The sequence below is a fragment of the Schistocerca americana genome, chromosome 2 (assembly GCF_021461395.2).
Source record: "Schistocerca americana isolate TAMUIC-IGC-003095 chromosome 2, iqSchAmer2.1, whole genome shotgun sequence".
Lineage (NCBI taxonomy): Eukaryota > Metazoa > Arthropoda > Insecta > Orthoptera > Acrididae > Schistocerca > Schistocerca americana.
In genome coordinates, this window is record NC_060120.1 from 697,786,984 (window position 1) to 698,075,341 (window position 288,358).

Sequence of the window (288,358 nt, forward strand, 5' to 3'; positions counted from 1 at the left end):
TTTAGAAATCGGATCCTTAGTTTGCTGTTTTGCACGTAATAATTTTAACCGACAAAATTTGAATACTTATTAAAAAAATAGAATTAAGGTTATAAATCTCTTTAATTCTTACAGTCAACATTGTGAAAGAAGTCAATTACGTACGAAGCGCGCGTACAGCGGCATGGCGAGGCTCGGCGGGCGGTCCGCACGGCCAGCTAAGCGACACGGCTCGGCCACTGCAACAAACGAATTGGCCCGGGGCGCTGGCCGCGGGCGATCGCGGGCGCTAGCGCCCCAGGGGCACAGTCTGGACGAGCCTGGCTTATGGAATGCCTCTCGTATATGTGACATGCGTACGCGGACGGAACCCTGGGCGAAAAGCTAGTGCATAATAAAAGGCTTACAATTATGCGCGTTTGGCCTACACTTAAGCGTTTTTTTTTTTTTTTTAATTTATGTGAGGGAGTTAGTCGTGAGCCACGATGGAACCTGCTGTGGTGGTCGCAGACTGCGTGCCTCGCCAGCTGTGGCGGGCGGCGCGGCCGCCGAGCAGCCAGCAACGCTCGCCGCTGCCCCCGCGCGACCCCGTGACGTCACGAGCGGGTGCCGCGCTCCGGCATAAAGCGTGGCGGCGCGCAGTGCGGCCGCAGACATGGACGCGGGCCCTGCAGCCGCCGACACCGCCACGGGCCGCCCGGCGCCCTCGCCGCCGCCGCGGCCGCTGCTGCTGCTGCTGCGACTGCTGCTGGTCGCGCTGCTCCTCTCTGGTGAGTCGAGGCCCCGGCGAGGTTTACGGGCAGGCGGTCAAAGTCGTCGTCTGCATAAAAAATTCCGGATAAGTGCGAGTAGGACTCGGGCTCCGCGGTTTCGGTACAAACGTGCCTATGTATACACATCTTTCATGCATCCCGGGAATCGCGAATCTCGACGATTTTTGCCTGTTATCGATATCGATAGTGGCAAGTTGTACGCCTGTTACTGAGAAAAAAGCGTTTTAACAAACGGAGGGACAGATAGTCGAAAAACAAATGACAAAAAAATATTTTTTTTCGCGTGATGCAATTACAAATTTCGGTTTCTTTCCTTTGTTTACACTGTGAATCCTTACCTTTTGCCAAATTTCGTGTTCCTAGGTCAATAGGCAGTATCCTGTAAATTTTGATGAGTGACACGTCTGTTTGTGTGGCCATCCACCGCAGCAAGAATATAATACTTGTTTTGCAAATCAAACTGCCTTTTCTTGCTGCTATTTATTTTATTTAATCCATATGCGTTTCGCCTTCTGCTGTTTTAAGGCATCATCAGTGGGATCTGTAATGATACAGTTTTGATAGTTATATATTATCAAACAGTTCACTTGGCGATTTTTGGTAAAAAACGTAATTACTTAGGAATTACAGTAGAAGGCGAAACGCGTATGGATTAAATAAAATAAATAGCTGCAGGAAAAGGCAGTTTGATTTGCAAAACAAGTATTTGAGGAGTGAGTTTGCTAGTATAAGATACGTGGCGTACGCTGACAAGCCAAAACATTACGACCATTTCCCACCGCGAGGTTGGATGTCGCCTGGTGGCTTTGCGGGAACGTGGCACGGCAAAGAAAGTATGTAAGTGGATCGAAGACGGACGGGAAACCATTTTTGCGACGACAGGGTCCCAGATGGGGAAATTTACTGACGTAAGCGACTTTGACAAAGGTGATATTATTATTATCACCCAGAGCCTGTGAAGGAGTATCTCTAAAACGGCGTCGCTGGTCGAATGTTCACGTGCTACTGTAGTGAGCATCTATGGAAAGTGGTAGGACGACAGTGAAACTAACACTGGAAAATAAGTGGTCGGACGCCCACGACTCTTCACAGAAGGTGGGATTAGGAGGCTTGCATGCTCTGTAAAGCAGGTTGGGTGGGGATGTGTGGCATCTCTGCCAATGCTGGTGCACGCACTAGTGCTTCGAAGCACACGGTTCATTGTTGAACATGGTGCTCCGCAGCAGACAACCGCAACGTGTTCGCATGTTGGCCCAACGACGTCGTCAGTTACGATTGAAGCGGACAAGGGATCGTCGAGATTGGGCCGTGAGCTTATTACACCAGGTACACGGTCGTTTCCACAAAAGGCGTCATCCACGCGAACGGCGGTTCGAAATGCGCATCGCGCTAAGGACGCAGGCTGGTGGGAGCAGTGTTGTGCTGTGGGAGGCATTCTGCTGCGCTCGCATGGGACCCGTGGTAGTAATCGAAGAGACGCTGACAGCGGTGGACTATCTGCACCCCTCCACGCTTGATGTCTTCTCTGCCGAAGATGTCATCTTCCAGCAGCATAATTATCCGTGTCTCAGCGCCTGAAGCGTGCTACAGTGATTAAAGGATCACGACATTTTACTCGCGTTGATGTCTTGGCCACCAAATTCGCTTGATGTGGATCCAATGGAACGCATTAGGTTCGCTATTAGGCGCCATCACCACGTACACAAATCAGCGGCCCGCTGTTTAAGGAAATTACATGAGATGTCCGTGGACATCTGGTGCGTCATACCTCCACAAACATACCATTAAACTATCGAATCCATGATACGCAGAATCTGTGACGTATTGCGTTCCAAAGATGGACCAACAAGTTACTAAGCAGTGGTCATAAAGTTTTGGCTCGTCAGTGTAAATGGCCGTATGTTTTAGTTTCATAAGCTTAAATTTTGTACACCGACAAGAAATCGTAGACCTCAGTACGCGGCATAAATTTCAAGTGAGAAAAATAGTTCTTAAGGGTCGGATAGACCGACAGACAAAGGGAAGGACAACAAAGAGATCTCGAACTTCAAAAAATGCGGGTAACAAGTAGTTCTAACCGTGTGACTGGCTGGACTGCCACATTGTCGAAGCGCGCAGTACGAAACACAGCTTGCTTCATTTATACACGACATTTTGCAAACAATAGATGTGAGTAAACTCGTAGACTTCGTCTTCGTAGATTTCCGTAAGGCATTCAGTCCTGTGCCATATCGCGACCAGTAATCAAGATACAACCGCACGGAGTATCATAGCAGATCTTTCATTGGCTCGAGAAATATTTGATTAACAGAAATCGGTACGGTATACTAGACGGCAAATGTTCCACACGAAAGAAATCAATATCGGGTGTGTCCATAATAGGGCTTCCGCTATTCTAAACATACGTAAACGACTTATTAGACAGGATCAGCAGCACTGTAAGACTGTTCGCTGACGATACTGTTGTGTACAGGGAAGTATCATCACTGGACGATCGTCAGGAGCTGCAGAAAGGCGTGCACAAAATTTCCACTTGGTTCAATGAATGGCTGCTTTCCTTAAATGTCGATAAATGTAAGATAATGCCTATAAGGAATGGAAAGGACCAGATAGTATTCGATTACAAGATTAATGGTGAGCGTATTGAGCAGGTTACATCTTGCGAGTATTTAGTAAATCCGTATGAAATAGGACGATCACGTAAAGAATCAACGTTAGGAAAGGCAAATGGAAGAGTTAGATTTGCTGGAAGAGTTCTGCAAAATGCTGTGCATCTTGAAAGCACCCCCTGCCCAATAACACACTACCGTCTTAATATTTAAAAATAAGTTTGCAAGATAATTCGCTTTTGAATTTAAATGTTGAAGTAAACATTAATAGTTCATAACACCTTTTAGCCTCAAAGCTGTTATGGCGTATTTTATTTTCACGGGTAAAATGGTCGTTTAAAAATTAATCTCGAATTAAATTTCGTATTCATCTTTCAGTGATGTTCTCCGCAAATAAACGCCGCGTTGTTTACCGATGGATGGCTTGAAATTAATACGAATGAAACATTTAGTTGGTTCTTAATTGACCTTTATTTTTGTACGCGCCTTGGCCGACTTCGGTAGCATATCCGCACAAAAGTAAGTTAAAATTCAAGCAAAGTCACATTTTTCAACATAATAGGAGGCCACATTCATAAAAAGTTTTACATTTATTCACCAAACGCCAGCGCAAAGAACTAACGGCTATGCAAAGAATTAGGGAAGTCCCTCTATCTAATGTGAACTAAAAGCTGTAATATGGCACACTTTTTACAAGAATTTATAAATTATGGGTAAGTACCAGAACCTTAGAGATACCGTGTCGTTTAGAATATTTTTGTTACATCCAGTTTCTTCACAAATATCAATTTAATTGCTATATATGTTTTGTTGTGTAGAAAAATCAAATGGCTAAAACAGTGACAAGAGTTGTTTTAAGCACGTTTTACAATTTTATGTTCGGAAATTCCGGAAAGGGTACGAATTTTCGTTAGCATATTTCATTTATTTGATTTTACTTCAAATAAACATATTTTTAGAGAAGTCAACTACATTTTCATAACGAAAAGTTACGTATTTAACTAATGCCTAATAAATTGTGGTGTTGAACGATTTAAATAAAATCTCATGACAGCGCAAGATTTGATGACATTACCTAAACAAATTAAATGATGGAAAGTTTCAGTGTTTTTGTCGTGTATTTATCTACAAAATTATCTCCTCTCTTATACATCTCCATTTTGACGTGACATTAATAGGATGACCAAATTTGTGGAATATTATTTTTACGTGTTATGACTGGCAGGGATGTTATCATTAACCATAAACAGTAAATAAAATTATTGTTGTTGTATATGCTCCAATGTATCATGCACTTCAACGAAAGACATATATTGTACCTAACAAAACTGAAACGTTATCAAACACTTCAGAACCAGAGGTGGTATCGATGCTCTCCATTTAGTAAGCTGTCCTAAACATTGTTACATTTCTTGTAAAGGAAAACACATATAACACGCTAGTACGTCCGGTTGCAGAAGATTGTTCCAGTCGTTGGAGCCCTTAGCAAGTAGGAACAACAAAAAACTTGGAACGAATTCAAAGACGTGCTGATGTGATCGTTACAGGATGATACAGCTCATATAAGTTTAGCAGAAATTCCCGGGAAACTGAGATGAGAATACTTGGAAGAAATACAACGTAGTCTTCTCTAAACCCTGTTGGGCAAACATTTAGAGACCCTGTATTTACAGACGACTGTGCTACCATCACGCTGTCAACCATCGTATATCTTGCTCAGGGATCGTGAGAACAAAGGTAGTCATTCCTCCCTCGTTCAGTGCACATATGGAACAAGAAATAAAATCGATAACAATAAAACGATGTGCGCTCCAATATGCACTGTACCGTGGCGACTTTCGGAACATACAAGGTGATTCAGCTGTACCTACCTATGGCTTTAAGCAACCTGCAGCGCCTTAAAAAAGCACCTGTAAGATTTTCATATTCTCTCGCTCACCAGCCGCAAGCTATTAGCCCTACAGAAAAATAAGCAAGACCGGTTTTTTAAGAAATTTAACTTAGTTATATTTTGTACAGGGATATGTTAGTGCTGGAGGCCATGGTTTTCGAGTTATTCATGAAGAAAAGCTTGTTTGAAGGTCACTTTGTTCTTGAATAACTCGAATAGTTTGCACGTAGTTAGTGAGAGAATAAGAGAATCTCGCACGTGGTTTTTGAAGGCATTGCGTGTTAAATATAACCCATAGACAGGGACAGTTTAATCGTACATTGTATATGGATGCTTTGGATAAAACTGGCTGTTACAGCAGTTCAGCACCAACCTACCTGTGCTGCGGTTGACAGCTGTAGCGGTTTTGAGATGCGCGCTTCTCATCGTTTTGCTATGATCACTTATGACGTCACTTTGACTGCAGCGTAATTATCGGATTTTTGCCACATTCGTCGTTATATACCAAATACATGGATTTTTACTGTGTAGTAAATAACTGTGGCTAGTTCGATGTCAGTGATTTTGGTAATCTACCACCAAATTTTGTTGTTTGTTGTAAATCGAACAGATGGTGATTCAATGCACAGCACATGATTTTGCTGACAGTTTAATGCCGCACTTCTGGCAAAAGTGGACTATACTTTGTAGTTTGCTATAAATCCAACACTCGACATTTCCGTGTATACCCTTTGATTTCTGTCCATTCTGCGTGATCACGCTTCGCTGTAGGTATGTGGTATTGTGATATATTGCAGTAAGTCGTGGAAATATCGTAAATAAATACTTGTTAGTCTTTCAGAACCAATAGAAAGACTGGAACAGAAACAAATCTGAGAATAGTGGAACAGACGGAAGTATTGAGTACCTAGCGCGCTGTAGGTAACTTTACACAAATTTAATCAAAGATTAAAAAAGTAACGAGTTAAAATTATGGCAGAGAGGAATCATTCCAGAGATATCAAAAGTGTACGCTCAAGCGTTCTTACAAGCAGAGCTCCAAACGTCCATCAGCAATTCAACTTTTGCTCGGCAGTACTACTTGCTAGCGTATATTTCACCTTATACGTGGCACAACGCAAGCGAACGCATATTTGTCTGTATCAGTCACTGGTTATATGTGTTCTGATGCCTCACCATTTTGCGATGGTTATCACAAATATCTTTTCACACATGATTCTCAAGTTAGATTGCTCGTTTAGTCTGGATTCTAGACAGAATAATTTCTCTGAGGCTTTACACACTAAACTAGATCTTCAGTCCTGTTTCTCAAACCTTCAAAATTTCCGTAGAGTTAGTATTTCTTCAGTTTATTCACTGTAGCGCAAGAATTCAATCCGTTAGCATAGTCACCCACGTAAGTATCGCGTCCGTCCCTCTGTATTTTGTTCGCCGCCGCCTTGCTCAACTGTAACGTTTTGCAAAACATTTCTGTCTTTTTTTTTGGTGTACCTGTCACCAGTCCTCCGCTTCGTCCTCAGTAACTTTATTGGCATTAACAGTTAGCCGTAGCGCTCATCAACGAAGACATTTCTGCGATTAATTTTTATTCTTACACAGCTCATGACAAGTTGCATTTTTTTCATCCGAACCTTTGGTGTTAACTGATAATGTATTCAAGTTGGTTGCTGTTACAGCCAGTACTACAGTCTTCTTCATCTATTAATAATTTCATAGAAATGTAGTCTCTTTCTAAGAGTTGTTGCACAATTGAGGCTATTTTCCCAATAAATGACACGTTGACAATCATCTCAACTACATAAAAAGATACGAGATATAGAATTCAAATACCAGCCACTGAAAACATGCAATGTTTAAATAACTTTATTGTCGATGATAATGACAGGTTTCGAATTGACACATTATTTTCAGGTAGCTATACATCTATGAAATCAGTTTGAATTTACAGACATTTTTTGTAACATTGTGTTATCATAGTGCCGTACAGTGAATAATTTTGTTTCGTAATTAAAGTTGGAAATGAAAATGAAGCTCAATGCTCCTCACAAGAAAATATATTACAGTAAATCTATGATTGATGCGCTTACATTATAGCCGTCTTAGGCTTTGCGACTCTCTCTGTTAATGTGTAACACTGACAGGCGCTAGGTTTATGCGAATCATTTATTATAACACTTCCCTGCTTCGTGAACACGATCACAAAATGCTTCGGTTTAAATATTAAGCAGATACCATATCGTATAATAAATTAATATCACTACTCAAAAAGAGTCTGCATGTGAGTAATACAATGATGAAACAGTGCAAAGTGCTCACAGTGTGTCAGGTACAGGCAGACGAAGAAGACAATATAACCCATGAAATATGGGTTTTTAAACTCCGCCTTCTGCAAATCACGATGCGTTTCTTTTTCTATTTACACAAACACGTTTTGATACGTATTCGTGATCTTGCATGTATCTCGATTTATTACTGTAAAAATATAAATGTTTATCGCTGTTTCTTATTTTAGGTCTACACGTGTATTTTTTATTTTCTTATGACTGCTCACCTGGAAGTACACTAACTGCGAAAGTGGAATTGTACAAGTCGACTTGTTTTTATGTCTTTTTATGGTTCGATAGCATGCGATTTGCAAAGTAGTCGAAATAAATTGCTTAGAGAAACATTAATTTTGAAATACTTTTTCGAAAGTGCTACTGTTGCATATCCTGTACTTAAGTTTTCCATTCGTCTGCGTAGCTTTGATGTGTTTTTTTCCTTTTTCTGTCCTAATTACATGCACTAGTTCCACGTTTTCACGCGTCACTTTCGTCTGTCGTCACATCTTTTCTTAGATAAAAACGTGATTTCTACAACTCTGGCTTGTGTTTTCTCTTCTCTTGTAATTATATATCTTATTTTTCGCACTTTCTTTGACATCAGTTTGACATGTTGTCACACATTTTTTTACATAGGAACTAGATTTGGGACGACACTTACGTTGTCATACACTTCGAGAGACGCTATGTTATTGCGGCCGCTCATTTGTTCATGGTTTTTCTCCTGTCCAGTGTGACGCTAGTTGTACATGTTTGGTGCGACTTTCTTCAGAGGTTCTGCTGAGGGAAAAATTTATTTGATTTGTATGTGTGTGTGTGTGGTGTGTGTATGAGTGAGAGGGAAAGAGAGAGAGAGAGAGAGAGAGAGAGAGAGAGAGAGAGAGAGAGGGGGGGGGGGGAGAGGTGGTTGAGAGGCGGGTGTTTTTGGATAATCCACAGTGTTTGATATACCGTATCTCAGTACCACAAGTCAAAGTGGTAATACCACCACCACCTAGACAGAAATACACATCCCGTTTCAGCGACATTGGTAGCTTAGTTCCGAAAACTGTGCTCACTTTGCGCAGAGCATGCCGCGTAAGTTTCATTCTTCTGTTTATTTCTTTTCTTGTCCATACAGTCGTGGTCTTCAACAGCTCTAGGCACAAAAACCCATTAACTATGAGCTATATGGCTTAATTTGTTCTATATTAGTTTCGATATTTAGATTATACTTCACTCTAGTCTTATTGTGTTTTCAAGTCTACTTTCAAACTTGCTTTATAAGTAAAAAGTTCTCGGGCTTACAGATGCGTCAAGTAGCTTAAATGCCACGAACTTTCCACCGAGTACCCCTTCACCATTGTCAGGTGCAGTGACAATGGCCAAAGGGGACTCGGTTTAAAGCGCGCGGCATTTTAGCCACTTGACGCGACTGAAAGCTCGAGAACTTTTTATTGAACGTAACCGCCGCGAGACAGCAGTTCTACTCTGTTCTATTCATCAGTTGTTGACGTTTATCTGCGCTAGTGGCAATCAGTTCACAGTCATTAGCAGAACGAGATTAGGACGCATATTATCCACTTAGGTGTATGCCTTTTTTCTCCCAGATAAAGGGTCTGAAAACTACCTACATTGCCGTTGAGAACTGTTTCGGTAATGTGGAATTCCGATGCCTGATTATTCTCTCAATATTGAATTTCCCTCTACCGTGATCAGTTCTCAGGGAAGCTGTAACATCATCGTGTATTCTCTGTATTACACCACTATAAGTTGAATCTATGCAGGGGATGTACCCGTCACAAATTCTGCTTAATTATCAATATTGATCTCCATATTTGCGATTCCCCCGAAGAAGAACCGGCGACTTTACACCGAATCAACAGATGATGCCATCTTTTTAGCGTGACTGCCTTCAGAGAGCAGGTGACATTAATAACAGTAGTGTGTGGATACAGAACACAATACCAGACAAAAAGAGTAAAACATTCAGAAGATAAGGTCGGACGCCGATGTAACTTCGTACATGTACGCATCATTGGTGGGTATGTAAATGATTACAGTATCAGTTCTCTGTGACACGTAGAACAGCCACTCAACTAGTGTCGTCACCAGACCTGGTAGAGTAGGTATATAAGGTGCCCGAACAGGGTCAGATGTTGAGTGATCACTGTTAAGTACACGGAGATGCCGCATACTCGTTTGAGGCAGCGTTATCATCAACTGACAGAGTTTGAAAGGGGACTCATAGTGCTTCATTGCTTTGTAGGCTGATCGAGTCTTACAATACCTAGGTTTGTGGGGTATTGTGGTGCGACAGTGGTCCGATGTTGGACTGCATCGGAACCTGAGGGAAAGCTTACTCGTCGGTAGGTTTCCGGTCGACCAAGTCTGTCCGCCGCAAGCGAGGATCAACGTATCGTGCACTAAGTATGAGAAAGAAGATGAAGATTTCTCATCAGATGAGTATGGGATAATATCGACACCAGCTGGAAATTGTATAACAGGAGAAGGATTCGTTATGAATAGTGATAGGGTTATTCTCATCAGAATCGACAGCAAACCAACATCGACAGTGATAGTTCAGCTATACATGTCGATGTCGCAGGCAGAAGATGAAGAGACAGGGAAAGTGTATGAGGATATTGAAGGGGTAATTCAGTACGTAAATGGAGATGAAAATCTAATAGTTATGGGGGATTTGAATGTGGCTGTAGGGAAAGGAGCAGAAGAATCGGAGAATATGGGCTTGGTAATAGAAATGGGAGAAGAGAGAGACTAATTGAACTCTGCAATAAATTTCAGATGGTAATAGCAAGTATTCTGTTCAAGAATCGCTAGAGGAGGAGTGATACTTGGAAAAGGCGGGAGATTCAGGAAGATTTCAGTTAGATTACGTCATGGTCAGACAGAGATTCCGAAATCAGAGATTGGATTGTAAGGCGTAGTCAGGGGCAGATATGGACACAGATCACAATTTAGTAGCGATGAAGTGTATTCTGAATTTTAAAAGACTAGTCACGAAGAATGAATGGGCAAAGAAGTGGGATACAGAAGTACTAAGGAATGAAGTGGTAAGCTTGAAGTTCTCTGAGGCTTTAGATATTGCAATAATGAACAGCTTAGTAGGCAGTTCAGTTGAAGAGGACTGGACGTCTCTAAAAAGGGCAATCACATAAGTTGGAGAGGAAAACGTGGGTACAAGGAAGGTAACTGCGAAGAAACCTCGGGTTAACAGAAGAAATACTTCAGTTGATAGACGAAATAAAGAAGTAAAAAATGTTCAGGGAAATTCAGGAATACAGAAATAAAAGTCGCTTAGGGATGAAATAAATCGGAAGTGTAGAGAAGCTGATGAAAAATGTGAAGAAATTGAGAAAGAAGTGATTGGCGGAAGGACTTACGCGCATATAAAAAAGTCAAAACGACCTTGAGTGATATTAAATGCAAGGGTGGTAATGTTAAGAGTGCAATGGGAATTTCACTGTTAAATGCAGAGGAGAAAGCGGATAGGTGGAAAGAATACAGTGAAGGCCTCAATGAGGGGGAAGATTTGCCTGATGCAGTGACAGAAGAGGGAACAGGAGTTGATAGGGAAGAGTTAGGGGATCTAGTATTAGAATCAGAATTTGGAAGAGGTTTATAAGACTTAAAATCAAATAAGGCAGAACGGATAGATAACATTCCATCGGAATTTCTAAAATCGTTAAGTGAAGTGGCAACAATCAGTTATCTACACTGGTGTGTAGAGCGTATGAGACTGACGCTATACCATCAGACTCTCGGAAAAACATCATCCACACAATTCCCAAGATTGCAAGAGCCAACGAGTGCGAGAATTATCGCAAAATCACCTTAACAGCTCATGTACACAAGTCTCAGAATATATACAGAAGAATGGGAAAGAAATTGAGGATCTGTTATATAACGATCCGTTTGGCTTTGGAAAAGATAAAGGCACCAGTGAGGCAGTTCTGACGTTGCGGTTGATAATGGAAGCAAGACTGAAGAAAAATCGAGATACGTTCATAGGATTTGTCGACCCGCAAAAAGCATTCGACAAGATTAAATGGTGCAAGATGTTCGAAATTCTGAGAAAAATAGGGGTAAGCTATTAGAAAAGATGGGTAATATACAGTATGTACAAGAGCCAAGAGCGAGTAATAAGATTGGACGACCAAGAATGAAGTGCACGGATTAAGAAGGGTTTCAGACACGGATGTAGTTTTTCGCCTCTACTGTTCAATCCGTACATCGAAGAAGCAGTGATGTAAATTAAAGAAAGGTTCATGAGTGGGACTGAAATTCAAGGAGAAGGAATATCAGTGATACGATTCGCTGATGACGTTGCTATCCTGAGTAAAAGCGAAGAATAATTACAAGAACTGCTGAACGGAATGAACAGTCTGAGTACAGAAAGACGAAAGTAATGAGAAGTAGCAGAGATCAGAACAGTGAGAAACTTAACATCATAATTGGTGGTCACGAAGTACATGAATTTAAGGAGTTCTGCTACCTAGGCACAAAATAAACCTTGATGGACGGAGCAATTAGGTCTTAAAAATAGATTACCACTGGCAGAAAGGGCAATCCTTGCCAAGAGATGTCTACTAGTATCAAATATAGGTCTTAATTTGACGAAGAAATTTCTGAGAATATATGTGTGGAGCACAGCATTATATGGCAGTGAGACATGGACTGTGGGGAAACTGGAACAGGAGAGCATAGAAGCCATTTGAGGTGTGGTGGTACAGAAGAATGTTGAAAATTAGGTGGGCTGATAAAGTAAAGAATAAGGAAATACTTCGCAGAATCGGTAATGGGTAACACTGACAAGAAGAAGGGACGGGATGATTGGATATCTGTTAACACATGACGGAATAATTTCCATTGTACTAGAGAGAGCTTTAGAGGGTTGATACTGTAGAGGAAGACAGAGATTGGGACACATTCAGCAAATAATTGAGGACGTAAGTTGTAAGTGCTGCTCTGAGATGAAAAGATTTGCATAATAGTGGGATTCGTGGCGGGCCGCACCAAACCAATAAAAAGCCTGTTGACTCAAAAAAAGCTCTTCACATCTGGGCCTACTACCTGAGAACCATTAATGGACTCCTTGCAACATACGGTGTCATCCCGCGCCTTTGGTTGGACACTAGTAGCAGTCGGACTAAGGAATTACCTCACATGCGTAAATTGCCATTAACACTACAGCACAAACAGCTACATCTGGAGTGGTACCGGGAAGCATGGGCTGCTATTGAATGGTGGCGCATTGTGTTAGCGATGAATAACCTTTCTGCACCATCTCGGATGACCATCGTCGGTGAGTACATCGGCGACCTGGGGAGGGCTCCCATTCTTCCTATGTTATGGAGAGGCACAGCGATGCTGGTCATGGTGTGGACAGTCAACAGGTCGCGGCTGGCAGTGGTTGAGAGAAGTCTGATGGCATAGCAGTACATCACTGGCAGCCTGCGTACTCATGCGACGGTATCACTGTGCTACTCGTGATTATCAACGGGACAGTGCTCATCCACGCATGACACATGTCTCCAAGAACAGTCTGCGTGCTGATGAGGTACTCCCGGGCCAGCAAGGTCCCCAGATCTGCTCCCCCGACAGAACGCGTGTGGGACAAGCTAGGAAATCAATTACATCCAGGACATCAAGGGCTACTTACAATAGCTGTGGGTCAGCTTGCCTCAGGAGATGACACAATGGTCTTAGGGAACAATTCCCAAACTAATCAGTGCATGCATTCAGCCCAGCGGTGGCGTAACGTCATAGTTCAAAAATGGTTCAAATGGCTCTGAGCTCTATGGGACTCAACTGCTGTGGTCATCAGTCCCCTAGAACTTAGAACTACTTAAACCTAACTAACCTAAGGACATCACACACACCCATGCCCGAGGCAGGATTCGAACCTGCGAACGTAGCAGCAGCGCGGCTCCGGACTGGAGCGCCTAGAATCGCACGGCCACCGCGGCCGGCTAACGTCATAGTGATGAGTGCGTCCACACTGCTGAGTTCTAGGTAATTTTACTCGAATTTTGTAACCACTGCAATAACATTACATACTTGCAGAACCCGTGAAGTTTCATTTCGTTTCGTCCTCCTCCTCCTCCTCCTCCTCCTCCTCTTCCTCTTCTGGTTGCTTCACTGTTACGGTCGGGCAGTGCAGTCCTCCAGAGACGTGTGTTCGTCTGTGCTCGCGCTCTCGTACATCCGCGGCTGGCTGCTTCTAATTACTTCCGGCTAGTTCGTGCAGGTAATCCACAACGGCTGCTGTAAATGGACAGCACCTTCAAGTCATAACTGAGAATCTCCGATCGCCTGATACCCTGACACGGCAGGCGACAACCGTGTCATTCTGTACGCCTGTCGTCGAAATAATTTTCAAATACGCAACAATAAATACAGGAAAGATATTGTTAGTTCATACATTGAAGTGCCAAAGAAACTGGTAAAGGCATACGGCGCTGCGGTCGGCAACGCCTATATACGACAAAAAGTGTCTGGTGGAGTTGTTAAATCGGTTACTGCTGCTACAATGGCAGGTTATCAAGATTTAAGTGAGCTGGAACGTGGTGTTACACTCGGAGCACGAGCGATGGGACACAGCATCTACAACGTAGCGATGAAGTGGGGATTTTCCCGTACGACAATTTCACGAGCGTGTACAGCTCGCCGCTCGTGGTCTCGCGGTAGCGTTCTCGCTTCCCAAACACAGGGTCCCTCTAACCACCAATCTAATGTCGAAGCAGCTCAATATTAATACAATCAGCTCATATGTAAATACCCCACTGGGTGCTGAGAAATCAGGTCTATTACACATCAGCTAGTGTGGCTATTTTACATATCAGCTAGTATGGCAGGCCTCAACCAGTTAACTAAATGTAGAGCAACATCATACTTTTCCACTGCCATGCGCTTTCATTTCTTTTTCTTCTTGAGTAGCACATAACACACCTTTTTGTGACACTTTTCTTCTCAGCTGGGATTATGTGTATCGGGAAATGAGCTCATGTTTTTGCGTGAAGTCTAGTGGGGGAGGTACTCGCCGATGGTCGCCTGCAAACAGAGTACCCAGGTAACTGTGCACTCCATAGCAGTTGATGTGCAACGTTGGTCTTGAAGATCTTGTGATACACAGTGATGGGGGTCAAAATGAATCACTGAAAGATGAATCTCTTACTTCGGTATCACAGTTGAAAACGCTAGCAACAAGTGTCTGTAAACCATCCCCTTCATCAGCACGAATTACTCTCTTTGCCATGCTGGCTGTCGACTAAGATTAGCAACCGCGTGACACGCTTGGCCTGTTAGCCAGAAAATGAACTCTGTCCACTCATGGACTGCCATTTGCTATCTGACTTCGTCTTACGATTTAAATGTCATACCAACTTCATGCGACTGCAGCTCTTCATTAGATGAGACAGGGTTAATAAATTGCTCTTACATGGTGAGCGACAAAGCAGTTGTTCTACGTCCTGTTGAAAAATTAAAGTTTCGAATTGTTCTTGCGTTTGTGAAAGTCAGAGCTCCAACATATCCAGGTATGTGATTCCTGTAATTCTCTCTTCCACAAGAAGCAATGGAACTTTTTTTTTAAACAGGTTTGGGAAGTGAAGGTGCAAAACGCGTGAAGGTTGGGAGTGTGTCTCTGCTCGACTATTGTACGTGGTTTCTGTGTTCCCCATATTATTTACGCTGTAGCGGTTTGCTTCTCTACTTAAATTAGCCTCATCATTGAATACTACACGTGGAAGTTGTTACATTTCATCTCCACACTCAGAACGAAACAATAAAATTCTACACACCGTTATTTAAGTAAAGAGCAGATGAATCTATGGAGTATTCGTGTCAGGAAATGTTCTCCCAACGCTTCGAGTCATCGCTAGCCTACACAAATAAAAGCTGCATTAAGGACCCTAAAGCGCTGCGAGGCGAATGATTACAACACCGACGAGCAATTTTACGAAGCATGGACGATACCGAGTAGGCGTTGCAGCAGGAACTACCCATGCATGGGCTTTCCATTTTCATCGGACGAAGTATGAGAAAACTGACCTCGCCTTTTCTTAAATTATTAATAATTTATACATGTGCAAATTACGGTGGCAGAAAACAACTTCCATAAAGTTATCCCTTCAATGTTTTTCGAGTTATAATTCGGTGAAGTTTGTGTTATTTTCCGAACGCGACAATTTGGCTGCAGTGTAATTCAAGAATCTCATATCAGATTTCAGTGAACTACGATTAATTCTGAAGCTGAATCTCTGTTGTTGTAAGAAGTATGTAACAATAACATAACAATAATCAATACAATTTTTAAAAACCTTTTATACATGTGTTAAACTAAACACAATTTTCTCGAAGATTAGACTTACAAAGGATAGAACCATTTTTTTATTGCGCATTGATTTCAGTTATATGGAGTCCTTTGTCTGAATCATGGAAAACATAATTAAATAATAAATAATTAAGCTGACGCTGTCGTGAAGCATAGACAGCAGCCGTTCGACAACGGCTCTATCATGATTCATGGGCGCTGCTGGTCTTTGTTTTTTTATTTTTTAATATTTCTCCGTTGAAGATATTATAAAAAGTTTACTAACATTGTTTTCAAACCAAATAATGAACACAGTGGCACACATTTTTATTCCATTTAAAGTTTTTTCAGAAAAAATATGAAACATAATGAAAACTACATTAAATTTAAGGTGTAAAAACACCCTACGAATGGTTGGTTGGTTGGTTTGGGGAAGGAGACCAGACAGCGTGGTCATCGGTCTCATCGGAATAGGGAAGGATGGGGAAGGAAGTCGGCCGTGCCCTTTCAGAGGAACCATCCCGGCATTTGCCTGGAGTGATTTAGGGAAATCACGGAAAACCTAAATCAGGATGGCCGGACGCGGGATTGAACCGTCGTCCTTCCGAATGCGAGTCCAGTGTCTAACCACTGCGCAAAATGGTTCAAATGGCTCTGAGCACTATGGGACTTAACATCTGTGGTCATCAGTCCCCTAGAACTTAGAACTACTTAAACCTAACTAACCTAAGGACATCACACCCATCCATGCCCGAGGCAGGATTCGAACCTGCGACCGTAGCAGTCGCGCGGTTCCGGACTGAGCGCCTAGAACCGCTAGACCACCGCGGCCGGCCCCTACGAATGCTACCTAAAACTATACAATATTGTCTTCATTCTGAATTTTATTTGAGAATTCTTCTTTGAATAGTTTCTGCGTTACGGGTCTCAGACTAGTGTAATTTTATTAAATTATTGCAGTCTTGACCCTTAACAAATCGGGAAGCACTTGTGTATCACAGGTTAACAGCTTGAATAACTAATCTACTTTTGGTGACAAAAAATTGAACCCCACAAAAAAACCATGGTTTTCTGCTGTCGCCGCGCGGTTAGAGGTGCCATGTTACGGATTGAGCTGTCCCTGCCGCCAGAGGTTCGATTCGTCCCTCGGGCCTGGGTCTGCGTGTGTTATCCTTAACATATGTTAGTTTAAGTAGAGTGTAAGTGTAGGGACCGATGACCTCAGCATTTGGTCCCTTAGGAATTCACACACATTTGAACATTTTGAACAGGAGTCACAAAATCTTTACTGAATCACATCTAACAGGTGATGATTTTGATACCACAAGAAAATTGACTTCATTACGATTAAACAATACGAACAGTAAACTGTTAAGACGAGGACTGGCATCTGATGATAAATCAAAGAACTTATGCATACATGAGGAAGCTAAATATATATACAATGCAATACATAATTTATTCTTTAGATACGTTGTTAGTTTATTTTTGTCGATAGTCTTCCTGTGAAGATGGTCGCTACGGCCGAAGCCGGTGTAAAATACAGAATAAATTTATGCAGCTGATGGCAAACATTCAGTTCTTCAAATTTATGACAGCTGTATCGAGCCACCCCACTCAACTGTTAGTAAAGATAAAAGCTTTGTAAAGATAAAGATCATTCATTATAAAGTAGTCCACTGGTTACGGTATTTTACTAGCGTTCGAGAGGAGCAGGGTTTAATCCCTTTGCGTCATTGTCTGTATTTCGGTGTTAAAGTTTTTATTTCTGATATCTATTTCGGAGCGGAGGCTTCCTCGTCAGAATTTCCTTTATCGGGTCGTGACGAAAAACCTCTAGTGAATCTTGGAAATCGTGATGACCTTTGCATCAAAATACGCATCGGAAATAAACTAAGAAACCGAAGTACAATCAACGGATTTTTATCCACAAAATATGTCTTTTACCCTTTGGATGCCACGTGAAACCATTGTGAGTTCATAATTTTTTCGTTGTTGCTTTCCTAATTTCTTAGTGAATGGATCCATTGATAGCTGTCTCCAGTTTTCCGGCGCCCTTTTGCACATTCTAAACTTGTTTTCCGTATCTAGTCACCTCGTCATCGACTGGAAGTTAAACCGATATCGTCTTTCTCCTTTTATTCCACCTAAATGTGGATGAGATATTCGACGCAATAAAACAGCATGAATTCGTCAGCACAATCGTCATGGATATTTCCGTCATGCTCGACACTGTCTTATACCGCCTCCAAAAAATGTTCAAATGTGTGTGAAATCTTATGGGACTTAACTGCTAAAGTAATCAGTCCCTAAGCTTACACACTAATTAACCTAAATTATCCTAAGGACAAACACACACACCCATGCCCGAGGGAGGACTCGAACCTCCGCCGGGACCGGCTGCACAGTCCAGGACTGCAGCGCCCTAGACCGCTCGGCTAATCACGCGCGGCGCACCGCCTCCGTTACAAACTTTTTACATAGCTGCGTGTATCACTCAGCATGTCTTATGTTCTACGTTAGGGTACAGGGCGATGGGCTAAGAGAGTGACGCGTGTATGTCAGTGTACCGAAGGGTCATTATAGTGTCTTGATGCTTTACATTCCGAATGCCGTCGATGTCGCAGTGACAGGGCGTAGCTTACGCTGTACATGGATGACACCGCTGTGATTAATTCCCGACATTTTGGCCGAGGAGGCATCGTTCCTCGGCATCACGCAGAACTCTCGGCTGGTGTGATGCGACCCGACGGAGCAATGAGGGGCGAAGCGCTTGGCCGGTTCAAAGCGCTCTGCCTCATTTCCTATCCGAGTTCATTTCTGCAGCCGCACCTAGGCGTTACCCAGCACACAGAGCTTTTCCGTCCGGCACTAGAGAACGGTGCCGCCGCATGGGGTATTTGCGTCCGTGACACATCTCAATGCACACCAGCAAGCGCAGAACTGCACACTACATGTGTCTCCCCAATTTCACAAGTAAATTTCCCTCACATCTAATTCCAGACGTAACAAAGGCTGAACCACTTCGCGATCAGTAAAATGAGCCGGAAGTTCCCTCCTCGAGAAGTTGCGTCAGTCTTCGTACTGGAAGATGCAATCGCTTTGCCAGAAGACACACTGCAGCTTCCATCCGAGATACTCGGTTTGCTGAGAAGATAAGTAGCTAGACTAAGTATAAACAGTTGAGGCAGTGACAAAGAAAAACAAAAAACAAGTCGACAGTTAAAACTGAAGAAAACTCTGAAGACAGTTCCTGAAAGTTAGTGAATTCTGATACGCGACAGAGACAATGGTGAAACGTTACATGTGCTGGCTCCAAGGGTATGTCAGAGCACAGTTGGATCCAGACAGCCATCACATTATTCTCAACACCTGACGAAAATGATTAGGTGAGTCGTTGACTCACTTCTACACGTACGCCTACACTCTGTAAAGTGTACGGCAAAGAGTATTTCCTATTATATCACTTGACAGGGTTCCTTCCCGTTCCATTCGCGTATGAGGTGCGGGAAGAACGCTGAAATGCTTTTGTGCGTGCTGTAATTAGTGTAATTCTGCCTTCACGGCCCATACGGGAGCAACAAGCAGAGGTAGGAAGAACATCTTTAGATTCTTCACTAAATATTGGTTCTTAAAATTTTGTAACTAGCCTTTCGCAAGATAATTAGCATCTGTCTTCGAGGTCTGACAATTCAGACCTTACAACATTCCCGCAACGATTTCCTGTGAGTCGAACAAACCTGTGACCATTTGCGGCGCCATTCCTCTCATAAGTTCAAAAATGGCTCTGAGCACTACGGGACTTAACTGCTGTGGTCATCAGTCCCTTAGAACTTAGAACTACTTAAACCTAACCAACCTAAGGACATCACACACATCCATGCCCGAGGCAGGATTCGAACCTGCGACCGTAGCGGTCGTGCGGTTCCAGACTGTAACGCCTTTAACCGCTCGGCCACTCCGGCCGGCCCTCTCGTAAGTGCAGTACACCTGTTTCTCGTATCGAGCACCTGAGCACTGTTCTAGAACGGGCCGCACCGAGACGGTTTCATAAACGATCTCTTTGGTAGACTGATAGCATCTTCCCAGAATCCTAACAATGGATCGAAGTCTACATCGCCGGCCGGTGTGGCCGAGCGGTTGTAGGCGCTTCAGTCTGGAACCGCGCGACCGCTACGGTCACAGGTTCGAATCCTGCCTCGGGCATGGATGTGTGTGATGTCCTTAGGTTAGTTAGGTTTAAGTAGTTTTAAGTTCTAGGGGACTGATGACCTCAGATGTTAAGTCCCATAGTGCTCAGAGCCATTTGAACCATTTTTTGAAGTCTACATCCCGCTTTACCTACAGCTGAAAGTCAGTAATTCATCCATTTGATATCCCAACAAATTGTTACACCCAGGTATCTGTATTCCAGATACAACTCATTCATATTGTAATCCTAGGATACTATGTTTTTTTTTTCATTTTGTTAAGTCGACAATTCTTCCAGGTCATTAATATACAGCATAAACAGCAATGATCACAAAACACTTCCTTGGGGAAGGTCCTAAGATAATAATGCTGCGTCCTTCCTACCAAGAGATCCTCAACCCTCTACCAGATTTTGTTTGATAGCCCATACGATGCCACTTTCTTTGATAAGTGTTGGTGTGGTACTGAGCCGAATACTTTTCGTAAGTCAAGAAACATTGCATCTATCTGTATTGGTCAACGGCTCTCAGAATCTCATATGAGAATCGAGTGATTTGGGTTTCGTACGACAATATTTCCGAACACCATGCTGATTAGCATGGAGAAAGTGATTCTGTTCGCGATACCTAATTAGCTCAGAATATGCTCTACGACTGACAAAAGTACGCAATCGTCAGTCAATATAGACACCAGAAAACGTCAACTACATTGATCGGCCAGAACAATATGACAGTCTGCCTAATAGCCTGTAACTCCTCCTATGACGCGGATAACAGCGCCGATGCGCCGTCGTATGGAAGCAATTAGGCCTTAATAGGTTACTGGAGGGAGCTGGCAGCACATCTGAACGCAAAAGTCACCTAATACCCATTAATTCCGAGAAGGGGGATGATGAGCTCTGACGTTACATTTAATCTCATCCCAGATGTGTTCGATGAGTTTCAGATCTGGCGAGTTGGGATGCCCGCATATCACTTTTGACTCGTCGCTTTGTTCCTCGAACCATTCTATCACACTCCTGGCCTTGTGACATGGCGAGTTATTTAGTTGAAAATGACACTGCCGTCGGGGAAAATGGCCGTCCTGAAAGGATGTACGTGGTCTGCAACCAGTTTCATACTCCTTGTCCGTCACAGTGCCTTGCACGATCTTCATAAGACTCATGGATGCCCACGCGAATGTTCCCCACAACGTAATGGAGCCGCCACCAGCTTGTCTCCGTATCGCCATAAAGTTGTCAAGGAGTTGTTCCCCCGACAACCAATTCGCGTCCTCCCCTCGGCATGACGAAGGTATCAGACCATGCAACCCTGCCACTGCGGCAACGTCCCGTACCGATACTCACGCGCCCATTTCAGTCGTAGATGCCCATGTCGTGGTGTTAACATTGGCACGTGCATGGGTCATCGGCTGCGAAGGCCCATCGTTAGGAGTGTTCGGTGCGCTCTGTGTTTAGACACACTTGTACTCTTCCCAGCATTCAAGTATGATGTTAATTACGCCACAGTCGCCGCCTGTCTTGCTTTACCAACCTGCCGATCCTACGACGTCCGACATATGTAAGGAGAGGTGGCCGCTCAGCTCCACTACTCCTGGACGTGGTTTCTCCTTGGTTTCGTCACGTGTTGAAGATACTCGATAAGTCGTGCAGTTTCCGAAATGCTGGTCCCGAGCCTCGGGGCTCAGTCAGATTCAGACAGATCCCGCGCCTTCGTCATTCTACACACGGATAGCATGCTCACTGATGCTACATGCACCGTGCTCATGTCTGACTAGCAGTTATTCCTCGCCAGGTGACGCTGCTAAAGCCTGGACGAGTTTATATCGAGAGTAGGTCGGTGGTCATAATGTTCTAGACCAGTGTATACCCAGGCAATGTGCATCTCACTGACTACCATTTCTTTGTTAGTTTACGTTCTGCAAAGTAAGAAATGAATAAAGGAACGATTACTGAATTGGACAACTGTCTACCTGGCAGAAAAAATTTCCCAAGAGGGACAGAAAGAAGAGTAACGGTTAGAGGTTTTTAATTACCACCTCAAAAATGTTACGTAATTATTTTGTTCGTTTGTTTGCCCAAACATTTCTGCAGTCCTGGTGCACATTGAAATCACTGCGCCACAGTGCCGTGACACACTGGAAGGGGAGCTAAAAGAAAATGCCACAACCCACTGACACAATGTAGAAGTGCTGCACCGTTCTTGATGGCTTTAATTATGTAGGCATTAGTTGTGGTCTAAGACATGTTCCGTGTTTCGTCTCCTAATACTGTAGGATGTCTCCAGCATTAGGAAAAGCAGCGTTAAGCACGGCAACATGCCTTAGGCCACAGCCTAACGGCCACATAAAGAAAATCAGCTAGAAAAATCAAATGTGTGTGAAATCTTATGGGACTTAACTGCTAAGGTCATCAGTCCCTAAGCTTACACACTACTTAACCTAAATTATCCTAAGGACAAACACACACAGCCGTGCCCGAGGGAGGACTCGAACCTCCGCCGGGACCAGCCGCACAGTCCATGACTGCAGCGCCTGAGACCGCTCGGCTAATCCAGCGCGGCAAAATCAGCAAGAACTGGGCCTGAAGGCCAGCACTGTATAAACTGCACATTTTGTTTTGGCATCTCTGGCGGCTTGTTCTGGCACTGTACTGCGGTAATTTAGTGCATGGGCTAATTTTAATTAAACTTTCCCTATTTGAGCCAGTGTAAATGGAAAAGTATTTACCATATGGGTACCCAACTTTGTAGGAATGATTGTCACACTGTGATTGCAGGATTTGCGTTGCTAGTGGCGATATCATCATGGTTTGTCGATATATGCCGTCACTGGTACGACGACGAAGGGTTGGAACAAAAGCATGTGTGCATTACAGTTGCAGACAGTCAACACGGATCTGGACCAGGTGAGCGGGACTTTACTAGTAAAGCTATTTTATCAAAACAACAGCAATAGTGTCTCTCACCTTCACGAGTATCGAGGCATTACCGGAATTCGGAGAGGCCATACCGGAGTTGAAGATCATAATTGGGAACTTCGAATCACGTAACTGGCGAATTCGGAATTGCTCCTGGGTGCGATCACCCGATTTGAAGCCGAGTAATTTGTGGCTTTGGGGTTACCTGAAGAACAGGCTTTATCGACAGGACGCCAACATACGGTGGAGTTAAACATGAGCATAGCGAGGAAGGTAGCCAACGTGTCACCTGAGATGTTTCAGGCAGCTCCAGGCTGTCGTGGATACAGATGGTGGCCACACTCAGAAACTTTTGTAACCTAGAACGTAAACAATGGTTAACAAATACACTACGGAAAAACGTCGCAACACCACGATGGGGTTGTGCGACGTAAACAAAGTTGGTCGGAGTGTTTCTGCATCTAAAAGATGATGTATACTCCAGTTTCACGCCAGTCGCATAAGAGAGGCACTAGTAGTGCCATAATGAGGATGCAAATCAGGTTTTGGTTTAAATACATCTACATCTACATCCATACTCCACAAGTCATCGTACGGTGTGTGACGGAGGGTATCCTCTGCAACTATTACTGATTTCCTTTCCTGTTCCACTCGCAAATTGAGCGAGCGAAAAACGACTGTGTGTATGCCTCCGTATGAGCCCCTCATTTCTCAGACTCTATCTTCGTGGTCCTTTGGCGCAATGTATATTGGCGGCAGTAGAATAGTTCGGCAGTCAGCTTCAAATGCCGGTTTCTCTAAATTTTCTCAACAGTGTTTCTCGAAAAGAACGTCGCCTTCCCTCCAAGAATTCCCATTTGAATTCCCGAAGCATCTCCGTAGCACTTTCGTGTTGTTCGAACCTACCAGTAACAAATCTAGCAGCTCGCCTCTGAATTGCTTTGACGTCTTCCTTTACTCTGATCTGTTATGTATCCCAAACACTCTAGCAGTACTCAAGAATAGGTCGCACCAGCGTCCTATACGCGGTCTTCTTTGCAGGTGCACCACTCTTAACTACAATTCTCCCAATAAACCGAAGTTGATCTTTCGCCTTCTCTACCACAGTTCTCAGGTGCTCGTTCCATTTCATATGGCTTGTAGTGAAATTGCGTGCTTACAGAATATCGTCTCAGTTATGTGACTGGATTTGTGATTTCCTGTCAGAGAGGTCACAGTTCGTAGTAATTGACGGAAAGTCATCGAGTAAAACAAAAGTGATTCCTGGCGTTCCCCAAGGTAGTGTTATAGGCCCTTTGCTGTTCCTTAACTGTACAAACGATTTGGGAGACAATCTGAGAAGCTGTCTTAGGTTGTTTGCACATGACGCTATCGTTTGTCGACTAATAAAGTCATCAGAAGATCAAAACAAATTGCAAAACGATTTAGAAAAGATGTCTGAATGGTGATAAAATTGGCAGTTGACCCTAAATAACGAAAAGTGTGAGGACATCCACATGAGTGCTAAAAGGAACTCGTTAAATTTCGGTTACACGATAAATCAGTCTAATCTAAAAGGCGTAAATTCAACTAAATACCTAGGTATTACAATCACGAACAACTTAAGTTCGAAGGAACACATAGAAAATGTTGTGGGGATGGCTATCAAATACTGCGTTTTGTTGGCAGGACACTTAGAAAATGTACAGATCTACTAAGGAGACTACCTACACTACGCTTGTCCGTACTCTTTTAGAATACTGCTGCGCGGTGTGGGGTCCTTACCAGATAGGACTGACGGAGTACATCGAAAAAGTTCAAAGAAGGGCAACACGTTTTGTATTATCGCGAAATACGGGAGAGAGTGTCACAGAAATAATACAGGATTTTGGCTGGAGAACATTAAAAGAAAGGCGTTTTTCGTTGCGACGGAATCTTCTCACGAAATTTCAATCACCAGCTTTCTCCTCCAAATTCGAAAATATTTTGTTGACACCGACCTACACAGGGAGGAACGACCACCACGATAAAATAAGGGAAATCAGCGCTCGTACAGAAAGATATTGGTGTTCATTCTTTCCGCGCGCTATATGAGATTGGAATAATAAAGAATTGTGAAGATGGTTCGATGACCCTTTGCCAGGAACTTAAATGTGATTTGCAGAGTGTCCATGTGGAAGTAGATGTAGATCGTTTTGTAACGTTACGCTGAGATATTTAAACGAGTGTCAAGAAGAACACTAGTAATACTGTGACAGAACATTACAGGTTTGTTCTTCCTACGCATCGTCATTAACTTATATTTTTCCGCAGAGCTAGTTGCCATTCATCACACCAATTTAAAATATTGTCTAAGTCGTATTGTATCTTCCTACAGTCACTCAACTTGACACTTTACCACACACAATAGCATCATCAGCAAACAACCACAGACTGCTGCCTACCCCGTCCGTCAAATCATTTATGTATACAGAGAACAACGGCGGTCCTATCAGTCTTCCCTGGGGCATTCCTGACGATGCCCTTGTCTCTGATGAACATTCGCCCCTCAGAAAATGTTGAAATGTATGAGAATTCCTAAGGGACCAAACTGCTGAGGTCATCGGTCCCTAGACTTACACACTACTTAAAGTAACTTATGTTAAGAAGAACACACACAGCCATGCCCGAGGGAGGACACGAACCTCCGGCGGGAGGGACGCCGTGGAGGACAGCATACTGGGTTCTATTATTTAAAAAAAAGTCTTCGAGCCACTGAAATATCTCTGGAGTTATTCCATACGCTCATATCTTCGTTAACAGCCTGAAATGGGCCACTATATCAAATGCTTCCTGGAAATCTAGAAATATGAAATCTATTAGTTGCCCTTCATCCCTAGTTCGCAGTATATTAGGAGAGTAAGGGGCATGCCGAGTTTCGCAAGAGTGATGCTTTCCAAAACCAAGCTGATTCATGGAAATAAGCTTCACGGTCTCGAGGACTAAGAATATGCTGAAGGATTCTGCAGCAAACCGAAGTTTGCGGATCCATTCTTTTACCCTCCTTATATACTGGAGTCACCTGCGCTTTTTTCCACTCACTGGGGACTTTGTGCTGGGGGAGAGATTGCCGATAAATGCATCTTAGGTAAGGGACCAATGCCGTAGAGTACTCTTTCTAAAATCGAATTGGGGTTCCATCCGGATCTAGTGATTTATTTGCCTTCAAATCTTTCATTTGTTTCTCTGCGACAGAGATACTTATTACTATGTCGTCCATACGCGCTGTAACGGACGTGGTGAGTTAATGTTAGTGAAGAATGCCTGTAAGGGGACAAAGACGCCATTATCAGCACCTGACTGAACGAGGGCTACGACAAGCTGGATGTTCCCTCTGCGATACTGTAAAAAGACTTGACAGGAATGTAGCTGGCAGCAGTGGTCACGAAAATACGTGGTCGCAAGAAGGTCAGACTTCGGACGAAATGTGGCACTACCGAGAGGAAAGACCGTCGTGTTCAGTATGTGGCTCTGGCTCATCGTATTGCATTTGCAGCAGCTTTCTGGGCAACAGTTGGGACCACAGTGACACAACGAACTGTTACAAATCGGTTTCCTCAAGGACATCTCCGAGCCAGACGCATTGTAGCGTTTATTCCACCAACCCCACACCACCGCCATTTGCGAGCTCTGTGGTTTCAAGCCAGTGTCCTTTGGAGCGCAGGGTGGAGGTCTATGTTTTTTTCTGATGAAAGCTGTTTCTGCCTCTGTTCAAGTGACGGTCGTGTGTTGGTCAGAAAGAGGCCAGCTGAGGGCCCGCAAGGAACCTGTCCGCGTGCTACACACACTGGACCCTACATTTTGAGTTATGGCCTGTGGCGCGATTTCGTATGACAGCAGAAGCACACTCTTGGTTATCCCACGTACCCTGACTGCAAATTTGTACGTCAGTCTGGTGATTCGACGTGTTGTGCTGCCATTCATGAACAGCATTCCAGGGGGTGTTTTCCAATAGGATAACGATCGCCCACATACCGCTGTTGTAACCGAACATGACCTACAGAGTGTCGATATGTTGCCTTGGCCTGCTCGATCACCAGATCTGTCTCCAATCGAGCACATGTGGGACCGCCGGGCGACAACTGCAATGTCATCCACAAACAGTATTAACCGTCCCTATACTGACAGACCAAGTGCAACATCTACATCTACATCTACATCTACATGGATACTCTGCAAATCACATTTAAGTGCCTGGCAGAGGGTTCATCGAACCACCTTTACAATTCTCTATTATTCCAACACCTATATCTTTCCGTACGAGCGCTGATTTCCCTTATTTTATCGTGGTGGTCGTTCCTCCCTGTGTAGGTCGGTGTCAACAAAATATTTTCGAATTTGGAGGATAAAGTTGGTGATTGGAATTTCGTGAGAAGATTCCGTCACAACGAAAAACACCTTCTTTTAATGATGTCCAGCCCGAATCCTGTATCATTTCTGTGACACTCTCTCTCATATTTCGCGATAATACGAAACGTGCTGCCCTTCTTTGAACTTATCCGATGTACTCTGTCAGTCCTATCTGGTAAGGATCCCACACTGCGCAGCAGTATTCTAAAAGAGGACGGACAAGCGTAATGAAGCCAATCTCCTTAGTATATCCGTTACATTTCCCAAGTGCCTGCCAATAAAAGGCAAAAGAACAGGTAGCGAACTCCATCCCACAAACTGACATCCAGCACCTGTACAACACAATGCATGCACGTTTGCATTCAACGCCGTGGTGGTTACACTGAAATACGTTTCTTTCAATAACCATTCGATATTTGTCTTCCGCACGTCCTTACAAATGGTTCCACAAAGTATCGTTGTCCTACGATCACACGTTTTTCGTGGGGGCCCTTTCAAGATGCCAAAATTTCATAAAAAGCACCCTGTATACTAAGAGTGCAGATGTTTATCTGCAAGCAAACAAAGTATTAATTATGTAACTTTTCTTCGAAGTTGTAATCAAAACCTTGTCTTTCCCTCGTATATACTCCACCTTATCAGTGGCAACGCCAGTTTGCTTGGGCTCCAGTAGCGGCATGTTCTAGAACTGTGAGGCAGCGATTAGAATGTGTACCAGCGTTGCAAACATGTACTTAGGAATAAACAAAAAATTAATAACGTAATTTTATTTTTTCGTGGTGATAATTAAAATTTTATGAGTACCCCTAACATTAATTTGCCAGTTGGAAACGTATAACAGACGGTCCCATAAAACATCACTCATCACTTCATTTTAGTTGCTCCACAAATGCGGCACAAAGTGCCTAACTGTCTCACTGTCCGACCCGCATATAAGACACAGAACTCGGGCTCTGTGGCAAGAACATCTTATGAAGAGCGATCGCCAGCCCCCGGGTGGTGACAAAAAGCCCCGCCTCTATCCACTTCCGGCGGTCATTTCGGTGCTCGGTCTGGCCGTAGCGTGGGAGTAGCCGTGCGAACAGCGGGCCGGAGGGGTCAGAGGTCGCGTCTGATGAGTGGAGATGGCGCGGCTAATTGTAAGGCAGCCACGGTCCCACATGGCCCCCGTAATTGGGCTCTGGCGGCCCCCACTCTGCAGAAAGCAGGAGCCACGCGACGCGCTGCTAGGTGCGAAGAAGAAGGCGCGCTACGGCTTAACCACCCCCGGAAACACGGCTCGTCAGAAACAATGGGCACTGGATCAGTTGGAGGGCAGTCATAAGAAAATGGCTCGCCCTCGTCTCGCTGGGCTGGAAATGAAGACAAAACATAAATTAGGCTGGCTGGACAGGAGTTTGAATCCGCTACTCCAGACTACCAGATTAAGCCGTCGGCACACCGGACGATGCAGCTAACGTAGGCGTGTACACAGACGGGCTGTCCAACGTCACGAGAAACAGAGCCTTCGGCACAGGGGCCGAGCTGGTTAATGTGATGCTACGCTCTCAGCGCTCTCCAGCGGCAGTTGTCGGCTTTATTTGCCTCACAAACCACACACTTTTTTCACGAAAATGGTCGCGGGTAGAATTCTTACGTTAGCTTTATAAGAACGCACATTTCCTCCCTTGTCCATATACTAGTCCTGTTGTTCTGCCGGTGGTATACGTAAATAAAAACTTCAATATCTGTGAACATGCAACAAGACAGAAAGTAAAGGTACATGGCCATTTTCTAAGCATGCCAGCTTATAAAAGATCACCAAATCGAACATTCTCACTTCTGACAGAGAACACACTTACGTTTACTTAGCACCAATTATTACAAAAATTATTTCTATTAATTTATTTCTGTTAATTTCGTAAGAAAGTCCCACAACGTTTTCGAAAACGTGAAGCTGAAAAAAAAAAGAGAATTAGTTACATCAGGACTCGAACTCTATCCCGATCTAATCTCTGCTCTGAGACTTAGTACTTCTGCTCACACTAAACCTTTTTTTTTTAAATCTACTCGAACTCGAGATTTTGTAGCTACATCACGCGAGACTTATCACTTTTTTCCGCCTAAGTATCTACTTGTCTAACTGAGTTTAACCTTTTTTAAAAAATGAAACAAATATCAAGAAAGCTCTACTTGCCATCGCCACTTCCACCCTTAAAAAATACTAGTCTCTTCAGGCGTTGCCTTCAGTTATTCCCAAAAATTCACTCAAGGCGATAGCATCCACGTTTTCAGTATACATATAAAAAATGGAAATGTCGTGTGGCTAGGGCCTCCCGTCGGGTAGACCGTTCGCCTGGTGCAGGTCTTTCGATTTGACGCCACTTCGGCGACCTGCGCGTCGATGGGGATGAAATGATGATGTTTAGGACAACACAACACCCAGTCCCTGAGCGGAGAAAATTTCCGACCCAGCCGGGAATCGAACCCGGGCCCTTTGGATTGACAGTCTGTCACGCTGACCACTCAGCTACCGGGGCGGGCAGTATACATATATACACTGAAGCTCCAAAGAAACAGGTGTAGGTATGCATATTGAAATGTTGAGATATTCAAAATGGTTCAAATGGCTCTGAGCACTATGGGACTTAACATCTATGGTCATCAGTCCCCTAGACTTAGAACTACTTAAACCTAACTAAGGACATCACACAACACCCAGTCATCACGAGGCAGAGAAAATCCCTGACCCCGCCGGGAATCGAACCCGGGAACCCGGGAGAGATATTCAAACAGGCAGAATACGGCGCTGCAGTCGGCAACGCCTATACACAACAAGAAGTTTCTGGCGTAATTGTTAGATCGGTTAGTGCTGCTAAAATGGCAGGTTATCAAAACTTAAGTCAATCTGAACGTGGCGTTATAGTCGCACGAGCGATGGGACGCAGCATCTCCGAGGTAGCGACGAAGTGGCGATTTTCCCGTACGATCATTTCACGAGTGTACCATGAATGTCAGGAATCTGGTAAAAAATCAAATCTCCGACATCGCTGCGGCCTGAGAAAGATTCTGGAAGAACGGGACCAACGATGACTGAAGAGAATCGTTCAACGTGACTGAAGTGCAATCCTTCCGCGAATTGCTGCAGATTTCAATGGTGGGCCATCAACAAGTGTCAGCGTGCGAACCATTCAACGAAACATTTCTTGTACCGTTGATGACTGAACGACAGAAATCTTTATGCCTCGCCTGGGCCCGTCAAAATCGACATTAGACTATTAATGACAAGGAGCATGTTGCATGGTCGGACGAGTCTCGTTTCAAATTGTATCGAGCGGATGGACGTGTACGGCTATGGAGAAACTTCGTGAATAGATGGACGCTGCATATCAGCAGGGTACTGTTAAAACTGGTGGAGGCTCTGTAATGGTATGGGGCGTGTGCAGTTGGGGTGATATGGGACCTCTGATACGTGTAGATACGACTCTGACAGGTGACATGTACGTAAGCATCCTGGCTGATCACCTACGTCCATTCACGTCCATTGAACATTGCGACGGACTTCGACAATTCCAGCAGGACAATGCGACACCCACACGTCCAGAATTGCTAGAGAGTGGCTCCAGGAACACTCTTCTGAGTTTAAACTCTTCCACTTGCCACCAAACTCCCCACAAATGAACATTATTGAGCATATCTGGGATGCCTTGCGACGTGCTGTTCAGAAGAGATCTCCGCCTCCTCGTACTCTTACGGCTCTATGGACAGCCCTACAGTATTCATGGTGTCAGTTCCGTCCAGCACTACTTCAGACATTAATCGAGTCCATGCCTCATCATGTTGCGGCACTTCTGCGTGCTCACGGGGGCCCTGGCCCTACACGATATTAGGCCGGTGTACCAGTTTGTTTGGCTCTTCAGTGTATATATATGCCCCCTTCCCCCCCATGAACCATGGACCTTGGCATTGGTGAGGCTTGCGTGCCTCAGCGATACAGATAGCCGTACCGTAGGTGCGATCACAACGGAGCGGTATCTGCTGAGAGGTCACACAAATGTGTGGTTCCTGAAGAGGGGCAGCAGCCTTTACAGTAGTTGCAGGGGCAACAGTCTGGATGATTGACTGATCTGGCCTTGTAACACTAACCATAACGGCCTTGCTGTATATGTATTACATTATTATAATTAGTAAAAGCGTACAAATGAAAATCCTGTAAAATATTACAAAAAAATTATTCAAGGATAAACAAAAATAAAATTTGTATCTTACTTATGCAACTTCAGCTAAAAGAATATTTCTTCAGGAAATGGTGCAACTGGATTTTTCTTGTCCACTGCCATTGGCGTTTTCTACCACCAACAATATCGTGTGAAGATGTCTACAACAAACTAATTCTGCTTTGCTAATGCCTCAAACGAATACAGCATTCCATGAATCAGCCAATATCCTCACGCTTGTTCCTATTGGTTCTACTTTACGAGACACTTCGCCGAAATATCACAGAGCTCATATTGTGCTTCACATGACGGAACGGCTCCTCAACCTGAAATAGCAGGAAGTGACGTCAGAGAAGCCGTAGAGCTCCACGTCAACGTTAGTTAACTCGTCACTTGTGCCGACGGCTTTAGTCTCCTCATTTCTTCTTCTGTGTTGGGGGGTGGGACGAAAAAAGAAAGAATAGCGTGCAGCATTCCGTCGGTGACGAGCTCGTTAGAGACGGAACACGAGCTGCGTTTGCGGATAGCCAGGTTAGGAAATCGGCCGTGCCGCCCGAGCCGAGCCACGCGCGCTCATAGCGTATCTTGGCGTGTGTTGTTGCCGACTAGGACTTGTCTGGTGGGTTCACAGTGCAGTCCAGAAAACAGTGTTCTTCGCAGCCAACAACTCACAGGAGTTGCTACGGAAATCGCATTGCTAACTTCGATATTTCTGTAATGAAGTATCAACAGTGATGAGGAAAACATTATGACCAGTGGTCGCCACGATACTGAATGCAGTTGCGATCACGTGACGTGCTAAGAAAAATCATCAGCGGAGCAGAAATGAATGGCGAATCATTCTATCGGCGATACGGGCGTCACATGGGGAAATCCACTGGGTAAGCGACTTCGACAAAGGGCAATGGCCTGATCGACTATTTGCTCGCTAATGTCATGACGATCTATGAGAAGTGAAGGACGGTGAAGCCACAAGGAGACCACAAGGCGTTGGAGGTCCACGCATCACGGAACGTGCGCTTGGGCACCTAGTACCACACAACTCTTGAACCTTACTAAGTATTTATCGAATCCGTGTCACGCAAAATCTCTGTTGATTGCGTCCCACAGGTGGAATGTCACGCTATTAAGCAAGTGACTATAAAATTTTTGGCTTATCAGTTTATCAGGATAAATGTATCTTACGCAGGAGAACGGTGAATATGCTACGAAATGGACACACTGAACAAATTAATGCACACATTAGTATGAGACTTATGGACTCCGTAATACTCACAATCACACACACACACACACACACACACACACACACACACACACACAGAGTCTGGAACCGCGCGACCGCTACGGTCGCAGGTTCGAATCCTGCCTCGGGCATGGATGTGTGTGATGTCCTTAGGTTAGTTAGGCTTAAGTTCTAAGTCCTAGGGGACTGATAACCTCAGATGTTAAGTCCCATAGAGCTCAGAGCCATCTGAACCAATTGAACACACACGCACAAAAGAAGGCAGCCCCGTTCCCAAGTCTACATCTACATCTACATTGATACTCCGCAAGCCACCCAACGGTGTGTGGCGGAGGGCACTTTACGTGCCACTGTCATTACCTCCCTTTCCTGTTCCAGTCGCGTATGGTTCGCGGGAAGAACGACTGTCTGAAAGCCTCCGTGCGCGCTCTAATCTCTCTAATTTTACATTCGTGATCTCCTCGGGAAGTATAAGTAGGGGGAAGCAATATATTCGATACCTCATCCAGAAACGCACCCTCTCGAAACCTGGCGAGCAAGCTACACCGCGATGCAGAGCGCCTCTCTTGCAGAGTCTGCCACTTGAGTTTATTAAACATCTCCGTAACGCTATCACGGTTACCAAATAACCCAGTGACGAAACGCGCCGCTCTTCTTTGGATCTTCTCTATCTCCTCCGTCAACCCGACCTGGTACGGATCCCACACTGATGAGCAATACTCAAGTATAGGTCGAACGAGTGTTTTGTAAGCCACCTCCTTTGTTGATGGACTACATTTTCTAAGCACTCTCCCAATGAATCTCAACCTGGTACCCGCCTTACCAACAATTAGTTTTATATGATCATTCCACTTCAAATCGTTCCGTACGCATACTCCCAGATATTTTACAGAAGTAACTGCTACCAGTGTTTGTTCCGCTATCATATAATCATACAATAAAGGATCCTTCTTTCTATGTATTCGCAATACATTACATTTGTCTATGTTAAGGGTCAGTTGCCACTCCCTGCACCAAGTGCCTATCCGCTGCAGATCTTCCTGTATTTCGCTACAATTTTCTAATGCAGCAACTTCTCTGTATACTACAGCATCATCCGCGAAAAGCCGCATGGAACTTCCGACACTATCTACTAAGTCATTTATATATATTGTGAAAAGCAATGGTCCCATAACACTCCCCTGTGGCACGCCAGAGGTTACTTTAACGTCTGTAGACGTCTCTCCATTGATAACAACATGCTGTGTTCTGTTTGCTAAAAACTCTTCAATCCAGCCACACAGCTGGTCTGATATTCCGTAGGCTCTTACTTTGTTTATCAGGCGACAGTGCGGAACTGTATCGAACGCCTTCCGGAAGTCAAGAAAAATAGCATCTACCTGGGAGCCTGTATCTAATATTTTCTGGGTCTCATGAACAAATAAGGCGAGTTGGGTCTCACACGATCGCTGTTTCCGGAATCCATGTTGATTCCTACATAGTAGATTCTGGGTTTCCAGAAATGACATGATACGCGAGCAAAAAACATGTTCTAAAATTCTACAAGAGATCGACGTAAGAGATATAGGTCTATAGTTTTGCGCATCTGCTCGACGACCCTTCTTGAAGACTGGGACTATCTGTGCTCTTTTCCAATCATTTGGAACCCTCCGTTCCTCTAGAGACTTGCGGTACACGGCTGTTAGAAGGGGGGCAAGTTCTTTCGCGTACTCTGCGTAGAATCGAATTGGTATCCCGTCAGGTCCAGTGGACTTTCCTCTATTGAGTGATTCCAGTTGCTTTTCTATTCCTTGGACACTTATTTCGATGTCAGCCATTTTTTCGTTTGTGCGAGGATTGTCGCCCCTGTAATTGGATTCTGGCGATCCCCACTCTGGAGAAAGCAGGCGCCAAGCTGCGAAGTGGTACGTGTTGCCATTAGCAACAATAAAAAAATGTGTTACGGTACGTCACTGTCTAAATACAAAGTTAAAGAATAGATTTGCTGAAAAAAATGGAAATTTACCCTCATATTAAGAAAGAAAAGGAAGGTACAGTTTATACGAGGAGCTTTAAAAGGAAGCGGCAAATACTTTCCTTGCATCTTTTAGTGTCTAAAGGCAAGCAGTTATCGAACGATGTTTTGGTTTCATCATTACAGTGCTTAAATACGTTTCTGCCTGTTGGAGATGGTACGCCGTTAGCTTTCTCCGACCAGCGACCAGTGCACTTGTCATTTGTACCGCTGCTGTATGTCACACCTCGAATGAAAACGCCTGGACGTCGATCCACATTTGGTCCGTAGACTCGTTCTTGTTGTTATATGTGACCTCCCTTCCGACAACTTTTTGTTCAAATGGTTCAAATGGCTCTGAGCACTATGAGACTTAACTTCTGAGGTCATCAGTCCCCTAGAACTTAGAACTACTTAAACCTAACTAACCTAAGGACATCACACAGATCCATGCCCGAGGCAGGATTCGAACCTGCGACCGTAGCGGTCGCGCGGTTCCAGACCGGAGCGCCTAGAACCGCTCGGCCACCCAGGCCGGCCAACGTTTTGTGTACGGTAAAATTAGCTACACCACTATATGCATTCGACGTTAAACAACAAGTCTCCCCCTCTCCCCCCCCCCCCCCCACTTCTCCCCCCCCCCCCCACCATACACACATACACACACACACACACCAAAGTAAGGAAAGCTGGCTACGTCAACCGCTCTGAGTTCTCAGAACCGCAAATAAAGCAGTACTGTATATAGCGCCCTTTTGGTTACAGAATGTTTTCATCATAAAAGTGTAAAACTTTCATGTGGAAATTACATTGCCTAATTTTTGAGTGTGTGCGTAAAAGGACTCTTTTTTAGTAACTGTGTACTTAAGACTTTTGAAGGTTCTTTCTTGCGCAAAATACAATTTCTTATTTTTTATCTTCATCCACGTATGTTTCGACGACGTTATACTGCCATTAGTGGGTTTTACTCAATTTTACCTAACATTGGCATGAACAACAATATGTGCTATTAGAGAAAGTAAAGTGAACCAAGCTGATTATAGTGTCACCAGAAGTTGAAGGCTATGAGTGAAGAAAAAAGATAAAGTGTTCAAAATGCACTTACGGTTAAAGCAAACACAAAAATAAGTAGTGTGATTCCCCAATTAAAAATCACCTTCAGCGAGCGATGTTATACGTAAATTTTTGAACTGTGATGAGCTAAATATCATATAGCAAAAATACCACAGTCTAAATTATGTGAAAATTTACTAACGATGTTTTAGATCCCAGTTGGTCCGAGAGCGCAAAAAGTAAAACACCTTTCGCCAAAAGTGAAAGCCTCATGATCCAGCTGTAACATAACAAAAATTTTAGATTTTTTTTTATTAATGTGGTTCATGAACAAGCCACATTTATTATCTTATTTGAAAATGTCCTCCTGTTCTTGACATTTCACACCATCTGTTGGCAAAGCCGCAGTGTCGAGGATCTGCAAGCGCTCGTCGTGACGTCCGACTGTTGCAAAAGGACACACAGCTGCTCTAATGAGTGCAGTGCCATTTATTCTGTCTCTCGTAATAGAATTTCGCCCGTCGAGTGAGAGAATGAAGAAAAATGGGTGCCTTCATAGGAAATCGATAAGGGGCTCAGGTATACAAAGTGCTCTGAACACCAGTGAGTTCTGTTGATGCAGACCGCATCCTATGTGTACAGGCCAGTTCGTGTATAAAAGCTACGGTCTGTCTGTCTTGAATACACACTCATTATAACTACATTTACAAGGTCATGAAGAAATTATAGGAACAGAGCTGAAATTTGTGCTATTCACCATAAATAAATAACTTGTTTCTGCAATTGAAGCAACACAAAATCAATGCACTAAAGAGCTTCCTCGACTGTTAAAAGAGCTATTCACCACGGCCTCCAATGTAAGAGATCTTGGTTACCGATGTTGTTTCCGAGGGCTGGAGTACATTGATACCTGAGAAAGCATTATTACGACAGTAGGAAGGTTAGGAAAGAAGGTATGGTGTTTTACAGTGGAATACACATACAGGGCAGAATGCTGTAGTCTACCATGTAGGGCTGTGGGCGTCCTTCGATAAGTCCAGTAAAATTTCTACGACGTGAAAGCCTTATTTTTGGAAAGCTTGATTCTTAGAGCGGTTGTAAGCAAAGTTTGAAGCAGATGCGTCAGTCTTAAGTAGTCGTTGTAGGAAAGGTAGTCGTTCTGTTATTACATACTCTTAAAAAAGTGCATATACAGTCTTCGCTGCTACATGATCACAAGCAGTCAGCACTGGAACGTAATGGCGCGGATTTTTCAATGTGAGTAACCAAAACATCTTCGCTTTAACAATTTGTTTTAATCATTTAAAATCGTTGTGAGGTACAATTACAGTTAAAAAGACATTGTCTCACATTTTGTTTTGGTTGTAGGGCACCACCACACCACGGAAATTTCATCATTTGGGAAAATAGAGAGTGAAAGCTAATGTGTAGCCGTCTGAAGATGAACCTGTCGGTTCGAAACTGGTAACGGTGCTGTTTAAATAAATAAATAGCTTTGTAAAAAGTGGCTGGTCGCTGTTATATTCTTTGTACGAGTCTTATTCGAGTGGCTGACAGCCCTGCTGGAGAGATCGAAACCATTTACTTTGAATGAGTTTCAACGTAGCACAGAAGCGCTAAATGTGAAAAGCACCGTGGCTGCTTAGATGAGACGCCAAACTAGAGACCGTTGAAAAAAAAATTAACGATATTTTAATGAAAGATTGCTGAGAAAGTTCACTGGATATCTGACAGTGGAAGCATCTCAACGAATGAGACGCTATATCTCACAAAAGCCCTGCGACTGTAACCCTGAGTGTGAGATGAGAGCGGCGATTTCTGACTATTCCTGACTATTGGCGAAAACGTTACCGGAATAAAGTTTCACTGTAATTTTCACTCGCAGTAACTCTAATGTTTAACAGCGATGCATTTCTAGGTATGCAATCTGGATCCATCATTAAAAGCCATAGTTAAAATAGAAGTCAAAACAATGCACAAAGGCCTGTCATAGTGCACCGAAAAAGATAAACGCCGTTTTTCATCGTCGAATAAGGTGAGTTTTTGGTATTCCCAGAGCATAAACCGTATAATTACTTGGAAAGGGCCATTCGTCTCCTTCACTGGATCAAACGAAACATGAGTTGAACAACGAAGATGATGCAGTGACGCAAACTGCTACAGTCACAGCGGCAGCAGTGCATGAACAGGGCTTAAAATTGGTTCCTCATCCACGTTATTCTTCAGATTTAGCTCCTAGTGACTTTTTCCTGCTCCAAAACTTGAAAATTTAGCTTGTTTGGAAGAAATTTGCGTCACATGAGAAAGCTATCGTTCCGTCAGTGAGATCCACCAGAGAATTACAAAAGCTGTTTTTCTAAAGAAACGAAAGAACTGCAAATTTGTTGGTCCAAAAGTGTAGCTATAAAAAGGAATTACATGTGAAACAAAGTAATTTTTTGAGATATAAATGTTTACCCGATTTTTTATCACACAACCTGCATGGGGAACGATATAAATTTTCATTGATTAATTCTAATATCCCACCTCTCCACCTAAATGGAGATAGAGAGTTGGCAGCGATATTTTCTGTATAGCAGACAGTTCAGCATTTGGCGGCAACGACTTCAGGTGTCGCGGCGAACACGTCACATGCATCGCTCTCTATACAGGGTGTTACAAAAAGCTACGGCCAAACTTTCAGGAAACATTCCTCACACACAAAGAAAGAAAATATGTTATGTGGACATGTGTCAGTAAACGCTTACTTTCCAGGTTCGAGCTCATTTTATTACTTCTCTTCAAATCACATTAATCATGGATTAATCAACAGAACGTATCAGCGTGACTTCAAACACTTTGATACAGGAAATGTTCAAAATGTCCTCAGTTAGCGAGGATACATGCATCCACCCTCCGTCGCATGGAATCCTTGATGCGCTGATGCAGCCCTGGAGAATGGCTATTGTATCACAGCCGTCCACAATACGAGCACGAAGAGTCTCTACATTTGGTACCGGGGTTTCGTAGACAAGAGCTTTCAAATGCCCCCATAAATGAAAGTCAAGAGGGTTGAGGTCAGGAGAGCGTGGAGCCCATGGAATTGGTCCGCCTCTACCAATCCATCGGTCACCGAATCTGTTGTTGAGAAGCGTACGAACACTTCGACTGAAATGTGCAGGAGCTCCATCGTGCATGAACCACATGTTGTGTCGTACTTGTAAAGGCACATGTTCTAGCAGCACAGGTAGAGTATCCCGTATGAAATCATAATAACGTGTTCCATTGAGCGTAGGTGGAAGAAACTAAAATGAGCTCTAACATGGAAATTAAGCGTTTCTGCACACATGTCTACATAACATATTTTCTTTATTTGTGCGTGAGGAATGTTTCCTGAAAGTTTGGCCGTACCTTTTTGTAACACCCTGTATAGAGCTTTAGCCAAATGATGTTGGCCTTGCCTCGCTACAACAAATAAATGCCCGGTCCGGCGGGTGAATGAGCAGAATACTGAGCAACATTTAGCGCAACTATCAGTCACCAAATCAGCCAGAGGAAATCCATCTGATTTTACATGAAAAAAATTCCCCATAATCTCATAAATTCAATTTGTTAAGAACCACCAATTCGCTCCATAAAAGACCAAAGGTGATACAGAATTATCTCTTACAATCTATTTTGTTAGTATGATTCTTAAAGAGCTTCCGTGTTAAAGCTAAATTTTCAGAATTAGGGTATGATTTAGTTCGCCAAACTGAAGAGAACAGAGGTTAGTCGATGATCGGAGCTACTCTGGTATGTGCAAAACGAACCCGAATAGTGAAGCTGGAAGCTCTCGTAGCGAAGACGTGAACCGGTGTTGACCGTGTGGGAGGCTCGTCCGCAGCATCCAACATTCGTGTTAAGCCTGTAACGTCGTAACTGAAACCTGGATGACAGATTAATAAAGTACGTAGTTGATATATTTTCATTTGAGTCTTATCAGCGAACTTTTATTTGAATCCTTTCTCTTGCCAACTTATTTTCCATTCAATTAACATGTGTTTCAACTGACTTTTATATCTCGTTAACAACGTTATCCACAACGTTTTCGTACTGGTTGGATACCAATCCAAAAACTCACAGTTACATACGTAGGTATCTCAAAATACTCTCCATCAAGTAATAATCAGTACACAGAGTGCATATCACATTCACGACATAATACATGTATAATCGTTTGTCAATCAAAGGCGCACTACCAGTATAAAAAATGGTTCAAATGGCTCTGAGCACTATGGGACTTAACATGGTCACCAGTCCCCTAGAACTTAGAACTACTTAAACCTAACTAACCTAAGGACATCACACCACACCCAGTTATCACGAGGCAGAGAAAATCCCTGACCCCGCCGGGAATCGAACCCGGGAACCCGGGCGCGGGAAGCGAGAACACTACCGCACGACCACGAGCTGCGGATGCACTACCATTATACTTAACTACCACTGTTAATGGTCTGACACAGACACACTGAACTGTCAGATTAGGCAAGAAAAGGTGATACTATAACCCTCACATGACACTCTAGGCACTGACATACATTTACAAATTACGAAAACTGTAGCTCTATGCACGAATCATATCGCCTCATTTTTATTATGAACTACAGGATGTTTAGAAACAGTATGAAAAGCTTTAGAGGGTGTTACAGGATAGGTTGTGCTGATAAATAATTATTCAGAAAAAAAATTCGAGATGTTGCGCCGTTTCCGAGTTAATCATCATTAAAGAGCCAATAAAGCCGTTGCGCGCTCAAATTCAAGCCGCCCGCCAGATGCAATTAGCGTCAGTTGCTCTCCTACCATAGATGACAGCGCACGAGACTGCTCAGGCTGTGGCTCGTGTCCGATCCTTACTACCGGCCCATGTCCAGTTTTTATAACGCTCTTTCGTCGGTTTTAGAAAAACAAACGAAGAACATGTTTGACGACACCGTCTCTGGCAGGTCGGTTGAATTTGCATGCGCAATGACCTGACTGGGTAATTGCAATGCCCAGTAACTCGGAAATGGCGAGACGTATCGAATCAACACCCTCACGAACTTCTCAGACAGCTTCGGACCACAATCAGAAGTCACATGGGCACAATTCCCTGTGGAGCCTCTGTTGTTAATATGACAATTACGCTTGTGGATCGGCAGTTCGTATCTCGTTGCTGAAATCTCCTTACTCCGATCGTCAAGTACAGTAGTTACTTCGTTTCCTGGACCAGTACATTCAATTGAAATTCTGAATTTTAAGAGTTACGTTTAAGATTGTTTTGACATTGTTCATTGCTACTGATTTGAGGATATGCAACTTGTAGCATTCTTGGATGTCCGCACAGGTCAGCATAAGTTCTTCACAATATTTCAACAGACAGACTTGTTAACATCTTCAGGTGCTTCCTGATAACTCCTGTTCTGCCTGTATCGTCGTCCTACATACGTTGGCCGTTATCCCCTCCACTCCTGTCGCTCTCCGTGCATTCAGTTTGTCGGCGATACCTCCAGAAAAGTCAGCAGTGTCTAGGAACAACACAATTTCTGATGCGTATTTTACCCAACTCATAATACCTTGACACTACTAGATGCAATCCGCCCCGATAGCTGAGTGGTCAGCGTGACGGATAGCCGTCCTACGGGCCCGGATTCGATTCCCGGCTGGGTCGGGGATTTTCCCCGCTCAGGGTCTGGGTGTTGTGCTGTCTTCATCATCATTTCATCTCCATCCGGCGCGCAGGTCGCCTCCCGGCCAATGACGCCCAACGCACATTTCCATTACCGCTACTAGATGCAATAAAAGACTATCTAGAATTGTTGAACATTTGATTTAGAGATGTAGTTGCATTGCGATTTGCGACACAACAACGTCACATCCTGCTCACAACTGACTGGTCGAATGCAAATCTATTGTTTACAGCTGTTAGTTCAAGCTGCCACCGCAGTTACTGAGCTGACATCGCTAGCGCGCCAGGAATAAAACTAGTCTCCGAACGTTTATAGCCGGACGGCGTATAGTGATACGAGACAATTTTCTTCCGTCGAGCTAAGGCTGCTAAAGAAACTTCTTTCAGCGTTTGAGATCCCTGGTAACACATTCAAGAATTGATAATTTTACCGGCCGTTGTGACCGACCGGTTCTAGGCTCTTCAGTCCGGAATCGCGCGACTGTTACGGTGGCAGGTTCGAATCCTGCCTCGGTATGGATGTGTGTAATGTCCTTAGGTTAGTTAGGTTTAAGTAGTTCTAAGTTCTAGGGGACTGATGACCTCTGATGTTAAGTCCCGTAGTGCTCAGAGCCACTTGAACCATTTGAATTGGTATTTTTCGGTCCGAAATCACAATTATCTAGGTCTATATCATAAGAAATAAGAGAAAGTTATAAAAAAAAAAGGTTCAAATGGCTCTGAGCACTATGGGACTTAACATCTATGGTCATCAGTCCCCTAGAACATAGAACTACTTAAACCTAACTAACCTAAGGACAGCACACAACACCCAGTCATCACGAGGCAGACAAATTCCGAAACTTATCCACAGAGGCGGATATAGGGTCCGATTCGGAGAGGGGGCACAGTTTGTCACTGTGACCGTCTCTTAAATAAAAGTCTTTCCACGAAACAAAAATTCCCATAACTTTTTGAATACAACTCGTATGTACAAACATATATATACTTCTATAAAAAATAAATTTGAATAGGGAGGCTATGACCTCCATGATACCCCCTCTCCCTCACCCCTTGGATCCGCATCTTTTCTCTGACAGCTCCTGTAGCTGGCGAAACGTTGGAATTCGAAAACAGACTAAGTGGCGAACAGACCATCTAGTGGACGCACCTTCAGAAAACGTCCAATTGAGCAGCCGCTTCTGCTGACTGACCCCTTGATATTTACACTATAGCAATAGCAGTTTGTGATTTTGACTGTTTTCCCTAAACTATAGGACACTGAATTTCAGTTTCCATGGTTTCTTTTTTTCCTTTTGTTATCTGGCGCACATGTTCTGTATAAGTTTTACAAACTTTGTGTGGGACTTACAGTTTATTTTGCTCGCCAAGGCATACGGCAAAAGTATCCATGATTTCGCTTTTTCACACAATCAAAATTTTTCTTTTTCACCAAACACCTGTATGTTACAAAATACATCAAGATGATTAATACAGCTTCTTCGAATGCAACAATATCTTTCTTTGCAACAGCCCCCAAAAAACAGACATGGTAGTTTGCTTTAGAACCTGGTGTTACGTACTTATTGCTCACAAAATATCAAGGGGAATTTACGAGGAACTGACATACGTTAGCCTTTACTGAACTTAATAACAAGTCTATAGGGTTTAAAATGAAGCGTTGCTTAAATATCTCAATAAGTGTACCTCTACAGAAAAACTGTTTCTCATATTTATACCGAGCGAGGTGGCGCAGTGGTTAGCACACTGGACTCGCATTCGGGAGGACGACGGTTCAATCTCGCGCCGAGCCATCCTGATATAGGTTTTCCGCGATTTCCCTAAATTGCTCCAGGCAAATTCCGGAATGGTTCCTTTGAAAGGGCACGGACGACTTCCTTCCCCGTCTTTCCCTAATGAGACCGATGACCTCGGTGTTTGATCTCTTCCCCCAAACAACCTATCAACTCATATTTATAATCAGCACCACATAAATACACGCGCCGAAAAAAATCGCAACACAAAAAACAATTGATGTATAGTACTGAAATTTCGGGAACACCTCTGCCTAGGTAACATATTTAAGTGATTAACTTTACAAGATCATAGCTTAATATAAGAGCGAAAATACATTGCAAATGTGAAATGCTGGTAGATTAATAACGTGTATAACCATCAAAATGTTGAATGCAAGCACGCAAGCGTTCATCTGTTGTGTTGCACAGATACTGGATGTCAGTTTGTGAGGCGGAGTTCCACGCCCGTTGCACGTAGTCGGACAATACAGGGACGGTTGATGCTGGTTGTGGATGACACTGGAGTCATCGTCCGATGATGTTGGACGTGTGCTCGATTGGATACAGGTCTGGTGATGGAGCAGGCCAAGGAAATATGTCGACACACTGTAGGCCATGTTCGGTTATAACAGCGGTATGTGGGCGACCGTTATCCTGTTTGAAAACACCCTCTGGACTGCTGTTCATGACTGGCAGCACAACACGTCGAATCACCAGACTGACGTACAAATTCGCAGTCAGGGTACGTGGGATAACCAAGAGTGTGCTTCTGCTGTCATACGAAATCGTGCCACAGGCCATAACTCAAAATGTAGGGTCCAGTGTGTGTAGCACGCGGGTTTCTTGCGGGCCCTCAGTTGGTCTCCTCCTGACTAACACACGGCCATCACTGGCACCGGGGCAGAACCAACTTTCATCAGAAAACACAACAGACCTCAACCTGCCCTCCAATGAGCTCTCGCTTGACACTACAGAAGTCGCAAATGGCGTTGGTGTAATGCACGCTACATGGCGTCCCTCTCGGAGCTGTCCTTGAAAGTATCCGATTTGTAACAGTTCCTTATGTCACTGTGGTGCCGACTGCTGCTCAGGTTGTGCTGCAGATGCAGTACGATGCGCCAGAGCCATACGCTGAAACCATAGTCGTACCCCTAGGTAGTGGCATGTTGTTGTTTCGAGCCCGATTTTCTCGCCACCGTACATTCTCTTCACCACCACTGCTAGCAATCATGCACAGTGGATATAGTCCTCCGAAGTTTTGCTACAGTATCGCAAAAGCAACATCCAGCTTCTCGTAACCCTGTTCCACGGCCTCGCTCGAACTCGGTGAGATGTTGTTAATGGTGTCTTTGTCGCCTTCAAGGCATCCTGGACTAACATCAACTCACCATGTCCAATCTCAAAGATACATCTACATCTACATCCGCAAGCCACCCAACGGTGTGTGGCGAAGGACACTTTACGTGCCACTGTCATTACCTCCATTTTCTGTTCCAGTCGCGTATGTTTCGCGGGAAGAACGACTGCCGGAGAGCCTCCGTGCGCGCTCGAATCTCTCTAATTTTACACTCGTGATCTCCTCGGGAGGTATAAGTGGGAGACAGCAACATATTCCATACCTCATCCAGAAACGCACCCTCTCGAAACCTGGACAGCAAGCTACACCGCGATGCAGAGCGCCTCTCTTGCAGAGTCTGCCACTTGAGTTTGCTAAACATTTCCGTAACGCTGTCACGCTTACCAAATAACCCTGTGACGAAACGCGCCGCTCTTCTTTGGATCTTCTCTATCTCCTCAGTTAACCCGACCTGGTACGGATCCCACACTGATGAGCAATACTCAAGTAGAGGTAGAACGAGTGTTTTGTAAGCCACCTTCTTTGTTGATGGACTACATTTTCTAAGCACTCTCCCAATGAATCTCAACCTGGTACCCGCCTTACCAACAATTAATTTTATATGATCATTCCACTTCAAATAGTTCCGCACGCATACTCCCAGATATTTTACAGAAGTAACTGCTACCAGTGTTTGTTCCGCTATCATATAATCATACAATAAAGGATCCTTCTTTCTATGTATTCGCAATACATTACATTTTTCTATGTTAAGGGTCAGTTGCCACTCCCTGCACCAAGTGCCTATCCGCTGCAGATCTTCCTGCATTTCGCTACAATTTCGTTCCGCACGCATACTCCCAGATATTTTACAGAAGTAACTGCTACCAGTGTTTGTTCCGCTATCATATAATCATACAATAAAGGATCCTTCTTTCTATGTATTCGCAATACATTACATTTGTCTATGTTAAGGGTCAGTTGCCACTCCCTGCACCAAGTGCCTAACCGCTGCAGATCTTCCTGCATTTCGCTACAATTTTCTAATGCTGCAACTTCTCTGTATACTACAACATCATCCGCGAAAAGCCGCATGGGACTTCCGACACTATCTACTAGGTCATTTATATATATTGTGAAAAGCAATGGTCCCATAACACTCCCCTGTGGCACGCCAGAGGTTACTTTAACGTCTGTAGACGTCTCTCCATTGATAACAACATGCTGTGTTCTGTTTGCTAAAAACTCTTCAATCCAGCCACACAGCTGGTCTGATATTCCGTAGGCTCTTACTTTGTTTATCAGGCGACAGTGCGGAACTGTATCGAACGCCTTCCGGAAGTCAAGAAAAATATCATCTACCTGGGAGCCTGTATCTAATATTTTCTGGGTCTCATGAACAAATAAAGCGAGTTGGGTCTCACACGATCGCTGTTTCTGGAATCCATGTTGATTCCTACATAGTAGATTCTGGGTTTCCAAAAACGACATGATACTCGAGCAAAAAACATGTTCTAAAATTCTACAACAGATCGACGTCAGAGATATAGGTCTATAGTTTTCCGCATCTGCTCGACGACCCTTCTTGAAGACTGGGACTATCTGTGCTCTTTTCCAATCATTTGGAACCTTCCGTTCCTCTAGAGACTTGCGGTACACGGCTGTTAGAAGGGGGGCAAGCTCTTTCGCGTACTCTGTATGGAATCGAATTGGTATCCCGTCAGGTCCAGTGGACTTTCCTCTGTTGATTGATTCCAGTTGCTTTTCTATTCCTTGGACACTTATTTCGATGTCAGCCATTTTTTCGTTTGTGCGAGAATTTAGAGAAGGAACTGCAGTGCGGTCTTCCTCTGTGAAACAGATTTGGAAAGAGGTGTTTAGTATTTCAGCTTTTCGCGTGTCATCTTCTGTTTCAATGCCATCATCATCCCGGAGTGTCTGGATATGCTGTTTCGAGCCACTTACTGATTTAACGTAAGACCAGAACTTCCTAGGATTTTCTGTCAAGTCGGTACATAGAATTTTACTTTCGAATTCACTGAACGCTTCACGCATAGCCCTCCTTACGCTAACTTTGACATCGTTTAGCTTCTGTTTGTCTGAGAGGTTTTGGCTGCGTTTAAACTTGCAGTGAAGCTCTCTTTGCTTTCGCAGTAGTTTCCTAACTTTGTTGTTGAACCATGGTGGGTTTTTCCCGTCCCTCACAGTTTTACTCGGCACGTACCTGTCTAAAACGCATTTTACGATTGCCTTGAACTTCTTCCATAAACACTCAACATTGTCAGTGTCGGAACAGAAATATCCAACGCTCACGACCGTTACAGCGCATATTTACAGGAAACATGATTTGCATCTTCCTACTAGCGCTACTAGCATATTTGAGATGTGGAAACATGCCTGCCAACTTTTGTTTATGTCACACAACTTCTTTGTTTTACGATACTTTTTTTCTGTCAGAGTAGTTCAAATCGGCTGATAATTACGGGTTAAGATAAGTGCCTATGAGATCAACAATTGACTGTTTTTAATAATCAGTATAAACACCGATACTGTCATGAGAAACTATATATTCATAGTCGAACGACGTGTTTTGGGTGTGAAGCGCTCATGCTCAGGTAAACGAATGAGGTGGCGCAGTAGTTACGGTACTGCACTGGCGGTTGGGGCGGGGACTGTAGTTCAGATTCCCGCCTAGTCATCCAAATTTAGGTTTTCTGTGGTTTTCACTCTGCTACGGTTCCCTGAAAAGGGTACGACCGACTTCCTAGCTAAATCCCAGGTTGCTCTTCGTTACTAATGACGCCTTCGTCAGTAGCATGTTAGAGTCAAATGTTGCAACCTTATCTTTCTTCTAGTGCATGATGATTTTTTTCTGCTCACTGTTGTAGACAGTGTTTGTAGTCTTCCTGCCAGGAACATACACCGGTATGTGCATTTCCTCGAAATTATTTTGGGCTGTAGACCGCGTAGTGTTGTAACAAGTAGTAAGAACGTTTCCAGCAGTGCTGTAAGTAGCCTTCATCAGGAGTGTACTACACTGCACGAATGCAACCTTAACTACTTTCTTCACTCCTGCCCTTTGTAGAGTAGCGTTTACAGCATTACTACCTCAAGCTCACCAGTCTTGAGCTTAGATTTTATGGATGAAAATTTTATATTGGTGGTTAATACATTGTAATACTAAAATTAAAGGCGCGGAGTGATCCACCTAGCTTTTGGGCCATCTTTTAAGTGAATACTGTTTACGTTAAAAATAACTGAAAAATGTACAGTACACATAAAATGTACAATACACCTAAATAGTATGAAAACAAAGACACTGTAATGTGAAAGTATAGGTCGTTGCCGAATGAAGACGCAACGCTACACCGAATAAAAGTATCTATATTGTCTTGAGCAAATAAAGAATCACCTATTTGATAGCGTAGGATATATTAGCATTTTAAATTATATTCTAAAAATATTCTAGTCAAAATTACTAAAAAACAAACAGAAATTAACCTTTATTTCTCGAAGATATGCTGACACTGCCATAAACACTTCTTACTTGAAGCTGATGCTGCTACATGCTGAGAACATGCAGAAACGAAAACTAGTCATGCGGGGAAAGCATATGTTGTCAAGTATACGCCACAATCAGGCACGGTGAGCTTAGTTTATTTCCTGAATTAGAAAAAAAAAATGTTGGATGTAGCATATATGCTACCTAAGCACTGAGAAGGTTGAAGTAAGCGTAAATTAAAATCGTCATATGACTTGCTGTCGGAAGTGGAGGGGACAGGATTTGATGTTCTTCAGTGTTTCTAATTTAAAATGGAACTTTGTTGGCCCTCGTTAACGAATCGAGGGGAAGCTGCTTTCGTGACGTGTCGCTGCCCCCGCTGTGTCTGGTGGCGGTTAGGACGGGCCCCTACGTCGTGAGCCTCCCCTTCCGTGGAAGGGTTCGCGACCGTCCGTGGAGGGACAGCCTCACGAGAACTGTCTGTCCGTACCGCTGGCAGCCAAGGCGGCGGAAGCCATTCTCACGGTTCACATTGGTGCACCGCTATACTGTCTGGACCGCCTCCCTTATCGTCCTTTTGGAGGTAAGTATCTGACTACCTTATACGTGATCCTCCTCGAATTGACATGTCTACCACGCTCATCATGCTGGTCTGCCATCGAGGATTTATCAGTTTGTCCGAGCCGCACGTGACGCTGGTGCTCTTTGTGGTTTTCTGATAGATCGTCGTATCTCTCCGATGTTAGCTACTCTGCACCCATACCTAACCTCATAAACTCACGACTTGAAAGAAATCTTTGGTGCTCACGTTGGGTCTCTATTTTTTGTTGTTCTTCCGATACATCGGTTTAACGTCCACTCAGTGAAGAATTTTCCACATGTTCGATGACTCGTACAATATCGCGGCGTATTGTTCCATCTTCCTCGTCTCTGGCGCTCTTGTTCCTTGTGGGCACGCTGTTGTTGGTGTTCTCTTCGTTGCACTGATAAGCTCTGACAGCGCAATGCAGCTTATGCAGCTGCAGCTTTACGGTAGGTCCCCTAACTCCTCTTGATCAGCGTAACTTATGCCTTTTTATTTTTTTTATTTACACATCAATTTCCGTAGGACCAAATTGAGGGGCAAATCTCCAAGGTCATGGAACGTGTCAGCACATGAAATTACAACATAAAAGTAACAACAGATATAAATAAGATGTTTAAGAACCCAAAAAAAATCAACCCATAAGTTTAAGTAAACGCAATCAACAATATAACACAAGAATCAGCTTAAGTTTTCAAGGAAATTCTCAACATAATGGAAGGAGTGATCCATGAGGAAACTCTTCAGTTTCGATTTGAAAGAGCGTGGATTACTGCTGAGATTTTTGAATTCTTGTGGTAGCTTATTGAAAATGGATGCAGCAGTATAGTGCACATCTTTCTGCACAATAGTCAAGGAAGTCCGATCCAAATGCAGGTTGGATTTCTGCCGAGTATTAACTGAGCGAAAGCTGCTTATTCTTGGGAATAAGCTGATATTGTTAACAAGGAAGGACAGTAAAGAATATATATATATATATATATATATATATATATATATATATATTGAGGGGCCAATACTAAAATACCCAGACTATTGAACAGGCCTCGACAAGAGGTTCGTGAACTTACGCCACTAAGCCCGAACCGCCCGTTTCTGAGCCAAAAATACCCTTTTAGAATGGGAAGAGTTACCCCAAAATATAATACCATTCGACATAAGCGAATGAAAATAAGCAAAGTAGACTAATTTTCGTGTCGAGTGATCACTGACTTCAGATACCGTTTGAATAATAAAAATGACAGCATTAAGTCTCTGAACAAGATCCTGAATCTGGGCTTTCCACTACAGTTTACTATCTACCTGGACACCTAGAAATTTGAACTGTTCAGCTTCACTAACCATATGTCCATTCTGTGAAATTAAAACGTCGGGTTTTGTTGAATTGTGTGTTAGGAACTGTAAAAACTGAGTCTTACTCCGATTTAGCGTTAGTTTATTTTCTACAAGCCATGAACTTAGGTCATGAACTGCACTATTTGCAACTGGGCCGAAGTTGCACACAACATCCTTTACTACGAAGCTAGTGTCATCAGCAGACAGAAATATTTTAGATTTACCCATAATACTAAAGGGCATATCATTTATACAAATAAGGAACAGGAGTGGCCGTAACACTGATCCCTGGGGCACCTCCGATTTGGCCGTACCGCACTCAGACCGCACATCACAGCCTTTCTCAATACTGTGACTAATGACCTTTTGCTGCTGTTGTTAAAGTAAGAGGTGAACCACCTGTGAGCTGCTCCCCATATTCCGTAGTGGTCCAACTTCTAGAGCAATATTATGTGATCAACACAATCAAATGCCTTAGTTAAATCAGAAAATATACCTAGCGTTCGAAACCTTTGGTTTAACCTACCCAGTATCTCACAGAGAAAACAGAGTATAGCATTTTCAGTTGTTAAACGACTTCTATAGCCAAACTGTACATTTAATAGCAATTTATGTGATGTAAAATGAGCAATTATCCTTACATACACAGCCTTCTCAATAATTTAGCAAACACCGATGGCGTAGAAATGGATCTAAAATAGTCTAAATTATCCCTGTCTCCCTTTTTATAAAGCGGCTTTACTACTGAGTACTTTAATCGTTCAGGAAACTGACCATTCCTAAAGGAAAAATTACAAACATGGCTAAGTACAGGGCTAACATGTGCAGCACAGTACTTTAATATTCTGCTAGGCACTCCATCACATCCATGAGAGTCCTCAGTCTTCAGTGATTTAACTATTGACTCAATCTCCGCCTTGTCTGTATCACAGATGAGAATTTCAGACATCAATCTCGGAAAGGCATTTGCCAACAGAGTTATATGATTCCCTGTAGAAACTAAAGTTTTATTTAATTCACCAGCAATGTGTAGAAAATGTTTGTTAAGTACTTTACATATATCTGACTTAGCAGTAACAGAAATATTGTTACTACGAACTGACTTCATATAGTCAAATATGTGCTGGTGACCAGACACTTTCTTCACAACTGACCAAATGGTTTCAATTTTATCCTGTGAATTAGCTATTCTATTTGCGTACCACATACTCTTTGCCTTCCTAATAACATTTTAAGCACCTTACATTCCTGTTAGTAATGGGCTACTGTAGTCTGATTGTGACTACTTCTAGCATTTCTACATGATATCCTTACTCCACTAGTCAGCCGCCCAGGCTACCTTTTACTGCTGGTACCCCGTTTAGAACGTTCTAATGGAAAGCAACTCTCAAAGAGCATGAGAAATATGTTAAGGAAAGCATTACATTTGTCATAAATGTTATCGGCACTATAAACATCCCGCCACTCTTGTTCCTTGACAAGGTTTGAAAAACTGTCTATTGCCGTTGGATTAGATTTCCTGCGTAGTTTCTAGTTACATGTGACATTTGTTTGAGTACAAAAGCCTTTTAGTGCTAAAATTTGTTCATCATGGTCTGAAAGGCCATTCATCCTTTTACTAACAGAATGCCCATCTAATAATGAAGAATGAATAAAAATATTGTCTATGGCTGTGATACTGTTCCCCTGCACCCTAGCTGGAAAAAACACAGTCTGCATCAGATCAGATGAATTTTGGAGATCTACCAACATCCTTTCGCTTGCACAATCATATACAAAATTAATATTGAAGTCACCACATGTAACTAATTTCTGTTACTTCCTATAACATGAATCAAGAGCCCTCTCTAGCTTGAGCAGAAATGCTCTGAAAGAGTTAGGGGACCTATAAACAACAAAAATTAGAAGTTTAGTTTCATTCAATTCAACTGCCGCTGCACAATGTTCAAATATCTGTTCACTCAAGCGGAATACTGTTTGTTACTTACGTGGCCACTCCACCACTCCGCAAGGAACTCCTTGTAAAACAGCGAGTTAATCTGTATCCTGGTAAAGGAAGCCTCTGAATCTTCAAATTATTTAAGTGGTGCTCCGATAGAGAGTCAACGTCTATAAGCAGTTCACAACTTTATCTCTAATACCTCTTATATTTTGATGAAATATGCTAATTCCTTCTCTACTTGGAAAAATGACATCCTCTGAGGGTGATTCCTTAGATAGAGAGAATTCCTTTCAGCAGGTATACCTATCAGCTGATTTCAATCTATAAAAAGGTGCAGCTCTAACATCAACTATTAAGGAATTTTTCCATGAGTGATTTCCCATAGCTATTGAGGTGCAGGCTATGCCTAGTGAACCTGATTTACTGATAGACTCAACTGGCACCACTGCAAGTGACCCGTGCCCTCTGCCATCAGTGCGTCCTCCAGCCCCATGTTAACATGCCTAACAGCCGCATTAAGATGAGGCCGATTATGACACTGAAACAGTTGCATGAAATGCACATTAATACCACCAGTTTGAGTAGCTATCTTTACCAGGTCACCACATACATCATATTCCCCGTGCCTATCAAGACTATTCCCTGCTCCACCCACTATCACTATCTGATCCTCCTTCGTAAAATCCCTACATAGCTCCCTTATGCTGTCAGTCACTTGAACCAGTTCTGCACCAGTCCTGCACTAGGCTTCACAATGCTGCTGACCTGGTACTCACCGCCAACACTTCCTGCAACTGCTGGCCCACACCTCTACCGTGTGAACTACCTAGCAACAGAACTTTTCTGTTAGACTTTGCAACTGACTTAGGCCTTCTAAGTACAGAGAACTATTATATGTTTTCTACACCTACAACTACAAGAGGCTCCTCTCCACTCATCTCTGACAGTTGGTCAAATCAATTGCATACACGCAAAGTACAACTGTTTGAATACCTCCTCCTTCTAGCTGTCTTCTTGCCAACTACCATTTCCCATTCTCCAGCACCGTTCCCACTCCTCAACCTATCTAATTCCTTCTTTGCATATTGTTACTGCACCTGAAGGGCACAGGTCTTACGCTCCTGCTCCTCTAACAAACTCTACTACATAGCGTTATTCTGCTGATGGTACATCATTTTATAGCAAGGTGGTAGCTAAAGCGCAGAATAAATTTATGAAATTTACTCCGCTCGCGAAAGCCTACGAACTTGCAATATAAGTGTGGGTAGCCGCCATTCTTGAGGAAACACTACAATTCACACAGAAGCAATCAAAAAGACTTGCACTAGATTATAGCTCACAGCGCCAACCACGTCATCTATCCTACTGGGAGATATTGGCGCTCCAGTGTGTGACATCTTCTTTGGAAATCCTTCGCGGAGACGCGCATTCCATTCATTCACAAGGCAACTGCCACTGTGCAGCTGTACGCCCCGTCCGCCGCAAGGCTAAGATACGAGAGGCGCTCAATAAATAATCCAAAATATTTTTTTTCTGATAGCAGGTTCCTTTTGTTGAGGATTTCAATGCAGCATTTTAATCCCCGTTCTTTTGGCTACAAAACTCTATTTTTCAATATAACCTCCGTTCAATGTGATGGCCTTACGCCACCTTACTGGCAGGGCCTGTGTGCCCTGATGGTACCACACAACTGGTTGACGTCGAGCCAATGTCTTGCTGCATCAAGAACCTCCCCACCATCCACGTGCTGCTTCCTGCGGAGTGTATCCATCAATGGGCTAGACAGTTGGCGCTCGGAAGGTGCGAGATCCGGGCTGCAGGGTGGATGAGGAAGAACAGTCCAATGAAGTTTTGTGAGATCCTCTCGGGTGCGCAGGCTTGTTTGAGGCTTACATTGCTACAGAGAAGGAGAAGTTCGTTTGAATTTTTGTGGCGAAGAACACGCTGAAGCTGTTTCTTCAATTTCCTGAAGGTAACATAATACCCTTCCCAGTTGATCGTTGCACCATGAGGGAGGATATCAAACAGAATAACATCTACATCTATTTAGCAGTCCACCTTACGGCCCGTACCACTACTAGTTATTTCCTTTTTTGTTCCCCGCGCCAATAGAACGAGGGAAGAACTACTCTCTAAGAGCCTCCGTATGAACCTAATTTTTCGTATCTTATCTTCGTGGTCGTTACGCGCAATGTATGTTGGAGGCAACAGAAGTGTTCTGCAGCCGGCTTCAAATGCCTGTTCTCTAAATTTTCTCAATAATGTTCCACGAATGGAATATCGCCTTTCCTCCAAGGATTCCCATTTGAGTTCCCGAAGTTATCTCTGTAACACTTGCGTATTGTTCAAATCTACCAGTAACAACATTAGCAGCCCGCCTCTAAATTGCTTCGATGGCTTCCTTTAATACGACCTGTTACGGATCCCAAACACTTGAGAAGTACTCAAGAATAGGTCGCACTAGTGTCCTATTTGCAGTCTTCTTTACAGATGAACCTGGCCGGCCGAAGTGGCCGCGCGGTTAAAGGCGCTGCAGTCTGGAACCGCAAGACCGCTACGGTCGCAGGTTCGAATCCTGCCTCGGGCATGGATGTTTGTGATGTCCTTAGGTTAGTTAGGTTTAACTAGTTCTAAGTTCTAGGGGACTAATGACCTCGGCAGTTGAGTCCCATAGTGCTCAGAGCCATTTGAACCATTTTTTTTACAGATGAACCACACTTTCCTAGAGTTCTCCCAATAAACCGAAGTCAACCATTCGCATTTCCTACTACAATCCTCATATGCTCGTTCCATTTCATATCGTTTTGCAACGCCCAGATATTTAAACATCGTGACTGTGTTAAGCAGGACATTACTAGCACTTTATCCGAACATTACAGATTGGATTTTCCTACTAACGTTTTTCTACATTCAGAGATTGTGACGGTACAAACCCCCGTTACTAGATGAATATTTCTAGTATGCCAGGATTGCTTTGTGGAAAGCGAGTGAGCTACATGGTGTGCGATTCGCGGAAGCGTGTGGCGCGCCCGCGCGAGATTTGCAACGGTCGGTGGGATGGTCTCCACCGCCGGGCGGCCACGTGGCCCGCAGCTTGGGACATTGTTTGGTTTTTCGCGCATTACGCGAGAACTGTGTAACTTACGGTGAAGAGCGATGCGGCAGTGGATTTTGGTCAGCAATATTCACCTTCTGAAAGATTGATCTTTATTTCAAGTCACGAGACGCAAAAATTATAGTAACCTCAAAATCGGTTAATGTCACCGATCCGTCTCAAGAAGATTTATTGTATTTCCACTGAGAATTTGTTCAAGGATTCTGCTGCAAATCTGTTAGAGATATCGATCTGTAGTTTTGTGGGTCCGTCTTTTGCCCTTCTTATACACAGCAGTCACCTGCGCTTTTTTCCAGTCGCTTGGGACTTTGCGCTCCAGGGTCCCAGAAGACTGGCGCCATGTTTTTATCGACTGAGGGTCCAGCTTTGAACTTTTTGAAATGACACAATTTGAGTGTCTTTACTGGTCTCATACAGATATGGTTTTATGTATATAGACTGAAGCGGCGATTGAAAATTTGTACCAAGGTCGGGAACCGAACCCAGGTCTCTTGCTTACTAGGCAGGTGCGTTAGCCACTAAGCCACTTTAGCACAGTGGTTCGCACAACCGCACGGATTACCGTAACACACATACCTCCCCGATCCAAATTCTCGCTGCCGCCCCAGTCTACTTTAAATTCCCCCATTACTCATGAACAGAATTGCCAAGGTTCTCCATGTTCTGGAACAGCACCTCACCACCGAACGTATGCAGGAGAACCGGGTTCGATTCCCGGCCTTGGTACATATTTTTCTCGCTGCCTGAGTCTATATACACAACACTTAACTTTTTCTTTAGAGGAGAGGTGATGTGGACCCCAACTGTTGGACGAATGTGTGAGCACTACCAACAGAGACGTACAATTGAGCAGCAAAGTGTTTGATAGAGATCCGTCGATTACCTTGAATGAGAGTGTCTGCACGTTCCGACATTGCAGAAGTCGCAGCTGTGTGTGCTGGACAGGTTTACGTGACCTTGTTGCGACGATGACAGGCGCCTCGCCCGACGATTCACCGCGCTTTTGCTCACTGCCAGGTCCCCGCAGACATTTTGCAAGTGCCTCTGAATATATGCGAAGGTCTGGTTTTCCGCCAAAATTGTGTCAATGACAGCTCTCTGCTTGGAATGCACCTCCGTCACAGATGCCAGTTTGCAGGCAACGTATAGCCCCGCCACCGGTATAAACTTCATAAAACTGTAGTGGCTGAAGCGGGAATATTCAACAACGTCCCATAACAAATTACTCATGTTCTCAGCCGAGATTGTCTGAGAAAAAATATGTTTCATTATTCACTCAACGCCCCTCGTACATGTCTGCAGGACCATGTGTGTGTGAGCATAAACTTGCTATGGTACTTGCATGAACTGTATATCTAAAGGTGAGCGTTATTGTCGTGTGCTCGTCTGCAAACCATCTGTTCATGTATGGTGAAGGGTACTTCGTGTACCATTGTCATTTCCCCCCTTTTCTATCCCAGTCGCGAATGGTCTGCGAGGAAAACGATTATTAATAAGCTTTCTTGTGAGTTCAGCTCTCTCTAATTTTATCTGCATCGCTTTTTCGTGAGATGCATATAGTAGAGAGCGAAATACTAGTTGACTCATCTGAGAACGCACTCTCTCGGAAATCTGACGATAAGATACACCGCGATGCAGAACGCCTCTCTTGTTGCGTCTGACAATGGAATTGGCTGAGCACCTCTGTGGCGTTTTGCGCTTACTAAATGAAACTATATTTCTTCCATGAGTCCTATCTGGCACGGATCCCAGACTGATGAGTAATATTCAAATACTGATCAAAGAAGGGTTTTGGAAGCTACCTGCGTGGTATTCATTTTTCTGCAGTCGTTCCAATGAATCTCACTCTGACATCTGCCTTATCTGCGATTAATTTTATACGTTCCTCTCACTATAAATCGCTCCGTACGCATTCACCTCGGTATTTAATGTGTGCCTGCATCCACTAATTGTTCTTCAATACATTCTTTTAGCAATCGAAGCGGTCACGTCTCGATTTAGTCCCACTAATAATCATTCGCGTGCAAAATTCAAATTTTGGAAACTTTCTTTATCGCACCTGGTGCTAGTTTACGAGCAGAGACTGCCTGCCGCTCATCAGATAGTAACTGTTACTCCTAGTACTCGCTATTGCCGATGCTGAGTGTTAGCGACGTAGGAAATTGCCGTAGCAGCACTGTTTCTCAGCTGGCGCACGAGTGGAATGGCACAGAGCCAGATGGCGATGTTCCTCCTCCAGTGAATCCGCAATCACTTAACCCTCCACCAAAGCTACAGATACCCGTGTTCGCGTTAATCGCTTGTGGCAAGCATCCGAGGAGCTCCTTAGCACATTCTTCAGTCCGTACACATCACGTGAACTGGCAGATTTTGCAGTGGTCTTGGATTCTGGGAACAAAGATGAATGGTAATACAAGTCTTTAGAGATACTGTAATGTACATTACTGGAGGGAGGGAAGAGAGAGGAAGTGTCAATGATAATTCCCAGTGAAATGTCTGTAGTGCTGCAAGGTAAACACCTTAACTCTCATTCAGTAAACTGTATTCACAAGGTTTTAACGTCGGTGATAGTAACTGGACTGCATAGAATAATTTCTTGGACACATTTACTAGAGCTGATAGTTTTCTGTATTGTAACATGTTTCAGACAGAGGTGTAAGGGAGACTGGAAGCGAACCCGTACACCACCGATGAACTACCGTTTTTCATCGTTCAGATTGGCTGGTTCGCAGATGATTTCTTTCCCCATATCCATGTACACGAGCGCCAGACTGATGCCTCTCCCCGCCACAGATGCGTGGATAAAACAAGGAAAAACTTTGAATGTTGAGAACGATGTGAGGAAAAATAGTGGTAAGCAGAAAGAATGCAGCATCAAATCATGAAGGTGCATTTATTGCCCGGTGAACACGAGGACGCAGGGAAATATATTATACTGAGGCACCTCAGAAAGTTAGTAGCCACTGGATTAAAAAAAAAAAAAAACAAGCGGTTCCCATATTCGAATACAAACTGAATGGATTGGATTCTCAGATGAAGGGCTTTAAGCTATTAAAATGGTTCAAATGGCTCTCAGTACTATGGGACTTAACATCTGAGGTCATCAGTCCCCTAGACGTAGAACTACTTAAACCTAACTAACCTTAGGACATGACACACATCCATGCCCGAGGCAGGATTCGAACCTGCGACCGTAGTAGTCGCGCGGTTGCGGACTGAAGCGCCTAGAACCGCTCGGCCACCGCCGCCGGCTTTAAGCTATTAAAATATCACTTAAAATTCAGGGATGCCTACAGGAGACACAACTTATAACTGGTGATATCCATTTGCCAAGCTTCAACTTCCACGACAGGAATGGGGTCGAAGGTCGGAATTCTGTGGCAGTTGTTACAGCCTTCAAGAACTGACCCACAAACGACTTCCACAACAGTACTTTACAAGTAACGGCTGTCGTTACTTGCGCACCACAGTTTTTCATTGCGTTTTTTGACATTTGGCGTTCTTCAAATTGGTCTCTTGCTGCTATAATCCGATAGCTCCTCCGAATATCACTGTTGTTAAATTTTAACGTAGGTAACATGCTGTGAGTCTCTACGTGCACCTGCTTAATTGATCGAGTTACAGACGACTTCTCATTGTCAGCAGATACGTGCTCAAAACGATCGAGGAAGCGACGCAATCACTGCAGCCATTCGGCACTTGTCCACCATCGATATTCGTATTTCTTGTATACTTGTCGCTGTGACTGACACAGTTACGTTGGAGACTACTTCCTGTCTTCATTCAGGTACTGACTGCCATTCTGTCTGCAAACTATCGCCTCCAAGGATAGAAAATGGGAAGTAGCTGAAAAGAAAAGACCGAGTGGTAGGAGTCCAAATCAAGATGAAAAGTTCTTGCCTTGCACAAAAATGGAGCTGAAGTGGATGATATTTTGTTTTTGTTGGGTTGAAATGTATTGTGTAGTAAGTAAACTGGACTAAGATATCTTGTTTGAAGAGTTTATTATCAATAGAATTTCATCAGAATTTGTAATCTCACAAGAAGAAAGTTGCTTCATTTTCAGCAGTAAAGAATAGGTACGTTGCCGTACTTTTGTTGAAGATGATACGTGGGACAGTTATCCCATAACTGCAAACACAAATGGAAACGAAGAGAGGATAAACGATATGGTATTGCACTATTGACGGATAAAGATGTATAGTTTAGCAACGGCCAAGATTTGTCAGTAAGAATACAATTTTTTTAAAAAAGCGAACATTTTAGGTTAGGCTTTACCGTGACTGTCACTGATATCGAATGAAGCAACAAGTTTACTGTTACCAGTCACTGATTTACTTATATCTACAACGCGTTTCGAAGATTTAGACCTCCATCATCAGGTAGATTTACATGTGTTAGTGTGCCATATATGTGTGTTGTGTCACAGTGCCACAAGTTACCCCAGAACCGTAACACAAGACAAATATATCATACTAACGCATGTAAATCCACCTGATGATGGAGGTCTAAACCTTCCAAATGCGTTGTAGAAATAAATAAATCATTGACTGTTATAAGTAAATTTGTTTTCATTCGAAGAATAAAGTATGTTTTATATGAAGAGTTAACTATGACAAACCTTTCGAAAGTTAGTTGCACACTTGTTGAATGCTACCCAAACGCAAATGTAAACACCCAAGACTCTGCAAAATTTACAGCTTTTTAAGAAGAATAAAAAAATGAAAAGCCTTGACAGATTAAAACGGTGTGCCAGACCGAGATTGGAACTCGGAAACTATGCATTTCGCTGGCAAGTGTCCTACCAACTGTTTTCCATTTTGCTCATCGTTGTTATCGGTATGGGGTCTGTGCTGACGTCACATGATACCGCTTCAAGTTCATCGTTCATTATTTATTTATTACAGAGGGCAGTCACCCATCAGTTCGAACATGTTGAACTACCGTGTCGGCAACTGAGCTACCAAAGCGCGACTCACAACCCTTCCTCACAGATTTACACTACTGGCCATTAAAATTACTACACCTCGAAGATGACGTTCTACAGACACGAAATTTAACCGACCTGAAGAAGATGCTGTGATATGCAAATGATTAGCTTTTCAGAGCATTCATACAAGGTAACGCGCCGGTGGCGACACCTACAACGTGCTGACATGAGGAAAGTTTCCAACCGATTTCTCATACACAAACAGCAGTTGACCGGCGTTGCCTGGTGAAACGTTGTTGTGATTCCGCGTGTAAGAAGGAGAAATGCGTACCATCACGTTTCCGACTTTGACAAAGGTCGGATTGAAGCCTATCGCGATTCCGGTTTATCGTATCGCGACATTGCTGCTCCCTAGTCACTATTCTTGATGAACTGTGGTATCGTGTTGAAGCTGCATGGGCAGCTGTACCTGTACATGCCATCCAAGCTCTGTTTGACTCAATGCCCTGGCGTATCAAGGCCGTTATTACGGCCGTTGGTGGTTGTTCTGGGTACTGATTTCTCAGGAGAGCCAATGACTGTTAGCAGAATATGGAATCGGTGGGTTCAGGAGGGTAATACTGAAGGCCGTGCTGGATCCCAACGGCGTCATATCACTAGCAGTCGAGATGACAGGCATCTTATCCGCATGGCTGTTATGGATCGTGCAGCCACGTCTCGATCCCTGAGTCAACAGATGGGGACGTTTGCAAGACAACAACCATGTGCACGAACAGTTCGACGACGTTTGCAGCAGCATGGACTATCAGCTCGGAGACCATGGCTGCGGTTACCCTTGACCCTGCATCATAGACAGGAGCGCCTGCGATGGTGTACTCAACGACGAACTTGGGTGCACGAATGGCAAAACGTCATTTTTTCGGATGATTCCAAATGGTTCAAATGGCTCTGAGCACTATGGGACTCAACTGCTGAGGTCATTAGTCCCCTAGAACTTAGAACTAGTTAAACCTAACTAACCTAAGGACATCACAAACATCCATGCCCGAGGCAGGATTCGAACCTGCGACCGGAGCGGTCTTGCGGTTCCAGACTGCAGCGCCTTTAACCGCACGGCCACTTCGGCCGGCTCGGATGATTCCAGGTTCTGTTTACAGCATCATGCTGGTCGCATCCGTGTTGGACGACATCGTGGTGAACGCACATTGGAAGCGTGTATTCGTCATCGCCATACTGGCAAATCACCCGGCGTGATGGTATGGGGTGCCATTGGTTACACGTCTCGGTCGCCTCTTGTTCGCATTGACGGCACTATGAACAGTGGTCGTTACATTTCAGATGTGTTACGACCCGTGGTTCTACTTTTCATTCGATCCCTGCGATCATTTCAGCAGGATAATGCACGACCGCATGCTGCAGGTCCTGTACGGGCCTTTCTGGATACAGAAAATGTTCGACTGCTGCCCTGGGCAGCACATTCTCCAGATCTCTCGCCAATTGGAAACGTCTGGTCAATGGTGGCCCAGCAACTGGCTCGTCACAATACGCCAGTCACTACTCTTGATGAACTGTGGTATCGTGTTGAAGCTGCATGGGCAGCTGTATCTGTACACGCCATCCAAGCTCTATTTGACTCAATGCCCAGGCGTATCAAGGCCGTTATTACGGCCAGAGGTGGTTGTTCTGGGTACTGATTTCTCAGGATCTATGCACCCAAATTGCGCGAAAATGTAATTACATGTCAGTTCTAGTATAATATACTCGTATTTGTCCAATGAATACCCGTTTATCGTCTGCATTTCGTCTTGGTATAGCAATTTTAATGGCCAGTAGTCTACTTCCGCCAGTACCTCATCTTCCAAACTTTACAGAAGCCCTCCCGTGAAACTTGCAAGACTAGCAATTCTGGATAAAAGGCAACTACGGGGACACGGCTTAGCGACAGCCTGGTGGATTTTTTCGGAATGAGAGTCTCACTGTGCAGCGAATTACGCCCTAAAATGAATCTTCCTGGGAGATTAAAACTGTGTGCAGTATCGAGACTCAATTCGCGACCTTTGCCTTTCGCGGGCAAGTTCTCGTGTCACCACGCATTCCGCTGCTGAGTTAAAATCTCATTCTCAGAAAAAAAAGTGTTTTTATTGCTGTTTGTACTGTGGGTCACATGTGGTCCATGTACCGGGTGATCAAAAAGTCAGTATAAATTTGAAAACTGAATAAATCACGGAATGATGTAGATAGAGAGGTACAAATTGACACACATGTTTGGAATGACATGGGGTTTTATTAGAACCAAAAAAATACAAAAGTTCAAAAAATGTCCGAGAGATGGCGCTTCATCTGATCAGAATAGCAATAATTAGCATAACAAAGTAAGACAAAGCAGAGATGATGTTCTTTACAGGAAATGCTCAATATGTCCACCATCATTCCTCAACAGTAGCTGTATTCGAGGAATAATGTTGTGAACAGCACTGTAAAGCATATCCGGAGTTATGCTGAGGCACTGGCGTCGGATGTTGTCTTTCAGCATCCCTAGAGATGTCGGTCGATCACGATACACTTGCGACTTCAGGTAACCCCAAAGCCAATTCTCTCACTGACTGAGGTTTGGGGACCTGGGAGGCCAAGCATGACGAAAGTGACGGCTGAGCACACGATCATCACCAAACGACGCGCGCAAGAGATCTTTCACGCGTCTAATAATACTTTTTTTTTGTTCTAATAAATAAATAATATTTAATCTGCAGTGAAATTGGTGTTGTGAGGCCGAAAGTGCACGAGGTCTGGTCCATATGTAGGAGGGTAAGAGTGGAGAAACTTTAGGATAAGGAAATCAGGCACAAGTACATAACAGTGATCTCAGAAAGGTACCAGTTAGTTGAATGTAGTCAATTACAGTCATTGGAAAAGGAATGGGCAAGGTACAGGGACACAGTACTAGAGGTGGCTAAAGAATGTCTTGGAACAGTAGTGTGTAAAGGTAGGATGAAGCAAACAGCTTGGTGGAATGACACAGTCAACGCAGCCTGTAAAGGGAAAAAGATGGCGTTTCAAAAATGGCTACATACTAGAACTCAGGTAGACAGAGAAAGTTATGTTGAAGAAAGAAACAAAGCCAAACAGATAATTGCAGCATCCAAGAAGAAATCTTGGGAAGACTTTGGAAACAGGTTGGAGACTTTGGGTCAAGCTGCTGGAAAACCATTCTAGAGTGTAATTAGCATTCTTCGAAATGGAGGTAAGAAGGAAATGACAAGTATTATGGACAGGTCAGGAAAACTGCTGGTGAATCCTGTTGATGCCTTGGGCAGATGGAGGGAATATTTTGAAGAGGTGCTCAATGTAGGTGAAAATACGATCAGTAATGTTTCAGATTTCGATGTACAATGGGATAGGAATGATGATGGAAATAGGATCACATTTGAGGAAGTGGAGAAAATGGTCAATATATTGCAGTGCAATAAAGCGGTTGGGGTGGATGAAATTAAGTCGGAACTCATCAAATACAGTGGAATGTCAAGTCTTAAATGGCTACACAGGATAATTGAAATGGCGTGGGAGTCGGGACAGGTTCTATCAGACTGGACGAAAGCAGTAATCACACCAATCTTTAAACATGGAAACAGAAAAGATGGTAACAACTACAGAGGTATCTCTTTAATCAGCGTTGTGGGTAAGATCTTCTCAGGTATTGTTGAAAGGAAAGTACGAGTATTGGTTGAGGACAAATTGGATGAAAATCAGTGTGGGTTTAGGCCTCTTAGAGGTTGTCAGGACCAGATCTTTAGCTTACGGCAAATAATGGAGAAGTGTTACGAGTGGAACAGGGAATTGTATCTATGCTTTATAGATCTAGAAAAGGCATATGACCGGGTTCCTAGAAGGAAGTTATTGTCTGTTCTACAAGATTATGGAATAGGAGGCAAACTTTTGCAAGCAATTAAAGGTCTTTACATAGATAGTCAGGCAGCAGTTAGAGTTGACGGTAAATTGGGTTCATGGTTCAGAGTAGTTTCAGGGGTAAGACAAGGCTGCAACCTGTCTCCACTGTTGTTCATATTATTTATGGATCATATGTTGAAAACAATAGACTGGCTGGATGAGATTAAGATATGTGAACACAAAATAAGCAGTCTCGCATATGCGGATGACTTAGTTGTGATGGCAGATTCGATTTAAAGTTTGCAAAGTAATATTTCAGAGCTAGATCAGAAATGTAAGGACTATGGTATGAAGATGAATATCTCCAAAACGAAAGTAATGGCAGTGGGAAAGAGATATAAACGGACTGAGTGCCAAATAGGAGGAACAAAGTTAGAACAGGTGGACAGTTTCAAGTACTTAGGATGCATATTCTCACAGGATGGCAACATAGTGAAAGAATTGGAAGCAAGGTGTAGAAAGCTAATGCAGTGAGCGCTCAGCTACGATCTACTCTCTTCTGCAAGAAGGAAGTCAGTACCAAGACTAAGTTATCTGTGCACCGTTCAGTCTTCCGACCGACTTTGTTGTATGGGAGCGAAAGCTGGGTGGATTTAGGTTACCTTATCAATAAGGTTGAGGTTACGGATATGAAAGTAGCTAGGATGATTGCAGGTACTAGTAGATGGGAACAATGGCAGGTGGGTGTCCACAATGAGGAAATGAAAGAAAAACTGGGAATGAACTCTATAGATGTAGCAGTCAGGGCGAACAGGCTTAGATGGTGGGGGCATGTCACACGCATGGGAGAAACAAGGTTACCCAAAGACTCATGGGTTCAGCAGTAGAGGGTAGGAGGAGTCGGGGTAGACCAAGGAGAAGGTACCTGGTTTCGGTTAAGAATGATTTTGAAGTAATTGGCTTAACATCAGAAGAGGCATCAATGTTAGCACTGAATAGGGGATCATGGAGGAATTTTATAAGGGGGACTATGCTCCAGACTGAACGCTGAAAGGCATAATCAGTCTTAAATGATGATGACGATGATGATGATGATGATGATGATAAAACCTCATGTCATTCCAAGCATGTGTGTCAATTTTTACCTCTCTATCTACATTATTCCTTGGTTTATTAAGTTTTCAAATTTATACTGACTTTTTGATCACCCTGTATATTGTATCTCCCGACTTTCGTCCCATTCGGATAATTTCTTCGTGGTGAGTCTTTTTTGTCTTAGAGTGTGTACTCGACTACACTATTACCGGCCTAAGAGCTGCACTCGATGGTTAGATACGCAGTTCAGGTTTAAAAATGAAAATTGTGCGTCGTATGGGCTGCGCAGTGAAGCGTGAAAACGAAGTAAAAGTTGCAGTCGTGCCGGTTGTGTGATACGAGCCAGCGTGCTACCATCAGATAGGAATGCTAAGAGACATAAAAAAGGCAGGAAAAGAGAGGAGACGGCCAGTTTGGCTTCCGGGGAAACGGGAAGCGCGCGGCTGGTACTTCCGCGTCACGGGGATGGACGTGGCCGTGGCGCGCTTCCTGCCGACAGCGGGGTGCGGAGTGCGTGCGCGCCGCGCCGGCTGCGGAAGTCCGCGACGGGCGTGCGTTTTGCTCCGGTTTCACGCGAGGCCACCGAGGAGCGTTTCTCTGCAACTCGCCGACCCTCCTCCACACGACGCAACGCGGCGCAGAGCTGCTGGAGAGAGAAGTGGCTCCACTGTTGTCGCGCTGCGTTCTGCCGCTGTCGCGCGCCTCTCGGTTCCGTCGTGGAGTCTGATGAGGTGGATTCCTCTCTTTTACTTCTCTGAAGGCCTCTGTAAACGGTCGAACAATCTGTCAAACTTCCAATAGCGTGGACGTGAACCGTATGTGCAGTTGACGGACTTTGAGCGAGGGCGTATAGTGGGCATGCGGGAGGCCGGGTGGACGTACCGCCGAATTGCTCAACACGTGGGGCGTGAGGTCTCCACAGTACATCGATGTTGTCGCCAGTGGTCGGCGGAAGGTGCACGTGCCCGTCGACCTGGGACCGGACCGCAGCGACGCACGGATGCACGCCAAGACCGTAGGATCCTACGCAGTGCCGTAGGGGACCGCACCGCCACTTCCCAGCAAATTAGGGACACTGTTGCTCCTGGGGTATCGGCGAGGACCATTCGCAACCGTCTCCATGAAGCTGGGCTACGGTCCCGCACACCGTTAGGCCGTCTTCCGCTCACGCCCCAACATCGTGCAGCCCGCCCCCAGTGGTGTCGCGACAGGCGTGAATGGAGGGACGAATGGAGACGTGTCGTCTTCAGCGATGAGAGTCGCTTCTGCCTTGGTGCCAATGATGGTCGTATGCGTGTTTGGCGCCGTGCAGGTGAGCGCCACAATCAGGACTGCATACGACCGAGGCACACAGGGCCAACACCCGGCATCATGGTGTGGGGAGCGATCTCCTACACTGGTCGTACACCACTGTTGATCGTCGAGGGGACACTGAATAGTGCACGGTACATCCAACCCGTCGTCGAACGCATCGTTCTACCATTCCTAGATCGGCAAGGGAACTTGCTGTTCCAACAGGACAATGCACGTCCGCATGTATCCCGTGCCACCCAACGTGCTCTAGAAGGTGTAAGTCAACTACCCTGGCCAGCAAGATCTCTGGATCTGTCCCCCATTGAGCATGTTTGGGACTGGATGAAGCGTCGTCTCACGCGGTCTGCACGTCCAGCACGAACGCTGGTCCAACTGAGGCGCCAGGTGGAAATGGTATGGCAAGCCGCTCCACAGGACTACATCCAGCATCTCTACGATCGTCTCCATGGGAGAATAGCAGCCTGCATTGTTGCGAAAGGTGGATATACACCGTACTAGTGCCGACATTGTGCATGCTCTGTTGCCTGTGTCTATGTGCCTGTGGTTCTGTCAGTGTGATCATGTGATGTATCTGACCCCAGGAATGTGTCAATAAAGTTTCCCCTTCCTGGGACAATGAATTCACGGTGTTCTTATTTCAATTTCCAGGAGTGTATTTGGCAGTCTGCAGCTTTGTTTGCCGTGTTTGTTAAACGCGAGCCCCGTTTGACGTGTTTGAGAGAAATTTTAATGACTGCAAATTTGACAAGATGGCGGACGTTCTTTGTGTTGGTGTTTCGCCGAAGATGGCTACCAAAAAAGAGTTTTATTACTATCTCACTGTATCGTGAAATTCCACATGTGTGGAAACTACGATTAAGATTAGAACAATACACAAACTGGCCAATTGGGAATAGGACTCGCGCTCTGTGGGTTCCGTACAGAGTTAATTGTTTATACAGATAGTTCATTTATCCCAGGACTCGAGAATCTCGACGATTTTGCCTCGTTTCGATGTATGTACTGGCAATAATTCGGTCCTGGGGATTATAATACTTTCGGGAATGTTTTAGTTTTAAGTTTCAGGTCTAAATTTTTGTGTTATTTTGCATTTGTTATTGTATTTTTTCGTTTATTTTATTAATTCTGGGGGAGTCGCTGCTACAACCGTGAGACTGGCTAAAATGGGGGTGGGATGCGAAAATAAGAACAGAACTGAACAAGAAAGTTCTCTTAGCCTCTCTCACCTCAATTCTCCACAGTCCTGCCTACACGTGGTGCCCCTGCTAAGCTGAGCAACTCAGTGGAAGGTTGGGTAACCAAGCCCAGCGAAAAACTGGGTCAGCGAGACGACAGGATGCGGAGGACATTGGGAGGCAATGGGAAACCACCACTGGAATTCATGGGATGGACCTCTTTGTACAATATTTCGGAGGCAAAGCTTCCCCTCAATCGGATCTCCAGGAGGGGAATACAACGAGGACTCCAGAGATTAGGGCAAATGGTAAAGGAAGGGAGGAGAAGAAGAAGGAAGACTTATTGAGGATTGGGACTTGGAATGTTTTAACCCTTCTCCATGAAGAGAAATTAGAAAACGCCCAACATGAAATGACAAGAAACAAATTGGATGTGCTCGGAATGTGTGAGGTGAGATGGAATGGTTGTGGAGAACTAGAAAGTGCCAACTTCCGATTATACTATTCAGGTGAAGATAAAAATGGACTGTATGGGGTTGGAATTTTGGCAGCTAAAAGACTGAATGAAGGACAAGGTTATCAAGGTTGAATATGTTAGTGGAAGAATTATGATGATGAGACTAAAAGGGAAAAAGAAAAACTTAGTTATCATCCAGGTCTATATGCCAACAAGTAATCACTCAGATGAAGAGGTAGAAGAATGTTATGAGAAGATAGAAAACTTAGCAGAACGAGAGAAAAAAATGCATGTATTGTCATAATGGGTTATTAGAAGGCGATAATTGGTGAAGGACCAGAAGGAAAAGCTCTGGGAAAATTTGGACTGGCAAAAAGAAATGAAAGAGGGCAAAGATTGTTGGAAAACTGCAATGAAAATTTCATGGTAGTTGAAAATACTCTATTTGATAACCACAAAAAGCGACAGTGTACTTTGATAAATCGATTTGACAACAAAAATTATCAAACTGATTACATAATGATACAACAAAGATACCGAAATTGCCTAAAGAGTGTCAAAAGTTATCCAGGGGCAGATATTTATTCAGATCACATATTAGTAGTAGCTGAGGTTCTAGTTAAATAGAAAATAACCTGGAAAGGACAGAAGAGAGATCACATTAACTTTGAGCAACTGAAAGACAAAGGTAATTGTGAGAAATTGTGAAATCGTGATGCAAGGACAAGAAACGGATTGCACAGAAGGAAGATTGAATCGTTTTAAAAATGGGGTCAAAAAGGCAGCTAAGGAAACGCTCGGAGTCAAGGAGAGGAAAAAAGTAAAGAAAGAATGCGTAACACCAGATATGATAACCAAGATGGATGACCGCAGGAAATGTAAAACTGTAAACACAGAAGAAGGGAAGGCAACTACAGGAGGTTAAATAATGAATTAAGAAGGGAGACAGAAAAAGCAAAGGAGAAATGGCTGACAGATAGGTGTGACGAGATAGGGAAATTAGAGAAAGAAGGAAAATATGCTTTGATGTACAAAGAAGCAATGGATTTGACATTCAGGGAAAAATGAAACAACAATAAACTAAAGGAAGTAGACGCAGCTGACGGTAAAATAGTGACTGAACCCCAAGAAATAATGAGAAGATGGGGAGACTATATAGAATGGCTATACACTGCAGACAGCCGACCAAGTGAAGAAGAGCTTGGGATAGAAGAAGAAGATAAAGCTGTAGATGATGACAAAGGAAAGGCAATACTAACTAATGAGATTGAATCATCTATGAAGGAGATGAAAAATGGAAAGGCAATGGGAATTTATGAGATTCCTGCGGAACTGTTAAAGTCATTGGAGAAAGAAGGGAAAAGGGTATGGTTCAAATGGCTCTCAGCACTATGGGACTTAACTTCTGAGGTCATCAGTCCCCTAGAACTTAGAACTACTTAAACCTAACTAACCTAAGGACATCACACACATCCATTCCCGAGGCAAAATTCGAACCTGCGACCATAGCGGTCGCGCGGTTCCAGACTGTAGGAAAAGGATTGAATTGTGTAATCAAATATAAATGACAAGAAAATGGCCAAAGGACTTTACAGAAAGTATCTTAATACCCATAGAAAAGAAAAACAACAGCAAACAGTGTGAGGGACATAGGACAGTGAGCCTTATATCGCATGCAGCCAACGTCTTGCCGAGGACGCTCAACAGAAGGCTATTTGGAAAGCAGAACTGCGTAATAGGAGATGAACAATTTGGTTTCAGGCGAGGAGTGGGAACTAGAGATGACATTGGGCTACTGAGAGTGATAGGGGAGAAGTACATGGAGAAGAAAAGGAAGGTGTATGTTGTGTTCATTGATCTTGAGAAGGCTTTTGACTGTGTCAGATGGGATAAACTGGTGGAAATCCTAAGGAAACGTGGAGTTGACTGGAGGGACAGACGGCTAATTAGAAATTTATATTTGAACCAGAGAGCAAGAGTAAGAATAGGAGGTGTGATGAGTGAGGAAACTGAACTGGCAAGAGGTGTAAGACAAGGCTGTTGTTTATCACCAAGACTGTTCAATATCTATCTGGAGGAAATTATTAATGAAAGTTTTAATGGAAGGAGATGAATTAGCATACGGGGTCGAAGAGTGGAGTGTATAAGATTTGCAAACGACATGGTTTTGATGGCAGAGAGTGCAAGAGAGATGTAACAAATGTTAGATGATCTAAACACAAAATTAGAAGAATGTGGAATGAAAATTAACAAGAAGAAAACGAAAAGCATGGTAACTGGGGGAGAGGGGAGAAAGTGCCGTATGAAAATAGGGGCAGAGGAAATAGAGCAAGTGAATAACTTCAGTTACTTGGGAAGTGTAATAACGGATGATATGTATAGTTCAGCAGAAATTAGAAAAAGAATTGCAATGGCAAAAGAAGAATTCAAGAGGAAACAGAAATTACTTTGCGGACCACTAAACAAAGATCTGAGGAAAAGACTCGCCAAATGTTAGATCTGGAGCGTTACACTGGTGTGGAGACCTGGATATTGAGGAAGGAAGATGAAAGAAGATTGGAGGCACTAGATGTATGGACGAGAATGGAAAAAGTGAAATGGGAAGTGTGGTGTCACCGCAAGGCACCACACTTGCTAGGCTGTAGGCTTCAAATCGGCCGCGGTCCGTCAGTACACATCGGACCCGCGAGTCGCCACAGTCGACGCTAGCAGACAGAGCGCCGCCACTCGGCTGGTCTTACGAGACAAGCTAGCGCCCTGGACAGTTCTACAGCCGACTTGAATAGGAATGGTTCACTTGTTATAGCTTCAGATATCTCATTTGCAGAGACGCTAGTTAGCATAGCCTTCAGCTAAGTCAATAGCTACGACCTAGCCAGGCACCACATACAGTTTATGCATTGACAATTGATCTATATGTGTGAACAATCAGAAATGTAAAGAAGTATTCGCAGTTCAGTCTATAACTGCACTTGTAAATATTATTGTACAAAGTCAAGATCGACGTTCGCCACTGATGCTGAATTAAAGCTAAGTATTTAATTGTATTCCTGTCTACTAACTTTCTAATCAGCTAAGATGTTCCAGATACATCCCGTCAAGTATAGTTCACTGATCCTCACGTCAGCCTACGTGATCAACGCGTGCAATTAATGGCCACACCTCGTGATCAGACTAAGAATCAAATTGCGTGACTCAGCCGGGTCACCCTTTTTCCATGAGGCCCATAGTTCCGCCTCATACATAACGGGAAGACCGAGTAATGAATGAAGAAGTATTAAGAAGAATTGGAGAAGAAAGAAACATGCTGAAAGTCATCAGAAAGAGAAAACGGTACTGGACAGGAAATTGTTTGAGGAGGCACTGTTTATTGAAAGAAGGAATACTACTACTACTACTATTAATTCTGAAGTTATGTTAACATGCTACGGTAGTTAGCAACACCAATTATTTAAACTTTTTTAAAACTTAGTTATACAATGATGTTTTAGTTAGCTGAATAAAAGTTTAAAGATAAGTGAGCGCAGTTTTTAGCGATCGTATGTGCTTAAGCGTCATCCAAGTTTTTAAATTACACTCCTGGAAATTGAAATAAGAACACCGTGAATTCATTGTCCCAGGAAGGGGAAGCTTCATTGACACATTCATGGGGTCAGATACATCACATGATCACACTGACAGAACCACAGGTACATAGACACAGGCAACAGAGCATGCACAATGTCGGCACTAGTACAGTGTATATCCGCTTTTCGCAACAATGCAGGCTGCTATTCTCCCATGGAGACGATCGTAGAGATGCTGGATGTAGTCCTGTGGAACGGCTTGCCATGCCAGTTCCACCTGGCGCCTCAGTTGGACCAGCGTTCGTGCTGGACGTGCAGACCGCGTGAGACGACGCTTCATCCAGTCCCAAACATGCTCAATGAGGGACAGATCCGGAGATCTTGCTGGCCAGGGTAGTTGACTTACCCCTTCTAGAGCACGTTGGGTGGCACGGGATACATGCGGACGTGCATTGTCCTGTTGGAACAGCAAGTTCCCTTGCCGATCTAGGAATGGTAGAACGATGGGTTCGATGACGGTTTGGATGTACCGTGCACTATTCAGTGTCCCCTCGACGATCAACAGTGGTGTACGGCCAGTGTAGGAGATCGCTCCCCACACCATGATGCCGGGTGTTGGCCCTGTGTGCCTCGGTCGTATGCAGTCCTGATTGTGGCGCTCACCTGCACGGCGCCAAACACGCATACGACCATCATTGGCACCAAGGCAGAAGCGACTCTCGTCGCTGAAGACGACACGTCTCCATTCGTCCCTCCATTCACGCCTGTCGCGACACCACTGGGGGTGGGCTGCACGATGTTGGGGCGTGAGCGGAAGACGGCCTAACGGTGTGCGGGACCGTAGCCCAGCTTCATGGAGACGGTTGCGAATGGTCCTCGCCGATACCCCAGGAGCAACAGTGTCCCTAATTTGCTGGGAAGTGGCGGTGCGGTCCCCTACGGCACTGCGTAGGATCCTACGGTCTTGGCGTGCATCCGTGCGTCGCTGCGGTCCGGTCCCAGGTCGACGGGCACGTGCACCTTCCGCCGACCACTGGCGACAACATCGATGTACTGTGGAGACCTCACGCCCCACGTGTTGAGCAATTCGGCGGTACGTCCACCCGGCCTCCCGCATGCCCACTATACGCCCTCGCTCAAAGTCCGTCAACTGCACATACGGTTCACGTCCACGCTGTCGCGGCATGCTACCAGTGTTAAAGACTGCGATGGAGCTCCGTATGCCACGGCAAACTGGCTGACACTGACGGCGGCGGTGCACAAATGCTGCGCAGCTAGCGCCATTCGACGGCCAACACCGCGGTTCCTGGTGTGTCCGCTGTGCCGTGCGTGTGATCATTGCTTGTACAGCCCTCTCGCAGTGTCCGGAGCAAGTATGGTGGGTCTGACACACCGGTGTCAATGTGTTCTTTTTTCTATTTCCAGGAGTGTATAATTATAGAAGTAATCTAATTAAATAGAGATTGATTAATAGATACTGACAACTGATACTTCACTTCAAATGACAGGGAATTTCGAAATTTAGTTCATGGACTTAAATTCCCATCGAATTTAGAAATATATATTTTACTAAGAAATTCCCCCCCCCCTTCCTCACACAAAAAAGAGGTACCGAAACGCATAGCTAGAACTTTGGTATCTTTAAGGTGAGAGTGATAAGGCAAGACCGGAGCGCCTTCGGTGTTCTGTTCACTCATAATCAGGTGAGATTGTGGTCAAACGTGCTGACTCAGGAGCTTAAATTTTTTACACCACCAAGGTAGCATAGACCATAGTATGTGACATGAATTTCAACTTCACACGCTAACCCCTTTCTGAGAAAAAGACTTCTTAGACGGACAGACAGTCGGCTACCATATGACAATTTTTTTCTCATGTGACATAATTACGGATTAACAATACTCGGATTTTTTCCCTTACGTGTACTGAAAAACGTTGCTTCCTGCCAAATTCCGCAATTGTAGGTCAGCGGAAAATACCCCATAGATTTTGATGGGTGAATTTTTCAGTATCAAAATATGTGAGATAAATGGTCGTCTCTTTTAATTTCATTGACTTAGAAGTTGAAACGTTTTGCACCACCAAGGAACCGTAGACATTAGTATGTGACATAAATTTCAACTCGATACGTCAACCTGTTCAAGAGAAAAAGGGTTTTAACAGTCTGACACACAAACAGACGGATGGACGGACACCAAGTGATCCTACAAAGGTTCCGTTGTTACCGAGGTACGGTACCCTAAAAAGCACTCGCAATTATCAAAACGGTAGAGGTGTTGCGTCTTTCCCAACCATATATTACGCAGCAAGACGTACAATCAATATTCTGCGTACAATATACAAGCGGGGATGCAGTAAAATAAAAAAATTGAAGCTCTCTGATCCTTACATGGTTCTTATATATCTTCTCACGTTGTGGTGTTTCATTAAAATTTCATTAGAGGATAGAATAGAAGATAATAAATTTTTGCATACTTATATCTTATTTTTTAAAGTGTGTGCGAAGAAATGGCAACAAGTTATTTAAAGTTTGACTGCCCATTCGGAGAAAGTTGATATAATTATCAATGTCATATTTTCTTAAAGCAGTTTTCCATGGTATAATTGTCCGGGAGTTTCAACCATTCCCTGGACCAGCGTCTTGTTTTCTTTTTCTTCTTTATACACAGTGCTAAATTCAATGCAAAAAATGCTTTATCTGCGTTGGTAACCATTCCCATTATGTCAAAATATTTCGCGATATGATGCACACGGCGTCACAGCTGCTTCAAATGGTTCGAATGGCTCTAAGCACTATGACAGCTGAGGTCATCAGTCCCCTAGACTTGGAACTACTTAAACCTAACTAACCCAAGGACATCACACACATCCATGCTCGAGGTAGGATTCGAACCTGCGACCGTAGCAGTCGCGCGGTTCCGGACTGAAGCGCCTAGAACCGCTCGGCCACAGCGGCTGGGGCTGCTTCAAAAGTGAGGTTAAATTTCGCAAATTTTGTAGGTACATCTGCGCAATGAGAAAACCGAGTAAGGGGTCAGCGAATTTGAGAGTAAGTTTGATCGTTACCAGGCGGCCTTTACAGAATAAGGAAACCAAAAAGACGACATTTAAAAGTAAACGTTGCGTACTACCATTTGTAGAAGGAAGGATAGTTCAAGATTTATTAAACAGGCAGCTAATTTTCGCAATTTCGAGGCGGCTATAAATGGTAAAAAAATTTTCAGAGAGCCAGTTGACTGTGGGTTGCTTTATTATAACAATGAAAACGTTTTCTTTGTGTTATTGCTGTCGATGTGTAATTTCCGGTACAGATTCATGTTCATTGACGTTCGTGCAAATGAAAGATCGTCAGGCGCATATGTGTACAAGAATTAATTGCTTCATAAGAAATTATTTGAGAACTAAATTTCATCAAAGCAGGGAGTTGTAATTTCCGGTACAGATTCATGTTCATTGGAACCGAGCGAGGTGGCGCAGTGGTTAGCACACTGGACTCGCATTCGGGAGGACGACGGTTCAATCCCGTCTCCGGCCATCCTGATTTAGGTTTTCCGTGATTTCCCTAAATCGTTTCAGGCAAATGCCGGGATGGTTCCTTTGAAAGGGCACGGCCGATTTCCTTCCCAATCCTTCCCTAACCCGAGCTTGCGCTCCGTCTCTAATGACCTCGTTGTCGACGGGACGTTAAACTCCAACCACCACCACCACCATGTTCATTGACGTTCGTTCATTGACGTTCGTGCAAATGAAAGATCGTCAGATGCATATGTGTACAAGAATTAATTGCTTCATAAGAAATTATTTGAGAACTAAATTTCATCAAAGCAGGGAGTTGTATGAAGACTCTGGTTACTTTCCTTTCGTAATCGTTGATGTTTCAGGTTTCGGTGTGTCCTCTTTCTTACTGCGTTCATACAGAGGCAATTTCATATTGGTTGCCTTTTTCTGTTTTCCTAAAGTCAATCATTCACTTCCACAGCATATAGTACTCCAGGCGCCCATTCTCAGACATTCATTCTTCGAATTGAAGCCGATATTTGGTATTAGTAGACTTGCTTTAGCAAGGAATGCTCTCTTTGCGTGTAAACGACACGAAAACAGTCGGCTCATCACTGCAATTGGAGGCCGACTGACAACGCCTGCCGTACTCTGCAACAGACCGTGCTATGCAGTGGGCAGGCACGTTTGCCAGATTACGCAGACTACTTCGTCTCTACTTCACTTTCGGACGGCAGTGACTGTATGAGTTTTCGAGAGGAGGCGACTGTAATGCTGCTGCGGAGAAGCCACAGATTTTGAAAAATAATACGAAACGCCGCCACTCACTTGTCAGAGTGTTGCAAGCGGTTCCGTCATCGCTCTATGAAGAAGCAGAAGGAGGTTTTAAAAAGTGAAATGTCTCTGTCGTGTGTTTTGCTCTAACGTGTCAGTTTTAAAAAATGACTCACAAATCCGTGCCGAGGAGCAGTAATAACGCATGTTACAGGATTTGTGTACTTCAGACAACAGTAAAACTATTTTTTTTTAACTTAGAGGCTCCGAGCCGTACAGTGACTAGGCGCACACGCACGCAACGTACTGATCCAAACCTAGTTATTAGTCCCAAGCCTCCGCTGTGACCAATTTGCACGAGTATGGTACTAAGATCATACCGGCACAGTGAGGTAGGGTCCGTCTCCTTTCCTTTGCGTAACATGTCGAGTTCATAACCATATTGCGCGGACAGTGTGTATTGCTTGGTTTGATGTTACGGATGATTATGTAAACGAAAGAAATTTGAAATAACTGTTGATTACGTATCATAAGTTAGAACAACAAGCACAAAAATGTACGCACCTGGAAACGTGAAGACAAATAACTTCTCTTAGGCTTTGTCATGAGGTAACGACTAGCAAACGCGTTCCACAGGTCTGTGACGAGGCAGCTGCTACACTGCTGCATCAGTTTATGGTGTTACGCGCACCGGACACTGAGAAGAGGGCTTCCGTAGCGCGTTGGGAGCAGCGTAATTGCAAGTGGGCCGGCAAAGGCAAGCCGACGGTGCAATGTGACTCAGAGTGCGGTGTAGGCTGCCACGATGGCCCTCAAGTGCAGTTGGACCACTGTTGCATTCGCCTTAGACTTTTAGAGATAGAGATGTCGAGTCCGACCAAGCTCTACCTCGACTAAAGAAGAGTGGAAGAAACGGATCGGATATGAACTTAAGGAAGCATATTTAATGAACTGTTTATGGAAACGATTGGCAACTTAAGGCATTATGGTTGGACGGAGATTTAAGGTTCACTCTAGCTGAGTAGCAATTGTGCTGGTACACGACTGGTGTAAAGCAGCTGTCACTTATTGTTTTAATTTGTATTTGTCGCAGCTTTTACGTAATATCTGAAATGACGATGTAGGGTGTAAACACTGTGGTAGCAGGTGTAGATGCGCTGAGTGTTAGAAAGAGTTTGTTCGCTGGCCAGCAGGTCTGAGTTGAGCAAGCGTGACTGCTGTGGTACTGAGGCGGTAGAAGCACACAGTCGAGCGACTGTTAATGCGTTACCTGCCCGCGGAGTGTGCAAGGCTTGAGCGACCGGCAACATGATACCTTACGGGACAGAAAAGTGAGGCACGCCTGGATAGAATTTGCGCGGCCAATTAACAACCGTTGCTTTGATACATAGGTCATGAGTCTGATTTTTAGGCGATGTCACGCGCTCATATAGACAAATGCTGGACTGATTTTTGTGAATAAACCGTTTAGATCGCATAATAAATATCTTTATTACGCAGTTATGGCTACTGCCATCTTCAGATATCCGCAATTAAGGTTAACGGAACATAAAGAGCGATAGGCGTTTGTTAAATAATATCAAGCTACAAAAGATTAAAAATTAAATTTATTTTTTAAAATTCTTAACTTTTAATTTTTAACCCTTTCTCGCTTATTATGTTGCTTTAATCCTAACTGCAGATATCTGAGGATGCCAGTAGCCGAAACGGCGCAATAAAGAAATTTATCAACGGATCTAGATACTTAATACACAAAATTACTCAAAATAATTCCGGACCCATACTGGAAATTCATTCAAGCCAAGTGTGTGATCATAAGTACTAATTTTTCTCCACAACCAAGTCCTGCCACACACTCGCGGCTTTCCTGGTAGATAACCGTGGTTTCTCATCGAAAATAAGGACGTTTAGTAAAGGTGGATGTGCGTAGCTCCCGAAAATGTGTGTGGAGATGGAATCTGTCCCCGTCTAAGACACTGTCTTCTTATGAGCAAACAAGAACGCTTCAAAACGTTTTGATTTGTGGAGCGTGCGGTGAGTAACAGGGACTGCGAGTACGGCAAAATGTTCTAGATATTTTAGGAATGTTCTGAAATCGTAAACTGTAGAAACTATGACAAAAAAAGAAGTACAACTCTCGAGGGCGTATAAGGCAGAGTAAGTGTGCAAGTAAGGCAGAATGTTCCATAAAGCGTTAACAATTTTTACATCGTTGGTGAAACGCCAGATCAACTAGTATAACCGTACATCGCCGAAAATTACATAGACTCAGAAAGGCTGTATGAACGAGCGATGCTAGCGACGAAAAATGAAGTTTTGACATTACCACTGTCAGAGACAAGGTTTCTGCCGAACAGAGATTTTACGTTTCATTGACACGGTGATCAATGAAATCAAAGTGTAAACTTTCCTTAAGTTAATTTTTTTCATTCGTTGAATGTGTCAGGAATGTCACTACACAAGTCATTTTTCTGAGGAATTTATATTCTCCGAAATTCAGCGTTGGCACAACATTCTGTATCAGATATTGGCGGAAGGAGGTCATCAAGCACATTATAATGAAGGGCAAAGAAAGACGAAAATAGTATTTATACCACGAATACTTTTAATTTCGATCGAATCGCCCCAATTCCGAGTGAATTTTGTGACCATTAACAAATCGCAAAGCCAAACGCTTCATATTTTGGCGTGAACTTGCAGATATCGAGCTTTTCATGCGGCTAGTTACTCGTCGGTTACTCAGTAGGTGATGGCCCGAAAATACATTGCAAAACGAAAACATTGTGACCATTTTATATATGGTGTTCTCTCGGACACCACTGATTCGATCAGAAGCTGTATGCAGTGCACGACAAAAGAAACATTCGACATTTAGATGCACTGGGACGTTGAGCGAACCCAACGGTGACAAATAAAAATTTGTGCCCGACTGGAAGTCGAACCTAGATTTCCCACTTTAGCGAGCGGTCGCCTTAACCGCTTTTTTTTTTTTTAATTTAATTTTGTTCGTCATTGTTCGTTGCATTTGTTGGGGGCGGATGTCCCATAACAGCCGTTGAAGTTCATCGTTGATCCAGTCACACAGTTTTTGTATTTCAGCTACCGTGCCGGCACCGCCTCGGCTATCCGAGCTCGCCCTTCGGCCGACCCAAATCGCCATATCCTGCACGCTACAGAGTAGCGCCTCCTATCCATTAATTTACTTGCACGCAGCCTAACTATATTCCTGCAAGGCTTCGGATACTGTTATGCATCCGCGCTGGAAGATCGTAACGCCGTCTGGCGTATATACATTAATGTTCAGAAAAAAAAAAAAAAAAACAGAACAACTTGAATGAGTAGGGATAGGACGTTCACAGTCACAGGACTTCTACAACAGTATGTTCTGCAGGAATGATTAGCATCTCAGTCACCTCGGTTCAGCAAGTGTCGTGCTACTTAGCAGGCACAGGATCCGCTATGGGCCCTGGTTCCACGCGTGACGGTAACGAAGCGTATGAGGCGCGAATGGCATCCTGCGATGTAGCCTGTGATGTAGCCATCTATGATGGATTTACCTAGTTCCAAAGTCCATCTTTGGTGATTGGCGTTGGGTCACAGCACTGCACCCATCGTTTCACCATATTCCACACATTTTCGTTTGGCGACAAGTCTGGTGATCTGGCCGCCAGGGCAAAAGAGTAACATCCTGTGACACCAAGAAGGCACGTGCTCGTGCAGCAACATGTGGTAGTACATTTTCTTGCTGAAAAATGACGTCTGGGGTGTTGTGTAGAAAGGTTATGGCTACCGGTCGCAGCATGTCATTCACGTAGATCACACTGCCTTGGACGCGCACCAACTATGATTGGTGGTATTAGCCAACAGCACACGACAATGTAAGGCTTTGAGGCGGCACTGTATGTCTTGTGCGAAGCCGGCCGTTGTGGCCGAGCCTTTCTAGGCGCTTTAGTCCGCAACCGCGCTGCTGCTACGGTCGCAGGTTCGAATCCTTCCTCGGGCATGGATGTATGTGTTATCCTTAGGTTAGTTAGGTTTAAGTAGTTCTAAGTCTAGGGGACTGATGACCTAGGATGTTTAGAGAGCCATTTGAACCATCTTGTGCGAATGCAGTCACTGTGATGCCGCTCCACCCGTTTGCGGTGAACGAAAATGCGGCCATCATTTTCAAACAAACAGAACCTGTATTCGCCTGAAAACACTATGTGATGCAACTCCTGTGCCCGGTGACGCCGTTCCATACACCACAACCATCTAGCATGTTTCTGCATATTTGTCAAAGGTAGGTGGAGAAGTGGACGATGTGCACGTAACTCCGGCGACGAACTGTCAACCCTGATAGTATACGATGTGTTCCACTGTTCCACAGTTGCGCCAGAGCCGAGGAGGACGCACAGCTGTGCTGCAATTTCATTCGAGTGAAGGGGGTGGGTGGTGGTTTGTGTGGTGCGACCTGACCCATCTCGTCGTCTTCTACGGCCTTCCGTGAACCACGCTGCACACACCAGTTGCAGTGACGAAACACTTGGTCCCATACGAGCAACAATTTTCCGGATGGACGTATCACATTTCTCAAGACAATAATGCACCCTCTTTCAGACTCATTCATTGGACCGAACGGTTTGTTCATACGTCTGCGAGGCATCCTAGATGTCTGCTCAAATCACACTCATCCATTATCTTCGGTTTCTAGTGACAACGAGTGCCGCAAGCATATTTTACCGCCGCGCGGGATTAGCCGAGCGGTCTAAGGCGCTGCAGTCATGGACTGTGCGGCTGATCCCGGCGGAGGTTCGAGTCCTCCCTCGGCCATGGGTGTGTGTGTTTGCTCTTAGGATAATTTAGGTTAAGTAGTGTGTAAGCTTAGGGAGTGATGACCTTAGCAGTTAACTCCCATAAGATTTCACACACATTTGAACATTTTTGAACATATTTTACCGGTAGATGGTGTTGCGCCGCGATATCGATGTTCACCTTGTACCCGGAAGCCGACATGGTTCAAATGCTAATCATTCATGCAGAACATACTAATACACATACCCTGTGAATATGAACGTCCTATCTCTGGTCATTCAAGGTGTTCTGTTTTTTCTGAACATGAGTGTATACCGTATACGGATGGTGTCTGTTCTTTCGGATATGTATGCTCGCCGGCCGCGGTGGTCTAGTGGTTCTAGGCGCGCAGTCCGGAACCGCGGGACTGCTACGGTCGCAGGTTCGAATCCTGCCTCGGGCATGGATGTGTGTGATGTCCTTAGGTTAGTTAGGTTTAAGTAGTTCTAAGTTCTAGGGGACTAATGACCACAGAAGTTAAGTCCCATAGTGCTCAGAGCCATTTGAACCATTTATGTATGCTCGGATAGCCGAGGCGGCTAAGGTGATCACTCGAATAAAGCTGGAAATCAGGGTTCGACTTCCGGTTCCGGCCCAAATTTCCATCTGTCGCCGCTGGTTACTCATTTTCGCATTACAGCTACAGGGTGGATATTTCCTTCATCACTAAGACTACTGAATGCCTGCTGGTAGCGTTGCGGGCACGTCACTTGGTGATGGTAGTATACAGCGTCATTCAGGTAAGCAGTTCATCACAGGTATTTCCTCAACCGTTTAAGAAATCGAATTCTGTTTACACCCAAATGAACTGTGGAAGAGTCCTCATTGGATGACGTTTAAGCTCATTTCATAACTACATGAATTTTAGGGATATCTGTGTCAATTTTGTCATTTCAAATATAACTATAGTAATTTCTGCTTTTGAACGTGGCTGATTGCTGTCTTATGCGGATGTTCATGCTGTCCTACCGAACCGTCGCGACAGACAGATGGAGTGCTCCAGCTTCCAATCTGACACAGCTAAGAGAGTCTGCTTACAAAAGCGGAATGGAGGAGGAAAGCTTAATTGGTTCAAATGGCTCTGAGCACTATGGGACTTAACATCGGAGGTCATCAGTCCCCTAGAACTTAGAACTACTTAAACCTAACTAACCTAAGGACATCACACACATCCATGCCCGAGGCAGGATTCGAACCTGCGACCGTAGCAGTCGCGCGGTTCCGGACTGAAGTGCCTCGAACCCCTTGGCCACCGCGGCCGGCAAAGCTTAATTAAACTGATACTAGTCACACTTGCAGCCGTGGTGGCCTACCGTGTAGAGTACTGGGCTACGAGCACGGAGGTCTCAGGTTCGAAGCCAGATAGGAGCGGGGCTCTTTCTTTGTTCCCGTCTCTCCAGGACGGCTCCAGGTCCACTCAGCCTATTGTGACATGAGTACCGGGGATCGTTCCCGAGAGGCAAATGCGGCCAGTGTGGCCCTCCTACTGTCGCGGCGAAGAAAAGCTGCACCCCTCCCGCAGTCGGGCCAATAGCTGGGTCAAGGGCTTGCGCCACAGACTTTAGTTTTACTATTCACTTATCACACTTGGCTACCCGTCATTGGGCCGACACATCAGCTGGAAGGCAAAGGACATCGAACCCTACGGCGGTTCATCAGTTAAATACGGCAACAGTTCGGCTCTTGTTCGTGCCTGAACCTAGAAAGAAAGGTACACGTCGAAAATGAAATGGATTGTAAAAGAAGCAGTTTAGGTATAGCGATTGTAAATTATAGCTTCACGATCTCAATTTATTGTCAAGATACACACTTACATTGCAAAATAACATCAACAGCAGTAACAAAAAGGAAATCACAGAATAATTTGGTCATAAACACATCCCTGAAACTCCATTTATGTCGTCAAGTGTTGGAAATGCCCACTGTCTGTGGCAATACGCGTTTCCCGTCGCTGGTACAAGTACTTTTAGACGCGCTGAAGAAATTCCTTCGATATCCAGCGACCAGGAGAGAACTGGATGAGTGCTTACTTAACCAGAAGCGAGAGATGAACCGGGCACCCATCGTGCTGGTACCGCATACAGCCATGTATTTAAGATGGTAATTCCTCTAGGTGAGCCGGTAGTACTTCGTTAAGAAACTGTACGTATACTTTACCCGTTGAGGTTTCTTCAGTGAAGTAAGAGCCAATCACACAACCACAAATAACCCGCAGTAAATGTCCACACTCCACTGTCTCTGATACTCAGTCCGTGCGGCTCCCCGCCGTCGGAGGTTCGAGTCCTCCCTCGGGCATGGGTGAGTGTGTTGTCCATAGTGTAAGTTAGTTTAAGTTAGATTAAGTAGTGTTTAGGGTTAGGGACCGATGACCTCTGCCGTATGGTCCCACAAGACCTTACCACAAATTTTGAATTTTCTGATGTTCAGCCTCCCTTTGCCAGTACGGATTCTCAGCGGCCCAATAAAGTCTGTTTATTACTGTGAACTTTTCACGATTGTGAAGGTAACACCGTCGGCAGAGAAAATTCTTTGAAGAAAGAACATATTGTCCCAATGTCGCTGCAGAATCGAGCGACAGAATTCCACGCGTCTCCTGCAATCCCGATGGTTAATCTGCTGGCCAAGTATCACATGATACGGACGGCTGCTGTTTACATTCTACTCGCAGTAAATGTAGGGCAGACTTATTCCAGAGGCTGTCGCAATTCCTCTACAAATGGGTTATGAGCAACAGGAACCACAACATCCATTTCGTTCGCTCCGCTCGATCCTGGTTGCTCTTTTTCCCCTGTGCGGTATACCAGTGGCCTTTCCAATAACAATTTTTTTGGACGAAACGGCATTCTTGTTTCATCCTCGGGATACCTTTGTGTGTACAACTCATCTGTTCCCTTCGCACTTCCTTTTGCATTCCCCGTAACGTTTCTCTTGATTTGTGAAAGGCGTGTGTTTTCGTCAAACCAGCCAGCACTCGACACCCGTTAAAGGGATGAACAGAATGAAAAATATGTTTTTCTGCCTCTCGTTTATACGGATACTGCGGCGGTGCAGCACTCTGTTTCGTTTTTATCCGACGTGATTTATTTCCTCGTGTGGGTATGAAATCGCGACCTTCCGCATCAGAGACTAGGTACTTTCATGTTCGAAACGGATAAATTCTTAGTTCTAGATAATTTTAATTTGTCCAAAACTGCTAACTGGAGTTTGCAGGGTCAATGTCATTGAATTAGTGCTTCTATAACTACGATACTAGTAGTAGAAATTACTATAGCTTCACTTCAAAAAAGCGAAGTTGTTACCGATATATCTGTAATTAATATTGCTATAGACACAGACTATACTTTACTCAGTGAGGACCTTCACACAATTCATTTTGATGGAAACAGAATTAAACGGTCCAGGAAACATCTAAGATGAATATACCTGCATAAACTGAGCAGAGATGAATGGGGAATAACTGAATAAGAGAGAGGACCCGAATATACCTCGCTGAAAAAGAAGTCGAAGAAGACAGTCTGGAAGCCAACACTATAGAGGAAGTGTCAGGGTGTATCTAACGTCTAGCAAATAGGAAAGCGACGGGACACGACAACGTCTACACGTACATGCTAAAAATGAGCTGCTAGAAAATGTCCTCCTGTACCCACATTGCATTCATCTTCAACAACAACCCGCATCAGAAAGTCTACCCTCTAATATGGAAGTACACCATTCTCATTCCAGTGTCAAAGACAGGGAAGAATCGGACGCACCCGAGTATTATAGATCTATCAGCTCTCTTTCGACTCCGGACAGTCTCCTACTAATAAAAATAGTAAAATATCTCCCACAACGGGGCATAATACCAATGGAAAAATTTGCATCTACAGGCTGCTCAAATCCCCAACAATTTCTCAAGCATAACGTGGGATCACCCTGCTCGATGCGTCACGAGCATTCGGCAGCGCATGGCATAGAAAGTTGATCTACAAACAGAACATGCTTCTGGCTAGCTAACTACACTCATGCTCATAAATTAAAGATAACGCTGATACTTGGTGAAACAACGCTCTGGTGGGCGGCTTGCGAGTTTAGATCACCTCGGGGTACGACCATGCGGTGCATTTGACCTGCGGTCGTCGCACGGTGGCGCTAGCAGCAATCCACATACACAAAGGAGTGTTGGTGCATGTCAGAGTACGATGCAGCGAGTAAGTGTGCAACGTTTTCAGACGTGCTAATGGTGACTGTGTGTTTTGGAAATGGCTCAAAGAACACATATTGATGATGTTATGAGGGGTAGAATACTAGGTCAAACACAGCAGGATTATGGCAACGATTCCAGTAGACAGCAAACGTGTCGAGGCGCTACAGTACGGGACGTCTACAGTGTACAACACCACAAGAAGACCGATATCTCACCATCAGTGCACGCAGACGGCCACGGAGTACTGCAGGTAGCCTTGATCGGGACCTTAGCGCAGCCACTGGAACAGTTGTCTCCAGACACACAGTCTAAAATCGACTGAACAGACATGGTTCATTCGCCCGGAGACCTGCAAGGTGCATTCCACTGACCCCTGGTCTCAGGAGAGCCCGTAAAGCCTGGTGTCAAGAACACAATACATGATCACTGGAACAGTGGTCCCAGGTTATGTTCACGGACGAGTCCAGGTATAGTCTGAACAGTGATTCTCGCCGGGTTTTCATCTGGCGTGAACCAGGAACCAGATACCAACCCCTTAATGTCCTTGAAAGGGACTTGCATGGAGGTCGTGGTTTGATGGTGTGGGTGGGATTATGATTGATGGACGTACACCCCTGCATGTCTTTGACAGGGTAATAACGCACGGCTCCACCGAGCTGCCACCGTGGAAGAGTACCTTGAAACAGAAGATATCAGGCGAATGGAGTGGCCTGCCTGTTCTCCAGATCTAAACCCCATCAAGCACGTCTGGAATGCTCTCGGTTGACGCATCGCTGCACGTCTTCAAACCCCTAGGACACTTCAGGAGCTCCGACAGGCACTGGTGTGCCTATGATATTAGCGCCAGTTTTGTGTGGTGTCACGTTGTGTGGCACCACGTTCTGCAATTATCCTTAATTTATGAGGATGAGCGTAGAAGGACGAAACTTCGCTATGCGCTTGGGAGACAATATGTCCACCAAGAGAGAAATTCGTGTAGAGATACCGAAAAGGTCGATTATTGGTCCGGTACTCTTACAACATCTAGGTAGCAGATCTCCCGACATCGCCGCGAGTGAGCAAACAGATGTACACAGACGACACGGCGCTTATAACTAGATGTCCCGCGGCACTACTATACATGCAACCATCTGGAGAAATGGGCTTCCAAATGGCGCATCAGGTTAAGAGAAGTGACATCCTCCTGTCGTAGGCGATATCAAGCTACCTGACACTACGCCCTACTTAGGAGTTCAGGTAGGCAGGAGGCTCTCACGGAGGCAACATGTTGAGGAAGTCAGATGGAACACCTCGCAAAATCTAAAGGTCCTCAGGGAACATGATCCTGACAGAACTCAGCTGAGTGAGAAATCATTCTAATGACGATACGGCCAGCAAATGGAGAAATCCACTGACAGAGGCAACGTTGACCAAGGGCAGAAAACAGGGCCAAGTGGCGCAGTAGTTAGCTCACTTAACTCGCATTCGGGAGGACGACGGTTCTAATCTCCATCTGGCCATCCAGATTCGGTTTTTCTTGATTACCATAAATCATTTAAGGCAAGTAAATGCATGGTTCGTTAGAAAAGAGCACCGAATATTTCCTAATCTCCCCTCCGTAATCCGAGTTCGTGTTTTGTCTCTAATGACCTCCTTGTCGTCGCGACGTTTAACTGTAATCTTCCTCCCTTTCTCCGTCGGGCATGGGTGTGTGTGTGTGTTGTTCTTCGCATAAGTTAGTTTGTTGTTGTTGTGGTCTTCAGTCCTGAGACTGGTTTGATGCAGCTCTCCATGCAACCCTATCCTGTGCAAGCTTCTTCATCTCCCAGTACTTACTGCAACCCACATCCTTCTGAATCTGATTAGTGTATTCATATCTTGGTCTCCCTCTACGGGCTTTACCCTCCACGCTGCCCTCCAATGCTAAATTTGTGATCCCTTGATGCCTCAAAACATGTCCTACTAACCGGTCCCTTCTTTTTGTCAAGTTGTGCCACATACTCCTCTTCTCCCCAATTCTATTCAATACTTCATCATTAGTTATGTGATCTACCCATCTAATCTTCAGCATTCTTCTGTAGCACCACATTTCGAAAGCTTCTATTCTCTTCTTGTCCAAACTATTTATCGTCCATGTTTCACTTCCATACATGGCTACACTCCATTCAAATACTTTCAGAAACGACTTCCTGACACTTAAATCTATACTGGATGTTAACAAATTTCTCTTCTTCAGAAACGATTTCCTTGCCTCTGTCAGTCTACATTTTTATATCTTCTCTACTTCGACCATCATCAGTTATTTTGCTCCCCAAATAGCAAAACTCCTTTACTACTTTAAGTGTCTCATTTCCTAATCTAATTCCCTCAGCATCACCCGACTTAATTCGACTACATTCCATTATGTTCGTTTTGCTTTTGTTGATGTTCATCTTATATCCTCCTTTCAAGACACTGTCCATTCCGTTCAACTGCTCTTCCAAGTCCTTTGCTGTCTCTGATAGAATTACAATGTCATCGGCGAACCTCAAAGTTTTTATTTCTTCACCATGGATTTTAATACCTACTCCGAATTTTTCTTTAGTTTCCTTTACTGCTTGCTCAATATACAAATTGAATAGCATCGGGGAGAGGCTACAACCCTGTCTCACCCCCTTCCCAACCGCTGCTTCCCTTTCATGTCCCTCGACTCTTATAACTGCCATCTGGTTTCTGTACAAATTGTAAATGGCCTTTCGCTCCCTGTATTTTACCCCTGCCACCTTTAGAATTTGAAAGAGAGTATTCCAGTCAACATTGTCAAAAGCTTTCTCGAAGTCTACAAATGCTAGAAACGTAGTTTAAGTAGTGTGTAAGTCTAGGGACCGATGGCCTCAGCACTTTGGTCCCATAGGAATTCACATACACGCACACACGCACACGCACACACACACAGACACACAGTGGGTACTTTATTATAGACCGATGCCTGCGAAGAGTATCTCAGAAACGACGAACTAGATCGGCTGTTCGCATGCTACTGTCGTGAGAATCGAAGTAAAGTGGTAGATGGAGGGTGAAATCATGAGTTGGAGACGAGGTGCTGGACTTTGGTGCCTTATTACAGAACGTGGAGGTCAACGGCTAGCTTGTTTTGTAAAGCAGGACAGGCAGCGATCTGTGGAAGATATGACTACAAGGTTCACTGTGGGTGCAGATACAAATGTTTCAGGGTGCACCTTTCTATGTAGACTGTTGAACATGGAACTACACAGCAGACAACCCTACATGTTTCCATGTAGACCAAACGACAATGGCAATTACGATTGCAGTTGGAACAAGATCGTCGGAAACAGACCGTGTATCAGTGGAAGCGTGTCGCCTGATCGGATGCACCACGTTCCGTGTTACACCAGGTCGATGGTCGAGATCGAATACGCCGCCGTACAGGTGAACGACTGCGCGAAACATGCACCGCGCCATGGACTCACGCGTTTGGCGCCAGTTTTATGCGCTTCCACACAAATTGTGGTGGTAATTGGAGTGACTTAGATAGCTATGGACTATGCGAACATTACTGCAAACCACCTGCATCCTTTCAATATTTTATGTCTTCCCCAGCGGTGACGACTTCTTCCTGCGGCATAACTGTCCGTGTCACAAGGTCAGTATAGTGCTACGGTGGTTTGAGGAGTACGATAGCGAAATCACGTTGACGACGATTCTCTGCGGGTCTTCCTGCACTTCGCTGCAATCCTTTTGGATTGCAACACCTCTGTAAACAACAGCATCATCCCCGAAGAGCCTCATGTAACCTCCGAAGTTATCAACTACGTTATTTATATACAGGGTGTTACAAAAAGGTACGGCCAAACTTTCAGGAAACATTCCTCACACACAAATAAAGAAAAGATGTTACGTGGACATGTGTCCGGAAACGCTTAATTTACATGTTAGAGCTCATTTTAGTTTCGTCAGTATGTACTGTACTTCCTCGATTCACCGTCAGTTGGCCCAATTGAAGGAAGGTAATGTTGACTTCGGTGCTTGTGTTGACTTGCGACTCATTGCTCTACAGTACTAGCATCAAGCACATCAGTACGTAGCATCAACAGGTTAGTGTTCATCACGAACGTGGTTTTTGCAGTTAGTGCAATGTTTACAAATGCGGAGTTGGCAGATGCCCATTTGATGTGTGGATTAGCACGGGGCAATAGCCGTGGCGCGGTACGTTTGTATCGAGACAGATTTCCAGAACGAAGGTGTCCCGACAGGAAGACGTTCGAAGCAATTGATCGGCGTCTTAGGGAGCACGTAAGATTCCAGCCTATGACTCGCGACTGGGGAAGACCTAGAACGACGAGGACACCTGCAATGGACGAGGCGATTCTTCGTGCAGTTGACGATAACCCTAATGTCAGCGTCAGAGAAGCTGCTGCTGTACAAGGTAACGTTGACCACGTCACTGTATGGAGACTGCTACGGGAGAACCAGTTGTTTACGTACCATGTACAGCGTGTGCAGGCACTATCAGCAGCTGATTGGCCTCCACGAGTACACTTCTGCGAATGGTTCATCCAACAATGTGTCAATCCTCATTTCAGTGCAAATGTTCTCTTTACGGATGAGGCTTCATTCCAATGTGATCAAATTGTAAATTTTCACAATCAACATGTGTTGGCTGACGAGAATCCGCACGCAATTGTGCAATCCAGTCATCAACACAGATTTTCTGTGAACGTTTGGGCAGGCATTGTTGGTGATGTCTTGATTGGGCCCCATGTTCTTCCACCTACGCTCAATGGAGCACGTTATCATGATTTCATACGGGATACTCTACCTGTAATGCTAGAACATGTGCCTTTACAAGTACGACACAACATGTGGTTCATGCACGATGGAGCTCCTGCACATTTCAGTCGAAGTGTTCGTACGCTTCTCAACAACAGATTCGGTGACCGATGGATTGGTTGAGGCGGACCAATTCCATGGCCTCCACGCTCTCCTGACCTCAACCCCCTTGACATTCATTTATGGTGGCATTTGAAAGCTCTTGTCTACGCAAACCCGGTACCAAATGTAGAGACTCTTCGTGCTCGTATTGTGGACGGCTGTGATACAATACGCCATTCTCCAGGGCTGCATCAGCGCATCAAGGATTCCATGCGACGGAGGGTGGATGCATGTATCCTCGCTAACGGAGGACATTTTGAACATTTTCTGTAACAAAGTGTTTGAAGTCACGCTGGTACGTTCTGTTGCTGTGTGTTTCCATTCCATGATTAATGTGATTTGAAGAGAAGTAATAAAATGAGCTCTAACATGGGAAGTAAGCGTTTCCGGACACATGTCCACATAACATTTTTTCTTTCTTTGTGTGTGAGGAATGTTTCCTGAAAGTTTGGCCGTACCTTTTTGTAACACCCTGTATACAGGGTGTCCATTTTAATCTATACCGTCCTATATCCCTGGAGCGGCACAGTTCTGCGAAAAATGTGTCTAGTAAAAGTTGTAAGGATGGAAGTGGGTCATGGAGTGGTTACCTCGAAATTTTACGTCTGAAGATTTCTCTCCTGCAAGAACGGCCGCCAGTCACTCAGCTGGTCTGACACTCCTTACGCTCGTATTTTGTTCAGTGGACGGAGGTGATTGTTGTTTGTGAATTTCATGTTGATTCCTACAGAGGAGATTTTCGGTTTCCATAAATTTCATTGTAAAGAGTAAAACGCGTCGTAGAATTGTATATCATACTGACGTCAGTGATAGAGTCCTATAGATTTGCGCATGTGATCAACGACAGATCTTTCAACCGGAAATAACCTGCGCTTTTTTGCAGTCGTGTTGCTTCTGTTGAACGCTTTCAGTCGCTTTAATACATTCGTACAATAAGTCGACTCGAAGCAAGATGCGTGATAGATCAGTAATATCGTACGAATCCAAAATACAGTTACACCACCGTAAGTAACTGCACAGATTCGAAAAGAGTTATGCTTGCGAATATTGGCGAGTAGCTTTTTGTGACAGTTATCTCGGACACTGAAAGAGAACTGTCACCTCCACGTGTGTCCGAGAAATGACGTCGGCTTTGTTGTGGCCAGAGGAAGGTGAGAAGAAGGGCAGACCCTCGCCGTGCTGTGGGCGGCCGCATTAGCTGCGTAAACACGCCGCCCGCCTCACCAGCTTAGCCCGTCTGGCGAGAAGCCGCGATGCCTGCGTGCACGCGTGTATGCCTTCCCACGACAATTACTTCCCTAGCGCGGCGTAGGGCACTGAAAGCGTCTCCAGCACCCACGGAGCTTAAGAAGAGGAATTATCTGGTTGTGCTGCAAGTGCTCGTGCCAGAGACGAAGAACTGAATATCTTTGTTATTGTATGATTACACTGGAAGCAGTCACATGCATCTGGAAGCATGCATACGGAGAGATTTAGAGTGAAACTGCCACATACAACTAATCGCTAGTAAAGCGCATGACAGACTGAGCTTTATTAGAAGCGTCGTCAGGAAGTTTCCGAAAAACCTATTAATTTTACAATCGTCAGGAAATTTGTCTAAATGTTGCTAGTCAGTCTGGGACCCATAACAGTTAAGGTTAAGACCGCACTGAGCGGAAGTGCCCTGCAGCAGAGCGTCGCGGAACGACGCAACCAGATACTGTTGATACAGGATCACAGTTATTGAACTATACGAAAAAAAACTTGAATTGGTTACAAACTACGTCGTGCACACGCTCTATTCAACATGTAAACGTTACGGAGATGTTTAGTAAACTCAAGTGGCAGACTCTGCAAGAGAGGCGCTCTGCATCGCGCTGTAGCTTGCTGTCCAGGTTTGGAGAGGGTTCGTTTCTGGATGAGGTATCGAATATATTGCTTCCCCCTACTTATATCACCCGAGGAGATCACTAATGTAAACTTAGAGAGATTCGATCGCGCACGGAGGCTTTCCGGCAGTCGTTCTTCCCGCGAACCATACGCGACTGGAACAGGAAAGGGAGGTAACGACAGTGGCACGTAAAGTGCCCTCCGCCACACACCGTTGGGTGGCTTGCGGAGTATAAATGTAGATGTAGATGTATTCGAGTTTGGTTATGACATGTTTGATATGCCTGCCATCATTGGCGATGATGTACTGCAGACGAATAGCGAAATTCTGAATGACCCGCTGAAGTGTCGGAACATCTATGCTGTTGATGACCTCCTGAATGGCTGTTTTCAGCTCAGCAATGGTTTTAGGGTTATTCTGTACACCTTGTCTTTAATATAGCCCCACAAAAAGGAGATCCGGGGAATATGGCGGCCAATCGAGGCCCTTGCCTGTGGTCTCTGGGTATTCAGGGCCAGAATGCGCTCCCCAAAGTGCTCCTTCTGGACATGAAACACTCTCCTGCTTTGATGGGTCAAGCTCCGTCTTGCATGAACCACATCTTCTCGAAACCAGGGTCACTTTGGATAATGGGGATGAAATCAGCTTCCAAAACCTTCACGTACCATTCGGTAGTCACCGCAACATCAACTAATGTCGAGCTGATTATTCCGTGACTGGACATTGCACACCACAGAGTCATCCGTGGAGGATGAAGAGACTTCTCTATGGCGAAAAGCGGATTCTCAGTCCCCCAAATGCGCCAATTTTTCTTATTGACGAACCCATTCAAATGAAAGCGGGCTTCGTCGCTAAACCATATTAATTCACGTCCTAACGCAAACCGTTCACAAGTTACGACGATTTTACTTCACATGGTTCAATAACCGTCACCCCGTGTGAAATTGTGGCAGCGGGACTGCGCGGGGCAGCACAGCCAGGCACAGTTGACCAACTGGCCAACTACGATGATCCGTTGTCGCTAGTGCGGTATAGCAAGTGTCGCGACGCTGCACATCATTCAAATCGCAGCTCTTTTGACATTCGAAATGAAAGTTTACCGAACCGGCGTTAGACTAGGAAAAGTTAGTTGTATGTTAAGTGGATATCCAGAGTCATACCACCTTCAAAATTAACTTTATATGAATAGTAAGAGAAAAAGCAACATTTGGAAGGAAATTCCCATGGAAATGGGAATAAACATAACGTACGCAATGTGGTGCTACAGAAGAATGCTGAAGATTAGATGAGTAGATCACATAACTAATGAGGAGGTATTGAATAGAATTGGGGAGAAGAGGAGTTTGTGGCACAACTTGACAAGAAGAAGGGACCGGTTAGTAGGACATGTTCTGAGGCATCAACGGATCACAAATTTAGCATTGGAGGGCAGCGTGGAGGGTAAAAATCGTAGAGGGAGACCAAGAGATGAATACACTAAGCAGATTCAGAAGGATGTAGGTTGCAGTAAGTACTGGGAGATACAGAAGCTTGCACAGGATAGAGTAGCATGGAGAGCTGCATCAAACCAGTCTCAGGACTGAAGACAACAACAACAACAACAACAACAATGAATACCTACAAACTAGATCTTTTTTATTTTGTGAAACGGACGATTAGATCCATTTTTTATCACTACATGCTTATTATTAGGTTTTCTGCACTACTTATTTCCTTTTAGACGACATCCCCTGTTTACCACGTTGTTTTGCCAGACCAAACTACTTTGCGAGGAATTGAAATAATCTTTGAATCCATCGCATATCCTGAGAGCATTATTTACGAAATTGCCTCCTATGTGAACAACATCTCGTAATTGTATCTCGGCAGTCTCTTCATTGTCAACAATCCTGAATAGTGTCTGAGAAAATTGTTCAAGACACAATTTTCAAGAATCACGTTCTGTACATGTTCCGGACTGAGAACAATCTTGCGACAGTAAATCCTAAATTTTTGGCACAATATTCCAAAAGAGTTTTCTGAAATTCTTCGAACTCAGTTACGTCTGTAAAAAGTATACTTTTTTCAATTGGCCATCTAATTGTTTAACAGAATAAAGTCTCATCAAATGGGGTTTTAATTACAAAGCTTGGTCTCCAATAAACACGTGAGGCAGTTGATTCCTTTGGGCCTGATTCTTCCAAGGCATTTGTTACTAAATCTGACGGTGGAAGGATCAACACATCGCTATTCTTTCCATGGTCACCTACGTTCACACACATAAATTTATAGTCTTATTTCTTACATAACAATGAAATTATCACATTCTTGTCACATTCGTACATTTTGCTGGGAGGTTGTCGAGTGACTTACACTAGAAATTTGCTACGTATCGTCGCGCCGCTGCAGATCAAATGCGGTGCACTAAATAGAGGCGCGTCCTGCTTCGCCGGCTTGCTCAGTGAAGTGGCGCTCATGGCGGTCTTTTCATTAGTACTGATGGGGGAAATAGAGGAGATGCAGAGAAGGGCAGCGCGTTTATTCAGGGTTCAGCTATTAAGCGCTAAAGTATCACGGAGAGGATTACCTTATTCTTATATACACCTTGCGAAAAGAATGTGATATTACACAGATTGGAGCTCACGCGGAGGCATACCAACAAACTATCTACGCGCGCCCCACTCGCGACTGCGACAGGAAAAAAGAGGATGCGAAAGCGATAGAGGAGGTACCCTACGCAACACTCCATGAGGTGGCTTGCGAATTATAGACGTAGATGTCAGAAGTTCCAACAATACCACTCCTCCACCTGCATGCACAAAAATATCTCATGAATATTACTTATCTTCTTATAGCTAGTTAATTGTTTATTTATCCATATACCATTTTTATACTTATAGTGTATATGTCGGCTTAATACAACAGCAAACCTTAATTAATAATTAGCAAAATTCACAGCTGTATAACTACTTACAAGTCTAGTTAATTGCAAAACTAATATAACAGTATTAATTCTCATCTCATGTCACTGCACACATTGCATTAATCGTATATATTACATACTCACTCTTCTGCCTGACATCAGTAACGTGATGAAACCGCTACCTTCGTGAATTCTTATTTGTCTATCTTAAAAATTGAGTCAGCATCCCCCCGTAATGAAGGAGATATAGACCTGAGCTAGATGAAACGTGGATAGCATTTCTGATCATACATATTGCATCTACAATTTTCCAGTAACATGCGTTATGAGCTGTCAGCATGTTTTGGAATGATATGCACTGAGCTGACAAAAGTCATGGGATAGCGATATGCACATATACAGACGGCGGTAGTGTCGCGTACAGAAGGTGCAAAGGGACCATGCATTGGCGAGGCTATCATTTGTACTGAAGTGACCAACATGAAAAGGTTTCCAACGTAGCCAAGCCTCACGACGGGAATTAACAGTCTTTGACGCGTGGGACATTCCATCTCGGAAATCGTTAGGAAATTTAATATTCAGAGATCCTCAGTGTCAACAGTGTGTCAAGAATACCAAATTATACGTATTACCTGCCGTCACGGACATTGGCTGAGGGTCTTCACTTAATGCCGGAGGGCAGAGGTGTTTGGGTAGAGTTGTCAGTGTTAACAGACAAGCAATACTGCGAGACATGACCGCAGAAAGCAATGTGAGACGTACGGCGAACGTATCCGTTAGGGCAGTGCGGCGAATCTTGACGTTAAAGGGGTTTTGGCAGCACAGGACCGACGCGAGTGGCTCTGCTAACCAGCACGACATCGCTTACAGCACCTCTCCTGGGCTCGTGACTACATTCGCTGGACCCTAGACGACTGGAAAACGATGACCCGGTCAGATGAGTCCCGATTTCAGTTCGTAAGAACTGATGGTAGTGTTCGAGTGTGGCGCAGACCCCACGAAGCCATAGACCCGAGTTGTCAACAAGGCACTGTGCAAGCTGATGATGACTCCATAGAGGTGTGGGCTGTTTTTACAAGAAATAGACTGGGTCCTCTGGTCCAACTGACTGGTTTAAGAACGTTCTGGAGAATTCGAGCGAATGATTTAACCACCTATTGAACGTTTATGCGACATAATCGAGAGGTCAATTCGTGCACAAAATTCTGCACCGACAATACTTTCGCAGTTATGGACAGCTATAGAAGCAGGATGGCTCACTGTTTCTGCAGGGGACTCCCAACGATTTGTTGAGTCCATGCTACGTCGAGTTTCTGTGCTATGCTGGCCAAAAGAAGATCCAACACGAAGTTGGGAGGTATCCTATGACTTATGTCACCTCAGTGTATACAGGGCGTATCACATAAGACTTGCATCACAAATATTGCGAAAATGGAAAGCCCTAGTGATGTGGCTTCTCACAGAATGGAATGGTAGTCAGGGGCTCGTATTGTTAGCCAATCAATAGATTGAAATAACACTTAAAACGTGTGTTTTTTGTACAAACGTATACTTTTTTAAATGGAACACTGTCTATTGACATTAACAAACCAAAAGTAGGTTCAAATGGCTCTGAGCACTATGGGACTTAACTTCTAAGGTCATCAGTCCCCTAGAACATAGAACTACTTAAACCTAACTAACCTAAGGACATCACACACATCCATGCCTGAGGCAGGATTCGAACCTGCGACCGTAGCGGTCGCGCGGTTCCAGACTGTAGCGCCTTTAACCGCTTGGCCACCCCGGCCGGCAAACCAAAAGTAGGGTAAATTAGAATGTCAGGGCGTTGGTTGCAGTATTCTAATGCGAGCCATTTACGAAAAGTATTTCTCGATAATTTCCCACGTCGACACTTGCACGATACCTGTGATAGCACACACTAAAGAACAAAGCAAGTTCATACACTAGTTATGTGGATTCTGACCAGTAACGAGACGACTGACCATCATAGGTTGTGTTCAAAATGACCACCGGCAGCGGCAATACACGGTTTCAGTCTGGTATCGAACGCGTGCTAGCATTTCAGCGGTGAAGTCCAAGAAGGTTGCAGTAATACGTCGCTGCATGTCATCGGGCATAGTTGGTATGACCTTGTAGACCCCGTCTTTCAGCTTTCCCCACAGAAATAAAGCATACAGGCGTCAAATCCGGGGAACGAACTGGCCAAGGTACGGGTCCTCTGTGTCCAATAACAATTCGTGAAGACACGGTGTAGTACTTCGTGCACTACGTGCTGGACAGCAATCATTTATTCTGTCTACGAAAAACGGGCCTATGAGCTGGTGGTTCAGAATCGCACACAACACATTTACACTCCATGGACGCTGACACTCCACCGAAGAAGCCAACGGGGATTGTCAACAGACTAACAGTGTATGTCCAAGACTAGTAAATGTGGCTTCATCATTAAACAAGATATATGATACGTCTAGAGTATCCTGTCTTACTGCCCATGTACAAAACACGAATCCAGTAGTCGTTTCCATGCAACTCTTGATAGAGGGAGATATATGATAGGGATGAAACCTATGTCGATGGAGGATGCGTAGGACACTTGCCTGACTCATGCCTCTCCCTCGTGCGACTGCGCGGGAGCTAGCTTTCGCATCAACTGCATCAACAGCAATAACTTACTTTCCCCCTCTACTGTCGTTTCTTGATTCCTTCTGTTACGCTGCCACTTTGACGTTGAGGTTGAAGAGGTTGATCAGTAACTGCCGAGATGGTGGACGGCTGTTTGGTATCTTGCCGCACACACTGTACGAGGACGAACAGCATTCTTCCTACATTCCCCATACACCACGAGCATCCTCCGTCCATTCACGAACTACTGCTTGGACTGCCATACACTAACCGATTAGCAAGCCACAGTGCACATAGGGAACACACAATCACACTGTAAGCAAACATAACAACATCGAACCTAGCAACTACGCAGGTGGAATGGCACAAACAAGTGTCGGTATGGAAACGTCTCAAAATACGATACATTGTATATGACGCTCACTATAATCCTGAAACAAACACAACTGACATTCCAATTTGCCCTACTTTTAGTCTGACAATGTCAGTATGTATTGTTCCATTTAAAAAGTGTATGTTTGCACAAAAATAGACTTTCTAAGTGTTATTACAATCTGTTGTTTGGCTGACAGTACGGACCCAAGACAATGAATCCATTTTGTGAAAACCGTACATCAATAGCAGTTTTCATTTCGTAATATTTGCGCTGAAAGTTTTAGGTGATTCACCTGTATGTTTTATTTCTAAATTTTTACCTATTCTTACTTTTCGTTATTTAAGTATTCTTGCACTGTGTCGGTTTTTTAAAAAGAGATAGGCTTTAACTGTGTTTTTTAAACATGTACATTTTAGTTATCTGTTTCATTAGATCACAAGTCAGATTTCCGGGTAGCAAATATTGTTTGGAGTTTTTTTCCTCTTCTGTACGTTCAAGTTTAGTCTCACTCTTTATTTCAGAATCATGTATATAGCTGTGAGTGTAAAAATTTCTTCCCTAATACGGTGCATAATGTAGATGAACCTCGATTGTGCATTTTATCTCAAATTATTTAAACACATTTTTACAATGAACTGGATTGTTGTTAATTATTATTATCCTTATGACCTTTCTCTGTAGTCTGAATTTTGTTGCCTATTTTCTTCACTTACTGACAACGCAGCTAGGTTCAAATGACTCAAATGGCTCTGAGCACTATGCGACTTAACTTCTGAGGTCATCAGACGCCTAGAACTTAGAACTAATTAAACCGAACTAACCTAAGGACATCACACACATCCATACCCGAGGCAGGATTCGAACCTGCGACCGTAGCGGTCGCTCGGTTCAAGACTGTAGCGCCTAGAACCGCAGCTAGGTAAGTACTTGTACATTGAAGGCAGCACTCTTAGAACATACCAGATAATGACATTATTTTTGTTAGTATCTTTGTGTTCTCAATCGACTTTCAGTGGTAGTCAATATTTATGCCTAAAAATTTCGTGTTTTTTACACAATACATGGAACCTCTAATATGGCGGTATTGTTTTTTCCTTCCACCCAGATAATTTTTTTTGCAGGTCAGTCATGTTCAAACCAGACAAAAGTGGTAGGTAAATACAATTTTTTTGGAATCTTACTTCTTACGTTTATCTTTAACGGAACACAAATCTGAAAGAAGCTGTACATAGACGAAGCCAGCCAGGAAGAAGTTAAAAACTGTGATCAAGGCAGACAATTTGCCGTGAAAGTGCAGCAAGTGGTCACTGCAGTCACCGACAGACAGTGTGTCAATACGTATGAAGCCCCCGCAGCTGGCTGCGCGCCTAAGGTGTACGGTAGGTCCCCGCGCACCTTCCCTCAGGCGGGCAGATTGCAGGCTCTCGTGGCCCTCGCGGTCGCCGCTGAGCCAATTCACTCCGTGAAAGGAGGGCCGCTGGGAGGGGAGTGGACACACTGCCTCCGGCCTCAGGAGCCGCTAAGCCGCCGCTATACAAGAGCTGCCTGGTGCGCATCAAGCACCGGCACCGAGGGAACGCTGAGGTACACACCGCACTCACTACGGCCCAGCCGGCCGTGGCTTTGCGTTGATGAGGGAAGACAACACACGGTTTAACATTGCTTCCTGTGGAGCATTACTAAGCGTCACTTTGGTTTGCTGCAGTTGCTTTTCTTTTATGCAATAATCTATAGTCAACCCATCATCTTCTCCCACATACGACGCCGTGGCTGGCAGCTATCTCTCCCGCCGTTTCGGAGTCCATGTTGCTGGGACTCCCACGACGCTGCTGATGTCCAAGAAATTTTACTGGAGTATCCCTCCTCTCATTCGGCATCTCTAATCTGTTTCCTATCAAATCAGTTAGTCTCAGTGCCTGCCGACAGAAAAGTTTTCTTCTCTTCATCTTCCCAAGTAGAGAGTTCTCTTCATTCTTCCTTTGCAGCATTACTATGTAACTTTCCGCGTGCGTCCAAGACATTGTGATGTTTTAAGCTCAGCCACCTTTCAGTTACCCCAGTTCGTTCTTTTCATAGTTTTCAACTGTCGAACTTTCACTGCCACACATTAGCGTATTCCATGTAATTGATTTAGCAAAGCACTATTTTACTTCTACATTCACATGGCTGTTGCAACATATCGCAAGAACAGTGACACAACTCAAAAATGCACTACTTGAGATAAATCGGCTTAAAGAGTTCTATAAAATTTTTTTTGATACAGAGTAAGGGCCCTTTAAATTTCATGTAAGTAATGTTGTCAGTAAATTCCATTATATTTTTTACAACAGTGATACGGACATGTAGTTCTGTTCTCGTCGAATGTGAGGTGTTATCAGGCAATCATTAATTAATTCTTTAAGTTGTGTCACATTTCTTGATTTCATATAAATTATTTTGTTTTTGTTAAGACCTTCATGAACATCCATCAGGCAAAATTTGTAGTTAAGTTAAAATAAAAGAATGAAAAAAGTTGAAATTGTTGTATTAGAAAAAATATAAAATACAAAATTATAATTTTTGAAAATTAATACAATAGATAAGGAATATCAATTAGGTGCAACCTAAGGAATACAGTTTACGAAAACATAGAATCACAGATGGGCATATATAATGTAGGAATACTTTTCACAGAGAGAAGGGATTCAATATGAACTTAATTTATAGCAGAAACGTCCATTTTTTTCTTGTACGCTACAACGTACGAAATTTCGTAATATTTACAACAGCTTTAATCTTCAAAACAGCGTCTGTTCCTTCAGATCGTTCATGAATCTTTGAAGCGCATTGTAATGTAAGATTCAGACTCTGTATATACACAGAGATTGTAATAATCGATGATATTAACAATTACATTCAGCTTACTTTACACATGAAAAGTTTCACAACACAGAATGTGACTGTTCCTGCCGTGGCGCAATATGAAGTAGCCTACAACAAAGGTGATACACCTGAATTGAGGTGGACAAATTGCTGGATAGAGATGAGACGTGTTTCGTAGACGCTGGTAAATTTTTCACGTATAAAAACTAAAAATTGCCGTTTTGACTTTTATCACTTTTCTAAATTAACAAAATACCAGAACTGTTATATTTGCTCATTGCTGGAGTCAACTTGAAGCTATATATGCTTCTGGTTCATTTTTGTTTCTGAGACTCTCATTTAGGTTAAATCTACCATACTCGGACGGATTAGGAGACAGTTTTATCTTTGGAACAGTCTGCTAATATTGAAGTAACAACTACGAGTATTGTGCACTATATTTCCTTACCATTAACCTTCGCGATCTTTTCCTTCCGTTTCAATTTTACTACGTCTGCTTCCACAAATCAATTAGACGGGAGTAGCAGCACTCATCAGTTTCATTTTATGACGCTTGGTATCATTGCTGTCTCATTTTCAAACTGTAGTGGAATGCGAATTTTCTGCTCACATTGCTTGCCTCCACGTAGCTGGAGGACGGCGTATGAAGAAGGAAGGAAGATCAGGGTTAGCGGCCCTTCAACCACGCGATTATTAGAGATTCGGCAAGTAAACAGGACGTGCCCTTTTAAAGGAAACATCCTGGTATTCGCCTCAGGCCACATAGAGAAATCACGGAAAACGAGGATGTGAACCGCCGTCCGCCAGAACGCTCGTCCAGCGTCTTCGGCGCTGCGCTAGCCTGCTTGGTTGGCGTCAGGAGGCAGTTGTTCTCTCTCCAGCTGTTTACTTGTCGCAACGCTGTGTAAATTTGGTCTCAGAAGACGATTCGATTAATTTCGACGACAACAGCTCTATGACACTACTTCTTGTGTTGCGTGTCATCATATGAGGCTGAAAATTTCGATTACGCAACACCAGCCTTCCAGCGAGATCTGAGACCTCACTTGGATGTCTACGAGTTGAGAAATTGCAGAGAAACTGAATGTTGCGCTGCCCCTGAATCGAAATTGTACGAGTACAGATTTTGTGATACTGGAGTGGGAGAGACGAGTTAATTTCTACAAAACCACACAGAAAGAATCATAGTAATTCTTTTGTATCAGCTGGGCTAGAGGAAATTGCAGGCTTCTCTGAATTTTTGTAAATGTTAAAAGGCAAACAATCTTGCAAGCGTTTGAGTCTTTCAGGCGCATTATTTCCTCAAATTAATTTTCTGTCCTGTATTTAACTCAGTCTTTATAGTGGATGTAGAAGACGAGAAGCAATTCATTCTAAAAAAAATTTAGTTTATTAAAAGAAAATATTTAAAATAAAGTTAAAATGAATTCATTTTCTTATTCTTTGTGTGCCGAACATACCTATACGCAAATGACAGAAGACTGGTTACTCAAAGTTTTGCAAGATAACGATCATAAATATTGCATAGCTATTTCTTTTCTTTTTTGCAAATAAAGTCGTTTACACCACTTAGTTCAGAATGTGTTAACGTTTTAGTCGTGTTGTTTAATCCTTTGTAATTGTTTTACAAGTTTACTCAGGTTAGCACATGGTTTGCCCAAATTTCAGCGCTAGGGACACAGTGCTTCTGTATCGGACACACTTTGTTATAACGGCAACTACAATTTTATAATCACAGTAGCGTGTGAAGGGAAAGTGTGTGTAACACTATACTTTTACAGAGCTTTTGTATCCTCTGCCGCTATGCCGTAGCCACCTTCAACAGTCATCCTCCTTCAGTAGGCTAATGACACTGCTTTCCTAGCATTATACCCTACACTCGAAAAATTGCAACGATTCATCCAAATCCACCTGAGTCAGTTTACCTTCTAGTGCAGTCAATGGCTCCTCAAGATCAGCCTCTCCAAATCCCAGGTAGTAATTATGGGAAGAACCACCAGCAGCTTTCATCTCCACGAGTTCTACTTAATCATATACAGCCATCCTATTCCAGTTAGCTAATATATTACAATATCTTGGACTAACACGCGACCGGCAACGAACATGGAAACTTCACCTACTGACAGTTGAACAGAAAGTCCACAGTAGACTAAACCTACCATATGGCCGAAGTTGGGGATGGTACATCTCCACTACCCCCACGTTTACAAAACTTTGGTCCGACCCGCCCTCTCCTACGCGAATGTTGCATGGATATCCGATCCGCGTAAGTCCTATCAGTCCCTCCAAATCCTTGAATGTCACGCCCTCTGCCTTGCTTTCTGCATCCAAGTACCTTCTCCTACGGGGATCCTCTGTCATCTCATCAAAATCCCACCCCTCCTTGCCCACAATGAATACCTCTATAGGCCTATATCCTACAGCATCCGCAAACTACATTTCAATAATTCCATTATTTCCCCTCTGATCACCAATCCTGGTACACTGACGCACCTATCTCACCATGGTTACACTTACACACACTTCATAACCTATACCTATGCCACTTCAACAGTCTTCCTGTCCCACAAACGAAATCCTCTCCGATATTTGTCCATCCTACCAACTATAACCTCTCCCCACCCATCCCGCTCCGCATCAGGGCTCCCTTCACCCTCTTCCTCTCCATCTGTTCCCATCTCTTCTTCTCTTGATACCACGTTCGTACCCATTCACCAGACTCCTCCTCAGCTTCTATCTTCCCGCAACACACTTTAACGCCTATTCTTATCTCCAGGGTTATCACCCAGCGGACCCCTATATTTTTTACCTTCAGCCATATAAAACACATTTTGACCCCTCCAAATTCTTTTATCCCAGTTGCGACGGTACCTAACGGTTACTGCTGAGTAATTGCTCTTCTAGACAGCAGTCCATACAAGCAATCCAGCTGCAACTTTGTCTGAATTTGCTCATACCTTAATTAGTTGGGGTATGCACGATTCTATTTAAAAAAAAAATAGCTTGATGTAGTCATAGGGCCCAGCCACACACCTGCTTTCATGTCCGGCAGCTAACTAACTGCAAACAATCAGCTGTGGCTGTGATATTGCAGTCAAGTAATCTACGCATTACCTACAATTGCGAGTTGATAAAATATGCAGAAATACGAAATAAAAGTTAAATGACTAATTTAATAACAAGGGATCTATTCTAACATCTGTAATTGATGTAGGCCGGCCGCGGTGGTCTCGCGGTTCTAGGCGCGCAGTCCGGAACCGCGCGACTGCTACGGTCGCAGGTTCGAATCCTGCCTCGGGCATGGATGTGTGTGATGTCCTTAGGTTAGTTAGATTTAAGTAGTTCTAAGTTCTAGGGGACTGATGACCACAGCTGTTAAGTCCCCATAGTGCTCAGAGCCATTTTTTTGTGATTGATGTAGAGAACAGAGAATTACTCGTGTGTCGAATAAATATTCAAGAAAGTACGTCTCAAATAAACAGGAAGTGGGTCCTAAGATATTCAATTAAACTACAGACCGGAAAATACCCTTATCAAATGCGGTAAAGTTTCCGATCTCCTCTTCAAACTCCAAACTGTTTCCACCTAAGTGGCTCATTTTGTCACTATTAACAGTATCAAAACCGTACATTCTACCATACTTCACTTGTGCCTCAAGATTCTGCCATCTCTCCACTCCTATATATCCTGCACACTGCTGATGTGTGTAAATCACCACCGCCTGTCCCTCTCATCGAGTATCCCAATGATACCGCCTTCCTAATCCTCTGCCCTATACTCTAGAAACCTCAGCGCTTCCTTCACATCCTTCTCAACCAACTCACATCCTCGTGCAGTTAGTGGACCCTTAAGATTAATCCCTCCAAAACTCAGGAAAGAATTATATGATGAACTATCCACGGTTTCTGCCTAAATGACTTTTACCTTATCATTTACAGCCGTTCTTTCCAATCAACGAACACACTAAAATTTCGCAGACTAACCCCTGATCATAAGCTAAAATGGAAACCACAACTACTAATGATCCAACTGAAAGCCAACAATAAGTTAAAACTAATAACTGGCCAAATTTTGGATTTTCATCCCTCCACCATCCTCCACACTTACAAAATCTTGATCTAACCTGTTCCCCACTATACAAATTTCGCCTGGAAATCTGTGTCGCCAGTGTTCTACCAATTCCTTCAAATCCATGAACGAGATGCACCTCGCCTTACGTTCCATATCCACTTACCGTTCCCTACAACAATCTTTTACCAGCTCATCTATTTTCCCCACTTCTACTGAACACCTGCATATATCCTACAGTTCCCATAAAGTCGACTCCAGCAGTCCCATTGTCTCCCCCCTAACCACAAATCCTGATGTGCTGTCACACATATGCCAACACATCCCACCTGCTTCATACTTGTACATTTTCCATATCTTCTTCCAGAGTAATTTTAACAGACTTCCACTAGCTGACGACAAAGTCCGCCCTGACATCTATCCCTCTTATCAGATTTGGTCGTGTCTCCCTCTCCCCTTCCGATTTCAGGACACCCCTCTCTCCCCCATCCCTCTCTTTTCGTCACTCCTCTTGACCTTAGGCTAACCCGCCTCCTATACATCTGTTTCCTGAATCGCGTATTTTCCTACCAACCATCTTCCTACTTTATACCTATAACCGCAGCCCATCCCATCCAATCCAAATGGTTCCATAAAAATTTTAATTAGTCCAAAGAACTAACACTTTCCTCTTCTCCTTACTTCCGCTAAATGCAGGTCATTCCCATAAAGGGGTAAAGAAGTATGGTACGGAGTAGTGTTTGTATTCAGACTACTTGCAACTGAATGGTTTTAAATGTCAGACAACGTTCCTCTGTGTGTTATTAAATATTATCAATGCAAAGTGACTTTTATGTATCTGAAACCATCTGCATTGCCCCTCTTGGACGAGGGAATGAATATCAATAATTATATATATATATATATATAAATATAAACATCATATGCATTTATTGCTTCCGTCTGAAAGGCTGATTTTGCGACTGTGCAACCATACCCACTGAAACGGTATATTATAATTTAAAAAAGTGTTCGTAGATTTGAAGACTCTCTGCCATTCTGTGTGGACATGACCTAAAAACGAAGGCGAGGCGTTGCCCACTAGTGCCACCTCCCTGGCAGTGTTTGTATTTCTGTACACTTCTGGGACGAACTGCCAATTGACACCACGCATAGGCATGCTTTTACTGCTATTGGTACTGAACTTTGTATTGCGAGTTCTGAGTTTTTATGGATGAGTTTTTTTCTTTTATTTTACCTTTACAAGCCGGTATACGTAATAGCTCCCAGTCTAATGTAGCTTTAATCTTAATTACGGATTTGATACTGGCAGTAGCCCAAAAGTTGTTATAAATGAAGATATATTAATCGAAATAGATGGTTTTATTCGCAAAAACTAATAATGATCTCAGACCAAATTATGAAATTTATTCCCTTTACAATATATTTCATACTTACTCCGTGTACCACAAGTAACATTCACAATAATTGATTTCACATGGAACACAGCTGCACGCTGGTCATTTCTGTAGTCTAAATCTAATTGACTACTTATATTTTCTCAATAAACATTCTGTTATATAAGGAATTATCAAGGCGAAACATTTTAATTGGCGTTTAAAGAAACACCACTTTTTATTTTTGTGGGAAAAGTCTTGAAAAATGTTATAGCTCTATGCATAACTACTTTTTGCCCCAATGCTAGAGTCACTATAGAGCAGGGCAGATCATTTCTACGTCGAATAGTGTATTCGTGAATATATATTTTACTTTGAACCTCAGAGGGGTTGTTGAAAACATATTTTCTTTTGTGGGGCTATATTTAACATTCCCAGCTGTTTAAACAGAATGTTCCAGATATTTAAATAATAGGAACCGCACATGCATGGTTTTAATTCCTTTTCGCTTGGTCAGTGGCTTCCTTTTGCCTAAAGATTTACGCTCTATATTTTCCCATAAAAGTCAGATAATGCAAAATGCAACATACAACAATGAGATCAGATTTATTCCCATGCTAAAAGTAGTTGGACGGCAATTTTCGCGCAGTTGCGCAGGGTTGAACGAAAGTATAAAAGCACCACGATAAAGCATGCTTGAACGTTACTGTAAATGCTAGCCAAGCCTGCGGGTGGCAGTGAATACGAACTCCACCTGTCCAATGTCCTCAATATGTTGCAACTGACGATCGTGGTCATAACAGCGGTCTGTGTAGTTGTGAGTGCAATATGTCAGAGCTCAGTGCAGTCGAAAGTGGACAAATTATTGTTGCTCGCATGGTGGGTGCTTCCCTGACCAGGGCAGCCGAAACATGTGGTATATCGAGAGGCACCATATCGAAGATTTATGCTGCATGCAGGAAAAGTGGAAAAACATCCGCTGAGTCACAACGCGGACGAAAGTTTGTGGTAAATGATAGTGGCACAACACGAAGGGAGCTCCACAAGCTGGAAACTACAGGGCGAGCTGGAATTCCGAAACAGTCATCAGTCATGCAAATGCCCGTAACAGCAAAACGTGTTGCCGAAGCCATAAAACCTGGACTATGGAGCAATGGAATAAAGTCATTTGGTCGGATGAGTCCTGTTTCTAACTACTGGCCGAGTGAAACATGGACGGGGTCAGTGATGATTTGGGCAGCCATTCGTGGTATTCCATGGACGTCACACTTACTCTGCAAGGTCGAATCACTGCCACAATGTGACCATTTCGGCTGATCAGTCCCATCCAGTGGTACAATGTTTGTTGTCCCAGTGGTGATGCTATGTTCCAAGACGAGAAGACCCCTGTTCACGCAGCTCGCATCGCTCAGGATTCGTTTTTGTCACCACAAGGATGAATTGTCGCACTTCCCCTGGCCATCACAGTCACCTGATCTCAATACTTTTGAGCCTTTGTGATCTACGTCCAAGGGAAGAATGCGTGACTGCTGTCCATCTCTACCATCGTTACTTGAAGTTACCACTACTTCGCAGGAAAAATGGTATAAGATATCCGTGGAAACTATTTATGTTTATCCATTCCGAGAAACTGGAAGCTATTTTGAATGCCAGCGTTTTTCCTACGCCATATTAAACGTGGTAATGTGCTTGATTTTTGGTGCTTTCATACTTTTGTCCACCCTCTGTATATGCTGTTATCTAGGTCTTTGTCAGAATGTACATCCAATCTTAGAAATTCCCTTTCTGTTTATTACGGCTCTACATTAATCGAAGGAAGATTACACAGCAGGTTTCTCACTCAGAAATCCCATATTAATATTGCTTTGTTAAAATATTGTGTTGCGCCCTCCATAACAAGGGAGAAACGCCTACCAGCAAATGTCGACAGCGGCAGGATGGTGGCCTTTCGAGACTGGTTAATCGTTCCGCAATATTGTCAAGAGAATTTGGAATCGATGTGTCCAGGAGGCTAATACTCAATGCCTCGCCTGATCCCAGCGTCCTCACATGACTAGCGCCTGAGAGGACATACACGTGACTATCACCTGAGAGGACAAACTTACTGTGAGCTGTGCAGCATAGGATCAAACAGTCATGTAACATACCTTGAGTCATGAAATGGACTTGTTTGCAGCAAGATACCATTGACAGTGCGACGTTTTCTGGAGCACCACAGGCTGTCAGTACTTGGTCTCTTGTTGCGCCTCCTCTTGATACAGAATCAGATAGAACCTCGCCAATATCGATGTGCCTGACTACAACGTTGGATACAGGAGTGCCACTGCGTCGTCATTACAGATGTCTGCGGGTTCTGCAAGCAGCATCACAATGGACGTATCTGTGTGTAGAGGCTCCGAGGAGAACAGATGTTTCTGTGTTGCATTCTTCAACGTCATACAGGCCCGGCAGCTGATGCAGGTTGCCACTGGGTATACGATATGGTTACCTCTCTTATGCACAGTCAGTAATTTGTACAGTCAGCATTAAATATTTGATGTATTCACACTGGTGGTTGTACGCTGTCCTCGAGGTCCCTGTGATGTTATCTTTTAATAAGATAACGCAAAACCGCATATTGTTTATCTTGGTCTGACCTGCTTCCATACTGAGGGTGTCGACTGTTGCCTTGACCAGCGTGCTCTTCAAGCCCCTCACACAATGAAAGCATCTGGTGACATGTTACAGACAGAATTGCACGCCACCATTCGCCAGTCACTGCAGTACATAAACTCTGGTATAAAGTTGAAGTAGTATGGAATGACGTACACGCATCAGTTACCGAGCCTCAGGTGTGCTCGACGCCCAGTCAGATTAGAGCGATTATTGCTGCCAGTGGTGGGAGCTCTGTTTACTAAATTCCATATCCTGTATACCGCCACATCACTTTCAAATTTAATCATACATTCTAGCTACACACAATACACACGTTAAACAAAATTTTCTTATTGGCTATTTTTTCCTTTTGTTGAAGTTTTAATGCCGATCATAGTACTTGCAAGGACACCAAGTGAAACGAAATTGCCATTAAGTGTGATAGTGTAGACAACGGCAGATAGGCGCCAGGAGACACAGAACTTTGCCTCCTCGCCTGACCCTGTTACTCCGTCAGCACTGCATCAGCTTCGACTCGCAGCTGACCTGCACGCCTTCTGTTACATTGTTCTATGGCCAGACTGCCATCTGTCGGTGCCAACTGCCCTCGGTCCCCTCATGCGGGCATTTCGTTACGCTCCGTCTCTTCCACCGTTCCCGGGCAGTCGCCACGAGCCTCAGTGTGATCATCCGGGAACCTTTCCTTTTATTTCAGTAGTTTTTTTCTTGGGCGGAGGAGGGGGTATGGGGGCACACTTTTCTCACTAGTTTGATGCCACCATTCACGACTTCCTCTCCTCATGTCTGTTCACCTCAGAGTCGCTTCTGCATCCAGTTTCCTCGGTTATTCCACGTAAAAATTCTAATCTCTGTATCTATTTAAAGAAAATTTTACGCTACGGCTCCCTGTAGTGCAGAAGAAATTACTTCCTGCCGTTGTAACACACGATATATCAATTTATCCCTTCTTCTAGTTAGTGTATTTCGCAGATATCTCCCCTCTTCGTTTCCATGGAGACCCTCCTCTTCCATGTTCTGAGTCCACTTAATTTTCAGCATGAAACTGTAACGGCGCATCATAATCTCTGATACTCTCTTTTTTCCAGTTGTCCGGTTTCTTGTTAGATCTATATTGAAAGGGTGAGTGCTAGTGAATGGCGCCGGAGGAGACAGAACTTTGGTGTAGCTTCAGATGTAGGCCCATCCCGTATTACGCTCGAACTGTTCTTTGCTCCTTTACGTTTGTTGTATTTTTGCCCATTTCCTCACTGTGTCAGTACGCTTCACAAAACGCTTTCTGTGACTATAGTAGAAATGAATCATAATTCGCATTTAGTGATCTCATACAATTACCCGATGTAACAATTGTAGGGATATGAAATTGAATGCTCACATGGGCACAGTCGCAGGCAAAACAGATGGCAAACTTAGATTCCTTAGTTATTGTTACTGTGGTCTTCAGTCAGACGTGCCCGCCGCTATCTCCGTCGCAACCATTAAGGCAGCTCAGCCTGCCGCCACGGAGACACAAGAGTGCACGTGTACTGAAGCAAAGTGGTTAAAGCAGGCCAACGTGGGTTTCCACAAGCCTGGACACACTCAGCTTGCTGCTACTGATAACAGGTTGCGCTATTAACCCAGCGAGGTATATCTTGGCGTAGGCAGTTTCACTGCAGCTCATTTAGCATAACGGTGGGAGCTGCAAAATGAACAAACCAAACTGAAGGTGACTGAGGAGAAATTAAGAATCGAGGAATACGTACCACTGGCAACAGGACGCAATTCCGCCAGGGGAAAAGATCTCGTGAGTTCAAGTGGCAGCTTCAAATAAATCGGTAGGTGTCTAGCCATGCAAATTCAGTAAAAACTGATAAACACTCATTCGGGAAAGTCGAATATGTTACGACACGTTTGTAAATTTGACCACCAGTTTCCTAACTCCATAAGTACTTTGAAAGAGGACAAAGACTTAGTGACTTACAAGTGTGTGGAAATGTGTGGTAAGGACTTGAAACCATTTAGAAATACGTAGGGTTTCTAAATTCAGGGCAAATATTGATTGAAATAGCAAAAAACGTATTGCTCAGCGGTAAAAAAAAAAAAATTAAAAAAAACACACATTTTTGGTGGTATGCAACGAAGTGCGAAGGCAGCTTAGTATGAAAAAAAAGCTTTTTATTTCACATATGTACTTTTAAGATTAACATAATACGAAAAATGAACTTCGTGTTTACTAAAACGTGTTTGGCGAATTCAGAATAAACCATTTTTGTCACTTAGAATGAATTCAGCGAACCTGCAATAGCCATCGCGAAAAAAGTAATTAAACTGGTATAACTGGGGTCATATTTGGCTCGAACTTACTAAGGCTACAGGATTTGGGACTCCAAAACCTTACTTTAGTTGTCATTGCAGTATAACAGACATCTTCAGGTTCTTAGGTACAAAGGATGGTTCTGCTTACTACGGAAAACATGTATTAAAGGTGACCTGATGATCATTCGAATTGAGAATTGCTAGTACTAGACGAAAGTGTGTGAAGTTGTAGAGAAAGTCGTTCATATCGACATAAATAAATAAGCGCGAAAGACGCCGCAAAGGAAAAAAAGTACAAATAAAATCTACCATTTCCGACCTACAATGACCCAACACTAATTTATGTGTCACTGAGCCTCGTCTTCTGTCATTCGGGTAAAAAGAAAGACTTTTTATCAACTTCCGAACCTTACTCATAACACTACAATTATACGTACAGAATAAACTGCTACGTAGCTCACCACAGTGGGAATACTCCTGTAGCCTGCTTGGATTGGGCATAGCTTGGCCTGGATGGGAGTAAAGCAGCCTGCCCGTTCTGCTGATAGAAGCCTGCCTGGTTAAAAGTCAAACATAAGGAAGTTAAAAGCGGAATGTGTACACCTCAATCTTTAGTTCGAAGACTAGTTTGATGCAGCACTCCAAGCTACTCTCTCCTGCCCAAGCCTCTTAACCTACGAATACTTCCGGCCGGTGTGGCCGAGCGGGTCTAGGCGCTACAGTCTGGAACCGCGCGACCGCTACGGTCGCAGGTTCGAATCCTGCATCGGGCTTGGAGGTGTGTTCTGTCCTTAGGTTAGTTAGGTTTAAGTAGTTCTAAGTTCTAGGGGACTGATGACCTAAGCAGTCCCATAGTGCTCAGAGCCATTTGAACCATTTTTTAGCCTACGAATAACTGCTACAACCTAAATCCTTTTGAACCTGCTTACTGTATTTATCTCTTCGACTCTCTCTACAATTTTTATGCCCCACACTTCTCTCCAGCACTAAACTGATGATTCCTTGGTGTCTCAGGACGTGTCCTAACAACCGACCGTTCTTTTAGTCTTTACTCCCCAGTTCTATTCAGTAGCTCATCAGTTGCACAATTTCCCTTCTCGTCCTCGTTTCACTTTCGTACAAGGATACACTCCAGACAAATATCCTCAGAAAATAAATCCTAACACTTCAATTTATATTCGATGTTAACAAATTTCTCTTCTTGAGATACCCTTTTTAGCCATTGGTAGTCTACATTCTATATACATTATTTTAATGCCCAAATAGTAAAACTTATCCATTTCTTTTAGTGTCTCAGTTCCTAATCTAATTCCCTCACCATCGCCGGATTAAAATTGTTTGCATTTCGTTATCCTTGTGTTTTTGTTAATATTCATCTTCTATCCTCCCTTCAAGATGCTGTTCATTTCGTTCAACTGCTCTTAATAGTGTGAAATAATTACAAAGTCGTCGGCGAACCTCAAAGTTTTTATTTCTTCTCCCTGCATGTTAATTTCCTTACCAATTTTTTTACTGCTTTTTCAATGTACAGATTGAATAACATCGGGGATAGGCTACAACCCTGTCTCACTCCCTTCTCAAACCCTGCTTCCCCTTCATGCCCTTAGACTATTACAACCGCTGTTTGGTATCTATACAAGTTGTATATAACCTTCCGCTCCCGATATTTTACCCCTGCTTCCTTCAGAATTTCAGTTAGAGTAGTAATCCACCCAACGTTGTCAAAAGATAAGTAGCTTTACCTTTCATTTACCTATTTTCTAAAATCACAGCGTCAGTATTGCCTTGTATGGTCCTACATTTCTCCGAAATGCAAACTGTTATTTCCTGAAATCGGTTTTTACTAGTTTTCCTATTCTTCTGTAAATAATTCGTGTCAGCATTTTGCGACCATGATCAATGAAACTGATAGTTTCTTTGCATTTAGAATTATTACATTCTTCTAGTCTGAGGATATTTCGTCTGTCTCAATCATCTTGCACTCCATGTGAAATATTTCTCCCGTGGTTAGCTCTCCCAAGGCTATCAGTACATCTGAGGGAATGTCGTCTGCTCCAGGGGCCTTTTTTCGACTTGGTCTTTCAGTGCTCCGTCAAATTATTCTCGCAGTATCTTATCTTCCATCTACCCGCCCAGATAGCCTGGCATGTTAAAGCGTCGCTTCCGGATGAGGAGGTGCGAGGGCACCGGTTCGAATCCGCCAGGCGGCTTAACGACGAGAGTCGGTATGCCGACCTGTCTTGGTGTGAGCTTCAGATGGTTTCCCACATCCCACTAGGTGAATACCGAGCTGGCACCCACGTCCCGCCTTAGTTACAGTTTCAAATGCGTAACGCTACACACAGACACTTGGGATATACATCTTCCATGCGCCGATGCAGGACAAAGACGCAAAGAAAAGAGGAACGGTCTTATCTCCGATCTCCTTCCACGTATACAGCTTTCTTTTATGATACTCCCTCTATCGTTCCTTTCCCCCAGTCCATAATTTCGTACTATTTTTGTTTGCCTTCCTTTTCGTACCTTCGAAATTCCACTCTACCATTACAATTCAAATTTTCCTTTCCATTAACTGTCTGAATAATTTCTTTTATCTGATCACACATTTTCTCAATCTCCTGAACATCCGCGGTGCTACATGGCATATAAAATTGTACTACCGTGGTGAGCGTTGGCTTAGAGTCTGTCTTGACTACAATAAAGCGTTCACTATGCTGTTCATAGTAGCTTACCCGCACTCCTATTTTCTTATTCATTATTAGATCTCCTCCTGCATTACTCCTATTTTATCTTGTATTTATAGCGTTGTACTCACCTGACCAGAAGTCTTGTTCCTCCTTCCACTGAACTTAGCTAATTGCCACTATATCAAATTTCAATCTATCCATTTCTCCTTTTTAATTTTTTAACCTACTTACTCGATTAAAGGATCTAAAATTCCACCCTCCGATGCACAGAAAGCCAGTTTTGTTTTCTCCTAATGACGACATTGTCCTGATAGTCCCATCCCAGAAATACGATGCCATAATTATTTAACCACACAGCAGAGCTGCATGCTGGGAAATTTGTGAAGTACGATCAGTCTACAAATGACAGTGCTTAAGATGCTCGCGTGACCCATGCTAGAATACTGCTCCAGAGTGTGAGGCCAATTCCGACAGGAATATCAGAAGATACTGAACCTATACAAACAAGAGCCGCAGAAATGGTCTCAAGTCTGTTTGACCCATGGAGAAAGCCAAGGAGATGTTGAACTGCTTGGACTGGTTGAAGCTTGAAGACTGAACCAACGACCCAACGAAAGCTTTCTTACAAAGTTTCAGGAAGGAGCACTAAGTGGTGACTCTAGGTATATTCGACAACCCCATACGTACCGCACCCGTAGGGATGGCGAAGACTTACGACAACTGCAGCGCGCACAGAAGAGTTTAAACACTCACTCTGCCCGCTCAGCGAACGCGAATGAAACGGGAGGAAGTCTTAGTAAGTTGTGCAATACGAAGTCTCCTCTGTCATGCACTTCACAATTTTTTGCTGTGTATAAACGTAGATGTAGTTGACTAAGATTGCCTTGATGGGACATGACTTCTGATACAAATATGATGAAGTGTAGTCACAAAATCTATCAACTGCGCAGATACTTTGAAATGAAGAGCCTGTCTCACCCATTTGTTTACTGATAGCAAAAAACAGTTGCGTGTTGGAAAGCTGTTTACTGTACGTGACGGTGATGAGTGCATGTAAAGTTTACTGCCTTGGACGGGTTGTCGATGTCGGCAAGAGATGCAGGAGAGATGAAGACTCTCGCTACAGGCACACATAGCTTACTCCCCTCGAATAGCGCCAAGAGCGCTGCCGAGTTTAACGGTTTGTTTTCGTTCATGTATGTTGTGAACTGTGCCATCGGAACCACCGAATTAGTGTTTCGTGTAGTGTAAGCCTGGGGGCACAGTTTAATTACAAGTTCTAGGTGTGGGTCTTCAAGAGTCCCATCCCCTTTTATTTTTGTCACATAGTTGACGCACTTGAATGACAACTTGAACTTCTTGGAGAATATTAAGCGGTGGTTTCATCTTTTAACTCTCCTGATAAAGCGGAGAGAAGGATAGAACCTAAAATATTTTTTAATTTTTTAAGAATTGAGAAAAATTGTTGATGAAGAATTCTTTCGCGTCAGGAAGTCAGGATGAGTCACAGTGACCACTGCAGGAATCAAATATGAAAATACAATAGTAAGTTAATCAGTTAACACCGATGTATTACCACTTCTACTGCGAATGGTCTGCTCTGCTGGTTGTCAGGTACCGCATTGTTTTCGGCGAGCAAATAGGTTTGGTGACGGCGAACCTTGTTTATATTAAATGCAATGCAACAAATTATTTTGCATTACGTTGAATAATATGGATCAGACTTCCTGTAGCAAATTTAGATTGCAAAGGTTCGACTTTTCTGTGGCATGGTTGACGCGCAGATCGACGCGTGACCAAACTGACCTCCTTCCAATTCCAGTTACACTGAAATACATAGACTTTTTGCAACGTTAGTGACAAAGTGCGACAGCAGTGCTCTTTAAATGCAACACGGACAAAAATAAAGATTACTATTATTGTTACCTTACTCCTTAGTTGTAATTACAATGAAACTTACATGCTAAATTACTGCAAGAGAAAACATCAAAAGAGAAATGACAAAAGATAGAAGGCAAATTGTGCCTGTCTTATTTACAAAAGAATGTCGCAACTCACTCCAGCGATTGCTTCATGGATGTAATGCCAACACCTTGGATTTATTTTGCTATTAAAATACTTACTTACAATCTTATTGCGAGGATTATGAGTAGATATGCAAATTTCCTTCATAATGGGTATACTATCTCGCAGGCGGTTGACTTCCTTTACTTGCTTCGCAACCTGTTCTCCGATGACAACTTCATTTGGATTCATTTGTAGAATGCCGTGCATTTCTGTGATACTTCGTCACGGTGAAGCTATTAAATTCCAACGAAGGACTTTTTTTTTTTGAGCAGGTTACAGTCAATTTTATTGTGTATTTGACGTTATACCCCAGACTGAGCAGCCATACAAAAGAGCAGAGGATACCGTTGTTGTGTATAGTCAATGTTGTGTGGAGACATTTAGACTTTTTCTCAGTTATGTCGTTCGTGAATCCTCTGTCAAGAATTATTCCAAGATATCTGACTTTTGTAGACAAAGAAATGTTGTGCTTATTCATCCTGATGGTATCTCTCAATTTGGGTTACTTTTTGGAAAAGTAAATAGCTTGTTTTCTTGTCATTATTTATAATTACTTTATTTAATCGATACCCTTTCACAGAAGCATTGGTTTGTCTTTGACCTCCTTGAATGAGAGGCAAGTAAGTCGTTTACGAAAATGTTGAAAAGGGTTGGTGAAAGCACTGACCCTTGCGGAATGCCGGCGTCTGATCGTTTTCCGCCAGTGGACACAACGATACGTCTATCAGTCATGAAATTTTCTATGAGTTTGGTGTAGCAGTCAGGTATACAACGTCCGTCCATAAAGTTGCGAGACTGACTTTATTCCTGGCATATGATCGACTTGAGCACAGGAAGTAAGATGGTAGACTGAAATAACAAACGTAAACAACAGATGTGCGTCCGACCAGGCCGTTATTAACAGGTAGTATTAAGCAGTGGACCTGTTTGTGGTCGTGGTGTGTCACGAATCACTATGGAGCATCATCTCTAAACCAAGTGTTTGAGAAATTCTCCGCATGTTTTCAAGAAGAAAAAAGTGTGTGCATTGTCCGTCCCGCACATCTTGACTCCCGTAAAAAAACAACGACGCCTGGACACCTTGTTTGAACAGCAAAACACGGACAATTTTACTCTGGGGAAAAAAATCACCATGGGTGATGAGGCTCAGTGTTACTAGTAAGAATCTACCATAAAGCGACAAAGTGCAGAAATTCTCATGAATGATCAACGCTTTGACGACATAATCGTCGTTATTCAAGCCAATGTGACGCGCGACTTGAACAACATTCCAAAGGACTCTTCTGACAATTTCACACGGTTGTTCGAACGTTCTGTGCATTGTACTCAAGTGGGGTGAGGGGGGGGGGGAGACGATGTCGAACGTCGAACACTTGAAACATTAAAACCACCATCTTAACGTTTTTCTACTCTTTATTAGTTTAAGTCTCGACACTTTCTGGACAGGCAGGATAGACGTCTTAGTCAACATTTTCATGATTGGTTAATCTTTCCATACTTTGTCATAAGCCTTTGTCTAGTCCTTAAATATTGCTGTCATTGGTTTTGAGATAGTGTTGTAGGTGATATTTTCGATTAAGCGAACTCGAATTTCCGCAGAGAGTTTCTTCTTAAAACCGAATAGCACTATGCGAATTATGTTATCTTCAATAAGTGGCTGTCCAATTTTTCTTCAAGTTATTTTTCTAGAACGTTACTCATAGTAGGTAATAATCTGATGAGTCTTTAATTGTCAGGTAGTTTGTGTTCTTTTTAGGTTTATGGTTGGTTATCATACGGTCACTTTTGCAAAGTTGTGGAAAATAATTTAACAAGCATTTATTTAAAATTTGTGTTAGCGGAACTAAGGATTTCGCTGGTAACTGTTTAAGTTGTTCATTTGTAATTCTGTCAAGTCCTGGAGCGAAGTTCCTTTTTCGTTCCTTACGGTATCCTTTATTTCGGAGAAATTCGTCAATAGTGGATAAATTTTCGGGTTGTCTAGTATGGAAATTTATCACAGTTTGGGTAACATACAATTCATTTTATGTAAGATCTAGTTTGGTTGCGTGGTTTATTTTCGTATGTACTGCCAATTATTTCTGCTATATTGCAGTGTAGAAAATACTGCAACCAGCCACAAGTGTTTTTTAGCAATGACGTTATTGTACAGTTACTAGTTTCGAGCCTGAGCCCACCGTCTGACAGTGGCGTTGATTTCGTGGCAAGTTTTACACTCTAGTGTTGATAAGGCGATTCCTCTCTGGTTGCTTGGGCGGCATATCCAAGAGGTGTGCTCGTCGTTATGTCTTCACTGATGAGGGCTGTGTCGTCTCGATTTAAGAGTTTCTCTGGGTCTTCGCGAGATAATTGATTTCTTGGACTAAGCTGTACTGCCATGATAGTTATTTTCCCATCATTGCTGTGAACCGACGCCGCTGTGGCGTCGATTACTTTCAAGTCTAGTATCTGTTATTCGCTATGAATAAGCGATCTCTTATTACGATACCCGTACCACGACATCTTCTCCTTGGTATGTCTAAACGAATGAGTTGCATGTTCTTAATCCGTAAATAATCAAAATTGCTGAAATGGGCTTCTGAGGTTTATGTCACTGCAATGTTGTGTAAAGTGATCTAGCTCTGGCTTCCTTTGTTTAAGACCAGTAGTATTCTTTACGGTAATTGCCAGGTTCCGGGCAGGTTGACGACTGCTTATTAATCAAAGAATTGAGCGATGCTCTCAATTAGGGTAATGATATTTTTTTCTTTTTCGTCATTTGTGGATTTAATCATTTAAATTACTTTTTAAATTGTGTTTTCGTCCTTCTAGTTAAGAAAGAAAATATGACGATAGCAACTTCCTCAATATTGTCACTTGGAGAGGGTTCATTTGTTGGTGGTTGTGTTTTTGTCTATTCAAAACCGTTTGGGCATACGTTTTGTTTTAAACTTTTGTTTGAATCTCTTTGGGAGCTGCATCGGAGCCATTCATTTTTTGGGATGCAGTTTAGGTTCTGCATTCATCAGGAGTTCATGAGGATAAAACTGTCGTTTGCATATTGTTTGGTAATTTCTTCTTTTTGGTGTGCTTCACAGCCTTTGTATGAGGCGCAGTGACCTTTTCCACATATGACTCTTGTCTTTGTCGTGTAGATGTAGCTTGCAGTTTGATGTATGGTGAAACGGAGCACACGTAACGCATCCAGGAAGGAAGGGGTGTCAGGTAAGCCCTTGTCAGTTTTCAGTTTTTGCACTGTGCCGGAAGGCCGATGGAAATTTAGCTCTCGATGATTACCTTTTGTGAAGCATATACTTTTTGTTGTACATTCGGTCAGAATTTCTGTCTAGAGTAACTGAATGTGTTGGCGAGGGAATCAAATTTCGTGTGTTTCAGGTGTCCCGGTCACGTTTCTTACATTAGTGTACATCTTTGACACCGTAACCTTTGTCTTTAAAGTACATCATTACGGCTTCTGCTGGCACAACTATAGGAAACCCAATGATAACGACTTTGAAAGCTCTGTTGCCTGGGGCTTGGTACGTGTAATCTTGAAACTTGTTAAGATCGAAAAATTTATTCACTTTATCGTAATCTTCTAGGTTTGATCATGAACGTGTTAGTAATGACTATTCAGCTAATCGGAATCAAAGTTAATTATTGTTCTCCAAAAATACTACGATCAGTATAAAAAACTATGCGGATTACCAATCGTTTCTGTTGGATCACAAAATCGTAATTACGAGTTGTCAGCAGGTAAAATTATGATCGACACTCAGATTCGGACATAGTTTTCAGTGGGTAAAGAAATTTTAAAACTGAACCTAAAATTTCAATGACTAATTAAGCATTAACTATTTCATAAGAAACCATGGAGAGCTGCAACAAACCAGTCTCTGGACTGAAGGCCACAACAACAACAAGAAACCTATTGAATCAACTTTTACGTGTAATATTGGTTACATACTTTATCATGAGACACGAATTCATCATCAAATGACTTCATCACATTAACGGAACTTCACGAAAATATTATGTATTGTTCTCTATGGTTCCGAGCAAAGCAACATCTAAAGCAAACAAGGTAATTACTCTGCGACCCTGAATTCTTTACAAAATGTCACATGAATGAAGTTTCGCCTGCCACGCTTGGCAAACCAAAAACTTAATAGTTTATTCTGATTTTTTTATTGAATGTAAATGTCAAAATCAAGATGTTTTCAGATCAACAGTTAACTTTTCTTGGAACTCAAAATCTATTACAACACTATGCAATTCGATTGTTGCACCACTTGAATATACTCAATCGGATAAATAGCTTTTTAAGATAACACAAGTTCGTGAGAGTTGTTATGAAAAGAAGATAGTTTTTATAATTATGACGCTGAAATTACATTTTAATTGTTGGGTCAGGAGCCTTTCACAGGTAATGACTTGAGTCCATAATAGTCTGTATCAACATATAATTTACACTATATTCATAAAAAAAACGCAAATAGATGCTGGATCATGTGATTTACAATACTAAAAAACAAAACAGAGCATTACCTGGAGGCGACGATTCGAAGCGCTTTGTCGGTTTCGCCAACTGTTTCGTGGGTTTTAACCTCAGTGTTTACATATATCAGAGACGGCTCTCCTAATTAAGAAATGCCGCGCAGCAGTGTTTAAACATTCCACACCTTTACTAGTGGAGCCAACGGCCATCAGAGGCAATAATTGCATGAAACAATGTACGTAAATGTTAGCCTCGAATACGATCCGAGACGTGCCCACTACGTTAGCTGACTACTAAACGGCGTTCTCCATGAGCATTCTGCCTTTTCCATTGGCGTGCTTTAGCCTTGTTAACACAAAAGGAACTTCCTCCCAGCTTTTTCTGTCCTGTCATTACAATTCTGTTACCCTATACAGGGACCAGTAACCATACAGTCTTTTTCACAGATTATCTGATATGTTCAGAAGTGGTATAAATTTGGTACAGAATCAGAAAGAAACATAATTATAACAAAATATCAATAAAATACATGCAAAACGTTAAGTATGAGTGACATGACGTGTTATAACTCCAACCAGTGGAAGTACACTCTACTTCGACGACAAAGCTTGGGAGCGAGATCTGACAGAAAATTACTGAGGCTGGTATATACTATAGATTTATATGCTTTCCAAAATGGTAATCACCTTCGTAGTAGCATGAATTTGAGAACATAGAAGTTTGCATTCCGTCTTGTCTCTGCTCTAGACATTTTTGTATGTCGTTTTCTGCGAGGTTTCTCAGTCTTTGTCTTGTCTTTTGGTGGAAATTAAGAACATCTCTGTTGTTAGCTGGCCGTCCTTTGCCCCTGAGTGTGCCAATTTTCTTGTAATTTGTCATAGCGTAAGGATGCAGTTCAAGGACAAAAAGCCACTCCAAATAGTTCCTTAGTAGGGGGAACCGTCTCGATTCTTTTATTTAAAAGTAGTATTGTAGGTCGCACCTGAAGCCACGCTCTGCGGGGGCGGTGAAATTTAATAAATCATTAGGGTAATTAACGTACAAGAAGCGTATGAGGAGGGAAATATCATAAAAATTTGGATTTATAAAAGAGTGCTTGATTTTTATTATCAGTTTATGTGAGACGGGAGGGCAGTCGCCAGAACAGCTGCTGATGGTATAAAGGTACAGAGATATTTTTCCACAATTTTTGTAGATCATTAAGAAGTTAGTCATTTTCGCCAAGATTGAGTTTTCTGTTAAATGTAAGCCCTCTTTGGGAATTTGAACGGTGCTACGAGCGTGCTTATACCAAAGAAGCGATGTAACCGGTCAGAAGCCGCCAACGCCTGGTAACCTTCCCAAAGCTGCGGAAATGAAATGAGTTTGGCTGGAAAAATTAGTACTTCTCTGGACAGCCGACGGTTTTGCGTACAAAGCTAGTGGTCGCTCTCAGTTTGCTGGCTGATCCCATACAAACAACATGGTTTTTCTGCGGTTAGCCTCCAGGGCACATGGCACCACAGCTGAGGCGCCATGTTCCAGCAGTTTACCTGAGTGCCTAAAGACTCAGAAGTTCGGGAAGGTTGTCGATTTTTTTCGAGGAAAGCAACCTTTTTGCTTGCCAATCGCGATACGTGACTATTAAATTACGATGATAACACAGAACTGCGACTGCATGTGAACGACAGACGCCGCTAAGGAAATGTTCAACGTTTTGCTGCCGAGTACGATCGCTAAACAGAAATTTTCTCGATCGCCTTCATTTTCTTGTTTGATTTCCATAGTCACCCAAGTTTGTTAATTTCTTTTAAGCGATTTTTTCTTACTGACTGAGCGCTGTCGGCCGTTCCCTTAAGCGGCGTTTCTCTACAATAACGACTTACGCCGCTCATTTCAGTGTTTTCCAATTTGTTAAATGTGTGAGAGCCTTCTTACAAATGTGGTCACGGGTCTCTATGAAATGATGTTACTCTCTAATTCAATCTGTAATGGACAATTATTTAAGGAGGGGGATTGAAGAGATGTCAATAGCTACGACCTGTTTCTCTGCTGACATCACTTTCCAAAATTTTTGACATGATTATGTATTCTAGAATAGTATCTCACCTAAGTAACAATAACGTCCTCAGCAAATCACAATTTGGATTTCAGAAGAGTTACTCGACTGAAAATACCGTTTACATGTTCAAGCAACAAATTTTACAAGCATCAAATAACAAAGTAGAGTCGACTGGTATTTTCTGCGACCTATCTAAGGCATATGACTGTGTGAATTGCAATATTCTCCTAGATAAATAGAAATTTTATGGGATTGATGGTTTAGCTAACCAACGGATAATGTCATATCCGACCAAAAAACATAGAAGATGTACTCAGTAACCGAACCATTGTAGTTCGGGGACGTTGTTCTGACTGGGGAGAAATCACGTATGGGGTTCTCTAAGGGGTCACTCTTAGGTCTTCTATTGTTCTTCGTATATGTAAACAATCTTCTAATTTACAACAAGCAGAATTAGTTCTATTTGTAGACGACACTAGTATTGTGGTTAATCCAAGCATACGTATAGCAACAGAAGACATGATACACTATGTTCTTAAAAATATCTTAGAGTGGTTTTCGGAGATTTTTAATTTTTAAAAATTTTTTAGAAAAGAGACAATATGTTCAGTTCTGCATACCTCTCTAGGGTTTCTGCACCAATGATAAGTGTAAGACATGAGGAGGAAATAATAAATAGGGTGGAAAATACAAAATTCTTAGCTATCCATATTGATGAGAATTTAAACTGGACAAGGCACGTTTTGAAGCTTTTCAAACAACTTAGTTCAGCCACATTTGTGCTAAGAATCATTGCAAATCTTGTGGGGAGACAAATCAGTAAGTTGACATATTCTGCATATTTTCATTCAATAATATCATATGGAATAATGTTATAAAGTAACTCGTCTTTAAGAAAAAGTCTTCATTCCTCAAAATCATACTGTAAGAATAATGTGTGATGCTCACCCACAATCTTTAGTAGACATTTGTTTAAATCGTTGGGCATTATGACTAGTGTTTCTGTCCAACAGACAGAAAAGTAAAATTCGGAAAGAAACTGTAGAAGTTTCTCCTTCACAGCTCCTTCTATTCCGTCTACTACTGTAATCTGCAAAAGTTGGTGGGTAAAAATTATCAAGTCGTATATGTATATTTAATAATAACAATAAAAAAGCTAAAAAACTTATTAATGTTCAGCGTGTAGCAATATTTACAAATTAATTTGCGACGTGAATGTTAAATAACTCATTCTAGATCATTACGATTTATCGTGCAAACGATGCATGGAACACGAAACTAACTAACTAGTTGCCCCTTCTGTACTTAATTTTAATAGTGCTAAACGACCACCAAGGTGATTAAGTGTGACTCCACGACGAATTAAGCCTGCAGTAGGAGAAGAACTTTGCGTTTTAGGCAACTGTGAGTACAGCGGGCTGAGAAAGTATGGGTGCTCGTTTTAAGCCATACCATTTGAAAGCTAACTTGTCTACGATCAGCTTAAGGTACATTATTTTTATTGGTATGAAGCCGTTTTCCCGGTATTCGAATTTAATTACGCATTTGACGATATAATGTGACGACAACAGTTCACCTTCAAAAAAGTTTTGCATCATCCCGGTTCCCAGAGTTCCTGAAGATAGACGTTGACTGTGGATATTGTATCACAGACACAGTCACTTTGACTGTTCAGAGATGTCACTAATCCCGCTCAAAGATGTAAACAACCATGCATGAGCAGCGCGTATTAGACGAAGGGGGTCCGACAGCCGATCAATTCCAATCATTCCACCAGGAAGGAGGTACACGGCTCGTGTTGTCTGTAGTTCAACCATGCCTAGACGGTCAATACCGTGGATCGATCGTGTCCGCACTGTTACTTTGTGCCAGGAAGAGCTCTCAACAAGGGAAGTGTCCAGGCGTCTCGGAGTGAACCAAAGCGATGTTGTTCGGACATGGAGGACATACAGAGAGACAGGAACTGTTGATCACATGCCTCGTTCAGGCCCCCCAAGGGCTACTACTGAAGTGGATGACCGCTACCTTCGGATTATGGCTCGGAGGAACCCTTACAGCAGCGCTTTTCGTGCAGCCAAACGACGTCGTGTTACGAGTCAAGGTATGCGCAATAGGCTGCATGATGCGTAACTTCACTTCAGATGTCCATGGCGAGGTCCATCTTTTCAACCACTGCACCGTGCAGCGCGACACAGTTGGATCCAAAAACATGCCGAATGGATGGCTCAGGATTGGCATCACGTTCTCTTCGCCGTGTCGCTTATGCCTTCAGCCAGACAATCGGCGGAGAAGTGTATGGAGGCAACCCGGTCAGGCTGAACGCCTTAGACACACTGTCCAGCGAGTGCAGCAAAGTGCAGGTTTCCTGCTATTTTGGGGTGGCATTATGCGGGGCCGACGTACGCCGCTGGTGGTCATGGAAGGCGCCATAACGGCTGTACGATACGTGCCATTAGTAGTAGTACACCTAGGTATCTAAACGATGTGGTGGGCACTAGAACCTTTCCACTATTCCTCAAATCGAAAACCGTATGTTCCTTTACTTCGATTTTTTCCCGTTACCTTGCATTACTAGGAGAATAATGGCTGCCAATTTGACAGAGCCGCAAAAGACAACAATGACTGTTCAAATCTCCTTCCTACCATTCTGAGTTGGGTTTTTGGAAATTTCCCTAAATTTCTGGAGGCCAATGTCTGGATGGTTCCTTGGATAGAGCGCGGGGGATTCCCATCGACTCGAGAATCCGAACTTGTACTCCATGTCTAAGTACCCGGTCCTCGATGGGAAGTTATACTCGAAACTTCCGGTTTTTTAAATTTTTGTTTTCATTGAAGCCAAACAACGCACGTAAAAAATCTGATTAACAAGGGACGAGATTGCTTGTCGGTTAGCGGCTGCTGCTGCAGAGAGGAATTGAGGATGTGAGTAATCTGCGGACAATCTGCTAGTGCGCGCACACAGTCGGCTGCTGCAGCTGCTTCTTTGAGACCCCCTGCTACCTGTGAACCGATACCTCACACTCACGGTCTGCAGCAGCGAGGCCTTCGTATGTCACCAGTCTATAAACTGGTTTGCTGCTGTCCTTAGTCTACTCATATTCACGTGACTACTAGAACTACTGCACACTACTGTGCCTATAAACTGTTTTCTGTGTCCTGGTTTTTGTCTGCTCTGTCACTTCCATCTCCAAGTTGAGTTTTTCTTAATACTGTCACAGGTATCCCACTAACGTAGACTATCTGGTCAAAAGTATCCGGATACCGCTGTGTAATACGGAACTGACCACTAAATGTCATGAGAGGTGGATCCGCCAGTATAAAAGGAGGCGGGAAGAAATGTGTTGTCAGAAGAAAGTCATAAATAACAGAGTGCTCGGTCAGAGCAGCTCAATGACTAAATGCGGACTAGCCGTTGGATGTCACCTAAATACCCTAAATGACAAACAAATCCATCAGGGACATTTCAACCCTTCTAAAGCTGCCTACATTGACTTTTGATGATGTGATTGTGAAGGGAAAACACGAAGGAACAACCACAGTTAAAGGAAGACATGCTAGATATCCTGTACTGACAGACAGATACCATCGAGCAGGGCGGCCGTTAAAAGTCTCATGAAAGAGCAACTCGTGAGTTGCAAACTACTGCCAGCAATCCAGCTAGAGAGTTTAAAAGAAAAGGTGCGATGTTCGAGCACCTAATAAGCTATACATTTCTGTAGTCAATGCTAGGCAACGTTTGAGGTGGTGTAAAAGGACGGCTCTGGGCAATAGATGACTGGCAACGAGTGATCTGGAGTGATAAATTACGGTATAACCTGCAGCAATCCGATAGAGGGGTCTGGGTTTGGCAGGTGCTTGGAGAACGTTAACTGCCATCGTGTGTAGTACCAACAATGTAATACGGAGAAAATGGTGCTTTGTACGGGGGCATTCTTGATGGTTAGATTGTGGCCTCAAATCGTTTAAGAAAACACTGAATGCGAAAGATTGTGAACACATTTTATAGCATTGTGTTCGGCATACAGTATGGCAGTACACCCTATCATAAAGTAACGTCTGTGATGCAGTAGTCTGTGGACAGTAAGTTCCTTGAAATGGACTTTCCCGCCGCCCAGAATCCCGATCTGAACCCAGCGGAACATCTATGGCATGAGATTCGGAAGTCGACCTCGCTCCAGACTCCAGCGTCCGTTACTACGTTCTCCGGTTTCGGTTCTTGAGGAAGGATGGCCTGCCATTCCTTCAGACACCTCATTCAAAATGTTTCCAGCAGAGACCAAGCCGTCATAAAGGCGAAGACTGGACACCCCCCCCCCCCCCCCCCCCGCCGTACAAAGCACCATTTGCACGTGAGCGGGTACTTTCCATCGAAGAGCGCAAATGTAAACTGGTTTTCTGACTTATTCTTCTTAGCACTCGTTCGTTTTTTCACTTTAAAGTAGACTTAATTTTTTAGATATTTTGGCAGCACCACGTTTTAAATGTTCCTGTCTCTTCATTTCAGGCTTTTCCGCAGTCCACTTTTCACTTCCATCCATCCTCCAGATTTACACTTACTAGAACTTATTCCTCTTTGACATATCAATAGCTAGCCTAATACCAGTATAAGTCTTTTATTGAAGATAACTTTCTTACCCTGTGTCAGTCTACTTCTACTATCTTACTTTTTCGTCCACCCTATGTCAGCTTACTTCCGAGACAGATTTCATCCACTTCTTTCACTGCTGTGTCTTTCCCAGTTCTGATGTTCAGTCATTCTCCTTTGTAGCACTGCTCATCACTAACGTTCTTACTTTGTGTATCCTTAAACCGTATTCTGTTCCATGGATCCGTCCATTCCTTTCAACGATTCACTTAAGTTTTTCTTTAGGCAGACAGAATGGCTCCTTCGTCTTAGAACATTAACGTTTGCATCTGTTCCCTTTAACTTTTATTCCTCTACCGAGATTTTCCCTCACTCTCTCCGCTGCTTCTTCGACAAACAAGTTGAATAACAACGGTGGTAAGCTTCAGTCTTGCCTTATACCCTTCTTAAAGCCAACTTGTCTTTATTGCTCTTAGACTTTTGTTGCTCTCATTCAAATTTTGTGTAATAAATTCATCTGCTTATGCACTTTACTCCCAGTCTTGTAAGATTGTGAACATCTTACTCTGTTGTCAGAAAGGATTGTTGAGTTTTCTTCAGCCTGCCTTCCACTGTCAAGGGCAGCGCCCGAATTGCTTTTGTGGGCAGACCGTGTGAGGTCGTGCAGTGGTTAGTACCGTGGGCTCGCATTCGGCCATTCAGATTTAGGTTTTCCTTGGTTCCCTAAACGACTGAAGGCAAATGCCGGGGCGGTTTCTTTGGAACCGGCCACACCGATTTTCTTCTCCATTCTTCTGTAATAGGAGCTTGTGCTCCGTCTCTAATGACGGCGCTGTCTACTTGTTATTAACCTATGAGCTTCCTTCGTTGCGTTGGTACAGGTGTATGGCAATGCATTCTGTGTGGCAAAAGGGCACTGTTTACGCTCATATTGGAGGGATTGTCAGGTGGGGAATAATTACAAGGGACGAAATCTGCTCCCTGATACGTTACCCATAGACTCCCACAATTGTACAATATAGGAAGCTACTGCCCATTATGTGCTTATTCGCCTACGGTGACCTGTACCCTCACTGACGCTGCATCATATCCCTCCATACGTTTCACGATGAGTGTGTTCATGTACCCCCCCTCCACCTCCCACTCACCCCCTCCCCCTAAACTCCCCTCGCGCGCGCGCCTCACGCCTTCTGATCTATTGAGACGACCTGGGACGTCATCGAATGCGCTGTCCTCTCCTCTGACCCACTGATGACTAATCTCCATGAATTGTGGGCGACAGCTGGGCGGTCAGGGGTCAGTGTGACTCCACAGCGCGTCTTGTCTCTCGTGGAGTTATTCCTGCAATACCGAAGCCCACAAGCAAGACAGGCCGTGGTGCGTACGTCGCAGCACGTGACAGTGCCAGCAGCCGTCTCCGGTCGGGAGCGAGTAACTATTTCAGATGAGTTAAATAATTCTTGGCTGTACGTTTTAAATGCGTGCCAGCTCTCGATACCATACGAAATTGTTAAGACCTTTAGTGGGGACCTTTCCAATTACATATTGAATTCCCGTGGACCCTGCACAGAATCGAGCGCACTCGAAGTTGGCGGACAAGCCGACTAGTGTAACGTCACAAGTTCGTTGCAGAGCCCGTATTTGTATTGGGCCTCTAGCAATACCTGGCTGGCGTCATAACAGCGATGCCAGGCACGTATCTAATTCAACAGCTAATGGCTGCCCAAAGGAACAGTAATGTGGCATATTAAAAGCCATCCACTGTTACATTCGCTTCCGCTTTGCCATAATCAAACACTACGAATTAATAGAAAAGGGCGCCATTATCTCTCGTGCTGCCTAAACAGATTTCATTCGTTTCGGTGCACTTTCACCTTTGCTAAGCAACTGCCTCCACAGCACTTTTGCCCCCAGACTGTAATGGTGGCTCCACGATTAATCTACAGTCCGACGACGACACCAGAAGTTCTTCGGATTAAGTCCAACTTCTCCATATACGGTGCATTGTCATTCCCCAATCGATTTTGTTTCAGAAACAACAAACATAGAATCCAAGGTACGTTCAGCTTCATTCACGATTTTAGATATGTGTTCATACGAAATACTTAACATTTCAACAACCTCACGAATCTTAATTTGACCATATTATATCTGGATGATGTTTAATTTTTCAAGAACTTCATCGAATGAAGTCTTAGCCGCGTGTCTGTATTGTGCCAAACCGCAGGTCTCGTACGACGACGATAATATCCATTTACCAACTAATAATTTTTTGATATTAAATTTTTTTATTCCAGTCTTTGATCACAATATCAGTTCTTTTGACGATGACCGGTTTCAGTCCGTAATGACCATCCTCAGATCTTTTCTACACCATGTCCTAAAGTGATAAGGCCATAATGGCATAGTTTTGATGTTGCTGTAGCGTTCGACGAATTTTCCTCAACTCAGATTGCTTCTGGACTACACTCAACATCCGTCTAAGCAAAAATGTTTTACCGCTGCACGACACTAGCCTTTAACATCGATACGGCACTTGAGGTGCTAAGTAAACAAGTCACACAGAATATCTTAAATTAGAGAATATACACGTTCCTTCCTTAGATCCATAGTGAGAAGATCATTCAGGATGCGAAACACGCCAGAAAAACAGAAAATACATAATACATACTGATGCTCATAAAAGAACTATTTTTGTTATGTTCTTTCCACAGATCGTGTAGTATGTGGAATAAGTAAATAAATTTAAACTTATTTCCATTTAGAAATTAACTCACAGCTTATCAGAAATATGTAAATGTATACATACTTCAGTGCGTAAGGTAGTTTCTGGGTAGTTAACTCCAAGAAGACAGTTTACAGTCGTTACTTTCACAGTTTGCTTTATTGCGCTGAAGAGGTGTAGAAGTCAGAAATTTACAAAAAACTCACTTAAGAGATAATGTCAACAATAAATACACCAGCGGAGTATAAGGAGATCGTAACTACCATTTTTTTACGTTCCTATTAAACGGTACTTTATTTAGTAGCTTACCTTTCTATGGTTACCGATAAGCTACTGAATAATGGAGACGTTTCTGGTGAGGTAATAAAAGTTTTTACAATCTTTCGGCACTGTGTGTAGGTTCTCGGAACAATCTGTAAGAGATAACCAATGTTTAGACATACAATTCAGACGTACTGGTAAGTGCAAGAGCGATTGTGTGAATTAGTCAGCAGTATGATGATATCTTACCAAGTTGTGTGTTCTGAATCGCTCCAATTCAGAGGCTATCAGAAAATCACTAACAGCCTTATGAAACTTCACATATTTACGTCCACCCTACGACCAACTGCGCGTTCTTATGAATTATTTATCATCAAAACTTTCATTTTACAGTTCTAGTTTGCGGAATACTTTCAGCATACCTTTATGTTGATGCAGCCTATCGCTTCTGATGTAGTTGAGTGTTCTCCTCCGAGCTTGAATCACAGAGTTCTTGATCTCCTGTAAGCCGTTTCCCAGCGACGAACTCTCCACGATTAGCACAGGCCAACATTGTTGTCTCTGTTCCCATAACGCATCCTGGCTACCGTAGCAGATACGAACTAACTAGCTCCATATGTGTTCCTTGTAGTTTCCATCCATTAATTTGTATGATTTTGTTTAATGAATCACAGATTCCCAAATGCCTGCTGTCGTACTAATGCCAAGATTTAATGTCATCGTTTAGTACTGAAATAGAGATTTACTTAAATATCAGCAACATGACTTCTTTCGGCATCATTAAACCATAAGGAAGTTTCAGAAAGTACTTGTAAAACGTAAATTATAATATTTTCCGAAGAGAAAATGTTGTCGCTACATGCAGTGTTTTCCCGCGCTTTCCTGAAGGTGGCCGGTCAGCATGATGTTTGGAGGCAACCATTTGTCTTTCGTAATTGGTTCTCCTGAGGAGATTTTACTTATTCTACGACTATATTAATGGAAATCATCCAGATCTCGTGTTTAGTTTCCCTCCGCAAAACATGGCTTCGGCAGAAAAGCACATAATACTGACTTCAGCAAAAGATTTCTTCTTCGTAGCGTTATTTATAATGGTGTTAACTCAAAGATGGTACGTGTACTACTTGAATAGTTTTCACTTTTTATCCAGAAATCAGACAAAAATGTCTCCACTCTTGTGGTTAACGGTAAGATTAGGCTACAGTGAGACGCTTTGTACCCTTGCAGTAGTACTACGCACTTCTGTTGAGAATCTGCTAGCAAAACGCGGGTGGAGAGAGACATTCGAGGATGTCAGAGATGCCATTAGCTTTTAATGAAACGCATACCTCGTTAAAAAGAGTTTAATCCAATTATAAGACAACAATGCTAAAGTGGTGCTGCTCACATAGGCTACTACCATGGTTCAAGTATTTGCTAATGCATGTTCCGTCAGTGACCTGCAAATGCCGAGTCCCTCTGCGTATCAGATGAATACGGCATCACTTCAGTGCCTGCTTCCGATAGCCACCCAGTTTTTAATAACGTTGAGGATGACTTACATGTCATCACGCTGTTGTCGTTGTACCAGCCTAGCTCAGGTAATGTCTTAAGTGATGAGTCGAATTTAATGATCGTTCTTCTCCTTTCTGACGCAGATGCAGTGTAGGTATATGGAGAGGACACAATTCGTTAATTTCAACCTCCACTTTGAAAGTGCCACATACACTTCAAATTTTAATAATAATAACAATGAAATGCATAAAAAAGTTGTAATGTATAATTATTTGTTTATATACAAGCTTAGTACATCGGTTTCGTATAAATTGCAAGAAACTGCAATTCAGGAAAATACATCGTATGAAATACATTCGTCCATCAACAAGGAAACTGAAATAGCAAGACTTCTAAAGATGTCAGAACGGACTATTCGACCATCTGCTCTGCTCTGTAACTAAGAGCTGAATAATGGCCGCTAATTGTTTTAGCGGGAACGGCCCTAGACTTACCCTCCACGTATGAATTAGCAAAATAATATTATAGTTTTTTTTTTTTTTTTTACTTTAAGAACTACTGACTTTCCTGCAAAAAGCTAGGGGTGAACAGTGGTTGTTTCGAACAACAGACTGAAGAATCTTTGGATATTTTCAGATTTTTAGGGGCCATCAAAATACGACTAATATTTGACTTCTTGTTCCTCTTCCTTTATGTCTGGATACTATCATAAGACTGGCATATCTATCACAGTTTTTGAAATAAAGTAACATTAAATAACTCTACATAAACATGTATTACAAAAAATTACCAGACAAAAGTGCAACGTTTTTCTATATCACGATGTCATGCCAAATTAACTATGCACTTGCGTCTGAAATACCAATCTAATACCAGGGAAGGAGAGGAGTTTTTGTTAAAAGGTAGTGGGGCACGTCCACGCCAGCACTAACATGGAGACCATCACAAAATGTTCTAATGTCATCTCTGCAATATGGTTAGTATTCCTATGCGTGTCTGTGTTGTTCGTACGCCTGTGTGCTATCACCCACTAAAACGGTCCATCGAGGAGATAACTGGCAGAACGCAGTTGAAGGGTTGCGGTTTTGAGGGCAGAGTGGAAGAAAAGTTCCTTGTCCCAGTAGCCAAAGCTCATGCTTGTGAGGAAAATATTAGTGTAGCGGGTCTTCTGCGAGATCTCCTGGGCCAGCTGCAGCATCAGCGTTCCTGTAACACATCAAGTCGTCATCTGATTGGTCAATTTCATTGTAAAATTGACCGGTCGTTGTGTGAAGACGTGCGGGGTTCGTTTGTGTCTTGTGTGTTTGGCTCCCCTGCTTAAGGCGACGAGCTGGCTTTATGAGTACTGCTAGCGGTGGTACTCAAGTTTGCTGTAATACGGGATTCACCGATGTAGCGTTGTTTTGGTTGCTCATTTTAAACCATCCGTAGGTAGTTAATTTTCCCTGGTGCAGAAGAGCACACAGAACACAAAATACGTGTTTTTTGCAGATTATACAAAACTGTCAATATAATGGATCATTCTGTTCCTTTTTGCTCGATAAAAGTAATAAAAACCATGTGGAAAATGTCATAAACAGCTGTTGTTAGGATAAATCATTTTAAAGAAATTACTCGAATGTCATTTTGTAACATTTGTGTAAATATGGTTTCATGGTAATGGATGTAGAATATTAACAACTATATGTAAGTTAATAGTAAATGCACAAAATACACATGAAGCGTTTAATTTTTGGTGACCAGGTTTTTGACAGTTACCGACTGTGATGAATTCTTGCAAAGCTAAGTTCATAAGCTCAACTGTGTAGCTATGTAGTATTTATACCAACAGAGTGAAAACGATTACATTTAGACCACCACGACCTTTTCAGAACAAGCAGTATGTAACAGTAAAAAGAAAACAGAAGATGTAAATTTTTTGCTGCCTAAGGTACACCTCATAATTCCAAAATAAAACTGAGATATTCAGTTACATTGATTGTTAATTTTACAGCGATTTAAAAAAATAAATGTCTGAGAATATAATGAAATTTTACAAACTCTTAATTTGATGTACGCATGTAAGAAGAAAGGAAGGAAAACAGCGTCAGCGAGCTCATTAGAGACGGAGCACAAGCTGAGAATGTTGTAAGAATGCGGAAGCAGATCAGGGCTGCACTTGTCAAACGAACCATCTCGGCGTTTACCTGCAGCGATTTAGGGAAATCAGGCATACCTAAAGCTGGATGATCGGAAGTGGGTTTGAAGCGTCGTCCTCCCGAACGTGTGCTCAGTGTGCTAATCACTGCGCCACCTCGCTCGGCGTGAATGCAAGATATGAACTGTAATTACAGAGAAATAAAAGAAATTATACGCAACAAGAATGAGAATTTTGAGAGGAGTAGATCACGCAGAGCGGACAAAAAAAGAAATGAAGGGAAAAAGACACAATTACAAGAACAAATGTAAAAATATTGTATTTATAAAACAAAACAAAAAGTGAAAAGCTTCATTTGCATTTCCAGAAGGATATACAGGGTAAGTCAGGACGAAAGGTACGTACTTTGAGGCGTGATAGTATTAGAGATTCTGAACAAGAAACGTTTTATGAACATTTGCCCCATTCCGAAGGTTTCTGAGATAGAACGCATTGAACGCATTGAATGTACATTGTTATTTGTTTTCTGTATTAATCAAACATTGTCATTGTTTACAACGTACAAAGGTAGTGTAGAGGAAACTGAGACGAACAGTATGATACAGGACGTTTGTGATTTATCAAGTCGGGAAACTACCTCAAACTGTCGTAAGAAAAACTACAGCGCATGCGCGTCTCAACTATTAATACCAGATAAAAAATGAATATGACCTTTTTGTAGGAAATTTAATGTAGTTTAATTTTGTACTGCGAAACGTGTTCGCTGGAGGGTGCTGCTTTCGAGTTATTCAATAAAAATGTATAAGAGTTACATTAAATGCGTTCCATCTCGGTAACCATTCGGAACAGGGCATATTCAATACGGTGCTTTTTGTTCAGAACCAGTAATATTATCACTCCTCAAAGCATGTACTGCATCTTTCCTCCTGTCTAACCCTGTATACATACTAAAGGAATGCTAACAAAAAGGACTAACAAGGAAAACATTGGCTGCCAATCCTGTCACTGAGATGTAGATGACGTTCAGGGTACGCAGCCTAATGTGTGGTGGAGGCAGAAGGGAGGAACTTAGGAGGCTGAGTGTGTGCCTGAAGCCTATGACTTCCTGACTCGTGACAGCGGTTCCCCGAGCCTCAGTCGCAGAATGTGACAAGGCAGCTGGCCGCCTTACGTCACTCCTCGGCCGCTGCTCTAATTCGACGCCTCAATTGCGATCCACTGGACGTTGCGAGACCGCGCGCTGCCTGCTCCTCTAGTGCATACCTCCAGAAAAGAAGCAGCTCTTTCTAGATTCATGTCCGGTGTTCCTCAGGCGAGAATTAAATTAAACCGTGATATTCACTTTCTCAAGTAATGGGGTACAAAAACGATAAAGCGACCATCTCCGTTACAACATTGCAGTGAACACACTGCCAGCGTACCACATATAATTCGTTAAGGCAATCTTCACACTGGACTGTGGTCGATATCTGCTTCTTCTTACCTCGTAATAATCTCGTCGTCTCTATATACCTCCTCCAGCTAACACCTGCAATAACCTGGTATAAAATTTTCTTTGTTCTTGAGTTGCGTCGCACTTGAGCTTTTTGTTTTTCGTCAGAGCACAGATGTCTGCTGAGATAGACATATGCCTGTTATATAGGGTGGCCCATTGATCGTGACCGGGCCAAATATCTCACGGAATAAGCGTCAAACGAAAAAACTACAAAGATCGAAACTTGTCTAACTTGAAGGGGGAAACCAGATGGCGCTATAGTTGGCCCCATAGATGGCGCTGCCATAGGTCAAACGGATATCAAATGCGTTTTTTGAATAGTAACCCCGATTTTTTTATTTCATATTCGTGTAGTACGTAAAGAAATATGAATGTTTTAGATGGACCACTTGTTTCGCTTTGTGATAGGTGGCGCGGCAATAGTCACAAACATATGGCTCACAATTTTAGACGAGCAGTTGGTAACAGGTAGGTTTTTTAAATTGAAATACAGAACGTAGGTACGTTTGAACATCTTATTTCGGTTGTTCCAATGTGATACATGTACCTTTGTGAACTTATCATTTCTAAGAACGCATGCTGTTACAGTGTGATTACCTGTAAGTACCACATTAATACAATAAATGCTCTAAATGATGTCCGTCAACCTCAATGCATTTGGCAATACGTGTAACGACATTCCTCTCAACAGCGAGTAGTTCGCCTTCCGTAATGTTCGCACATGCATTGACAATACGCTGATGCATGTTGTGAGGCGTTGTCGGTGGATCACGATAGCAAATATCCTTCAACTTTCCCCGCAGAAAGAAATCCAGGGACGTCAGATCCAGTCAATGTGCTTCGACGACCAATCCACCTGTCATGAAATATGCTATTCAATACCGCTTCAACCGCACGCGACCTATGTGCCAGACATCCATCATGTTGGAAGTACATCGCCATTCTGTCATGCAATGAAACATCTTGTAGTAACATCCGTAGAACATTACGTAGGGAATCAGCATATATTACACCATTTAGATTGCCATCGTTAAAATGGGGGCCAATTATCCTTCCTCCCAGAATGCCGCATCATACATTAACCCGTCAAAGTCACTGATGTTCCACTTGTCTCAGCCATCGTGGATTTTCCGTTGTCCAATATTGCATATTATGCCGATTTACGTTACAAATGGTTCAAATGGCTCTGAGCACTATGGGAGTTAACATCTATGGTCATCAGTCCCCTAGAACTTAGAACTACTTAAACCTAACTAACCTAAGGACAGCACACAACACCCAGTCATCACGAGGCAGAGAAAATCCCTGACCCCGCCGGGAATCGAACCCGGGAACCCGGGCGTGGGAAGCGAGAACGCTACCGCACGACCTCGAGCTGCGGACATTTACGTTACAGCTGTCGGTGAATGACGCTTCGTCGCTAAATAGAACGCGTGCAGAATATCTGTCATCGTCCCGTAATTTCTCTTTTGCCCTGTGGCAGAACTGTACACGACGTTCAAAGTCGTCGCCATGCAATTCCTGGTGCATAGAAATATGGTACGGGTGCAATCGATGTTGATGTCGCATTCTCAACACCGACGTTTTTGAGATTCCCGATTCTCGCACAATTTGTCTGCTACTGATGTGCGGATTAGCCGCGACAGCAGCTAAAACACCTACTTGGGCATCATCATTTGTTGCAGGTAGTGGTTGACGTTTAAACGTGGCTGAACACTTCCTGTTCCTTTAAATAACGTAACTATCCGGCGGACGGTCCGGACACTTGGATGACGTCGTCCAGGATACCGAGCAGCATACATAGCACACAACCGTTGAGCATTTTGATCACAATAGCTATACATCAACACGATATCGACCTTTTCCGTAATTGGTAAACTGTCTATTTTAACGCGGGTAATGTATCACCAAGCAAATACCGTCCGGACTGGCGGAATGTTACGTGATACCACGTACTTATACGTTTGTGACTATTGTTCAAATGTGTGTGAAATCTTATGGGACTTAACTGATAAGGTCATCATCAGTCCATAAGCTTACACACTACTTAACCTAAATTATCCTAAGGACAAACACACACACCCATGCCCGAGGGAGGACTCGAACCTCCGCCGGGACCAGCCGCACAGTCCATGACTGCAGCGCCCTAGACCGCTCCGCTAATCCCGCGCAGCATTTGTGACTATTACAGCGCCATCTATCACAAAGCGAAAAAAGTGGTCCAACTAAAACATTCATATTTCTTTACGAACTACACGAATATGTAATAAAAAATGGGGGTTCCTATTTTAAAAGTCGCAGTTGATATACGTTTGACCTATGGCGGCGCCATCTAGCGGGCCAACCAAAGCGCCATCTGGTTTCCCCCTTCAAGCTAGACGAGTTTCGTTCTTTTTAGTTTTTTCGTTTGATACTTATTTCGTGAGATATTTGGCCCAGTCACTATCAATGGACCACCCTATATACTGGCTTTCAAGTGAGTCATACTCCTGACGACGGGGAAGTTATTAACCAACGAAAGATCGAGCTTCTACTCAAATGTAATACGGTTTGAATACCGAGAGATTTTCATAGAAGGATGTGAATGGGAATAAATGCATGTCGTTCCAGTCTACACTGTTTGACTAAAAAATTAAACACCCACAAGGGGAGGAGCACACGAAATGAGACTTCACAGGTTTGGAGGGTATGTGAATTTATTTCAGTGATTACAATATGAAGTCAAATTTGTAAGTAATATGACGTTGCTTCCTCTTTGGTCTGCACGCACGCATTGATTCGGTTAGGAAGGCTGTCATAAAGCCCTGCATCCTCTCCTGAAGCAAACTGGTTCACAACTGTTGTAACTGCTCCTTGATATGCTGAGTACTCGCACTAGGGCAGAGTATACGTCCAAGTTAGTCAGACCCATTTTCTGATGGGGGCAGATGAGAGGATCCTGTTGGTCACGGAAGTCCTCAACGTCTCGCAGATAGTTCATAGATATATGTGCTACGTGTGGACAAGTATTCTTCTGCTGGAAAATGGCATCACGATACTGTCGCATGAAAGGTAGCACAGGAGGACGCAGGAAAACATGGCTACCGTTCTGCCGTCTAAGATCCCTCAATCTCAAACAATCATATCCAGTGTCTCTCCACACAATGACGCCAGGAGCATCACAGCTGTGCCTGTTCGAAACATTGGACCTCTTCTCATTTCGCCGCCATACCGGCCGATAACAGTATTCCGCGGTTCCGCGGTAGTGGCGAAGCGCTATTCATCTCTGAGCACAAGCTGACGCCATTCGTCACCAGTCGTGCTTGTCGGTCGTTGGTAGATATTGGTGTTAACAGCAGCGTACGCATGGTGGAGGGGGAGGGGGGGGGGGAGGGGGGCTTGTTCCTTAGTCTGGCTGCTGAAAGCCTCTGACCAGTGGTGCGGGGTGACGCAGAATGTTACTGTGAGTCCGTTACTTATTCTCAGACGGAAGGCAGATGTGATGAGGTTACGATCTGCTTGATGCAAAATACGCTCACACTCCATGTAGTGGTAAGAAGTCTTCGGAACATCGGACCACTGTAACAGCCAAAGGCACCACAAACTAGATGTTGCACGATTCAACGGTCCGGCCAAATGGAGGCCCACGATGAAGCCCCATTCAAACTCTGGTAAGCGCTGATAACGGTATCTCATGCTATTACTCGACATCTCCCTGTTATTCATAGTGATCACTCAGCATCTGACGCGGTTCACGTCCCTTATACACCCTATTAGGGTTGATAACAACGCTACTGCAGTCTGGTGGCCATTCTATGTGTCACAGAGAGTTGCATATCTGATCATTTGTAAATCCTGCGATGATGTATACGTGTACGAAGTTACATTGACATCCGGCCATGTCTTGCACTGCTTCATTTTCTTTTTTTTCTGGCGGCGTATAAGAGAGCTCGTAAGTTGGACCCTCAAAACTAATGACCTATATCAGTAACGTAGATTTCTTGTAGAGTTATGGAAAATTTATCGTAGTCTTATAACTACATACGATGATGTTTCTGAAAACTGAACAACTGCTATCTAGGAATCAAGATGGTTTCGCCGTGTACCACTTATATGAAACCCAGATTGCCCTCTTCATTCGAGAGATCCAGTCCGTAATTCGTGGTCTAGAGGGTAGCGTCGCTGCCTCTAGATCACAGGGTCCCGAGTTCGATTCCCGGTAGGGTTGGGGATTTTCTCTGCCTGGGGACTGGTTGTTTGTGTTGTCCTCATCATTTCATCTTCATTATCATCATTCGTGACAGTGGCTAGATTGGACTGTGGAAAAAATTGGACTGTGTAAAAATTGGGATTTTATACAGGCGCTGATGACCGCGCAGTAGAGCGCCCCACAAACCAAACATCATCATCATCATCATGGAGAGATCGAGGATGCAGTAGATCGCGGAGCTAAGGTTGATGCTGAGTTTCCTGACTTGTAGAAAACCTTAGATACAGTTTCTCGCAGTCACCTTCACCTAGTAAACAAAAGACATATCAGACCAGAGATTGAAATCAGTATGTCATTCCCAATGGGCAGACGAAGGTGGCGCCTCGCGTACTTCAACACAGTGCGACAGAGTCGCAGATACGTGTAAATGACCTCATGGATAAAGCATGTGTCTCTACGAGACGCTTCGCAGACGGCACATTTCGATACCGGGAGATGACGTCATTAACGGGTTGTTAAGAAATTCAGATATATATACGGATGAACAGCGTCTGGTGCAAGGATTGACAGCGTAAGTGAATGTAACGTAATGCTCTTAAATAGACAAAAAGATCCGACAGCGTGAGAGTGTCACGGAGATTGTGAAGAAATTGCAGTGGGAAACATTACAAACATTACAAGGAGGACTATGTACACCGCGGAGAGCCGCCTAACTCATAACATTCCATAATGACTCAGGAAACCTGTTACCTTCGCCCAACACATTTCTCATGCAGCGATACGATGTTCCCGCCGTGCATACTACCCCAATTCATACCCCCTGCGAATCTAGAAAGTAAATATAAATCAGAGCTGTTTAGCACGGGCCTGAACCTGGATCTTCCACAGTACTATAACAGTGCCTCATCCACTGCATCACGTGTTTCATTTACAGACGCAGAACACGAGGTCGCGGCGACAACGGAGAGTAAATGACTCATGCTACCACATGTGGAGCTGTGGTTAAGTGGTCCCGTTTTCCTTTCTTGTTTCATTGCAAAGCGGAAATTCTTCGTGAAGGTGAAAAATTTTAAGTTGATCTCAGTTTTCAAGAAGGAAGAATATTTCGTTTGTCCAGGTTTGACGAAATATTGCTTCTTGAGGAATATTACGGTAGTGTTTGAAGAAAAAAGAACTTATTCTCAGAGGAGTAGAAGTCTAGTTTCGAAGCTACTTATTTTCCAAGTAAATAAGGAAATGGTAAACGAAACCCGGTAAAGGAGGCAAAAATGTTGACGGCGAGGAAAGGCAGTACAGAAGAAGATACGCTGTTCAAACTAAAAAAGAAACAACGTTAGGAAAGTGCTTAAGAAGAAAAATAAAAATATCAAAAAATGTAAGTAACAAACGACAATTCCTAGTTTTTGTGTGCCCGTATTGTCAGCAATTGCCCTACAATTATGAAGATATGTTTAATCGGTCGGTGAAACAGTAAGAAAGCGCATGTTTGTGTCACCAGATGCGTTTCGTTTTATTGATATAAATTACCACCATGTACTGAAACGTATCTGCATTCTGGCTTCCTTTCTAAATATAAAAAAAGCTCGTTGAAATGGAATGAAGAGTCAAATAAGCACAGAACATATACTTACAGTAAACCGCAGAAATATGAAGGTAATGAGTAGCAGAAATGTGATCAGCAAGTAACTTAACATCAAAACTGGGATCCATTTAGAAGAGAAAGTGGAGGAGTTCTGCTACCTCAGAACAATGATGACGCGTGACGGACTAATCAAGGAGGACATAAGGTGACTAGCACAGGCAAAGAGGGCATCCCTCGCAAAAGGAAGTCTGTCAGCATCAAACACAGGCCTTAATCTGAGGAAGAAATTTCTGAGAATGTGCGCTTGGAGCACAGCACTATACGGTAGTGAAACCTGGTCTGTGGGGCACTCGGAAAACGAGTTACTCGCAGCGTTTGAGACATGAAGTTTGAAGCGTAACAGGTCGCCTTGGCTTAAAGCGATGTGTTACGCATTGATCTTTCAATCCGACGAATGACGTCCGGGATTTTTAAAAGGAGTTTTCTTTTAGGGTTCCGTACCTCAGTTGGTAAAAACGGAACCTTTATAAAAGCAGAATGTTCAAATGTTTGTGAATTCCGCTGGCCGCGGTGGGCGAGCGGTTCTAGGCGCTTCAGTCCGGAACCGCGCGACTGCTACGGTCGCAGGTTCGAATCCTGCCTCGGGCATGGATGTATGTGATGTCCTTACGTTAGTTAGGTTTAAGTAGTTCTAAGTTCTAGGGGACTGATGACCGTAGATGTTAAGTCCCGTAGCGCTCAGAGCCATTTGTGAATTCCTAAGGGACCAAACTGCTGTGGTCATCGGTCCCTAGACTTACACACTGTTTAAACTAATGTAAACTATCTTATGCTAAGAACAACACACACACACACACACACACACACACACACACACACACACACACAAACACACGTGCCAGAGGGAGGGAGTCCAATCTCCGGCGGGAGGGGCCGCGCAATCCGTGACTTAGCGCCTCAAACCGCACTGCCACTCCGCGAGGCCTTATAGGAGCACATTTTCTTTTTTTTTTTTTTTATGTCCGCCTGACTGTCTGTCTCTCTGTCAGTCCGGCTGTTCAGAACCCTGTTACTCAGGAATGGGTAAACGTATCAAGCTGAAATTTATGCCAGATTAGTAAGGTCTACGAACTCATGGTTACGTAAAAAGCGGAGCTTCTAAGTCAGTGCAGTCAAAAGATACAGCCATTTATGTCACATATTTTGATACTGGTATACTCGGTCATCAAAACACACGTTGTATTGTCCGTTGACCTAGAATCGTGGAATTTAACTTTGGAGAGAAGCGTGCGTGATCGCTATCCAGCTCCATCATTGTTACCTGAACTTACCACTGCTGTGCAGGAAGAACAGCACAGGATTCCACTGAAAACTAAACAGGACCTGTAATTTCCATTCAGAGACGAATGGGAGCTGTTTTCAATGTCTACGGTTCTCCTACACCGTATTAAGCATGGTAATCTGTTGTGCGTGTGTGGTCTTCCCATATTTTTGTCCACCCCTTGTAGGTTACAAATTAATAATGAGATAGGTACACATGCAGTCCGACGTGCCGCCCCACACTGTCAGTATGGGCTCTTAAGACAAAAAGTTTGACGATCACTGTTCTAGTGGAAAAGTTAATTGTTAAACTCCGTAACTAAATATCTCATAGAACAGGGTTCCAAATGTGTTCTTAACCTTATCGACTTTCAGCTTCTGAATATTACATAAAGATCATCACCAAGAAAGACATAATTTTCGATTTTCACGCGTAAACAGTGGCTCATAGATTTTTATATCCAATGTGACGACGTTTCTGAGATATAAAAAAAAATTTAAAAAAATAACGCCCAAAGATGTAAACAACCATGCATGAGCAGCGCCTATTAGACGGAGGGGGTCCGACAGCCGACCATTTCCAGTCAATCCACCAGGAAGGAGATATACGGCTCGTGTTGTCTGTAGTTCAACCATGCCTAGACGGTCAATACCGTGGATCGATCGCGTGTGCATTGTTACTTTGGACCAGGAAGGGCTATCAACAAGGGAAGTGTCCGGGCGTCTCAGAGTGAACCTAAGCGATGTTGAACGGACATGGAGGAGATACAGAGAGACACGAACTGTCGATGACATGCCTCGCTCAGGCCGCCCAAGGGCTACTGCTGCAGTGGATGACCGCTACCTACGAATTATGGCTCGGAGGAACCCTGACAGCAACGCCACCATGTTGAATAATGCTTTTCGTGCAGCCACAGGACGTCGTGTTACGACTCAAACTGTGCGGAATGGGCTGCATGATGCGTAACTTCACTCCAGACATCCATGGCGAGGTCCATCTTTATAACCACGATACCGTGCAGCGCGGTACAGGTGGGCCCAACAACATGTCGAATGGACCACTCAGGATTGGCATCACGTTCTCTTCACCGATGAGTGTCGCATATGCCTTCGACTAGACAATCGGCGGAGACGTGTTTGGAGGCAACTCGGTCAGGCTGAACGCCTTAGACACACTGTCCAGCGAGTGCAGCAAGGTGGAGCCTGCTGTTTTGGGGTGGTATTATGTGGGGCCGACGTACGCCATTGGTGATCATGGAAGGCGCCGTATGGGCTGTACGATAAGTGAATGCCATCCTCCGACCGATAGTGCAACCATATCGGCAGCATATTGGTGAGGCATTCGTCTTCATGGACGACAATTCGCGCCCCCATCGTGCACATCTTGTGAATGACTTCCTTCAGGATAACGACATCGCTCGACTAGAGTAGCCAGCATGTTCTCCAGACATGACTATCGAACATGCCTGGGATAGATTGAAAAGGACTGTTTATGGACAACGTGGTCGACGAACTACTCTGAGGAAAGTACGCTGAATCGCCGTTGAGGAGTGGGACAATCTGGACCAACAGTGTCTCGATGAACTTGTGGATAGTATGCCACGACGGGCGTTCATCAATGCAAGAGGACATTCTACTGGGTACTAGAGGTACCGATGTGTACAGCAATCTGGACCACCACCTCTCAATGTCTCGCGGTATGATGGCACAACATGAAATGTGTGGTTTTCATGAGCAATAAAAAGGGCGGAAATGGTGTTTATGTTGATCTCTGTTCTAATCTTCTGTACAGGTTCAGAAACTCTCGGAACCAAGGTGATGTAAAACTTTTGTTGATGTGTGTAGTATAGTTTATGTGAGCAAAAAGTAGCCTATCAACATCTTGAAGGGGTTACACCAAATTTCTCTCTCCCTCTTCAATGGAAATGATATTGTACAAAAATTTGCCATTAATGGAACTTGAGTAACACATCGTCTCAGTATTTCGTTTTCGTACATTGGCATTCGGACCGTCATCAAAGACATCATTTCGTCATTGATCAAAGAAATTATGTTCCTAGCTTAAGACATAGTGAAATTGTAGCCAATTTGCAACACATCCATAGTAGATTAAACGGATAGGTCTTTTAAATAAAATAAACCGCATTCTTCTCTCCTGAAATTCGATACTTGTCCTGCCTATACCAGAAGAGTGACCTAATTTAATCATATTTTAGAACGTTGTGATTATACAGGATTTTAACTGTCACAAGCGTATTCAATTTATATCGGATATTTCAATACACTTCTATTAAAGAGCAATAAATTGTCAGAGCGCTTCGTAGTTCTTTACATGTCAACAATAAATACATGGGCTTATTTAGTGTCACATAACTTTGTCCCTGCTACTTCCACAGCTACAAAGAGTCAGAAGGCGCCCTTCACAGTCTTACAGAACAATAGTTTCACAAATAACAGACCACGAGCCGAGTGTAAGCGTGCAGCTGGGAAAGCACTCCAACTACGAGTAACTAAGTAGCAAAATTACTGCCCAACACGAACCACTACCCCCCTTACGGCTTGTAACATCGCACATCCAAGTTTCGATGTGTAGCTATCTGTTTCCTCCTTCAAATTCCTCTCTCTCGTTCGATTTTTATCGTCTAATAAATGCTTAATGTTGAACAAAGAATAATTAAATAATACTTCGCAAAATATGCTGTCCGTCCCAGAGGCTATTTCTCTAACTTAAAAACTAATATACGAGAATGTTAACGTTCGTATCCATATAGTGCCTGAATTCGTCACATATCTTTCGTTAGTTCTTGGATCGATAAGTGCTACCGATTTTTCTTAGCTTAAAGATATTTCTTAGTATATTAGTTACTTTTCTGCATGCTCAGTGTCTATTGTTTTTCCCAGCGTTAAGGTTTCTAAAGCGCAGAGTCTCTCAGTTTGGGTCACTGACGTAACGTCTTTTATTAAGCTTCAATTTTACTTTCTTATTGCAGGGTTTTTCGTTAGCTGTAATGCCATCTCCACATTGCTGACACTCTATTTGTACTTACGTCAAGATCATTCCAATATACCGTTACTGAAGGTGCGAGCATAGGGAATAGGTTCTCAGGTATGTGACTGGCTCGAACACTACTTAAGTAATACACTCCTGGAAATGGAAAAAAGAACACATTGACACTGGTGTGTCAGACCCACCATACTTGCTCCGGACACTGCGAGAGGGCTGTACAAGCAATGATCACACGCACGGCACAGCGGACACACCAGGAACCGCGGTGTTGGCCGTCGAATGGCGCTAGCTGCGCAGCATTTGTGCACCGCCGCCGTCAGTGTCAGCCAGTTTGCCGTGGCATACGGAGCTCCATCGCAGTCTTTAACACTGGTAGCATGCCGCGACAGCGTGGACGTGAACCGTATGTGCAGTTGATGGACTTTGACGAGGGCGTATAGTGGGCATGCGGGAGGCCGGGTGGACGTACCGCCGAATTGCTCAACACGTGGGGCGTGAGGTCTCCACAGTACATCGATGTTGTCGCCAGTGGTCGGCGGAAGGTGCACGTGCCCGTCGACCTGGGACCGGACCGCAGCGACGCACGGATGCACGTCAAGACCGTAGGATCCTACGCAGTGCCGTAGGGGACCGCACCGCCACTTCCCAGCAAATTAGGGACACTGTTGCTCCTGGGGTATCGGCGAGGACCATTCGCAACCGCCTCCATGAAGCTGGGCTACGGTCCCGCACACCGTTAGGCCGTCTTCCGCTCACGCCCCAACATCGTGCAGCCCGCCTCCAGTGGTGTCGCGACAGGCGTGAATGGAGGGACGAATGGAGACGTGTCGTCTTCAGCGATGAGAGTCGCTTCTGCCTTGGTGCCAATGATGGTCGTATGCGTGTTTGGCGCCGTGCAGGTGAGCGCCACAATCAGGACTGCATACGACCGAGGCACACAGGGCCAACACCCGGCATCATGGTGTGGGGAGCGATCTCCTACACTGGCCGTACACCACTGGTGATCGTCGAGGGGACACTGAATAGTGCACGGTACATCCAAACCGTCATCGAACCCATCGTTCTACCATTCCTAGACCGGCAAGGGAACTTGCTGTTCCAACAGGACAATGCACGTCCGCATGTATCCCGTGCCACCCAACGTGCTCTAGAAGGTGTAAGTCAACTACCCTGGCCAGCAAGATCTCCGGATCTGTCCCCCATTGAGCATGTTTGGGACTGGATGAAGCGTCGTCTCACGCGGTCTGCACGTCCAGCACGAACGCTGGTCCAACTGAGGCGCCAGGTGGAAATGGCATGACAAGCCGTTCCACAGGACTACATCCAGCATCTCTACGATCGTCTCCATGGGAGAATAGCAGCCTGCATTGCTGCGAAAGGTGGATATACACTGTACTAGTGCCGACATTGTGCATGCTCTATTGCCTGTGTCTATGTGCCTGTGGTTCTGTCAGTGTGATCATGTGATGTATCTGACCCCAGGAATGTGTCAATAAAGTTTCCCCTTCCTGGGACAATGAATTCAGGGTGTTCTTATTTCAATTTCCAGGAGTGTAGAATCCAGTATGTTCTCCTAGATGGCGAGTGTTCATCACAGACATGGATATCGTCAGGAGTGTCCCAGAGAAGTGTTTTAGGACCGCTGTTACTATTTGTATACGCAAATGGTCTGGCGCCCAGGGGGCCAGCAATCTGGGGTTGTTTGCTGATGATGCTGTGGTGTTCGGGAAGGTGTCGAAGTTGAGTGATTGTTGGAGGATACAAGATGACTTAGACAAAATTTCTAGTTGGTGTGATAAATGGCAGCTAGCTCCAAATACAAAAAAACGTACGTTAAAGCGGATGAGTAGGAAAAACAAACCCCTAATGTTCTGAGACAGCATTAGTAGTATCCTGAATGACACAGTCAAGTTGTTATCTGGGTGTAACGAAGCAAAGCGGAATGAAATGGAACGAGTGTGTGAGAATTTTGGTAGGGAAAGCAAATGGTCGACTTCGGTTGATTGGGTGAATTTTAGGGAAAGTGTGGTTCTTCTGTAAAGCAGCTCACATACAGGACGCTACTGAGTACTGTTCGAGTGTTTGGGATTCGTACCAGGTCGGATTAAAGTATGACATCGAAGCAATTTATAGGCGGGCTGTGACTCTTCAGGCTTTCCCGACGGATCATGTTGTGCAAATCTCCCAGCTGTATCGACGAAATATTATGGGATTTGGAAATAGGATCCGACGGTAAACTCGAGAAGAGTATTTGCATAGGCGGGCTATTAAAGTTTTGCCAGTAGATTCAAACAACACGCAAGTGTTGACAGAGATGCTTCGGGAACTAAAATGGGAATCCCTGGAGGGAAGACGACGCTCTTTTCGAGGAACACTACCCAGAAAACTCAGAGAACCGGCATTTGAAGAAGAATGCACAACGAATCTACTGCCACCAACATACATTTCGCGTAAGGACCACTAGGACAAGATACGCGAAACTGGGCTCAACGGAGGCATATGGGCAGTTGTTTATCCGTCGCTCTATTTGCTATTGGAACAGGAAAGCGAATGACTAGTATTGCTACAGGGTACTCTCCGCCGCGCACCGTACGATATGTTTGTTTGTAGGTATGTATGTAGATGGAGATGGAGAGTGTTTCATCCGGGTAAATTAGTTGAACTGCCAAATTTGTTTCTTCCACAATTCTATGTGGTGATAGATTTCGGATTTTTCTTGAAACTGGTCATAAACGTATTCTTCTCGAACGATATCTGTTGGCCAGTTTCTAACGCTACCTCTTCCAAAAACATTTGTGTCATAGTCCATTCAGTATGCTCTGATCATAGCATGAGGTCACCAAAACAAATGCTAAAAATGAATTTTATGCCATATTAAAGTGCTTTTTCCAATTATTTGATAATTTTGTCAAGGATGCAGCTGAGAAATAGTGGAGTTATAAAAATACCTTGTCTCTTCCAACAATAACATCTCAATTTTCGTTTACCCTGATGTAGGGAAACCATGCTCCTCCCTGTAATGACTCCAGCATGCTAACCACTGTACCATTTAGCTGGGTAATGTGTTCTATTTGTTCCTCCAACCGACCATGCAGAGTGTCCTCTGGCAGAAGAAACGCCTGCAGTTACTGAGATCAGTTTAGTTCACTTGTTTTAAGCAACGAATGTGTTAGTACATATTTTTAGTCGACGGAGATCTTGCGCTTGTAGCACATTTCTTGCACCAGCCGTTGATAGGTTGTTGTCTATTTTCTTGACTATTTGATTTGCGTGTTTCCACAGTTCAGTTGTTATCGAATCTTCTTCAGGCAGTTTATCGTTCTCCCGCGCCGTCTACTAATTTCGGCTTCGCCTGGAGATACTGAATCGAGGTAGTGTAGAGTGTTTTTCTTGGCAGACACGCTGCTGGAAGCAGAGCAGTGTTTGTCATCCGCCTACCTCTTTCCCCTCTTCCCATTTCCCACTCCTCCGTTTCTCTCTAAATCTTGGTCTGACCATTAGTGTAGCTTGAGATCTAGGTTAGGTTGGAAGTGACAGACTGGTTGCGAGTTGGCGAAACCAACGACCGTCAATACGAAGTAATGTTTGTGGTAACAGATTGATCTGGGGCGTATCCATCGTCACGGTTCGGAGGTGGCAACATCCACTCCATATTAAATACAAGTCATTATGGCGGTCCGAGAACTCTGCTGTGCGAATATTGTAGTTTGCATAATGATGGAACGAATGTGACCGTCTGCTGCTAACATTTCCATATCTGGAAATAAATTTTCTGTATTCCCTTTTCATTTCAATGAATAAAATTTATTGATTTCGAGATTTCGTTGCAATCTATTACAGAGCCACGAGCCTTCAAGTCCATGTATGAAATGTAGCAATCGACGTACAACACATCCATAACTAAAACATTTGCACAAAAAAAAATAGGTAACTGGATATTGCAACTGAAGTGGAAGAAAGAGGTAGAAGTAAGAAGACGTCCCAGATGTGCCTCACTGTTTCACATAGCGGTCTATCTCAATTGGAACCATGTTACATGAAGAAATGATTGTTAAGAGAGTATTATTAAAAATACAAAGCAAATAGTCTCTGTGGACATCATTGTAACACAAGTTCGTAATAACACGCAGTAGGCCATAAAAGACCACAACATGTGAATAAAATACTTGTACCAATTCGAAAACGTAGGCTTCCTGGCGTATGCTACTCATGAATAGCTCTCGTGTTTCCAGCTGGCTGGCAGTGATATCTCAACACTCTCATCCGGCTGGAAACACGAGGACTTTTCATCACGTAAAATGTCATTTAATAAAGCAGATATAACGAAAGAACTAGAGAGAAAAAAATATCAGAGGATCAGAAACAACGAAAAAAACGTTTTCAAGAAGAAGCTACTAAATTTAGAAAGCTTTCATGGCAGAAAAGTAAGAAATGAAGAAGAACATTAACAGAAATGATATCTGACGTTCCACAGGGAAGTGTTATAGACACTATGCTGTTTATAATCAATATAAACGATTTGGAAGACAATGTGAACAGCCCTCTTAGACTATTTGCAGATAATGCTGCAGTTTACCACCTAGTACAGTCATCAAAAGATCGATACGAATTACGAAATGATTTAGACAAGATTCAGTAAGATGTGAAAAGTGGCAATTGACAATGAACAACTGAAAGTGTGAGGTCCTTCGCATGAGTGCTAAAAAGTATCCGTTAAATCTCGATTACACGATAGATAATACAAATTAAAAAAAAAGATTGTCGATTCAACTAAAAACCTAGGGTTCAAAGTACGAACACCTTATATTGGAACCATCATATGGAAAATGTTATGCTGAAGGTGAACCAAAGCCTTCGTTTTATTTGCAGAGCACTTAGAAGATGCCACAAATCAATTAAAGAGCCTGCCTACACTAAGCTTGTCCGTCGTCTGCTACAGTATTGCAGAGCTGTATGGTATCCTTACCACATAGGATTGAACGGAGGACACTGAAGAAGTTCAAAGAAGCTCCAGCTCCTTTTGTATTATCGTGAAGTAGGGGAGAGAATTTCACGGACATATTACGCGAGTTAGGATGGCAACCTTTAAAACAAACGCGTTTTTCTTTAGAGCGAGATCTTTTCACGAAATTTCATTAACCAATTTTCTTCTCCGAATGCGAAAATATTTTGTTGACCCTCGCATACATGTGGAAGAACGATCATTGAAAGAAAATAAGAGAAATTATAGCTTGTAAGGAAATATTTAGGTGTTCGTTTTTCCACGTATTAATCGAGAGTGGAACGGTAGAGGAATAGGTTGAAGGTGGTTCGATGAATCCTATGCTAGGCAGTTAATTGTCAATCGCAGAGTAATCATGCAGATGTAGATCATTGGATACGTTCCATTAGTTAGGTAGTGCCATAAATTTCCGACGTGGATGTAGTAGATGTAGACGGAAGAAAGCAAAACATGGGTAGAAAATGTAGGAGCACAGAAAAAATAGGCAAAAAAGCAAAGAAGAAAGAGGCACTGGAGTAGCTACGTGATTCCAGTTGGTCAGTACGAAGGTAAAAATAGTAGCAGTATTAGGACGATTAGGTCACGAAGAATCAAAGTGGAATCCGACTGGGAACAAAAAAACAAAGGCCTCAAAGTCAATTGCCTAGCATTTGCAAATAATATCGTCCTACTAGCCGAGACCTGGGAAGAAGCCAAAGAACAGACCCTCGAACTACAAAAACAAGCTGAAAAAATAGGTCTCATAATCTCCTTTGAAAGGACCAGGATAGTGACAAACATGAAAAAACATCAAAGGATATTAAAGTTGGAGATCAAAAAATATAGATCATCAAATAATTCAGTTATCTTAGAGAATGGATCAGCTAGAACACCTTCGAGAAGAAAGCAATGGAATCTGGAAGTCAAGTTGAACTCGGCTTCCAACTCACCCAAAACACATATAACAAAAAATGGCTCAGAGCACTATGGGACTTAACTTCTGAGGTCATCAGTCCCCTAGAACTTAGAACTACTTAAAACTAACTATCCAAAGGACATCACCCACATCCATGCCCGAGGCAGGATTCGAACCTGCGACCGTAGCGGTCGCGCGGATACAGACTGTATAGCCTAGAACCGCTCGGCCACCCTGGCCGGCCACATATAACAAAAAATCTCTCTAATGGAATGAAAAAATAATACTTTATAATACGGTAATCAGACCAGAGCCCTGTATGCAACCGAAACCTTGTCCATCACGAATCATAGCCCAGCGGAAAAGCGAAATATCAAAGAAAGAAAGACAGATATTAAGAAAAATCCTTGGTCCCAGGTTCGACAACAGCAAACTAATTCACATTAAAAATGAGACCCTTTACCAAACTACTGAAAACTCTCTGGCACAATGAGGAAAAGAAGAACTGATTTTTGTGTACACATCCTCAGAATGAACCCATATAGATTCATAACAAAAATTTGGCTACTTCCGCAACAAAAATACCCAACCAAATTGGTTTACGGAAACGGAGAAGGGCTTAAGAGAACACCAAATCACAGAAAATACGCTTAGAGATAAAACTGAAAAAAAAAGACAAGATCAAGAGGATCCATGTCAAAATGAAAACCAAAAGAACAATCCAAATATCTGAAGATGAAATGAAAGAAAGGTAAAAAAGAATGGAGGGCAATAGTGGCCTAATACAAAGGCACAGAACATTAAAAATTGATTTCTTGACGCACCCCAACGTACGGTGAAACGAAAGAAGAAGAATGATGATTGTATTCTTCAAAGTTAAAAAATAAGTGCATTTATTGCCAGTGATCTATCGTCATGTCCGCCCCTGGTAGCTGAGTGGTCAGCGCGCCGAAATGCCATATCTAGCGGCCCGGGTTCGATTCCCGGCTAGGTCTGAGATTTTCGCCGCTCAGGGATTTGGTGTTGTGTTGTCCTTATCATCACCATTTCATCCTCAGCGACACGCAAGTCGACGAAGTGGCATCGACTCGAAAGACTTGCGCCAGGCGAACAGTCTACCCGATGAGAGGCCCTAGCCACACGGCATTTCCATTTCCATCTATCGTCATGCGCGCATGATCCTCAACGGTATTGTTATTTCCAGTTCACAAGTGCTAGCAGTTTTCCCCTATAGACTGGGCAGTGCGGTGTGGGCTCGTGACAGCATGCGGCTACGTGCATAACACAAAACCTCTGCCGAGCGCTACGAGGTGGTGTGGTCGTGTTGCAGGGGCGGCGCCGCAGGAGGAGCAGCAGCTGGTGTTCCGCAGCGTGCCCACCACCGTCAAGACCTCCGAGAACGACACCGTGCTGCTGCCCTGCTACGTCCACAACCTCGGTGAGTCCACTCGCCCACAAATACGCTCACTCTTTCTTTTCATCCGTTGCATTCTGTCATAACGGAGGACCTCCAGGGATGTGAATCGCGCCCGCTATAAGTAAAGCGAAGCTCTGCTTTTTGGCCGCCATGGGTCAATCGACAACCACTGAGCGCCTTGTCATCTTCTGCTAATGGCGTCATTTGGATGCGGTGTGGAGGGACATGGGTCGTCACACCGCTCTCCCGTCTTTTGTCAGCGTTCCAGATTTAGGAACTGGTACTCCACACTCAAGTAGCTCCTCAGTCCGCATCACGAAACTGAGTTCTTCCCATTCTCGACCGTCTACCAAGCAAAAATCCTTGACAGTACCGGGAATCGATGTTGGGTGCCCCATATAGCCGTCAGACACACTGACGACTGAGATGTACATTAGAAGGGCACTAAATCTGTAGACTATCGGACTTACCTAAAATACACATATCCGCACCATCTTCAGGTAGACAAATGTTGCAGGCATCTTTGCCTTGGCCAAGTTTTATCACTTCTTCCCAATGTTTGAATCTAATGCACTCCGCCTCCATTTCTCCAACTATTGACCCCCGTATTCTTTACCAGATGAGAAGGATCGTACACCATGAGAAACACATGAGATAGCTTCGCCAGACTTTTCACAATTAAAATAGAATTCAGACATGACTGTATCCCTAATTCTTGAGAATCCTGACTGCTTTTGTCACCACGTCCCGCCATTCTTACTTCTCCACATAGACCATACCTTTCCGTAGCTTTATTTCTATCGCCTTTCCCTACCAGAACATGAAACCATCCCCATCAACTTTAACCTACCCTAGTCCTTTCACTCCAAATAAATGCTCAAACCAATACCTTCCTTACGTAACTACAATCGTACACTCCTCCTACGGCTCTACTCTTGAATCTTACCAATACTCTTCCAACATCCTTTCCCGTATATCTTGCCCACTCCCATCTGCTTCCAATCTCACTCCTGGGAAATGTTACTGGGAGTCGTCACGACCATTATTGTTACAGGTCTGAAGAAAACATTCGCCATGTCATCAAGATTGATATTACCTTTTTCCTCCTTGTGAATGTTTCTATGTACTTAATTACTTCAATGAAAGGCTGAAGAGCCCCAGTATAGTAACAGTCAGCCCGCCCGCCAGAAATATAACTAACAAATAAATAAAACAGTCTTCACACGGACTAAAATGATAATTATTAAAGTACCTCGAAATTAAACACACACACACACACACACACACACGCACACACACATACACAAAAGGCACTGCTGTCCCAGACACATTAAGCAACTACTATTTGCTACTGCTAACGCCTGCCAAAGTCTGCGCACATACAACAGCTCACATGACCAACGATGTTTACATTCCGATGAGGAGAGCTCTAAGCAGTTTTAGTCAGCTATGAGTTTTTAGTCATCCCGTTCTTACGATACGAACTGGACATCATTAGGCAGATGCAGTTGATTGAAGACACATCAGTGGTGTTTGTATAGGATAGCCGAACGTCGTAAACAGAGTCTTTTCAGTGTTTAGGGGTAGAAACTGGGAGGGTAGGCGCTTGTATATTGATATAAAGGTGAAGCAGACGTAGAGTTGCCTCTATTTAGCTTTTTCCCCTTATTGTTATTTTAATTCTAATCAGGTGGGTGACCGGTAGAAGAGGTTGTTGTATTCTCTTTAGCAGCTTTTATGTCGTCTCGTTGTCTCTGTAGAGTTGGACCATGGGTCTCCGGAATCCTCGTTCTATAACACCAACTGCACGCAATTACTAACTGGGTTCTTTATTCGTAAGCAAAGAGCTACTTAAAGTTCCATATACTGCTCCACAAGCTCTCTTCCGTATAGTACACGTTGCCTCATTGCGGTTGAAGAAGTCCGCTATGTGCTGCATGTCTCTGTGCTAGAGGCTATGTCTGCGGCTCCGTCTCGGTGACACACTGGAACTCCACTGCGTACAGCCTCCAACTGGCCATTAAAATTGCTACACCACGAAGATGACGTGCTACAGACGCGAAATTTATCCGACAGGAAGAAGGTGCTGTGATATGCAAGTGATTAGCTTTTCAGAGCATTCACACAAGGTTGGCGCCGGTGGCGACACCTACAATGTGCTGACATGAGGAAAGTTTCCAACCGATTTCTCATACACAAACGGCAGTTGACCGGCGTTGCCTCGTGAAATGTTGTTGTGATGCCTCGTGTAAGGAGGAGAAATGCCTACCATCACGTTTTCGACTTTGATAAAGGTCGGATTGTAGCCTGTCGCGATTGCGGTTTATCGTATCGCGACATCGCTGCTCGCGTTGGTCGAGATCGAATGACTGATAGCAGAATATGGAATCGGTGGGTTCAGGAGGGTAATACGGAACGCCGTGCTGGATCCCAACGGCCTCGTATCCCTAGCAGTCGAGATGACAGGCATCTTATCCGCATGGCTGTAGCGGATCATGCAGCCACGTCTCGATCCCCGAATCAACATATGGGGACGTTTGCAAGACAACAACCATCTGCACGAACAGTTCGACGACGTTTGCAGCAGCATGGACTATCAGCTCGGAGACCATGGCTGCGGTTACCATTGACGCTGCATCACAGACAGGAGCGCCTGCGATGGTGTACTCAACGACAAACCTGGGTGCACGAATGGCAAAACGTCATTTTTTCGGATGAATCCAGGTTATGTTTACAGCATCATGATGATCGCATCCGTGTTTGGCGACATCGCGGTGAACGCACATTGGAAGCATGTATTCATCGCCATACTGGCGTACCACCCGGCGTGATGGTATGGGGTGCCATGGGTTACACGTCTCGGTCACCTGTTGTTCGCGCTGACGGCACTTTGAACAGTGGACGTTACATTTCAGATGTGTTACGACCCGCGGCTCTACCCTCCATTCGATCCCTGCGAAACCCCACATTTCAGCAGTATAATGCACGACCGCATGTTGCAGGTCCTGTAATGGCCTTTCTGGATACAGAAAATGTTCGACTGCTGCCCTGGCCAGCACATTCTCCAGATCTCTCACCAACTGAAAACGTCTGGTCAATGGTGGCCGAGCAACTGGCTCGTCACAATACACCAGTCACTACTCTTGATGAACTGTGGTATCGTGTTGAAGCTGCATGGGCAGCTGTACCTGTACACGCCATCCAAGCTCTGTTTGACTAAATGGCCAAGCGTATCAAGGCCGTTATTACGGCCAGAGGTGGTTGTTCTGGGTACTGATTTCTCAGGATCTATGCACCCAAATTGCGTGAAAATGTAATCACATGTCAGTTCTAATATAATATATTTGTCCAATGAATACCCGTTTATCATCTGCATTTCGTCTTGGTGTGGCAATTTTAATAGCCAGTAGTGTAACTAGCTAACTAACTAGAAGGAACTAACTCACTAACTGGGCGTAACAGGCTCGAACTAACTGACTAACTAACCGGCCTTCCGGTCCACGGCGACGATCTTAAATACTGGCGGCTGAGAGGGCGTTGGCTGCATGTTTCCAGCGAATCTTTTCGTTGGCCTCTATAGACTCCCTCGTAACCTCTATGCTGCATGGTGTGTTGGCGCCAGTGTACGCCAGCACACTTATCACCACTCTTTACCTGTAGTGTTACATTGTTTACAGGTGATGCATCATATAAAACAGTTAATAAGATAATTTGATTCCGAAACCAAACGCAGGTGACAGTTGAATGCGTATCAGTATTTGAAGGGAACTTATTTGAGACTTAAAAATACACAGGTGTTATGATGATGCTGCCGCAATGGTATAATAATGATGCTAGTGGTGTATAAAGCTGTAGCTTTTTCCATTAATATCTTTCATTCTGTATCCCTAAATTTAGAGCAGACTGCTCGAGTCTGATGCAGGTACCAAGTCAGCTGGTAGTAGGCCAGAGGAAATCCTAGTTGGGAATATCTGGCAGGGGATTTCCAGTTCCGTCATTTGTCTTACTGCCAGAGAAAACCTCCCAAAAATCTTGGTCAGAACTGGAAATTGTGCCTAATTTTATTTTTGGGAAAACATGTTCCATCGAAAAAATAACAAGGCTTAGTATAAGTATATTCGTGAATGCGTAACAGAGTTAAGTCGATTATTTAGCCCACGTGTTCAGTGTTGCTATGTCGATGCGTGTTACAAGACTGATGGGTCAGTATCCCTCCAGCGGTCATTTGCCTAATTATTGTGTCAGTGTCTTGCAGAGATGCTGTGCTCAAGCTAGCTTGGCGTACAGTCCATCGTCGTTGCCAACCCTGAACACGATGTTGCGGCTTGCAGGGGAGTCGACGGTGCGCTGGTGGTGGTCGGGGCGGCTGGTGGCGGACTCCGGGAATCCGTCGCTGGAGTCTCCGCCGCGCATGCGCATGTGGCCCAACCACACGCTGCAGGTGGAGCGGCTGACGGCGGACGACACGGGCGAGTACACGTGCGAGGTGGTGCGGCCGCATCCCTGGGGGCCCGTGCGTCAGCAGCACGCCATAGAGGTCCTCTGTGAGTACACCGCCAGCGCTCTGCTGTGCGCGAACCCACTAACACAGCGTTGACGTTACTCGCAACTCTCTAGTTAAACTTCATCTTTTCACAATAACAATACGAACCTGAATGAGCAGGTGTACTTGGAGTCATACGGCCACTGGGAGGTTGCATTTGATATCAAAATTACCTCTTTACATCTTTACACACATCCAGTACACTACACGCACACGCAATCAAAATCTTCTGTGTGAAGCCAGGCTATGCACCAGAGGATATGTAGGAACAGCCATAATGTGTGAATAATATAGACTTAGTTTGTCAATGAGACAATCGAAATACCTGAGTGAGCATGTTTGCAGGGACCTACATGTTCCTTAGGGAGATTTCACGGGAGCTACTTGTCCACAGGCTCGCTGTTAGTGGTCTCATTGTAAAATGGTAACGTCAGTGTCGCACTGAACCAAATCACCACCGTAAAGAAGCTAACTCTAACGCGTACTGTACGGGTCTGTGAACAGACGTCGTTCTCAGATATTGCAGTAAAGGAGGGATCCGTCGAGAGGCGACAGGACTCGGTTTTCACGGTCATGCTGTCCACGAAGTGGTGACTGTCTGTACAACGTAAAAGAATAACTGAACTGAAAAATTGTTTGTATCGAGTCGTTTTATGCCGAAATTAATTACCTGGTGTAAAATATTGTGGTCCTTAAATGGAATTAATGTGTTAGGTATTCGATTTCAGTGACAGTGAAGTGGGTACGGTATGATATCGTAGTATCTGCATTTGTGAACATATGTTTAGCGTTTAATAACAAATTACGTTTATTCTATATTTAATCCCAACCAGTATTTTTTGTGTATCTCCAATATTACCCTGATTGCGTTTTATTTGAATCTGTCAGGCTTCTTTAAAATAACAATAAAATTGGCATCCCAGTCACACATTCTGCACCGGGGTCAGTCTTAGCTCTCAGCAGCGTTGGTTTAAACAACAAAACTATAAACTGTGCCACAAATTTATCTATTCTCACTTGGAACAGGTTGCAACCTACTGCAGGTGGTGGCTAATGTCGGCACTGACATGTGTCGCTGTGGATCGGAAGAAATTCTCTCTGGTTTCCGGCGGCTATCTGAGTTGGTGAAGACTGCCAGTCTTGCTAGTGAGATGAAGGCAAAGCTCACCATCTGCAGCATCGTCGACAGGACCTATTTCGGACTTTCGGTACAGTGCCGAGCGGAGGATCTGAATCAGAGGCTCAGACGGTTATGCGACCGTGTAGGCTGTAGATTCCTCGACTTGCGCCATAGTGTGGTGGGGCTTCGGGTTCCGCTATATAGGTCAGGTGTCCACTACACACAGAAGGTGGCTACACGGGTAGCAGCGGCTGTGTGGCATGGACTGGGTGGTTTTTTAGTTTAGACAGTCTCGGGAAAGATCAAAAAGGGCTCCAGTCTCAAAGGGTACAGGGCAAAGAAACGACGAGAATCGACCAAGCAACAGTCGATATTGTAGTTGTAAATTGTCGTAGCTGTGGTGGAAAAGTACCAGAGCTTCAAGCGCTGATAGAAAGCACTCAAGCTGAAATCGTTACAGGAACAGAAAGCTGGCTAAAGCCGGAGATAAATTCTGCCGAAATTTTTGCAGAGGCGCAAACCGTGTTGAGAAAGGATAGATTAAATAAAGTAGGTGGTGGTGTGTTTGTGTCTGTTAGTAGTAGTTTATCTTGTAGTGAAGTTGAAATAGATGGTTCCTGCGAATTACTATGGGTAGATGTTATACTCAACAGCCGTACCAAAATAATAATTGGCTCCTTCTTCCGACCCCCCGACTCAGATGATATAATAGCTGAACGGTTCAAAGAAATCTTGAATCTCATTACAAATAAATACCCCACTCATACAGTTATAATTGGTGGAGACTTCAATCTACCCTCGATTTGTTGGCGAAAATACATGTTCAAATTCGGTGGTAGACAGAAAACATCCTTCGAAATTGTACTAAATGCTTTCTCTGAGAATTACTTTGAACATTTAATTCATGAGCCCACACGAATTGTAAATGGTTGCGAAAACACACTTGACCTCTTAGCCACAAATAATCCTGATCTAATAGAGAGCGTTATTACGGATGCAGGGATTAGGGACCACAAGGTCATTGTAGCGAGGCTCAAAACCATATCAACCAAAACCACTAAAAATAAACGCAAAATATATCTATTTAAAACAGCAGATAAAAATTCGCTTGATGCCTCCCTAAGAGAGAGTCTCCATTCCTTCCAAGCTAATTATGTAAGTGTAGACCAGATATGGCTCAAATTCAAAGATACAGTATCGACAGCAATAGATAGATTCATACCGCATAAGTTAATGAGAGACGGGACTGATCCACCATGGTACACAAAACACGTCAGAACACTGTTGCAGAAGTAACGAAGAATGCATGCCAAATTCAGAAGAACGCAAAATCCCCAAGACTGGCTAAGTATCACGGAAGCTCGAAATTTAGTGTGGACGTCAATGCGAGATGCTTTTAATAGTTTACACAATGAAACATTGTCTCAAAATACGGTAAAAAAAACTCAAAGAGATTCTGATCTTATGTAAAGTGCACCAGTGGCAAAAAAACAGTCAATACCATCACTGCGCGATAGCGATGGAAATGTTACCGATGATGGTGCCACTAAAGCGGAGTTACTAAATACAGTTTTCCGTAATTTCTTCACGAAAGAAGACGAAGTAAATATTTCAGAATTCGAAACCAGAACAGCAGTTAGCATGAGTGACATAAAAGTCGATACCTTGGGTGTTGCGAAACAACTCAAATCACTTAAGAAAGGCAAGTCTTCCGGTCGAGATGGTATACCAATCAAGTTCCTTTCAGAGTATGCAGACACAATAGCGCCTTTCTTAGCAACCATATACAACCACTCACTTGGCGAAAGGTCTGTTCCTAAAGACTGGAAAGTAGCACAGGTCACACCAATATTCAAGAAAGAAAGTAGGAGTAATCATTAAATTACAGACCCATATCACTGACCTCAATTTGCAGTAGGATTTTGGAGCATATACTGTACTCGAACATTATGAATCACCCTGAAGAAAATGACTTATTGATACGTAACCAACACGGATTCAGAAAATATCGTTCTTGTGCAACGCAACTGGCCCTTTATTCCCATGAAGTAAAGAGTGCTGTCGACAAGGAATCTCAGATCGATTCCATATTTCTAGATTTCCAGAAGGCTTTTGATACCGTTCCTCACAAGCGACTATTAATCTGATTGCATGCATATGGAGTATCGTCTCAGTTGTGTGAATGGATTCGTGATTTCCTCTCAGAGATGTCACAGTTCGTAGTGATGGACGGTAAATCATCGGGTAGAACAGAAGTGATATCTGGCGTTCCGCAAGGCAGTGTCATAGGCCCTCTGCTGTTCCTGATTTACATAAATGTTCTAGATGATAATCTGAGCAGCCCCCTTAGATTGTTTGCGGGTGATGCTGTAGTTTACCGTCTAGGTAAATCATCAGACAATCAATTCCAATTATAAATGATCTAGAGAGAATTTCTGTATGGTGCGAAAAGTGGCAATTGGCACTAAATAAAGAAAAGTGCGAGTTCATCCACATGGGTACTAAAAGGAATCCGATAAATTTTGGGTATACGATAAATCGCACTGTCAGTTCGAATAATACCTAGGAATTACAATTACGAGCAACTTAAATTGGAAAGACCACATAGATAATATTGTGGGGAAGGCGAAACAAAGACTGCGCTTTGTGTGCAGAACACTTAGAAGATGCGACAAACCCACGAGAGAGACAGCCTACATTACACTTGTTCGTCCTCTGCTGTAATATTGCTGCGCAGTGTGGGAACCTTACCAGGTAGGATTGACGGAGGACATCGAAAAAGTGCAAAGAAGGGCAGCTCGTTTCGTGTTATCGCGCAATAGGGGTGAGAGTGTCACTGATATGATACGCGAGTTGGGGTGGCAGTCACTGAAACAAAGCTGGTTTTCTTTGCAGCGAGATCTATTTACGACATTCCAATCACCAACTTTCTCTTATGAATGCGAAAATATTTTGTTGACACCCACCTAAGTAAGGAGAAATGATCATCATAATAAAATAAGAGAAATCAGAGCTCTAGGGGAAAGATTTAGGTGTTCCTTGTTCCCACGCGCCATTCGAGAGGGGAATGGTAGAGAAGTAGTATGAAAATGGTTCGATGAACCCTCTGCCAGGCACTTAAGTGTGAATTGCAGAGTAATCATGTAGATGTAGATGTAGAAATCTACACAAGACTAAGAAGAGGAACCACATATGCAATTTAGACTTCCGATCCAAAGGTTCACGATATTTCATTCTTAACATTAAATCTGATTTTAAAGCCAGCCATTACTCAACTGTTCTTTAGTTTTAACGACAACGCGTTGGCGAGTAACACGAAAATCCGGCTCACAAGGAAGTATAACTAGTTTCACATCATTTTTCGAGAAGGAGAAAGCACACATGCAAGATATCAGCATCAGCAATCGATTGTGTGCGGAAGTGCTGACTATAATTCCGCCAGTATGCAGCTACGAGATTATGAAACTACAGCATTTAAACAGCGCTCGCAACAGTTGGGTGTCACTCGCTCCGCCCCGATGCAACGCCTAAGCCTGAACATCCACTGGTGCAGTATTCGTCCGACTAACGGTTTATCCGCGTGTTCGTACGATAATGGCCGACCGGTGGAGCTCGTCCATTGCAGCTGAGTAACATCCGACACACGGCCGGCAACTCAACTGAAGACATACCTGCTGAGACCATCTCTGGTGTCGAAACATGGAGCAACGCTAACTACTCTCAACAAGTGTCATTGTGAGGCTTGGCAACTGATAGAATGTGCGTCCGAAATAATGACTAGTAAATGTAGATCGCTCCAAAGTAGTATTGAAATTGATAAGCCTGCTAACGTTGACATTATAGCTACATGCATATTCTTCTTACACAACATCGTAACTGACAAGGAGGGGAAGAAACACCAGCTACATTCACTTGCCAACCAACACACTCGACAAAAATATACACTTATGTCAGTGAGAACCGTGTTGTCAGTGCAGCGTATTCCATCTGGGTTACATTTACGACTTTTACTTACTAATTGGAAGTGCAGAAATTGAGGCGGTTTGAGTGCCGTACAGAATACTTGTTACGTAGAGGGACCGTATGGTTGAAGGTCTTCCTTCTCAATTTTGTTTTTAAATACAGTTTCTAGAACTTTTTACACAGCGTTGTTGAATGTACTCGCTACGTCACGTATCGCTTATTGACTAAACTTGATCGTACAATGTTATGATTTTTCCTTCATTATGACTAGCGTTTGCACTTAGTTTCGACACTCACATCCGCAGCAAGTTTAACCACAGTGTCTTCTGTAAGTTGTGGTGATCATATCTCTTGTCTTGCATATTGCACAGTGGCCTGTTGTCATTCACGTAACTTTTGAGCTCTTCATAGTTGGCAATTAAGTACGAAAAATTCCCAGACGCAAGCAACAACAGACGCTCACTTGCAGCTACTAGGTCCGACAAAGTCCGACTGATCCCACTCCACAGGGATCCGTCCGTCAGCCAGTAGTGCACGGCCGTACGCGGTCGACTTGATCGTGTGCAGTAGATGCGTGCCAGCCGCGTTGCATGTCTTTGGATTAGTCGGCCATGCGCGGCCGTATACGGCGTTCCAACTAGTCGGACCAGTATGGATCTAGTGGACGCTCGGCTTAATGTCCGAGCGAGAAATACAGTACAGTGGAGTCAGAAAGAAGGTAAACTAGCAAACGATAATGCACTACCTCCGGGAGAGAGTTCATGAACCTCGTGAGTGGTAAGCATCATCATATGCGTCTGTTCGACTAACTTTTGAACGAGACAAACGAAAGCTTATGATGTTTTCTTTTATTTATACCTTCCAGTTTAACTGTCGGAATCATAGACTACTTCACGAATGAAGACATGGTAGATATAGAGCAAAATAGTGGACCGACGTTCGCAGTGTATTTGCGAGAGGATGACGATGTCGATGATGGAGCTGGCATTTGACGACGGTCGTATTCGTCGAACAGTTTGATTGGCACAACGGGGAAAGGATGTAAAAACGAGAAAGTAAGCTGTGATGAAGCCTGCTTTGAAGATGTAATATTGTCAGATACCACTTTGCTCCAGTCCGTAACACAGGAATTATAAAACGAGCTGTCGCCTTTTGGCAAAATGGAAAGACTGGAAGTGTGTCTTTCTGATTACAAAGGGGAACTTTAACTTATGCAACAAAAAAGGGATCTGTACATTTAGAGCAAATACATTAAAAACCGGAGTACGAACCACTAAAGTATTCAAGGTCAACAAAGTCTGTCTAGATAAATTTAATAACGCATTCAGAAAAAAGACGACGATCCATGACGTTAACATGAAGGGCTTATTTCAATAGTGGAACAAGTCCATTACTTCCACTTATCTGTCTATAATGCTTCTGACATTAATGATCCAAACAAACAGAAAGAAAGGTTCATCTCTAGCAAGAAGCCATATGCTAGAATATTTCTGGTATCTCAAGTGCATATTTTTCAGCGCTCATTTAACTTTAGGACTCTGTATGTCAGAATGAACAAAAGTGGACTTGTACCACTATTGAAATAAGCGCTTCAGGTACGGAAGTGGAGCGTTCAGACCTAAACAGAGATGGCATTAAAAAGGTTTCAAGCATCTACTGAGTGGGTTCACGCTTTCAAGAAGAAACGTGATATTATGTTGCGAAAAATAGCCAATGTTACTACAAGGAACCTGGGTAACAAGACAGCGATACTTAGTGCATGTGAAAAGTTTGTCACTGACTCCAGAGCTGTCATGGAAACGGTAGGTAGACAGAATGTGTACAATACGTATTGATCAGACCGGATTTACATCTACATCTACATCTACATTGATACTCCGCAAGCCACCCAACGGTGTGTGGCGGAGGGCACTTTACGTGCCACTGTCATTACCTCCCTTTCCTGTTCCAGTCGCGTATGGTTCGCGGGAAGAACGACTGTCTGAAAGCCACCGTGCGCGCCCTAATCTCTCTAATTTTACATTCGTGATCTCCTCGGGAGGTATAAGTAGGGGGAAGCAATATATTCGATACCTCATCCAGAAACGCACCCTCTCGAAACCTGGCGAGCAAGCTACACCGCGATGCAGAGCGCCTCTCTTGCAGAGTCTGCCACTTGAGTTTATTAAACATCTCCGTAACGCTATCACGGTTACCAAATAACCCTGTGACGAAACGCGCCGCTCTTCTTTGGATCTTCTCTATCTTCTCCGTCAGACCGATCTGGTACGGATCCCACACTGATGAGCAATACTCAAGTATAGGTCGAACGAGTGTTTTGTAAGCCACCTCCTTTGTTGATGGACTACATTTTCTAAGCACTCTCCCAATGAATCTCAACCTGGTACCCGCCTTACCAACAATTAATTTTATATGATCATTCCACTTCAAATCGTTCCGCACGCATACTCCCAGATATTTTACAGAAGTAACTGCTACCAGTGTTTGTTCCGCTATCATATAATCATACAATAAAGGATCCTTCTTTCTATGTATTCGCAATACATTACATTTGTCTACGTTAAGGGTCAGTTGCCACTCCCTGCACCAAGTGCCTGTCCGCTGCAGATCTTCCTGCATTTCGCTACAATTTTCTAATGCTGCAACTTCTCTGTATACTACAGCATCATCCGCGAAAAGCCGCATGGAACTTCCGACACTATCTACTAACTCATTTATATATATTGTGAAAAGCAATGGTCCCATAACACTCCCCTGTGGCACGCCAGAGGTTACTTTAACGTCTGTAGACGTCTCTCCATTGATAACAACATGCTGTGTTCTGTTTGCTAAAAACTCTTCAATCCAGCCACACAGCTGGTCTGATATTCCGTAGGCTCTTACTTTGTTTATCAGGCGACAGTGCGGAACTGTATCGAACGCCTTCCGGAAGTCAAGAAAAATAGCATCTACCTGGGAGCCTGTATCTAATATTTTCTGGGTCTCATGAACAATTAATTTAGAAACAGAAATCTTGTCAACAAAGGGACGAAAGACGTCGATACAGTAGAGCAGTCCATCAATAACTCAGCGCACTGCTACACAATAATGCAAACGGTATCTGCATGGACACTTGCTGATACCTCTGTATGCAGATTTAAAAAGAGCCGACTGAGTGGGCGTCAGTCACACAAAGTTTGTTTTATTCGAACAAGATTGTAACAATTGCCTCACCTTCTTGAAACGTCAACAAGTAATATTTACGGATGTGCCGACGGAAAGTGTTTTTCAAAGGCGTACAAGATGACAGCAGGACAGTTATAATCGTGGAGTCGTTTTTCGGCCACAAAAGCTTGTTGATGCATGACGAGCACGGAACAGAAGACCAAGTTTCTGTGTAGGTTTTACCACCATATGGAACAAGATACTGTCAGCCGCTGGGTGTATTTAGCTTCCGCGTATCCAAGGGATTTGTTCGCAGGTTTACCAACTTTGCACGACTTGTGCGCGTCGATGTGAACTTCGGCCACCGTAAAAACATCCTACAAATGCAGCTTCTATTTCACGGGAAGTCACGTGCACCGGCATTTCGGCTATTCTTCCAATATGCTTGGTACCGAAGCGTCTACAACGGTGATCGGCCAGACTACCTTGAGCGCCCTTCTTGATGCATGACGAGCACGGAACAGAAGACCAAGTTTCTGTGTAGGTTTTACCACCATATGGAACAAGATACTGTCAGCCGCTGGGTGTATTTAGCTTCCGCGTATCCAAGGGATTTGTTCGCAGGTTTACCAACTTTGCACGACTTGTGCGCGTCGATGTGAACTTCGGCCACCGTAAAAACATCCTACAAATGCAGCTTCTATTTCACGGGAAGTCACGTGCACCGGCATTTCGGCTATTCTTCCAATATGCTTGGTACCGAAGCGTCTACAACGGTGATCGGCCAGACTACCTTGAGCGCCCTTCTTGATGCATGACGAGCACGGAACAGAAGACCAAGTTTCTGTGTAGGTTTTACCACCATATGGAACAAGATACTGTCAGCCGCTGGGTGTATTTAGCTTCCGCGTATCCAAGGGATTTGTTCGCAGGTTTACCAACTTTGCACGACTTGTGCGCGTCGATGTGAACTTCGGCCACCGTAAAAACATCCTACAAATGCAGCTTCTATTTCACGGGAAGTCACGTGCACCGGCATTTCGGCTATTCTTCCAATATGCTTGGTACCGAAGCGTCTACAACGGTGATCGGCCAGACTACCTTGAGCGCCCTTCTTGATGCATGACGAGCACGGAACAGAAGACCAAGTTTCTGTGTAGGTTTTACCACCATATGGAACAAGATACTGTCAGCCGCTGGGTGTATTTAGCTTCCGCGTATCCAAGGGATTTGTTCGCAGGTTTACCAACTTTGCACGACTTGTGCGCGTCGATGTGAACTTCGGCCACCGTAAAAACATCCTACAAATGCAGCTTCTATTTCACGGGAAGTCACGTGCACCGGCATTTCGGCTATTCTTCCAATATGCTTGGTACCGAAGCGTCTACAACGGTGATCGGCCAGACTACCTTGAGCGCCCTTCTTGATGCATGACGAGCACGGAACAGAAGACCAAGTTTCTGTGTAGGTTTTACCACCATATGGAACAAGATACTGTCAGCCGCTGGGTGTATTTAGCTTCCGCGTATCCAAGGGATTTGTTCGCAGGTTTACCAACTTTGCACGACTTGTGCGCGTCGATGTGAACTTCGGCCACCGTAAAAACATCCTACAAATGCAGCTTCTATTTCACGGGAAGTCACGTGCACCGGCATTTCGGCTATTCTTCCAATATGCTTGGTACCGAAGCGTCTACAACGGTGATCGGCCAGACTACCTTGAGCGCCCTTCTTGATGCATGACGAGCACGGAACAGAAGACCAAGTTTCTGTGTAGGTTTTACCACCATATGGAACAAGATACTGTCAGCCGCTGGGTGTATTTAGCTTCCGCGTATCCAAGGGATTTGTTCGCAGGTTTACCAACTTTGCACGACTTGTGCGCGTCGATGTGAACTTCGGCCACCGTAAAAACATCCTACAAATGCAGCTTCTATTTCACGGGAAGTCACGTGCACCGGCATTTCGGCTATTCTTCCAATATGCTTGGTACCGAAGCGTCTACAACGGTGATCGGCCAGACTACCTTAAGCGCCCTGTTAAATGCTGTTTTGACACTGGTAACGTGTTTTGTTTATTGTGTCAAAGTGCGCAGTTTCTAACCTATAGATGGGGCCAGAGATCTCTTTGGTTTGAACACTTTTATGGTGCGATTAAAAATGCAGTGTAAATAAATGAAATGTATGAGTGTACCATTAAAGAAGTAATGTAGCGTTATTGTTAACATCGCTGTTGTGCGTTATTTTCTTTGGATTGTAAATCTGACACTGTTAAGGTGAAGTACCTTTGCAGTGGTTGCAATATTCTTCAACGTGACTGGAATGCTTAAACTGTAACTCGAAAATTATTAACTCATTTCATAATAATTCTTTAGTTGCTTAGGTTTATTCGTTTTGGTTTTGAGTTACGTACGCAAATTACTTACTTCCTTTTCACGTAGAATAACATGTGTTCTCGAACAAGATTACAAAATACATTGGGCAGACGTGCCTCTCCACGCCTTAAACATCCTGAGAATAGGAGCGCTCTGGTCGTCACTCCGCTACGCTCTATGTCGTACTCGGGCACTTTATAAGATGGCTGAAGTGGGAAGGAGGCAGAGGCACTCAGCCGTTGCACGTGCAGTTTGAAAACTGTGCATTCAGAAGGTCTGAACTGCGTACTCTCAGAATCATGGCCCAAGTTTTCGCGCAGGACTGATTGCTGGGGCTGATATCTTGCGCGTGTGCTTTTTTAGCTCAAAATGTGAGGTCAAATTGATGATGTTTCCTTGAAAGTTCACTATAGCTTTCGGCAGAGGATCTTCTAGTTCATTGGCTTCAGAAGGATGAGGTTCTATATCACAAAATTACAGAAGAAAAGCAAAACTTATTTTATGATACACAGATTTTGAACGTCTGAGAAACATTGAGGATAATACTGTTGAGACATATAAATTAAAAGTAGAGATGGGGGGAAGAAAGGAAAGGACGTGGAGGTGAGGGGATCACTGCTGTCTGTCGCATTGGAACATTACGCGAAATCAGCAGCGACGAATGAAAATGTGTACCGGACCGAGATTCGAACCTGGGATCTCCTGCTTACTATCCGGGATACAGCGTCATCGTAGCCCCGCGGTCTGTTTGTGCACGCCTCACGGCCGATTCACATTCCCATCGAGAGCCACCTATCCGCAGTCCCTGAACATTCCCTCCTTGTTTGCTCTCTGAGATTCCCACAGGAGGTCGAACTTACTTGTGCATCCGCAATTAAGATGGTGGATACATTGCCCAGCTGGGCCCTATCAAATTATATGAATGCGTGGAGTCTGTTCTTTCGAAAGTGTCATATGATTGTTGAGCTACTTCGATACTAAATTAATATTTCCCGCATCGCACTGATTGTATGATAAGTCTCGATCATAATCACGGTATGAATTTGGAAGAGTGAAATGAATTTATTTTATGGCTTCTTCGTCAGAGTGGTCGATCACTCTTCAAAATAACGTGAAAACTCGTAATTACCAGAAATTTTATAACTGCTCTAAACTCGAAGAATTTTTCAAAAATTACATCTAAAGTAAGATAGAATTCCTTAATTTATGTTAATTGTTCAGTTTGTCGGGCATCTAAAAAAGTGTTCCATATTTAACAGGAAACTCGAAGTGTTAGCTCCCCGTCTTACTAGTAGGTGGCGAGCGTGTTACGCTGTACGGCCAGCAACTGACCCTTTTTTCCGGTGCTCGCATCGCCATTTCACATGGGAATGAAGCCCCACTGCTTTGTCTCCTCAAATAGAATAACTGGGCTGTGTCACGGAGGGAACAAGATGAAAGAACCAGAGTGGTTTTTTCACCCATCCCGTCTGCCAAGAGGTCATTACAAAACGAACAGTAGCACGTGTTGCGAAAGGATAGAGCAGGAAAACGATACTAGTCGCTTCAAAGGAATCAAGGCGTTATTGATTTTAAACGATTCAGTGAACTGACAGTGGCCTAACACTAAATCTCACACCAGGGCTCGGATTTGGCCCCGTTCCTATCCAACGCAAATCTATGGAACGAACAGAACTTCAGCTGCACAAAGTTTTCCAGATTCAGTACGCTTTAACGCGAAACAGCACAGCACCACGTAATAATCATGGAGAAATCATAAAATATATATAACACAGTATTAATGATCATTATGTCACGCCGTCAAATTAGAGAGGGTATTTGACTCTAAGTCATTATATGGCGCACTCTTTTGATAAGAGAGCATTGTCCTCTGTTGTGTACACTCACCGCTACAGAAGACATTTCGCTCACTTGAAAAGTCACCTTCTGTGTCAAGTTTCTAAGTCCATTAGAGAATTCAAGGCAGAAGCGACACCCCTCTGCATCGAGGAAGGTTTTTATAGTCTGGGTAAGACTTGATCCCGCACCTCATGTCCAGGTGTAGTGTATGAGTGTGCTGATTAGTGTTACATCGTCTATGTCCGTATGATAAATTCTCTGACGCTTGCCACATTACTAATTCCACATATTCCGTAACATTAATCACAGATGTGTATGTGTGGACGATGTTTCCTAATATTTGAACAATGACGTAATAGTTTTAATTTACAATAAAAAAGAGCATAAGAATTTTGTCAGTGATGTATAAGATTTTTAGCATAATAATCACTAACCGTAATAAAAATATGTAAACGAGATCTTAAAATAAAGCAATAATTTTTATTTACCACTCTACCTGAGATTTTAAATTTCATCAACAAAATGGTCTTCACTTCAGCTAGTTGGCATCTTTTTGTTACAATACGCTTTCCTGCTGAGACCTTGTGGACACGTTCGTTAGCCTCACACTGGCAAGCTATTTTACCTGATGATGGATTTATCCAGCTGGGGAAACTAATTTGCGTCCATTACATAATAAACGGTACACCTACGTGTGGTGATTCCAGTCAATAAAAATAAATGGATTAAGTGCACCAATTACCAGAATATAATTAAATTACATTATAGGCCGCGCGGGGTAGCCGCGTGGTTTAAGGCGTCTTGTCATGGTCCATGCGACCCCCCCCTCCCCCCTCCCCCCCCCCCCCCCCCCCCGCGTCGGAGGTTCGAGTCCTCCCTCGGGCATGGGTGTGTGTGTCGTCCTTAGCGTAAGTTAGTTTAAGTTAGATTAAGTAGGGTGTAAGCTTAGGAACCGATGACCTCAGCAGTTTGGTCTCATAAGACCTTACCACAAATTTCGAAATTACTTTATACGTGTTTTTATATCTACAAATTTATCTGTTTTAGTCGTCAGTTACGTTTACAGTCCTTACCATTTACAAAATTCCTCCATAATTTACTCGGAAATATTTGTTTCAAAACAGTTAACAAAATGTTTAAATGTGTGTGAAATCATATGGGACATAACTGCTAAGGTCATCAGTCCCTAAGCTTACACACTACTTAATGTAAATTATCCTAAGGACAAACACACACACCTATGCCCGAGGGAGGACTCGAACCGCCGCCAGGATCAGCCGCACAGTCCATGACTGCAGCGCCTTAGGCCGCTCGAAAACAGTTAACATCTCCCCGTCATGCACTAAGAATAAAAAGAAATAGTACTGTGCCCATTATACCAGTGATAATCTTAAGATCAGTTTCATAAGTGTGAATTACTTTCAGATAAACAGAACTTCGACTTTTGCTCAGGTACGTCAGCTCGCTTCATTACGAGGTGGTATGCGGTCAGTGCGGTGGTGCGAGTGCATTCGCTTTCACACTGCACACGCGATGTGGCAGCTTATCTGACCATTGGGAGTCGCACATACCTAAAATCCTGAATGACTTGATAAATGTTGAAGCGTGTAACATCATGTGTAGTAGCCAAGTGTCCCCAAGCCATAATAGACTTCTCTCTCCGCTAACATTATGAACAATTCGCTTTGAATGTGCTCTGTTTTATTGCCGTGCTCGAATTATTTGTTAGCAAATTTTGTTGCTGTTGCCTATCACAATCTTTTTCGATACTAAGAATCTCATACGTGCTAAAATTTGTTCTGTGCGAAAACATTCCCAAATAGTATCTCTCTCACAATATGCAACATTCATGTTGTGCTCCTCAGGCTCATACGCTGTCAACCACTGCTGACGCTGCGGGCCAAATAAGCGAGAGGTCCCCACCGCAGCGAGAACGCCGCACGGCGTATCGTTGTCTGGCGAAGTGCTTTCTTTCCTGTCTTCGGACCTATCCATGCATTTACAGAATACGATCCCTTCAGCTCGAATGATCTTATTAGAGTTTCTTGTGAAGTCTTGAATCTAATTTCTTAACTATAGATTTTCGTTTCTGCTCTAATTTATGTCCCTGCATCTTCATTGTTTTTACTTGAGATCATTTGTGACATGATAAAGGCCTATTCTGGACGGAGACTCGAAGCCAGGCACCAGCCTATAGCATCCAGGGCTCATCAAATTGACAATGGCTCCTCCCTGCTTCTCCAAAAGTACTCAATCCTATGACTGCATTTATGATTTTACTCACTGCTACGCGATAAATACAACTTAGTGGCAGACCTATTCTGGCTGCATCCGAGAAAGAGAGAGATGTAATTATGCTGGGGCTCACCAATGTTAGAAATGGAGCACTGTCAGGCACAACACAAGGAAATACGCGCTAAACTGAATGGGAAGTGCCTAGAGGATATACAGAGGACGCCTTTTCCTCTGCCGCTCATGACATTTCACTAGCGGCATCTTCTCTGTTTTGTCACCCGTCATAGCATCAGTCGTTTAATAACTATCACACACTTTTTTAGCTCGACATACTGCTCTTTTGTAGTAATCTAAAATGAAAGTAACGAAAACATAACGTATTTTGAGTCCTAGACATTTTGATCACGAAGTTTTCATTTTCGGATATCTGAAGTAAGTTCTTTCACGTTTCAGTTTCGTTTATACAGTGCAGTCGGAAGAGATATACACCTTCCTTGGGAAATTTCTTTATTCAACACACAGCAATTAAAGGGCAATGATCCTGTTTGTGAATTACATCGCCCACTGTCGCTACGTCAGCTCTTACTCCCCATGTAATCTGTGAATCAGTGTCTCATCTAAATAAACCACTGACGATTTCCATTCTGATACTTTATGTTGAAAGTAATACCTATCATTCGCGCTTGGCCACGTGTGTTTCGGCATCTTTTAAAACGTAAAATCATTGGAGATTTTTTCTGCTTATTACAATAATATTCGAAAAGCTGAACAACAAAAACGGTTTGAGAAACTCCCTGACTGATTAAAACTGTGCACCGGACAGTCAGAACCGGAACGTGACTTTGAGGGGCAATGCTCTTGCCGACGGAGCCAAACAGGTACGACCAGCCGTCATAGCTTCATTTCCGTCAGTACCTTGCTTCTACTTTCTAAACTTCATACTAGAAACTCTCCTGCATATCTTTCAGGACTAGCCCTCCTGCAAGGAACAGTGCATTTTAATCAGTAACGGGTCGTGTCCCGTTTCCGAAGTTAAGTAAACACTCCGTTTCGGCGTCAAACATTAACTATGAAAACCTCTTAAGGTTCACCAGAGAAATTACTTCCTAATTTCTTCATTTATGCTTTGAGCGTGTCATAAATGAACTATCAATTGAAATACCTAAGTAATTACAATCATTACCGTTATTTATGTTTACACTACGCGTTACGGAAGATTGCACCTCTGCTATGAGGTCGATTTATTTAAAACTATCGTGAAATAAGTTGTTTGTGTGTTACGGTTTTCTGGACAGTCTCTTGTATTGTCTTCCAGTGATCACAGGTTGCTCTTCGATACGGAAAAGCAGTTTGTGAGCACTAAAAGACAGTGTTACAGGTTTCGCAGAAAATCGTGCATACAAACCACTTATTTTGCAATAACATTACGGGGACTGGCCTCTTGTAAATCTCCGTAGCGTTGTCGATAACCTAAATAAAGTAAATGGTTACAATTATTTATCTTTTCCATTTGATTCTCATAAAATTCAAGCTTTGGCCATATTTAAAATGTTCTCATTCAAAATCACTATTTCCTTCCGCTCCAGAGTGGATATTTGAAAGGAACAAGACACAAAGATTTGGGCTTAACGTCCCGTCGACGACGAGGGTATTAGAGACGAAGAACAAGCTTTGATTTTACAAGGTTGGGGAAGGAAATTTGGCCGTGACATCGGCCACGACGCCTTATCTGTGATATAAAGTTCATTTTACTCTTACGCATTCTCCTTGCCGTTGCGGTGTTAACAAACATTAGCAATTAATCGTGGAATTAATCGTCTGTTTTAATCAACTGTAATTTTTCTGCTTGCTTATATATTAAATTACTTCATCATTTAAATGTTTCCGCTGTCACTCTTATTTCCCCATATCATCTCTCTAGTTTTTATTTAATTTTTTTCCTAATTTCTTGATTTGCTTCCACTTGTCCTTAACTAGTGTTTCTGATACATGGGCTCTTTACTTTAATGAGAGCTTCGTAAGGTTTTTTTTTTTTTTAAATAAATCCAAACAGTAAGTTTTGTTAACGTAACCAACTTTCGCTGCTGTGGAATTCAAAGTTCACCGCCTCGATAGTAAAATTCATCTGTTTATCACACTTTTCCATATTTTTGCTTGTCTTTTGCAGTAAATTCTTGTTATACATTGAACCCGCGTTTTTTCTTTCATTAAGTCTTTTATTTTTAAGAAGGTCCATAATCTTGTGTCTTTTATGGTAAATTTTGTGCTACTAGGAATATATATTACGTTGTACTTTCTCTGATAAATATGACTGAACCACAACATCTTCTGAAAATGATCTTTATTTCCTAGCAGAAAATATTAAACTCTTTGTTGTACTATTCCACATAAAGCTACACTGTCAATTGAATCTGACGTTCCAAAGGCACTTCTGAACTGACCAAAAGACTCCCATCACGCAGCTCCACCTTCCTTACATAACTATCTGTACCTGACTGCGCTTTGCTATGGTACAGTCAGATTAAATGGGAAAGAAAGAGAAGAAAAAGCACATGTCTGTAACATGTATCGGAACTGGATATATGTCCTAATCTCCTCTCCACTTTCTCTGTCCATCTCCCCATCCCCCTACACCTTTCTATGCTATCTCCTCCTCCTCCCCCCTCTCTGTGTCCATCACCTCCTACCCCTTTCTCTGTCCATATTTCCTCCCCCCCCCCCCCCCCCCCCCGCTCCATCTCCTCCTACCATCTATCTCTGTCCATCTCCTCCTTCCCGTTTCCTATGTCAATTTCCTACCACCCCTCTGACCACCACCTCTTCCCTGCTCTCTCTGACCTAGGCCCTTTTTTCTTGGTTTTGCAAATCCAGCTTCAGTAGTTGCTTGTATTCTAATCATAAACCAATAAGCCATAAATACAACTGTCTGTTTGCTAACAACGTTTTACTGTAAGCTACCTCGACCGAATAGCGCCACATACACCTTTAACACCACCCATGTTATTTGGTGTAATCGTACCAGGCAACGCTAGTGTGCCGTATTGGTCTGTGTTGTGATGCGAACTACCGGCAGAAAAAGATATTACAAGTTCCCCACCACCCTTCATCTCGACGTTACATACGCCATTGTGTCTTGTGTCACTCAGCTGAACAGCTGTTATTGTATCAAGGTAAGCATTATTGATTGTTTTTGCCACTGTGTTAACTATATATAAAACTATATATTTTGTGATCCTTCAAGGTTCTTCTTTGAGGTTTCAACCCTTAATTTATAATAATACTTTGTAATATTAGAGCCGGCCGGAGTGGCCGAGCGGTTCTAGGCGCTACAGTCTGGAGCCGCGCGACCGCTACGGTCGCAGGTTCGAATCCTGCCTCAGGCATGGGTGTGTGTGATGTCCTTAGGTTAGTTAGGTTTAAGTAGGTCTAAGTTCTAGGGGACTGATGACCTCAGCAGTTAAGTCCCATAGAGCTCAGAACCATTTGAACCATTTTTTTGTAATATTAGAGAAGCGAATGTATACTCTTGTGAAGTACATGGTAGCACTTCAACGCCATGGTGGGGTTTACGTACAAAAGATTTATGTTAATACAGTTACGGTGCACTACCTAAGCATTCTTTACTTTATTTTATTTATTTATAATATTAAAGCACTCGTGCTGCATAAAACTACTGTAGCTACTCTGAATGGTATTTCGTTTAACTTAAGATGCCAAAAAGAGGACTATGGACAGAAGTACAGCTGAAGGCTACAATGAATGCAGTAAACGAAGGAATGAGCGTGGAAAGAGCCTCAGCAGTACATAAAATTCCTAGAAGGACTCTACGCGATCATATCCAGACTTGATCACGTGCCAGGAAGCTTGGCCATAATCCTTACCTTAGTAAGGAAATGGCAGAAAAGATGTGTTCTCGCATTTTTCAATTGAGAGAGATTGGTATGCCAATAACTGCGAAAGTTTTACGAGTCTTTGTTTTTAACTTCTGCCTATTTAACAGTTTACCACACCGTTATGATGTGTCAAACCGGTCTGCTGTTAGAAAGTGGTTGAGACTGTTCCTGCAACGTCACCCGGAGGTAGCTGCAAGAAAAATCCAAATAATGAAGCCAGGTCGTGCAATGAAATTAAATAAATTTACTGTGAGAGATCATTTTTCAAAGCTATGAAGTCTTTTGATCGAAAAAGACTTAATGATGAAGCCAGAGACGATATATAATATCGATGAGAAAGGTTGCCTGCTCACTGTACATTATCACTAAACGGTTTGGCAAGGAGAGGCGCCAAAAGAGTGAACATAGTTGCACTGGAGCAAGCTGAAAACATTACAGTTGTTGCATGCTCCAGTACTCTTGGTACATCAGTCACACCGCCAGCGTTTCAACGTGAGTGAAAATATGACGTGCCTCATGGAACTGTGACTGTTATGAGTGGAAAGGGTTCAATGGCAACTGCTTTATCCATCAAGTGACTTGACCATTTTGCTCGATATACAGTAACTGGAGAAGTGGCGCTGAAATTTGATGCAGCGTGACACCACCTGAGTGCGAACATCGTAGCTGCTGCAGATAAACATGTCATACTATACTGCCTCTCTAGTAATAAAACATGCGAATTGCACCCAATGGATAAGGCTGTTTTCAAACCTATTGAGACCTTCTGGGACCAAGAAATTAGGTTATTCTTCGACAGGAACAAGTCCAGTGACTTCACGAAAAGTGACTTCGGAACAATTTTCAACACAGTAAGGATAAGAGGTTTGACACCGAGCAACATAATGAGTGGCTTTAGGGCCACTTGGATGTACCAATTCGACCCTAACGTCATTCCTGAATGCGCATTTGCTCCGTCAGCTGTGTCTGAAGCAGCAGAACCAGCAACTGGGAATCAAACTACGCCTACAACAGAAAATTCACATCCCAGTAGTACTCAAGATGTCCCACCACGGGTGTCTCCTTCATTGGAAACAGCTTCACAAATTTCTCGCACTGTAGAAATTCCTAATTTTAGTCGTTCTATCGACAATCGTAATGAAGAAGTGGCAGAAACATGACGAGTAACCAGACCCTCGGTTCCATTTTCTGCTGTTCTCTCCACGCCGAAACGAAAGCGCCCTGAGAGCATCGCATGTAAATCGGTGATCTACAAATGAACTGTAATTAAGGCCTCACTGTTTAACGACGTGGAAAAGAACTGTAGAAAGACCAGCTCTAAAGAAGTTTCTGCCACAAGTGATTCCCAATGTAGCACAAGCTCAGGTAAAGATCATGTGGAGAACATGTTGCTGTAAATTTTGTCAGGTTTTGCATGATAAATGTGGTGGCATTAAGAACAACACAAACCTTGCAACGTACAAGTGCCCCGAACAGGCAGAGTGATGACTCTGATGTGTGAGTATCCATGTGCTCAAAACAGGTTGACACTGCGACATTTTAGTTAATTAATGATAATTATCAGTGAAAATAACTACTTATTTTGTGTCTAAAACATGTGGCGTTAATTGCACCATGTGCTCCTAATGATGCCGGCATGCAACATTTTTCTGATTCGGAGTTTCTGAACCTCCAGAAATAAGCATCAACAACGTCTTTATGCTTTTATGCTCAAAAGAGATTAAAGAGCCATATACCTAAATGTTGTTCAATATGACTTGCTCAAGAAACTACATATTATGTACTAAGGTGGCGTTATTTGGCCCCTGTACCTTATATATCTATATTTATGTACGTATGTATATGTGTTTATGTGTCTAAAAGTTTTTACAGTGACATGCAAAAATGCGAAATAAATTGGAAAGGTGTGTTTTTTGAGATTTTTGGCAACAATATTTTCCCTTTATATATATAAAACATATGCGTATATTATAAACTTAGGTATTTAAAAACATGCTCATATTAAAAATTCCACGTTGTGTCAAAATGTCAAAGCAATCAGTAAAGAACTTTCAGAGATTAACGTTTCTGAGCAAACCAACATTCATATTTTTATAACCTTTCCCTTTTTATTACACATATACCAGATGGCCTTCCAGTAGGTATATAACAACACGTGAGTATACGAATCCAGTGTTGTGTCAAAATTTCAAAGCAGTCCGCAAAGATCGTTCAGAGATTTGAGATTTTGAAGAAACTGTAAATACTGATATAGAAACTGTAAATGCTCCTAATCGCAAATCCCCGAAAGTTTTTGACCGAATGCTTTGAAATTTTGACACAATGTTGCACAGGAATACGCAAGTGTTTATATATAGCTGTTTTTAGATGTAGATGTAATATGTAATTTTTCGTAAATTTATTAATAGGGAAATATTGTTACAAAAAATCAAATAAAATTGTATATATTAAAGAAACAGGTACACACGCCTGTAACACGCCTGTATTAGAATGCAACGTTGTGTCAAAATTTCAAAGCAATCGGTCAAGAACTTTTGAAGATTAATAATTCTGAACAAACGAATATTTACATTTTTATTTATATAGCAGATTAAAACCCTACATATACTACAATTAATATTTTAATATTGTTTGGACTTGTCTTTAATTACATGGCATTCAATCTACATACCTTCCTTCTATGACCTGCAAGGTATAAGGCCGATAACAACGTTTCTGGCAACACATCTATCGACAAACGACAATTAGAACCCCAAACCGAGAAAAGGTTAATGTGACATGGCGATAACACCAATAGTACTTGCTGGTGGAGCATTTTAAAGCTAAATACTCTGCTAACATAAAGTGACCAGTTTTGTTTCACTGTCGAGAGCATCGTTTAATTGTTTCAGTCAACAGAGTGGCGAATTCTGCGTTTTTGTTTGTGGATAATGTGACTGAAACGTAACAAACATAATAAAAATTATGACATTATAAGGGGCAGTCATAAACTCTTTAATCATCACCTCAAAAAAAAAAAAAAAAAAAAAGAGCCTCATGCTGAGTTGACCAAGCCTGGTGTCAGTGTTAGTCGTTCCCTCCACATTCAGCCTTCAATGAGGCGCATTTTTCCCAGAGGTGGCTGAATGCAAAGGCCTTGGCTGTAGAATTCTGAATTTTGGTTGCTCAGGAAATGGTCCACCTCGAAAATCCCCTCGTCATTATTCTGAAAATTAATGTCGTGCAATGGTATCTTCAAAACAGGAAAAATGAGTAAATCACGAGGTGCCTTGTCAGCAGACTATAGGGGCTGAGTGTAGTGGCGGCTCATGGAAAACTTTACCATTTTGCTGCAATGTGGTGGCCTGTAGCCTTTTGACTTACAAGTGAAATAATCATAAATCAAAAGAGCAGACGCCAATTGATCCGGCGGCCTCTATGGAATTAAGATACAAAGGAATTATAGACATTGTCTGTGAATGGGCATTAATTGAAATCAATTCGTTTGTGTCTTAATTCAAAGTGGCTGCTGGATCAAAATAGTGTCTGCTCTTTCGGACATGGCTTAAAGAATAGCCTAGTGTGCATCTGAAATGAAGAGATGATTGTCTATCTCACCTTAATTTTATATATCTACAGTGCGATTATAATTAAACTATCAAACCACTGTAGAAGTAGCACCACTGACCAGAATGACGTTAAATTGCAACGGGATGTTATCGGAGAAGGGGGAAAACGTATGGCAGAAGAAAAATAAATAGTTACAAAATGTAGAAATAGATGCCGCTCTAAGCATCATAATTTAATAATGGTTGACTACAAATGACAAGTGAATCATACAACAATGTCTATGGTGTACGTTTGACGTTAAACGAACTGTACTACTCAGTATGCATGGGTGTACAGGTGTGATACTGTTAGTTACGTAACCCCATCCACCATAGCGAGATCATATCACATTGGATGGGAAAAATCGGTTTTTAATTGTCCTGAGGTCAAAAACCGCTTATAAAGCACCACTCACATCGGGTTTTAATTGTCCCGAGGCCAAAAACCTCATAAAAAGCATCAGTCACAACGGTTTTTAATTGTCCTCAGACCAAAAACCGCATAAAAAGCATCAATCAAAATCAAATCGTATTATTAATTTCCGTGTGAATGGCGCAAAACATGCTCAATATCCTGTCCACTGTTTTCTGCGACAAGCTGAAACCGAGAAACAGTGTGTTCCACAACTGATCGAAGTGTTTCCGGAGTCACATTCAGAATGTGTTGCGCAATGCCTGCCTTCAATGCAGCTAAGTTTGCAATCAGAACACTGAACACATCTTTCAGATAGCCCCATAGCCAGAAGTCACACAGATTAAGATCAGGCGATCGGGACGGCCAAGCTGTAGGGAAATGGCGGCTGATAATTCTAGCATTTCCGAAATGGCGCTTCTGCAGCTGCTTAACTGGATTTGCAATGTGCAGAGGTACGCCATCTTGCATGAAAATGACCCCATTCACACATCCACGCTTTGGAGAGCTTATTGCGCTTACCAGAGATGGTACAGGTAACACGACCGAAAGCACCTGGCTCTTCGAAAAAATATGGTCATGTGATAAATGATGCCGTAAACCTACACCACACAGTGACCTTTTCAGGATGAAGTGGTACTGGTTGATTTGCGTGTGGATTTTACGTTGCCAATATTCGACAATTCTGTTTATTGACATATCCTGTCTGATGGAAGTGGGCTTAGTCTGCCCACAAAATCTTCCACGGCCAGTCATTGTCCACTCTCATGCGAGCAAGAAATTCTAAAGCAAAGGTGTCTCTTTCTGGCAGGTCAACAGAAAGCAACTTATGCACATGGGTAATTTTGAATGGATAGCAAAGAAAGATGTTTCGTGGGATTTTACGCACCATACTCACGGGTTATGTCCAACGTTCGGGCAATTCTCCGTGGACTACACGTTTGCACACCACCACTCGTCTCCTCCTGCACTTCCGTGGCCACTGCTTCCACTGACATCGCACCAATTCGTTTCCTCCCTCTACCAGGTTGCACACCAAAAGAAACCGTCTTTTCAAATTTCCGAATCATTTTCTCCAGACTCATGGTAGTCATCGGACCAACGCCGTTTTTCAAACCCTTCAGTGTCCGGAACTTCTGCAGAGCGACATGTGCAGTCATCATGCTTGTAATACAGCTTTACACGCAGAGCGCGATCCTGTATTGAGACAGTCACAGCGAACGTCGCAGAAGCGACAGGAGGAAAAGCCGTATGCCCGGCGTGTTTATACCAACTTCAAGGGGTCGTGCGCATGACAGGTGTTTTCATTTACGTATTCTGACACACGGTGGTCAGTGCATCTGCCTAGTAAGCAGGAGACCAGGGTTTGAATCTCAGTCCAGCACAAAATTTCAACTATCCCCACAGATTTCAATCAATGCCCATACACAACCAACGTCTGTAATCACTTAATGTCTTAAATAGAATATATTAATTTTGCATATATAAACTGAACTGTTTAAGTATATTTAAATTTTATAATAAATCGTTTAACATTGTGAGGAGTAAAATAAAATGAAGAAATGAAAAGTGACTGATAACAGCAGGAATTGAATCCAAGCCACGTATGTCCAGCCCATGAAGTACAGCGACCAGTCACAGAGCTGTCACGCCAACAGCTCCTCAAAAAATCATAATAATCTACACTTGCTTAGTGCGTTACATGCACTTACAAAGAAAAATACTGACCTGGCGCCTTGAGAAACGTAGCACTCACAGTGCCAGGGTGAGTTGATCGTAGTGTGGCTGACTAACATTTCAGCACTCAAAAGTGGTTTCTAGTTATTGCCTAACCGCATACCAACACACGTTATAAGAGAAAGGGAATAATTTTAGAGCGATTTCTGGCTATATTCGAACAGAAATGTCGTAACTTTAATGCAATTCCCATCTTGCATTCGAAGAGAGGTAGCGTAATTTTATTGCGATATTTACAGTGTACTGCAGCACATTAGCGCATACAACCTGCTGCTACTGGGATGAGACAGAATTTGATAGCCCAAAGAAACAGCTTGTGCGTCTGTATCGCCGCGCGGAGTGGCCAGTGGCCGAGCGGTTTGAGGCGCCATGTCACGGACTGCGCGGCCCCTCCCGCCAGGGGTTCGAGTCCTCCCTCGGGCGTGGGTATATGTGTTGTTCCTAGCATAGGTTAGTTTAAGTTAGCTTAAGTAGTGTGTAAGACTTGGGATCGATGACATCAGCAGCTTGGTCCCATAGGACTTCACACACATTTGAACATTTTTGCATCTGTATCCTGTGCAGAGCGAGCTGGTGCGTTTACATGGAACAAGAGCATCCCTTTTCACAACTTCCCGCGACACTTTGTATCGGCAGCCTTCGGTAAAGCCTGTCAGAAGATTTCGGTAGTACGCTCCTGTGGTGGTTTGCACTTATCAGCATACGTAATGACACCACACTACGGCAGTACGGAAAAACACACAGCATAACCTTGCCCTATGATGGTCAGTACAGTCTTAAACTGTACTGAGTCCACATTTTTCCATTGTTGTCTTCCCTCCTTTGCATAGAGACCATAATGGTACATCCAACAATCGTCCATGGTGATTAGGTGGCCAAAGTAGTAGTCTGCATTGGCCTGACATAGCTGCAATATATCTGCTGATCCCTCAGCCCTGCGTGATTTCTGAATGGGCGTGAGCAGTCGCCGGACCCAGTGGGCTGCAACGTGTGTCACATTCAAAATGTCGTGTAACACGTTCAAAATTGGTCCATACCATTTTAATTTTTTCACCGTAGCCTCGATTGTGACACCCGATCTTCGAGCACCAGGGTTTCCAACTTCTTTTTCAATTTCCGGTCCCTCACAGAGACATATTAAGGTGACAAAAGTCATGGGATAGTTCTTAATATCGTGTCGGACCTCCTTGGCGCAGTGCAGCGGCTCGACATGGCATGGACTCAACAAGTCGTTGAAAGTCCCTTGCAGATATACTGAGCCATGTGCCTCTACAGCCGTCCGTAACTGCGAAATTGATTTTGTGTGCGAAGTGACCTCTCGATTACCTTCCATAAATGTTCACTGGGTGGCCAGATCATTCGCTCGAATTGTCCAGAATGTTCTGCAAACCAATCGCGGGCAGCTGTGACCTGGTGACATGGCGCATTGCCATCCATAAGAATTCCGTCGTTGCTGGGAACATGAAGTCCACGAATGGCTGCAAATAGTCTACAAGCAGACGGAGATAACAATTTCCAGTCAATGACTGATTCAATTGGACCAGAGGATCCAGACCATTCCATGCAAACAAAGCCCACGCCATTATGGAGCCACTGGCCAGCTTGCACAGTGCCTTCTTGACAGCTTCAGTCAATAGCTTCGAGTGGTCTATGTTACACTCGAACCCTACCATCAGCTCTTTCCAATTGAAATAGGGATTCATCTGACGATGCCACGATTTTCCAGTCGTCTACGTTCCAACCGATATGGTCACGAGCCCAGGAGAGGCGCTGCAGGCGATGTCGTGGTGTTAGCAAAGGCACTCGCGTCACTAGTCTGTTGCTACAGCCCTTTAACGCCACACTTCTCCGCACTGTCCTAACTTATAGACCGGCGTACATAACACATTGATTTCTGCGGTTATTTCATTCACTGTTGCTTGCCTGTTAGCATTCACAACTCTAAGCAAACACCGGTGGTTCAAATGGCTCTGACCACTATGGGACTTAACATCTGAGGTCGTCAGTCCCCTAGAACTTAGAAGTATTTACACCTAACTAGCCTAAGAACATCACACACATCAGTGCCCGAGGCAGAGTTCGGACCTGCGATCGTAGCGGTCGCGCGGTTCCAGACTGAAGCGCCTACAACCGCTCGGCCACAACAGCCGGCAAACGCCGGTGCTCTCGGTCGTTAAGTGATGGCCCTCGGCCACTGCGTTGTACGTGGTGAGAGGTAATGCCAAAAATTTGGTATCCTCAGCACGCTCTTGGCACTTCAGCTCTCGGAATATAGAATGGCCTAACAATTTCCGAAACTGAATAGTTCCTACTACCATCCCGCGTTCAAAGTCCGTTCATTCCCGTCGTGCTGCCACAGTCACGGCGGAAGCCTTTCCACGTGAATCACCTGAGTACAAATGACAGCTCCGCCAATGCACTGCCCTTCTGTACCTTGTGTACGTGATACTACCACCATCTGTATATGTGCATATCGCTATCCCATGGCTTTTTGTCACCTCAGTGTAGTGTAGTATGCCGCTTTCTTGTTAGTCATTCAAACTTATTGCCGTTACTGGAAGGTTATGCGCCGCACAGCCATTACATCATATGATGGGACATTGTTGTCGTGCACTTACACCAGCTTAGCGTGGATTGTTATAGTGTTGTTCCCCTTTAGATGCAGGGACCGAGCCGGCCGCGGTGGCCGAACGGCTCTAGGCGCTTCAGTCCGGAACCGCGTGACTGCTACGGTCGCAGGTTCGAATCCTGCCTCGGGCATGGACGTGTGTGATGTCCTTAGGTTAGTTACGTTTAAGTAATTCTAAGTTCTAGGGGACTGATGACCTCAGATGTTAAGTCCCATAATGCTTAGAGCCATTTTGCAGGAACCGAAATACCGCTCGGGAAGACGACGGTTCAAACCAGCGTCTGGCCATCCAGATTTATATTTTTCGTGATTTCCCTCAGTCTCTCCAGGAAAATGTATGGGTGGTTCCTTTGAAAGGGCACGGTCGATTTTCTTCCCCATCCTTTACACAATCCGAGCTTCTGCTCCATCTCTAATGACCTCGATGTCGACGGGACATTGAACACCATGTTCATTCCTTCCTTCCTTCCGAATTACTACGCACTAATATTATCACGTCCTGTTCGGCCACGTTTCTGACAACGTGCAACACGAGTGCACGAAGAGTTTTCTTAGTCAAGGCCACCTGTAACCAACAGAGTGCCCATGGTGTGAGAATATAAAGGAGTAAAGTTATTTAGCGAATATTCGTTCCACCAGCAAAGCCTCTGCAGCATTTTGTCACTCTGGCTCCTGTAGCGACGTGTGCGACGATAATATAGCGCGGGGATCTGAACGGGTACCAGGGCTGCAGGCATGTACCTGCGAACAACCAAAACCAGTTTCCGAGGTGATAAAACTTTACGTGTATTCCTCGTAAGCGCAAGAAGCTCAAAGACATGCTGACTGTTCGATAACTGTTGGTAATTTAAGAAGTACTTGGATCCATCTCATTCGGCTCCTGGCTTACATCCACAGATCCGCCGTCAGTGACACCGACCCCTGAAGACGGCGCCCTGGAAGTTCGCCTGGGGGACAACGTGAGGATGGAGTGCCAGGCAGAAGGCGTGCCGCAACCCATCGTCACATGGACCTACAACGTACGTCCAGCTGTCACGTTTCGCCTATTATCTTGCATTCTGCCATATGACAATTTGTTCTTCTTTTCCTATTCACCTAACGTACAATTGGCTTTCCAATAAAGATGGACACATGGACGCCCGCAGAAATTTATCTGTAGGGGCGGCGGGCTGGGGGGGGGGGGGGGGGGGGGAACAGAGGAGAAGAGGGGAGCAACACACTCAAATTCCCAATTTGGTCAGTTTCGAGATGTGTATGGCCACAAGAACTAAATTTTATAGGTGAAACAAGAATATTATTACGTCCTAGACAACTTATGCATATCGACACACTTCTAAAAGTATATGAGAATTCTGTAATGAACAAAAACTCTGTACTGCAAATTCCAGGGCTAGGGTCGTCTCCTCTTGCCCCCTTGTAGACACGTATGGATCACATCTTTTTCAAACGCTGATGACCACGTGTAACCAGGCCAGGCTTCAAGCTCAGAAGAGGCACTGCCCAATACTCTTAGTTGAACTCTCTTAAGCTGCACACATAGAAAAGTAGTTTTCACAGTCAATTTACGCAACCAAAAAGCTGACAATAGATTGATGTAATAGCGCAGTGACTGACTTTTTTTGATCGTAGGTTGACTTTCAGGAAACATTGCGATTACCTAGAACAGACAATGACCGCTCTTAACAGCTTTATTCAATGCTTTCTGACAAACGGATGGGGTGCAGATGCAAACGTGTTCCGTACATGAGGCCTTTTCCTGTGCTGTTTCGTTGGAGAATACGCATTTCAGGAGCTGCAAAATTCTTCTAATAGCTCAAGAGCTGACGTCGCATTAATTCATTTCCGTAGTCTAATTACAGTACGATTAACATTGACCCGTTTAGACGAACTCATCCTTGCCGACTAATCGAACTCTGAAATTCACTGGGGCTTTTACCGGCCTGTGGGAACGAGAGTGTTTCCAGGGATACTAATGGCACGCCCTTTGAGACCATGTTCCTGATGACGTCCAACCAAAGTCCGTGAAGAGTTTTCTTAGGTAAAGAGCGCCTCAGTGCCCGTTTTAGGTCACTTGTCCATGTAGGCGACTTACCATTTGTCCCCTCCCTTTTTCGCACATTTTCACCTGTCAATTACCGCTATTAACTGTGATACGCACTATATTCAAATGCAATTAGGTACTCAAGGAGCACCTCTCAGCTTGGCTCCCCAAGCGGGAGCTAGAAATTGTGAAGTGTCCTGCATAGAAATCTTCCACTTACGGTGCCTCTGACGCCCCCTCTCAACCAGGCGCACCAAGCGGCAGAGCTTGTGTCGCTTGGGCCTTGAAGCGGCCCTGGGGCACCTGTGACCACCCATCGTGTGGCAATGTAAGGAGACAGAGCTGCTCAATGAAAATTCGTTGCTCCAGGAAAGCCTCTACCGGTAGCTACAAGTTTTTGATCAAATGGAATGTATTAAACAGACTGAGTGTTGCAGTTGATCGTTCCGAGGATAATTTGTTTATTTGGAGCTATTTCAGACAGTGTCCTTGTTGTGTTGAGCAAACGAAGGCCCATTTGCAACATTGCTCAGTCTCTCCTTCGCCACACAGGAAGATGTTTTCTAGTCATTCGAATCACTGTTGGCCAGAAGCCGAAGACATAAGTAAGGGAAAGTATTTTCGTGATAAGATAATTTCGTGATTTTTTTGTTAACTCACTGCTTGTAGTATCTTGGGACGTCATTGTTGGCAGAATCTGTTGAACTAGATGAACTCTAGTATTCGTCTTACGACTACACTGACAGAAAAAATCGTTAACTCCAACAAATAATTAATGTAAAGAATGAAATGTCGATGATAAATTTGTCTAGGTGACATATTCAAGTGATTAACACAGTAAGATCACATGTTAATGTAAGCTCGAGATATACTATTGCAAATGTAAAATTCTGGTACATTAATAATCGGTGGAACCGCCGGAATATCGAATAGAAAGGAAGCAAACGTGCGTGATGTGCCGGCAGTCAATTTGTGGCATGGGGTACCATGCTTCTTGTGCTGGATCGGCCAATACGAGGACGGTTAATGCTGTTTCAGGATGACACTTGAGCTGTCGTCCGATGATGTTCCATATGTGTTCGATTGGAGACATATCTGGTGATAGATCAGGCCAAGGAAACTTGTCGACACTCTGTACAGCACGTTGGATTACGACAGCAGTATATGGGCGAGCGTTATCCTGTTGGAAAACATCCCCTGGAATGCTGTTCATGAATGGCATCACAAGTCGAACTGCCCTCTGTCGGCAGTGCGCCGCCCTATAAAGCCCGTTTGGCGGATGTATCTGCCGGAACTACTTGCGATCAAGTGCTTGGCAAATGAAAGTACACTCCTGGAAATTGAAATAAGAACACCGTGAATTCATTGTCCCAGGAAGGGGAAACTTTATTGACACATTCCTGGGGTCAGATACATCACATGATCACACTGACAGAACCACAGGCACATAGACACAGGCAACAGAGCATGCACAATGTCGGCACTAGTACAGTGTATAGCCACCTTTCGCAGCAATGCAGGCTGCTATTCTCCCATGGAGACGATCGTAGAGATGCTGGATGTAGTCCTGTGGAACGGCTTGCCATGCCATTTCCACCTGGCGCCTCAGTTGGACCAGCGTTCGTGCTGGACGTGCAGACCGCGTGAGACGACGCTTCATCCAGTCCCAAACATGCTCAATGGGGGACAGATCCGGAGATCTTGCTGGCCAGGGTAGTTGACTTACACCTTCTAGAGCACGTTGGGTGGCACGGGATACATGCGGACGTGCATTGTCCTGTTGGAACAGCAAGTTCCCTTGCCGGTCTAGGAATGGTAGAACGATGGGTTCGATGACGGTTTGGATGTACCGTGCACTATTCAGTGTCCCCTCGACGATCACCAGTGGTGTACGGCCAGTGTAGGAGATCGCTCACCACACCATGATCCCGGGTGTTGGCCCTGTGTGCCTCGGTCGTATGCAGTCCTGATTGTGGCGCTCACCTGCACGGCGCCAAACACGCATACGACCATCATTGGCACCAAGGCAGAAGCGACTCTCATCGCTGAAGACGACACGTCTCCATTCGTCCCTCCATTCACGCCTGTCGCGACACCACTGGAGGCGGGCTGCACGATGTTGGGGCGTGAGCGGAAGACGGCCTAACGGTGTGCGGGACCGTAGCCCAGCTTCATGGAGACGGTTGCGAATGGTCCTCGCCGATACCCCAGGAGCAACAGTGTCCCTAATTTGCTGGGAAGTGGCGGTGCGGTCCCCTACGGCACTGCGTAGGATCCTACGGTCTTGGCGTGCATCCGTGCGTCGCTGCGGTCCGGTCCCAGGTCGACGGGCACGTACACCTTCCGCCGACCACTGGCGACAACATCGATGTACTGTGGAGACCTCACGCCCCACGTGTTGAGCAATTCGGCGGTACGTCCACCCGGCCTCCCGCATGCCCACTATACGCCCTCGCTCAAAGTCCATCAACTGCACATACGGTTCACGTCCACGCTGTCGCGGCATGCTACCAGTGTTAAAGACTGCGATGGAGCTCCGTATGGCACGGCAAACTGGCTGACACTGACGGCGGCGGTGCACAAATGCTGCGCAGCTAGCGCCATTCGACGGCCAACACCGCGGTTCTTGGTGTGTCCGCTGTGCCGTGCGTGTGATCATTGCTTGTACAGCCCTCTCGCAGTGTCCGGAGCAAGTATGGTGGGTCTGACACACCGGTGTCAATGTGTTCTTTTTTCCATTTCCAGGAGTGTAGTTCCTTGGCTAGCTGCGACATCTGGTGAAGCCACTCTGCACGCTCCGTGTATGGGTAGCAGTCCCTGGCGGCCGTTGGTGGAGACCTGATGTTATGTTGTGTTATGGGCGTCTGTAAATATTTGTGTTGACAACACAAGCGACCTAGGTTTTCCTGGTAAATATAAGTCTTGTGATGCAGGCATCCCATGTTGGTTGGACGTGAAGTGGGTTGCCGACGCAGTAGGCGCTACGATGTACAAAGTGGGCGGCCACAGCAGATGTCTGCCCATTACAAATGGTTCAAATGGCTCTGAGCACTATGGGACTCAACTGCTGAGGTCATTAGTCCCCTATAACTTAGAACTAGTTAAACCTAACTAACCTAAGGACATCACAAACATCCATGCCCGAGGCAGGATTCGAACCTGCGACCGTAGCGGTCTTGCGGTTCCAGACTGCAGCGCCTTTAACCGCACGGCCACTTCGGCCGGCCTGCCCATTACACAATACTACCCTCTCCAACTGTCGGCAGTCTTTGTCAGTCAACAGACGAGGTCGGACTGTACGGTTTTGTGGTGTAGGTGTCCCTTCACGTTTCCACTTCACCGTCACATCGAAAACAGTATGACGCAAGTGACAATCACCTGACCATGTTTGAAGTCCTTGAGTACCAAGCAGCGACCCATTCTGCTCTCTCACATTGTCTAATGACTACTGAGATCGCTGATATGGAGTACCTGGCAGTAGGTAGCAGCACAATGCACGTAATATGAAAAACGTATGCGTCTGAGGGTATCCAGATACTTTTGATCCTATAGTGTATCTGATGCGACTAAGGAGCCCTGGAGAAATAGCTACAAACGAAGGCTGCCTGCCATCTATACTAGAATAAATAACATCAGAAACAGGTTCCCTCACGATTTCTGGCTCAAGTAGCCAGCAGGGTACACCTAAGGCCAGAGTGCTACAGAGGGACTGGGCAATCTCTGATCCTGAAACTGATTTTAAACATCCGAATTTGGTTAGTTTATAACTGCAGGGAACATCTCTATAATAATAATTGTAACAGTATTAATGAGGAAGATTGATAGTAGCAGATGTAGTAGTGATAGAAGTTATAATCTATCTGCACTAACAATAAATCTATAAAACCGTCGTGACTGTCTGTCCTTGAACACGCTAATCTTCAAAACTTCTAAAAGAATTTTCAGGGTTTTTTTGCAGGTAACTTGAGCATAGTTTGAGACACCGTATATGATGTAGTTCATCAAACACGGATCAGGGGAAAAAAAGTAGCGTGATTTAAAGTTTCACTACAACTTTCTTGTCTCTCTGTCAGAACATGCTAATCTTAAAAACTATTCGAAGGTTTTTTATGGGGTTTTCACTGGTAACCTCAGCGTAGCCACGGGCACCGTTTAGACTATATTTAGTCACAATGTGAACACAAAAAAGGTATTCATACACCCTATAAAAATGTAGGCATATATGTTACACATCTCCTCCGAAACCACTGGACAGATTTCAACCAAACTTGGTTCACATAAAGAATCGATGGGGGGTTATTCATCCAGTATATGAGAACGAGCACTTAGTGACTTGCAACAAACTTAACACACAGTTTCTTATCTTTGCAGCCTCCATAAAATGACGACAGGAAAAATGTTTATTGCTTACTGCATTTTTGCTGTTCATTTTCGCTTCAGACATTAAGTTTTTTTGCTAACTACTTTACAATTATGTATATCTCTGCACGACACATTATTCAGAATACGTGGTCTGTTCAGAAAATTCTGGAACCTTCGTAATTTCGCGCCAATGGTGGTTTGGAGCGAAATGTGGTTGGCATCCCTGCACACGCCTTTTTTATTGTTGATGTAGGTTTTTTGTGATTTCCCTAAATTACTTTTGGCAAGTACCGAGAAGGTTTCATGAGTGTGCCATAGCTGATTCCTTTCACATCTCTCCCTAACTAAGACATGTTATGACTAGATCTATTATATGTTAGTTTAGTCACTCCGTGACTGAGTCTTCTGGCAATACAGGGATGCAAACTACTGTTTCTTAATGGAGGATCTCGCCCATCTCGATCCTGCAATCTGTAGGAGATGTGTAGTGTGTGCTATTTACCTTATTAACAAGAACTAATTAGGCAAAGTACCATAACTTGAATAAAAATGTTTTCTCTGTTGATATGCTGCTGATTATCACAGCACAGATTATTGGACTTCTTTATACGAGCTATACATAACCTTCCATTCCACCAGAAGAAAAATGACGAAAGTCTTACACCACTCACAGGCAGTACAATTATTCATATAGGTTGCAAAAATACTCTACTGAAACATTTGATAGTAGTTATATGTTTGGAATATTCTACTCTGCTGTCTTTATTTATTATGTTCATATTTACGTTATGTTATCAATTTAGGAGTTGTGTAACTTCGCTCTCAGAGATCCGTGTGGTCAACCAACAGTAGAGTACATTGAGCAGCTCAAATAGTGTAATGCAATTTTGTCAAATTAAGACACAGTCGAAGACCGCGGGCGTTATACGAAATTAACAGTTAATGACATACAGCAATTGGTTTTAGGTTACTTTACCATTCCCGGTTTCAAATTTATACAATCCATCATCGGGCAGCTTTCATGCTTTTGTCAACATATATGATACAGTGATGTACTGGTGAGTTGCCTTAGGATAAACAATAATTCACAGTTACAAACATGCAATAAAGATCTTTATTACACATTTGAAACTGTGAAATTCACCAGTAAATCAGTGCATCTTATATTTTGATGAAAATGTGAAAGCCATCTGATGATAACTGTATAATTCGAAATCGGTAATGGTACTTTCTGAATAAAGTAACCTAAAACCAATTTGTGGCTGACTGCTGTACACCGTCAGCAACTTATTTCTATCAAATAGCATACAAATAGAAGGTCCACTGTGTAAGCCAACTTTAGAAGTTGATGCTCCAGGAAGCTCTATTAACAACACGATTACTCTGGTGCTGTTAGCTCACCAATTTTATCATGTAGATGGACAAGCATTTACAGATGTTCAGTGCCATATCAACATGTGAACCTTCATACAATCGCAAGTGTCCAGAAATCTAATCAGTCTCACCAAGCGCTAACCCCCAAAAATTTGACATAAGTACTAAGTTAATATCACTGAACAGATATAAATAGTGAAAAGAAAACAAAGAACTGACCACTGAACTTCAGATAGGTATCTGAGAAACATGCAGCAGGAATATAATGGCCAATGACCAACACAGAATTCTGGGAAACTAAAAATGATTGACCAGTAGAGAGGCAGATGAAAAGAGAATGTGCTGATAGACTGCATGTACCCCAAGTCAAATTGTGGAATCATTAGTGTAGCACACCTTTGACTGGAGCTCACACAATATGAAGAAAAAAGAAAGGCCTCACATCACTCACTGTCTGTGGATGGAGAATGAGATATACCAAGGTGGAAACATAATGGCGGGAACCAATGGCCATGGTGACTCTACTCCGGGAACTGAAGATTCCAATGATCATGTAATTCTCTGAATACCAAATATTATTATTATATGACATTTTCTCAGATGTAGAAATAATTTACACATAATGCTGTATAATGATAATGATTTTAAAATAGCTATGTGATGTATGTTCACAGGGGTTGCCCCTGGAGCTGATTGACCATCGCTCTCGGCTGCAATTCAAGGCGGTCTCACAGGAGCTGTCCGGTGTCTATCAGTGCACAGCCAGCAATGGTGTGGGTGACCCAGCCAGTGCTGACATCCACCTCACGATTCTCTGTAAGCCCTGGCACTTAAGCTATATCAGTGCATGAACCTCACTTTGTTCCCTGAAACTGTCAGCCACAGTAAATTGAAAGAAACATAATATATACTGCTCTAAGTTGCTATCTCTACACCAAAATGTGTAGTGGAGACTCTTGTATCTCTAACAGAAGTTCTCTCCACTCGCCCTCCCCCCCCCCCCCCCCTCCTCCCGCCCCCCCCCCTTCTCTCTCTCTCTGTCCTAAAGATGTTGGCAGTGTGATTCAAGAATAGAAGGCCGCTTACTGCCATGATATCCAATCCTGTATGAGATCCCTAGTGACACTGATCACGGAATTTCCCAATCAGCTTGTCCATTTCATCAACTCATGGAGCCTCTCCTTGGTGTCACCTTCCTTCCACTTTCCATGGTATAACCATCTTCTGCAGTGTCCCTATTCTGTATGTAATGAGTGGAAACTACCCCAGATTCATAAGCAATTGATAAACTTGTTCTTTGCCTGCAGTTACCCCAAAAGCTATTACTGCTGCATTTCATCCACAATATTCACAGAACGCTTGGATTTGCACAGTTTTACAGAGCTTTTATTTTATCCTTGTTGGGCTTTTGCACAGTCCATTATCTATTATAGTACATACAAATGAAAGATAAATGCTTGAGTTTAGCGTTCAGTTTTAAATATGCCCTACGGTCTTCCTCCAAGAATCCTCTAATGTTGGAAAAGAGAGATTCTAGGAACAGTTATAGATCAAATTGAATTCTGGTAATTATCTCAAATATAATTTGGTGTTCATAATTTCATTGTTGCTTTCCAGACCACACTTTCTGCTCACATGTGATCTGCCACATGATGTAAACCTCTCTGTGCTATTGTATGTGATGAACATGTCTGTGAACTTTATGTGTTCTTGGTTGGATTGAATACCAGTACAGAAAATAATTTTCACCATCAGAATTCAGCTCAACACCCATCTTGTATGTTAAATTTGAGAATTCATCCACAGCTGACATCCTTGACAATAATTAGTGCGTGGGTGTTGGCCTGGGCTGATAACTTCTGAGTTGCTTTTAGAAATGAGAAGATTATGGTGAGGAGATTATGGTGAGGTGCTGCGTTTAACCAGATCCCCTACTTTCCTTACATTACCCTAATTCACCTCTTTAATTCAAACCTGACGTACCCTTCATGCATTACTTACTTACACACAGCACAAGAACTCAAGTGACCAATCATACAACAAGATCAGCTTAAGTCATCGACAGGCTAGTTCAGAGACTTGCCAATAAAGCAATAACACAAACTTTGTCAACTGATCCAGTATTCAGGTACATCACGCTGATCATTGTACACTAGTGATCAAAAGTATGCAGACACCTAGTAGCGTACAATAACGTGAAATGCATCTACCCTCTGCCTTTATGGCAGTTTCAACTCTGTTGGGGACACTTTCAGTGAGATGTCTGAATGCCTATGGAGAGATAGTAGTAGCCCATTCTTCCACAAGAGCAGAAACCAAAGACGGTAGTGATGTTGGACGCTGGGGTCTGGAGTAAAGTCTATGTCCTAATGCATCACAGAGATGTTCCATTGGGTTCTCATCAGGACTCTGGGCAAGCCAGAGCAGTTCAGGACTGTTATTGTCCACAAACGATTGCCTCACAAATGCTGTTTCATAACAGGGTGTGTTGTCATGCTGTTACAAACAATCATTGTCTCTGAACTGTTCCTCTACTGTACACTGGACCAATGCTATAAAATGGGTTAATATCCTTCTGCATTTAGCTTTTCCTTAAGAGCAATAAGGGGATCACACCCTAACCACAAGAAACACTCCTAACTCTAGCACCACCTCCTCCTTACTACACATAATGGTGGGCAATCTTCTCCAACGATTTGTCAAACCCAAACCTTCCATCTCATCGCCACAGCACACAGTGCAATTCATCACTCCAAATCACTCATTCCCAGTCATACACTGTCCAGTGGCATCAGTTCTACACCACCTCATGTGTTGTTTAGCACTGATTGCAGAAATGTTTGGCTTATGAGGCGTTGCTCAACCATTGTACTTGACTCCTTTCAACCCCCAGCAATAGTCATTGTGCTAGCTGAACTGCTGGTAGGACTTTAGAACTCAGGAGTGATTCCTTTCACTAATTTCATGTTACTTTTTTCACTACCATCCTCCGTGATGCCCGACAGTCCCTCACTCCAACTACAAAATCATATCACCAACAGTTGACTTGTGCATGTTTAGAATGTTTGAAATGTCCCCAATGGATTTATTGCTCAAGTGACATTCAAGGAGCAGTTGACATTTGAAGTTACTGTGCTCTCCTGACCAATCCATTCTGCTGTTACTGCTTCTCTACTGACAACACAATACTCCTCACATCCTTTTATACTGATGGATCTGCTGTCACAATATCTAGTAGTCAGTTCCACATTACAAAGATGTGTCTGGATACTTTTGATCAGATAATGTATTTATGCGACAGGTTCATTACTGTTCCATTTATAGTGTGCACAAGTGAACTGTGTAAGAGGTAATTAACATATGTGAATTTCTACATAGCAGGACACTCAGATTCCAGAAGTTACTAGAATGATGTACCTACTGGTACACATCACCCACACTTGACAATGAGAATTATTTACAGTATTCATTATGAGAAAGATAAAGTACAGGATTTAAAAATGTGATTTAAGGGGCTCCGGAAAGGCTCAAAATCATGAAAAGTTCAATTTTTACTTTTTTGCATTTTCTGAATCTGCAGACTATTACCTTTTAATAGATATATAATTTATTCAATTCCGAAGACTACAACTATTTTTAAATTTTTTTTGAAATGTGTTCTACATGGGCGTGACCCACTGTGGCGCTGTTAAACTGCTGTCAAATGGTGTTATTATTAACGTCCGTGTTCATCAGGTACATTTTAGTGATGTGAGATAAAGTATGTGTTGTGGCCATGGAGGTATACCACCATGGTTGTGGCTAACCTGTGATGGTTCAATATATATCGCTGGTGTGATTGTCGATTGTTTCATGTTTATTTACTCTATCGTTATCTCGAAAATATTCGTAATTAATTCTGTTTCTTGAGTCTCTGTTTTGTTGAAGTATAATAATGAGTAAAAGTAAAGTTATTAGAAATCCTCCGAAGGCTTTTAAGAAAAGGAGAAATGTTGGAAAGGCAAAGGTATGTGTTATTACTGTAAACAATAAAGACGATAACCAAGTGAGTGAACCTAGCCTCTCAAGTACACCTGCCCATAGCCGTCAAAGTGGGAAAGAAAATACTTCACAGAAGAAGCTTGGTTCAATGAGTGAAAACTATGAATGTTTTATGGGCGAATCGGATGTGAATGAAATATTTGATATGTCGGTTTTCAAAGGAATTTTTTTCAAACTGTGTAAGATGTATTCATTGTAGTGAAGTTGGTCTGGAACTCTCCATAATAAAGCACGTAGGACTTGCTAGTGAAATACAACTGAAATGTGATAAGTGTTCATACATGACCACCTTTTGGAACAGTGTTGCAGTAACTGCAACTGAAGAAAATGGTAGCAAAATCTACGAACACAACAACAAGCGATGCTTACTTTAGACAAGGAACGCCTTCGGGCTGCAGACAGGGCTGTAAAGAGTCTAAAAATACAAGCAAGAGTAAACAGGAGGAAGAACAAGAGGAAGCTGGAGGAGGTGTTTGCAGAGGATGAAGATAATCCATCCTATGGACCTGGAATGCACTAAAAAGTTAATCCAATCTTTGTCGCTCGATTCCCAAAACTTTTATTTTCTCATACTAATTACATGTTTTCTAAGGATCTTCCAAACATATTTGTTTCAAACTTTCAGTAAATGTTACACAGTACCTTCTGCATAATTTAACACAGCCTTTTTCCAAAAAACTGTATATTTTTGAATATATAAATAAAAAATTGCAAAAAAATGTTGTGAATTTTCATTACAATTGAAAAAAAATCATCTTTAATAACTGAACTAAAATTTTGTAAAATCCCTGTGTTAAGTTGTAGCCCATATTCCAATAAATAATTTGTAAAAAGTTCAACTTCCTACCTCAAATACTTTGTGAGGAAAGATGTAATTTATAAGCGTTATTTTAACATTGCAAGTATAGGGCGTTCCGGAGCCCCTTAAAGAAGAAAATGTTTTATTACTAAAATCTAAAACATATCTTTTACAATCAATGGCATTTAAAAATCATCAGTGATTTTAAAAAAGCAAATTGACAGAAGCTGTAACTTCCAAGCCAAAACATTATTTTCTAAGGAACCTCCGTGTGTGTCGCATGTCACATCACATGGCACCAAACCTTTACAGATTACCTACACATTATGTCATATCCTTCTCACTTTTCACAATTCAGAATTTATCTGTGTAAAAGTACTACATTTTTTAACTGAATTGTTTCACTTTTCCATCTGATTCAAATTGCAGGCCATATTTCCTTTTCCTCCATCATGTTGCAGGGTTCTTCCCTCATTTACTAATTGAGCTTCAAAGTCTCCTCTTTGTTATTCTGCTTTTGATTACTGCGTGTTATATTTGGTGGTATTGGGTGTTATATAATGAACTTTGTTGATGTTGTAATGTGTCATTCTCATCAGGCCACTCCTCGCAGGAGCCAGCGGGTGTGACATATCAGCCTAGGCCCTTGTTCATTGACCATGCAATGTGACGGCTATAGTGATGGAGGCGGCTGGCTTCTGAAGGTTGAATAGAGGATCTCAGTCTGCACTTTGCCTTCAGCCTGTTTCACATTCTGCCTCCACTGTGTTTGCAGCAGCAGCAGCTTCAGTGTTGGGTTCCACACTTGGTTGAGCTTAAATCCATTGTTCTCTTGTTGGCTAGTCTCTTTTGAAGCCTGATTATAGTCTTGTATACACAGTCCCAAAAGAGGATGAACTTTCTGAAATTTTTGAATATCTCATTTTATGGCTCGTCTCTGGACAATGTTCAGCAGTCGCAACTTTGTTGGCTACTGGAGGTCAGTGTGCCATTTATGTCCAGTGCACCTTTCTCCAGTTGTGTGATGGTTTATTCTCCAAACATTTTGTGGATATTGCTGGTCAGCAATTTATTTGCTGTGGTCCTTCAGTATGTATACTGTTTATGCTTTGTCAATTCCCACACAAACTGCGTAGAGGGAGGTCTCTGGACTATATCTCCACAGTCTTTGATTCCATACAATGGCATTTAAAAGTTGCACTATGAGTGGGTTTCACATCATTCAGAAATCTCAAGCTAACAGATCTCATATGGACCAGCAATAATGATCATTTCTGTATTATTGTGTGCCTAGTCTGTAGTGTATAAAATCCATTCATTTACATGTAACCTTGGCATTGCAATTTTTACAGGAGTTATTAGTTGCCTCTTATCTCCAGCCTGTTCCAACTCCTCTGTCACTGTGCATATCACCTAATTTCCAGTATCCTCAGAACACTACAGAACACTTTCCATATGTAGGATATAGTATTTCTTGTTTCTCTTTCTGTATTTCAGACTGTACTGTAGGCCCACAACACAGTTACTTGATAATGACCATGTTAATGAAATGTACATTTCATATTCCATAACAAGAAAGTAAAATGTAAAGACACTATTGTAACTGAAATTAACCACTTCCTGACATGTAAGTGGAATTCTGCTTGGAGAAAGATGAAAAACTGCAAGAATGGAAACAGTTTCGAACTTTTATCTAACAAAACTGTAAACAGCCACTAATTATGTTCACTGTATAGCATTTGAAAAGGGCAATGATGATAATCAAAGCAAAACTGTTTTTGTAATCACATTGACACCTGAAGAAAACACTTTGCACAGACCCACCGAATGTCTCTGCTGAGCAGCCTTGGGTCCATGCCGCTCCTGGAGTCCGTGCTGAGTTGGCTTGCCTGGTGTCTGCAGACCCAGAAGCTAGGGTAAGAAACTCTGTCTCAGTTTTGAAGAATCGTATATGTATTTGAGATACTATTATAATGCTATAAAATTGTTGAGTTATTAAATATAAATTTTGTTTGAAGGTGATATGGCTGAAGGATGGAAAGCAGATTACCTCATATGGTCGATATCACAGCTCAGTACAAGGCCCTCGATACAGCTTAATCATTCGAAAGGTGGAAGCTGATGACTTGGGATTTTATAAGTGCAGGGCAAGTAATCAGCTTGGATCCAAGGAAGATACTGTACAATTATCAGGTAGTATTTCAGCCCACATCTAAATTTATATTACACAAGCTATCTTATGGATGATGATGAAGAGTAGGTGGGTAACTCCTATCAATGATATCCCATCCCCATATCACCACACCTCAGTAAAATTCCTTTTGCAAATGGTGCAAGGCAAGAAAGAGTGTCAGTAAGCTTTCATAGATGCTCCAGTTTGTGACCTTACCATCATACGGAAAGAACTAATATGCTATTTGAGTTTTCTTGGGATGAGTGCTCTTAGAATTTTATCAGCAAGCATCTCTGTGTTACACAAAGTTTCTCTGGTAGTGTCTGTCAACAGAATTGGTTGAGTTTCCCCATGATGATCTCATGCTTACTAAACAAACCATGAAAAAATGCACAGCTTTTCTTTGGAACTTCTCAATTAATCCTATCTCGTAAGAGTTCCACATTGATAGGCAACACTTTAGACTTGCTTGAAATAGGATTTTGTAAGCTATCTCCTTCACGGATGAATTACATTTTGTTAGGGTTCTTACAATAAACCATTTTGACAACTGTCATTTGTAAAACTTGATTTACAACATCGTCCCATCATTAACTGCTAAGGACACATATGTGACTGCTTGGTTTCCAGTTGTGTGATCAAAGTGTAATGGATCCCTCCAGTTATGAGTAATTACACATAACATCTATATTTTTTTATTTGTTTATGTTTAGGGTCAGCTATCGCTTCCAGCACCAGTCATCTTGACATTTCTTTTGTTCCACTAAAGTTTTCTGTTCACCCTTAAAATTGCATCCGCAAGGACAGCAAATAACCAGAATTTACTTATTCTACATATACAGTAAAATAAGAAGATACATGATTAAGTTTGTAGGTGATTCGGGGTTTTACAGCGTAGAAAATTTAGTACATACAGCTGCCACCTCTGGCAACAAAAATGACTCTAACCTGGCTGGACACCCAATCAAACTGAACATGTGTAATGGATATGGGTACTTCATTCCATGGTGCTTCACCTCTGTGTCAGAGTTCATCAATTGTAGTGGCAGCTGGTGAGTAGCATGTCAGTGCCTGTCCCTCAGAAAAGCATGACCATATGTTTTCTATCAGTTAGAGATCTGGAGAACATGCTAACCAGGCAATAATTGGATACCCTCTGTATTGAGGTAGGTGAGTACAGCATTATACTCTTGGAAGACAACATCACAGAGAGCTCAAAGATAGGAATCAGATGCTAACCTTAACATGTCATCAAAATTACCAACTACGTGAAGTAGAGGTGACGGTGTTGTCTACACATTCATTTCTCATACCTTTACACCAGCTGCTGGACCCATATGCAATCCAGAAACATTATTTCTCCTTGGAACCTTCACACTTGATATATCCATAGTGATTCTGTACGCAGAACTGGGATTTGTCTGAAAAGACAATTTGTTGTCACACCTGTTTCCAATGTTTGACACACCCTTGTTTGCTGACCTCTCCCTGCTTCTGCATCAAGAAAAGCCATGGCAATGGTGGTTGTGCTGACAGTTTGTGGTGCTCCAGACATTGCTAAAATGTTCTTGTGGATGTGTCATACTGCAAACTGACCCCTTTCCTTCGCAAAGATACATGATATAGCTGTAGTATATGGCTGAGTAGACAATGTGTCTGCCCTCTCCAGCCCTAGACATGTGGGACCATTAGAGCCTGTGTGAAGGGTGTATGGCTTCCTGAACCCATCAATTCCATATTTTTATGACAGTCATGGAATCCTGACTAACACAAGCAGCAACATCATGGAACGATAAACCACAGTCTTGATAGGTTGTGATCTGCCACTGTCAAATTCTGTCACATGCTGATAGCTATTGCTTCTTCTTACAAGAGCTATGACATGATGTTCCCACAAATAAACAACATAAAAATGTGATTTCTTAATGAGAAGCCCACTGCATGATCTTTCCACATATAGAGAATGTAGATGGTGTTACTGCTACCTGCTTTATGTGGTTGCACTGAAATATTAATCATTTACGTATCCAATCATTCAGATCAATTCTTGCCAATTTTACATTTATTGCTTGCTTGATCTTTATGATGTATAATAACAACATTCTCAAACTCATGGAGTTTCCGACATCCATCTGTCCATGTATGTACCACGAACTATAACAGTTCAATAACGTTCCCTTGAGGTACCTTCAAAGCTACTTTCACGTATGGTGATTTGCCTCAGTAAAGAATAATGTACTGAGCTCAGGGGGAGGTTTTCACAGTAATCATAAAAATAGTCCAATATGCCATAAGCTTCCATTTTCCACTGTGTGACTAGGCACAATTGCATCAAACGCTTTTCAGAAGTCAATGAACCCAACATTAGCCTGTATGTCATCATTTACTGCCTTGTAGATCTCATGGACAGGGTAAGATGAGTTTCAAATGATGAGAATCCATGTTTACTCCTACAGAGGAGATTGTTAAGTTCCAAAAAGAATACAATAGATTAACCTAAAATTTTCACTACTCTGCAACAAATTGGCCTTAGTAATATAGATATAAGCTGCACACATCTGACCACCAATACTTCTAGGTGACAAAAATGACATGCTGTTTTTCAATCCATTCAAAGACTTGTACTGTGAAGCACATACAGGGTGACAATTATTGAACTGCATGAAATAAAATCAGCATAACTGCTGAACAGTTTGCGTTAGGATATCCAAACTGCATGGTTGGCCACAGGGTATGATGGGAATTAGTACGCACATGCATGGTTCGGTTTAGCAACGAAGGCCACTTTCATTTGGATGGTTCATCAATAAGCAAAATGGGCGCATTTGGGAGACAGAAAATCTGCATTTCATGATGGAGACATCTTTTCACCCTCAACAGGTGACTATGTGGTGTGAAATGTCCAGCCATGGAATAATCAGTGTGATATTCCACGGTGACTACTGAATGGTAAATGAAGGTTTTGGCAGGTAATTTCATCCCCATTATCCAAAGTGACCCTGATTTAGACAAAATGTGGTTCATGCAAGATGTAGCTCAATCCCATTGAAGCAGAAGAATGGCCTGGAGGAGCACTTTGTAAACTGCATTCTTGCTCTGCAGAACCATGAGGCCTCTGGTATGGGCCTCGATTCGCCATCATATTCTCTGGATCTGAACACATGCGACTTCTTTTTTTGGAGCTATATTAAAGACAAAATGTATAGTAATAACCCTAAAACCATTGTTGAGCTGAAAACAGCTATTCAGGAGGTCATTGAGAGCACTGATGTTGTGACAATTCAGCAGATCATGTAGAATTTCACTATTCATCTGCGCCACATCATTGCCAATGATAGCTGGCATATAGAACATGTCATAACCTAAATCCGGATATCTGTATTGACATTGACATGTTGAATAAAGTGTGCACATCCCATAATTTGTAACTAATTTACGTTTTCTTTTTTTTCCATATAGTTCAATAACTATTATCCTGTAGCAGCTTCTATACAGGCAGTCTCCAGTTTACTCAGAGACAAAATGAATTCACTAAGCTGTTTAATAATCATAAATATGCAGTACAGCACATATGAAGAAATGAAACAGTGTGTATTGTGGTAAATAGCCCCATAAAACACTTTTAATGGAAATCAGTTCTGCCTGATTTGTGAAAAAGTATAGATCAATGATATGTATACAGGGTGCAGCGAAATTGCCACACTTGGGCTTCGCAGCACAACTCCTCACATGCCAGCAATAAAAAAAATGTCTCACAAAATTTCATCCAGCGAGTACATTGGGCAGAAAAGGACATTATAGAGTAGCAGTCTGGCAACATTGTAACCAAACCACATCAATGGTAACTACCTATGTCCACACATATTAGTTTCGCTGTACTATTGGCGCAGGGGATAGAGATTTGGGTTAGCGTGCAGGAGGTCGAGAGTCGATCCTGGGTTGGGGAGCATTGTTCTTATTCACTAATTTCATTCTGACATTTCATACAGTAATATAACCATTTCTTAGGTCACATGTATAATATGAGTGCTCAGATGTCACACATTAGCAACCATTGTCAATAATAATGTCCTTATTAAGAGCTACATGACCTTCACAACAGAAAACATTGTCCTCAGAACAACAGATGCTTAAAGCAACCTCCCTGTGCTTTCAAACATTGCACAACCTGCCGGACCATACAGCTCTGGACCATTCACAGCAAAGCTCATCCATAGTAACCAGAGCAGCATGAACGTGGTGGAGCAGAGTATGCGTGCCCCTTCAGGTGTCCCCACAGGAAGAAATCCAGGGGATTTAGGTCAGGTGAATGAGGTGGCCATACAACTGGACCTCCACATGTGAGCCATTTCCCTGGAAATATTCTGTCCAGATACTGTCACACATTACTTCCAGAGTGTGGAGGTACGCCATCTTGTTGGAACCATATCCTCTGCTGAACATGTAGTGGAACATCTTCCAGTGCTTCAGGCAGATAAGACTGAGAGGAATGCACGATACCTTCATGCAGTCAACTGGTCGACAATGTGCAGGGGCTTGGACACCTGTTGCCCAGTATTCTGGCCCAGATGTTGATACCAAAGTGAACTTGATATCCACAGTTGTGAGTGATGTGCGGGTTAACCTCACACCAATGCTGGGCATTGTGCATATTGAAGACACCCTCACGAGTGAATGCTGCTTCATTCAACCATATTACAGTGTTCATGAAGTCATCGTCGACTTCCTGTTGTTGTTGAAACCATTCATAGAGTTACATCCATTGATGATGATCTGCTGGATGTAGGCACTGCATGAAAGCATAATGCAACCCATGCTCGTGCACCACGTTAACGACCGTGCATTGCGGGACATGCAGCTGCCTTGCTATGCTAAGTGTACTTTGCTGAGGTTCTTGGTGTATGACCTCAGTAGCTGGAGTATGACAAGTCTGTGGACAATCTCTATCACACCATGGTGGAAGGAGACAACCTGACTCCTGAAGGCGCAGCTCCAGATGACAAAACACATTTTTACCTGGATGGCATCGACGAGGATATCTAACAGCATATTCACAAGTGGCAACACTAGCCCAGTTATCATATGCACCAAGGACCAGAAGCATATCCAAATATTCATCGTTTATGTATGCCATATGTCTGCCACAGTGGTTTAGAGATTTACAATGAAAAAATTTGATACGTCTATCCATGAACATTGGAGTCTGTCACAGGTGCGTTACTCCACTCACAACTAGTCCCCAACTAGTGGACAGCGCATACAGTATAAACACGTCATCACTCCTGTGAGCTGTTGCATCTAAAGCTCATTACCCCTCTAACAGATACTGTTCTGCGTGATTCATCCTGACACCGCTAACTGTGAAATGTTTGGTTTTGAATTACACTATTTCCCTAATGGTAATAGATGTGCTGTTTCCACAATCCCATTGATAGTATAATAATAATAATAATAATAATAATAATAATAAACTGAGATATGTACTAAACAGCATGCAGCTACCTGAATGAGGCAAGAATAAAAGCCAGTCCTAATCAAAAGGATCATTGAAGGAGGTACAAAGAAAACAGGTGTCACATGTAGTAGATGAAGTGGTGTGAGTAATTTCATGCCCATGACATGGAAAGGGGCTCTTTCAAAGCTGACCAATCTTCCATTTCTATGATTGTGGTATGTAAGTGCAAATGTTTTCTAGAGGACCAGCTGCAATTGCTGTTGATGATTAAGATACCACATACCATACTACCTGGATTACATTTACCAAATAAAAAACCATATGCCTCAACCCAGGATCGAACCATCGACCTCCTGCACGCTAACCCAAAACTCTATTCACAGCACCAACTGTCCAGCATGACTAATATATGCTGACAGACGTAGTTACCACACATGTGGTTACAGTGTTGCCAGAGGTCAGAAGAGCTGATTGACTTCATAGAAAGGGAGAACATAAAATGATGGGGCTTAGTGAAGTCTAGTGGAGGAATACAGGAAGGAGGAGAATGAGGAAATGACAGAGACTTTATTTCAAATGATGGACAAGAGGCCAAGAATGAAGTGGGTATAATAGTAAAACCAAACCTCGAAGAATGTTTGGAAGCAGTGGAATACACAAGTGACAGGATGATGAAGATTTAGCTGAGGACAAGTAATGGAGTGAAAAAGCTCATCCAAGTATATGCACCACAGACAGGAAATAAAGAGGAGAATGAAAGGACGGTGATGTGTAATGTAAATCCCAGGAAATTAGGGAACAAAGAGATAATTGGTCCAAATAGGCGTGGAAAAAAGATTTATGAAGAAGAGAAATTTGATGATTTTTGCGAAAGAAATGGTTTGCTTGTGGGCAATATGTGGTTCTGGAAGGAAAATGGCCAAAAGATAACAAGATATTGTTAGGCAGAGAGAAGGAAAAACAGTCATTAACTACTTTCTGTTCAAAAAGCAAAATCATAGACAGTTAATGAATTTAACTGCACTCCTGGGAGAAGTTTTTCATGTAGACTATGGAATAGTGGTGCCACAGATGAGGATGGATAAAAATAAAAGAAAAAAGAAAGGAAGGGAGAAGAAACTAAAAGTGTGGAAACTAAAAGATGGGAAAGTACAGGAAAAGATCAGGGAGTTTTTTGAGCTTAAAATTCTAAAATAACACTCAAGGGATCAAATTTGTATCATGAGTAGCAAAAATAATGGAGAAGATACTGGTAGGGTGATTGAGAGAAAAATTGAAAGGTCAGTTAGGGCTGGGTTGATTTGGCAGAAGAGACCAAACAGCAAGTTCATCGGTCTCGTTGGATCAGGGAAGGATGAGGAAGTAAGTCAGCCATGCCCTTTCAAAGAAACCATCCTGGTATTTGCCTGAAGCAATTTAGGGAAATCACAGAAAACCTAAATCAGGATGGCTGGACTCGGGATTGAACCATCGTCCTCCCGAATGTGAGTCCAGCATGCTAACCACCTTGCCACCTTGGTCAATCAAAGGTCAGTTAGAGGTATGGATTTTGACATGGTAGATCAAAAGTGGACCCATCTTTAGTACGAAATAGTTGTTGAAAGGCATTGGGAGTGTGGGAAAGATTTGTTGATGGCATTGCTTGACTTAGTACAGACATACAATAGTGTCCACAGAGAAAAGGTGTTGGAAACCTTGAAGAGAAAGAGAGTCAGAAAATAAATTCTTCAAGTAATGTGCAATAAAAGTTTCAGCTTGTACAGATCCACATTAGAAACACTGATTGGTTTGCGATGTTACAGAACTGGGACAAGGCAGTGTAGTGTCACAAAACTCTGAAGGAGACAAAAGGAGCTTCTAAGGGAAGAGAGATGAAGTTACTGTTATTTGCCAATGATATTGTCTTGCAGGAATCAACAGAAGGATGTGCAAGAATAACTGGACATATTAAACGAAAAAATTGAGGAATATGATGTGAAATACAGTTTGGAGAAAAGCAAGATTATGATAGTATAGAGAGGAGATAGAGAAGGGAAAGGACGAATTAATATTAAAGGGCAGAGAACTGAAATTGTGGACAACTTCAAATATTTTATTTATTTAATAATATGGCTAGGGCCCCCCAGCGAGCAGACCGTTTGCCAGGTACTGGTCTTTCAATTTGACGCCACTTCAGCAATCTGCAGTCGATGAGGATGAGGATGAGGACAGCACAACACCCAGTTCCTGGGTGATTCCCCGACCCAGCCAGGAATCGAACCCAGGCCCAGAGGATTAACAATCCGTCACACTGACCATTCAGCTATCAGGGGCAGACACTTCACATGTTAAGGAACTGGGATAATTCAGAATGCAAAGTGGAGGTGGGAGTCAGCAGAAGGACGCAATGGAGCAATGCATTTTACCAGTGAGTGGGGGATTTAGTCTGGGGAAGGAACGTGTCAACAATATGTAGGGAAGTGGTGTACAGGATGTACTTTATACCCATATTGGATATAAGTTGAATGATAGAACTGTGAAAAGTAGGTAAAAAAGGCTTGGACTTGAAAAGAGAATGGGAAATGAAATAATACCAGAGAAAATGATAGAGGCCATGTTTGATAGCAAGAGGTACACCCAGAACAATACATTATTGTATCTGCTGTAGGAAATTAAATGTACGTGATCATTATTGAAGGATATATTTCATATTTCATAGAATGGACTTGCGTAAGACCATCACAGACACTCAGTTCTCAAGTCAAAAGAATGTGTTCATTATGGCAATAAATAAATAAAATAAATGCAATATAACTTAGAATAAAAACTGCTATCCTGTGGACAAACCTTGAACATTTTCCTATGGAAATCACTAAAGGAAGTTCACAGCACTCTCCTCACCCCCTCCCCTCCCCCAAATCCAACCTCCTGAACATACTAGATTATCAGTAACAGTGTGGCATATCTGTAGGTAATGACTGCTTTGTTCTTTTTGCAGTTATTTTTTGTGTCAGTTTGGCTTAGGTATAAAACACAGACAAGATCACCTTTGTATAATGTTCAAGTAATATGACTTCTTTCAGAAGTCTCAATTTAAACTAAAAATCTGAAAAGTCACATTCCATTCAGGCGAGTACTATATGAGGCTTCTTACTGCCAGTTTTTCTACTTTCAAATGTCTGTTACAGTGCACCACTCACTCCAGATTTTGTTGTTTGACTGATTTCATTTCTATGTGTGCAGATATTGTACTAAATGTACAAAGCCCACAGTTATTATCCATCTTGGGGGTGCATTTTCAGGACAACTATGACATAATTATTTCCATTTCATTATTTATGCTTTTGTCTTTACAGGTGTAGCGAAACCTGCAGTATTTAAGAAAGACAGAAACACAGGTATCGCAAACAACTATACACTCATCTGGGAAGTAGACAGTTATTCACCCATAATTGAATATCATCTGCTCTTCCGAAGGTATGAGGTAAGTTTATGCTGCCATCTAATTTGCATGTAATTTGATTGCAGCTGATTGATACATTTGACTGTGATGATGATCTTAAAACATTTCTGTTGGGCTAATCTTTCCATTCCTGCATCTCTACTACACCCAAAATGCTTGACAATCTGACTTGCTGCACATACTGCCCAGCCTTTGATAATTATTCTATTTATTTAAAAAATGTAGTTATTAGTTTCAAATAAAAAGGTTCATCTCCAGATGAACTTCACATTCATTTTAACTCATGTTCATAGTTAGGATCACAAGATGATGTTGGTTTCTGCTGTAGTAAAAAATTCTTTGAATAAAGGTGCCCTACAGCAAGCACAGACATTAGAAAATATGTATTGTAACAGACTAATGATGAGCTAGAACAACATAATCAGCATTGCAGGAGGACAAATGTATTATTTTGTGCTGATATTTATGCCAAAATTGTGTTTGAGTTTGCATTACAGATGTCTACTATCGAAAGACTTAAAATAATATGGAAAAATACGGTAGAATTGTCCACCCCTGGGAGCTGAGTGGTCAGCGCAATGAAATGTCATACCTAATGGCCCAGGTTCAATTCCCAGCTGGGTCAGAGATTTTCTCTGCTCAGGAACTGGGTATTGTGTTGTCCTTATCATCATCATTTCATCCCCATCAACATGCATGTCACCCTAGTAGCGTCAACTCGAAAGACCTGCACCAGGCGAACAGTCTACCCAACAGGAGGCCCTAGCCACGTGGCATTTCCAATATATACAGTAGAATTGACACTTTTGGGGTATTAGAGACACACCTAGTGTACAACACCTTATGAATACCACAGCATGATGCTGCACAGTTACTTGTGCACAAAGATGACAGTTGACCAAGCAAGACAACACTGTGCCAAAAATGTTGCTGCTGGAAATGCTACAACTTACACATAAACATTATTACAAAAACTGGATGTGGTATTAATGTCTGATGTTGTGGCACAAAGTTGTGTAGGAGGCCTGTTATCATAATGTAAGGCAAGGACACTTCTTATATCATTGCAGAATGAGTCACCTAAAATGAATAGATCACATGTTGTTTAACAAATAATATTTGATGCATTTTGGGCATAGTCCATCTACAGAATTCTGAAGATGGGCTATACCCAATATGCATCAAATATAAATTGTTGAACAGTGCATTCTGAAGAGGCATGAAATATAATTTATTGAACAATACATACTGATGATGGACTACACCCACAATACATCAGATATAATTTGTTGAATAACAAATGATCTATCCATTAGCAGTGATATGAGATGTGCTGTCAGCTGATATTAATGTACCAAAATCTGTTTCACCTAAAAAAAACTGTATTACTCTCATTGTCTTACAAACACTATTTTAGTTGTTGTGAACTATCTTCAAGTAATACACCTGATACAAGTTTTATAGTAACTGTGATTAGTGATTTGTATGAAATATGTACTGGATGAATGTTAGTTGAAACTAAAATAAATAATATTGAAAAATAAGGCTGAATATAGAAATATTATGGCAGTAGATACAATTTAATTATTGTGTATTTTATAATAAGTGAATGATGCAAGACTGTTCTTACTTACTTACTCCTCAGCTCTACGGCCTTTGAAGGGTCTTGGCCTGCATAACAATATCCTGCCATTCTATCTGGTCCATGGCTTTCCATCTCCATCCTCTGACACCCAGCCTTTTCATGTCTTCTTCAACTCCATCCACCCATCTCTTTCTAGGGCATTGCCTCTGCCGTCTGCCTCCAGCCTTGCCATCAAAAATCCTCTTACATGCTCTGTCTTCTTCCATTCTGACCACGTGCCCTGCCCACCACAGTCTTCTTATTTTAATGGTAGTGACAATGTCAGGTTCTTCAAAAATGTGTTGTTGTTCTGCATTCGTACGAATGCACCAACCTTCTTGATCATATATTGGCCCGTATATTTTACGTAGCATCTTTCTCTCCTATATGCTAAGGATTCGTTCCTCACTTACAGTCATGGTCCATGTTTTGGCACCATACATAACAACTGGTCTTATAATTGTTTTGTAAATCAGGATTTTGGATTTTCATGATAGAAGCGAATCCTAAGCACGGGTAATGCGGCAAAGTAGCATCTGTTACCTGCTGCTATTCTGGCTTTCACCTCACTGCCAATGGCATTTGTCTCAGTGATAGTCGACCCAAGGTACTTGAAGTCTCTCACCCTTTCAAACTCCCTGTTAGCTATCCTGAGATTTGGTAGGTTTTGTTGGTTGGTCATTGCCATATACTTGGTCTTTTCGTCATTGACTGTCAGGCCAAGTTCCCTTCCACCTTTCTCCAGTTGTTGATAGACTTCGCCTAGCAAAGCAATGTTTCATGTGAGTAATGCCACATCGTCAGCGTAGGCTAGGTACTGTAGTGAACGATTTAAGAAGGTTCCTCCTTTATTCAACTCTATCAGCAAGGCTGTTCTGCATACATAAATATTGTCACAATGAACACAATGTTAAACATTGTGACAGCTTGTAGAGATTTTGCATTAATTGATTTTTTTAAACCAAGTGGACCAACAATTTCAATCTGAAAAATCTGCACAATCTTTTTCTATAGGATAAAACAAAGCTGTGCGAACTGTGAGCACACAGTACAAACATCTGGATTTTATGAGGCTTTCAGAAGGGGACTACAAAATACAGGGTGATTCAAAAAGAATACCACAACTTTAGGAATTTAAAGCTCTGCAACGACAAAAGGCAGAGCTAAGCACTATCTGTCGGCGAATTAAGGGAGCTATAAAGTTTCATTTAGTTGTACATTTGTTCACTTGAGGCACTGTTGACTAGGCGTCAGCGTCAGTTGATGCTAAGATGGCGACCGCTCAACAGAAAGCTTTTTGTGTTATTGAGTACGGCAGAAGTGAATCGACGACAGTTGTTCAGCGTGCATTTCGAACGAAGTATGGTGTTAAACCTCCTGATAGGTGGTGTATTAAACGTTGGTATAAACAGTTTAAAGAGAATGGGTGTTTGTGCAAAGGGAAAAGTTCTGGATGGCCGAGAACGAGTGATGAAAATGTAGCACGCATCCAGCAAGCATTTGTTCGCAGCCCAGGAAAATCGACTCGCAGAGCTAGCAGAGAGCTGCAAATTCCACAATCAACTGTATGGAGAGTTCTACGAGAAAGGTTAGTTATGAAACCTTATCGTCTGAAATTGGTTCAAGCACTGTCTGCAGCTGATAAGTTTAAAAGAATCGATTTCTGTGATTTTATCCTTGCTGGGAAAGTCAACTGTCACAATGTCTGTATATGGGGCACTGAGAATCCGCGGGAAACAACTCAGTATGAACATGACTCGCCTAAGGTGAACGTTTTCTGTGCCATTTCAGCCAATAAAGTTTTTGGTCCCCTTTTCTTCGAAGGTGCTACTGTAACTGGACTACAGTATCTGGAGATGTTAGAGAATTGGCTGTTCCCTCAGCTCGATCAAGAAGCACAACAATTCATATTTCAGCAGGATGGAGCGCCACCACATTGGCACTTATCTGTCTGTAACTACCTGAACGTCAACTACCCGAGGCGATGGATCGGCCGCCAGGCAGCCCGTGACTGAGCACTTCATCACTGGCCTCCAAGAAGCCCTGATCTTACCCCTGCGATTTTTTCTTATGGGGGTATGTTAAGGATATGGTGTTTTGGCCACCTCTCCCAGCCACCATTGATGATTTGAAACGAGAAATAACAGCAGCTATCCAAACTGTTACGCCTGATATGCTACAGAGAGTGTGGAACGAGTTGGAGTATCGGGTTGATATTGCTCGAGTGTCTGGAGGGGCCATATTGAACATCTCTGAACTTGTTTTTGAGTGAAAAAAAAACCTTTTTAAATACTCTTTGTAATGATGTATAACAGAAGGTTATATTATGTTTCTTTCATTAAATACACATTTGTAAAGTTGTGGTATTCTTTTTGAATTACCCTGTATTGTGTGAATTCTGCAATAGTTTGGCCACATTTAAGGTGATGTAAAAGTGAAATTAATATTAAACCGAGGGAATAATTTGAATCACATATATAAAAAATTTGTGTTCTTCACATTCTTAAAATTTCAAGGTTGCATCAGTCACCTTTTTTGTGCCGTGTTATGTCACTCTTGGGGAATACCATATGCAACAGTTCTTCAAGCATTTTGTGGCTGAAATAATTTTTGGGCGAATGAAGTTCCCATTAGCAGTTCTTGTTAATATTCTAGAAGCTATTCATATGTAAGCATGACATAAATTTTTTGCATCAAATTTGTGCATACTTTAATGTCATATTGCTAGATGTTAACATCTCCTATCTCCTTAATTTTTGTTTTATTAGAAAGAGCAGATGATTTTGCACCACAAAAGGTATTGTTTCTCATGGAGTATCTTTGGATAAGGCTTAAAAAATTAACCTGAAAATATTACTACTACTACTCTCTGTTGAATGTATGCAAAATTACAAGTTGGCCAAATTAATTATGCTTTGGTGTAACGAACCAACAACAAAGAACTGTCTTGTGCTCACAATCCTAAGTCATTAATTTATTTCCTGCACATCTGGAACTATTTCTGATATTATTTAGAGGCAAATCAAAGATTTTTGTCTTTATATAAGGGATAGAAGAAGAATTAACAAAATAAAGGGACAATATTTTGTGAGAATTTACAGCTTTAAGTTGACGTTATATCTGTTTTACAGCACTCAGGATAATTCTCCATTTCTTGTACATTCAGAAGAGTGAACACATCAGTTCATTTGAAAATTACTATGTTACATGGATTTGGTATGGCCTCACCTTTATCCAAGGTGTGAACCTAATCCCACATATATTAAAAAGGCAACAGGAGGTCCTGCTATGTCATATTACACTTAAAGAACTATTTCTGATATTAGTTTGAGACAAATCAGAAATTTTTTGTCTTTATGTATGGGAATAGAAACAGAACTAACAAATTAAAGGGACGACATTTTGTGAAAATTTACAGCTTTAAGTTGATGATACAGGGTATAGGCAAAACAATGTGAACAGTGGCCGTAATGGGATGGTTGTGTTTGATGGTCAACAACACAGGTAAGGCATATGTTGTACTGGACTGCGCATGTTCAGCATGGACTAGGCAGCAGTGCAGGTTGTTTATGAGTAGTGCACACTTTGTCTTTGCGTTCAGAGGCTGAGGTCGACGTGTACCATAATGAAAGATCTAACAGAGTTCTACAGAGGGCAGACTGCAGGGGTCCAATTAGCTGGAGCATCAGTAACCAAGACAGCCAACTTATTCAATGTTTCAAGAGCAACTGTCTGAACTGTCATGACAGCATACACGAAACATGGAAAGACAGCATCGTGTAAACATAGTAGTGGGTGGATATCAAAACTAAATGACAGAGATTATCATACACTAACATGAATTGTGTCAAAACAACACAAAACTTCAGTCGCTAAAGTGACTGAAGAGCTCAATAGCCATCTTCAAGACCCATATCTATCAACACTGTCCACCGAGAACTCCACAAAGCAAATATTTATGGGCAAAATGCTGTACCACAACCATTACTGACAACAACAAATGCAACTAAGCATAAAACCTGGTGTCAGGAGCTCAAATCCTGGACAGATGATCAGTGGAACGCATCATATGGCCCGACGAGTCAACGTTTTCATTATTTACAACATTGTGCTGGATTTGCATTTGGAGAATGCCAAAAGAAGTCTACAATCCTGATTGCTTGATTCCAATGGTTAAGCATGAAGGTGGAAGTCTGATGGTGTGGGCAGCCATATCATGGTATTCTGCTGGTCCCATCATTACTCTCAAAGGACATGTTACAGCCAAAGATTTTGTGAATAATTCAGGTGATCAGATGTGCTCTGTGATTCAAATGTTATCCACAACAATGATGCCATATTTCAGGACTTCACACACCCAGTACAGCACAATCATGGTATGAGGAGCATGCAACTGAACTGCAGCATCCTCCTGGGCCAGCACAGTCCCTGGAGTTGAACATTATCAAATCCATGTGGGCGATATTGGAGCACAGACTCCGGAGCAGATTTCCACCTCCCTTGTCACTACAGGAGTTAGAAGAGATTCTGACTGAAGAGTGGCATAACATTCCATTGGAGACTGTGCAATGATTGTTTGCCAGTATTCCAAGAAGAATCGCAACTGTATTAAGGGTAAATGGGAGTCCTACCCCTTACTAATAAATCATTCCCAAATAAAGTACAGGTGTTCACATTATTTTGCCTATTCCCTGTATAGCTGCTTTACATCACACAGGATAGTGCTCTATTTCTTGTACGTTTGGAAGAGTGAACTCATCACTTCATTTAAACAGTACTATGGGGTTGGCATGGCTTCATTTTTATCCAATGTGTGAACCTAATCAGACATATATTAAAAAGACAAAAGGAGGTCCTGCAATGTTGTCTTCATCCTTTCTTAGTTCCAAATTCTATTCAGATGTGCCCATTCAGCTCTTTTACTACTTGTGTGTTATTAGAAAGACTTTGAAATACTGTTATTATGTATATGACATTTTCAGCTTTTTTCCATTACTGTCTGTAGTTAGTGGAACATTATTAAAGATGTTCTGAAGGTCAACAAAAACCACATTACTCTCGACATCAAACTTGTAATGTATCATCTACAGTTCTTTATTTACAACAACATATCCAGTGGTGGTGACCTGTGAACTGGAAGTATACAATCACAAGAGAACATTAACAGAAGAATAGTAGTCCAGGTCGAGTCTGATCACATGCAGTGTTCATCATACAACAATATATAACTGTCCTAACCTGTAACCAGAATTTGCAACAAGCATGCCTGAAGCATAACTGAGCAGGGTGTGGTGGTGGCATGCCACTGGCACCACTTGTCCGATGGTGGCCATTGCCAGTGAGTAAAGCAGGCACCCTTGTTTTGAAATCATGGTGGCAGTGTATATGGGCACACAAGGCCATCCCTTCCCTCTTCTGTGGAGCCAGAACCACAGTCACTGGTGAACGAAGGCAGAAGCCCAACAATTCAGAGCTGCTGGCAACTGGTTGCCATGGCTGAGGAAACTGTGGGCTGCACCCATATGACCTGGCAGCAGTGGCAGTGGCTTCATTCGCAGCAGCTGTTGTATGGCAACTGGTGGTTGATGGTGTTTGTCTCCATCAACTCATTGGTGTCCAAAGGGATATCGCTGTCATGGGGCTGGTGTGTCAGCTGTCTCCAGTTTGGCAGGGAATATGGCTGGAAGTGGCATGGCCATTGGTGAGATGGGCACAGTGTAGAGCAGGGATGTGGTGGTGATGTAAAATCTGTGCCATCAGCAGTGATGGTTAAAGGTAGTGATGACTCGGAAGAGGCCACCCGGTGCTGCTGCAGGGCAGAATTCAGGCAGCTGCTGTTGTATATCAGCAGAGAGTCTGGTGCTGCTGACAGCTGCATCTCAACTTCACTGTCACCCACCAACACATCTTATGGAGGCACATCCAGGGTGTCAGGTCCCGGGCATGGTATGGTGCTTGCAGGAGGGCTCCCCATCAGTGGTTACTGAGGCTGCGGATGTGGCTGTTTAGGGCCCCACTGAGGACACAGCTGGTTCAATGGCAGGAGAGGGTCATCCTGCTGCAATCCACAGAGAACATCAACTGACCACTTGTCACTTGCACTGTCACCGGCACCCATCCAGGCTGCTGACCGAAGGTGCGCGATTAGATGGGGTTGCCTGGGGTGTAATGTGAAAGATGCAAATGCACCTCAAGCTGCTGTGCAGGACACAGCAGGTGAAGCAGTGTCCAGGGCTGATGGCCAGGGAGGATCTCAGGTGATCTGTGATCATTGAGAGGGTTGGTCCTTTAGGTGCTGAGAAACAGAGGCAACATTGAGTCTGCATAAAAATCTGCCCAGCCCTTTTTAACTGTCTTAAATGTGTGCACCATTCGCTCCATCTCCCCATTTGACTCAAGGGAAATTGGAGTGGAAGAGAGGTGGATAATGCTGCTGTGAGTGCAGAATCTATAAAACAAAGATGATCATCCAGGATAGCCTGTTAATTGCAAAAATCTGGGTGAGAACCAACACTGTGGTTTCTATTATGGTGGAGTGTGTACATATAGGTAATTGTACTGCACATCAATTACTATCAGCCACATGGAATTACAAAAGGGCCCACTAAGTGATGCATGTGGTACTGTTCCCTGCTGCTCAGCACACTGTCACACCCACAAATGACTTTCTCAATTTTTGAATTAATACCAGGCCAGTAGACAAAGTGCCATGCATGGACCTCCATGCAGAACATGTTCCAGTGGCCATGGTGTAGCAGACCAAGTACACTACTGGCCAATAAAATTGCTACACCACGAAGATGACGTGCTACAGATGCGAAGTTTAACTGACTGGAAGAAGATGCTGTGATATGCAAATGATTAACTTTTCAGAGCATTCACATAAGGTTGGCACTGGTGGCGACACCTACAACGTGCTGACATGAGGAAAGTCTCTAACCAATTTGTGATACACCAACAGCAGTAGACAGCGTTGCCTGGTGAAATGTTGTGATGCCTTGTGTAAGGAGTAGAAACGCGTACCATCATGTTCCCGACTTTGATAAATGTCGGATTGTAGCCTATCGTGATTGCAGCTTATTGTATCATGACACTGCTGCTCGCGTTGGATGAGATTCAATGACTGTTAGCAGAATATGGAATAGGTGGGTTCAGGAGGGTAATAGGGAACGCTGTGCTGGATCCCAATGGCCTCGTATCACTAGCAGTCGAGATGACAGGCATCTTATCTGCATGGCTGTAACGAATCGTGCAGCCACGTCTCGATCCCTGTGTCAACAGATGGAGACGTTTGCAAGACAACAACCATTTGCATGAACAGTTCAATGACGTTTGCAGCAGCATGGACTATCAGCTCGGAGACCATGGCTGCGGTTACCCTTGATGCTGCATCACAGACAGGAGCACCTGCGATGGTGTATTCAATGATAAACCTGGGTGCACGAATGGCAGAACGTCATTTTTTCAGATGAATCCAAGTTCTGTTTACAGCATCATGATGGTTGCATCTGTGCTTGGCAACATCGCAGTAAACGCACATTGGAAACGTGTATTCATCATCGTCATACTGGCATATCACCCAATGTGATGGTATGGGGTGCCATTGGTTACACATCTCGGTCACCTCTTGTTCGCATTGACGGCACTTTGAACAGTGGACATTACTTTTCAGATGTGTTACAAGCCGTGGCTCTACCCTTCATTTGATCCCTGCAAAACCCTACATTTCAGCAGGATAATGCACAACCACATGTTGCAGGTCCTGTACGGGCCTTTCTGGATACAGAAAATGTTCGACTGCTGCCCTGGCCTGCACATTCTCCAGATCTCTCATCAATTGAAAACGTCTGGTCAATGGTGGTTGAGCAACTGGCTCATCACAATACGCCAGTCACTACTCTTGATGAACTGTGGTATCATGTTGAAGCTGCATGGGCAGCTGTACCTGTACACGCCATCCAAGCTCTGTTTGACTCAATGCCCAGGCGTATCAAGGCCGTTATTGCGGCCAGTGGTGGTTGTTCTGGGTACTGATTTCTCAGGATCTATGCACCCAAATTGTGTGAAAATGTAATAACATGTCGGTTCTAGTATAATAAACTCATATTTGTCCAATGAATACCCGTTTATCATCTGCATTTCTTCTTGGTGTAGCAATTTTAATGGCCAGTAGTGTATGTGAACTCACAGTATTGTAGGGACAACAATGCGGGGGTAATCCAAATCTCTGCTGAGGCGGACTGTGTCACTGATGACTGCCAGCCAATGATGGATGAGGAAACAATTGCAGAGTGAATGAGACTCCTCTGGAGGCAAACCACGCAAACTGAACCACCTGACAGAACTGTGAATGCATCAAGAATGAAATTATTTTCTGACATCACGCTATTGATGAGCAAAAACATTATCACCCTCATGACATGCTGATACTCAAAGTTGACCTCGAACTGGCCATGAACAGGAGTGGGCTGCTTGCCATTACTGACCAAATGGCAGTCTGTTGAGAAAAAAGCAGGATGACCCAAGCAATGATAGGTTTCACGGTTCATGAGAGACAAAGTGGTCCCACTGTCAGTCTGGAAACAGAATGGCTGTTGTTTAATGTGCAGCATAATACAGATCTTGTTGCGAATTCCCGGCTCCTGGCCGTGCACTGGTGTAACACTTTGGACTTTGGTAAACTCTATGTCCACGACAAAAGACTCGCTGTGCAAACAGCTATGGCAAGCAGCTGTCACATGATAATGTTTATGACAAGCCAAACACTGTGCCTGCTGGTACGGGTAGCAATGACAAGTGTGTGCATGGAAACATCAGAACATGATGGGAATCTGCATCGAAAGGGAGCACCATCTGACAGCAAACAGTGCAAACTAGATGAGCATGATGAGGGCATCAGTGAACTGCACATTTGCTGTGGAAATGCACATCATGCCCATGATATCCTCAAACTGTTCTGTCACAGCCTATGACATCTCAAATACCTAAGTGATAGCTAGAACCTCCTATACTGTAGGACCTTCTAAATGCAAGACCTTACGACATACCTTCATGTCTGGAGCAGAATAGACAGTTATGTCACATATCAGAGTCAGCATTGGGCTGTTTACAATGATCACAAATAAATTTGCACTTCCTACTTAAACTGAAGAGTTCGGGCACCAATGCCTGATAGAACTGACTTTTTTTCTTTTGTCACTGGTGGAACTCCATATGGGAAGCAACAATGTCAGTTTTCTCAAGATAATAAGCACTGAACAACTCACATACTTCAGAAAATGAAAATGCTGCTAAGTCCTTCAATGGAGCCAGTTTCTGAAGCAAATGAAGTGTTTTGGGCTAAACCCAAGACAAGAAGGAAGACTTATGCAAAGAGGGGTTCTCTACCTGAAATGCTGTGATATGTTGTTGCAGACAGTGCTTGTTTAAGTCCCATCCTTACTTCGCTTCCTGGAATGGTGGAAAAGCTGAGTGAGTACTCCGGCCTGTAGAGGAGAGATGTGGAGGGCCCATGCCTATTTCAAATCCATACCAACTGATGAAGCAAACCTAGCTGCTGTTGTAATTACTCAAACTGCTGTTGCTGCTGTGTAAGCATCTACTGCTGCTGTTGTTGTAACAACTGAAGCAATGCTGAATCCGTTGTACTCATGAAACGTATGTGGAAATGAACAACCTTGTTGCCAAAAACTGTATCTACAGTTCTTTATTTACAACAACAACAACAACAAACAAAATATACAATGGAAGTGAGCTTAGCACCAGAAGTACACACACACAGCATAACATTAACTGAAGAATATTAATTTAGGTCAAGTCTGATCACACGAAATGCTCATCGTACAATAACGCATAACTGTCACAGTTAGTGAGCGGAACCTTCACCAAATACAGCGGAAGCACGAGAGAGGGATGCCACGGTGGCAGCATGCCACTGGTGCCACTCATACAGAGGTGGTGATGCCAATGAGTGAAGCAGCTGCCCTCATTCAGTTTGTCACCATCGACACTGATACACAAACTGTGCATTCACAGTTGCAACGTACATGGCCACAATGCAATACTTATCTCATTAAAAACACTATGTCTATACATGATCTTCCTAATTTAAATTACATTTGTTCTTAGACAGTTAAAGCTGTGGCAGTGAGATTATTTTGATTGTAAAGCATGGTCATTAACAGAGACAGTACATATCTTTGAGTTTCTTAACTTATGTTCAGAGCCCTTTGAACATGCATGTTGCTCAGACATGCTCACAACTTGTGCTTTGTATTTATATATTGACCATTAAATAAATCTCATTTATTCATTTGGACCATTATATGCATGTCCTTTATTGTGGATTAACATTCCCACCAGTGGTGACTTTGTCAAGAAGATGAACACCAAGCAGATGATTAAGTATGAGGTACAATATCAGCAACAACAGACAATGTTCTACTGGGACAATCCAATAGTGATTTGGACAGTGCAATTAGTGAATAGCGATTTGGACAGTGCAATTAGTGATCTCAACTTATAAGTGGTTTCTAACCATGGAGTATTTAATGGACTACTTTCTACAAACATTTTAACCATTGCTAATATTGATTCAACTGTGCCACACTGGAAAGCAGAGTTGCCACCAAATCTGCCACAGCAGATAGATCTATGGTTTACAATGTTGCAACTTTATTTCACTGCTTACTGTATGTTTTATGATCATACATAGTTTGTACTTTCTGGCAGTACTTTGGATGACCTACATTAATTTTGGTACTGGACATTATTCATTACACATCACAACAGTGTAAATACCAATGTCTTAAAGATAGTGTAAGTATCAAGACCAATGTATTAAGCATTCTGTACAGTGGAGTGATCACTCTCTGCAATGTTCCTTCAGACATAGGCAAGTGACTTTCATGTAAAATGTCATGCATTTACAGGATAATACATAATGGATGTATGAGCACAGGTTGCAGACAAATGGCTGATGACATATGAAAGTTTGGGTTTGGCCATTAGTCGTGCTCGGATAGCCTAATGATAAGGCAACCACTCACAATAAGAGGGAAATCCAGGTTCAAGTCCCAGTCTGGCAACAATTTTCATTGTTGTCTTTACATTATGCTGCTGATCGCTGTTCATATTGACAATTAAAAGCATGCATGCATGTCTGAAGGAGCATTTCATCGGAATTCAGAATAACACAGGCATTGCAATAGTAAAAACAAGATAAAGCTTTCAAATTTTTTGGGCCTTTCTAACCATAAAACATCAACTGAATTCAGCAAAATCAGGTCATTCTATTGAATAGCTTCTCAGTTAGAAGTATATTACAGTGTAAGCTTTCAATTTTTTTGGGCATATGTAACTATATAATATCAACTGAATTGAGCAAAATCAGGTCATTCTATTCAATAGCTTCTCAGTTAGAAGTATATTACAGTGATTAAAAAACTAAATTCATAATTTGAAATGTTATTTTTTTGTGTTACATAACCAAAAGAGCTCTGTTTTGTAAACAAGTATTTTGTCAATAAAGTAAACTAAACAATAATTATAAAGTTTTAAACTACTCCAGATATGAGGGAAATGCTAGCCACATTCTAGAATCAGTGTAAAAGGGCATAAAAATAATTGCTTTAGAGTGTCAACTTCTATTCTTGTAAGTTTACTACGGTAGGAGAAAAAAAATATTGAATGTTGTAAAATTTTTGCTGCTTGAAGGTGTACTAAATGGTACAAAAACTCGCTATACTAAAATGAGTCCATACAACAGCAACTGACCTGGGAGCATGTAGCCAGTAATTAACATATACAACTAGTGATGCAAGCTCTGTATGGTTTTTGTGTCACCAGCTAGCTGTCATCTGGATAACATATGATCATCCTCTTGAATAATCATAAGAAGGTGGTTTGGATAGAATCATGTAGTGGTGATACTGGTGGGCTTGATGTAGTTTTGCCTGACTGACTAGGATTCAACAATACAACACAGTTTACAGAAACCCTACACCTCTCAGATAATATGAATATTATGACTATTATTTTCTTCACTGAGAACTTTTAAATATGAGTTAGTACTTTCTGGATATCCTGAAGGAACAGAGTTTTGTGTTATAAAATTACTTTTGCTCAATTTTTAGGTATATGGTATTTACGTAAAACCTGTGAGAGAAATTGAAGAGATGTGTCATTTTTTTAATATACAGATTTTGATGCCAGGTAACATGTATCTCCTATCATAAATAAAAATGTATACATGTAAACAGTAACAAACATTCTGTTGTTATGCTGTATCAAAACATGTTTAATACTGTCAAATTCAATGATACTTTTTTACATTAAAAACAGACATTTTTTTAAATGTCTGACACAGAAATATGCACACTTTTACACAAACAGTTATCTGTTCAGTTTCATGTTCCTTTGGCAGGGATGTTGGAATCAACAAACACTTTACAATTGCACATTGTTTTAAGAATGACCAATATCAGTGACATTTATATCTTTGTCAATGTTATCTTGTAGCCAAAACCCAAGGGACAACAGTGGACAAAGCTTGTGATTCCTGCTGACAGAGGAGGACCTTTACACAGCAAATCCTACACACTGACTGGACTGCAGCTGGGTACAGTTTATGAGGCAATGCTGCTCTCTCGTAACCAGTTTGGGTGGAGCAGTCCATCTGAACTGCTCAGGTTTGGAACAGAAGGTGCATCAGGTACTGTATCTTCTCCATAACCTTGTACTCCCTTTGCAGTGGGAGACCTTAATACAGGGATGTATACACTCCAGGACAACTGGGAAATCTGGAAAAACCGGGGAATATTTTTTATCCTGGATAAAACTGGGAAAAACCTGGGAATTTTTCATTGTTTTAGTCTTACGTTAAATTTTTGTTATTTTGACTGGTGAGAACTGATAATCCAACAAAGAATTTCACTGAATCCTACTCCTACAGAATAATACTGCAGCAATAAAATGTAAACGACAGAATAAAATCAAAATAAAACTTAAGTTGTGAAGGAAATGCACCATTTACAACAAAATAACTTGGTGCACACACAAGTGCCTGCCTATAGCAAAATATATCAAAGGCTTTAGGACAACGACATTAGAATACTTCATAAAAGCAAACTACTTCTGATGAGTGTGACAGCATAACTGTTTACATTAAGTCATTTTGAACAGTTGCCAGAAGGCTCATGCACATGTGCAGTTGAGCTACATATGAGGAGTACCTTCCACTTCTGGGTACTTGAAGTGTGGCTGCAGCAGTAGCAAGAAGCAGTCATGCTACCCAGAAAAATTTTTCTGGTGCAGCTAAGCTGCCAGATTTGTGCATGTGCAGAGCAGTCTGGTTTGTAGTGGTGAGGGTGATAGTCACCCATGTTTACATTTATTGATTTTGTTGCTTTCTCTTCATTTACAGTTCACACATCAAATGAATACAAAGGAAATTTCTGTGGCCAGGAGCTATCAAGTGAATTAAAATACATTCATGTAATTACATAAGGCTAAAATATGTTATTAGTTTCAGTTTTCTGATTTTATTTTATTTCCACATTTTTGGCAGTCAAGCATTAAACACCTTGTACAACAATGAACTTCAACGTTATAACTTCAAGTTGAACAAACATATTTCAAGGAAGACGCAATACATGAAAGTCACAGATCAAGTAAACAGAGTAAGAAGTGTGTACACTTTAACAGTCAAATCATAACTGAGTCCGAATCTAGTGGCCGCTGACTGGCTGGCCGCTTAGGTGCCACTGCTGCTGCATGACTGGCAGACAACGCCGCACGTAGAGAATGTGCGTAACTATGCGGCGGCACTTTGAAAGATCAGCAAATCACAACACTTTTCCCCCCTTTGAAGTTTTTGCACAGGTCTTGATGGAGGTGGCCTGTAGATTGCTAACGTCCATAGGTGTTGTTTAACTGGCCGTAAAGTCTCGAGGAGGAGGCTTCCTGTACGGACGGAAGTGTCCCCGATGATAACTGGTTGAGATGACAGGAGACGTGGGGGTCGAATCTGCTGGGGCCCCCTGCACCAATCTGCCCATTGCGGCAAGGAGACATGGGCGATGTGTCCGCGTCCTTAGGAGAAGAAGGCGAGTAGAGTTGCTCCGACAGATGATGGTCACCTGGTTCCTGCATGGGCACGTCTCCTGGTGGCGTCAGTTCTTGTGCTGGCACTGATATGATGGTGAGAGGACTGTGTAGTGAGTAATGAGAGATTCCAGTATCCCGAGCATCAGGTAGAGCCGAAGATGGTGTAGCGACATCCAGAACAGGTTTTGCTGGCACACAAGGCCGAAGCTGGTCCGAATGATGCACTGCAACACCTGTGTCTATCTGGATTTCATACAGGCGTTGGCCACGGTGTCATAAGATGCGGCCAGGACTCCATTTTGGACCCCTGTCATATCCCCGTACCCATACAAGGTCGGCGGCGGTGAACCGGCCAAGTGAAGGCACCAGCGGCCATGAGGTGGAAGGCCGCAGAAGATGAAGTAGCATGCAGGGCTGTTGGCCATGTAAGAGCTCAGCCGGGCTGTGGTTGCCCATGGGGTGAAACGGCAAGAAGCCAGAAATTGGAGAAGTGCATCATCATCAGCAGAAGAAGTCAGGAGTTTCCTCATCTGAGCCTTAAATGTGCAGACCAGTCGTTCAGCCTCAGCGTTTGACTGTGGATGGAACGGAGGGGCTGTAACATGCATGACGCCGTGACGGGCACAAAAATCTGCAAAATCGGAAGAGGCAAATTGCGGACCATTATCTGTAACAAGAGTAGAGTGAAGGCCTTCCGAAGAGGAAATGCGAGCTAGAGCATTGGTGGTTGCCATGGTGGTAGGCGACGTGCAACAGACAATTAAAGGAAAGTTAGAGTAGGCATCAATAACGAGAAGCAAATAAGTACCTAAAAAGGTCCCGCGAAGTCAGCATAAATACGCTCCCAGGGCTTCTCAGGCAAAGGCCACGGTGACAAAGATGACTTCGGGGTGGCGGCCTGTGACACACAAGGACCGCAGGCAGCGACCATGTGTGCGATTTCAGAGTCGATGCTGGGCCAGTACACATGACGGTGCGCCAGAGATTTTGTGCGAGACACACCCCAGTGTCTTAGGTGAAGGAGGTGCAAGACCGAAGCATGCAAAGACGCAGGTTCCACAACATGCGGCGAAGCATTTTCGGTGGAAAGGAGGATAACACCATCCGTAGCCGTAAGGCGGTAACGCAAAGCATAGTAGCTCCGCAATGGATCAGAAGTCTTGGCGGACAGACGATCTGGCCAACCCTTCTGAATATGACCTAAAACCCGGGAGATGGTAGGGTCAGAACCCGTAGCAGCTGCCAGCCAGTCCCCGGTGATGGGGAACCCGTCCACAACCCGCTGCTCGGCAACATCCAGGTGGAAACACAAAAGTTCGCCCCTATTGAATGCCGGATCAGGACCCATGGGAAGGCGAGACAGTGCATCAGCATTCGCATGTTGAGCCGTCAGCCAGAAATGAATCACATAATTGAAACGAGACACGTAAAGAGCCCAACGCTGGAGGCAGTGTGCAGCCTTGTCGGGAAGTGACGTTGATGGATGAAACAAGGAAACAAGTGGTTTTTGATCCGTAACATAATAAAATTTGGATCCATAGAGAAAAACACCAAACTTATGATGAGCATAAATAATGGCCAAAGCTTCTTTTTCAATTTGAGAATACTTTTGTTGGGCATCCGTGAGCATTTTGGAGGCATAAGTAATGGGTTGTTCAGAACCGTCAGAAAAATGGTGCGCAAGGACTGCACCGACCCCGTATTGAGAGGTGTCCGTGGCAAGAACAAGATATTGGCCAGGTCAATAAGTAGCCAGGCATGGGGCCTGTTTCAGCATAGTCTTCAATTTCTGGAAAGCCGCATCGCATGACGCGGACCAGTGAAAAGGCACGTTTTTATGCAACAGGCGATGCAACAGCTGAGCCACCGAAGCAGCAGACGGTAAAAACTTGTGATAGTATGCTATTTTCCCCAAGAAGGCCTGCAGTTCCTTAACAGATGCAGGGCGAGGAAGGGCATTGATCACAGTGACAGTTTGCTGAAGTGGACGAATACCATCCCGAGAGAGTTAAAACCCAAAGTACGTGATAGATGCCTGAAAAAATTTTGATTTCTGAAGATTACACTTAAGACCGGCAGTCTGTAAGACATGAAAAAGTGTGCAGATATTTTGAAGATGTTCGTCAGTGGTGGAGCCAGTGACAACAATGTCGTCCATGTAATTTATACACCCAGGGACAGTGAGAAATAATTGTTCCAAAAATCGCTGAAAGAGAGCAGGGGCACTGGCAACCCCGAATGGCAATTGTTGATATTGATAGAGGCCGAAAGGCATGTTAAGGACCAGAAACTGCCGGGAAGCAGCGTTGAGAGGAAGTTGATGATAAGCTTCTGACAGGTCAAGTTTAGAAAAATACTGGCCTCCAGCAAGTTTAGTGAACAATTCTTCAGGCCGAGGCATAGGGTAAGTGTCAATAAGGCATTGAGTATTTACAGTGGCTTTGAAATCACCGCAGAGACGAATATCACCATTTGGCTTAGCAACGACAATGACAGGAGAGGACTACTCACTGGAAGTGACAGGAAGCAAGACCCCTGAAGCAGTGAGACGATCCAGCTCCCATTTGACCTGATCATGAAGGGCCACAGGAATGGGCAGAGTCCGAAAAAACTTAGGCCGAGCAGTGGGTTTGAGCGTGATATGAGCTTCAAAGCCATTTGCATGGCCTAACCCAGGAGAAAAAAGGGACGAAAATGTCGTCGACAAGGAATCCAGTTGAGCATAAGGAATAGCATCAGAGACGATATTGACAGAGTCATCTATGGAGAACCCAAAAACGCGAAAGACATCAAAACCAAAAAGATTCTCCACGTTATTATGGTCGACCACAAATATGGGAACAGTGTGAATGACAGATTTGTAAGATACCTCATCATCAAATTGTCCCAAGAGAGAAATCATCTATTTATTGTAAGTCTGTAATTGCCTAGTGACAGGTGACAGGATTGGAGAACCCAACTGAAGATACGTCAGAGAATTGATGATAGTGGCAGCAGAACCAGTATCCACCTGCATACGAACATCTCGACCAAGTATTTGGACAGTGAGGAATAACTTCCCTGAAAGGGAAGAAGTACAATTGACAGACAACACAGAATCAGAATCAGCGTTATGTGCATGAACATCATGTATGTGGTCGGATTTGCAAACGGATGACACATGACCCTTTTTTTTTTGCATTTGTGACACGCGGCCCAACATTGTGGACATTCTTCTCGTGAATGTTTCGTAAAACATCACAGACATGAAGGAAGTTGCCGTGGGTTTTGCTGCAGTTTCTTAGAGGTTTGTTTTCGGTTAGGCTGAGGCTGTGCTTGGGAGCATACTGCGGCCACGTCGACCGGTGGGGACACGCCACATGCTTTGTCAAAATCGCACAGAGGTTGTATTTCCCCAACGTCATCCCATGCCTCTATTTGCGCTCCAGCAGCGCAAGAAATTTCAAAAGACTGAGTGATGGATAGGACTTCATCTAGAGTCAGATTTGCCAACTGAAAGGCATGTTGCCTAACTTCTTTGTCGGGTGCCGATTGGATAATAGCCTCCTGTACCATGGAATCGGTGTAGGATTCTTTGTGAACTTCAGTAACAAATTGACACTTTCTACTGAGGCCATGAAGTTCAGCAGCCCAAGCGCGATAGGATTGATTTGGTTGTTTTTGACAACGATAAAAGGCAACATGAGAGGCTACCACATGCTTTTGCTTTTGAAAATAGACGGACAAAAGTGAGCACATTTCAGCAAAGGACAAAGACGCAGGATCTTTCAAAGGAGCCAATTGCGACAACAACCGATACATTTGAGGTGAAATCCACGAAAGGAACAGAGACTTACATATTTGTTCATCCGCGACATGAAATGCCAAGAAGTGCTATCAAAGACGTTTTTCGTAATCAGACTAGTCTTCCGCCGTCGCGTCGTAAGGAGGAAAAGGAGGTAGAGACAATGACAAGAGACACCCCGCATTTGATGCCGCGATGAAATCACGAATCGCATTTGTGAGAAGCGTTTGCTGTTCTATGAGACCGTGCAATAGTTGCTCAAAAGTAGCCATGGAAACATGTGGGTCAATGATGGAAAAGAAAAATCACTACCTCATTGCCAATTGTTATAACTTCAAGTTGAACAAATATATTTCAAGGAAGATGCAATACATGAAAGTCACAGATCAAGTAAACAGAGTAAGACGTGTGTACACTTTAACAGTCAAATCATAACTGAGTCCGAGTCTAGTGGCCGCTGGCTGGCTGGCTGCTTAGGTGGCGCTGCTGCTGCATGACTGGCAGACAGCGCTGCATCCAGAGCACACGTGTAACTGCGCGGTGGCACTTTGAAAGATTGGCGAGTCACAACATATTTCTTAGTTTGCTAAATGACCATGGCTTTTGTTAATATTTTCCACAGATGCAGTCAATTTATAAGAAACAAAATGTTTCATTCCACACTATTGGCTAATTTCAACTGTTCACTGAATATCAAGTGCACATTTTCATCTTCTGGCATGTATGGCTTTATGCCATAATAAAGAACCAAATGTGAGACAATTCGGTACTGACATTCCAAGACAATTTTCATACCGAAAAGCGCACTGAAAAGCTAGTGTCAGGTTGGGGCTTACTCAATTATAAATTTGGACATAAGAATGTGTCCTTCAAGCTAAATTATGCATTTTAGTATGGTTTACAAAATTCGTATGATCTTGGAGTATCCTCTGATGTCCTATTTCTTTTATGGCATCGTGTAAGAACTCTTAATGCTACGTTTGTATGAACATACTGGCATCCTACATTATCGTAGCTGCCCACGTGCTGTAACGCTCGTTTTCTGTTGCTCTCTGGCAGCTGCTAAATGAACACATGTCGAAGAGGTCATGGGAAAATATTGCGAACTGTTCTTTGGAAAGAGTTATTTTCAAAGGAAATTTCCTTTTACGCAAGATGAATTATGTTACGTGTGAGAATGTGCAATGAATTTCTTAAATCACAGAGCGTTTGACTCTCGTTTAAAACTTAACACTTTGAGTGCCAACCACTTCGAATAATTTTGAGCCCAAATGACCAGACATTAATGTCATTGTTTAAAATTTTACTAGCACATTTGTGTGATGTATCTTAAAGGGTAACACATGCTAAAAAGATCAATATTATATGTGAAAGCTTAGCTTTTCTTGTGCCTTATTCATCTTCAAGAGCAAAATTGTTCGTGAAAGCTTAGCTTTTCTTGTAGCTACACTACACACATTAATTTAAACAATTAACTTTTCCTATTTGTGCGTTCACACTACTTAACAGTGATATTATTATTGGCTGACCCCATCACATGCCCTATGCTCTGAATATCTGCTGTCATTGGCTGGTGAGATCACGTGGCATGAGCTGTGATTGGCTAACAAAAGTGCATTGGAATCTCTATTCAGTAATTGACATGCTGTTTTTGGTGTAATTTTAATTTATACTTTAATAATATGAAAATATGCAGTGTATTGTAATATGAAAATATGTAGCATACATGTTGCTGCATATCAAAAATCTTTCCAAATTTAAAAATCCCCCCCTTGTTGAGTTTCGTTTTCTAAAGTGCTGTGTATAAAGCCTTTACAATTCAAAGGACTGATGTTTTTACTGATCTGAGGGAAACTACACTGCCACTTATCATGGAACAAGTGTATTTTAACCTTGGAATAAGTGTGTTTTCACATGGGAAAAAGGGTGTTTTTAACTGGGAGATCCAGGAAAAATACAGGAATATTTTTATCTTGTTCACGTATCCACCCTTTAGTACTCACCCACAGTGTGCGTATAGGGTATGGTAGTAATTTTACATCAACAGCTGTACTCCACAAGCACTGTACAGAGTGCCGTGGAGGGTAGTTGGTGTATCAGAAATATTTTTCCCCTCTTCCTGTTCCACTCACAGTAGTGAGTATGAAAAAAGATTGTTCGTACCCCTAACACATATCAATATACATCTTATTTCACCTTTGCAATAATTATTTGAGATTTATAATTTTGAGGAAGTAATATGTTTCTTGATTCATAATAGAATATGGGCTCTCAGAATTTTTAGAGTAAAACTGGCAGTGAGACACAGTGCCTTTTGCATGCTGTCTCCCATCACAGCATCACAAAAAGCAATAATACATACCAGATATGTTCTGAGACACCAAAGAATTTAAAATGTCATACCTGTTGCTGCCCACAGATAGCCTTTGCTTTTATCATTCATCTATTGGAACATATGCATGTATCATATGAGAATCCTACTGAAGCTAATGCAAAAGTGGTCATAGATCCTTTATCAATTGATGTAGAATGTCTAGATTGCACATGTAACTACAGTACTCTTCTTCAACACAAAATCAACCCCTCTTATTGTCTCAAATAAAAGCAGTGTTTGTAAAATCATTGACCCATCTTCTGAATCCTCTTAAAGTAAATTTAAATGTGGAATGTTTCATCCATTTTCTCACAAATACTCTCACCTAATTAGTTCAACAAATAATCGTCCCCAAGCTTATCCCCCACTGGGCCAAGCAATTGGAAGTAGTAGTATTATGGATACGTGACAATGGACCAACTCAATTAACTATCAGCTAGTTTGTTACCAAAGATGAGTGCAACCATGCATTATGATGGTGAACTGGGATTGCCTTTAGATTTTGTGTGGCCTGGTCCTCCAGATAGTTCAGAAGCTATCTTAATGTACCACTTCATGTTCATTGGATGGATGTACCAATAAATAAATAATAAATCACACTTGTCAGCCAAAGAAAGACAATCAAAATGACTTTATGTAGTTGATGGCTCTCAAATTTCTTAAAAACCAGGAAATGAGATTTGAAGATATTCTGTGATCTTATATTTTATTTCAAGAATATGAAGAGGCATCAGTTTTTCATGCCATGTCACCAATAAGTTTTACTTATTTATTTTTTTGAACATTTCAAGCATATCAGAGCACACTTCAATGCTTCTTGCTCTTGAATTGGGTAGCAACTCCTGAAGTACACCCTTTGCACACATTTTATATCACAAGCTCTCCTTCTTCTGTGTAAGATTGCAAACAAGTTTGCGGACCGTAATTTGTCAATCTGTACAAATAAATTTGTCATTCAAATGATTCTTGTCAATGATCACAGTTTCTGACCTTCAGTTGTGTTGTATGTCTTTAATGCTGATTTTCACTTCAATAATCTTTGTCTGCCTTCATAGCTGAGCAGTAAGTGCTGCAGAATGCCATATGAGGGTCCCGGGTTTGATTTCTGGCAGAGTCGGAGACTTTCTCTGGTAGAGGACTGGTTAGTTGTGCTGTCTTCATCATCATTTTATCTCCATCAACATACAAGTCGCTGAAGTGGTGTCAACTAAAAAGAATTGCATAAGGCAATTGATCTACCTGATGGGAGGCCCCAGCCACATGCACATTTATATTTTCAGTAATCTTGATCAGCATCTTGTACACACTGCTCCTATGAATGGTGTCATCCCAAAACATGATCTGTAGCATATCGTATTGCTTCTACATGGAATCTCTTATTCATATGAAAGATAAAAATTGTATGCATCTATATAGAAGATGGTCCTTTCAAATACATGTGCAGTTCGAATCTTCTGAATTAGTTATAAAAGAAGAATTGTAACAAGATTTTCTTATATATTGTTTTTCTCATTTTTATATATGAATTTATTTTTTTTTTTTGTACAGCTCTCAAATATAACAGATGTTACTCACAGTAAGTTTTCATTTTCTTTTATCATTTGGCTTCTAGGGCATGGATTTTTATATTAATACATATGAATGGCTACTTAGAGAACTTCATCACTTAACCTTACATCAATTTAAGCTATTGTGACTTGGCTTTTCTTTGGCACCATACATAAAATTTAAGGTAATTATGCCCGCCTGGTTAGCTGTGCAGTCTAACGCATGGCTTTCCGGACTGGGGAGGAGTGCCTGGTCCCCGGCACAAATCCACCTGGCGCACTTGTGCCAAGGTCCGGTCAGCTGGCCAGTCTGTGGATGGTTTTAGGTGGTTTTCCATCTGCCTTGGTGAAATCAGACTAGTTCCCCTTATTCTGCCTCAGCTGCACTATGTCAACGATTGCTGTGCAAACAAGTTCTCCTCGTATGCGTACAATACCATTACTCTACCATGCAAACATAGAAGTTACACTCATCTGGTGTGAGACATTCACCACTGGGAGGAGGGGGGAGGGGTCCACTGGGGGCCAACCTGCACAAAAACCCTGAAAGAGTGGTTTGGTGGGGGGCAGAGGGGTGAAGTGGACTGCGGTAGTCGTTGTGGTGTTTGGACCACTGTGGCTGCGGCAGGGATGGAGCCTCTCCATCATTTCTACGCCCCCGGTTAACATACAATACAAGGTAATTATTGTGGTTTGAACTTTCCATTGGCACTTTATCAGGCAGCAGTGTTATGCATGTAGGCAGACCATCATATTGTCAGGTGTGAGAGGTGTGGAGTTACTGGAACCTGGTTAAATGCAAAAGGGATCAGAATTTTACATATAGTTCACCTCACCAACATAAATCCATTATCATATACACTTTCCAAACTATTTTATGTTATTTGGTGAGGGTGTTTTGCATCAGTGTTAGCTAGTTCCTATTTGCATATCTAGTGAGAAGTAAATAAAGGTTTGTACGCCTCGGTTTGCACTCTAATCTCTCTTGCCTTATTTTCATGGTTCTCCAAGCCAGATTAAGATGGAAGCAGTAGATTTGTTAGATATTTTGTCTCAACTAGCATGTCTGCTTTCCAGAGAAGACTCAAGCTTCTTTTTGCTTCACCTCATTTACATAATATTTCTAGTTTATGTGATAGAATTTTGACACTGTTGACCACTGAATTATATTACATAAACTGGAAATATTAGGAACAGGAAGCTTAGAAATTAACTGGTTTAATTCTTATCTAAAAAAACAGAGCATGAGTTGAAATTTCACATGCTTTAACAAGATTTCTAGTACAGTACTTACCATATTCAAAACATATTAATATAGGGAGTGTATTGGGCCTGATCCTCTTAAAGGAACCATGGACCTTGCCGTTGGTGGGGAGGCTTGCGTGCCTCAGCGATAGAGATGGCCATACCGTAGGTGCAACCACAATGGAGGGGTATCTGTTGAGAGGCCAGACAAATGTGTGGTTCCTGAAGAGGGGCAGCAGCCTTTTCAGTAGTTGCAGGGGCAACAGTCTGGATGATTGACTGATCTGGCCTTGTAACACTAACCAAAATGGCCTTGCTGTGCTGGTACTGCGAACGGCTGAAAGCAAGGGGGACCACAGCCGTAATTTTTCCTGAGGGGATGCAGCTTTACTGTATGATTAAATGATGATGGCATCCTCTTGGGTAAAATATTCTGGAGGTAAAATAGTCCCCCATTCGGATCTCCGGGCGGGGACTACTCAAGAGGACAACGTTATCAGGAGAAAGAAAATTGGCATTCTGCGGATCGGGGCATGGAATGTCAGATCACTTAATCAGGCAGGTAGGTTAGAAAACTTAAAAGGGAAATTGATAGGTTAAAGTTAGATATAGTGGGAATTAGTTAAGTTTGCTGGCAGGAGGAACAAAACTTTTGGTCAGGTGAATACAGGGTTATAAATACAAAATCAAATAGAAGTAATGCAGGAGTAGGTTTAATAATGAATAAAACAATAGGAATGCGGGTAAGCTACTACAAACAGCATAGTGAGCGCATTATTGTGGCCAAGAAAGACACGAAGCCCACACCTACTACAGTAGTACAAGTTTATATGCCAACTAGCTCTGCAATTGATGAAGAAATTGATGAAATGTATGATGAGATAAAAGAAATTATTTAGGTAGTGAAGGGAGACGAAAATTTAATAGTCGTGGGAGACTGGAATTCTAGAGTAGGAAAAGGGAGAGAAGGAAACATAGTAGGTGAATATGGATTGGGGGAAAGAAATGAAAGAGGAAGCCGTCTGGTAGAATTTTGCACAGAGCATAACTTAATCATAGCTAACACTTGGTTCAAGAATCATAAAAGAAGGTTGTACACATGGAACAATCCTGGAAATACTAGAAGATATCAGATAGATTATATAATGGTAAGACAGAGATTTAGGAACCAGGTATTAAATTGTAAGACATTTCCGGGGGCAGATGTGGACTCTGACCACAATCTATTGGTTATGAACTGTAGATTAAAACTGAAGAAACTGCAAAAAGGTGGGAATTTAAGGAGATGGGACCTGGACAAATTGATTAAACCAGGTTGTACAAAGTTTCAAAGACAGCATAAGGGAACAATTGTCACAAATGGAGCAGAGAAATACAGTAGAAGAAGAATGGGTAGCTCTGAGGGATGAAGTAGTGAAAGCAGCAGAGGATCAAGTAGGTAAAAAGATGAAGGCTAGTAGAAATCCTTGGGTAACAGAAGAAATATTGAATTTAATTGATGAAAGGAGAAAATATAAAAATGCAGTAAATGAAGCAGGCAGAAAGGAATACAAACGTCTCAAAAATGAGATCGACAGGAAGCGCAAAATGGCTAAGCAGGGATGGCTAGGGGACAAATGTAAGGATGTAGAGGCTTATCTCACTACGGGTAAGATAGATACTGTCTACAGGAAAATTAAAGAGACCTTTGGAGAAAAGAGAACCACTTGTATGAATATCAAGAGCTCAGATGGAAACCCAGTTCTAAGCAAAGAAGGGAAAGCAGAAAGGTGGAATGAGTATATATAAGGTCTATACAAGGGTGACGTACTTGAGGTCAGTATTCTGGAAATGGAACAGAATGTAGATGAAGATGAAATGGGAGATACGATACTACGTGAAGAGTTTGAAAGAGCGCTGAACAACCTGAGTCGAAACAAGGCCCTGGGAGTAGACAACATTCCATTAGAACTACTGACGGCATTGGGAGAGCCAGTCCTGACAAAACTCTACCATCTGGTGAGCAAGATGTATGAGACAGGTGAAATACCCTCAGACTTCAACAAGAATATAATAATTCCAATCCCAAAGAAAGCAGGTGTTGACAGATGTGAAAATTACTGAACAATCAGTTTAATGAGCCACAGCTGCAAAATACTAACGCGAATTCTTTACAGACGAATGGAAAAACTAGTAGAGGCCGACCTTGGGGAAGATCAGTTTGGGTTCCGTAGAAATTTTGGAACACATGAGGCCATACTGACCTTACGACTTATCTTAGAAGAAAGATTAAGGAAAGGCAAACCTACGTTTCTAGCATTTGTAGACTTAGAGAAAGCTTTTGACAATGTTGACTGGAATACTCTCTTTCAAGTTCTAAAGGTGGCAGGGGTAAAATACAGGGAGCGAAAGGCTATTTACAATTTGTACAGAAACCAGATGGCAGTTATATGAGCCGAGGGACATGAAAGGGAAGCAGCGGTTGGGAAGGGAGTGAGACAGGGTTGTAGCCTCTCCCCGATGTTATTCAATCTGTATATTGAGCAAGCAGTGAAGGAAACAAAAGAAACATTTGGAGTAGGTATTAAAATCCATGGAGAAGAAATAAAAACTTTGAGGTTCGCTGATGACATTGTAATTCTGTCAGGGACAGCAAGGGCTTGGAAGAGCAGTTGAATGGAAAAGACAGAGTCTTGAAAGGAGGATATAAGATGAACATCAAGAAAAGCAAAACGAGGATAATGGAATGTAATCAGGTGATGCTGAGGGAATTAGATTAGGAAATGAGACACTTAAAGCAGTAAAGGAGTTTTGCTATTTGGGGAGCAAAATAACTGATGATGGTCGAAGTAGAGAGGATATCAAATGTAGACTGGCAATGGCAAGGAAAGCGTTTCTGAAGAAGAGAAATTTGTTAACATTGAGTATAGATTTAAGTGTCAGGAAGTCGTTTCTGAAAGTATTTGTATGGAGCGTAGCCATGTATGGAAGTGAAACATGGACGATAAATAGTTTGGGCAAGAAGAGAATAGAAGCTTTCAAAATGTAGTACTACAGAAGAATGCTGAAGATTAGATGGGTAGATTACATAAATAATAAGGAGGTTCTGAATAGAATTGGGGAGAAGAGGAGTTTGTGGCACAACTTGACAAAAAGAAGGGACTGGTTGATAGGACATATTCTGAAGCATCAAGGGATCACGAATTTAGCTTTGGAGGGCAGTGTGGAGTGAGACCAAGAGATGAATACACTAAGCAGATTCAGAAGGATGTAGGTTGCAGTAAGTACTGGGAGATGAAGAAGCTTACACAGGATAGAGTAGCATGGAGAGCTGCATCAAACCAGTCTCAGGACTGAAGACCACAACAACAACAACAATGGTTTCAGTCAGTTCTCAGTCCCAAGAATAATCTGAGTGCAAGAACTTTCCTGGGGGGGCAGTAAATTCAGGAACTTTATAATGAATACTTCGACAGTTTACTAGTAAAATTTTTACAAACAAAGTGTATTTATTCTGAACACTGTTGGACTTCCCTTGCTGCGTACTGACTGGCAAACTCTGCTACCTGAGTAAGTGATTCCATTGTGTAGTGCATCCCTGACTTGCCAAAGGGTGTCCTACAAATACCCATATCCTCATGAAGGTCTAGAAATCTGCAGCCAAGACTGTCACAGAATTGATGAAGCCTTTGATTGAGGTTCTCCACTTGGTTCCAAACCGAAGGTCCCCAGTCAACTCTGAGAACAATGCTGCAATTTATGAACTCTGCTTGCGCCCCACATGCGAGGACAGCAGTCTTAACCGCCTCTGCCAGCTGCTTGTATGAACTGAGGATCACCTCAGAACCCACACGACAGACATAGTTGGTGCCAACATGAGCCACAACTTTCAGATGACTACACCCTGCGTGCTCAATAGCCACAGGCAAGGCCACCTCCACATCCCGGATGCGACACCCCAGCGGACATACTGAGTGTACATTGGCTTTCTTTCCAGACCTGTATGCTATCTGCATGCCTAACATTGGAGCTCCCAATAATAAGCAATATACCCCTCCTCATGTGTGCCTGCTCAGACCATGCTGAAGGAGCAGCCACTTGTCCACTCACAAGACAAATGAGCCAGTCTCCACATTGGCCCTCTACCTCGAGCAATGCAAACATGTTACCACCTGCCACTCACACTGCTGTGAGGCCAGATCCACTGCATCAGGTGCACTAGGAGGTGCCTCGGAAGCAGGGTCCATGGGCAAAACAAGCGATACCTGAGGTATCCCATATGACATGCCACATTCTCCACCACTGCTACACCCTTAGGCAGCAGCTTGAAGGTGAATGACTGTAGTCAAAAACACATTCAATTGTTTGCAAACTGTAGCCAGCTCCTCCTGCATCTGCACACATCCTAACCACCCTAAAGTGTCACCAAGAGATGCTGATGCATTAATGACTCATGTAGCTGGCTGTTCAGTGAGCAACTACTTCACTACATAGTTTACAAAAATGCAAGATTAAACATCTTCAACAGAAAAACACACATGAAATTTAATAAATATACTATGACGAAAACACAAAAAAAGGTAAACAACTTGCCGCTCTGTACTTGTATATTTGCTGAGAGCTGGAACCTGACTCTTTTGTTGTGGTAGGTACCTTTTACTGACATTAACAACCGGAAGTAATATGCTTCATGCACAATATGTCAATCATGAAGAAAGTCAACGTGTAAGACAGTTGCATGAACTTTTCTGGCTTAGAGGCAGGTTTTGGCCCTCACTGGAGAGACTTCATTCTTTCTTCATCAGTTTGGATTCTGGAGTGTAATAATGAAACCATGTATCATTACATGTGATGATGAGCTTCAAAAGAAATCCTACCCTTCTTGCTGGAATCAGTTTAGAAGTCTCTCATAGATCTCCAACCTGACCTGTTTTTACTGTTTCATTAACAACTTCAGAAGCCATCAAGTACCAATTTTTCTAATGCCAAGCTGTTCACTAATAACAGTATGAGCACTCTCAGTGCTGATGCCCATTGATGCTGCAATTTCTTCAACAGTGCAACGGTGCACCAGTGATCACCCTCAGTAAGCTTTTGAACAGCACTGGTGTTATCTGTGAGACTTGACTTTGGGCTTCAAGCATGAGATTTGTTTTATATATTTTCTTGGCTGCCCTTAAATTGTCTGGCCCAAGTAAACACTCAGTTCCATGACAGTGTAGCAAACCCAAACTGTGCCTTCACACGAGTTAAAATCTCTGGGGGTTTAATACCTCCATAGATTAAAAACTTTATTATAATATGTTGTGCAACACACAAAGAAACCTCTTCTTCACTCATGGCTTTACTGAAGTCAGAACAGAGTTCAACAGCAAACCAAGCTGGTTCCCTCTTCCTAACACACCAACCAACTCCCCTCACTCCACCATCCGACTTGTATAGTATACTGCTGCAATTACCATTTACATTTGAATTGCCCTCGTATTTGAAAGTGGGACTATCAATTGTCCCTTCAAAAGGCTATCATATCATTGTGTTAATGTTACAGTTATTCAAGTAAGGCAAAATAAAATAATTCTAGTGGAGCCTCTAAAGATTAATTCTGACTTATACTTTTATCTTTCAGATTCTTATGAAGAAGAGGATTCTCTTGCTGAACCAGATGATTCTGAAGAGCCTATTTTGCATGGTAATGTTCTGTCAATAATGTAGTATAATAGCCATTTCTGCAGTGCAACAAGTGTACTGCTACTACTACTGCTACTACTACTACTAATAATAATAATAATAATAGCAAAACTCCTGTAGGTCAAAATGATTAACTCCTTTGTTTCAGTTGCTGTTCCATCACTAATGCCAGAATATAGTGAAAATAACTCTGGACAGTTGACAGAAGCAGCAGTTTTAATGGTTCTTTACGGATACAGCTTTATTTGGCTCTTGTGACAAAGCATATTTTTCAATCAAATGCAGCACAACATTAAAAGACTGAATGTCTAGGAGTCTACACTGGTCAAAAGTACAAAAGACATCTAAGATATTTGTAATTTTATCACCTAAAAATTTATTTTTATTCTCTTTCTGTAAATAAAGACTGTTTTAGAATAAAATATCTTATTTCACAAATGACCTCCTTCCAGGCATTATAGATTAGATTATGATGAACTGATTATATCTCATTCCTGGATAGTTATTAATTCTTCACTGAAAATTTGTTATTCCTTTGTGCTGGAATCAGATTTTTGCCTTCATGTTAAAATATTGATATTTATTTGTTATTAATGAGGTGGTATGAGGAGGGTTCATGTTCCTCTGCAGCTACCATGACTTAGATTTTCCATTATTTTTCAAAATTGTTTAATATGAATGCCAGAATGGTTACTTTGAACAGGGCACCACTGATTTTTTTTCTCCATCCATCTGCTCATGCTGTAATGGCCTCGTTACCAAGAGGATGTCAAACCCTAATCTCCTTTCATATCTTATTTCTTGAATCATATTGTGTTTTGTAAATTTTGCCTCAAAGTAGAGCCCTTGAAGATGGGACATGTTTCAGTGTACACAACAGTTAACATAAGCAGCTATCAAAAATTACTTATGTCGATTCTCCAGTAGTATTATGTAGCTGTAGCATATAATGCATTACGAGATCTCTGATGGTTATGAAAGGATACACTGTACAAATTAATGCCTATTTAAAGCCTAAATTCAGCAGTGTTGCATATTTTACTACAGGAATTCCCAGTTTCAAAATCTAGTTAATCAAATATCTAATACAGGTAACGAGTTAATAAGAAACTCCTATAATATTCTTTTTAATGTACAAGATTTGAAAATTTGTTGGCATGTGTCAACAAAGAGCTCATTACAGAATTTTCATAAGAGTATAAACATCCAATTTGAACAGGTACCAGTAATTATGTTCATAATATGCACAGTATCTTTTTTATGATCTACTTAATCCACAACTGAAATTCATTATCAGCCAAAACAGAATTAGATTAATATAACCCAACAGTTCAAAGATATTTGAAGAAAAAAAGGCAAGATATTTGGTTATCTTCCTTAGACAGCATTGTTTCATGTTTTTGAAGACTGCATGTCATTAGCAGTTCAGCTATATTACTCAATAAAATAATACTGCAAGATCAAAGGGATAATAGGTATTAAAATTTTTGTTTGCCAATGAAATGTTGTATTGACTATGTCTGATATGGGAGGAGGCCTGAGTTTTTCATTAAATTGCACATAACATTAATGAATATTACAGTTTCTGCTCAAGTATATACATTAATTTGATATCTCTAGTTATTTATGAACATCATCAACAGGAGCAGAGTAAGTACTAAGCTTTGTAGAAAGCCTTCAACTTGATTTTCATCCCCCCTTTTCAATACCGAACTTATTTTTATTTATTTATTTACATTCGTTCATCAAGAGATCATCTCACAATGATATATAATTTGTTGTCATAATACAATGAAAATAATTGGCTTAGTTATAAATACACACAGAATGTAAATGTGTGTGTATGAGGCTAGGATTTTTAGTCAGCCATTGCCTTGCTGAAGGAACCTTCTCAGCATTTGGCTGAAATTATTCAGGAAAATGTAAATCTGGATGAACAGATAGAGCAAACTCCATCCTAATGAATGTGAAGTCAGTTCTTACTAACTGCACTGCCTCATTTAATTGCACTCTGCTGTACTGTGTGATCTCAATAATTCAAAATTTACACCAACTACACTGAAGCACCAAAGAAACTGGTATAGGCATGTATATTCAAGTACAGAGATATGCAAATGAACTTCTCCTCCACCAAGACAACACATGGCCTCGCCCAAGTCTTTGCAACTGAAAGGAGTTCACAAAAATTCATTGGACTGTTCTTCCTCATCGACCCTGCAGCCCAGATCACTAACCTTCCAACTTCTATGAAGGATCCTTCCATTGAAGGATACATGCCATGGGAAGCAGTATGCAGATGCCAGGTAGGTTGTTGATGCAGCAAGATGACTCTGACGTGAACCAGTAGAGTGGAATCATGTGGGCATACAGCGTCTTCCCATAAGGCTGTCTATTTGAACAGATATTATTTGAAAAATAGGGTTTTGTAGCCTGTGGGGAACAATGTGATTTATTGGAATCCTGGATAAAACCAAACTTTTTTTCAGAAAAGAATGTGTTGCATTACTTATTGAAAGCCCCCTGTATTTCTATGTTCATTATCTCAAAAGTATCTGTCCTATACTGGGAATCACTTCATTACCATCATCATCATCATCATCATCATGTTCTGAACAAGTTTGCCCTACTTCCATATGTTTATTATAACTGTTTTCTGTTTCCTTTCTCCATGCTCTATATCATTATCAATAATGACTATTTTGTTTCAGAACATTCTCTTACATTTTGAATCTTCTTCTCTCAAAAGATCTGCATTGTATTTAGGCTATTGCTTACACCCTTTATAGTACAGCACAAATCCAATTGTAGATTACAAATGTCACTTTGATTTTTTTTCCATCCCTGATGTACAACTATTAATTTCACTTTTGCTACTGCTATTTTTGTCCATGATTGAATTTGAACTTCTAATGTTATGGCTGATTCTAAGTTTAAAGTCAGTTCTTGTCTAAATCAACACATCCAATATGGCACAAATCCCTCCTCATTCATCGTACAATTCTGCACTTTCTTGTGCAAGAGGGATACCCAATAAGTAAGTTCCCCTATTTTATATAAAAAAACATTATACACAATTTATCATGCTGAAATAATTTTATTGGCATCCTATAATCCTTCTGTAACTTTTCTACATAGTCATCATGCTTTCCAACACATTTCTAGTAACATGACAAGTTTTTCCCAACCAGTGTTTTACCACATCAGGTCCAGTGCTTGTAACCAGCTGTGCACTGTTGATGTGACTTCATCATTGGTGCTGAAGTGCTTACTTCCAAGGTAACCTTTGAGTTGAGCGAACCTGTGAAAATCACTTGGGGGAAGATCTGATGAATATGGAGGATGTGGGAACACTTCCAAGTTGAATCTCCTGAGCTTCACCCAGTTCATTCAAGCTGTATGAGGCTGAGTGTGGTCATGAAGGAAGAGAACTTGTGAGACAAAAGTCCAAGAACTTTTCACTTCATGGCAGCTTGCACATTCCTCAATACATTACAATACCTCTCTGCATTCACATAACAAGACACACTTTTACCATACATTTCTTCTGAGTCGGTTGCTGTTGCAGTGTATGGGGGGCATCCAATAAGAGAGTTTCCCTATTTCATAAAAAACAATACCCACAATTTAGTATGTTGAAATAATTTTACTGACATTCTACAGTCCTTCTGTAACTTTTGTACACTTTCCAGTCGAATTTTCCAGGCTCCACCTGGGTAGTTCAATGTGTATGAGGCTGAGCATGGTCATGAAGCAAGAGAACTTGTAAGACAAAAGTCGAGGAAGTTTTCATTTGATGGCTGCTTTGAGATTCCACAAGACATTAGAACACATTTCAGCATTCATAGTGTTGTTGTGTGGTGTAACATGTTGATTCTATGGAATAACATGTCCCACTTCTAACCACTATGGCCAATGAAAGATGTTTGTGGAAACTGGAAACATTGTTTAGATAGTTGTTAAATGTTGAAGGTTTCACTGCGTGCACTCTGGTTCACCATATATGCAGAGGGAGCGTATAAGGCATAGGCTTTGAAAATCAACAAACTGCGATGAGTGTGCATCTTCATCTGCTCTGGAGGCCTTCTTATGATTTGGTGTCATGGCTTGGTGGTGCCTTGGAAGTCAGAGAGAAAAGGGTGCAGGTGATAATGTCAATGCCAGAATAATGAAGAATATACAAAAACTGTCATTCTGTAACATCAAATTAGTACATGAATATACGTTGGGATCTGTTGTGAGTTATGTGTTAAGAACAATCTTTTCACCCACAACTGTAAATGAAGTTGCATAGATGGGAGCTGTCTTTTGTCACCCAACCACTGCAAAAGGTGAAGAAGTCACATGTCATGGTCTAGTGGCACTGCATAGCAGGTCCACTAAAATGAATAACTCAAGAAAGGCAATTGCAAAATATTTGTAAGGTCAAAGTTGGCACACATATCAATTGGGTGACAGAACATGCTTGGAGTGAAACACATCATACCAAAACTCATAGTCATTATGCTTCAGTTGTGAGGCAGGTAGTGAATGAGCAAAACCCGCTGACACTCCCAAAAGGAGATTGCAGTAACTTTCCCTGCCTTGTGTGTAACCTTTGCCTTTTCTGGGGCTCTTTTGTCAGGTTTTTTCCACACCATGCTGTGATGTTTTATCTCAGGAGTTCAATGATGGACCCAGGTCTCATCCCAGCCGTGTAAAGAGCAGATTTCCCTCTCTCTGGCACATTTCCACAAACTTTCTGACCAAATTCACCCACTGCTGCTTGTGGCCATTCCTCAGCTTATGTGGCACACATCATGTACCAACTTTGTGATAGTGCAGATGGTCTGTCAGGAGCTTTGCAATGGATGAGCATCCAGTTGCAGCCCCAGGAGGTAGCCGTATTAGGATGTTATCAGTGGTATCATGACAATTGTCCTCCACAATTTTGTGAATTGCAGTAACAGCATCATCACACACCATTGTAGTAGGCCTCCCTGTATGCTGTTCATCATGCACATCTTCGCACTCTTCCACAAACTGTACACACCAATATCAATCCGTTTGAATGCTCATATAGCCCTCCCCGTAGACAGATGTTAACTCCTGATGGGTATTCATAGTGAATGGTTCTTTTTCCATGAAAATATGAATGGCTGAGCACAGCTCACAAGTGGACAACTCCATGCTAACTCTAGCATAATGGTAAGATACTGTGGTAAGCATCATACTCTGGTGTGAGTGTTGTCAACATATCCCAGGTGAACTCATCTGCAATCACATCATGGGCACAGTTTATTTTGCAAAAAGTAAAATAGAAAAACTTACTTACTGGACGGCCCTCGTATTTCACATTGGCCCACCAAGTCTGAGTGTTGACATAGTCTGGTCCCTTATTAGTTCATATCCAATTCAATATGGTGATGACACCTCAGATTTTCAATAGCTTAAGTCCATTAATATGTGACAGTGGTCTTCCTGGCTTCCTGTTTGCTAATAAATACTTTTTGCTTGTTGATCTCAATTCTTATACATTTTGTGCTCTTTATAAATACACACTTCACAAATCAAAATATCCCTGTCTCTTTTGTCATGGCTCCCTCATAGGCTATCTATTGCCACTGTTTATAAATTATTGTTTGTTATTTTTCGCAGTTCTTTCCACTGTGCCCTTGTTGCAAAAAAGTTATGAAACTACAGGGCACAGCAATACACTGTTGATATACATTTTGTAAGTTCTTTCCATAATGCCAAAAATGAGGACATTTCTTTATATGATAGGTGTCATATATAAGTGCATCTTCTTTTGCTGGATATTGGCAGCTGTTCTTGATGTCACTCCTCCTGTAATTATTTGGTTAGTAACATGATCATTAAATAACGGGCACAACACCATGGAGATTTCTTGCTCTCAAAGACAATGCATTGATAAGCTTTTTCAAATTGATTCATATAGTTTGCGTATTACACGTCATGCTCACATTTCTTGTTTTAACAGCGGCAAAACACTGAAAAATTTCATAATCAAACTTAGTATCAGAGTCACTGAACGTCTTAGATGCTCACAGACAACTGATGTGATGCTTGACAACTAGTGATTAATCTCACAATGAGTCACAAAATAATAATATATTTGTCTGGAACTATTCAGCTGACCAACAATATGTTTTTGGTAGAACACAACTGTAAGATATTAACCTTTTGGATATAGGAAGCAGACTGACTTTGACACTAAGATGTTTGTATGTTCATAACTAAACAGGGACTGACTGAACCATTGTTAAGTACAAATATTTATATAGAGACTGAAATTCTAAAGTTCAAAGGAGTAACCAGATTTTTCCTCTTCCCTTCCCTTGTATTGTATACAGCACACAAAACAGGTATAACTTTTGTCTTCATGCAGAACTGACATGCCAATAGTTTGCTTACTTTCTGCAAGGTCTCACTACCTACCAGAGCAAGTTTTGGCACTCTGCTTCATTTTCCTAAAGGCTAAAGTGGAAGGACACTAAAACAATGTCGAGGTTCAGGAAGTGTGTCTTGTATTCATTTATTCACGTTTTATGTATCTTTAAACAATTCTTGCAGCACTGAGGCAGCACTTTCCACTGTTCTGTAGTATGGATTTCACATGTGTGTTGTACATGGCACAGTGAATTTGTGTCTCATAAAAACATATGTTCAGTTGTAAACATTCAGCAGTAACTTGCTATCTGTTTTGGCACATTTTACTATTGTTGAGTATTTGTAGGTGAAGTAGCTGCAATAATGATAATAAATAATAGCAATATCAATAATTATTATTATAAAAATTAAATAAATGTAATGTAAAATAAGTAAAACTTTTTTCTTACATGGGAAGACAAGACAGTTTATGAGCTGGAGAGGCCATTTGATGTTGAAGGGAATCTATCAGAACCCGATTACATGTCAAGTGTTGAGTAAGTAAAACTTTTTGCTTACACCAGAAGACGAGAGAGTTCACGAGCTGAAGAAGTCATTTGATGTTGAAAAGAATCTATCAGAACACATTTACGTGTCAAGTGATGATGAAGGACTACATTCAGATTTCTTTATGCATGAGGGACAAGGTGACGAAATACTGGAAGGTGGTTGTTGTTGTTGTGATCTTCAGTCCAGAGACTGGTTTGATGCAGTTCTCCATGCTACTCCATCCTGTGCAAGCTTCTTCATCTCCCAGTACCTACTGCAACTTACATTGTTCTGAATCTGTTTAGTGTATTCATCTCTTGGTCTCCCTCTATGATTTTTACCCTCCATGCTATCCTCCAATACTAAACTGGTGATCCCTTGATGCCTCAGAATATGTCCTACCAAGCGATCCCTTCTTCTAGTCAAGTTGTGCCACAAATTTCTCTTCTCCCCAATTCTATTCAATACCTCCTCATTAGTTATGTGATCTGTCCATCTAACCACTGGAAGGTTATGATGTTTTAAATATTGAAGACAAACTTATGATAAAATTGGTAAATGCATTACCTGCAGGTTGTATTGTGGTTAAGTTTTACAGGATCTAGTATTTACATTGACAGATAGATTATACCCACTGTGCTCTTGGCCTGTCTTCATTCTGAGGAAGGTTGTCAGGCAACTGAAATCATACTACTAAGCAGAATTTCTACTGAGAGTAAGCTCCAACCTGAAAATGAAATGAAAAAGACAGGCCATAGTGCAACTGACCAGTATGTATGAGTAGATGAACTGATTTCTATTGTCAAATGGTATGATGATAAACCAGTAGTCCTTGCTTCACTTGCAGAAGGCAGACTGCCTGTAGGACAATGTGAGTGGTGATCAAAGAAAGACAGGAAGTATATCAGCATCAAAGGACCACAAACTGTTGAAATGAACACATGGGAGATGTTGATTTATTTGACCACATCAATGCAGCATTTAAAATATCATAACTTTCAATATTTTGTCACCTTATCCCTCATACATAAAGAACAGCCCACTCAAACTATTTTTTTAATTTGGCCTAAGCTTCTCTATGGATTGAAAACAGACAGGACCACAATGCTCTGAAAATGAAGAGAAAAGAAATAATAGATTCCCTGAAGTTCAGTGCCACATCAAAACCAACCGAAAAGGATGACAGGAGCATTACACATGCCAGTGTTAGTGATAAAACTCATCACTGCCAAATGCCTGGTTGCAAAACTGTAAGAACAAGAGTCTAGTGTACAGAATGTCATGTTCATTTGTTTTTAGTGAAAGAAAGGAAACATTTTGAAGTATACCACATGATGTAAGGCCACAAGTATTATGTATCATACGAGATTCTCTACATGAAAGAGTAAACTAGTTTTTAACATAACATGATGTAATAAAATAATTTCTTTTACTGAGTTCCTTTTCATAGTAAGTTTACAAAATATAAAATAAGTATATCACCCAAATTCGTTTTTATAATTTACTTACCTTGAATGCCAGTGTGTCATATACAACACACAACTTTTTGGAAAATCTAGCCAGTAAGTTTTGGAAACAAGTACAGTTGCAGAGGGGGACAATTAAAAGACACATAAAGATTTTGGCCACAGCCTTCATCAGTAAAAGAGAGACGCACACACCATCCATACACACAAGCAAGCACACCTCATGCGCATATGACCGCCAACTCCAGCATCTTGAACTGGAATGCAACTATCACATGGGATGCAAACAGCAACCTGGAGGGGGCAGGGTAGGGGAAAGGATGGTAGAGTACAGGTGGGAGAGAGATGAACACTGTCTGGTGATATGTACAGGGACTAGAATGCCAACAGCATCAGGAGGTTGTGCGGCATGGAGGTGGGGAAGAAAAAAAGCAAAACAGAAGAGGAGTGGGGAAAGACTGGAAGATGCATTGGCAGAGGGCAGAACGTAAACAGGGTGGGAGATGAGAATGAGGAGGAGATGGTAGGACAGAGGGGGTGAAAACTGTTGGGTGGAGGGAGTGGGAACAGTATGTTGCTGAAGGTTGAAGCCATGATAGTTACATGAGTGGGGAATGTGTTGTAAGGATAACTTCCACCTGTACAGTTCATAAAAGCTGGTGGTGGAGGGAAGCAACCAAATGGCTCAGGTAGTGGAGCAGCCAATAAATCAAGTGTGTTATGTTCAGCTGCATGTTGTGCCACAGGTTGGTCTACTTTCCTCTTAGCCACAGTTTGGTGCTGGCCATTCATCCCAGTGGATAGCTGGTTGGTAGTCATACCAATGTAAAAAGCTGTGCAATGATTGACTCTCTGATGGCTCCATCTGCAGCTCTATCCACTTATACCCACCAATCACCAACAGTACCTACATTTTGACAGCTATCATCCCTTTCACACTAAAAAGTACCCTCCGTACAGCTGAGCCACACACAAACAGCATATCTGCAGTGGTAAAAACTCCCTTGCTCAGTATACTGAGGGTCTTACCAAGATCTTTACAGACAGGCACTACCCCCAGAACTAGTCTGCAAACAGATCTCTAACACCATTTCCCATCACACTCCAAATCCTCCCACCAATCCCAAGAACCACCCAAGAAGGAGTGTCCCCTTTATCACCCAGTTCATCCCAGACTGGAACAACTGAACCACATCCTTCACAAAGGCTTTTGTTACCTATCATCATGCCCTGAAATGAGGGACATCCTACCACAGATACTTCCCACCTCTCTTAAAGTGGTGTTTCGTCGCAAACCCAACATCCGCAACATTCTATTCCATCCTTGTATCACTCCCAATCCCAACCCCTTGCCACAAGAACAATATTCCTGTGGAAGAATCAGATGTAAGACCTGCACAATCCATCCACCTCGCACTTCCTATTCTAGTCCTGTCACAGGTTTATCCTACTCCATCATGGGATGAGCCACTAGTGAAAGCAGCCATACATTTATCAGCTCTGCTGAAATCATTGCACAGCTTTTTATATTGGTATGATTACCAACCACCTGTCCACCGGGATGAATGGCCAGCACCAAACTGTGGCCAAGAGGCAAAGTAGACCATCCTGTGGCACAACATGCAGCTGAACATAACACACTTGATTTATTGGCTGCTCCACTACCTGAGCCATCTGGTTCCTTCCCTCCACCACCAGCTTTTCTGAACTGAGCAGATGGAAGTTATCCTTCAACACATTCTCCACTCCCATAATTATGCCATCCTCAACCTTCAGTCACATACTGTCCCCACACCCTCTACCTGACATTTTCCACCCCCTCTGTCCTATCATCTCCTCCCCATTCTCATCTCCCACCTTATTTACTTTCCATCCTCTGCCAACACATTCACCCATCTTTCCCCACTCCTCTACTTTCTTGCTCTTTTTTTCCCCCACCTCCACGATCCTGCTGATGTCTCTGTTGGCATTCTAGTCTCTGTACACTCCATCAGTGTTTGTCTCATTACCCATCTATACACTACTGTCCCTTCCCATTCCCTGCCCCTCCTGGTTGCTGCTTGCATTCCACGTGATAGTTTCATTCCTGCCTGAGATGCTGGAGTTGGGTCACATGTGCATGAGCTGTGCTTGCTTTTGTGTATAAACAGTGTTTGTATATCTCTTTTACTGATGTAGGCTGTGGCTGAAAGCTTTATATAAGTGTCTTTTAATTGTGCCTGCCTGCAATTTAACATGCCTTCTTTACGGTAAATAGTTATCTGTCTTTTCCTACATTGTTGATAATCTTACCTGGAGTTGCCACTTTTTGAAAACAAGTACAGTTTCTTAACTTCATTGGTCAGGTGACACACATAATAGAAATATTTGATGGACAAACTTTTGTACTAGAGGTACTGAAGAAGTTAACAATGTGTTGGATAGCAGAAAAACTGACAAAATTATGTGGACTATATTGTGAACACTATGCATTCTTCACAATTCCTGCCAAAATGGTTAAAATACAGAATTTTCTAGAATGAATACCTCATCTGTTGTCTTAATAAACTCTGGCATTTTCATAGTCATAAAAATCAGGACAACAAAATAATAGTACTGATTTTTGGCAGTTCTGGAACATAAAAACTTTGAGCAAACATTGTTTCTGAAATAAGAGGTTTTTGGACAAAGTAAGATGTTTACTTGGAAGAATAGCCTAATGGCTCAAATCTGAGGTATAACACTTCAGTTTAACTACTTATTAGTTCACTACAAATTCTATCTCCACATGTTCATGGAGCAGCTTATATTCTGGATATGTACTCATAAAAATTATTTCTAAGTGAATCAATTAGATTACAAACATCAGTAACCTAGAATTACATTGTGTACTAGAAGACTTTAAAATTATCTGCTTGAATAATAAAGTAGATAAATTATGGAACAGTCATACATGTGCCATTCATAAAGCAAGATCAAACAAAAAAAATTAAAAAAACCATTGTATTAGTGCGAGGAACGATATATGAATAAGTGGATGGTTCCAAATTGCTCTGTTACACGAGGAGGTGCTAATCATTTAATGTACAAGTGTGTTGTATACTTCAAGTTAATCTGACATTTGTTGCATGGCATCTGTAATACTTAATGGGCAGCAATGTACACAATCAAGCCTTTGAAATCAAAGAGGCTCTCATTTTATATTCATTTCTTAGTAAATAATATATCCCATAGAAAAAAATAAAACATCACAAAGAAACTGAATTGTTCCAGAGCTCCATCAGAAGCAGCTATGAGCCTAACAATATAGCTAACCAATCTATACAACCACAAATATGTGACAGAAGTGCACATATCATACACAAATAGAATTTGTTAGTATATAAATTATTGAAAACAACTCATCAGGCATGACATAATATGATAAAATTCTTGACAAAATTAAACTGTGTGACAGATCAAGATTTTTTGTGGACAATGTTTCGACAACTTCTTAATTTATTTATGACCTGTGTCCAGAAAGTAAGTACCACTTCATTCTACCACCACTTCAGCACTAGTGTTGCAGTTCCACACATTCGAACTTGTCTCTCTGGTTCACTGTCTTTCCACTAACACTACTACAGCCAGATTTTGTTGTGTTTAAATTTGTTAGTGAACATTCAAAATGTTTATGACAATCTCTGAAGCTGCCAACTGTGAACTGTGTTCTGTAAAATGGATTTGAACACAAAAAGTGTTATGCCAGCTGAAATTCATCATCAACTAATAGAGATTTTTGGTAAAAATGTAATGACTGATGGAATGGAGAGAAAATGGGTGAGACAATTCAATGACATATGAGCCAATGTTCATGATGAAGCACAGACTGGGTGGTCTACTGTTGTCAGTGGTTGATTTGGTTGAGAAAGTGAATGAGAAAATTCATAAAGCAGATGGTTCACAATTTCTGATGAGTTCCCACAAGTTTCAAAACCTGTTTTGCATGACACTGTCACAAATTTTTTCAAATTTTGTTCCCGTTGGGTTCCATGATTGCTTATGGATGGCCACAAAATGAAGTGACTTTGCAGGGTTTTGACATTTCTTACATGACAGAGTGAAGAAGGAGATCAATTTTTAAACAGAATTGTGACCAGTGATGAAGCCGGTTTTTCATGTCACTCCAGAATCAAAATAATAGTCGCTGGAGTGGAGGCACTAATGATCAACAAGAAGAACAAAACTTCTAAACAACATGTCAGCACAAAAATTCGTGCACTGTGTTATGGGGCATTCAGGGCATTCTGATTGTTGAGTTCCTTTCCTGAGGTGAAACAACCAATGTGGTACATGTAGAGTCTTGTACCATGGAAGCCAGGGAGAGGATGTGGTTATGGGTGACCAGTTTCCTCTTTCTACAACACAAATACACACATGATTAACACAGTTCTTTGTTTATATGGTCTCAATACTTAACTTTAACAGAGTCCACGTGTTGTGGTACAAACTCTTCAGAAATAGTCCTCTTGTAGACAATATCTGTAATAGTCAAAATTGTGGTCACTATACACTGATGTAGCTTGTGCTGAACTGCGCAACTCTGCGAATGAAGGACAGACGCCAACCTGAAGTAGTGAGTCAAGTCAGTGACTCAGCTAGTGACTGAGACCCTTCGGTCTGATGACAGCCTAAATACATGTGGTTGAGAGAGCGTTGTAGGCGTATTGCTTGCAAGTCTGTCTCTGGCCTCTCTCGTGATAGGCACACTTGATCGAGTGCTTACTATCGATCTTCACACTACATCTATGCTGACCAATGTGTTGGTGACACCTTACACCAGCACAGTATGATACTGTGAAATACTGAGGAAACTTGGATGAGCAGTTCAAAACAAAAGGTGTGGAAAGCTTAGTCAACACATCATGTTGCTTTATGACAACACATGTCCCCATTCTGCTGGTGATACTCAAAACTTATTCCACAATTGGGTTGGGGAGCAGTTTGATCAGCCATCATACACCCCTGATCTCACACTTTCTACCTGCCACCTGTTCTTGAACTTGAAGAAGAAAGTTTTCAGCAGTGGCTGTGCTCACTGGTAAATTTTTCTATGAAGAAAACATAGAAAAGTTGGTTTCTCACTGTGACAAATGTCTGATCAATGGTGGCAACTATTTAGAAAAATAGTTTAAGAAATAACCTTTCATATAAAAACAAATTTTGGTTTGAAAAAATTATTTTGTGACTTTTTTTTCCAACACAGTACTTACTTTTCAGGCATGCTTCATATTTCCCATAACTTGGTTGAAACCTGATAGCATCTCTCTCCCAGTTTTAAAATCCCTAAGGTCACTCTTGCATATCTTGTTGATCTAACATTACTGGGAGGAAGGATATTGTAGAAAATGGGTTAACCACAGCCAAGACTTGTTCTCACAGTGAATCTGCCACTCTGCATGGGAGCATATGTTGAAAGGAAACATCCTTAGAAGTTAAAACAGCATGTTAGACTAAAACTCATCCACAAACCATTTACTATCTAAAAATAATGAAGTTCTCAGGTAGGCTTAATGCTATTTGCAAGTAATTTCAAATATAATACATAGGGTGATTCAACGATAGTGATACAAACTTTCAATTGTATGGAGATACCCAACTATATCTATTTGAGGTAGGGAACCTTCATGTAAAAGTGTATGAGTCAACATTTATAATCAAAAAGTCTGACAATTTCAAATTTACCACTGTGCTGATGATGATAACGAAAATCCGTGTATATAACTTTTTATAACTGTCTTTATTATGTGCTCAAATTGTACTAGGTTGTACAGTATTTGACCAAATAGTGTCCCCAAATTTCTGTACAGGCATAACATCATCACACAGTTCTTTATTATTCTGCAGCCACTTAATTAACCCCGTTAGTTTTGAAACAATGTCATAGTCAGCAAGAATTCTCATCAGAAGATTCTCATTAGTCTAGTTAAACAAGTATTGTCACCTGATACCACACAAAAACATTAGATACATGAGTTGCACATGAAACAGAAACCATCTTCCTGCCCACCTTTCAGGGAATGTTGGTACAGAGTTCATAAGTAAGAAGAGCAAAGTGACATGAGACTCCATCAGGCTAGAATCATCATGTTTGGACCACATGAAGATCAGTTAGGATATCTTACTATGTATATTTAAGATTATATTGGTCCATTTCAGTAAGGTTGAAGCCACTACCAGTGTATTACTCAGTTACTGACTATGTCTACTTACAAGTTCTCTTTAAACCTTTGTAAATGGCTTTCTGCAACAATAACATGCACATCTCAGTGGTCAATATATAATAATTGCAACTATTGAGAAATCTGCCCCTGGTGGAAGAGGTTTCATTTGAATAATTAAATAAACAAATAATTGAGGATCAGCCATAAAGTGCTGCATCAGCCACTGGTTCAACACAACTTGAGGTGAGAAGTCAACAGGAGGAAGCTCTTACAGACCTGGTGGATGACAGGTGTGTAGCTGCTGTTCCCATATTATTTTCCATATTGACGGAAATCACCTCATCCATGTAAGCAAGCACCTGCTTCTTCAAAGTCAAAGATCTGTACACTTTGTTATTTTCCATGGTTGTTGTAATGTATTACCACTTGTCATGCTTTCCTTGACCAATGAAACAATCTTTGGAACATGATGAATGTGACCAACATGGGTACTTAGCCCAATGTACTGTCACTCCCCTACAGTTTCCATTTACTTATCTGTACATGAAATCATATCTACTAATTCAATAATTGGGTTCAATATCATTTCACTAAGGCTAATTGACTGTACACCTCAACTTACAAACACAGGCTGCAGTCCTACAGACCTTAACATTTGGATTGACCCGGTGAGTGTATAAATCATGCTATCTGCAGTTCAGAGTGCAGTTCCAGTCCCCACACATTATGTTGTATACCTACATTTTATTTCTAGGATTATGATGTTTAATGTAATTGCAGCTGCATTTTCTGTAAAAAAATTATAAAACACAAGTAAAAAAATTTTTAGTAGCATTGTTATTAGTTATCAATGTATAAAAAGATGTGACAGTAAAGTCAATCAGCTATTTGCTGAGGAATCAAAAACTGGTGGTTCTCATTTCCAACACTGAAAAATAACTTTCACAGTAACTTTGAAAATATTCTACATTCTACAGAGCCATAGATACAAGTAGCCTCAACAAAATGTAGCCATAATTTATCAAGATGCTGAAAGTAACAATCTTTTATTACACTGACTTTTTGCATACTGTAACAGAACTCATTAATTGGATTAGTTCTTCACCTATACCTTTCTTCATTTTCCACATTCAGTATTTGTTATGTTATTTACAATTTCTGTGAAAAATTCCAGAATTGTGACAAAACTGGAATTGGTGATTTTCATGAAACTGCTTCATGCACCAGGCTTCTGTGTCACAGATTTACTTTTATTTTTTGAGTTATGTAGATATGATTTTCTGAAAATATCTTTGTATATCATAGTGGAAATGTGCTGGTCTTTGCATGAACGACCTGGTCTCCCAAACAGCCATGAGCCATAAATTACATCCTCATTTTCACAGGTAAAGCACTCACCTGAAAAGTGATTCACAATATTGAAAGGTAACTGAATAGTTTCAGTAAAATCCATTCAAAAAATACTGGAAACAAGTGCAGATAGTGAGCTGGTTATGTGACAAATATGAAACACTAACTCTGCTAGAACAATAATATCTCCTTCAATAAGCTACTACAAGGTTGAAAGTGTACTGCAAAATAAAACATTTCTTCTTATGAGACACTACCTGTGTGACGAAGCAAGCTGGGATATTTTTACTTCCCCTCTTGTTTTGCCAGCTGCCTCCTTAAAATTCATTTTTTCACTTTTTAACTAATTACCATAAACATACGTGAGTATAATCTGCATTTTCATAAAAGTGGAAGATTGGCCCTCAGTTTTAAAGAATATAACACCAGATCTAATTTTGTGCTTAGTTTTAGGTATGTAATTTTGATTTTCTAATTTATTTTGACTACTCCTAGATAGTATCTTTTATTATAGGGTGAAATAAGTACTTACTTCATAACTTAAATTCTATTGTTGACGTATTAACAAATATAAATTCTATACTAAATATAAACATTTGGATGATAAACTAGTTTGTTTTCTTAAAGTATTTATTTGGCTCCATTTGAAAATATATTAGCAAATCCAAAGTAATTAAAAGTTTTGTCAAAAGTATTGTTTGTGTAGCTATACATGTTAATTTCGTGAATTAAACAAATAATTCTGCTTAACCCTTGTAGTACAAGAAACTGTTAAAAAGAATGAATTTTTCAATGTATATAGTTAATCGAATGAGTTAAGTTTTAATTGTAATTTCTGTAAATTAAACTTCAAATGATGTTTAGTTTCAGCAACTGTTATTGTGAGGATATATAAGGCCCTGAATTTTCATCCTGAGACAGTCAGTCCATGGCCAAGTTTCATACGAGAAACCTGTGTTGGTTAGAACAACAACACTGCTTCAACTTAACTGTGAAATAAGTGTTACACAATTAGGCTGTGTGTTAAAACAATGACAGTGTCTGCTCCATATGTACCTTTCTATTCTTCAAGAACTGTGAACTTTGTGGTTAGGTTTTTACTGCTTGTGGGTGTTCAATAGTTAACTATTGTAGCAGTATGTGGATGTTCGCCTGAAAACTATTAATGAGCCTTATCGAAAGTTAAACAATAGTGCACTGGCCATATTAAATGTGTACATGGAGGGTTGTGAAAAGTGAAAGTAAACAACTTTAAAATGCAAATGTGTACCTGTCAGCAACATAATTTACAGCAAACAGTACTGCACTTCCACCCCCTATTTATTCAGCCAGGACATCGACACCAAGGACAACAAATGAAGAAATAAAGAGGGCAAACCTCATCACATTTGGTGCCCCGGGTGAGGATTTTTGTACGTGAGCACAATAAACTAGGATTCATGGACTCTGAACATTGAAATCAAGAATAGTTTACAGTGCAGTGATGCAACAGAAAATCTGCACTTGGGTTTCATGGCCACAGTATGACAGCAGCCATTCAGTGAGCAGGTTCTATGGAAGCAGCCATTGAGTACAGGAGCATCTAATCAGCACACAGGTGGACACAGTTGACCGGGATAAACAAGACGCTTCACCAAGTGAATTACAACTTGCACCAGTCATGCAGATGATGGACCAAGATGACAACTACAGCAGCAGCAACAGCAGCAACAGCAGCAGCAGGAGACAAGTGATTGAAAAATAAGGTATTTCATAGCAAAAGCTGTTTTATAATAAGTGATATATAATGCATTGCCTTAACAAACAAGACAGTGTGAATGGACAAAAGGAGACTGGTTCTGTAGACAGTAGTGGGTATAAATCATACATGAATGTAACTTTGAATGATGGGGATGAAAGTCCTATTGTAGATGGAATGATAAAAGCATCATATACATCATGTGGTGACGTGAGCGAAATGGACAAAAACAGTACTGAAGTGGGTGAGATCATTACGGTTAAGGAGGAGGAATCTAGTAGCAAAAATCGCAAGGGCAAAAGTTTATGGCAAGTGGAAAAGTGGAAGCAATGTTAATGCAAATTATGAGTAGTTTGAGTAATATGAGTACATAAGAAGACATTAGTAGGGTGCAAAAAAGTATGAAAAAAGACATTAGTATGGTGGAAAACAGTATGAAAGAAGACATCAGTAATATGAAAGCAGACATCAGTAGTATAAAAACTGACATGACTAGCCTAAAAGATGAACTGAAGAAAGAAATTAAAAAGAAAATTAAGGCAGTTAGCTCTAGCCATTCAGAATTAAATAAGAAGGTAGAGGCAGTGGGAAAGATTGTGATGAAAAAATAAAGAAAGTAGAGCAGAATACTAATGAGAAATTAACATTAATGTGTAGTAAATGTGCAGAAGAGAGAAAAAAGCTTTGTGATGACTATAGTAGGAGGGTGGAGGCTTCTGAAAAACAGTGTAAAGTCAAAGCTGTCAGGAAATTTTGTGCTGAGAACAGGGCTAAACTTGAGAACCAAGTCGATCACATTAAAAATGATTCAGAAACTGAGGTGGAAACCAAGTGTGCAGTAGTGATAAGAGGAAAAAAACTGGAAAAAGTAAATGAAACTGTAGATTCAAAATTGGCAAAAATAGAGAGAAAGGTAGAAGCAGTACAAAATCCAAAGCATAGAGAAAGTGGGTCTGATTCTGACTGCAGTTGTAAGGATGATAGCATTGACGAATCCAGTAATGATGAGGATGAGGTGTTTGAATTTATAATTGATAATGATGGCAATGTGTTAAGTAAGGAAAGAATAAAGAAGGATAATACTAGGCCTAATGAAGAGTTAGAGTTTGAGAGTGGTACTGAGAAAGAGAACCCTGCTATCTGTTATTTGGCTGTGTCTGATAATCATTTTGGTAAGCAGGATGATAGTTTTTCCAGGGAGAGGATTAATGAGAATTTGTTGTATGAAAGAGATCGCATATTAAGTAAAAAGGAAGTGTGGCACCCTGTAATAACAGCATGTGTGCAAGGTATACATGTTAAGTGTTTACTGGACAATGGTAGAGATTTGAATGGTATTTCACAGGCATTTTTTGAATCTATTAAGAACACAGAGAGTATAGTAGTGATGCATGTTTCTGGAATAAAAAATTATTGGTGCTACTGGTAAGCTATCAAAGAGTGTCTGCTTGTGTCTGTATATGTGTGGATGGATATGTGTGTGTGTGTGGGAGTGTATACCCGTCCTTTTTTCCCCCTAAGGTAAGTCTTTCCGCTCCCAGGATTGGAATGACTCCTTACCCTCTCCCTTAAAACCCACTTCCTTTCGTCTTTCCCTCTCCTTCCATCTTTCCTGACGAAGCAACCGTTTGTTGCGAAAGCTAGAATTTTGTGTGTATGTTTGTGTTTGTGTTTGTTTGTGTGTCTATCGACCTGCCAGCGTTTTCGTTCGGTAAGTCACATCATCTTTGTTTTTAGATATATTTTTCCCACGTGGAATGTTTCCCTCTATTATATTTTCTGTAGACTTAGTTAGACATAAAAGAGAGTGTGCAAATATAGGGTATTTTGTCTGATTTTTTTCATGTACTGTGGTGGGAGAGAACCACATCCAAGGGAACTGATAGCATTGCATTTCCTAACTGCCACTTGGACCTGTTGAAGGCGTGGACAGATTGGTGAGAAAACGTGTTAAAGGTCATTAAAAGTTTAAAAGTGATTGTGAAAAATACTAAACATTGGAAGTGAAATTCTCAGTCTATTTCAACCCATGAGGATTTATTTTTTTACAGCAAGACAGGACTTGTATCAAATGATATGTATCTTTAAATGTAATCTTTGCTTACCCAAAAAGGACTCCACGTATGATGAAGACACCTAAATTTTACTAAAAGTATAACTTGTAGATATTTTGTGCAAATGTACAACACATTGTATGTAAATGTGCAAATGTACAACACACTGTTTGTAAATATTTTATGTGGGGATTTTCATATGGCCAGATCACATAAGTATAAATTTGAAAAAAACATATGTACTGTGGTTTTGATAAAATTTCTTATGTAATATTTTTTTGTACAGAATTTTAACCCACTGTCTGGGGTCACCTGAGGTCACTTAATTGCCCAGTTAGCTATTTGCAATATCTATCTGTTCAATCCAATGAGGGGGTGATGTGCCGTTGCAAGCTGGGATATTTTTACTTCCCTTCTTGTTTTGCCATCTGCCTCCTTAAAATTCATTTTTTCACTTTTTAAGTAATTACCATTAACATACATGAGTATAATCTGAATCTTCACAAAAGTGAAAGGTTGGCCCTCAGTTTTAAAGAATATAACACAAGATCTAATTTTGTGCTTAGTTTTAGGTATGTAATTTTGATTTTCTAATTTATTTTGACTACTCCCAGTTAGTATCTTTTATTATAGGGTGAAATCAGTACTTGTTTCATAACTTAAATTCTATTGTTGGTGTATAAACAAATATAAATTCTATACTAATTATAAACATTTGGAAGATGAACTAATAGTTTTCTTAAAGTATTTATTTGGCTCTATTTGAAAACATGTTAGCAAAGTCAGCCCTTAATTAATTCCAAAGTAAATAAAAGTTTTGCCAAAAGTATTATTGGCATAACTATATATGTTAATTTCATGATTTAAACAGATAATTCAGCTTAACCCTTGTAGTAGAAGAAACTGTTAAAAAGAACAAATTTTTCGATGTATACAGTTAATCAAATGAGTTAAGTTTTAATTGTAATTTCTGTAAATTAAACTTCAAATGATGTTTAGTTTCAACACCTCTTATTGTGAGGATATATAAGACCCTGAATTTTGGTCCTGAGACAGTCAGTCCATGGCCGAGTTTCAGACGAGAAACCTGTGTTGGTTAGAACAACAACAATGCTTCAACTTAACTGTGAAATAAGTGATACACAATTAGGCTGTGTGTTAAAACAATGACAGTGTTTCCTCCATACATACCTTTCTGTTCTTCAAGAACTGTGAACTTTGTGGTTGGGGTTTTACTGCTTATGTGTGGATGTTCGCCTGAAAACTATTAATGAGTTTTATCGAAAGTTAAACAATAGTGCACTGGCCATATTAAATGTGTATATGGGGGGTTGTGAAAAGTGAAAGTAAACAGCTGTATAATGCAGATGTGCACCTGTTGGCTACATCATTTACAGTAGACAGTACTGCACTTCCACCCCTTATTTATTCAGCCAGAACATTGACACCAAGGACAGCAAACGAAGAAATAAAGAAGGCAAACATCGTGAGACCTGCCATCTCTTCAGTAATAGTTCAGAGACTGTAGATATGAAACTGTAATTCTAAAGAAGGGCCCTTTGTATTATTATGAGAAATACAATTGTAAAAAACCATTCAATGGACAAAAATGCTACCATATTTCCCCCCTTTTTTGTTTTATGATGTAATCTTGTTCTGCAAATATGACCAGTATCAGCAATGAGTAAAACAGGTAAATGGTGTGCTGTGGTAACACTTTTGGTGGTGATAAAACTCACTTTCAAATGAACTATGATATAAAGCATCAGAATATGAGATTTAATACAGTTTTACACAAACTGAGTAAGATAGTAATTGCTGTTATTTTGCAGTTTACTTTGTAATTCAATTCATATTTCACAAAGCACTTATCTATAATTTAGAAAAGAGTTCTGGAACAATATGTATTAACAGCCATATATTTTCAAAGAAAAATAAAAAATATACATTGTCACTTATTCCTCTTGCAAGAGTCCCCTTACATAAATTCCAGGAATAGCAATGGAGGTTTTCTGTATTATAATGTTCAGAAGTTTATGCTATTTTTTTTAATGTGGTGGGTTACCTGTGTGTTGAGTAAGATAGTAATTGCTGTTATTTTGCAGTTTACTTTGTAATTCAATTCATATTTCACAAAGCACTTTTGGTCGTAAATATGGCTGCAAACTGAGCAGAGTGACTAGTAAAGTAAAGTAAATGAAATAATTAAATAATGCTTTCCTATACTTCTGTTTATGTGAATCCAACAATGGAAAGTCCAGGTTGGAATATCAACAATTATGAAAAGGATAGATTGCTGTTCACCATAAAGATGACACACTGAAATGCAGACAGGGACAACAAAAAGACTGTTACACACTGAGCTTTCAACCAAAGGCTTCTTCAGAAAAGAAGGAAAACACAACCACATTCACATAAGCAGGCACTCCTCAAGCACCCATGTGTTTTCCTTTTTTTTCTGAAGAAGGCTTTGGCTTAAAGCTCAATGTGAAACAGTACTTTCGCAGTGCCTGTCTGCATCTTGAAGGGTTATCTTTATGGTGAGTTGCAATCTATCTGTTTTGACTGATTATTTCATGTGTTTCCCTAACCCTCAATCTTACAAAAATGTATTTTATGCGATTCCAAACATCCACATGATGCTACATGACAGAGGATGGCATGGTGGCTAGTCAACATTGAGCAGACTTCAGGGCTTGATCACATATTAAGAACATGGCGACAGATTCAAGTGTTCGTAATATTCCTGTGCGCGAAAATTACAGCTCCGTAGTGAAAAACAGTCATTATGTGAATGATAATGGTGTTACAACAAAATTAAATGAACGTATTATCAGCCTACAGAAAATTGTCGAAGTGCTTCGTAAAGAAATTTCATGGCTCAAGAAAGAAAATTATGATCTCCGATCAAAACAAGGTACGTGCTACACGCGGGACTCGGTGCAAAACATTTCGCCTGCTTCCAAAAACTGGAACAAAGCTACGTTTAAAAACAACCAAGCTACGTTTAAAAACAACAAACAAGAAGTGTTAAATCGTGTGAACAATGACCGCAACGTTAATTTCGTGCATGAAAACTCGTTTGAAGTACTCGCAATTGTAGACAGCGAGGGTAAAACGAGCCGTTACGAGTCGCTTGGGAAGAAAAGCATTCAAGATAGTAGGCCTAAAACCACTAGTGAACAGTCTAAACACATCAAAAAATCTCGAAACAGCGATAAAGTGTCGTATGAACCTCATGAGACAATACTGGTACAAAATGCCCTTGAAGTACGTCACAAAATACCGATACAAACAGACACTCAAACGAAAAACATTGTAACAGATAACTCGCACAATAAAATACTCATGCTTTCAGATAGTCATGGCCGTGGACTCGCAAAGAAAATTAAAGAGAAAACTAATAAAAGTTTGTGTAGCATAGTAAAACCTGGAGCCCCACTAGCGGAAATAATAAAAACGACTGAATCTAGAGAGGTTAAAAATCTACACGATAAAGACTGTGTAATACTCATCGGAGGTTCAAACGATATATATAAAAATGAAACTGCAAATGCTACACGTTATCTTAAACAGTGTCTGACGAACCTCACGCATACAAATGTGATAATCGTGAATACACCACATCGGCACGATCTGGATAACCAATCATGTGTAAACACAGAAATACAAAAAGCCAACTATCAGTTTGCCAAAATCTGTAGACGTTTTAAAAATGTTAAATTTGTTAATATAAATAATATAGGTCGTAGATTCCATACACAACATGGACTACACTTAAACAGTATTGGGAAAGAATATCTGGCGAACATGATAATGAAGGAATTAAAACTACTTCAAAACACCTTCAACACAAAAACAACTGTTATACCACTATCAGTAATAGAACATTCCACAGTACAAGAAAAATCAACAAAGGCAGTCATCTCGTCAGCAGCAGAACTGACATCAGCAGAACCTTCACCACCACCACCAACAATAAGAACAGGAGACACAGCAACAGTGGGACAGACAACAGCAAAGCCAACAACAGCAGTAGCACCAGAAACGACAGTACCAATGGAGAAGCCACCAGCTAAACCACACCCCATCAGAAGGAGCCAGAGGACAAGAAAGTACATCACTCCAAAGGAGAATTTTTTATGGTTCAGCACCAAGAGGAGAAAAAAACTGGGACAAACTGGCGCAAAGCATCAGTCACTGTCAACAAAATGCAAACAAAAGATACAGGCAAGGTAAGCTGTGCTCGTTTCTCAGTCTTTCATCAAAATATACAATCTATCAGAAACAAAGTGCAACAATTAGAAGTGGAATTACAAACTTTAAACAGTTCAGTCACTTGCATTACTGAACATTGGTGTAGAGGAACTGAAATAACATTAATAAATTTGAACTCATATATACTAGCATGTCATTATAGTAGAACCACCATTAGAGGTGGTGGATCATGTATATATGTTAAGCAAGGAATTGCCTATAAAATTAGAAATGATATTAATTCTGTAAGTGAGGAAAAACACATAGAAATATCAGCCATAGAGATAAGCAAGACAGATGAGGCACAAAGGTTAACTATAATATGTATTTACCGTTCACCCAGTGGTGATATAGATACTTTCACTGCAAAACTAATCCAGATTCTAGACATGGCTTCGAATCCTAAAGGGAAGGTTCTCATTTGTGGAGACTTAAATATAAACACACAAAACCCAGATAGATTCTGTAACTCATTCTTGAATATATTGCGCTGTTATAAGTTATCACCATTAGTTAACAGAGCCACGAGGATAGCCAAAAACTCATCATCAACTATTGATCACATCATCACAGACATAGATAAAGAAAGTTGTGAAATTATTGTAGATAACCTTGGCCTTTCTGATCACTCCTGTCAAATCCTAAAATTAAACATAAATATAGACAATACAACTAAAACATACACATACAGAAGGGTTTTCTCCAAACCAAACAGATCAGAATTTGCCAAGCAAATAAACAGTATAACTTGGGAAGAAGTGTATGCTGAAACTAGTGTAAATAAGAAATTTTCTAAATTCATGTCACTATTTAAACTCAGATTTGATGAAGCATTCCCAAAGGTGCAAACTGCAGTACACTCACACAAAAGAAATACCTGGGTGACCAAAGGAATAAGGAAATCCTCAGCAACACTCAAACAACTGAACAGGTTAAAAAACTACCATAGTGATCCTGGTTTCCTAAACTACTACCACACATACAAAAGAATATACAGAAGAGTATTACGAGATGCAAAAAAAGCCCACAATGACAGTATTATAGAAAAGGCAGAAAATAAAATTAAAGCAGCCTGGACTGTTACCAAACAGGAAACAAACAGTAATAAATTAAAAACAGTGAACATTCAAATTAAACATAATGGTGCTATTATACGTAACCCGAATACACTAGTAAATACTGTAAATGAGTACTTCAGCAGTGTTGCTACCAAGCTACAGCAAAAGTTTGGCAAAAAACAGCTTGAACAAAAATTGAACTATATGGATAACTCAATGTTACTGTTACCGACTTCTACAGAAGAAGTAAGGATGGTTGTGAAGAATCTAAAGAATAAAACATCAGCAGGTTTAGATGAAGTGCCAGTGTGCTTACTGAAGGACTGCATTGACAGCATACAACATCCTTTGGCACACATCATAAATGAATCTTTCACTGCAGGCTGCTTCCCAGAATACTTAAAATGTGCAAAAGTCCTGCCTCTATTTAAGAAAGGCGATCCAGAAAATATAGAAAACTATAGGCCCATCTCATTACTCTCATCCTTTTCCAAGGTAATAGAAAATATAATGAAAAAGAGACTAATGGATTTCCTAAACAAGTACAACCTACTGTGTAAAGAACAGTTTGGTTTCAGGCCAGGAAGAAGCACAGGTACAGCAGTAGCTCACTTCACAAATTTTGTCTTAGAAGCACTTGACGAAGGTGAACATGTAACAGGCATATTCCTTGACCTTAGCAAAGCATTTGACACGGTAGACCACAAAATACTACTAAACAAAATGGAGGCACTAGGAATAAGGGGAACAGTAAATAATTGGTTTCAATCATACTTGGAAAATAGGGTACAGTGTGTAGAGATCTCACAAACGAAGTTCAGCAGATTGACAAAACACATTTCCAAACCAGAACATATTAACATAGGAGTCCCTCAGGGAAGTGTGTTAGGGCCAATACTCTTCCTAATATATATCAATGATTTTCCCCAGAGTGTCAAATACGGGGAAGCAATACTATTTGCAGATGATAGCAGTATCCTTATCAGTGACAAGTCACCAGACAAATTGAGAGACAAAGCTGAAGAAACACTCGATCATGTATGCAAGTGGGTAGTAAGCAACAAATTAACCCTCAATATTAAAAAAACAAACAGTATTAATTTCCACATAAATAAAAAACATAATAACATAGGCCTAAGAGTTAAAGATGAACTTATAGATTGTGTCACAAACACAAAATTCCTAGGAATGCATGTTGACTCACAGCTTAACTGGACTGACCATATTGCAGCACTAGAAAAGAAAATTGCTACTGCTTGCTATGCACTCCGGATAATTATGTCAGTATGTAATAGTTCATGTGCTAAGACGACATACTTTGCATATGTGCATTCAATAATTAGTTATGGCATAACCTTCTGGGGTACAAATGTGCAGAACATACAAGCAATTTTCAAGCTCCAAAAGAGGGCAGTACGAATAATAACAAAAAGCAGCAAGAGAGCTCACTGTACTGATTTATTCAAAACCATGGGAATCTTGACAGTACCATGTGAATACATCTTTCAGACTGTGATATATATAAAGAAACACTTTGACCAGTACACACAAAACAGATCTATACACCAACACTGGACTAGATCCTGCCACCATTTGCATCTCATACGAAAAAACAAAACAAAAACCCAAAATAGTTTATTATTTAATGGATTAAAAATGTATAATAGACTTCCAGAGGAGATCAAAGCTGAAACTGGAATACATGCCTTTAGGAAAGCTGCAAAAAATTATTTAGCAGATAAATGTTATTATACTGTCAAAGAATACTGTAAATGACATGTGTTCACCTCAATTCATGCAAGAGTACCTTTGTAACTTTATATTTATGTTTAATTAAGATTGGTATGTATTTGTTTTGTGTAATCTGCAAGAATACATTTGTAAATTTATATTTATTTGTAACTAAGATTGGTCTGTATTTGTTTTGTGTACAAACGATTAAGTTGCACCATAGAAATATGTGCTACCAGAAGTACTATTATGTATATACTCATTCCATGTATACAGTTGACGACATCCATACAACACAAGTTGTCTACGGATGAATAAATAAATAAATAAATAAGGAGAGGAAGGGGGGGGGGGAGATGACTTACAGGCACCAAACATGGGCATCAATCATTATAAGCTGTATGAGACTCCAAGTGTGAATGTTCTAGGCATCCAGATAGATAACAAACTGAGGTGGTACTAATATGAGGATACGTTAAGAGTTCAATCTCACCTTTTTGCACTTACGAATCTCTCTTATTGCATTGATCTGAAGACATGATTTCTAGCATACTTTCACTCAATACTGTCCTGTGGTGTAATCTTCTGGGCAATGCAGCAAAGGTCAAAAAAGTATTTTTTCTATGGAAGTATGCAACAAGTATATTGTGCACCACTGATAACTGAACATCTTGAAGAAGCCTCTCCAGGGGCCTAGGTGTTCTTATCCTGACATGCTAATACATACACTACTTAATGGTTGTGTTTAATAACAAGAATGACTTTAGGATGTACTGTCTAAACTTCTTTTTCAGTCATCAGTTTTCCAACTGGTTTGATGTGGCCTGCCATGAATTCCTCACCTGTGCCACAACCCCTCTTCATCTCAGGGTAATACTTGCAGCTTATGTCGTCAAATATTTGCTGGATGCATTCCACTACAGTTTTTGCCCTCTACAGTTCCCTTTAGTGCCATGGCAGTCATCTCTGATGTCATAACAGGTGTTCTATCATCCTATCCCTTCTTTTTGTTAGTGCTTTCCACATATTCTTTTCCTCTCCGATTCTGCGCAGAACTTCCTCATTACTTACCTTATCAGTCAACATAATTTTCAACTGTAGCACCACATCTCAAATGCTTTGATTCTCTTCTGTTCTGGTTTTCCCACAGTCCATATAATCCTGTGCTCCAAATGTACATTCTCAGAAATTTCTTCCTTAAATTAAGGTGTATGTTTGATACAAGTAGACTTCTTTTGGCCAGGAATGCCCCTTTTGCCAGTGCTGTCCTCCTTGTTCTGTCTGTCATTTTGCTGTCTAGGTATTAGAATTCCTTAACTTCATCTACTATGTGACTATCAATCATGATGAGTTTATCGCTGCTATTTCTCGTTAGTTTTGTCTTTCTTCAATTTACTCTCAGTCCATATTCTGTACTCAATAGAGTGTTCATTCCATTCAACAGATCATGTAATTCTTCTTCACTTTTACTTGGGATAGCAATGTCATCAGCAAATCTTATTGTTGATATCCTTTCACCTTGAATTTTAATCCCGTTCCTAAACCTTTCTTTTATTTCCATCACTGCTTCTTCAATGTACAAATTGAAAAGTAGGGGCAAAAGACTACATCCCTGTTTTACACCCTTTTTAATCTGATCACTTCATTCTTGGTTATCCACTCTTATTATTCCCTCTTGGCTGTTGTACGTACTGTATATCACACGTCTCTCCCCTACAGCTTACCCCAATTTTTCTCACAAGTTTGAACATCTTACACCATTTTACACTGTCAAACGCTTTTTTCAGATCACCAAATCCAATGAATGTGTCTTGATTTTTCTTTAGTCTTGCTTCCATTATCAACTGCAACATCAGAATTGCCTCTTTGGTGCATTTACCTTTCCTAAAACCAAACTGATTGTCATCTAACACATCCTCAATTTTCTTTTCCATTCTTCTGTATATTATTTTTGTCAGCAACTTGGATGCTTGAGCTGTCAAGCTGATTGTGCAATAATTCTAGCATCTGTCAGCTTTTGCAGTCTTTGGAATTGTGTGGATGATATTTTTCCAAGAGCCAGATGGTATGTCACCAGACTCATACATTCTACACACCAACATGAATAGCCATTTTGTTACCACTTTGCCCTATGATTTTAGAAATTCTGATGGAATCTTGCTTATCCATTCTGTCTTATTTGATCTTAAATCCTCCAAAGCTCTTTTAAATTCTGATTCTAATACTGGATCCCCTATCTCTTCTAAATTGACTCCTGTTTCTTCTTCTATCACATCAGAGAAAACTTCCCCCTCAGAGAGGCCTTCAATGTACTCTTTCCACCTATCCACTCTCCCCTCTGCATTTAACAGTGGAATTCCCATTGCACTCTTAATGTTACCACCCTTGCTTTTAATTTCACCAAAGGTTGTTTTGACTTTTCTATATGCTGAGTCAGTCCTGACCCTCATTTCTTTTTCGATTTCTTCACATTTTTCAAGCAGCAATTTAGTCTTAGCTTCCCTGCACTTCCTATTTATTCCATTCCTCAGAGTCTTGTATTTCTGTATTCCTGAATGTCTCTTAATATTTTTGTACTTTCTTCTTTCATCAATCAACTGAAGTATTTCTTATGTTACCTATGGTTTCTTTGCAATTATCTTCATTGTACCTAGATTTTTATTTCCAACTTCTGTGGTTGCCCTTTTTAGAGACATCGGTTCCTCTTCAACTGTACTGTCTACTGAGCTATTTCTTATTGCTTAGAGAACTTCAAGCATATTTCATTGTTCCTTAGTACTTCCATATCCCACTTCTTTATGTATTGATTCTTCCTGACTAATCTCTTAAACTTCAGCCTACTCTTCATCAATACTACATTGTGATCTAAGTCTAAGTATATGATTTCAGAATCTCTGTCTGACCTTGATATAATGTAACAGAAATCTTCCCCATCACCTGACATTTTCCAGCTATAGCTCCTCCCCTTATGATTCTTGAACATAGTATTCGCTATTACTAGCTGAAATTTATTGGAAAACTAAATTAGTCTATCTCCTCTCTCATTCCTGGTCTCAATCCCATACTCTCCTGTAACCATTTCTTCTACTTCTTCACCTATAATTACATTCCAGTCCCCCATGACTTTAGGTTTTCATCTTCCTTTATATACTGCATTACCCTTTCAATATCTTCATATACTTTCTCTAACTCTTCATCTTCAGCTTGTGATGTCAGCATGTATACGTGAACTATCATCGTTGGTTTTCTGTCAATTCTTATGAGAACATCCCCATTACTGAACTGTTCACAGTGACACACTCTTTGCCCTATCTTCCTATTCATAATGAATCCTGCTCCCATTATACCATTTTCTGCTGCTGTTGATATTATCCTACACTGATTTGACCAGAAATCCTTGTCTTCTTTCCAGTTCATGTACTGACTCCTACTATATCTAGATTGAGCCTTTGCATTTACCTTTTCAGATTTTCTAGCTTCCTACCTTATTCAAGATTCTGACAATTCATGCCTCGACTCATAGAACATTATCCTTTCATTGGTTATTTCGAGGTCACCTCCCCCTTGACAGTCTCCTCCCAGAGATCTGAATGAGGGACTATTCCAGAATCTTTAGCCAATGGAGAGATCATCATGACACTTTCTCAATTACAGGCCACATGTCTTATGGATATACATTATGTGTCTTTAATGCAGTGGTTTCCATTGCCTTCTGCACCCTCATGCCATAGATTATTGCTGATTCTTCACATTTAGGGGCAGTTTTCCACCCCAAGGACAAGAGAGTACCCTGAACCTCTGTCCACTACTACTCCATCCTCTTTGACTAGGCCATTGGCAAAATGAGGGTGACTTATTATGCCAAAAGTCTTCAGCCACCAATGCTGATTATTAATCAAAATTTAAGTGATGGCAGGTTTCCAGCCCTCGAACTCAGGACTCAGGACATTTTGATTACTAGTCAAAGATGCTACTACCCCTTTTTTTAAATCTTATTTTGTTCATTATTGTTCACTGCATTTGTTCAGGGAGGATGTTCAGTGACATCTGTTCAAATTCATCATTAATCGATTCACTCCGTTTCTTTATTACATAGGGCAGCTAACCTAACCCTCTGACTGAACACACTGAGCTACTGTGCCGGCCCCCTAGACCATTGGTGCATTTATTTTCTCACCACAATATTAGAAGTAAAAGTAATTCCCATGTAGTCTATGCACCCCTATCTAGGGCTTAGAATGGAGTTTTGTACTCTGGCAAACATCAGACAGGAAACAGAAAATCTCCAGTTATTAAAAACAAAATAAAAGAGCACCTCATTAGCAACTCCTTCTTCAATTCATCAGCATATTTTGAATCAGGGATGTGAATTAACATGACTCATTTTTTTCCAATAAAGGAAGGGACCAATGACTTTGCTATTTGGCCCCCTCCCGCAAATCAACCAACCAATGGAGGAGGAGGAGGAGGAGGAGGAGGAGGAGGAAGAGGAGGAGGAGGAGGAGGAGGAAGAAGAAATTAGTGTTTAATGTTCCATCAACAAAAAGGTCATTAGAGATGGACCACAAGCTCAGATTAGGGAAGGATTAGAAAGGAAAGCAGCTGTGCCCTTTTGAAGGAACTGTCCTGGCATTTACCTTAAGTGATTTAGGGAAATCACAGAAAACCTAAAGTGGGATGCCCGGACATGGGTTTCAACTGTCATCCTCCTGAATGTGAGTCCAGTGTGCTATCCACTGCAATACCCCGCTCAGTTTTGCCAGTAGCTTTACCACAGTGGATACATCAGTTTCCATCAGATCACCAAAGTTAAGTACCACCAGATGTGGCTAGCATTCAGATGGATGACAATCTGGGTCTGCCATGTGCTGTTGGCAAGCAGGATGAACTTGGCCCTTGTCAACCAATTGAGGAGCTACTCACTGGGAAGCTTCAGGTCATGAAAATTGACAATGGCTTGCAGAGTAGTGTGCTGACTCCATGATCCTCCATATCCATGTCTGATGAGCCGTTTGTGCTGAGGGTGACATGGCAGTCAGTCAACACCATTCGGCCTTCTGATGTCTGTTCGGATGGAGGTTAATGTTTGCTTTAGGCAGATACCAATATATAGACACCCAGTAGTGGTTTGTGTAAAGTTATGTAAATACTTTTAAGTATTAGTTAAAAATAGCAGCTGAGTTGTTAAACAGGAGGGGCAGTGGCTCTTTCTTTTCCCACAAAGTAGCTCTTTTTCTCCTTGTATACAAAACATTATAGATTGTATTTCCATTATTATCAGTGTGAGTAGATTGGCATTAGTCATAATTTGTTGTTAATATACTTTACAGAAGTACCCAACAATACCTACTTCTGCTTCTGACCTGTTCCCTTCTTCATGATGTGATTTATGGAATGAGGTGTGTAAATGAATGAATAGTGCCACAAATGGGTTTTCTGAAATAATTGGCTAAGGCTTGAAAGCAACTGGTATCAAAAATCTTGTAGCTGTTAAGGAAGATGGAACACAATTGCACTTTAATAGTTTTGTGTTTTCTCTTCTGTTTTTCTTTTTTTTGAGTATGTATTAATTTTCTTAATTAATATAGAGACAGAGGTAGTCCACAAATAATGATAGTAAAGGAACTAGGACCTAAGTGCAATGGCATGTGTAATAATGTTGTGATGACTGTCAGATTAGAAATGTCTTTGGTATGTTGAATTACATCCAAAGTAGATGACAATGTGATACAGGTGATGAAGGAAACAGATTATAGGTGTAAAAGACAAAAACAAGCTACTAAATGTAAGTTGGAACTGAAACATATTCTATATTTTTCTCTCTCAGAAAGATTCATGCTATTCAATAATTTCATCACACGTTATTACAGGAATATTGTTACTGATGCTGAAGATATAAGTCAGTGCTTTAGTAATAAAGGAGACCACTCACCGAAAAGCAGAAGCACTGAGTTGTTGATACACACACATAAGAAGGAAAACTTGATAGCTTTAGGAGTTATACACATGCACATACACTCACACATGCACCACACGCCTACACATACCTACGGCACTACATGGTGCCAGTTAGTCTGACAGTGCCATCACTATTTTGCAGCAGGTGGACTGGTTTGGTGTGGGTAGTGTTTGGTGGGATGGGTAGAGGTAGAGGGAGGCAGGAGGCAGATAGAGGAGAGGGCTTTGTGGGGGGGTGACTATCAGCTTGGAGGGAGGCCAGTTTGCCAGCTATGAATGCAGGAGGGAGGAGTGGTAGGTTTATGGGTTGGCATGATCATAGCAGCCAGTGAGAAGTGTCACATGCTGAAGGTGATGAGGGGATGTGAATTGGGAGGAAGTGACAGGATGGAGGAAGGGGAAACTATTGACTAGTGGGTATGGGGGCAGTGGGTTACCCGAGATTGAGGCCAGGATGATTACAGGAACAGAGGCCATGTTGTACAGATAATTCCCATCTGCATGGTTCAGAGAAGCTGGTGGTTGATGATAAGATCCAGATGGCTTGGGCTGTAAAGCAGCCACTGAAACTGAGCTTGTTGTGCTCAGTTGCATGTTGTGACACTGGTAAGCAACCTTGTTCTTGATAACAGATTGGTGGTGGCCATTGATTCTAGTGGACAGTTGGTTGATTCTTATAAAACCGCAAAAATCTGTGCAGTGTCTACAGCAGAGTTGATAAATGACATGGTTGATTTCATATCCGGCTCGGCCTCTGATGGGATGGGATAAGCCTGTGACAGGATTGGATTAGGGCAGGCTGAGAGTGTGGTTTTGGTAGATCTTGTACCCTGGTCTGGCACAGGGATATGATTCCTGTTGCAAGTGAGTGGGACTAGGAGTAACATAGAGATATACTAGGATGTTGTGTAGGTCATGTCAGTGACAGAAACCACTTTAAGGAGGGTGGGACGGATTTTGGGTTGCTTACCAGTGTCACAACATGCAACTGAGCACAACAAGCTCAGTTTCAGTGGCTGCTTTACAGCCCAAGCCATCTGGATCTTATCATCAACCACCAGCTTCTCTGAACCAAGCAGATGGGAATTATCTGTACAACATGGCCTCTGTTCCTGTAATCATCCTGGCCTCAATTTCGGGTAACCCACTGCCCCCATACCCGCCAGTCAATAGTTTCCCCTTCCTCCATCCTGTCACCTCCTCCCAATTCACATCCCCTCATCACCTCCAGCATGTGACACTTCTCACTGGCTGCTATGATCATGCCAACCCATAAACCTACCACTCCTCCCTCCTGCATTCATAGCTGGCAAACTGGCCTCCCTCCAAGCTGATAGTCAGCCCCCCACAAAGCCCTCTCCTCTACCTGCCTCCTGCCTCCCTCTACCTCTACCCATCCCACCAAACACTACCCACACCAAACCAGTCCACCTGCTGCAAAATAGTGATGGCACTGTCAGACTAACTGGCACCATGTAGTGCCGTAGGTATGTGTAGGCGCATGGTGCATGTGTGAGTGTATGTGTATGTCCCTCATGTTAGGGCAGGATGAGAGATACTCAAAGCCCTGCTGAAGATACGATTCAGTTGTTCCAGTCCATGGATACTGGATGACAAAAGGTGTCACTCCTTTGTAGCCGATTCTTGGGGGTGGTGAGAGGGGAGTGCAATGATGTGGCAGGGGAAGTCTGTTTGTGGAATATGTTTTTTTTGGGGGGGAGGTGTTTGTGTCTCTGTGAGGCCTTTGGCATACTGGCAAGGGAGTTCTCGTCACTGCAGATACATTGTACATGGGTAGCTAGGCTGTGAGGGAGGGATTTTATGGTGTGTATGAGATAGCAACTGTCAAAATGCAGGTACTGTTGTTGGTGAGGTGGTTACTAAGGACAGGGGTGTGGCTGGAGCCATCAGCGAGGTGGAGGTCAATGTCCGGGAAGGTGGCGTATTGGGTGGAGGAGGAGCAGGTGAAGTGGATGGGAGAAAAGATGTTGAGGTTGTGAAGGAAGCTGTCCACCAGGATGAATGGCCACCACCAAACTACTATCAAGCATAAAATTGACCATCTAGTGGCACAACATGCAGCTGAGAACAACATGCTCAATTTCAATGTCTGCTTCACAACCCATGTCATCTGGATATTTCCGTACACCACTACCTTCTCTTAATTACGCAGATGGGAGTTATCCTTACAATATATCCTCCACTCCAATAATCATCCTGGCCTCAGTCTCAGGTAACCCATTGTCCCTGCACACACCACCCAACAATTTCCCCTTCCTCTAACCTGTGACCTTCTCCCAATTCACGTCCTCATATCGCCTTCAGCATGTTCTGCTTCCCACTGACTGCTACAATCATGCCAGCCCAGATACATGCCACTTCTCCCACCCACATTCTTAGCTGGCAAACTGCCCTCCCTCTAAGCCACTAGTCATCCATCCTCAGTCCTTCCTCTACCCACCCCCCAAGACCACCTGCAACACATCGCATTGACAACTTTTGGTCTAGTGGCATGTAGGGGTATAGGTGTGTGTGTGTGTGAGTATGTGTATGTGTGTGTGTGTGAGTGTATTTAATGTTTGTGTATTTTACTCTAGCTCATCAAACGATAACTCGAGAAGCTGGCAAGTTTTCCCTCTGTTGTGTTTGTAACGAAAACTCAATGCTTCTGCTTCTCAGTGAGTGGTCGCCTTTAACCTCAAAGTACATTCACATTCAGAAAAAAACAGAGCACCTTGAACAACTAGGGACTGGATGTTCATATTCACAGGACATGTACATTAGTATGTTCTGCAGAAATGATTAGCATTTCAGTCACCTCACTTCAGCATGTGTTCTGTTGCCTAGTAAGCACAGGGTACACCATCGGCCCTGATAACTTGTTCCATGCATGACAGTATAGACACATATGAGGTGAAAATGGAATCCATGCTGCATTCATCTGGTTCCAAAGTTCATCTGTGGTGGCTGGTATCGGGTCACAGCACTGCACCCATCGTTTCTCCTTTCCCACATATTTTTGATTGGCGACAAGTCTGGTGATCTGGCAGGCCAGGGCAGAAGGCTGACATACTGTGAAACCCAGAAGGCACATCTTTTTGCAGCAACATAGGGTATTGTCTTGCTGAAAAATGGTGTCTGGGATGTTGTGCAGAAAGTGTATGGCTGCAGGTCACAGGATGTCATTCATGTAGATAACACTGATCACAGTGCCCTGGAAATGCACCAATTGTGATTTGTGGTTGTACCCAATAGCACCCCACACTATGAGGCCTTGAGTTGGTGCTGCATGTCTGTGTGAACGCACTCACTGTGATGCCGCTTCCCGTCTCTGAATCAAACCATAATGCGGCCAACATTTTCAAACAAACTGCCCATTTCTGAGCCAAAGATATCCTTTTAGAATGGGAAGTGTTACCCCAAAATTTAATACCATATGACATAAGTGAATGAAAATAAGCACAGTAGACTAATTTTCATGTCGAACGATCACTCACTTCAGATACCATTCGAATAGTAAAAATGGTAGCATTAAGTCTTTGAAAAAGATCCTGAATGTGGGCTTTCCATGACAGTTTACTATTTATCTGAATACCTAGAAATTTGAACCGTTCAATTTCACTAACCATATGCCCAATCTGTGAAATTAAAATGTCGGGTTTTGTTGAATAGTGTGTTAGAAACTGTAAAAACTGAGTCTTACTGTGATTTAGCATTAGTTTATTTTCTACAAACCATGAACTTAGGTCATGAACTGCACTATTTGCAACCGGGCCAAAGTTGCACACAACATTCTTTACTACAGAGCTAGTGTCATCGGTAAACAGAAATATTTTAGAGTTACCCATAATACTACAGGGCATATCATTTATATAAATAAGGAACAGGAGTGGACCTAACACTGATCCCTGGGGCACCCCCCCCCCCCCCCCCCCCCCACTTGACTGCACCCCACTCAGACACCACATCACAGCCATTCTCAACATAGTGAATAATGATCTTTTGCTGTCTGTTGCTACAGACAGAGGTGAACCAATTGTGAGCTGCTCCCTGTATTCCATAATGGTCCAACTTCTGGAGAAATATTTTGTGATGAACACAATTAAACGCCTTAGTTAAATAAAAAAAATGTACCCAGCATTGAAAAACTTTTGTTTAACCTGTCCCATTCTCACAGAGAAATGAGAATATTGCATTTTCAGTTGTTAAACGAATTCTAAAGCTGAACTGTACATTTGATAGCAAATTGTGTGATATAAAATTATCAATTATCCTTACATACACAGCCTTTATCAATTATCCTTACATACACAGCCTTTTCAATAACTTTATCAAACACTGACGGCATTGAAATAGGTCTAAAATTGGCTACATTATCCTTTTCTCCCTTTTTATAAAGTGGCTTTACTACTGAGTACTTTAATTGTTTAGGAAACTGAGCATTCCTATAGGAAAAATTACAAATATGGCTAAATACGGGGCTAACATGTGCAGCACAGTACTTTAATACTCTGCTAGGCATTCCATCATATCCATGAGAGTCCTTAGTCTTGAGTGATTTGATTATTGACTCAATCTCCCCCTTGTCTGTATCACAGATGAGTATTTCAAACATCAATCTCAAAAAGGCGTTGGCCAAGAAAGTTGTATGATTCACTGTAGAAACTAAATTTTTATTTAATTCACCAGCAATGCTTAGAAAATGATTGTTAAATACTGTACATATATCTGGTTTATCAGTAACAGAAATATTTTTACTATGAACTGACTTTATATTGTCGACCTTGTGCTGCTGACCAGACACTTCCTTCACAACTGACCATTTGGTTTTAATTTTATCCTGTGAATTAGCTATTCTATTTGCATACCACATGCTCTTTGTCTTCCTAATAACATTTTTGAGCATCTTACAATATTGTTTGTAATGGGCTACTGCAGCTTTATTGTGACTACTTTTAACATTTTTATATAATTCCCACTTTGTTCTACATTATATCCTTATCCCAATAATCAGTTACCCGGGCTGCCTATTACTGCTAGTACCCCATTTAGAATGATCTAATGGAAAGTGACTATCAAAGAGCATGAGAAATGCGCTACAAAAAGGATTATATCTATCACCTATGTTATTAGCACTATAAACATCCTGCCACTCTCGTTTCTTGACAAGGTTTAAAAAACCCTCTATTGCCATTTGATTAACTTTGCTACATAGTTTGTAATTGTATGTGACATTTGTTTGCATACAAAAGCCTTTTAGTGTTAAAATTTGTGCATCATTGTCTGAAAGGCCATTCACCCTTCTACTAATAGAATGCCCATCTAGTAATGAAGAATGAATAAAATTATTGTCTATGGCTGTGCTACTGTTCCACTGCACCCTAGTTGGAAAAAACAAAGTCTGCATCAGATCATATGAATTTAGGAGATCTACCAACATCCTTTTTCTTGCTCCACCACATACAAAATTTATATCAAAGTCACCAAATATAACTAATTCCTGGTACTCTGAAGTCAGAGTTAGGGGACCTATAAACAACAAAAAATAGAAGTTTAGTTTCACTAAATTCAACTGCCCCTGCACAACATTCAAATACCTGTTCAGTGCTGTGCCATGACACGTCTATGGACTCAAACGAAACAGTATTTTTTATGTACATAGCCACTCCCCAACCCTGCAATGAACTCCTTGAAAAACAGCCAGCTAATCTGTATTCATGTAAAGGAAGCCTCTGAATTGTCAAATTATTTAAGTGGTGCTCTGATATACCAATAATTTCAGAGTCAACATCTATAAGCAGTTCACTAACTTTATCTCTAATACCTCTTATATTTTGATGAAACATGAGATCTTCTGAAGGTGAGCCCTTAGATAGAGGGACTTCCTTTAAGCAGGTATACCTATCAGCTGACTTCAATCTAAAAAAGGTGCAGCTCTAACACCCACTACTACAGGAATTTTTCCATGAGTTATCCCACCACCACACCCTACACTGTCACATACAAGCTTTGCCGGCCTCCCCTTCCCATACTTATTGAGGTGCAGGCCAATGCCTAGTGAAACCTGATCTACTGATAGACCCAGCTGGCACCATTAAAATGTCACCCATGCCCTCTGCATCAGTGCCCTCTCCAGCCCTATGTTAACACGCCTAACAGCCGCATTAAGACTAGGCCAATCATGACGCTGAAACAGTTGCACAAAATGCACATTAGTGTCACCAGTTTGAGTAGCTATCTTTACCAGGTCACCACCTACATCATATTCCCTGTCCCTATCAAGACTGTTTCCTGCTCCACCCACTATCACTACCTGATCCTCCTTCATAAAATTCCTACATAACTCCCCTAAGCTGTCAATCACCTGAACCAACCCTGTTCACAATGCTGGTGACCTGGTACTCACTCCCCAACACTTTCTGCAACTGCTGGTCCCACACCTCTACTGTGTGATCTACCTAGCAGCAGAATCTCCTTCTTTCTGTTAGACTTTGCAACTGACCTAGGGCTCCTAACTGCTGAGGACTGCTGCATGTTCCCTACATCTACAGCTACAAGAGGCTCCTCTGCACTCAACTTTGACAGTTGGCAAATCTATTGCATATAAGCAAGGTATAACTGTCTGCATACCTCCTCCTCCTCCTGGCTGCCTTCTTGCCAACTGCCAGTTCCCATTCCCCACCAACCTTCACCCTCCTCAACCTATCTAGTTCCTCCTTTGCACATTATAACTGCACCTGAAAGGCACAGATCTTATGCTCCTGCTCCCATATAAACTTATTTCTACTACAGATTCTGCATTCCCAGGAGAGGATCTTGCTAGAATGCCCACTGGCTTCCCGACTGCATTCCACCCCCCCACCTCTCCACCGCCCCCCTCCCCACTCCTCCCCCCCTCCCCCCCCCCCTGCCTGCATTGAAAATACTTAAATACTTTGAACAAATCTAACACCATAACATACTAATAACATACTACTCACAAACCTATGACAGAGCCCACACTTCCCACTCATCGTAAAATTTTACACTTACTGAAAAAAACTATATGTCTACATTACCTAAGTTCAGTTACAACAGTAGAACTATTTATAGAACTAACAATAGCAGTCTCGAAATCCTCTGTCTACTAACAAAGCAACTACTTGTATTAATACTACTATACCCCCACTAATACCAATATCAACAAAACTTCACAAAATTATAAGCTAAAACCAACAATTCAAGTGGCCACTGGGACACTCATCTAAGTTAAAACACTGAATGAAAATGCAATCTGCAGTGGGTTGCAGCCTATTCCCTCAATGGCACCTGGACAGCTTCTTCAACACATTGAATGAGACCTTCAGAGATTCACCTCAGTGACTCAGTTTCAGTGGAAAATTGTACCTCAAACTTTCTGGTTAGATGGTTAGAGGATGAGTGTAACGTTTCTGAGTTCTCTCTGGTCCCTGCCTTTTCTTTGCAGGGACCTTGGACTTACCACTGACATGCCACTCAGAGTTAAGTGGATATGAGGTAGTGGACTCCATATTTCCTCTAAAGAAGGTAATATCCACAAGAGAGGATAGTACTTGAAGTACCCCTGGTATCTCTGATACTTGTCTCCATCTACATCTTCATCTATGTTCTGGAAACCAACGTGAGGTGCACGGCAGATGGTATGTCCCATCTTCCCGGTTATTAGGGTTTCTTCCTGTTCCATATGGAGCATGGGAAGACTCAAGTGTTAGAATGCCTCTGTGCGCACAGTAATTATTCTAATCTTATCCTCACAATCCTTGTGTGAATGATACAAAGACCTTCAGCATCTTTTGTGGTACCACATTTCAAAAGCTTCTACTCTTTTCTTGGGTGGAATGTTTATCATCCATGTTTCACAACTGTACAAAGCTACACACCAGTCAAATACCTTCAGAGAATACTTTTTAATGTTTAAATTTATATTGCATGTTAAAAATTTCTCTTTTTTCAGAAATGTTTCTCTTGCCATAGCCAGTCTGCATTTTACACCCTCTCTATTTTGGCCATCACCAATTATTTTGACGCTGAAGAAAAAACATTTATCTCATTTCCTGATCTAATCATCTCAGCATCAGCTTATTTAATCTGACTACATTCCATTACCATTGTTTTACTTTTGTTGATGTTTGTCGTATAACCTCTTTCATTCATCCACTCTTCCTGGTCCCTTTCCAGCTCAGACAGAATTCCAGTTTCATCAGCAAATCTTAAAGCTCTTCTTTCTGAATTTTAACACCATTTTCCAATTTCTCTTTTATTTCCTTCAGAGCTTGCTCAGCATATAGCTTGAATAACATTGGAAACTGGCTACAATCCCATCTTGCACGCACCTGAACTATGACCTCCCTTTCATCTCTTTCAGTTCTCGTAAGTGCAGTCTGGTTTCTCTATTCAAGTTGTAGATAACTTCTCTTTCCCTGCACTTTATCCTTGATATATTCAGTATTTCAAAGACTGTAATCCAGTCAACACCGTAAAAAACTTTATCTACGTGAACAAATGACATAAATGACTCTCTATCAAGATTGTTTTTAGATGCCTGTATTTCCTTTTGCTTGCTTCATTTGCTGCATTTTTATATCTTCTCCATTCATCCATTGTATGCAATATTTCATGTATTATCCGAGTATTTCTGCTGGGCCTTGTCTTTTTGCCTATTTAATCCTCAGCCACCTTCTCTATTTCATCCCTCAAACCTACCTGTTAATCTTCTATTGTATCCCTTTCATTTCAGTCAGTTGTTGCTTAATGCTCTGTTTCAAACTCTCAACAATTTCTGATTCCTTCAATTTATTCAGATCCCATCTCCTTAATTTCCTACCTCTATGCAATTTCTTCTGTTTTAAGTTGTGTTTCATAATCAATATATTATGGTCAGATTTCCCATCTGGCCCTGGAAACAATTTTTGGTTTGAAACAAGGTTTCAGAATTTCTATCCTGCCATGATGTATTCTACCTCAAACCTACCTCTTTCATTCCTTTCTTCCACACCTTGTACACCTACTATTTGTCCTTCTGTTCATTTTCCTGCCATCAAATTTCAGGTAACAATTACAAATAAATTTTCCACACTCTTAACTATATTAATAATTCCTTATATCTCATCATACATTCTTTCAACCTCTTCATTATGTGTTAATAATATAAATATGGCACCCAAACTTGTCTTGAAAATTTTGTTCAGACTGTGTCCACAGCTTCCAAAAATTTTGCAAAAGAAAACTTTGTCTGTACTAAGCTGTACAATGTTATATTTTTTGTACATTCTCGAATTGGCAAATTTCAACACTAAGTCATTTTCAAGCACTTATATAGAAGCATTATGCAATATGTCATATGTGATGTGGCATATAATTGAAAAGTCATTCTCAGCTATAAGTCAAATAATACATCTACATTAAATCCAAGAACAAAATCATCATCCTAAAACCATATTACCACATCATATCATGCATGAATCACAGTACTTACTCATATGATCTATATAAGACATTGTTATACGGTTGATGACATCCTCTGAGAAGTCCCTACCCAGAGATCCAAATAGGGGACTATTTTACCTCCAGAATATTTTATGCAAGAGAACATCATCATTATGACATACAGACAGCTGCATGACCTCAGGAAAACTAGGGGCTGTAGTTTCCCCCTCTTTTCAGTCATTCACTGTACAGTCATAGTAAGGTCCAGGTTGGTTAAATGTAACAAGGCTACATCAGTCAATCATCCAGACTGTTGCTCCTGCAACTACTGAAAAGGCTGCTGCCCCTCTTCAGCAACAACAGGATTGTTTGGCCTCTTCACAGCACCTCTCTGTTGTGGTTGCAGCTATGATCCATCTATCTGAATCTGTATCTCTGAGACATGTAAGTCATCCCATCTCAGCAAGGTCCGTGATACAAGAGGGGGGAGGATTTTTGTTAGCACAATAGGACAACTTGGGATAAAAGTTACTGATTTCCTGAAAATACATGGAACTTCTTTGAAGTTATGGTTAGTAACAAACTTGAAAATAACATGACAAAAGATGAAAAAGCATCAGTGAGCCTTAAAATATTCACAGTGAAGTAACAGCTTTGGCAATCATGTTAAAATGGTACATTATAGCAGACATCAATCAATTATGTAAAGTGAATGAGATGTGGCAGCTAAATAACAAGGCTGTGGATTAAACAGGGTGTTTCAAAAAGAATATATGTATTACAAAATATTATATCGTCAAAACTATAGATTGCTGTGCCATGGCTCAGTTGTTGAAAAAACAAATACATTTTCTATTTTATATTCATTGCCAATACATATTGGTTGTCTTCTGTCTGCTTTGTTACCATCATGCGTCACAAAATGACTATCCCACAGCTAATATCATATTGTGTTCTTGAGTTTGCGAAGTGTAGTTCCATGAGTATAGTGCAAAAATGTTTCAGTTTAAGGTACCAAACTGATCATCCAAATGGATGGAACATTCACAGATGATATCCACAGTTTGTAAACACAGACAGGTTCACATAAAGGAAAGAGTCCTGGTCACTTTCGTGTTTCTGATGAAAATGTCACATGAACCCAAACATGTTCCCAACAAAGTCCTTTAAAATCAACTTGTTGTGCCAGTTGAAAGTTACAACTGTCTGCAATGGCAATTTGACGTATTTTGAACTGTTGGTTGGTTGTGGAGCTGTACAAGTTACAGCTGTTACAGGCTTTACATCATGATGACAAATGCAAATGTGTGGCATTTTCTGCCAAACTTCAGAATGCTATTAACAATGATAACACTTTGGCACATGCATCACATTCAGTGATGAAGCAACTTTCCACCTTAGTGGAGAACAAAACACAATTTTCGAATTTGGGCCAACAGAACCACATACACACACTGAACATGCATAAGATTCATCCAAAGTCAATATGTTTTGTGCAATATCCCACTCAATTGCTTACAGCCCATTCTTCTTTGATGGAAACATGGTAAACAGTCACCAGCATCTTCCTGTTTTATGAAACTGGTTGTTTCAGATGTTGAACGAGGATAACTCCATTTTTCAACAAGATGGGGCACCCTCTCTCTGGAGGTGCCAAGATCACGAATACTTGAATGAAACTCTACTGAGCCTTTGGATTGGTCACCAGATAGCTGGCAACTTAGCACTCCTCAGCTGGTCTGCAGAGCCACCAGATTCGATGCTCCATGACTTCTTGCCATGGAGTTCCATTAAGGGCAATGTTTATGCATCAATACTACAACAGAGCATAGAAGAGCTGAAGAATTGGATCCATACTACCATAACATCAATGACAATGGATATGTTTACTTGAGTATGAGGTTAAATCAAACCCAATCAAAGACAAACTATTGATACCACATAAGAACGTAGGCTTCCGTGGCCGGTGTCATAGTGATTAAAATTCTTCTGGGTATTATGCCGCGTCATTGCTAAAAAACTAACAACTGACATCAAAATAAGTGTCCAAGGAATAGAAAAGCAACTGGAACCACTCAACAGAGGAAAGTCCACTGGACCTGACGGGATACCAGTTCGATTCTACACAGAGTATGCGAAAGAACTTGCCCCCCTTCTAACAACTGTGTACCGCAAGTCTCTAGAGGAGTGGAAGGTTCCAAATGATTGGAAAAGAGCACAGATAGTCCCAGTCTTCAAGAAGGGTCATCGAGCAGATGTGCAAAACTATAGACCTATATCTCTGACATCGATCTGTTCTAGAATTTTGGAACATGTTTTTTGCTCGAGTATCATGTCGTTTTTGGAAACCCAGAATCTACTCTGTAGGAATCAACATGGATTCCGGAAACAGCGATCGTGTGAGACCGAACTTGCTTTATTTGTTCATGAGACCCAGAAAATATTAGATACAGGCTCCCAGGTAGATGCTATTTTCCTTGACTTCTGGAAGGTGTTCGATACAGTTCCGCACTGTCACCTGATAAACAAAGTAAGAGCCTATGGAATATCAGACCAGCTGTGTGGCTGGATTGAAGAATTTTTAGCAAACAGAACACAGCATGTTGTTATCAATGGAGAGACGTCTACAGACATTAAAGTAACCTCTGGTGTTCCACAGGTACTAGTCCATGGGGAGCAGGTATGTGCTCATGGCTAAGAAGCCCATGGATGATTCTAATAACAGGTTCTGTTGCAACAACCGCCATCTTGATAGTAAGACCATGACAGATGTATACCTCATACCTTATACTATGGGGGCCATTGATAACTTGGTGCAGTGCCAGTATTTCTCTAGTATTGAGTTAAGGAGTGGGTACCATGAATTGGGAGTCATTTCAGAGTACTGCCAGGGTTCTCAGTACCCTGGTTCCATTATCAGTATTGGAGGATGACATTTAGGTTGAGGAAAGCTCTTGGAATATTTCAGTGATTTTTGGACAGATTACTAAGGGGATTGAAACCTTACAAATATCTAGTCTACCTGGAATGTCTACCTGGAATGTATAGTTCTCAAAAAACATGGAGCGACATAAGTAACAACAGAGGGAAGTATTTAAGAGGTTGTAGACTGCATATCTGACATTAAGGATAGAAAAGTGACATTTTGTTTTAGAGGAAGTAGGTTGCTTTGGGCACTTAATTATAAAAGACGTGAAGAAAATAGATCCAAGACTAGTACAAGTGGTATGAGGTTTCCCAATTCCTAAACCAAGAAAGGAGCTACAGTCATTTTTTAGTCTCTCTATCATAGGAAATTTGTGAGGGTGTTTGGTGATATAGCATGACCACTCATGCAGCTGTTGAAGAAAGGTTCAAAATTTGTTTGGAAGGAGGACTGTCAGGCCATGTTTGAAAGGTTGAAGAAATTTTTAATGTCAAGTTAAGTTTTAATTTCTCCAGATTTTCAGAAGAAATTTATATTATCCTGTGACACATCTAACCATGCTTTGGGGTGTGTCCCGAGTCAAGAGGTCAATGGTGAGGAATATCCAGTGGCTTAAGCATTGAGACAACTTAACAGAGCAGGGGCAAAAACCACAGGAAGTGAGATTCTTAGCTTCATATAAGAAGTCACATATTTTTGGTGTTACTTGTATGTGAAGAAATTTAAAGTAGTAACTGACCATGGTGCTCTGAAACGGCCCATCCAGCAGATAGGCAAGAAGGGGCAAGTTGGTCAACAATTGCGCTAAAATTGTGAGAGAAATATAAATGAGTGGAGAAAGCAAACACAGAGGCATTGGAGAGGCAGGAGACAGAGGTGAAATGCACAGGGAGCTTACCACATTATGGGATAGGTTAGGGTGTAATGTAATCCAGCCCTTTAATGTGGAATGATAACACTAAGAAATTCATCACACAGTACCAGAGACATTACCAATCAATTGGGATTGTGTCACCAGTCAACGTTAAGCTACAGTTGTCGATGTGACCTACAATGGTGCTTGCAGCCTTTCCAAGGCACTCTGGACTCAGTCACTGGAGTACCAGGACCAAAGCTGGAGAAGGATGCAAAGAAGAGGAAGCAGAGGATTGTATGTGAGAATGTGGATGGACCATGCAGGATATGCCCTATGCATTGAGGTCTAGGAAGTGACAGATGTACTTTGTTGAATTTGTTGGTAATCATTTAGGTATTATGTGCAGGGTATCAGGCTGTAATACAGGGTGTTACAAAAAGGTATGGCCAAACTTTCAGGAAACATTCCTCACACACAAAGAAAGAAAATGTGTTATGTGGACATGTGTCCGGAAATGCTTACTTTCCATGTTAGAGCTCATTTTATTACTTCTCTTCAAATCTCATTAATCATGGAATGGAAACACACAGCAACAGAACGTACCAGCATGACTTCAAACACTTTGTTACAGGAAATGTTCAAAATGTCCTCCATTAGCGAGGATACATGCATCCACCCTCCATCGCATGGAATCCCTGATGCACTGTTGCAGCCCTGAAGAATGGCATATTGTATCACAGCCGTCCACAATACGAGCATGAAGAGTCTCTACATTTGGTACCAGGGTTGCGTAGACAAGAGCTTTCAAATGCCCCCATAAATGAAAGTCAAGAGGGTTGAGGTCAGGAGAGCATGGAGGCCATGGAATTGGTCCGCCTCTACCAATCCATCGGTCACCGAATCTGTTGTTGAGAAGCATACGAACATTTTGACTGAAATGTGCAGGAGCTCCATCGTGCGTGAACCACATGTTGTGTCATAATTGTAAAGGCACATGTTCTAGCAGCACAGGTAGAGTATCCCGTATGAAATCATAATAATGTGCTCCACTGAGCGTAGGTGGAAGAACATGGGGCCCAATCAAGACATCACCAACAATGCCTGCCCAAATGTTCACAGAAAATCTGTGTTGATGACGTGACTGCACAATTGCGTGCGGATTCTCATCAGCTCACACATGTTGATTCTGAAAATTTACAATTTGATCACGTTGGAATGAAGCCTCATCCATAAAGAGAAAATTTGCACTGAAATGAGGATTGACACATTGTTGGATGAACCATTCATAGAAGTGTACCCGTGGAGGCCAATCAGCTGCTGATAGTGCCTGCACACGCTGTACATGGTACGGAAACAACTGGTTCTCCCGTAGCATTCTCCACACGGTGACGTGGTCAACGTTACCTTGTACAGCAGCAACTTCTCTGATGCTGACATTAGGGTTATCGTCAACTGCACAAAGAATTGCCTCATTCATTGCAGGTGTCCTCGTCGTTCTAGGTCTTCCCCAGTTGCGAGTCATAGGCTGGAATGTTGCGTGCTCCCTAAGACAACGATCAATTGCTTCGAATGTCTTCCTGTTGGGACACCTTCGTTCTGGAAATCAGTCTCGATACAAACATACCGTGCCACGGCTATTGCCCCATGCTAATCCATACATCAAATGGGCATCTGCCAACTCCGCATTTGTAAACATTGCACTGACTGCAAAACCACGTTCGTGATGAACACTAACCTGTTGATGCTACGCACTGATGTGCTTGATGCTAGTACTGCAGAGCAATGAGTCGCATGTCAACACAAGCACCGAAGTCAACATTACCTTCCTTCAATTGGGCCAACTGGCAGTGAATTGAGGAAGTACAACAGTACATACTGATGAAACTAAAATGAGCTCTAACATGAAAATTAAGCGTTTCCGGACACATGTCCACATAACATCTTTTCTTTATTTGTGTGTGAGGAATGTTTCCTGAAAGTTTGGCTGTACCTTTTTGTAACACCCTGTATATTGGGGGGAAGGAATAAGTTGTGTTAAAGTAATGGTTCTTTTAACTGTATGAAAATACTGGCCTGCGGCAGCCATCTTCTTGAGAGGTGCAGAGGGTGCACAGATGATGATGATGGTGAGTTTACAGGAAGCTATTCATTTTGCGTTGCACAGCCACCTGAGACCTATCCCATTATCATCAGAGTAATACTTGTTAGGGTTACAAAAAGTGTAGGAGGAAGTGCTGCCAGATTTGAGACTCATTAAAGAGCGCAGTAGGCAGAGTTGACCTTTCTATTACTGTGTAGCATCAATAGAGGTGAGAAATGATGAGACATGGTTATATGTACTGGTTCAGTTCCCAATATTTGGTAAACAGGTATAGTTTAAATGTTATACCCTTCCTGCTCCTCCCCATCTGGTGAAATGGGGAACTCTATGAAAATCTGTGCAATCAAGGACAGGCTAATCCTAGAATCATGAGGTAGACCTTTAGTAATGATGGTGGAGGATCTGCAGAACTGTTGGAGGGAGAAGATTACAGTGTGCTGGGGCTGGGCAATTCAAACTGGTGGAAACACATGCACAGTGCAGCTATTCTTGGGTAGAACAAATGGACAAGATTGTCTGGGGGACACTGTGGAACCTAAACCTACACTGTATTTATTCTGTGTACGACAATGTGTTGGTAGTCGTGAGCTGCCATGAGTAGGGAAGGCTCGTGGAGGCAAGGTGACTGGAGCTGAGAGGTAGTGGCTTGTTGACGAATGGGACAGTATGTGACATAATGGCGCCAACCTTCAATCTATTACCCATGGTTGTGGGACCTACTAAACTGAACATAATACGGCTACAGTTTTACTGGCCAGATGAACCACTAGAGGTAATCCCAATGCAGAATCTAAACTTCCTAAATAATACATTGAAACTGGACCTAATCCATTCCCTGAACCAACTAAAAGCCACTCAAGAGGGATGGATTTCAGTGGAGCAGTTGTGCAGTGATACATGGAAGGGCAACAATAAGTGACCATGACATTGAGCAGCATGATACCTAGTACCATAGTGGTTCTGATTCTGCTGTGTGTAGCCTTCATTTATCTTAGGTGGAGAGCAATCCATCAGCTTGATCCATTGGTAGTCCAAATTCTGGTAGACTGGATCCCTAGAACATGAAAGTGAGTATACGTGGAACATTGTAATGTGGGTGTTGGTGAGAAATGTACTCCTGAGAGTAAAAGAGGATACGAGGCCATGGACCAAGATATGACATGGGAAGATGATGTCAAGAAGCTCCTGATAAATTAATGATGAGTGGGAGAGCACATACCACAATCATGACTTTTCATTCTTGTCAGATGGGCTATATACCAACCATTAGCTTGAGTTTAACTGCAGTTTTTAAACAGTGATAATTCATATGGAATAATATTCATATAATTAGCACACATTGAGATATTAAGTATTTTAAAATTGTGATTTATAAAACTCAGTAAAATTCAGTTTCAGTTCTAGGTTAAAAATGCAGCATTCCCTGAGATTGTAAGGAATTCCTGAAATTCCCTGAGATATCCCTTATTTTTTCAGGTAAAATGTGATTCCCTGACAATTCAAGGTTTTCCAGAAGAATTGCCACCCCTTTAATGAGAGCACTGAGAGGAAATTGCCAATAGTAAAAGACTGATAGGATGAAAAAGTATAAAGGCATGATGTGATGTGTGCTGCAAAGGAACTAATGGACCATTAAGTGGAGTAGTAATCAGCAACTTAGCAGCATAAGAGGAAGGCTAATGAATAACCTCTGTAGGTTAGCTGCAGTCTGTGAACCTTGTGGGCTAAGCCATGAAGACCTTTGTTCTGAAAATGTAGATCATTCTCAAGTGGGGATCCAAGAGCCTGGTCTTATCAGGAAGGGGAGCAGTGTAGTGCCACTACTACTTTATGGACAAATTGTGGGAATATGATGGTGACAGTTTTACAGCAGCCACATCCTGTCAGTAAATGCAAGGTGTTGGCATTCCAATTGCAGTAACAGAGCTGTTGATTTATTGTGAGATGAACCGAGTTCAGCTCTGTGAAGCCTGGCAGCACAGCGGTAAGGCATGGTTCTTGCAGTACCAGCAAGGGAATTTCTCCACCAACAAGTTCCACCAGTGTTATTAGAAATATGACTAGAAGCAGTGCAGTGGCATTCTATATAAACAGTTATCATTTTGGCAACAGATTCATTTGGAACTTATCAGTTCTATTAGGAAGTGGGGGCTACATCAAGTGACATGGAGTGACCAGTAGCAGTCAATAGATTGGGTCTCTGTTGCAGTATCTACCTCCTGCACTAAGTCCATTTTCTGAACTATGTGCCATGGCATATGGGGGCTGTCCCCAGCCTACTACACCAGTGATTGGAACTCCTACCCAGGGAGCAGCAGACTGTATCCCAGACACAGCAGCTGGCTTCCACCATTGTGACATGGGCACCTCAAACCACACATCACTGGTCACATACATGCGGTCATTTACTGCACAGCTAGCTACTGTTGCAAGAAACCCTGATCATCTTCAAGCATCAATGATGCAGGGTGCTTGTGGCACATCTCACATAACTGGGTTGCATGGCATATGCTGAACACTGTCATCAGCAAACTGGTGTGCACACTTGTTGCAGCCAGCCAACTCTCCCCTCACTTACCACACAGCCCTGCTACTTTGTTCAAATGGCTCTGAGCACTATGGGACTTAACATCTGTGGTCATCAGTCCCCTACA

General features: G+C 42.3%; 1 protein-coding gene and 1 non-coding gene across 2 annotated transcripts; one reads left to right on the forward strand and one right to left on the reverse strand.

The window, feature by feature from the left end:
* The first annotated feature begins 464 nt into the window (after positions 1-464).
* LOC124594352 (limbic system-associated membrane protein-like) lies at positions 465-238,106 on the forward strand. Its single transcript, XM_047132719.1, has 12 exons — positions 465-585; positions 633-749; positions 152,073-152,180; positions 156,491-156,703; positions 184,532-184,653; positions 192,086-192,227; positions 198,070-198,167; positions 198,270-198,444; positions 207,215-207,342; positions 221,465-221,657; positions 237,607-237,669; positions 237,817-238,106. Exons 1-12 carry the CDS (start codon positions 465-467, stop codon positions 237,924-237,926), a joined length of 1,590 nt encoding a protein of 529 aa, XP_046988675.1. The 3' UTR covers positions 237,927-238,106.
* Positions 35,250-35,333, reverse strand: Trnap-ugg. Its single transcript has one exon. It is a non-coding gene; the product is annotated as a tRNA-Pro (tRNA).
* Positions 238,107-288,358: the final 50,252 nt, after the last annotated feature.

Coding starts and splice junctions, on each gene's coding strand:
- LOC124594352 (XM_047132719.1), top strand. CDS start 465: ATGGAACCTGCTGTGGTGGTCGCAGACTGCGTGCCTCGCCAGCTGTGG. Junction 192,228..198,069: donor CATCCACCTCACGATTCTCT/GTAAGCCCTGGC, acceptor CACTTTGCACAG/ACCCACCGAATGTCTCTGCT. Junction 198,445..207,214: donor AGATACTGTACAATTATCAG/GTAGTATTTCAG, acceptor TTGTCTTTACAG/GTGTAGCGAAACCTGCAGTA.